General features: G+C 41.7%; 4 protein-coding genes across 4 annotated transcripts; all 4 read right to left on the bottom strand.

The window, feature by feature from the left end:
• Positions 1–17,043: 17,043 nt before the first annotated feature.
• Positions 17,044–19,289, bottom strand: TMSB4X (thymosin beta 4 X-linked). Its single transcript, XM_054974647.1, has 3 exons — positions 19,165–19,289; positions 17,814–17,927; positions 17,044–17,518 (listed from the first exon to the last, which is right to left on the bottom strand). The coding sequence occupies exons 2-3, from the start codon at positions 17,911–17,913 to the stop codon at positions 17,484–17,486; spliced, it is 135 nt and encodes a 44-aa protein (XP_054830622.1). The 5' UTR covers positions 17,914–17,927; positions 19,165–19,289; the 3' UTR covers positions 17,044–17,483.
• Positions 19,290–68,875: 49,586 nt separating this feature from the next.
• Positions 68,876–79,350, bottom strand: LOC129326129 (toll-like receptor 7). Its single transcript, XM_054974274.1, has 2 exons — positions 79,309–79,350; positions 68,876–71,998 (listed from the first exon to the last, which is right to left on the bottom strand). Exons 1-2 carry the CDS (start codon positions 79,348–79,350, stop codon positions 68,876–68,878), a joined length of 3,165 nt encoding a protein of 1,054 aa, XP_054830249.1.
• Positions 79,351–85,353: 6,003 nt separating this feature from the next.
• PRPS2 (phosphoribosyl pyrophosphate synthetase 2) lies at positions 85,354–117,980 on the bottom strand. Its single transcript, XM_054973302.1, has 7 exons — positions 117,695–117,980; positions 101,886–102,069; positions 96,348–96,446; positions 94,724–94,848; positions 91,863–92,036; positions 89,363–89,522; positions 85,354–87,506 (listed from the first exon to the last, which is right to left on the bottom strand). The coding sequence occupies exons 1-7, from the start codon at positions 117,814–117,816 to the stop codon at positions 87,414–87,416; spliced, it is 957 nt and encodes a 318-aa protein (XP_054829277.1). The 5' UTR covers positions 117,817–117,980; the 3' UTR covers positions 85,354–87,413.
• A 10,425-nt stretch (positions 117,981–128,405) lies between these two features.
• FRMPD4 (FERM and PDZ domain containing 4) lies at positions 128,406–272,201 on the bottom strand. The gene is made up of 16 exons (XM_054974171.1): positions 272,096–272,201; positions 233,589–233,749; positions 230,829–230,931; positions 208,894–208,939; positions 183,471–183,575; positions 180,709–180,816; positions 165,874–166,005; positions 156,181–156,300; positions 155,014–155,150; positions 152,332–152,458; positions 148,763–148,852; positions 148,098–148,280; positions 143,067–143,205; positions 141,299–142,357; positions 139,713–140,993; positions 128,406–129,829 (listed from the first exon to the last, which is right to left on the bottom strand). Exons 1-16 carry the CDS (start codon positions 272,131–272,133, stop codon positions 128,484–128,486), a joined length of 5,175 nt encoding a protein of 1,724 aa, XP_054830146.1. The 5' UTR covers positions 272,134–272,201; the 3' UTR covers positions 128,406–128,483.
• Positions 272,202–288,358: the final 16,157 nt, after the last annotated feature.

The following is a 288,358-nucleotide window of genomic DNA, read 5'->3' as shown; positions in this document are numbered from 1 at the left end:
GAGTATTTCCTGCATCTCCTAAAATAATAATGTGTATTTAAAAATCAATACAACTATCGAATTATGAATACACATACTGATTTACAAAATTTATATCCCACCTTTCTCCCCCTTTCAGGGCCTCCAAGGTAGCTGTTATGTTATCACTCTCCTTTAATTCGCCAGTTCTGTGCCCATATTAAATTATCTAGCAGCATATTCCCAAACCATAAAATTGAATGAATAATCTCTTCAGGCAAATTTCTCAAATTCAAAATTGCAGAAGGTGAATGTACATGACCGCTCTAAAAACCCTTAGTTTGTGTTTTCACTAGGATTTGGCAATTTGGGGGATTGGGGGATTGAATTTATATAGGACTCCTGGTTCTGGCATGGGGCTGTGTTTCATGTCTACAAAATTGATCGTTTCTTGTTTTATTAGTTTTGATTTGTTTTACATACCATTTCTGCATTACTATTTCATTTGACTATAACTGCAGGAACGAGAGGAAATGGGTAAGCTGAAAACTGACCCATACCAATGACTATAAGCTGCACTACTATTTCAGGCATGCTTAATTGTATCCAGCAATGAGGTAACTCAATGGCTTCCCTGACTCAGGAAGTGTGGTCATACAGCCATTTTCCCCCAGGACAATAGCACACATGTTTTCTTAGGAAGAGGAATTTTTCAAGGTTCTGTGTGCTGTATTAGTCACTTCTCAACCATGGACCAAACAAATTCTGTACTGCGCAACATGCTACATCCTGTCTTTTGCCAAACCTCAAGTTTGTGTTCTCTTCTCTCACTAGGAATATCTTGTTTTATCTGAAAAATAATCTGTGTAAGGCAGGAAGTTTTGTACAATATCCCATCCCTCCCCTCCACCTCCCAATAACTTCCAGAGAAATTCCACATTTTTACAACACAATGAGGATTTCAAATCTACCTTCATTCAAGAAAACAGCTGGCTTGGTTTTAAGCATTACTAGATTCACATAGAAGTTCTTGTTTCTTGGTTTCTTGATATGAATTTCAAACTGGCAAATTTTGCCTCCCCTGTGATTTATACTTTTGTCTTCTCATGTAGAGCTATTTTAAAGTCCTGGATAAATTACACTTAGAAATCCATTGTGCAAGTATAAGCATGCGCATAATACCACAATATGTGAACATTGCTAACTTCTGAAAAGTTACCAATTGGCTTTTATAATAAATCTCAGAAATATTGCTAATCTGGTAAGGATTGCTGAAGAAATTGCCCTACAGTCCACTATCAAACGGAACATTAACTACTCCAGTAGACATGCTAGTTATTTTAAAAGATGACCTGCTGGAAACCAACTTATTTAGAAACCTTACATATTCTTCCACAAAAAACACATTAAAAGTATTCTACTATATTGCCAAGACATGAGTTATAATAACTGTGCCTGTTTTGAACCCAAGATTGTGGCAGATATTTGAAATAGTTGAGACAAGCATTCCTAAGGTATGCTCTAAAACAAGCTAACTGCAAAAACAAAACAAAGCAAAACAAAATGATGACTACAGCAAAGCTAAAATATCTCCATGCATTATAAGGAACTTACACTCTCTTCTGCAGAATAATACAAGGATACAACATTGGAGAATAGTTCAGTTCTGTTGGTCTTATTGGTTCTATTTGCATTTGGAGGCTTTTGATCAGAGGTTGCTCTTGTGTATATCACTATTGGCTTCTTTGCCCTGGAGAAGGCATTGAATTTTTTTGACCATAGGAAACAATGGAGACCACAGGAAACAATGGTGACCATAGGAGATGATGGAGATTCTGGGCACCTTGTTCCAATACATTTGACTCTTGGGGTGGGGGTTCTTTAATGGACAGGCAGGACTAGGTTCCCGGAAATGTTGGTGTCATTTGTTTGAAAAGCAGCCACTACAGCCCCCTGGAAAGTGTCCCCCATAGGGAATAATGGACCCCCTCCAACTGGGAAACTTAACAGAACATGACAGCATTTTTAAAACTCACTAAATGTAAAAAGACAAACAAGCCATTTCCTTTATTACATTTTACACATTGATTTAATTGCTATTTATGTCTTAATTTTTTGTCCAAGTACACAACTCAGAAGTCTTACAACATAGCTGCCATATACCATCGGTCCATCCTGCCCAATAAAGTCTACCACGACTGACACTGGCTCAGAGGCCTTTTTAACCTAACAGACTGATGTGATTTCCCAGAAGCCAACTGAGCCTCTCACTATTGATCTGAATACTCAAGATCCTCTAATGCGTACCCCTTAATAACCATCATTTAGTACCTTCAATCAAAGTGGTAAAAGTGTGGAATTTTCCTTCTCTTTTAATTCATATTTATTAAGAGGCATTTTAAATTATCTGGTGTTACTTATAGTAAAAAGCACGGAATTGTTTAGAATTCTGGTTTGATTAATCATAAGTAAAGTAGTATGTCATTGCATGTGCATTTTAATGTTCATTTTGTCTGGGGTCATCTAGCTGTATATTTTAGCCTAAATAATTGATTTGATTTCCCAGAAGCCAAGTGAGAATCTCACTATTGATCTGAACACTTAAGATTCTCTAATGCAAATGTGTTACCCTTTAATAACTATCATTTAGTACCTACAATCAAAGTGTGGAATTTTCCTTCTCTTTTAATTCATACGTATGAAAAGAGGTTCTGGTGTTAAGGACTATGAATAAAGAACAAGGAATTGTTTAGAATTCTGGACTGATTAATCATATGTTCTTTCCTGTGCATTTTAAGATTAAACACAAATAATTCCTCACACAATCTGAACGGCTACACTGTGGGCTATTTGTCATCACACAAAGACTGTATACTTGCTCAAAGATCTCTGGGCACCACCAACCTTTGCCAGAATAAATATTGCTTATGCAGAAAGAGCTGATGTCTGTGTTATCCCCTTGTCTGTGGTTGATAAAATATATATTAGGCATGCTAAATGTGAAGAAGTGACCTATTTTCCATGAAACATAGGGGGAAAAAACACAGTTGACTGCTAGAAACTAGTCTATAATTGAGTTACTATAGGACCCAAGCCACGTATAAGATGCAAAATGAATGTACAGACATGTTCCTGTGTAGGGCAGTTTCTAAGTTTTTAATACATTTAATGGTGTGACTGTAAAAGCAGTGCTAAACAAAGTTAGTTTTCTCACGAGCAAAGAAGATGGTTTAATCAGAAAATATTCACTGCCACTATGAGACAAAGACCAATTAAAGCTTAAGTCCTCTGAGAAATCTTTATTCATGCATCTGCCCTCAGTAGTTGCAATGGTTTTATCACATTCAAAAAAAACCTGTTGAAATTAATTGATCCTACACAATATCACAAACGTGACTTCGTGCAAATCCCATTCCTTGTAACATAGTGAAGAAAGTCTTGGTTAATTGACTTCATTTGGTTGGGTCCAAAGGTTTGATTCCACTAATAGAGGAGCTTTGCACTAGCTTTCCAAATGTGAATGATGCTTCCACCAGAGCAAGGCTTCACCATTAATACAATGAAAACTTTGGATCCAATTCCAACCCATTACCTTTGGCTATTCTTCTCCAAATGAAGCTCCACTTAACCATGTTCACAGGTAATGGGACATTTAAGTAAAATCTAGTGTAACATAATAGCTAAAGGAATGAGTTGTGAGCTAGGAATCTGCTAGTTCAAATCTCATATCTGTCATTAACTCATTAGATGGCCTGAGGTAATATTCTCTCTCTCAGCCTTATTTGTAATGTAAGAATAATAATGCTGACCTATTGTTATAAAGATTATATCAGGTAATTTTGAACATTACAAGCATTACATAAATAAATATTATTTTTACAAACTCAAAGAATGAAAATGCCGATATTGAAAAGAGGAAGGTCATGCTCCATAGGGAGGGAGGGAGGGAGGGAGGGAGGCATCTGAGATTGTTATTTTATTTTGTTTTAATTTTAAGTATTTTAAGTAAGCTGCCTTGAACCATGAGGAAAGGAGGAGTAAAATGTTATTGTAAACAAATAAATAAAATACAGTGGAATGTATGCATGCAGTGGGGCTTTTTGAATTTTGGTTTTGCTTGTAAAGTTTCCAGTATGCTACCATTATCAGGGGGAAAACATTAGAACCCAGAGCATGTGTATAATGTGTATAATGAATTAATTCATCAATTAATTCAAAACATTTGTATCTCATCGTTCTGTTCAATAAGGGCCCTCAATGTGGTAAACAGTTAAATTGGCCTGCAGTGAAGCGTGTGCACACGTTCCTCAGCCTTGCACAATGACATCACTTCCCGGATGTGATTTCATCACACTGGCACGGGGCCACACACATGCAAGGCACATACATGAGTAGAGTCCCTGAGCACCAGAGAAGGTGAGCACTGGCTCCCCCCCTTTTCCACCGGGAGGGTAAGGGGACCTGGAAACCCAAGCTCATAATTAGTTTGGTCTGGTTCTGCAGTTACTGCTTCCCTTTCTGCTGAAACTTACATGGTGGTAGCAACAACCAAAAGGCTACAGACTCAAAATACCTGGAAAACTACAAATCCCATAAATCTCACTCCATAGGGAATTGTTCCTGTAGCATTCATTTTTACTACCAATAGATACATTTTGAAGGAAAGTAAAGGGGCAGAATGACTGGTTTGAGTTTTAGGAAGTCTCCAGGCATCATTGTGTCCCCGATGACCTGAAAGGCAGTTTGAAATGGAGAGCCTCCAGGCCTCATACATTCTTGATGTTATAACTGGGAACGTGACAGGACCTGGAGTTTAGAATGGACCTGAGTTGAACACGTTCTGCTTGATATCTGATCCAAAATCAAAACAAATTTGTTTTGGGAATAGGTTTACCTAAAATTATTTATTTAGTATATTTTTATTCCACCCTTACTCCAATTTAATAGCCTTATCAACTATTTCTTATATAATTGATAAGCAATGCCACTTTTTCAGAGCTTCTAGTTAATGATGCAAAACAGACTCCTGAAGAACCTCTTCTGTTCGCTTCTGTATCTTTCATGGGAATATACTGAAGAAAACAAAGAGAGGCTTCAAAGTATGTTGCTGTGATGAAACGGGCAATTTAAATGCAAGGATTATCAAATGCTACATCCAGAGAGTGGAAGGTAAATGATTAAAAAACAACTACCTAAAGGGAGCATGATTGACAGATTGCATCCTCCTCTCTGAGATTGGCCACTGAGAAGGTAACAAATTGGAACTGACAGGATTGTCAAAGAGAGTCAAAGTTTGGAATCTGACCAGGGAGGGTCAGACTGAGATTCTTCTGTTTGAGGGAAAAGAGGAAACATTTTCCCTAACTGGGACAGCTTAAGGTTTACGAAAAGCTTTTAATTGATGAACTAAAGTATGAAAGCCAGCACTAATTTTACCCAGACAAGATAGAACTGGGAGCATATGGTTGGCAGAGGAAGTGGGTAGTACTTGACTCCCCTTCAGCCAAGAGATCAGGGTTATGTCTTTAGTAGAAGAATAATTCCTGCCCAGTGCCTGGTTTTTGGCTCTGTGGAGTACCCTGGGTCTGGAGTAAAAGGAAAAGAGTACTGTGTTGAAGTCAGAACACCTAAACGGTGAAGTGAAATCAATGAAGGAATTTTGTTTAAGTAACTTAAGTCTGAAACTACCAACCACTCACTTCTAAGATCTGTAACTACTGAAACTAAGCTGTAAGAAGATTATTGTGCCTAGTGCTTGTGAAGTATTCTGTTCAACAAACATTTCCCTGCCTACCTACATACCAACCTTGCCTGTTGAATAAACCTGCTGTTATCTTTTTGAACTTTACTTAGCCGCTACTGTAGGGTTGCCAGCCTCCAGGTGGTAGCTGGAGAGCTCCCGGAATTATAACTGATCTCCAGGCCATAGGGCTCAGTTGCCCTGGAGAAAATGGCTGCTTTGGAGGGTGGACTGTGCCATTATACCTTGTAGAAGAGGTCCCTTCCCTCCCTATCCCCTGCCTTCTCCAGGCTCCATGCCCAAAATCTCCAGGAATTTTCCATCCTGGACCTGGCAACCCTACGCTAGTAGGGTTTTAAAGAAGACGACTTCTGCTTTTCCCCTACTTAATTTGGGACAAAAGGAATTCTAAGTTACACTCAGATATACACTACCAGAGGCTTCCAAGCCCCAGCAAACAACCTCGATGGTTTTGAGGGTAAAAATCTGCCTCTTAATGAGTGAACTGGGCCAGTATATTATAGTTGCCTATGAAATCTCAAACCACAATAAATCATATATTCCCATCCTTTGCATATTTATTCAAGGAGTTCAGTGGGGCTTATTTCCAAGCAAGCATATACAAAATTGCTGCTTTTAAAAAGTATCTGAAGTGCCACGTTTTTTTGAAATGTTTTAATTTCCCTTCTGTGTCTAATGGGGGGAAAAGCTAAAATGATTCAACACTTGCAGATCTCAAAATATGTGGGTGGGAGTTATAACTTGAGCGTGTTGCCAGTAGTTACAGCTTGCATTGTAAATAGTTTTGCTGCTGGGCTCTGAGAAATAAGCAGATTCATCCTGAGGAGGCAGAACTGCTATTCTGGCTTGGAGAAGAAACAATAAATCAAGGGCATTTTCAGCCCTAAAACTAAGAGTTTCTCTGCCTCTGCCCGTGCCTACTTGTAAATGCTGAGGGACAGAAGGAAGGGGATGAAGGATTGAGGTGACTGAACTATTTCTGGGTCTTGACTGTCTTCGTGTTTAAAATGGGAATTCCAGCCAGAGTCAGATCAAAAAGAGTCCAGTAGCACCTTTAAGACTAACCAATTTTATTGTAGCATAAGCTTTCGAGAATCAAGTTCTCTTCGTCAGATGCATGATCCAAACTGGTCAAATACAGAAGAGGAGGGGAGAGAGGGGAGAAAGAAGGGGACATATATCACAAGGGGACAGGATGCAATTAGCGGGGAGGCAACCAAAACATTCCTTTGCTAGTAAATGTAAACATCTCCTTTTGGTGTGGAGTCAGTTTGCCGTGTTAGTTTGCAGCAGTAAAAGCGTCCAATTCCTATGTAGTATAAGCCTTCGATAACCACAGCTCTCCCTGCCAGATGCATCTGACAAAGAGAACTGTGGTCCCCGAAAGCCCACACCAGGCGTCACTGGGCTCCCCCAGACCACGCCTCTGTAAAGGAAATCTGTTACCTGTGATAACCATTCATAGTCTGATATATGTCTCCTTCTCTCCCCTATCTCCCCTCCTCTTCTGTATTTGACCAGTTTGGATCATGCATCTGACGAAGAGAACTTGATTCTCGAAAGCTTATGCTACAATAAAATTGGTTAGTCTTAAAGGTGCTACTGGACTCTTTTTGATTTTGCTACTACAGACTAACACGGCTAACTCCTCTGGATCTATGAGTCAGGACAAGAGGAGGCCAGGAATTATCCATTGTAAAAGCCATGAATAATTCCCTTTCACTCATTCTAATCTTGGAAGTGGATCCTTAGTCATTCCTTTCCTACCATACCTTCTTTCTTTCTGCCTCATCCTGATTTGCAGCTGCTTCTGTCCTTGACATACTCTGCTTTTCCAAGCACACATGCAAGCTTTTTCAGCTGGATGAGATTTTGCTTTCTTATCTTGTTTATCTGGAGATGAATCAGTGTGGGAGGAATGGAGTACATAACTCTGGGAACAGCACATGCAATGCCACCTGATAAAGAACATTTCTTTTTAAGGAGCTCCTTGTTAAATTTTTACTGACATGCCAGAACTAAAAATGATATCATTGCAGGCAGCAGTCCTGCACACTATCCTGGCATACACAGCAAAACCTCTATTATCTGAAACTGAATTTTGTGAAACACCTGGTTATCTGAGTTCACAGTGTACCCAATATGGCTCTAGTATATCAGTGTAAAGAATACTCATTTTCACTCAAAACTCTGATTAACCAAAAGTTTCGAACATTTTCCAGAACATCAAGATTAATCAAGCCAGAAAAATCACACAGAAAATATGCTGTGGACATTAGTGTCTGCCTACAATATTACAGCTAGAACATATAGGAAGCTGTTTAATAAAGCACTGTGACAGTATGTGTACATAACTGCACAGTTCTCCTTTGTGTTAAAAATTTCTCTTTTGTTGTTTTATGCAGTTTCTAACCTGCCACTTTATAAGGCTGCAGGGTAGGAAGTAGCAGTTAAAAGTTAAACAGAAACAACAACAATGAATTACCCAGTAAACTAAAATGGTTCCATCCCTTCTCAGCATTGGCTGAGGAATGTTTTACTTGTAAGAAATGCCATTGGGATCTGGAATGGGTGTTGCTCAGTGCAGCTGGATTATGGCCATATGACTATGGCCTCTGCTCCTTTCTTATATGTGTCTGATTGGTCACTGTGTGGAAGCAGATGCTGAAATAGATGGACTACTTGTCCAAAGAAATACATTTGTCATACAGGAATGATTCTGCACAGTCTGGAGTCTATAGGCAGTGTACTTGTTTTACACAGCGGTATCGTATGCAAACCAAATGGGAGTTTGATACCATTTTAAAAAGGGTGTACATGGGTGTTGTTCTTGGGAATAAATGTAAATATATATGAACTCGACGGGATAAAAAATTCCATTTTCTTCTTTTATTCAAATTGATAGCACAGAAGAAAAGAGGATCCATACTTTTATGAACTAAGATACTACATTAATATTTCTTTCAAGTCCATTGCAAATCCTTTATAGAGGAACAAGAAGACAGGTCTGCAGCTTATTATGTGAACCTTGAAACAGGTAGATAAACTTCCTGAAAACTGTTGTGCTGCTGGAGGAACATTTTATTTGCATTCTTACTACGGCTGCCACCCAAGTAGAACATGTCATCTTGCTTCTCAACATGACAGAAATCTGTTGAAGCCAGCAAAAGTTCCAATAGAAGACATTTACAACAAGTAAAAGTGTTTGGAACTTCAATCGTGAAGTCGTCATGGCAACACAAACCATTATGTTTGCATTAAAATACATAAATGCAGAGTTTTCTGTGAAATATTTCTCCACGGTGCTTAGTGTTACCATATAATCATATTAAAGGCAGAGAAGTGTACTTATATTCCTTTGTGAAGTTTATAGGATGTTCAAGAACAGCTGAGCAGCCTGCTTCAAATATAAGACAGGTTACTGTTCTTATTCCCATCGTGAAGATGAGTGCTGTGGTTCAAAGGCAGTGGCTTAAGGCCACCTAATGAGTTTAGAGATGAAGTGAAAATCGAACCAGGGACTTCCTGGCGCTCAAAGCTCACATTCTTACTACCTTTACTGTACCAAATCTCATATTACTCAGTGTCGAGGGATGAAACGAAGCAGTACTCTTCCGCCTGTTTGAATATAAACCTTCGCCTCAATGCCCTTTGAATTGTAAGTATCCAGAAACATATGTGTTAAAACTACTGAGTGCAGCTGACTTCATTACTTAGGCTGAGTCTCAGGATGTGGTCTGAAGTTGTGTTGCTGCACAAAACTTTCATCATCTGATACTGTTGCTCATAAGTTATAAAGTTACTCTGAACAAAAGAAGCAAGAGAACATCAAGAGTTCTGAAAGATGTATGCAAGATTTTTGAAAATACTAGGGGACATGCAAGGATTCATGGGGGTAGCTCATCTTCCTCTCTCCCACAGTTTCTCTCCATTTCCTCTCTCCCACTCTCTCCATTTACCAGGCAACCGATCTTTATCTAACTTCCTATCTTAAACCCGCGCTATCTGCACTATCCACATTGTCACCAATCTAATTTGGCCACAAGATGTCTTAGGTCTGAATTGTTTATTGTTGGTACAAAATTAAAAGGTTGCAGATATCTTTAATTCATTATTCTGGATTTTTAATATATATATATATATATATATATATATATATATATATATATATATATATATATATATATATATATATATATATATATTTGCATTCTTACATTCCTACATTCATTTAAATTTACAGAAACAACTCATTGTGGATGGCATCTGAATTAAAACTAGTTTATAACATGATCCTTTGATAGCAGTGGAGGTATCCTTGTACTGCGAACTATAAGCAAGGACCCAAAATATTATGCAGGCAGCAATTGCCTGTGGACTTTTAATGATTATCACATACTAGTGGGTCATGTGAATAATTTCCAAACTTGGTATGTGAATGGACCTTAAGAATCAACTATCAGAAATAAATATGCATTGATATATTGGGAGAACCTCAGCCTTGTACATTCTTTAAGCATGAAGCATTATATAAGGGTGGTTATGAAGCATGCAAAGATAACAAAAGTACCTTACATGTCCTAGAGCATATTCTAGATTACAGAAATGAATATTTGCGTGAGAAGAACACAATATAATTCACTTTCAGTATTTCATATTTTATCAATTCTTATGAATTTTTGGCACCCATAACTGAAGAACAATGCATAATCTGACCTGTTCCCACAAAGAGCACCAATACCATGCTGCTTTTAGCTAGAGAAATATTTACATTTCATTTTAGTGTTATTTAGCCAACTCCATGAGTATCTGATTTTGGATGGAAACAAAAGTAAACCTTTCTCCAAAGTCAACATAGATCCCATATGTTCAAGGACATTTTGATGCCAAGCAGGAACAAGCTCTGTGAGTGTGGAAGAGTGATTTATTTGGGTTCAGTAGTGAGTAAAATTTTTATTTATGGTTAAATCTTTTGACAAAATGTGACTCTCCTTTGCTGAAAAAGAGAAGGCACTTTTTTACTTGTCAAATTATAAAGGTTAACAAATAGATACATAATTAGCAATAGGTGTCATCTCACAAGGGATAAGTTACAGTTCATGGTTGGACAAAATTACTTCAGCTTAAACCCACTGAAATCAAAGGCTTAGAGTAACTCTGGGTGTACTGTTGGTCTGTAAGACTACAAGCATCAAAATTATCTATGATCAGTTCTCTTGATCTATGATCAGAGATGACGCACACATGGAACAGGAATATCATGCGTACAGCCCCTATACTTTTAATAAGCACACTTGATCAGCGCAATTCTAAGCAGAGTTGCTCCAGTCTAAGCCTAACTTTTATTGTTCTGTCTGCATGCAGAATCTATGTTGAAATTCAAGGCACACAGGTGAAAAAGGTAATAGTTGGTAGTACTCTATATACTGATGTTATTTATTTATTTAAAACATTTCTATACCAACTTTCCATCCAAAAGGAATCTCTGAAGTCTGTGGACATCAAAACAATTCAACATTAAAATAGCATTTAAAATAGTGACTCAATAAAAACATATAAACACACAACAGCAAAACCAGGAAGGAGGGCCAAAAACATTTATTGGGGGTATGCCGAACAAATCAAGAAAATCTTCACTCATTTGCCAGAAAACAGTGATTGAGGGAGACAGATGAATATCCCTAGGAAAAGAGTTCCAAAGTTTTGACACAACGATCAAGAAGGCTCTTTGGCAGTTTGCCACCCATCTAGCCTCCGATGGTGGGGAAATCTGAAGCAGAGTCTCTGAAGAAGACCAGAGTGGACAGATAGGTTCATATAGGAGAAGGTGGTCCTTGACATCAAGCTGTGATTTGAGCCCAGAAGCAAGTTGGAAGCCAGTGTAGACGGAACAAGACTTGAGTAGTATGGTCTCTACAGTCCACTCTAGTCAACTTTCTGGCTGCAGAATTCTGTACCAATTGCAGTTTCCGGACAGTTTTCCAGGGCAGACCCACATATGGTGCATTGCAGTAATCTAATCTAAATGTCACCAGGGCATGCACCAGTGGCAAGATCTCTCCTGCAGCTGGCTCACAACTGAAGCTGGTGAAAGGCACCCTACTGCAATCTATTTAACCAACAAAAGGACTGGATCCAGCAGCAGCCGCAAACTACAAACCTGCTCCTTTAGGAGGAGTACAATCCCATCCAGAACAGGAGATGTCCCAATTCCTGGGTCAAATCTTCATCCCACCAGAAGAACCTCTATTTTGTCAGAATTAAGTTTCAGTTTACCAGCCCTCATTCATTCCAAAACTGCCTCGAGGCACTTGTTCACAATTTCCACAGCCTCCCTGTGACCTGTTGAAAGTTCAAGATAGAGCTGAGCATCATCTGCACATTGTTGGCAACTCAGCCCAAATCTCCAGATGATCTCTCCCAGTACTTTACACAGATATTGAAAAGCATGAGGTGCAAGATGGAACCTTGGAGCACCAAACAGGCCAGAAGCCAAGGGGCAGCCTAAAACTTAACTTCTAGGTAGGGCTAAAACCACTACAGACCAGTACCTCCCAGTCCCAAACTCCAAAAGGTTGTCCAGAAAGATACCAAGATCAATAGTATCAAAAGCTGCAGAGATCCAGGAGAATTAACAGTGTGGAACTCCTCCTGCCCATCTTCCAGCACAGGTCATCCACCAGGATGGCCATTTCAGGCCCATCACCAGGCCTGAAACCAGATTGGAATGGACCCAAACAACATACGCTTACTCATAATTTCCTGTTAGTTCAGCTTATTCCGAAGTATTATTCTCAAGTGTGTACACATAGGATTTCAGCATTGGTTAACCCGGGATAATACTTCGCTGTTACTATCCTTTATTAGGTATCCCAGTTGCCTGTGACATGAAAGCATCATTTCCTTTTGTACTATGCTGTATATAAAATAGGTGCTACAGGGATTCTTGTTGGTATTGTTGATGATGTAAGCCACTTTGGGTCTCCCTTGGGGAAAAAGGCAGGTATGACTGAATATCCCATACAAGTTCTTTGGAAGGTTATGAGCACACACAACTGGGGAAAAGGCATTGCTGTACAGCCAGCCCATACTCCTATGCAGATATAAATGTGTATCAGCATCAAAGTAAGGGCCTTTTTCAGGGATAGTCATATATAAAATGAGACATCAGAGTTCTCATTGGTGGCCACTGTTTTTAAATGAATTCAGTGTTACACTGAAATATATTAATTGCTTGCATTTGGATATCCAGGCAGGGAGGCTACCCAGAAATTATTTTCAAGAATGTCTGAGTGCAGAAGCTTCATAGTGGTTAGGCAAAATCTTCTTACTGTTATTCTCCTACAGTTACTGGGGAAGTAAAGGTTACTAAGGAAGTGGCATTTTAGCACACATTCAGTTTTGCACAGAAGTGTTCTGAAGTAAAAATGCATGCAAGAAGGAAAAAAAATTAGCCTGAAAGCAATTATTTTTAGCAGTTGTAGTGCTCATCTCCTGTGTGTGTGCATGCATGCGTTTGTGTGTGTATATCACCTTTACTTAAACAGCCCAAAACCACAGCTAAAATGTTTGAAGCACAGGAAGCTACTAAAGGCTAAGAGCTGCTTTTTATCTAGTGGATTTGAAGAAGATGCACATTAGACATAAAAATCTTTCTGTGCTGGCATAGGGTTGATAAACTGCACAAGAGAAAACAAAAACTATTTGCTACTCCGTTTAAAACATCTTATAGCCACCACCAGGGGAAAGAGTGCACTTTGCACTGTCCTGAACACGGCATGACCTCTTGAATGCATTCCTTGTGCTGTAGAACAAGCAGATGCTAAGGCTACGCAGAGAGTATTTAGAACCCATGTCCCCAAGTATGCAAATGTAACAGTGCAATCTGAAGCAGACAAGGGAGTAACTCTACTTATGACTGCACTAACAAAACCTCAGAAACATCAACCCAGCACAGCTCAGCATTAGGCAACTGCTATTGATTGATACTTGGCGACCTTCAGCATCTGGATGAGATGAGAACTCTCTAAATTACCAGTCTGTACATTCCGAAGGCTAGCCTGGAAGGAGAGTAAAATGCATTGCATAGATGCATTCAAATGGAAATGAATGCAAGATATACAGTTCAAAGCCTCTAAAACGGGACTCATCCCTTAGGTATGTATCCATGCGCTTTTGAATCCCAAGCTTACAGGCAATAGACTCTGTACCTTGTCACCCATTTTCTGAAACACATTCCCAAGTCTTTTTAAATAAGCAAATCATTTTAATTCCAGAGTTTGCTAAGGACCTGTGCATTGGTACATAAAGGGTTTGGATGTGGAAGATCCCATTTCTTTTCACCTCATTCATAGAATAACTTTGATCAGGTCTATACTGCTCAAAGAAATCTATCTCACAAGCGGTATTACATATGTTTAAAAGTCCTATCAAGGAACATGGTGTTCAGAATACAAGCCACCTGCATGCACACAATGCAAGTTAACAGTTACCACCTGAGGCACGGTTGCAATCCTAAAGACACTTCCCTGGCAGTAAGCACTATTGAATAACATGGATCCTACATGTGCGTAGACCTGTTTAGGATTGCTTCCTAAATACAATAATGCCTACAAGACATGGTTAAAAATATAACACCTTTCACACATGGATTTAAGTCAAAGAGATAAAAAGCTACAATCAAACTTGCAATCTTTTTGTTTTAAGTAAGACTCTTGCTTATAGCTGTGGGGCTGCAGGACGCAGGTTTCTGTGCTCTAACATACCACTGCAACCTCAGACACCCACCTCCACTCCCCTTGGCCTTAGTTTGCGCATATCCCGTATTGGCCACCACAATTTGGATTTTAGTCATCAAGGGCTACATCCTGTGGCTCTCAGATTAAGATCACTGACAGGGAGGTGTCTCATTAAAAAGAATTTTTTAAAGAGTCTCAGCACAATGATTTCCTGTGCAATTTCCACAGTATGAAAGGATGCAAACGTTTTCAAGTAGTACAAAAAAAGTGCTCATCAATTGCCTTATAAATAAGCTGCGTTCTCAAATTCTTGTTAGTGAACTTAAAAGTGATGAATTCTGGACTGAGTTCAGCTCTTTGGCCTGGACCCAAAGAGTTGCCGATGATTGTTCAGAAGAATTTTGTATTTTAAAATATGAACAAAACTATGATCCCATCCACATTCTATCACAAAACTGAATTTTAAGCTTCCTCCAATCTCATCAGTTGAGTATGAAACAAAGGGGCTAATTATTAAAACAAACTCACATTTAAAACCCCAATTCAGAGAATTAGCTTCATGGTTCTTTAAAAGATGTCATGTTTACTGTGCAATCCTAAACAGTTGCTCCACTCTAAACCCATTGAAATCAATGGAGTTATACTGGAGTACCCCTGCATAGGATTTCACTGTTAATCTCTTTTGTCTTCATTAATATCCAAGAGAATTTAATCTTCAGACACTGTGACATCTGTCTGATGCAGTTGGGTATGCTTAAACCAATCCGTGCCAACGGGATTTGATGCACTTAAATGATATGCATAAATTTGGACACTTAAAACAACTAGTCTACGAATTAAGAATGTTGAAGAGCAGCCATGAGTGAAAGAACCTGTAACTCACTTCCGGTGCTCATCAACTGGGCTTGGTGGGATGAATCTGAAGTTCTTAATTCAAGAAATTGGCAGACTCAGATTCATCTCCTGTACGTCCTCAAAACCCAACTTTAAAGATGAAAAGGATTCTTTAGGAGGAATAACCAAAGCAAGCCACAGAACTCAGCAAAAGATTAAAATGGTTTTAAATTTGAAGACTGCAAAATAATTAGATGACAGAATACCATTATCAATTTCTGGTTGTTCAGCTAAATCCTACACACAGATCACAAAGAGTAAATAATGAAAACTTTTTTTGTTGAGCACGTTTCCAGGTAAACTAATTGTACAGCAAGTCATATGGAAACTCATTATAAAGAGCTCTGAAAGATCCAAACTGCAGTCAATGATGCCTAGTTTTATTCATATACAAAGCCCATTGTTAAAGCTTTTGGTACAAAACCAAGGGTGCATGTCAACAAACTGGCAAATGACTCTGATCCCAAAATGCTGGAAGGTGCTCAATTTACTTCTTGGGGCTCACAGCTCCCCTTGGAGAAAGGGTAAAATGTAAATCTGATCAATTATAGCGTTAACAAATCACTTCTGAAAACTGGGGCCCCAAGGCAAACAAAGTAAAATGATTAATGGAGTGTGACTCCAAGGTGGTGATTCTCGAATGGTTTCCCAGGGAACTCAGGGGGGTTGTCTTCAGAAACTGGTGGACTTACTACCCTAAAAGATAGCTTGCATGTCAGTCCCCATCTTTTCAACAGGTCAGAGGTGTTTTTTTTTTTAAACAGAGGATTATACTAAGGCCTGGTTCAGAGGGTACAATGTGCAAAATGAAGTGTTTTGTGCCTTACAACATGTCCAGAAGTCATCTTCAGGGGTCCCTTGGTAGAAGAGTTGAGAAGGGTTCCCCAAGTGTAATTTGGAAACCACGGTCCTAAAGATTAATGAACAGCTCCATAAATTGCCACCTCATAGCAGTCTAGAAGAATAAATAATAATAACTGTGCTTATATACCGCTCTTCTAGACAGATTAGTGCCTCACCCAGAGCAGTGAACCATTTAGTGTTATTATTATCCCCACAATGCAGCTGGGGAGCTGGGGCTAAGAGGAGTGGCTTACCCAAGGCCACCTACTGAGCTCATGGCAGTAGTGGGATTCAAACCAGTAGAGTGCTGATTCGCAGCAGAATCACTTAACCACTGTGAGCATAGTGTTAATGGCAGTGCAAGATTAGAAAACCAGTTTTCTTATGGACAATTCCAGACAAATAGTTTGTAAGATAAAAGCAGCTGCCATGGTGAATGGCTTCTCTATTCACATACAGCTACCAAGAGTTACAAACTGTGATCTGTGCTATACTGGGGGGGAAAAGAAGAATTATGTATTAAAAGGGGTAAACTGGTATGGAGAAATACTTTCCCCAAACATTGTCCATAAAATTACAATGGATATTCCAGTTGCCTAAAGGGACAAAAAAGAATATGGGAGTATTTCCTGCACAGCACCCTCATATAAATTAACATGATCTTAAAATTCAAGGGCATTTTGCAGGAAAGTCCACATGACTAAACCCCAAACGTGGTAAATACCGGCAGAGAAAAAGGTTTGCCTTACGCAGGCTTCTACTGATTCTTACAATTCCATGTTAGGATAGGCACTTACGCTTCTTCTTTGAAAATATTCTTCTGAAAAACATTATCATTGCAATATAAAATCCAGGTTTTAAAACATTTTATTTGCATATTAAAAAAATTGTGCATTCCAATAATTAAAATCATTTGAACAAAAAAAAATGGCACTCGGTTAACTGCATTTTACAGCTCGCAGGACGTTGATACAGCTTTGCGTATATTCGTGTGTTGTTACTAGATTACTGTAGTCCCACCCAGGATCTTCTTTCAGGAAACATGCAAGCTCTTTCGTGCCACCAGGACCAAAGCTGGACAGGCAGATGGAAAGGGCAGCGCCTTCGTGCAGCATCAGTAGTTCTCTCTCTATTCTTTTCTCTTTTTTTGGATGTGAAAGGGGTAGTACAGTCATTTAAACTTTATCCAACCTCTTTGCATCTTACCAAGTTAAAACAGCTAAAAGAAGTAAAATAAGAAGGCAATGCTTGTGGAATGTACAGTGCATCATTTGGAAGGGCTGATTTCATTACGATTCACCCGCTTGCTTCTCCTGTTCAATCGCTAAAATAAATAAACAAATAGGAAAAGAGAAAAAAACCAAAGATTAAACATTTGAAATAAGAGTTTTGATTTTAAAAAAACCATTTTTTAAAAAAATATATATTTTTACAAGAAAAAGTTGCTAAATATATATATATTCGTAGGCAAATATGTGCATTATATTGTCCTGAAATATATATGGAAATTCTTTCATTCCAGTTAGAGGAAGATATCTCAAGGCATATGGCTATCAGATTGGCCTCTCCTTTGTCTCCCCCAGCCCACGCCCTCTTTCCATTTTCTGAAACAGACTTACTTTCTTTTGAAGGCAGTGGGTTTTTCTCTTGCGTTTCTGTCTTCTTCAACTTAGACTTATCAAATTTCTCAATTTCAGCCATATCTGGTTTGTCAGACATATCTGCCGATTAATCTGCACGTAAAAAGGAAGAAAGAAAAGACTGTTGCATTTATACCATCCTTGTTGCTCATCACAAAAGCACAGCTCATTTGAATTCATGCCAACCTCTCCAGCCAGCTACTTCTTGCTGTTGAAACTGCAGCAGATAGCTCTCGCTTTAAAAAAAATTACAGTTTTACACACGTTCTACCCAGTTCCTTATAAAAAGGAAAAAAGATACTGCTGCACAGCCATGAGGCTGAGCTTCTGTGGAAACACTTGGCCGGGGGGGGGGGGGCGCGGGCGGGGTGGAGTCGGTGGTTAAATAACTTAGTCAATTTGGTTAAAAATTGGGGGGAAAAATGTATCCTTGGTAAAATCAAAACACTTGAAAGGAAGCGGTTGGGGAATTTTTTCCTCCAGTTAAAATTCCCAGCCTGTGTTCGCATGTGGGAACGATAACAAAAGAAAATCGTGTTTAGAAAAAAGCAAGGTTTTTCTTCTTTTAAAAAAATGTCTACGACACGAGCGGTGCCAGCACAATATAACACAAACCTTTGCTAATCCCATCCTCCATTTCAGTGCCTGCCTCCCCAGCACGTCTGGAAGGCGCCCTGCATCCTCGCCTCCTCACAAAGAGCTGCAACCACCGCCCTTCCCTTCCTCCCTCTTCCTCGGCCGCCTCCTCACTTTCTCCTTCGCCATCAGTTCACCGCGGCCGCCTGCGCTTAAACAAAGGGCTGTTCTTTTGTGTCGGGCAGGCGATCTGATGACGCCCCCTCCCCCCGACTTAACCGATCACGCCCAGGTACCGTTCTCATGGGTCGGTCCAGCAGTCGCAGGAGATTTTCTGCGCACGTATTTGGGGGGGGGGGGGGCTGATCCCGCACGAAAGACCAAGGAAATTACAGAAGCGGGGGGGGGGGTCCGGATCGCTCGGTATTTCCTCAATACCCCCATCCCCACCCGAAAGCAAGGAAGAGAGGCTTCTTCTTCCGAGAGAAACGAGCCGCATCTTAATTCCAGCCACGCAACATGGACATTGCACCATGCCCTCCAAGCTTAAGCCGTTCGATGCAATTAAGTCCCAGTTGGGCACACCGGACAGCGCGAGCGAGCGATCTTTATTACAAAGGGAACAAAGCAGGGTTCAAACGACAAGTCTCCTCCGCAATCCAAGCGCATCCAAATATGCAAGGGGGAAAAAAGTCATACTAACAACAGAAACGCATTATTATTTAAATCCCGTATATAGAAATGGTCTCCTCACCAGTGACGCTTTGCACAGACACGACTCCGCCCTTTACAGCAGCTGCTCCGGAGGGTAGTATAAAAGGAGCCTCTCACTGCATGACCAGTTATAGCCCCGCTTTTATGCAAATCGCAGTGATGTCATCGGGAATCAGCTTAACTGTTTCACCGCCCTCCGTGTTCTCGGCTTCCTCTTTTTCAATTAAAGAAAATGCTCGTGCAACATACGAGAAGGAAAAGCCCGCAATAAAAATCTCACCAATAATTACTTTTGTATAGACATTTATTCCCCCTCCCCGTCTTGTATAATATAAGTGCAATTCCGGTAAGCAGTATTTTAAATGTGCACATTCCTTCGTACACGCCTTTCGTTGCTGCGTTGGGCAGAGAACGCCTTATAGGAAGTGGGCCATCAAGTGCGCGGGAGGCCTGTCTTTGCAGACTTGATTCAAATGCGAAGAGCATGCGGTAACTGAGGCTCTGCGATTCGGCTCGCAGGCACCACGAAAAGAGCGTGTGTGTTGAGCTTTGCGTAGACAGGTCACGAACTAGCCCTCCTGCACATTCCACTGCCTTTGGAATTTTCCTCCTCTGTGAGTGTACATGTTTGGGTGTGATTAGCTGTCGGCTGTGGAAACACACTTAGACGATCGAATTTTAATAAATCTGTTTGTTTTTAAGGTGCCACAAGATTCTTTTTTTCCTCCTGCAGATTTGCAATTCGCAAACATCACCAATACTTACTTGCCTGAATAAAGGTAGATAACCTTTAAACTGTGAAGTGGAAAAGAGGGGCGGGGACGAACAACAAAAGATCATTTTCAAACTGAAAGGATACAGCCTTACTTCGGAGGTGTGATTCCTTTTCCAAGGGAGGGGGGGGAGGGTGAGATCTGCTGCTTGAATCCTTTAATGGTTTGTGAAAGGTCTCTAAAATAGGGACCCTTTAAAAACCATTAAATTCTCTTAGGTAACAGATTACAATACCAAGCAGAATTCTACTCGGGCCTCTTCAGTGGGGCTTACTCCCAGGAAAAAATTTTTAGGATTGCAGTTACAGTGCACTCCTTTTTCCTGGGAAAAGTCCCACTGAATAGACATGGGTGGGATTCTGCTTCGACTTGCTCTCTCAGCTGTAGGCAAATAATTGCGGTATTCTGAGCCACTCTCGGCAAAGAGATCAATGTTTGAAGTGTCGTTCCCTGCCATTGTTCTGCGAGGAACTGATGTCACACGAAGCATAGAAGCAGCCTTGGGACGTGACGGGAGCATCCTCGTGGCTGGCTCTCCCTCGTTGCTTGGCTTCCTCTTGCTGGGAAAGACCTGCGCCTGTTTCCAGTCACGACCGTGCTGCTCTTTTCTCCAAATGGCTGCCAGAGATTTGACTCGTTCTGCGGCTCTCCTTGGCGTTGCCGTTATTAACACCGTCTTGCTGATAGGATGGTGGCCCTTTGCCCCCTTTCGCACCAAGGCCCGGCTGGGTTGGTGGGGGGGGGGCGATGCTTGCCCCTCCCCTGTTGCCTTGGCAGGTTTTACTGCAGCCCCTCAAAGTCTCCCCCAGCGTGCTTCCTTCCAGGTTCAGCAGACAATAGCTCTAGTGTAAGGAGGCTGTGCTTTGCCCTTCCCCCGCTCCCCACCCCTCTCACTCCAGCAGAGTTCTTATGAACCTCCTTGCCGCTGCCTGGCTCATTGTAGCTGGACGGGAGAGAGGGGCGAATTGCACAACAGGCAGGCCTCAGCTGAGTGTGACCTGGGCCTTCCTTCTTGCACAAGAATTCAAACAGACCGTTCAAAGTGGGGGTGGGGGAATCAGCTGTTTGTTCATGGATAAGATTGAGGCTGGCTTTTTCAGAGAGAGAGAGAGAGGAACTGGAAGGGGGAACTAGAATGACAGGATCATTTGTTATATTTTTATATGGGCTGGACAGATGTGCTAACAAAAGTTAAGGAAGAGGGGTAAGAAGCATTTTAAAGATTAGTTAATCTTCCTTCCGACAGCATTACTACGTACCAAACTGTCTGTGAACCGTTTACATCTGTAAATTTCTGTGTACTTACACAAATGTGCAGTTGCTTATTGACTGGAATGGAGACATGGGTTTATTTTTAAATGTTGGCTGTTTAGGCCCAGCTTTGTGATAACTCTAAGTGCCCAGAGTGAAAGACCATTTCACATATTACATACTAAGCTGGAAAATTATATGTACTCATATCATATAAGCGAGATACATGTTTTTATTACATTTTATGTGGACAGAATGGGGAGCCAGGCCTACTCATGGCTATTCATCCGTATGAACATATATTTTGTCTCGTGTCTTGCTGGGTGTATTCATATACAGTTGTCAACTCTGGACTGAGAAATTCCTGGAGATTGGGGGAGGGTGGGGTTTGGGAATGGGTAGGACCTCAGTAAGATGCAATGCCATACAATCCACCCTCCAAAGCAGCCATTTTTCTCCAGGAGAACTGATCTGTGTAGTCTAGAGATCAGATGTAATTCCAGGAGATCCCCAGGCCCCACCTGGAGGCTGGCAACAATCTGTTCATACCATACACCTGTAGACTGGTAGCGTTTAGCATGGCCCTAACTTCAGAAACAAAACTCTTCCACTCTGTGATGTTTGCTGAAGGAAGGATCAGAACAGAGTCAGAGCCAACACCCTCCTTCGCCTGGCTGTTGCCTGTGAGCTCCAAAAAGGTGATGTGATGCAGAGCATTGGCTGACCCATGTGGACTAAAAGCTGCACAAAATGGATGGCTGCAATGAGGAGGAGGAAGTGGTCAAAATCTCCTCTTCCTGCTTCATGTGTCAGTGAAGCCTTTGCCACATGCAGTCCTGTGCAGACACTCTTTTCTGGGGAATAACACAATACTGAGTTAAGGGTATAGGAAGGATGCCACCGTAAAAAATGAAAGCTCGTCCAATTGTTTCTGCCTTGACCCAGAAGAACAGAAGCAGAACTATCTTAAACACAATGATTAAGTTTCCAGCATTAATGAAAGTGCTGCTGGTAAAGTGTGCAGCCCTCCCAAGGTAGGCATATATCCAGGAGTAAACCTGTGGAATGGGCAAGAACCAGTCTGGGCAGTATGTCAGGCAGAGAGGAGGGTAATGTTTGGAATATGCCCTGTGAAAAAGGTATCCACCAAAAAAAAAAGAGTACATTATTGAGTGAGAGAGGTTAAAAACTTCTATCCTTGATATCCATTGTTCTGTGTGCAGATAGGGTTTTTTAATTTAAAGAAGGTTTGATCATGTGATTTGCCATCTGCAACCTTAAGTGATACATTCCACGAATAGTTTTATTATGTCATCTGGTGCTTCTGTAGACTATCTGTACCAATGAAAATGTACCCAGAAAGATTTATGCAGCTGAAGGAGTATACAGGATTTTGTCATGGGAAAAGAGGGATGTTCAAGATTGGTTTGTGCAGAGCCTTTTCCCCTATGTATGAGCAACCGCAGTCATCCAGGATCAGTCAGATAGGAAAATGTCAGTGAATCAACTGAGTAATGTGTTTGCAGTCAATTGAAAAAGTGCTGCCACAATCACAGACATTGTCAGTGGCCATTACAGTTGTGTACAACCTAGGTCACTCCAATCTTTCTCCACAAAAACATGGCACATATACATGGACAAAGGCAGCTGACACGTAGAACCCAAGCCCTCAGCTTTGGATGCTTGGATGGCCCATAAAAAACATTCATTTTGATTCAAAAGGAAGCAGGAGTCCACAGCACTTTAAAGGACAGGATTTTATTGTTTAACACGCCACTAGGCTCCCACTTACGGTTGCTGCAACTGACTAACAGGACTGCCATTCTCCTGCTATTGATGGGGGGGGGGGTGCCTTGCCACCACTCTGCTGGCTGGGGGTGCGGAAAGATGGCAGGAAACAAGGGGGGGTGACCATTGGGAGCATCCTGATGCACTGAAGTGCACCCAGAAGTGATGCCATCATGTTGCTGGGGGAACACTCGGGCATTTGTACAAAACTCAAAACCATAGAGTATTTCTCAAATGCCAGTGTCCCTAGGTTGCCCTGAAGACACGCCGATACCACTTCGGGGTACATTGTGAGGGATGTCAGCACATCACTGGTGACATAAAGGGGTCGCTGGTGAGCCGCCTGGTAGGTCCTCCCTAATGCTCTGCCAGTTGCTGGGGGGACCTGGCAACCCCACTATGCCTCTGAAATTACATTTTTCACTCATCATTATATGATGTTGAAATTTAAAACAGTACAGATTCATAAAGCATAGAGCATGACAAAACAATTTTACATAAAATATTATTAAAAACTAAAAGTCAAAACTCGTATCTTTGTAAAAAATATAGTTGTGTGTCTTGTATGTGGAACCTCTCCCACCCCCCATCCCACCCCTTAAACCATAAATCACTTCTACGGATTTATGTTGCTCATTCTACATGTTAAAAAAATTATGACATCAGTTACCTAAATATCATGAAACTGGTTTTAACTTCGTCATGATTACCACCTTTGGGATTGTTTGCTTACTGAGTATGAAACTGAAATGTTTGCATATCATCAAGTACTACTTATCTAACTATGTTGGGAAGATGACAGTCTTCTTGTTTTGGTTAATGAGACGTGCAATTTTTACAGAAACCCCATAAGCCACAAGACTGACGCTGTCACAAGAGTTAGCAGTTTTGCTGGACAAGAAGAGCCTCTCTGTACTGCTTCTTTTCTTTTCAGCTTGACATTAAGTGTATCGGGTAGAAAAATATAAAAGGACTATGCCCGTACCCCCTGCTGAATCAGACCAGTGGTTCATCTAGTCCAGCATACAGTTCACATAGACACCAGTCCAGGGGTTCTCAACCCTTTTGAACCTACGGTCACCTTTAGAATTTTGACACAGGATGGGAGGGGGGCAACCACAAATGGCTGCTGTAGGAGGTGGAGCCACATGCTCAGAGAAGCGCAAGTGCAGGAGAGAAGTGGCGCAATTAAAAACTCCACTAGGAAAGGTAGGTGGTAGAGAATAAAACAAATACTATGGTGGCAGCTGCCACTGAAACAATTTTAATCTGCAGAGTCAATCAGATCTCCACTGGCCAGTCAGAAACTTTGCTGGGCAAAAGCCCCATCTACTTTCTAAAAATACATGGTGTCAGCAATACCATGGGACCCATAGGCACCACACTGGGAACCCCTGGACCAATCAGTTGGCCTGGAAGCCAAACAAACAAGGCATAGAGGACAAGTCCCTCTCCTGCTGCTGCCACCCAGCACTGGTATTCAGAGGCTTACTGCCTCTGTATATGGAGGCTCCCTTCAATCACCACAGCTACTTGCCATTTTGGCATCTCCCATGTGACTCTATCTAACCTCCTTTTAAAACTAATAAGAGCCTTACACATGACCAAATAACATCAGTGGTAAAGGAGTAGCCTTGAAAGCATATTTTCCTTGGTTATGTATGCTTTTAGAAGAGTCAGGAGGGCGCAATCAGGCCAGGGATAATAGCCTGGGATGGAATGGCCATTATGGCCACCAGGGAAAAAAACTCCTGCTGGAGCATCTGCCTCACCTGAGCCCAACGGGCCTGGAAGGGCAATGAAGGCCTCTGCCTCACCTGAGTTCCCACCACAAGCCAGCAATGGCACTACCACAGTAAAGCTGGATGCTGCTGTTAACTGCCTGCCTTGGCTGAGATTCATTTTTGCCTGAACAGCCCCACTAGATGATCACTTTGGTCAGTAGACCTTCAACCAAAGATGAGGCTAGAGTTTCCAACTCCACCATTAGGAAATTTCTAGAGATTTGTGGATGCCTAGAGAGGGGAGGGACCTCAGGGGAGAAGTGATGCCATAGAGTCTGCCCTCCAAAGCTGTTATTCCCTTCAAGGGAACTAATCCCTGGCCTGCAATCTGGAGATCAACTTTAATTCTGGGAGAACTGTAGGACCTACCTTGAGAGTGATAACCCTAGGTGGGGTCAGTCAGACAAGGATGAGCCAAAACAGGCAAGCAAGTAGCTGCTGCTGCAATTTATCCTTACCCAACTAACCTCATCAGCCACTGCCGGCAGGTCTCCTACTCAAGTGCTTCCAGAGGAACATGGGGCATGCTGAAACAAGCATGTTGCAGATTGACTGGTGAGCGTGGGTCTCCTTCCTCCAGCTGGCTTTTTAGCCTTGTATCAGATGAGTGGAGAGGGGTATTTTCCAGGGCCATTTTGGCCTTCTATTCTTCCCCTGGGTGCAGTGTAATCTTAGTCAGAAATAACACAATGAAACTTTATGCATAGGACGACAACCTATGAATTCTAACTAATGTTGGGAGACTCTTAGCAATGCCATCTTTGATTGTATTGGTTGTGGAGATCTTACCTTGTAAGACGTTGCAAATAGCTGTGTTGATCCTTCTTTCCCAGACACCCCAATGCAATTTGGTACTAGCTGTGTGCAGTACAACTTTATGTTTTCCAACCTACCTGGCATTCAACACAAGATGCTTACAAGTAGGGTTACCAATCTGAAAGTGAGGCCTGGAGTTCTGGAATTAATAGACTAACTACAGAGTTTGGTTTCCTTGGAGGAAAGGCACCTTTGGGGGATGGACACTATGGCATCACATCCCTGCTTAGCTTCCTCCATTCCCCAAACTCGCCTGCACAGGCACCACTGCCAGATCTCCAGGAATTTCCCCAAGCCTATGGGTAACCCTATTTACATCAAGGTTTCAGATCAGGGCCTGAAATATCTCCCTCCTCTCTGACGAATATTTCTGGAGAATTCTGAAGCTTTCATACAGTTTTGTATTATTTTGATTGATCTAATAAAAGGTAGTGCATGGATTTTGGTTTTGATCTATTTTATGAAGAACCTCTTTTCTGTTACTGGTATGTATTTAATTGCTTCAGTGTAAGCTTTCTTTGGTGTTTTTAACAGGGTGTCATGATCTGGCTGTGCCAGGAAGACCTAGCAAGGCCTCAGAAGCCTGTTAGCAGTGGGAGTAGGCCTGCCCACAATTCCCAGGAGCCCCTGGGCTGTTTGCGCCCCCTTTTTGGTCCAATCAGAACACAGGGGGCTGGTGCTATATAAGTTTGAGAGGAGAAAAGCCTGCATTCTTTCTCCCAGGGAGCAGGCCGGAGGAGGTTTCTGCTAGGGAGAGAGGCCCTCATCCAGGTAGGGTGAGAAGACAGGCCTGGCATACAGAGGGACAGTGAGTTCAGTCGCGCCAGGGCCTTCTGTTTATTTTGTTTTCACCCATCTAATGTTGCCAATGCACCTTGCTTGCTTGCTTGCTTGCTTGATATTAACTGACCTCCTTATAAATAAACCCTTTTGTCTGTTGTTACTCTGCTGGGTCCTCACGCCTGTTTATTGGCCAAGCTATGGAGGTCAGAAGGGTTGGGAGGGTACTCTGGGCCTTCCCAAGGGACCCTAAATCTCAGAGTGGTGGCAGTGTAAGGTGGTTCACCCCACCTGAGACATGACACAGGGTTAGAAATACTTTTAAATATGTGCTGCTATTACATTACCACTAATGGTTTAACATTTTTCCAAATACCTCTTACTTCTAAAATACTGATTATGCTATATAATAACAATAGTAATGATAACAACAACATTCGATTTATATACCTCTCTTCAGGACAACATAATGGCCACTCAGAGCAGTCTACAAAGTATGATTATTACTATCCCCACAACAAACACCCTGTGAGGTAGGTGAGGCTGAGAGAGCTCCAGAGAGCTGTGACTAGCTCAAGGTCAACCCAGCTGGCTTCAAGTGGAGGAGTGGGGAATCAAACCCGGCTCTCCAGATTAGAGTCCCACTCTCTTAATCACTACACCAAACTGGCCCTCTGTAGTTATGGATATAGTGGTTCTGGTTAAGATTACATTGACAAGAAATATTCCAGTAGTAGTATATCACCATTGTTAAAACTACCCTCACATCCTGGTTGTGTACATGGATCACTTTAAAAAAAATTCATCAGAGATTCTCTTGCACCATTTTCGGTATTCTTATATGTTGACAATATGATTTTTTTCCTGAGAGACCAATTACCATTGTAAAAGGAGATGTTAAAATAAAAAAGTTCTTAAACTTGGCCATAAACTTCCATTTCTTCATTATGCAGGGGCAGTTTCTTATCCAGTGTTCTGTAGAAAGGATACAATGTTTAAAGTTAAGAAGCAATCTATGCCTCTGATTCATTTGTTAAAACCAGAGGTGATATTTTGGTGGTTCCGGCTTTATGGATTTATATCTAAGGATGTTTCTGTGCTGCTTTTCTGTGCTGAGTGCTGGAAGCTGGAGACACTTCCATCTTAATATCATTTATCAGCCATGTTTCCTCCTTCATTTGCTTCTACCATGCTCAGAATTCAGTCTTAAGGCAAATTTTCCGGTAAACTGGCTCTGCCTTTGGCAGTATTATCTGGAGAATTCTCATAAGATTTGTATTTTCATCCCCTCAGATGGACTTTTAGGTTTCGAAGAATGCAAACAAGAATCTAGAAGGTCAATAGCAAAAGTTAAACTTAGAGCAATATTTGTGTATTGGTGAATCTGGATCACTTGTCCTTTAGTTTGTCTTCATATACAGATCTTGGGGTAAAGTGGTTATTTCCTGTGTTACATGTTTGTAACATGTTAAACAGCTTCATAGCTATGTCCTTTTGCCATAAAATCCACACAACTTTATATGTTATATGTTAGCATCCACTGATGGGATGATCTATCAGAAACACCTTGGGAGTTGTCTCATTGAATTCAAATTTACATTTGAACGTGTGTTGCAAATTAGGATTGTGACTGTAATGGCAGAAAAGAAATTAACATGAGATATGGAAAGACTGCTCGAATGATCTAAGATTTTCTTTAGAGAACTACAAGATTTACAACACGGCACTAGACCATCAAAAACAATTCTCAAATTCACAGAGACCCAAATAGACTGAATATGTCATTAGCTAGCCTTTCTGTGCCACTTCCTCTGGAGGCTTGTGAAATGTTCTGCTCCTTGTCCTTTCAAAAGGATCGTTTATCATCAGGTTCATTAAGTTTTGAATGGGAACGTCATATTCCTGAATGAGAACTCTCTGGCCTGAAATCTTCAAATAATTTTTCCACATAATCTGAGTGATGTGCTTCATCAAATATCCATGAATCTATGACCCTTGCTAAATTGCAATCCTGTGTGTTCTTTCTTGAAAAGAAGCCATTAAATATAGTGAAACTTGCTTTCAGGTAAACACAAATAGAACTGGGCTGTAATATTTTTTTGTGTATTGTATACCTAAATCCCTGTAAAACTGCAAATATTCATTTATTGTGAACATGAATACTTGCCACATTCGTTCACTGTCCGTGGTGGAAGAAGCATGAAAGGTTCAGCTTCTCCCTTCTCCCTGTACCTCCCGCTAAATTTCTACTCATGAAAGACGCAGGACCATAGTGAGTGGAATGGCTTTCTTACCAGCCCACTCAGCAGGTCTCCAAATCTGGCTCCAGACATTTCAGATTGATTGTGAAGGCTTTTATGAAAAAATAGTCCCATATTCTCTTGTAATGCAAGTCACTAGTGGGAGAACGACAATATTTGGGAAATATAATGTATGCGCTGGGCCAGTATCTTCTCTCATAAGATATGAATGAATCAATAAACAAATGACAAAATAATTGCAGAAAAGTAACTATGTAATGCAATGGCCCGGTAACTAAGTAAATGATTAACATACTACAAATGCCAGGTTTCCAACTACCAAATCGTTTTATCCTATTCTGGCAATCCATTTGCTTCATGTTTGCACTGAATCCCTACATTTGACTTTCTTTGAAGATGACTTTCAATGCTTGCTTTAGAAATAGACCAAATTTTTCTTGAAGTTTTTAACCCTTGTTCTAAAACATAGTTCATAATATAGTTCCTGGCCAGTGAGACTCAGAAATCTCATGGGATGCAGGCAGATGTCTCGTATCAAAAATCCTAACAGTAGCTTAATAACTTTGTTTGGGTTTTGCTAGCAGTGGTCAGATGTTAATGATATTTTTTTATGTTTTCAGAGTGAGATCAAGGCATTCTGGGAGAAAGAAGGAATGGCTGCTAAACCTAAAATCCTTTGTATCAAACAATCCAACCAGCACAACATATCTTTAATTTCAGGACTGCTATAAATTGAAGACTGGCTTTTACTATAGGCACTGTACTTCCTCCTCCTGTCTTCCCCCTTTTGCAATATCCATATAGAGGAAGAGTTTCAATTAATTCACAGTCTTAACATAGTGATTTTTGCATGATCCTAATAAAAGTAGTTTTGGGAAGGAGAAAAAAAAACCCTGCATCCTCTGCATACCGTGTAGTTTTCTGATTTTCTGTTCTGAAAGTAGATTGTTGCACCTTATTGCATTTTTCAACAATATGTTTTATGATCAATTTACAGCAAGTTTTCAGTACTGTTCAGCAAGAGACTTTTCAGAAATCCATTGTTTCATCTCTATGGTACAGGAGGAGCCAGGCCTTAAAAGATCATGCTGGAAACAGAGAAGTGTTTTGTATTCCTTTTTGCAGCCTAAATTTTCCTTTGGAATGTCCACAGTTTTTGTAAATAAATAGCTTCTGCTGAAGACTAAAAGCAGTTCAACAAAAAGTTGATGTTCCTCGTTATCTGCATAAGGAATTACAATCGTTGGTGGATATTTGTATCACTGAAGCCATTTCCTCCCTATTTTCCTATCCCTGCAGGCGTTTCTGTTACATAATAATCATAAACCTGCTTCCTCTCTGTTCACTGACATCAGCAGGGGCATACATCCATTTCCCCCAGTTTTACTGGATTCAGTATTATATTTTGCCACCATATTATTGCTCCCCAACCACCACCTCCCTGTTTTTTATCTTCAGAAACTATATAATGATTCACATCCTGCAAAACTTCAAGAACTTTTAACAACTTTTGTCACTGTTGAACTTTAAACTCAGCCCTTAGACCTTGATACGATAGACACTGCAGAAGTCTTCATATGACCCCAGAAAGACATCATCTCGATGATATATTGAAAGGAGTGGTGACTGCTTTGGACTTGGTGCTGCATTTTCTTCTCTCCATAAATTTCAAAGAAGGTGTAAAACCTCCTTGTGTCAATAGGACACAAATTATCCAGTGCCCCATTCACAAAATTTCACACAGGAATATCACCTAATGGTAGAATAGAAACAGCGTGAATTCTCAATGGTGTAGCAGCACCAATTCCAAAATGCAGCAGGTAGTTCAGAAACTTCACGCTTTCCTGTCATGCAACCAAACACACTGTCCATACACAGAGATTTCATATTTAATCCTCACCCCCACATACATACGCAAGAAGAGGGGAATCAGAACACATCCATTCATAAAAAACTTGGGATGGTATAGTGGTTTGAACTTGGGGAGACCCAGGTTCAGATCCCCACTCTGCTATGGAAGCTTGCTGGGTGACCTTGGGTCAATGAGAGACTATCATTCTAGTGGACCTCACAGGGATGTTGTGAGGATAAAATGGAGGAGAGGAGATTATGTAAACTACTTTGCGTTCCCATTGGGGACAAAGGCAGGAGTTTATATGAAGCAAATAAGGGAGAAAGCAGGGGAACAGTGAATTGATGGCGATATCATCTGAAACCACCATCCAAATGATGTCAATAGAATGATGACATTTGATTAGTGTGGAACCACCTTTATTCTCTTAATACACAATATGCTGTAATGAGATCCCAACATATATGCACAATTAGTTACGGTATGCCTACTGTATGTCAGCAACATTAAATTAGAGCATGTTCACATTGTTTTTAATGTAGTGCTGCTGGGTTTGTTTCTATTGCTGTAGGGTTTGTCCATGACCAATGGTAGTTTAATGTTAAAGTATTGGATGTTAAGTATTGGATGTCCTAGTAATTCATTGCTCTTTTTCTGAGATGATTGAATGAGAAAGTACAACTACTTCCAGAGTAGAGTGTAACTATTTCTGTTCTCCTAGGGATTAAAAATAAGGTCAAAAGTCTTTTCTCAAAGGCAGCATGTCCCTTTCGCCTTCACTCGCTACAAGAGAACAGGAAATACTTACTTTTTCTCAGCGTGAAAATGGAATAGAGAAATTGTATGAAACAGCCTGTAAATAAGAATGTTTACTGTACTACACATTTGACCTGATGCTGATTGGAAAAATGTAACTACTAGTGACAGATACTCAGTCAGAAGAAATATGTCTGTGTAAACTCTGCTTTTGTAGTTCATTAGCAATGTAGAGAATTTACATACTTAGATGACAGTTAGGAAGTTGCCTCTTATGCAATACTCTTACCCATTGCAAAATATACTCCCAAGATTAAGAAGTGCACTCCGGTGCTGAACTTCATTGATTACAACATTTACTAGACTGTTTTGTAAAGTGAATATTGGCTTAAATTCTGGATACGAATGATCTGTTAAATCTTGCATTGTTTGTCAGCACAGGCTTATTTCAAATTTAGATCAATTTGTATGTAAGCAAATTAAATCAATAATATTCAACAGTAATGTAATGGAATACCCATTTTTTTAAATAAAAAAAACACTTCCTCCTAGGATAAAAAGCTAGGAACAGATGGTTTTCAGGATTCAAGGAAGTTTTGTTTCTTCTAAGGGAATATTGAGATATAAGAGCCTTTTATTTATTGTTGAGCCATGTGGGCACCCAACAGAGCAATAGTTTTCAAAATGTGTTCCAGGAAACTCTGGAGTTCTTATCATGAATTCCTTAACGAGAAGTACAGAAAGTGCAGAGAGACAGATCTGAAAGACAGCTTGGCTGCTGCTCCCAATGTTCAGAAGCAGTGTGGGGTGCCTTCTGGGTTCTCACAGGATTTTATTTTTTATTTTACTGCATGTATATCCTACCTTTCTCCCCAGAGAAGGCCCAAAGTGGTTTACATCATTCTCCTTTCCTGCATTTTGTCCTCACAGCAACCCTGCGAGATAGGTTAGGCTGAGAGTCTGTCTGTAACTGGCCAAACGCCACCCAGGAAGCTTCCATGGCAGAGTGGGGATCCAGACCTGGGTCACCCAGATCCTGGTCCATCACTCAAGTCACTACTGAGGATCAATAGGCCTGTTGGATCTGAGGATGCACACTTTCCCCAGATCTGCCTGCAATGTACAAGTATCCCGTGGTAGATGTGCTGATGCAGAAAGAATTCCCTGGAGGTAGAAAAATTTGAAAGCTGCTGCAACAGAGAAAGTTTCATGAATCAAAGACAATTGCTGGTAGATTTTCTCCACAGGTGTGGTTTCCTTCCTTCTGGTTGTTTGCATAACAGAAGGACTGAGCAATATTGAAGGCAATATTTATGTAGAATGTGTAGATCCCTTGGGGGGGAGGTATCAGATCATTGCAGTAAGGCATGCTTAATCAAACACAAGCCACTCATCACCCTAGCAGGTGCTCCCCCTGCTTCCTCAACCCCATTTCTGCATCCTTATGCAGTTTCCCGAAAGGTATTGTACCAAGGAAGGCTGTACATTGCTATGAGACTAGGTTCATTTTGGGGCATCACATTGTAGAGATTTGCTGTACAGCAAACTGAAGCTTTGCACAAAAAGAACTGGATCCAGACTTTCACATGTGCCATGGAATAACTAGTCTTTCCCTGTAATAGTCACAGTGACTATGACTTTTGCTACGATGCTGTATTTTTTATGCTAGAGTTTATGCTGTCTTTGCAAACAGACCTTCCTAGATTCTGTGCTTGCCATCTCCATTTAAAAGGATTGGGCAGTAGGTGATGTGGAAGACTTCTACCTGAGACATTACCAGTCAGAGGAGACTTTACTGACTTGATAGTCCAATGGTCTGACTTGTTACAGGCAACTCCTTATGTTCCACTTTAATAAAAGTAGCAACCCTAGCACAAAGAGGAAGAATGCCAGATATTGAACAGCAGCTGTGCATTCAACGGTCTTAGGTCTGTTGCAATTAGCAATAAGAAGAAATTTTATCACCTGAAAGTAGAGGCAACTTGACCTAAGGACAGGGAGGTTTGTTTAAAGGCTGAGTACTCTAGCACAGAGAGGCATTAAAGCTGCACCCCCCCTCCCACAAGTCATAATGGAGATGTCACATTGATGAAAATTTTAACCTGTTGAACTACTTTTATTTGTGCAGCTGTTAAAGGTACAGGCATTCTGCCAAAGAACAGTGGCCATCCTAGTTCAAGGACTAAAGCCAAGTGTGGGATTAATGTAAATCCAAATGAGTTCAGCAACTCTAAATTTATGAAATGTTGATAAAATGGTCAAGTGGTAAGTCCTTTGCGAAAGCAGTAGTGGGAACTATTGCAGCCTGCAAGAAAAGGAGAAGTGACTCTCAGAGAGGCTGTTCCTGCACCCTGACCCATCTCATCTATGTCTGGTTCAGTTTCAACTTTTTGGCCAGAGCAGGAAGAGGAACAACAAAGAGTTCTTTTTTCTGAGTGCCAGCTAATAAGTAATTCTGATATGCCAGATGCTTACTGTTTAAAGCAGAAGGTGGGAGAAGCTTAACCAGTTTTCTGTTTGGGGAGAAACTTAGATGCAGGCAAGTTAAGACTCCCCCATTTATTTTAATAGAATTATTCTAGATAAATAAATGGTTGATTGCTGGCCAATGGTCTCTGCTTACATTGCCTCCAGTATACTGGAATGGAATATTTTTTTGAAAGGGTAGCACAGTAGTGAATAAACTCTTGCATGGCTTCTTGCTACATACCTTCTTGCTACTATTACAGTAATGTAACAGTTGTTAGCCCCCCTTTTCATTAAAGAGGTTGTGGGAGATCTAAGACCAAACAGGGTTCCCTCCCATCTCTTCCCTATGTAGCTATTTTTGATGTGGACATTTAAAAAATAATTTAATTTTTTATAACTAATTATCAGCTGCCTGGGATTGCAAATGGGCCTGGAGAAAAATGCCCTGTCCCTTTAACAGAGGCTATATGTGAGAGTCAGTTTGGTGATATGGTTAAGTGTGGCAGGACTCTAATCTGAAGAATAGGGTTTGATTCCCTACTCCTCCACTTGAAGCCAGCTGGGTGACCTTGGGCTAGTCACAGCTCTCTCAGAGCTCTCTAAGCCCCACCCACCTCACAGGGTGATTGTTGTGGGGATAATAATAACATACTTTGTAAACCGCTCTGAGTGGACATTACATTGTCCTGAAGGGTGGTATATAAATCAAATGTTGTTGTTATGTAGAACTGGGCAGCTGACACTTTTCATGGCATGAAACTGAATAACATCCCGTTAAACCTCTATTAAAAATACAGGACTTTTTTTCTCCAGGTAGTTGGTAACTCTCTCAGCTTCTGCCACCATCTCAAATGGTATTTATATTTACCCTTTTCCTTTCTGCTGTCTAGTCATCCTTGGGGTAACTTAATTCTTTTTATAACTCCAAATATCTGCTCACAAACAACACACAGAAAAGCAGAGGAAGTAAGCTTAATGTACTTGATCCCAGAGATAAAATTTAATATAAAACTGGATCATTCAGAGGAAATCATAAAAGGAAATTTCTAACTATAACTTAAGAAAAAAATTGCTTCAACCCATGATAGTTTGAAGTAACAAAGCACAAAAAAAAGTTTTACTTTCTCAAAAGTCCTTTTTCAGGCTAATTCAAAATGGCTTCGGCCACATGGTTAACCAAATCATACCCCCACGTTGGAGCTACTCCAGCAAAACCATCACTTCTCAGCAGAGGAAGCAGAATTGAAAAAGAAAGCAGCAGCTTCCAACACTTTTAGAAAGCTGTCCTTATCAGGAATAGGCAAAAGACGGTCCATGAGGTGGACTGATCGGTATCCTCCAAGAAGAAAGGCTGACAAAAAGCCAGTTAGAGAAGCTAATATTGTAACATGTGGGTTCCATTCTCTGTAGTACTGAAAGGCAATTTGAATCTATGTTTAACTATACTGCTGACAGAAAAAGGACAACATTTTTGTTTTGCATACTTCCCAGGTAGACTGACTAGGAATTTAGGAAATCCTCTAAAGCACTCAGAACAGCTAGTAGGTATTGGATGGAGTAGCATGAAAGCAGAAATTTGGAATGTGCAGTTTCCATTTAGCTGCGCTTTCTTTGAGCAGAAACGCACAGAGTGGAATCCTAGATGCAGAATATCTCAATAAACATTGCACTAGGGTAGTTATTCCTATGTTAAAAGGCACGTGAGCACACCTGATAATGTTTCCCTGGTTAGTTAGGAATACTGTATGTAACAAACAAACTTACAAAGGCATCTCATGGCAACAATTTGCATGCAACCTCTTCTTGTGAGCAAATTCACATTAAGCCTCTCATCTGTCTTTAAAGAAACAAACAGGTGGGGAGGGGCAGGATCAACCTATTGTTAGGAATAGGATTTTTAAAAGTTTTTTTTTTAAATCATGGCAGTTTTTTTTCCTTTGCCATGTTTTGCATAGTCATATCTTGCATAATTTTTCATAAATTGAATTTAGGACCAACCAAACAGGATTGTCCTAAAAATTACTGAGGTAATGTGTGTGAAGTGATTTGCACAATTTGAAAAGCACAGTGTAAATGCTAAGGAGTAATAGTGTGTTACTTAAAAATAGCTAACTTCCAAGGTAATCAGTTAGATTTGCTTCTGAATAGCGGCAAGGATCTATAGAACCCTTTAAGTATTTCTACTGGGGCCAGACTTTCTCTGCTTGAACAAGAAACATTATAACCAGGCTGTTCACATACTGTTCCATTATGTTACGATATAATAATCACCCCACATATTTTTCCACTTCTGACTTAGTGAACAAAGTATACATGTTCATCCTGATCCAGAATATCTGTGGCATCTTCTAGTTGTTTACAGCACCAAACTTTCTTCCGTCTCAGAAGTGATCAGCTGGTCCAAACACAACATGACATCTGACATGAGTTGGTTGCCATCAGTGCATGTCGAGCCCCACAGTTCCCCCAACCTGACCCAGTTCCTTTTACAGAAGTCCAGAGGCACCTTAAAGACTAGCAACATTTATTCCAGTATGAGCATTTGTGAGTCAGAACTGTAACAGATACAATAGGAAGAGAAAAAAAATCCCCCTCATTTTACAGAAAATTTCAGAAGGGGAGGTGGAAAGATACTGTAGATATTTCCTACAGTAAATCAAGTTTGATTCTCTATGTATGGAAAAACTGTACAAGAACCATCTTGTCTATCCTTGTAGAAGATATTTTTCCAAATATTTTCCTTGTATAACACAATATATAAAGTTATACAGACTTCATGAGTATATTACAGAATGCAGTCCTTTTAAAAAAAACATTGGCTTTGGTCTCAACCAATGTTTAGATAATTGGGGAATAAACAACATGAGACTTGATTCTAATTGTCCTACCTTCAATGGGATGACTTTTAACCTGAGCACTCTTGTGAATAAAATGGCCACCTGAGAAGTAGAACCCACACAACCCTCTTCCTGTTGATGCTGCAAACAGATGCTGTAAATTTCTTGGGAAGATGTGTTACAAGATCCTGAATCTTGACTGAATACAAATCTCCTCCCCCCCATCTTTCTGTGTAAACTGGGCTAATTAGCTTTTAAAGGCAAATCCAGTGTAAATAGTCACAGTTTACTAAGCAAAAACAATGGAGGAGAAGAATAGACCATTGTATTTATCCTTGTATCCTTGCAATGATAAGGTTGCTGACTTCTCCTTGGTTTCAGCATACAATACACATACAAGAAATTCTCCAAAAGAGATAGGGGGAAATACCTACTAAAAACAGAAACTGATGAATAGAACTATAGCGAACGTAGAACTTCACTGTGCTGCTGGGCTGCAGTTTCACATGAGCCCAAACAACTGCGTAATGCATGCCAAGAAGCAAAGCAGCCCGCTATCTCTCTTATGTCCACCTTCTATGAAACGGCAAGTTTTGCAGGAATAAGTTTGCAATTATTAGGCAAAGAGGAGCTATTGTGCAGCAATGCTGACCAAGCAATGCCACTCATTTTCTGACAAGAGAGCAACGTAAGACCACAACTATGACACTTGCCTCTGCAGAAGTATCCTACATGTGCCATTCTTTTCCACATAATGGTTCCAGAAATAGTGGTGTTTTCTTTCTTTCCCCAGCTGTTAATTGCTCAAAGAGGAATGACAAGGCTTAGTGAAAGGCATTGCTACATATTGTTGCTAGTGATACTGGTATATAAAACTTCATATTTATGAAAGTAAGAGCTGGTATAGAAGCTAAGCTTGTGAGCCTGGAAACCAGGGTTCAGCTGTCACCTCAGACGGTCACCTCAGGTGGCCTTGAAAGTCACTATATTTCTGCTTCACCCCTCCTCCCCTCACACTAAATGGGGATAGAAATAATAATGACCTACCTTACAGGGTTGTTGTAAGGACTGATGTTAAGTGTTTGGAACATTCTAAAGGACTGGAGAAATTCTAAGTATTATTAGAAATGGATATAATGACAAATGGTAAACTCCATTTGTACGAAGTGAAGTATCATTTGCATCTGCTCTCTCTTGCTAATTCTTCATAGCAGCACCTCCTGCAACTATTTATCACTTCTGTCATACAACATGGAATACAGTTATGAGAGGCTTTGGCTTGAAAGCAACTATGTTGATTATAGAGATGTGTTACTCCTTTTGGGCTGTTATTTGAGAAAGAACAAAAGGTCCCTGTAATTCTGGTTTTATCTATGGGGAACTAGGCTGAGTCACTTGATAATTTACAAGGTCACACAATAAGAGCAACTCTGAATGCTCTAAGGAAACACAAGTGAGTGGTTCTTCCTGTATCGATGCAGATCATTAATATCCAAAGTGGAAAGTTGCCGTCTCCTCTGCAAAGAAGTACATGTGCAAGGCCACACCAACATTTGTTTGTTTGTTAAAACATTCCCATGCTGCCTTCTCACCCCAAAAGGGGCCACCAGATGGCGAACATCAACCCATTTAAAACATTTCAACATTGAAACCGCATTTAAAATAAAGTATATATAAAACTGCCCTGACCTGGATAGCACAGGCAAGCCTGATCTCATCAGATCTCGGAAACTGAACAGGGTCAGATTTAATTAGTAATTGGATGGGAGACCTCCAACGAAGACCAGGGTTGCAGAGGCAGGCAATGGCAAACCACTTCTATTAGTCTTGTGCTTTGAAAACCCCTCCAGAGGTTGCCCTAAGTCAGCTATGACTTGCTGGCAGTTTCCACCGCCATATATTCATTCAATACAGCATATAAATAGACTCACACACATAAAGAAGGATGGCCAGTGAAAGTGACTGAGTACTCCCAACAAAACAAAACAACAAAACAAAAATGTTTCCACCCACTAGCAGAAGACAGCGACAGACAAATCTCTCTGGGAGGGAGTTTTGGCACCACAACGCAGAAGTCCCTTTCTTGGCTTGCCACCCATCCAGCCTCAGGTGGCAGGGGCACCCAAAGCAGGGCCTCTGAAGAGGACTGGATGAGTAGGTTTGTATGGGAGAAGACGGTCGCTAAGGTATGCACATGAATGCTGCAGCCTTAGCATATGCAGCTTCCCCAGAAAATGCCATGCTTTTACACATTTCAGAAATGCTTCTGAAGTGCATTTCCTTTCCTTCAGCATCGTTTATGAAGCCCACACATTGTCCTTCATGGTGTGAACAACTGCTGGCTTTTTAAAGGGCTGCCAGCCATCTCTTCTTCAGTATTCCTTGGTACACCCAGTGATCTTTTGCATGGGGTACAACAACAACAACAACAACAACAACAACAACAACAACAACAACAACAACAACAACAACAACAATAATATGCAAAGAGCTTCCTGGGTGAATGTGTAACACTATTTACGAGTCCAACTATTCTCAGAGAGACTCTCATTTGTAATCTGTTGCAGACGGTGTTTACCACCATGGCCCTTTTCACACTGCTTACCTTGACTCGCAACGATGCGGAACATCATGCTAAAACCGCTGAAAATCGCATTTTCTTGCACGAGATTTGCGCGACGTCACGCAAATCGTGCACGAGAAAACGCGATGTTCCACGTTTTTAGCGTGATGTTCCGCATCGTTGCAAGTCAAGGTAAGCAGTGTGAAAAGGGCCCATATCCTCTACCAAAAAATTTTTTTTTTCATTTAATGCTGAGGCTAAGAATAAGCTAGTTGACCACTTTATGAATAAGTTGGTCCTAATAACAGGATTGCATTAACGTTGCATTGACTTTTTCAAAGACACCAATAGGGTTGCTTTTGTTTTTATTCTGGGGAAACATATCAATTACATATAATCAAAGGAACTATCTTTAACATTCTATTACATTTTTTATCCCTTCCTCCAATGACCTCAAAAGAAAAAAACAATCATGAAAGCTTACTAAGTTATCTAGTTAAATATAAGTACACCTTTAATAAAGCATTTCATTCAAAATTATGTCTGTTTCCTAAGTTTGTGTCATATATCAGAAATACACATGTGAAAATGCCTATTGAGTTAACTTCCAATATGAAATTCACTTGCAGTAAATCATTCTGTAACAATAAAGTGCTAGTGCTTAATATCCAATAAATATATTTCATAAATACATAAATTCAACAAATAAATAGTTGAATATTGCAGTAGTCCATAGATTGTCACAGTCCCGAGGTCCAAAATAGCATGCTGAGGAATACACGTATTAAAGATCCATATTTCCCTCATTATATTCAGAGGATCATGCCAAAGTTCAATTTCAGGTCCAAAGCTGCTGTTGTATGTTTTAAAGCTGATTCTTTCTTTGTAAAGCCAAGAAATCAATCAAATGTGACTGGCTAACAGGTTGTCTGGTTCATTCTGTCCATTTCATTGCTTTCGCTCCATGGTAATTTGAACCTAGTGTCTCCAGGATGTTTGTTCAAGGCAAATGCTCCCACTCATCACACATACTGTGTCATATTTATATTATTGAAATGTTGGTAAGATATGCATTTTCCTGTGTTTTCGTCATGGCTTCTGTTCCCACTGAAGTACTGGAAAACATTACTGTTTTTTGTGGAGGGAACCAATGAGTTTATGCTGTTGAACATCTGAGTTTATTTTCAGTGTAAACCATTTATTACTTAAATTTTTTCTTGCTTTAGATCTCAGATAGGTAAATTTCTTTCAGTCCCACATTCTCCAACATTTTTAATATTCCAGTCTGCCAAGATTTAGAAAGGTAGGCCAAGCCCATGTATTGGTTATTAAAATCAAATTTTGAAAGCACATTTCAGGAACAATGAATTACTGCCACCTACAGGAAGCGAACATGAATTGATACACATTTGGCATAGTTTGGATACAAATCTAATTATCTATTGTCTTCTGGTTTTATTTTTTAAAAAGCAGGAAGAATTATTCAGAACATATAGATAGGCATGCTGAAAACAAACCTTTCCATCTATTCCACTTGTTTTCATGGGTTCTATAATGATAAGCATTTTTATCATACATTGTAAGCATTCTCTTTTTCTTACTTTCTGTTTTGTTTATTTATTGAAATTTTTACAGGTCACACTTTCCATAAAAAGTGCTAATGAAATAATTGCAATGAAAAGAGTTGTCAAACAGGATGAAAGAGAAGTTGGCAGATATCAAGTGAAACATAACCATCAAGGTGAATGGGGTTCATCAAAAAACAGGGTTGTCAGACTCCAGTTGGGGCTTGGATAAGTGACCTACAGATTACAGAGGTGAGTGTCCCTGGAAAAAATGACATCATTGGAGGGGAGACTCTGTGACATCACATCCTTGCTGAGCTCCTCCCCTCCCCAAACTCTGCCCCCAAACCTCCAGAAAGATCTTGAACCTCCCAAGACATGCCCCTGTCACTGTTCGAGCCATGGCCCTACCTTATATGTTTCGCTGTATTTATCTTCTGGCAAGGAACTATGATCTTATTGCCTTCTTCTGAAGTACTGATGCTTATGGTGCTATATGCTGGTAATTTCTAACTCCAGTTGCTACATACAATGACATTAATACTGAATTATGCCTACCATTAGAAAAAATGACAGATTTGGGGCACCATGGAAGCTTGCTCCACAGATTTGTTCTAATGCTTGGTGGATGTGCAATATGGGTGTGACTGTCTGATTAAAATTTTATTGTACTGGCTGATATGTTTTAATCTCATTTATGCTATCTATTTTTATTGTATTTATTACCACCTGTGATCTGAGCCCGCTTACAGGGACAGTGGAATATAAATTGAATAAAATAATAAATAAATACATATTTCATTTGTTATTATATTTTTATATAAGGGACTTTCAACCTCAGAAAAGAAATTGGGCTGACACTAATTAAATATGGCTTGTGAAAATGACCACCAACAGATAGGAATGTGTCCCAAACCCTTTGCCAACTCAAGATTGTTCTATCCTTCCCCTACTCTGAAAGCCAAGCTACAAGTGACGCCTGACACAGGTTGGACACTTGTCAGCTTCCCTCAAGTTTTGATGGGAAATGTAAGCATCCTGGTCTTGCAGCTGTAATGGAGAGCCAAGCTGTAAAACCAAGATGCCTACATTCCCCATCAAAACTTCAGGGAAGCTGACAAGTGTCCAACCTGTGGAAGGTGTCACTTGTAGCTTGGCTCTGAGGTAAAAGTTTCCTCCCAAAGAGTATGAAGTGGTTTACTGGACTGGAAAGCCTTCAATAGCGTGGTTGTGTTGGTAGAGCTTTAACTTTCTTTATTGCCCCACCCTTAAGGAACATATACGTTGCGATGTTACCCTGCCAAGTTTAAGTAGAGAGAAGAACAGGGGTTTATGTTTCCCTTAGAAATGAAACTGCCACACGAGTCTTGTTGAAGTTTAAAAGATAATAGATGGTTTATTCACAGGTAGAATGGATAGGTAGAAGTGTAGGCAGGTTAGGGTTGCCAGTCCCCCACTAGAGGCAGGGGATCTCCCACTCCCACCCTCCACCTCCTGTCCCCACTTACATGGCCAGTGGGAAGGCCAGGGACACACTCCTTGGCGGTGTACACCCCAGTGGCTCCCACACTCCGCAGCAGCCTGATCCGGGTCTATTTACGCCCAAATCAGGCCAAATCAGCCAGAATCAGGCTGCTGTAGAGCGCGGGAGCACTCCCGTGCTCTGCAGCGGCCTGTTCCAGGAAAATTCAGGCCCAATCCAGGCCAATTCAGACCCAAATATGCCCGGATTGGGCCAGATCGGGCTGCTGTAGGGCACAGGAGCACTCCTGCACTCTGCAGCAGCCTGATTCAGGCCGAATCTGCCTGAATTTGGCCTTGTTCTGGTTTTCTACATTATGTTGGCTGACTTAGGTGAGCGGGTCCTCCACCTCCCCACCTGGAGGACAAGGGAATCAGGCAACCCTAAGGCAGGTACTTAAAATCTTCAGTAGGTGGCTTTTACACAGATTACTTCACTGGCGTGAGGCACAAAACACTTGTTCTGGTTTTCTATATTATGTTGATGAGAGAGGTTGGTTTATCAGACTTGATCCCTTTGAAGTACAATTTCTCCTTTTTTACCCCTTTACAGATTAGGTGCTCCAATTTATGCACCTAGAGCACTCTCTCCCTTTTACTGCAGGCCTCAGGGTACTCCACTGGGTTGAAAGCCTCTCCAGATACTGGGCAGGAGTTATATCCTATTCCTTTGGCCGAAAGGGAGACACCTTTCTACCCACTTCTTGGGCCCACTGCAAGTTCCCAGATCTCTTTTGCCTGAGTAATATTTAGTGCTGTCTGTCCCACTTTAGTACAAGGACTAAAAGTGCTTCATAAATTGTACGTTTTACTGTAAGGGTACACTTTTCCCTTTCTTCCTCTGTTACCAGAACTGCTCTTTATTATAATGGGGAATTAGCTGTAGCAGTCTGTAACTATTAATATTAAGCGAGGATCATAACCTATGTATACGGAGGTCCCGATCCCAGACACTCTAGTGAAAAAGAGGCAGACAAGGAGTAAGGTCCAAACACGTGTATTGAGTGTAGCGTAAGCCTAGCTTGCACAATCATACAAAGAACATACAAGGTCTAAGAAATATAGAGTGGGAAATACAGAGACGTTCGCATTAGCGGGTTCCCAACGATGATAAGGGAAATACTCACAATCCTGGAGCGAAGCAGAGACACAGCAGCGAGGGTGGCCCAATGCCAGCACTGGGACCACAGACGGACAGCAAGGAGGTCTGGATAGGGAATGGCCGAGGCACCGAGTGGTCTGGTAGACCAGCTTAAATACCCCAAAACGTACCCTGGGGCTGGTGCTGTACTTGGTGGTTCTCACAGATTAAAACAAAGGGTCTAATGGGCTACTGAATGGCTTGGATGGGCCACTTTGGTAATCAGATTGTGATAAGTGACACCTCAGGAAGAGGGGACAAAAGAGGGAGGGGGAAATCCAAGTGGGCTGAAAGGATGTTCCAGCGGACAGGGCTTGTCCTGATGTCATCAGCTTTGGAATGCGGAGGTTTCTTTGAGATGCATTCTTTAAGTGCTTGGGATGGTCGGCACTTAGTTCCTTCTTCGGGGCGGCTCCTAAGATATGCAGAGCGGGGCGAGGGGCTCTCGCTGCGGACGTGGTGTGCCCGCTTCGCCGAAATGGCTTCTCAAAGCAGTCCTCTTCCCAGGGTCTTCTGTCTGCCTGAGAACATGGATGCCGGCTGGGCATAGCTGGGGCTGGATAGCAGGCTGCCCGGTAGCGAGGGCAAGCGCGGTGACCGGCCCGCGGGAGGCTCCAGGCGGGAACTGACCAGGGAGCGCCTAGCCAGGCTCGCTGGAGGTTTCCCCGGCAGGCACCCGGCTGCTAGCAGCGGCTTGGGCCCATATGAGGCAGGCTTCCATGGAGGCAGCGGGAACAACACTTTAAAACACAGTCCAAGGCAGGGAACAGGCACGGTCCGTGGCAGATGGCAATGCAGGCACGGGGCACACTTGTAATAGAGTCCAAACACACGCTGGGAATTCCAGATACAGGTCAGGGCAGGGCTGCCCAGAAAGAGAGTCCTTGGTGCAGTTATCCAAACATGGAGTCAGTAAACTACACAGTCTATTGCAGCAGCAGGGTAATTGACACGCAGGCAGGAAACTGACACGTGTACCAGAACACACACGTGCAAAGCAGTCTTTGGTGTAGCAGTAAAACAGCAACGCAGGAAACTTTAACACAGTTCATAGCAGGCTTCAAAGCAGGGGAGGGGGCCTACTTGGCAACAATTCCCCCCCTCGGAGACCCCGGGACGTCAGGCGCGCGGGTCTCCGAACTTGACTTCAAAGGCGAGGTGGTCGGCAATGTCCGGTGGTCGAGCTTCGAGCGAAGAAGGAGTGGGAAGGGAAGGAGGGGGAGGCGTCACTCAAAAATTTAGTTTGGAGAACCACCTAACCGAATAAGTGCAATTTAGATCAGCCAATGGGCTGCAGGTCTCTGGGTTCACACCAGGGGGTGTGCTAAGTGCAACCGTCAGAATAAATAGCAATAATTCATAAGCAATAACAATTCATGGTGATATGAGCAGCAATGAGCAATTCATGCATATAAATAGCAATAATTCATATTTGTGTACATTGATTAATTCATGGATGAAGGTAATTCATACGGAATTCATGATGGGTTAAAAGCATTAAAAACCAGGAGCAATTCATATACATGGATTAATTCATAAACATAAGATTTAAAAGCAAAGACAATTCATGGTTACAATTCATGAATGTAAGAGTAAAAGCAATTCATAGAGGATAAAAGTGAAGTGTGCAAGCAAGGCATAGACCAATTCATCAAGGGTTGAACAATTCATAGATAATTAAAACCATAAATACATAAATACATAGGATTAAAAGCAATGATTCGGGAGGTTAAAACCAATAAAAGCAGCAAGAGTAAAAGCAAGTGCGTGGAAACAATTCATGAGGGGGGGGGGGAAGCGACGGAAGGGCTCATGGGGGACAGAAAAATAAACTCTGCGATTAAAAACCAAATCGATATGGCTGGATTAAAATCAAATTCATAGACTAGAACTGCCTCGGCGGAGGGAGTTGGGTTAAAAAGGCAATCCATAAGGTTAAAATCAAATTCATCGGGATAGAGTTCATGGGCGCACTTGCAATAGAAAAAGGGAGGGACTAGTTCGGGGCTAAATTCATGGGAGTAAAATTCATAAAAGCAATGGCGGGAAATTCACAAAACAATAGAGTAACAAAGATCACAGACGGCTCAGTCCGCAGTACAGCTGCTGGACTGGGTTGCATATTTACAAGAACAAGCAAGCTTAGTTCATGTGCTCCAAAACACACTTCCACCCCCCCTCGCTGTCTGCGTCAATCCGCAGAGCAGGGTCGGCAGGCGGCGAGAAGGGCTCCAGGCACACAGTTCTAGCCCTCATGGCGGTGGCGTTGCTGGCGGTCGTTTGGAGACGGGCCGTGGGTTGGGAGGCAGGAAAATACGTCCCCCCCCCTAGTCCACAAGAGGGCCTCAGAGCGGTGTCCGGCAGCAGAACGTCCATGGGGCTGGTTCAGGATCCATACACATAATAAAACACAAGCATAGTTCATACCAGCACAAGCAATAAAACAAACAAGGGTTAAAGGAGGGCGCCAAGAATCACCATTAGGGCAAGAGTGGGTCTGGATTGTAATGGTCCAGACGGTAGGATAGTTGGAGTTGCTGGAGCTGTCGGCGGCTCCAACAGCCCAAATAAAGTAGTGAGGCACATAACAAAACTTGGAAGGCCAAAATAACGATGATTGGGTGCAAAGCCAAATTGTAAATTCCAGTGGCAGTGGGGCTCCAGCCAAAGAGGGTTTCCCACCACGAGTGCTCGCCGGTGGTCTTAATCCGCTGGACCAGATCCAAAATCTCCTTTCCGTTGTGGGACACAACCAAAGCAGTGGTGTCCCCGTCCCTCTGGATGCTCTGGAGGGTGCGGTGGAGCTGCGGGTGGGTCAGGAGCTCATGGATTAGCTCCAGACCGATGCCAAGGGAGACTGGCTTCACATGTCGATAGATGGAGGGTGCCACCAGGATCTCTTCTTGGGTCCAGACCGGTACCGTGTAGGTGAAGTCGCAGGCTGCCACCGAAGACAGGTTGCAAAAGCAGCGATTGACTCCTGGGATCACGGGCTTGAGCTGGAACGAGTTCAGGATCACAAAATCGCAGGCTGTTCGCACGCAGGCACATCCTTTCCCAAGGTAGACCACAGCGGAGCTGTTCTTCCGGACGACCTCAAAAGAGCACTCGTTGAGGGCGTCGACTTGCGGGGCTACACAGGGGTGATGCGGTGCAAAGGCTTGGTCTTGGCAAATGAAGCCGGGCTGGTCTCGATGCTGGCACCCTTGGAGGCTGACGAGCTGCCATCCGGTCGGGGTGAAGCGGGCCCAATGGTCGGGGTGGCGGGCGTAGAGGACTTCGGTATCGCTGACTTGGAGTCCCAGAGGCACGACTGGATACACGTGGAATGACTCGTGCGCACTGGCCGTTAATAAAAATAATTTAAGCTCCTGGGTGGTCGGTGAGAATGAGGAATTTACGAGAGACCACCAGGATTCAAGCTCCAGTTCAATGGGTGACAATTTGGGCATAATCAATCTTTTAATTTCCAGGGGCAAGTGCCCGTCCGTGGCTTGCCGAATTAGCCCCATGGCCACAGCCTGGTTTAATTGTTGGGCTTGCATACATGCCATGGCTATTGACACGTTGCGTTCAAAAGACTGTGTCCCTTTTAGCAGCAGAGAAAAATCTCTTTCAATTTGACTCTCCCAGTTAACTAAAATGGAGCTGATCTCGTGTTGCCCATTCGAAATGGAATTTAGGGACTGCACCACCGGTTTACCTAAGTCAGAGATGCTAGTCGTAACATGGGCAAACTTATTAGCGAGAGTCTCAATATTGACCGAATCCATGATTGCTAAGCCTCCGGCTGCAGGAGCAGTCCAGTCGGCAATGCTTCGTCTGGCACGCGAGAGAGAGGGGGAGGGATCGATCCACAGTTGTAGCCATGCATTCCAACCCTTGCTACCGGCCTCCAGATAGGGAGCGCACTGCGGCAGCCTCTGGGTTACATTTAGCTCAGCTAAGTCTATGCGGATCTCTTTTAAAGACATTTGCGGGCGGACTAGAACTCTCTCTCGAATGTCAGTCTTCAAAACATGGGAGCCCACTATATGCGTGCCGCCTTGGCTTAATTGTTCATTGCTAACAATCAAAGGGTCAATTTGGATGGTGTGGGTCTCCTGGGTCCGGATCAGCAGGGAGTAATTGCCTGGTTCGTGAGTCAAATTTACAAAGAGCAGCCCAAGCCGGTGAAATTTCTCTACTAGGGGCTTAGTTTGGCATTCGGGCGTCTGTTGAACCAGTATCCAATCGGGTGGGCCATGTTTGGCTAGGTCTTCCTCTTTTACAATCCAGGTCAGGTTCTCCCAGCGCTCTATAGCAAAGGAGAGAGCTGTGCCTGAAGGGGGCGTGATAGTGACTGCTGCCGATTCAGTGGTAGTGGTGCCTAGTAGGATGGTCATTCTAAAGGGGTCTCCTGCCTTCCATACTGCGGCCGACACTAAAATAACTTCACAGTATGGTCCGAAAGCCTCAGTGACAAATGGCGAGGTTTCGAAGTTGGCAGGGGTGGTATATTTGTCTACCACCGGGACTGCGGTGGGGGCAGGCCTGATGCGGGGGAGGAACATACAAGGAATCGGAGCGAGTGGTGACACTGTGTCAGTAGGTGAATAGCACACTAGCTCTTGGGACATGGTTTTTACTCCCACACATAAAATAACAAGCTCTGGGGGTCGGATCCACTGCTCTTCACAACTGCGGAAGTTAGTGCGGTCCGTGGGGGTGGTCATATTGCTTTGCTGCACAACTTTGCAGACCATCATTTCATTCCCTGCTAGGGTATTGATACATCTCCAGTGGGGGTAGGGCATTAATTTGGACGGGCGTCCTCTATTAGGGTGCCTGTCAGCACGAGCAAACACAGAGTAGCCAGGTGCCTCATCTCCTGGCCTTCTTTTTCCTTTTGTGGCGAAAATATCCTGGGGAGACCTGCGGATATAAGTACAGGTTCCCTGAGTTTATTGCAGCATAATGAATGAAGTAAAGCGGGGGAAGGAAAAAAAAAGGAAGGACGTTTTTCTGCCAGCACTGTCTGTTAAGCGGGGTTCTAACGAGAAGTCCCGGAGCACTAAGCGAGCCTTCCAGCTTGTTGCTCTGGGGAACTCCTGTGCGAAGGTTTCTTTCTAAGGCATGTATATTTCAGGGGGGACGTCTTTACGTCGAGCGAGGGTCGGCTGAACGTTAGGCGGGATTATGCAAACTCGCCCCAGGGGTCCCTGGGTGCCTAGGCTATGTGGCCTTCAGGTGCCCCTTGCTTGGCGGCGGGCTGCTTTTATTTCGCGGGCTGAGAGCTATCGGTCCGGCTTGGCCTGGCCTTGCCGCTTCAAAACGAAAAAAAACTAGAGAGCGGTATCCAGCAACTATAAGGGTTGCTGCAGACGGGGGCCCTCGCTTTAATTTTTCAAAAATAGGCCTTCGTCATATGTTTGCAGGACAAGCAATTTTTGGAGGGACTCCCTTGGGAGGCCCCATTCTCTGGTTTAAAAAAAAAGGTACACCGGGCAAGAGGAAAAATACACTTGAGCAAAAGAAAAATGCACTGAGCGAAAAAAAAGAGAATACACAGAGCAGAAGCTCCCGGGTGTGGGATGCTTTTAGGTTGCCCTTACTTGGAAGGCCTGGCAGAGCTTCATTATAACTTCAATATGTCTCCCCCCCTTCTTTTCCCTTGTACGGCACGGGCAAGGGAAAAGATTACGTGGGGCGGGCGGCTGCTGGCGGAAAGGGCCGAAATGGAGCCGAAGGCGTTCGGCAGCGTTTATCGAAAAGCGGCGGAGGCGGCCGAGATCTGCCGGCGCCACTGGGTCTGGGTTATTCGGGGGTCATCTTGGCGCGGGGGATTCTGGCTATGTAAATGAGGTACGCTGCCCCTTGTGCGTGGCGAACGCACCCCAATAACACATTCCAGAGGTAACATATTTACAAAATACTGGCGGGTCTTTTACTTTTGCACTAAAGCGTACTGGCTGGTGGCGCCGTATAGCAACTCACCATGACGAATATGAACATTAGTAAAAGAGGGATGTTGGGCTATCTGGGGGACCTTTTCCAGGGGAGGCACGGCCCTCAAAGCCAAAGCCGACCATCATGCGAAAGCGTGGGTCTGGCAGGTGAGACCCCGAATCTACGTAGATGCGGGATCTTCACCAGCACGGCGGGTGAAATGTTTTCAAACACAGAGATCACCTTTATTGGTGTGTCTCCAATATTGGAAACGCATTCACTTTTGAGCTAAAGCCTCTCCAAACACTTTCACACAGCAAATCTCTTTTGCCTGTGCAATTTTTTTCCGAACATGCGGCTTAAAATCCAATTAAGAATCACTTTCGGTGGTGGTCCTATTTGGCTTTGATTGCCGTGTCTTTCCCTAAGGGTCCCAACTGTGGGGCCCGCCTAATGAAGTTAAAGAATAGAACTGGAAAAACTTTTGACATTCACACCTATATCTACATATTCTACTGTTTCTTTTATACTAAAGCTACAAAGGTTTGGTCTAAGGGGACACAGGGTATCTCTGGCCCAGGGTGAAGGGATATCTGACGAATCACTGGGCAGAGGGGGGCTGGGCTGGTGGCGGCTCCCCCAGGATCATACACGGGAGGGGCGGTTTGCAGCGGCTTCCCTTTCCATTCCTTTAATTGAGAGGCGTGAAAGTATTTTAGCCAAGTGCCTCCTGTCTTTCTCTTGATAGCTACCTGATAGACGGCTGGGGAGACTCTTTTCGTGATGGGGGCTGGGCCTTGCCATTTGGCTGCTAGTGAGTGCGCCTTTTGCGAAAACTTCCTGTACAGAACGAGCTGTCCTTCCTCCCACTGCCTGGGGTTCCTGACCCATCCTAATTTGCGGTCCATATCTTTCTGAGCTGTGCCCAGCTTCCGGGCTACTTGCATGTGGACGGCGTGTATGGATGAGAGCAGGTCTTGGACCCAGGCGTCATTAATCACTACGGGTTGCATATCAGAAGGGAGCTGCGTATCTAGCCAGAAGGCTTCCGGGAGCTGCATTCTTCGCCCTGTCATCACCATATGGGGTGTGAGCCCATGAACTGCGGTGGTGCCTCTAATGGCCATTAGAATTATGGGGAGTTTTTCATCCCAGTCTCTCCTGGAGGAGCGAACCATCTTGCGGAGAGCCTCCTTAAGGTCCGGTTGGTTCTTTCTATTGCACCTGAAGCTCGAGGGTGGCCGGCTATGTGGAAACGTTGCTGGATGCCCAGTGCCTTACAAAGCTCCTGTGTAACTTCTCCGATAAAGTGTGAGCCTAAATCAGAGTCCATGACCCTCACAATGCCCCATCGCGAAAAAACATTATTAAATAGTAGTTTGGCTGTGGTGGCTGCATTGTTGCGCTTACAAGGGAACGCCTCGACCCATTTGCTAAAGGGGTCAATGATAGTGAGACAGTAGCGATTGCCGCGAGCAGTGGGGGGAAGGGGGCCGATAAAGTCAATCTGTATGCGAGCCCAGGGTCCGTCAATTCTCTGATGCTGGAGGGGAGCTCTAGGTCCGGTGGGGTCTGCATTGACCATAGCGCAGGACAGACAGTTGTCTACCCATTGCGCTACTTCGGTGCGCATGCCAGGCCACCATCCAACCTCTTTTACCCTTTCCAGAGTCAGGTCCTTGCCTCGGTGTCCCTGCTCGTGGACAAACTGAATTAGGTCGGCCCTAACTTCCAATGGCACTACCCAGTGGCGTTCGCCGGCTGCATCTACTGCCCAAACTATGCCTTCCTCTTCTCTGATCATGAGTCTCCCTGTTTGATCCCTTCCTGCGGCTAGGAGGTCGGTTACTTCTGGGTCAGATAGCTGCAGTTGTGCTAGGTCTAGTGTTCCTGCGGTTCCCTGAGCTTGGCTGCGGGCTCGTGCCCGGGTGGTGACAGGGCGGAGGGGACGCTCGGTGGCTGATTCCGGTAGGGGAGCATTTTCAGTGGCGGCTGCCTTGGCTGCGAGGTCTGCCTGGTCATTCCAATAAGCGGTCTCTGAGTTTGTCTTCTGGTGTCCCTTGACATGGGTCACCTGCGTTGGGCCTGAGCGGGACTGAAGGAGTGCTGCTACTTGCTGCCATAGCTGTAGGTGGGCTACGGGCTTCCCATCGCTAGCTCTCCACCCCTGATTCTGCCATACCGGGAGCCAGACTGTGGCGGCTTTGGCCGTCCAATCCGAGTCTGTGTAAATGGCAAGTGGGCTCTCTGGGGGCTCAAACTCGAGCACTGCCAGAAGCGCTTGCACCTCAGCCGCTTGGCTGGAATGGGGGCGGGCTGGACCTTTGAGGGTATGGGCGTCGCTCACTCGTACGGCGCCGTAACCTGTCCGAGGGGAGCCTCCAACGTGAAAGGAGGAGCCGTCACAGAACCAGCATGTGAAGCCGTTCTGTCGGGCTTCCTCTAGCGGGACTCCCCAAGTGACTGGCCAGACAACCTGCGGTGGCGGGTCCAGGGGGCACTCATGCTCGGTCCCGGTCACTAATAGGCCATAGGGGGCTGGTGGCTCAGTGGTCTCCTTTTTAAATTCTACTCCACGGTTGACCAGGGCCAGGGTCCACTGTGCTATGCGGGCGTTTGAGACTTGTCCGTCTTGTATCTTGCCAGACAGAATATATTTGAGGGGCGTGTGAGTGGTTTGAACTATTGTACGTGAACCTCCTATGATAAATTCCCAGTGGGTCAGACTCCAAACTAGAGCAAGGCATGTCTTCTCGCATGGGCTAAACTTAGTTTCTACTGCGGTTAGGTTGCGGGAGGCATAGGCTACTACTCTAGCGGTTCCCGCTTGCTGCTGGGTGAGCGTGGCTCCTATGCTCTTGTCTGATACTGCTAACTGGATAAAGAATGGCTGGGTGACATCTGGATGGGCTAGGGCCGGGGCTGCGGCCAGGCTGCGCTTTAGCTCGGCTAAGGCTGTCTGTTGCTCCGGTCCCCACTCCCAGGGAGTGCTCTTCTTGAGGAGAGCATAAAGGGGGCGAGCTTTGTCTGCAAAGGACTCGATGAAGTCTCGGGAAAAGTTAAAAGTTCCTAGAAGGGCTCTGAGGGAGGGGACATCGGTGGGTGCAGGCAGCTTGGAAATGACCTCCATTCGCTGGGCGTCCGGGGTGCGACCCTCGGGTCCCAGGGTCAGACCCAGGTACTTGACACTGGTCTGAACCAATTGGGCCTTTTCCCTGCTAGCCTTGAACCCAGTCTCGCGAAGGAGTTCCAGGACTTCCCTGGTGATTTGGCGGGCTAATTCTTCCGTGGGGGCGTGGACTAAAATGTCATCCACGTAGCTCAGTACGTGGGGCCTCGAGGAGGGTTGGAGGCATTCCCACATCTGAACCACATGGGCATGACAAATACTGGGGCTGGAGTGGAATCCCTGGGGTGTCCGTTTGAATGCGTATTGCTGGCCGCGGAAAGTGAACGCGAACTTGTACCAGCAAGACTCATGCAACCGGATGGAGTGGAAAGCGTTGGCCAGGTCTATGACCGAGTAGAACCGGGACCCAGCGGCAATGGCCGTCAGGATCTCATTGTACTTGGCCACAACCGGGGCAACTGGAGGGGTGGTGGCATTCAGGGCACGGAAGTCGACCGTCATTCTCCAGGTCACTCCATCTGCTTTCAGAACTGGCCACAATGGGGCGTTGCAGATGGACTGCATCGGGAGTATGACGTCCCACTCAAGGAGTCCTTCTATAGTCTTGGCTATCCCTGCCTCAGCTTCCCGCTGGGTACTTGTACTGTCGTTGGGGAGGGGGGTCCTTTCCTTCAATCAGGACGCAGGCGCCCTTCACTATCCCACACTCGGCCTTGTCTGTCACCCATACTTCAGGAAAGTCCTGAACCCAGGGGTCTCCTGTGATGGGGGCGAGAGGAAGGGGGGCCTTAAGGGCTGCACATCGATGGACTGCATTGACGAAGTCTGGGCCTCCTGGGATGCGCCACAGGAGCCCATTTGCTAGGTCGATGGTCAGTCCCTCGGCACGGAAAAATGGCATGCCCAAAAGTCCATCATCTTCTCCCCGGTTTGCGCACGCCGAAATCCGGGTGGCCAGGTTCCCAACGGAGAGGGGGATATCCTGCCAGACCGGGGATTCCTGCGTGCCGCCTCCAAAACCGGCGAGCTGCATGGTTGTGGGGGTCTGGGTGCCCTTTGCAACTAAGGTGGGCCGGAGTATATTAAGAGAAACTCCGGTGTCTATAAGGAGAGTGGCAGGCTTCTTCTTTTCCCCGGGAGTCCCGATCCCTGCCTTCACTGTCGGTCTCCCCCATGTGTCCGGCTTTAGTTTGGCAACTATGCCCACGGAGGGAGACTGGGACTCGGGGCAACCCTATTCTGACCCTGCACCCTGATTGGTGGAAGCGGTGCTTCCTCTAAAGGGGTTGTTGGGGCTCGGGCGTTCCCGGACCGCAGCTATCGGGGGACTCGAGAAGGGAGGGTCTGGCGGTAACGGGGGCGCCGACGGAGGTACTGGGGGCTGCTGCTGGTCTTCCCACTCCATGATCGCCTTCATTAGAACGGACGTGGGCTTCCCATCGAATAGCTCCATGTTCGCTCCCATGTTTTTGAGGCGCATCCATAGTTCCCAACGGAGGGAGTCCCTGGACTGGGGCGTGCTGCCGCGGTCCCGGTAGCCCTCGTGGTCGCCCTGCGATGCTCCCCAAGCGTTAGACTGATCTGGAGGTGGGTAGACCTGATGGTTGTACGGGTGCGATGCTCGCGAGTGAGAAGGGGCTAGGGGCGCATCCTGTGGTCGAGGCTCGTGGGGTCCCTGCTGGGAGGAGGAACTGTAACTCGGGGTAGGCGCAAAGGAAACTCCCGGACGGTAGTCCCTCGGTCCCCTTCCCCGGTTAAAGCTACCGCTCCTTCCCCTCAGGATTCCTCCCCTTGCCTCCGGATACGGGCTGCGTCCCTGTGGTCGGTACTGAGAGTGGGGGCCATGATTGGCATAGGTGACTGCACTTATCGGCTCGCTCTCCTTCCTACGAGAGGCCGGGGGCTTCACATGGCGGATGGCGCCGGTTTCTCGCAACAGGCCAGCAATGCTTCTGATGCGAGCTTCCAGGTCTCCCCATGAGATGCTCCCGGGCTCCACTCCTGCTAGTGCTAGGCGGGTGGTACTATTGAGTCCATCTAAGACTGCTCTCCTGAATTCTAACTCGTCAAAGTCGGGTACATCGCTGGCATCCAGGTCCACTTCGTCTGCTAGCTCTGCAAGAAGCTGTTTCCTAGCTAAATATGCCTCTGGGTCCTCCCCAGGTTTCTGGGACTCCGCAATATACAGGGCTTTCAAACTCTTGGTGGGCCACAGGAATGCACAAATTTCTTTAATTGCTCCGTACTGACTGCGGGTGGCTAACCTTCGGTTAGAGATATAGGCATTCAGGGCCGAGACTATTTCAGGGGCAGCGCATTGGCGGGCCAATTGGGCTACATCCGAACCACTAGCGGAGGGCTGGGAGGTGGTCACATGGGTGAACCACTGGATGGCGGTGTCTCGGTTTAGGGGTCCCATGCGATCTGCTATGGCTTGGAGCTCATCGGGCCTCCAATTGCGGGTTTCCTTAACGACCCGGTCTGTCTTTCTGCCGTCCTCGTCCATGGATACAATTTCCTTAGTAGCTATTGGGTGGAGGGGCTGTGGGGCTTCCGCAGACTGGGGCGAAGGGGGTGACCAGTTGTCGGTACTACCTTCGGGGAGGGCCAAGAGGGCTGCGGGATGCACGGCGGAAATTACGGCCTGCTGCATTCCCAGGTGCTGTTTTAGGGCCTCTAGCTCCCTCTTACAAGCGGAGTGGTCTGCTGCAGCTATCTTTGCAACTTTCTGCTCTGCCATGAACTGGGCAGCATGGGTTAACTTTGCAATTTTCTCCTGACCTTCAATTACTGCGTGCTCAGCCATATCGGCACGAGCGGTGGCTACTTCAGCCTTGTGCTGGGCGTCTTGGAGGGCAGTGGTTAGTCCCTGCTTCTCCAGCATGAAGTTAACGCGTTCTGAACGCCATTTGGCTGCTTTTTCCTCATACTCCTTCTTTTCCTTCCTTAACTGTTCTATCTCCTGTTCCTGTTCTTCCTGAGCTACCTGTAGCTTATTAATTAGGGACACGCTGTCCTGTAGGGCGGTGAAAAGTGCCCAGGCTCCATACCTATCCTTCTTACTGGACCTAGGTCTCTCTTTTTCGCAAAAATCTTGGAAGGCGCTTCTGACAATCTGGAGCGGGTCGGGTCCCTTGAAGGAACCGGCTTCCCAGGGGCAATCTCCCTTCTTAACTAGCCACTTCTCCAGGCGGGGCACGGTGGGGGCTGCCCGGTACATTTTTTTTTTAGTTTAAGGCTGATCTCGGGGGAGGTTAAAGAGTAGATCAGCGACACCAGGGGTGGGGCGATTAAAGCTGCTCAAGGGTTTTAACAACTTCTTCCTCTCTATGTTCCTTTTGGGAGGTTTATCCTTCCCTCAGGTCCTCAAGGGTTTTTACCAGGGGGTTTTAAGGTCCTACTTTTAGGTTCACAAGGGGATTTTTAAGGGTTCTACACTCGGCTCTTCTCCACCGGGGGAGAAGGAAGAATTCCTATTCCCGTTTCAAGCTTGCCTACAAGCCACGGGACCAGGAAAAGTTTACTGGCTCAGAGGGTGCTCTCAAGCTCTCTAAGCCCAAGAACCAAAAACGCTCAGTGCTTCCAAGCCTCTGCTTAGAAGCCAAAGCTCAGGGGTCTCCCAAGCCTATACTCGGAAAACCAAAGCTCAGGGGTCTCCCAAGCCTCTGCTCGGAAAACCAAAAAGTGTCCCCAAGCCTCTGCTCAGGAACTGCTACTAAGGGGGTCTCCCAAGCCTCTGCTCAGGCAACCAGAAATGCTCCCAAGCCTCTGCTCAGGAACTGAAGTGCTTCCAAGCCTCTGCTCAGAAGCCAACAATGCTCTCAAGCTCTCTGCCCAAGAACTAAACTCAAAGTGTCCCCAGGCCTCGTGCTCAGAGACAAACGGTTAAACTGTCTCCAAGCCTCGACCAAAAGACTAAATGTGCTCAAGGACTGCCTCTGCAAGTCCCCAAGCAAAAGTGCCCAGGAGTAAAACTACGGTACTCCCAAGCGGAAAAAGCGCTCAAGAGTTCAAACAACTCCCAAGCAGGGTGCGCCCACGAGTCTGACTTAAAACTCGCAAGCGGAAAGGCGCCCAAGAGTCTAACTTAAAACTCTTAAGCACGGTGCGGCCGGCTGCCGCGGGGCTTCAGGAACCTGGCTTCAGATTCCCAAAGCTAAACTGACTGAACAACCAAACGGACTAACGATCCCTTCACGTTTCCTCCGGAGCGGGGATTGAAGCCTAAGTGCTGGCAGGAACGGGGTTTGGACGGACTTAGGAGAGACGGGGGAGGGCGGAAAAGAATTTTATATGTGCTGCTTCAGGATGTATATATCTATAGCCTACTTCTGGGATCCCACCCACATAGACGCGTTTAGGCGGCCCGGAAGGTGGCCAGGAACTTCACCAGTTCAGAGGTCCTCACCCACAGTACACCGGTTATAACGGCTGGAGGGCCTCGCGGTGCACCACAAAAGGCAAGTAGTCCAAAGCTGGCTGAAGGAGGAAATGGGGGAAAAGCCAACCCACAAGATAGAAATGCTCACTAGAGCCACACACACTCACACTTTTAATTCCCTGAGCTAAATTGCGCTCTTTACACAGAGGTCTGGAAAATTTTCCTCTAAGTCAGTTCGCCGAAAACACGCGTGTCGACTCACGTGTATTCACACGAACTGGGTTATGCCCGCATTCTCCACCAGTAAACTGTTACCAGAACTGCTCTTTATTATAATGGGGAATTAGCTGTAGCAGTCTGTAACTATTAATATTAAGCGAGGATCATAACCTATGTATACGGAGGTCCCGATCCCAGACACTCTAGTGAAAAAGAGGCAGACAAGGAGTAAGGTCCAAACACGTGTATTGAGTGTAGCGTAAGCCTAGCTTGCACAATCATACAAAGAACATACAAGGTCTAAGAAATATAGAGTGGGAAATACAGAGACGTTCGCATTAGCGGGTTCCCAACGATGATAAGGGAAATACTCACAATCCTGGAGTGAAGCAGAGACACAGCAGCGAGGGTGGCCCAATGCCAGCACCGGGACCACAGACGGACAGCAAGGAGGTCTGGATAGGGAATGGCCGAGGCACCGAGTGGTCTGGGAGACCAGCTTAAATACCCCAAAACGTACCCTGGGGCTGGTGCTGTACTTGGTGGTTCTCACAGATTAAAACAAAGGGTCTAATGGGCTACTGAATGGCTTGGATGGGCCACTTTGGTAATCAGATTGTGATAAGTGACACCTCAGGAAGAGGGGACAAAAGAGGGAGGGGGAAATCCAAGTGGGCTGAAAGGATGTTCCAGCGGACAGGGCTTGTCCTGATGTCATCAGCTTTGGAATGCGGAGGTTTCTTTGAGATGCATTCTTTAAGTGCTTGGGATGGTCGGCACTTAGTTCCTTCTTCGGGGCGGCTCCTAAGATATGCAGAGCGGGGCGAGGGGCTCTCGCTGCGGACGTGGTGTGCCCGCTTCGCCGAAATGGCTTCTCAAAGCAGTCCTCTTCCCAGGGTCTTCTGGCTGCCTGAGAACATGGATGCCGGCTGGGCATAGCTGGGGCTGGATAGCAGGCTGCCCGGTAGCGAGGGCAAGCGCGGGGACCGGCCCGCGGGAGGCTCCAGGCGGGAACTGACCAGGGAGCGCCTAGCCAGGCTCGCTGGAGGTTTCCCCGGCAGGCGCCCGGCTGCTAGCAGCGGCTTGGGCCCATATGAGGCAGGCTTCCATGGAGGCAGCGGGAACAACACTTTAAAACACAGTCCAAGGCAGGGAACAGGCACGGTCCGTGGCAGATGGCAATGCAGGCACGGGGCACACTTGTAATAGAGTCCAAACACACGCTGGGAATTCCAGATACAGGTCAGGGCAGGGCTGCCCAGAAAGAGAGTCCTTGGTGCAGTTATCCAAACATGGAGTCAGTAAACTACACAGTCTATTGCAGCAGCAGGGTAATTGACACGCAGGCAGGAAACTGACACGTGTACCAGAACACACACGTGCAAAGCAGTCTTTGGTGTAGCAGTAAAACAGCAACGCAGGAAACTTTAACACAGTTCATAGCAGGCTTCAAAGCAGGGGAGGGGGCCTACTTGGCAACACCTCACACAGAGGACTCTCTAGCTGACCCTCTCTGGTCAGAGGCCAGGCTCCAACTCCTCATTCTTCAGTTTGCTCCAACTGTCAACCCCTCATTCTGTTAGTATTCTCAGCTCATCATTCTAACACCAACTGCCATTCTCTCTCTGGCTAGCCTCAGAAGGGGGAAGGGACTTGTCAATAATCCTTCCTTCCTGCTGCTGTTTCAAGCCTTTACCTGACACTTGCCGAATGCAGAATTTGGCAATCCTAGCATTTGTATGCAAAATCTGTCTGTAGAATTGTAATATTTCATTCTATCCCATTTTATTCCACCTTTTCTCTCAAAAGCAGCAGAAATGTTTCTTCTACCCCCATTGTATCCTTACTACAATCCTATAGGTTTAGTTTGGATGAGAAAAGGAACTGACTGTCCTAAGATCACCCAATAATTTTGATGTTGATTCAACAGAGGTTTGAATCTGGGTCTTCCCAGTTCAATACCATACTGGGATATATAGTTGGATGAGTACTCCACCCAGCTTTTCTTCTCACCTGTCTTTATCCTACTTACTTTCCCTTAGTGTATGCTTTCCTTTCTTTCCATCTCTTGAGACCTTGATTGCAACTTTATTTTCACCTGTTCTTAAGTTGCTCCCTTCCTGGTTTTCTCTTTAGTCAGCTCTAGTCCATCCTTGTGTCTGTTTTTGTTAGGGGAAGTCAGCCCCTTTCTGACACCCCAAAGTCACAATGCTAATCCTTATATTTATTCCATAACTTTAAAACTCTTTTCTTACATCTTTTGGTTGATGAGCATGCAAAAACATGCCTAAATTGAAGATAGGGATTGGTTTAGACCCATTGAACCAAGCCAAGGACCTTCTTTTCTACATAAAGTGAGGAAATTCTGTTGCTTGTATTTTTGATCCAGCAGAGATGTTTCTGTTCAGGAAAATGACATTGGAAGGGGGGCCCTTAAACCCTCCCTTCCCTTTCCTGTGGTCCCAATGCAGATAAGAGGCTGCTGTGTGTGTGTGATATTTTGGGTGAAGGAATCCTTCTTCTTTAAATGCCTACTATACCTGTTGATCATTAGAGACGAACTGTCAGGATTGACCTACACCCACACTTTTTGGATCATATTAATATGATTAGATTCTGGATTCATCTGTGTTCTGCATCGTAATATGGATGTTAAGAACTTTGACATAATTATAATTGCTAGGAAAACATACCTTGCCTAACTCCCTTGAACAAATCCAGGGAGAACTGCTGATTGTATCACTTCAGTTGTTATTGCTGAAGTTTGTGTTGAGCACTTTTGAACCTGTGTGTAGTTTCAGTTCTTGCAGTTCCAGTGTGATTGTCATTTAAAAATTGCCACTATTCAAATGGATATTTCAACATTTATGTGGCAAGGGAAAAAACCAAGGGTCAAATATAACATTTTACAGGATGTGAACGAGAGAGGCAGACTTGGTTTACTGAACTTGAAAGTGTATTATGCCTCTGCATGTCTAACGTGGATGAAAGAATGGACACTTTTGAGAAATGAGAGACTCTTGACGTTGGAAGATTATGACTTGAGATTTGGATGGCATGCCTATTTGTGGTATGACAAAGTAAAGGTCAACACAGACTTCAAAAATCTTAATATTAGGAAAGCTATTTTGAGAATTTGGAATAAATATAAGTTGAGACTAACACAGAAGACACCACTTTGTCTTTCAACGCAGGAAGCATTCTACAGAAGGGAGATCACTTTCAAACAGGGATGGTTGACTTACGGAGATTTAATAGAATTTTCATGATAAGATTGCAAATTGAAGGCAAGGGAGGAGTTAGTAGCTAAGGGTTATAAATGTCAATGGTTTGCATGTGCTCAGCTTTTAGAAAGATTTAAATTAGATAAAAAAAATATGAGGCTATGAGTAGGAAAATGATGAACATGTTATTTCCAAAATATATAAGTTGATAGCGAAATTTGAAATGAAAAAAGAATCTGTGAAAGACTGTATGGTAAAATGGGCTAAACATTTTGGGTATAATATAATGATGGACCAATGGGAAAATATGTGGGTAAAGGGGCTTATATTTACATTGAGTGTTAGACTTAAAAGAAAATTTTTATAAAATGATGTGTCGGTGGTATATGTCTTCTGATAGATTAATCTAAATGAGCAAAGGTATGTCAAATAAGTGTTGGAAATGAGAGAAACAAGAAGGAACATTTTATCATCTCTAGTGGACTTGCCGTAAAGCTAAAAAATTTTGGACCCAGATTCATATGGTAATACAAAAAATACTAAAGATTACTGTACAGTTTAAACCAGAAGCTTTTTGTTGGGACTAATAGATAAACAGAAAATCAGCATGGGATTTTATTTCTATATATGATTACTGCAGCTAGGCTTTTGTATGCACAGAAATGGAAAAATACAGAATTACCTTCAATAGAGGACTGGACTATGAAAATGACAGTTAGTGGAGATGGCGAAACCTACAGCTTTGATCAGAGACAAAACATTGTCTATCTTTTTGGCTAACTGGAAACCCTTTATTGACTTTCTGCAGGAAATGAGGAATAGTGACTTGATTATTTGTGGGTTTGATCATTAAGAAGATAATGGGGGAATATAAAACAAATAGAAGGGAGGCAGTAGTGGAAAAGAAAAGTTTGGAGAGATTGTAACTTTGTTAAAATAAGATAAGTGTTATAGAGAAGAATGGAAATGAAATATATATTATTGTTCTTTTTCTTTTCTAAGTTTCAAGTTCTGTTTTCCTTTCCTTTCCTTTTTCTTCTTTTTCTCTTTCTCTTCTCTTACCTGTAAACTTTCTTTACTATTTTTCCCTACTTTTTCTTTATTCTTATTTTCTGCCTTTTCTATGGGCTTTTATTTCTATTAATAAAATAAAAGTAATTTTGAGGGGGGGAAATTGCCACTATTACACCATTTCACTATTACTATTATTGGTCAACATTCTTAGTGTTCTGGCATAATGTTAATTGACTCAAACAGAACAAATAATTATTGCAATTTTTAAAATATTTACATTATACCTTTCTCACTGAGACTCGAGGATTACACAATATGAGTTAATACAGTTAATTTCAAGGACATTTTGATAAATAAAGAATTTTCAAAGCTTTAAAACTATTATTAAGGGCAAAAAAATGCTAAAACAGAGAATAAGCAAATCTGACGGACATATTAAACAATTTATAAAGTATCCGGTAGGATCATACATACAGCAACAGACAGTACGATGCGTTTCTTTAAGTCCACTTCCCTACAGTACAGCCCTCCTACCTGAGTAAAAAACCCTCTTAAATAATTCAAACAGTTTGCAGAAAGCCAGGAGAGATATACTAAACAGAGGACAAAGGAAATTCATAAGCATAATGAGCAGTCATAAGACGCACACAGAGACATCTAGATGGTAAGTCTCATGTTTTCTTTAACGATGTGCTTTTAATAATTGGAGACAGTGGCAGATGAGGGAGGAGCTGCTGCTGTGAAAAATAATTGGTGACCTAATAGTACTTCTTCCTATGTATACTGATAGAAGAAACATATCTCCATTTTTTTAGCCAATTAGCAGTATTGCACCATGCCACAACAATGATGGAAATGGTAATGGTGGAATAGTGGCAAAAATGATGGAAATGGTAATGGTGGAATAGTGGCAATTTCATTTTTTAAAAGAAAAAGTTGACTGCAGCAAGTAGTTCAGGCAAAGCTTGACAACTGGCACTATGTTTTCCAACATGTAGCAGAATGCAGTGCAATTATGCAAATAGATATATTCAAATTTGTTCAGAAACACAAAACACTTCACCAATTAGCTTCCTACTTACAACTAAGGTCTGAGATGAGCTATGGCTGCTCCGTCTTTAATTGTATCATGACATATTTATGGTTGTCAGTTGCACTGCATGATGTTTGACTTTTCTTTGTAAACACAGACAAAATTACCCCTCCCCCTTTTCTCTATATACTGTTTATACATACCCACTTCCATGACCCTCTTCATCTGATGACAGAGGTTGTGGCTTATGAAGTTTATGCAACAACAAAAATGTGTAAATTCAGAGAGTACCAAAGTACTGTTTCCTGTTATAGCGGTTTTGTTATTTTTTCGCCTTGTGCAGAAGTTCTCAAACTTTTGGAAGTGGGATCTGCTTCTAAATTTATTTTAGGACCTGTTTGCAAAGGAACCCTATGCTTGTTCCCAATGTAACATTCAGGAACTTCACATCAGTTAACACTGAAAAAGTGTACATTCTATTTTTCATTTTTAGTATTTATAAAAATGTAGCATTAGTTAGCAGTGGGCTGATTTCATAGCCATTTCACAGAGGCCCAAATTTGCCATCAGGTTTCCCTGATCCTGTTCTCCAAGTTGACCCTGTTTCTTCTCTTTCTTCCTAGCATCATGACTAGACATGGGCATGAACCAAAAAAATTTAATGAACCAGCAGTTCGTGGTTCGGTGCCGCCGCCGAACCCAAACTAGTGAACTGCAACAAACTTTTCCTGTTGCCAAACCGGTTCGAGGTTCGTGGGCATCAGAATGGCCCCCATTGGACTTAGAGAGCCCATATTCCCAGGGTATAACTCCAAGATCCCTATTGCAATCTTGACCAAACTTGGGTGCTGGCTGGAGGAGAGCCTGATAAACACTCCCTGGGAATATGGGCTCTCCTTCAGCCCATATCAGGCCCTCCTCCAGCCAGCACCCAAGTTTGGTCAAGATTGCAATAGGGATCTTGGGGTTATACCCTCTCCAATCCGAGGCCCCCAGGAAACTCCCACTCAATACAATTAGAGCCACCAGTTGATGTTGGCCCAGTGTACAAGGAGTTGGCCATCAGAACTGCCTATCAGGGTTTGCAGGGATGAGATTGGAGTGTCCATGGCTACAGAACACCCCTCCCCCTCCCTCCCCCGGGTGTCTTCTCCCATGTAACCAATTGTAACCAATTTGCAGCTCCATGGTTGGAAGGAAGACCTGCCGATCAAGGTAAGCTGGGCTTCGATTCGGGTGTCCAGGGCGACAGAAGGAGTGCAGACAGAGTTCAGGCATTCCCCCAGCTCTGTTTCCAAGGGAATTGATTGATGGTGCCTTCACGAACCGCAGGCGAATGCAACGAACCGGGCTTCCAACGAACGCTGGTTTGTTAGCCATGGACCCTCACGAACCGCCGGTTGGCGAACAGACAATCAGGTAGTTCATAGGTTTTTTTGGTTTGTAATGCGGTTCGTGCCCATGTCTACTTATGACCCACCTGGGAGAGAGTCATAGCCACTGGCCTAATCTTAATGTTTCCTTCTTGTTAGCCACCCGGGGCCCATTCACTGGAAGGGCAAGGTATAAATATGATAAATAAATAAACCTGATAAAGCAAGAAAAAGGATGATGTACATATTTTCATAACATACCTTTAATATGAATGATTGTAGACAGTGTGAATTTAATGGAAATAACCCCTACATAAATATATAGTTCTTTGTTGGGCTTATTTATATCCAGTGCTTTTAGGCAGTATATCATTTCTCCAGAGAGAAACAGACATACGTGCTTCTGGATTTAGTAGAGCAGAATGTGATGACCTTGTGACAGAGCGGAAAAGAGAGATGATATACATCAGACAAAATGTAAGACGGAAAGTTTATAATTTTGTGCAAATTTCATTCTATCGGACAGGATTGTGTCCTGTAAAAAGTTCAGAACTAAGGAGTATATTGGTATCAATTTATCTATATGTTACATCCTGCATGTCATATCTAATTCTGAACTTGACCCTTAACATGCAGATTTTTTAAAAAAACTCCGTACAACAGAGTCATGTATTGATAGAGCAGATGTTTCGTCATCCCTGGAGGAACTCTTCAGTTTTCAGGAATATTCCAAAACCCATATTTTTTTTAAAAAATAGAATATTTTAAATCCCTCCAACATGGAAAATGCTGGCCAAGATCTTACAAAATCTCACCAGGTCACTGCTGGCCACTGGAAAGGCAGAGAAAGCAGTGACTTGGGAGGGAGAAAGGAGTGAAAATAGCTACCAGAAGAAGCAAGGATGGGAAAGAAAATGGGGGCAGGGAAAGGGACAGAAAGTAGAGTGGGAAAGTGGGAAAGTGGCAGTAGGAAACCATTTCCTACAATGCCAAAATTGAGAATGCTGTGTGAATTTGTTTGAATCTTCCCTCAAAAAAGCATTACTGCTTCACCGTCCTGCAATACTGAAACTTGAGCTCTTTACACAACATGGTATATACATTCATGGGCATTTGTTTTCCTAAATTTTCATGTAATGCTAGCCCTAAATTTTCATTTAATTCTAGTTTCATCCTTTTGTATGTAATGAGAATTTTCTGTTTTAGAGAGAACTATGATTCAGATATGATGACAAACCATAGCTCCATGTTACATGAATGAACTGGAGAGCCTTGAACGTGGCCACACCCTCCTCCTCCTTTTGCTTCTTCCCCTCATGCACAACTTGAAAATGATATATTTCTGCTTTCTGGCAACCATAGCTGGTCACTTTTTTTCTGAATCATAAATTATGGTTTGTTTTATTTCCAAACTGCAGTTTAAACATGGCTTGGTGGTAAGAGAATAAGTTAGCTTGTGGCTCAAACCCTAGGATAAACTATGCTCTGTCATAAAAGTGCAAGTGTTTAATTTTCTAGCTGTGCACGAGGAGGGAGGGTGGGACACTCTGCTGGGCGTGTTCCTATAATGACCAGTCATGGTTAGTCATTCTGTTGGTGCTATATCATCGACTGTAAAGACTAGAGATGGGCACGATCCAAAAAAAATTAACGATCAAGCTGATCGTGGATCGGTGCCAGCGACGATCCCGATTTAACAACCCGCACCGAGCATCTCCCGTTCCCGATCCGTGGATCGTGGATCATGGATCATGGAGGCAAGAGCGGAGGGGCGCCCCGCTGTTCCCAGCGATACAAGAATGGTGGGTGATGCCGGCGGCATCTGTGTTTGTGTTTGTCCGTCTGTGTTTGGCCATCAGAGCTGCCTATCAGGGTTTGCAGGGATGAGATTGGAGTGCCCATGGCTACAGAACACCCCCTTCCCCCTCCCTCCCCTGGGTGTCTTCTCCCAACTGGTGACTGCTTTGCTGCTCCGTGGTTGGAAGCAAGCCCTGCTGATCAAGGAAAGCTGGGCTTCCATTCGGGTTTCCAGGGCGACAGAAGGAGGGCAAACAGAGCTGGCCTTCCCCTGGCTCCGTTGCCAGGGGAATAGATCGCTGGCGCGTGAGTGTCTGGATCCCTGATCCGAGCCTGATTGCCCCGATCCAGGCCTCTCCCGATCACTGGATCACTGGCCGTGGACGATAACTATCTGCCAGGTCACAATCGTGTGATCGCCATTATCGTGGGTTTTTTTTTATCATAATGCGGATCATGCCCATCTCTAGTAAAGACCCAAAGGAGGAAACAAAGTGTATTAACTGCTATTTCAGAAAGATTTTTGATTTGACGTTTAAGATATACTATATTAGTAATCATTATTATTCCAATTTTTGATGCATATTTAACATAAGCAAAGATATGTGTCCCTCTCAAGATCATGCAATAAGTTAATAACGGAAGACAGATCTTTCTACAAAGGGGTTGAATTTGGCTTTTGGGTCTTCTCCTGTGGTCTTCTGGCTTTGTTTTGTCATTTACTGAATGAACCGTATTCTGCATGCCTTCCCTAAGGAAAAATTCTGTATACCCTTTATCTCCATCCCATCTTGCCACTAAGCAGCAGAAGAATCTAGTATAATGGCCACAATCCAACTCAGAGGGTTTTTTGTTTGTTTGTTTTAATATTAGTGCAAAGCAAAAAATATATAAAAAACAAACTAAAAAAGGAAAGAAAATAGTACTGGCTCCAAAAATACTATTAGCAAATCTATACATAGGTTTCCATAAAAGATTTCCAAGTATCTAAAAATAAGTCCATACGCAATTGCCTTCTATGCAATACATTCAAATTTTCATACGTTTATAAGGTCTTCAATCCAGTGATTTACAGGAGGCGAGCTTTTGTCTTTCCAATGTTGAAGTATAAGTCTTTTAGCAGCTGTATGGAGGTTCCACTTCCGTTGACCATCAGTTAGAGTCCAAGAGCAAGGCAAGCAGTTAAACAGTACATTCACCCTCAAAAATAAATGAGTTTTCTAACACAAAATTAATAATAACTAATAACTTCCTCCCTAAAGGGCTGAATGACTAAACATGTCCAAAAAGCATATACTTAAGGGATGCATTGTATGAATTACACTACCAACAATTAGACTCTTTAGTAAAAAGACACTTTGGTGTCCAATATACCCTAAACATAATTTTTTTTGCTGAATAAGTTGTAACTTAAAATCAGTAGTAGCAACAGGTGTATGGTTTAAAGCCTTATCCCATTGCTTTAGCAAAATTGGACATTCCAGGTTGCTATTCCATTCATCTCTAAGGCTCTGTGTATCATATTTATTAACTGACCTCAATCCAATTTAGAATTAAGCGTGCTTAAACTAGCAACCTTACACATAACTAGGAGAGGATTGCAAACCTTCAGGTGTGGCTGGGAGTTCTGAAATTGCAGCGAACCTCCAGATGACTACACTCAGTTCTCCTGGAGAAAATGGCAGCTTTGGAGGAAAGACACTATGGCATTACATCCCCACTGCAGTCCCCCAGCCCCAAACTCAGCCTTCCTCAGGCACCACCTCAAAATCACCAGGAATTTTTAAAGCCAGAGTTGGCAACCTTACTAGGAGCTAGCCCCACTAAATTTATTAGGATTTATTTCAATGTAAATATGTATTGGGTTCTACTAAGACCAATCTGCTAAAGTGCACAGGTCAGACCAGGGTTAAAATTGAAAAACAGGATGATTGGATGCCAATAACTTGAAACCATTTTTTCAAGGAAAGCCCTATTAAGAAGGAAAGGAGACAGGCTAATTGTTGATATAACCATTCTATCATTCCATACTTATCTCTATGACAGTTCTGTCCACAGAGTGGGGAAAATCCCCACGTTCTAGAACTGAGGTAAAATTTATTTAAAATCTGAAACAACAGTTATTTCAACAGCTAACAAACGGCCTTTTCATTTTGTAATAAATTCATACTTCCACAAAGAGAAGCTACTGCAGGGATAGACAGAGGAGAAAGAAATAGCAGCTTGAGGCACTAGAGAAAAACAAATATATTCTTTTTCATCCATGATCAATCCCTCTGAAAAACCCCTTCCGCTGAGAATCAGAGCTGGTGTTTTTTTTCAGATTGAGCTCTTCCTATTTCTGCTAGTGAGTCTTCTTCCAGCTTTCAGTGTCACTTACAGCTACTTGGCAAGTATATACAGAGGTATAGAGAGCGAAGTATATACAGAGGTATATAGAGTGAAGTATATACAGAGGTATATAGAGTGAAGTATATACAGAGGTATAGAGAGAGAGGTATTTCATACAAATTCTCTAAATAACCCTCAGAGCAAAATGAAACAGTATAATTACTCCCATTACTTAAGGAAAAGTGGGAACTTAGGCTATGATATAGTAGTAACTTGCTTAAATCCATCTACTGAGATCATAGTGGAGTAAAATATGGGTTCCTAACAGAGAGATCTGATCCACAGATGGCACTGCTCACATGGTTGCAGGGAAGTAGTTCTATTTCTCCTGAGTGGAGCATAGGAAAGAAATGTGTATGCAGGGAAGTTTATAAATAGTGGCTACAAAAGTTTGAACCTATAGTCTCTCTTTTTCTCTTTCCAATTTCAGATTTTTGACACCTCACAAAGATCTGTCTGAACCCCTGGCATATGCTCACACATTTTATATAAAAAAATTAGTTGGTTTCAGCATCATTTGCTTCAAATAAGCTAGACTTTCTATTCTACAAGAGTGCTTAGTTGCTTAAGAGAGGCTATTTTCCAATGCTATCTCCTGTGCTTAAATGGTAATAATACTTGGTATTTGTACAGTGCCTTTGAGCATTCAAAGCAGTTTGCAAGCCTTACAACAACTCTGTAAGGCAGGCCTTACCTTATTATACTCCCGTATACTTGTGTGTGTAAAGTGCCCTCAAGTCATACTCTACTTAAGGCTGCCCAAGCAAGGCAGCTTTCAAAGTAAGTAAGAAGCAGAGACGATTTGTCATTGCCTTCCTCTACAGCCTTCCCATCTATGCATGGACCTTGCTTAGCTTTCAAGATCTGACAAGGTGGGGTTACAGCATGCTGCCTTCCCTCCCACTCATATACTTACTTACCTTAATATACCCATTTTGCTGACAGAGTGGCTTCAGTTATCTAGTGAGTTCATGCTAGAGTAAGGTTTGAACTGAGGGCTTTCTAAACCTCAACATTTTGTGCATGCAGAAAGTGGGGCTCAGCTCAGGTGTAGTCCGTTCCCTCAACATGGCTTAATCTGCAGAGGGCTTCCTATAACATGAACTATACCATTTCTTTAAAAAGAATGTTATAGCTCACATCATTGTTTGTTGCTAATGCATTTTTCAGGCACTGCCAGAAATAATGCTGAGATTGAGGATTGGTTGGCCATTCAAGGACAGACCTACTACACAGTCGCTTCCGGAGACGGAGGTATTTTGACTTTTGCAAAACCTTTTCAAGAAATATCAAGACAATTACATCTACTTTTTCATCCATGAGCCGTTGGTGTGCCAGGTAAAAGGCTGTTCTGAAGTTGCCACAAGCGATGTATTTGTTTGTCAGCACAAATACAGTTTTTCTGCTCATTTCTATGCTCTCAGAAAGATTATCCAAAACTGGCTGTCCTGGTAGCCAGTTTCTTTCTTCCAAGCACAAACTGAACCGTTTCTCTTGCTCATTTTCCAGTTTTTCAACTAGTTCTTTCAGGACCCATTCATTGACTGCTGCATCTTTTATATCATAAGCAACAAAAGCATCGTACAAAACTTCTGAGGAAAACAAACGCTTATATCCTTTTATCTTGGCAGTGCATAAATGATAGATATACCACACATCCCAGAAATATAGGTGGCTGGTAACCATGAGCATCATCAGAGACATAATTATGGAGGCTGACACACAGCACAGGGTCTGGGAGTAGTCCAGTTCACAAGTATCCAAATCTAATAAAACCACACTCTTACCTTTCCATGCACCTGGGCCTGCACAAGTAACATCTGTTGCCAGCCGTGGAATAGTCACATTAGTTCTGTTAATCCACCAGGCCAACCACACAATATCACAATCACATTTGAAAGGATTGCCATTCAAAAATAGTTTGTCTAGGTTGTTGGTCACATTTTCTGGGAAGCTGGAGTCCCTGATTGTTCTGATCTTATTAAAACTGAGGTCCAGATATCTCAGCTGGAAAACACCTCGGAGAAAATTGTTGGCCAGCTTTTTGATCCTGTTGTGTCGCAGTGTGAGTTTTTTAAGAGTTCTAGAGCAGGTGGACAGCTCAGAACAGACTATAGTCAACTGGTTGCTGCTAAGATCCAGGTTTTCTAGGTTCTTCAGAGACTGAAGTTTCGTCCAGTTAAATTTCTTGAGTTTATTATTGCTCAGGTTAAGCTGCTTGAGCTGTGGAGGCAGGCCCTCCAATAGATCGTCAGGTAAAGAACTGAGGGAGTTGTCAGAGATGTCAAGATTCTCCAGACACTTCAGCTCCTTGAATGTAAAGGATTTAGTATCACTCTTCCACAAGATATCTAAGCGATTCTTTCTAAATTCCAATGTTTTGATGGAAGTACTTGCCATCCCTTTATCAGTAGAGGTAGAAATCTCATTCCCATTCATGATCAACTTTTTCAAAGAAATCAAGTGGCTAGTGAAATTCAACATGTGAGTGACACCTTCTGCCTGAAAGTAATTCTTGTTATCACTAAGGTCTAGGATTTCTAGTTCTTTCAGTTCTTGGAAGGCATTTGAATATAGTAAATCAACTCGATTGTTTGAAAAATCCAGGTACTTCAAGCCAGACAAAGAGCGGAATTCAGTTCCATCTAAGGTTTGGCTCATCGCATTGCCTGATAAGTTAAGACACTTAAGAAAAGTCAAGTTCTGGAAATCAGAGGGGTTAATAAAAAATACGTTATTTCTGCTTAAATCCAGTGTTTTGCCATATTTAGCACAAGAAGGGTCAATGCCATGAGGCAAGGAATAGTTAGTCTCTTGGTCTTTAGAGTTGCAGCTACGACTATATTCATCATATATGAAATAATGCATCTCCTTATATTGACCAAATAAAGGCACAGGACTACAGTAAAATGGAACCTCACTGAAACCATCTGAAAAGGGAGATATTTTATTGAAGGAAAGGTTTATGATTTGAAGAGCAGGGAAATCTTTAAACATACTAAGGTTAGCATTCCTAATAAAATTGGTTCCTAAGTCCAGCTCAGTAAGATGAATGAGATTTTTCAAAGGGAGTAGAGTATTCCCATCCAGTGTTTTAAAAACATAACCTCTTAGTCTCAAGTATTTAAGCTTAGTAAGATTAGAAAATGTTTGTGGCAAATTCAAATGTGAAGGGTATTGTTGCAGTTCATAGTTGAATGATAAATCTAGGTCTAAAAGATTTGGAAGGAAATTCAAAAACTGGGCATCTTCAATTTCTTTAGCCAAATAATTTTGTGAAAGGTCAAGCACTTCAAGATTTGCAGTATTTTCAAACCACTTAGGGTCCACTTTACGAAGAGAGGTGCTGTGTAGTCGCAGAAATTTTAATTGTTTTAAAGAGGCAAAAGCTGTGGGACTGATGAGAATACTCTTGTTATTGAAACATGGTTCACAAGGGTATGGTGCATTGTGACAGCGAGGGCAGTTGCCACTTAAGTCAAGAAGTTCCAAATTATGAAGATGGTTTAGATCATGCTCAGTGATATTTTCAATCCTGTTATCATGGAGGTACAGTTTCTTTAAAGTGTGTGGCAGATTCTGTGGGATGATTGTTAAGTTATTTGCTTTCAAGGATAGCACTGTTAATTTTTTCAGGTCCTGGAAAGCAGTGTTGTTAATTTGAAAGGCAACATTGCAACGATTGCGGAAATAGCAATTTTTCCCTAGAAGAAGGATTTCTAGGTTCTCAAGTCCTTCCAGGTTTTCTCTTATGATGGAAACAATATTGTTTGCTTCCAGACTCAGTAGTTGTAAATTTCGAGGTAGTCCCTGAGGGATTTCTGAGAGCCGATTTCCATCCAAGTACAATGATTTCAACTGGGTGAGTTTTTCAAAAGTGCCACTTTGAACATGCAAACTATTTTTGCAGACATGATCCTTTGGCCCCAATGTGACAGGCATACAGTTGCACCTGAAGTCAATCTCCACAAGGTTCTCAAGGTTCTCGAAGTTAGCTTGTTTAATGTTTTTAATGTGATTGATGGAAAGTGTCAAGTTGGTAGTGTTGGCAGGGATCCCATCTGGGAATACGGCAAGGCGACGGTCACTGCAGTCCACAATCAGAAGATCTTCCAAGGCATCAACATCACAGGGCAAAGTTTTAGGAAACTTTATGGCTAGCATCATCTTTGGAAACAGGAAGAAGATGAAGAAAAGCAATCTACTTGTGTCCAAAGGAGGGATTGCCTAGAGAAAGGGGAAACGTACTGTCACTACAGATTACATGTAAAGATTTTTCCTAGACATTTTAGATCCATATGTAATTGTAGATTGAAGTGCTTGCTGAAATGTTCAGACTTGGGTTGTGCTCCAAGAAAAAACGGGCTATAATTTCAGTTCCTGGATTCAGGGGGGAAATGTTTACCATGATTGCAGATTTTCAGGTAGAACATTACCAGTTCAGGATTCAAATCCGTGTGTTCTTTTTTTTCTTTTTCTGACTGCCAGAATTTTGGTACCATTATTTTCAATGGAGAAACAATCCGAAGAACTGTGGAAGATGTTTATAAAGATAATGGCACCAAATTTGCCCAGAATATAGTCCTACCTCTAATCTAAAGGCCCTCTTTAGTTTCAAGCAGAATGAGTAACCAGGTCTGATTTTACAGATTCCCAAAAGTAGGTGCCTATTGGTGCCAGCACACTTCTCTCTACTAAATCCTAATGGGAAGGGGGAATGTAAGTAGAGATAGGCACGAACCGAAATACGAACCAAAATTCATCACGAACCAGGCCAGTTTGTGGTTTGCGAACCAGTAGTTTGTCAGAGCCCATTTCTGACAAACCACCATGAACTTTAGGCTAGTTCGTTTGGTTCATTATTTGGTTCATCACTGCAGACAGCCTGGTGCCGTTCAATCAGTTTCCTAGGCAACAGGGGATGGACTTCCTGCATACCTTTTTCTGACCTGGAAGTGGTCTTCTGCTAGCCTGGAAGTGACCTTCTGCTGACCCAGAAGTGACATTTTGCAGACCTGGATGTGATGTTTTCATGAACCAAACAAACCAGTTCGTGAACCAGGACAGGTTCGTGAAAGTTTGTGGTTTGTGAAATGTGACAAAATACGAACTGCACAGTTCATTTTTTTCTGGTTCATGCCCATCTCTAAGTGTAAGCCTGGCTGAAGAACACTGACTACGAGCATCCTGTCTGCATCTCTTTTTTAAATTGTACTCTGCAGTGACTATTTTTTTTTACTTTTCCCCGCTTTAAATGAAATAAAGCTTTATTGAAAATATTAATGTATCCTAAACTAATCTCATTCATACTTCATGCTCACCCCGGTGTTAAGTTTGCCAGACGTAGTTGCATGCAAGAACTGCTTGAACAGGCTGCTTTGCAGGAAAGCTCAGAAAGTAGAACTTTTCTATGGCAACATAAAATGTTCTAAATAAATAAATGCATAAATATATTAATACCATGGATTATTTTTTATATTAAACCATCCCGATCTGTATTAATAAATCTTTATTTGAGGAGCTAAATAAATCAGTGTCCAAATTTATCTGGCAAGGGAAAAAACCAAGAATTAAACTGAAAACACTCCAAGATTTGAAAGAAAATGCTGGCTTTGCTTTACCGGACTGGAAAATTTACTACAAAATGTGTTGTCTAGTTTGGATGAGGGAATGGATTCTTTTAGAAAATCAAAGACTCTTGGCCCTAGAAGGACATGATTTGCAGTTAGGATGGCATGCATTTGTATGGTATGGAAAAACAAATAGACATAAGTATTTTAAGAACCATTTCATTAGAAAATCCCTTATAATAACATGGGAAAGAATTGTGCCACTAATATATTCTAAAACTCCACATTGGGTGTCACCATTAGAAGCGTTTTCACAGCCAAATGTATTCTCTCTAGATAGGATTATTAGATATAAAGACCTTTTAGATGATAAAGGAACATTAAAAACAGAAGAAGAATTACAGAGACAAGGCATTAACCTAGACTGGTGGTCAAGGGCCCAGATTGAGTCTAGATATAATAAAGATAAAAAAGTGGGAGGTTTTTACTTAGAAGAAAATGCTTTTGTAAAACTGTTATGTGATTCTGATGAAAAACGGATAAAAATGTATGTATTCTTAATGCAAATGACGAAAAATGAGGCGATGGAAGAATATAAGGCTAAATGGACGCAAAATTTAGAATATAGTATTGATTCGATACAATGGAATAAGATATGGAAAGTGAATGTTAAAATAACTAAATCAGTTGCTTTTAAAGAGAACTTATATAAGATGTTTTATAGATAGTATTTAACTCTGGATAGACTTGCCAAAATGTATAAAAATATGTCAAATAACTGCTGGAAATGTGGGAAACATACAGGAACATTTTATCATATGTGGTGGACTTGTAAAGAGATACATAAATTTTGGATAATGGTACATACATTACTACAAACAATTTTACAGATTTCAATTCCCTTTAAACTAGAGATATTTTTGTTAAACTGCATACTATTGGAAACGACCAACAACACCTCAGCAAGAGGAACTAATAGCGAAGATAATGGAAAATGCGGAAATGGACAAACTAACTTCACTAATGCAAGGACAAATGGAAGAAGATTTAGCTATCCCATGGATTCCCTTTTACAACTGGATTAAAAACAAATATAAAGACCTGAATGTAGTAAACATATGAAGGCAGTACTGTAACTGTTACTAGTAATCACAATCGAAGGATTTGTAGTGTGAAATGATATATGTAGATAAGTAGAATGGTGATGCGAGCAGACTTTATGATTTTCCTACTACCTATGCTCTTCCCATTCCCATTCCCCTTCCCCTGTTCCTATTTTTATGAGAAACTAATAAAGTATTAAATAAATAAATGGACTGAATGTGCCTAAGATTCCTGGCGGTTCAACCTGGCCAAGGAAGGGAACAATAACACCAGAAGATGGTGTCATTTAGAAGCGCCCAAAAGAACTGCATATGTTTTGTGGAGAAGGTAGAGCAGGACCTCTGTGTGGAAGCAATCTACGTCCAGCATTCTTTGCAAGAATCCTAGCAAATAGCAGACACCTCCCAGTCTAACAAAAACCAGCCAGTCAGCCGTCATTAGAGATGCTTGTTTGCTTTCCTTACAGCTGTATTATTCCGTGTGGTAGTCCCTTCATTGATTTACATCTGGTGTAAGCATCTTCATTTCCTGACTTTATTGGGAGTATACCCTTTTCAGCTAGAGATTTTATAGAGGGTGAAAAGTGATAATCTCAGAATTAACAGTGCTTCTTAGCTCATTTGATTTGTAATACAAAACACTGCATGCTAACAGTTCAAATGGAACATAATTAGCCACACAAGGTTAGAAAATGTGAATGCTCAGTTAGGCAGCTAATTATGGTAAAAAGCAGATACTTACCCTCCTGCCCAAAGATGTACATAGGAATTTCTTCTCTCTCTCCATGGTGTGGGAACACAAACATCTTTTTGTGCTTAAAAACAACCTGTTCAGCTGGAGGAAAAGAAGTATAAAGGAGCTGCACTATTTCAAACAAAATGCCACACTTAATGTGAAATGCTGAGTCAGGATGGAAGCATTTTTCTCATTTACTGAGTCACACGACCAACAATCTCAAAAACATCTGCTACAACACCCCTAGATTCTGAAATGAATCTCAAGGCTCATGGATGGCTCTGCAGCTTAGACCTGTCAGCTCATAAGCATTTATAAAATGGATTACTTCTATGAGTGAGGAAAATGGCCCATTATATGACCTTGTGTGAACTGGGGCAACATGCACATTTAACATGCATACAGCTTCAATATATGCAAACATCACTGGATTTTTCAGTGTTCAAGTGTTGCAAGGTTGTACATGCATGGTAAAAATTTGCATTGCCCCCGTTCACACAACATGGCAACTGTGGGCATCAGAAGGATCATGGTTAATGATTGTTCTCATTGTATACAGTTAGTGGTAACAACAACGACAGTGTGCTTATATCCCACTGTTCTGGATAGATTAGTGCCACACTGAGAGTGACGAACAAAATCAGTGTTGGTTGTTGGGGGTTTTCCGGGCTGTATTGCCGTGGCAATACAGCCCGGAAAACCCCCAACAACCATCGTTCTCCGGCCGTGAAAGCCTTCGACAATACATCAAAATCAGTGTTGTTATTATTCCCACATTGCAGCTGGGGAGCTGAGGCTGAGAGGAGTGGCTCACTCAAGGCCACCTGCAGAGTTCATGGCAGGAGTGGGCATCGAACTAGCAAAATGCTGTTTCAAAGCCCAGCTACAGCAGTTCTCCTAGTATGTATGACAACTGTAAGTCTGCGAAGGTCTAATGTACCATCTTTTGTGCTATTACTAACTAATACTAATAGCATTATACATTACATTGGGGCTGTTTCCAAATGGATATTTTGCTCCGCCTTGGTTTCCTTACAGCAGCCCAATTATTAGGAGCATCCACATGACCTCATCCTCTAGTCGTCCCATTTCCATGTTTTCTCCTGCTTTCCTGTGATCTTTCCCAAACCTGGTTGGGCATAATCTTTTTGGAAAGATCACAGACACAGCACTTTTAGATGCCTTGTGGATAGGAAAGTATACACTTTCACAAGTTCCACCACATCAATACCATTTTCCTCACCTCAGCCGTCATGGCTGCCATTTTCTCCCCCCGCATTTTTGAGGAGCCCTTTAAAAAGTAGTACTTTGGAAGAACGAGTTATATGAATATACATCAATGGCAAAATTAACATCTTATATACACAATAGGGCAATCCGAGAATTTCAGGAAAAATGGGAAATATTTTTTGATTATGTAGCTGAAAACTAAGAATAATTAAGAACAACTATTATTAAATATGATGGTGGAGAGCAAGATATTTAATAGAAGTAGGAAATTAGGAATGTATATGGGCAAGTTCTATATAGGTATATGATTTAATTGATAGTAGTTTATTCATTATGTTTTTCTCTTACAGGATTTAGATGTTATGTTTAGATTCATATATGAGCCAGATGAATATTGATGATTGAAGTAGTAGATGGCTGTAAAGATATGATGTAGTTATGCTTTTTGTGTATGTTTGAGTTTACTATCTGAGATAAATTTTTAATTTTTTAAAAAAACAGTAATTTACAAAACTCTATAGCACAATCAAAGTATAACTATCTGTTGCTATGATTTACTAGTTACTTGCTTTCATTTTAAAATTAAAAGTATGCCTTTGCCTTTTTGATTGCACAGTAATAAAGGGCAAGGTGACGGCTAGACATTTCCCCTTATAACTTTGCAATGAAAGGGGCTTAAGAGTTTAAAAGATAGCTGCAAACTAGTAATTGCTGCAGTTTTATTTATTTATTTATTTATTCATTTATTTATCTAATAGCCTACTCTCCCCACAAGCAGGCTCAGGGTGGGTTATAGCAATAGATAAAAATGCAATAGATAAAACCAACAAAATCACAGATCTCACGGATATAACATCCCATTAATCAACGCTCTATAGGCATAAGTTCCAGTATCCCCGATGGGGCCCCCTTCACCCTTCCCTGCACACCATATATAAGGGGGAAAAGACTGTGACAACATTATTGCACTTTAACAATAGTGTCAATTGCTGATTTTAAAAGTCAGAAAAAAACGTTCAGTAGTAGAAGGGATGATGACAGCCAGAGGGAGCTGAGATGAGGAAAGAGAGGGCAAGCTGCTGTGTGGGTACTCTGTTGCCATAAAAAATACCTCTGCATTCACAGCAGCAATGAGAGCTACACAGAGTTTTCCTAGAATTACAACTGATCTCTAGACTACAGAGACCATTCCTTCCAGAGGGAATGGCAGCTTCAGAGGTGAACTTTATGGTATCATATCCCTGTTGATTCCCACCCCCCAAATTCCAACCTCCCCATGAATGGCTTGTTTTGTTACAGCATTGTTTCAGCTCTATATTTGGATTTATGCTTGAAAGTACTTATGCTTTCAGCATTGTACTTGTACTGATTTCAAATTTCTACAATCCATACCCTATTGTATTGTTTATTGAGTGTCCCAGCTATTGATTTTATTGACTTACACTTTGTAATCTGCCTTGAGGCTCAGTGATAAAGGCAGACTGTAAATAAATAAACAAATTAATACACACATTAATAAATAAAATGTATTTTTAAAGCTTGCTTTATTGGTCCTTCAGGACCTTAAGTTGGATGGAAAGACAGCATAATTTTTTTAAAAATAAAATAAAGTGAAATATAGTAAGTAATTTGGATTGTTGTCTCAATAAATGAAAGCCACAAATCAATATTTAGTTTTCTGTTTGGGGTACCCTTCCTTCTCACTCAGTCTTAATCCTCTCCCTTTTTGAGGCGCAAGCCGTCATACTCTTTTATGGGCAACCAAGTCTTAAGATTAGACCTAAGTTTAGGCAACGTCTCTATCTCATTGGCTGTGTCCATTTGTCCCATTCCTCAATTACAACCATAATCGAATGACATCAGAGATCATCATCCAAAAACTTAACCATTTAACACTTTGGGGCATCAAAGTAATACTTGGTCTCTCGACCCACTGCCAGTCCTACTTTAACAAGCGGCCACGTGGCTGAAAAATGGAGTGTTGCAATTCCCTTTTTACCCTTCGTCAGCCCACCCTTAAGACGACAGAAAACTCTGTTCAAGGTCTGAGTCTGAAACTTGACATCTGCAACTACGTGATATGCAGAGTAGATGGGAATATTGATGAAACCTGATTGCACGGTTACTGAGCAACCCATGCAGCCAGGGTTCATGAATTAAGTAGAGCTGGCAGGGCTTTAGAACAGGTAGAATATGAAAGGAAGCAGGAAGAGACAGAAGAGGCAAAGAAGCTTCAAAAATATTTCTTACATTCAGCAGTTATTTCCAAATACTTGGGGATAGTTACTATGAACTCCGAACATAAAGAGTTTATAAACAGATCTTTCTCCCCTTCTTCCTTCCCTTTTGTGCCCCTTGAAAAGCTGGTCCTATGGATCCCTTAGGAAGCAACCAGAATGTGGCATGAACCACGTGACTGTAGTTTGAGGGGGAATCAGCAGAGCCCCCCCCACACACACACACTTGTGAAAACATTTGCTGAGTTTGCAGAGTACCGGGTAGGAAAATCAAAAGGAGTCCAGTAGCACCTTTAAGACTAACCAATTTTATTGTAGCATAAGCTTTCGAGAATCAAGTTCTCTTTGTCAGATGCATGATACATCTGACGAAGAGAACTTGATTCTCGAAAGCTTATGCTACAATAAAATTGGTTAGTCTTAAAGGTGCTACTGGACTCCTTTTGATTTTGCTACTACAGACTAACACGGCTAACTCCTCTGGATCTCCTCCAGGTAGGAAAGGGGCTGATTTCTGCCAATTCCCATTCAGCTGAAGGCTGTAAGTGACGGCAAGGGAGAAGAGGGTGGAGGGGGGGAAGAGTCTTTCTGGAAGTTTCCATTCACAGTCCATGGGAACCAGCCTGAAGACAGTCAAGAATACAATTCAAGTTGTACCTACCATTCTATGTATTCCTTCAAAGCAAAAAGGCAACTTGTCCATAGGCAGAACTGTAAGATAGATGATGATAATGAAAGATGCTGCAAAGCTTCAGCTCCGGTACAAGAACAACAAAAAAATTAGGCAGCTCACTCAGATGAATGCTTTGTCAACTACATGGGCACTCCCCGACCCCTTTACAAACCCAGAAGAAATATGAGAAAACAACAGCAGGCAGGGCACCTGCTACCACTACCCACTTCCTCAAAGGCTTTACTGGAACTTCCGATCCTCCCCAAATTAAAAATACCTTGAGCATTGTTTTTAATACTCAAGACCATAAGCTTGCGAGATGCCACAGACCTAGTTCTAACCAAGGTGGCAACCCTTTGCAAGCCATACAAAAGGACTGGATGTAATATCCAGTCACTTCTTTAGAGCCAAACAATATTTAAAAAAAAACGATACACACAGGAACTCACAGTAACCATGTGACTGTAACAGCTCCAGCCTCCAATTGCTTCCAACTGTCAACTCCTCCCTCCAACTCGGACTATTCCATTCCAGCAACCAGAGCAGGGACTGGTAATGGAACACAACATTCTGTAGCTCTCCTTGCACTTATATTTGAAGTCATTGGGGTTGAAATTGATGGACTGGGATGATGGTACAGCATAGCACAGGAGCCTCGTGTGGCAATCAGAGCACATTCTATTTGGCTCCTATATATATAGGACATATATAAGAAAACCCAGGACATGGATTGTACATTCAGATCCTACATACATGGGCCCTTGTGCACAACTACAACAACTGAATGGAAGTCAGGGGTGCTGCAAGTCTCTCCATCACAAGTTCCACCTGAACAAATGGCAAGGTACACATTTGTCTAACGCAGTCCTATGATCTACCAGTTTTTGCTTTTTTAATTTTTTTTGTAAAACCTCTGATTTTTGTTGCCTGCCTGGGTTTTCAGCTTTTGTCAGATCAAAATATATGGATGGTGAATGGCATGTAGCATGTAGGTTGAGTCACAAGTTGTGGTGGCACTTCGGTCTAATGTGAATAGCCAGCTCCAGTCAGAATGAAACAATGAAATTTGCACACACCACACTCCTGCTTAACAAGGGATTGACCAACTTCTGCCACCTCTGGAAACAAATAAAGGCTTGCAGTCATACTAGCATTCCCAGGGGTGTAAGGACTTCCTGGGGGAACAGGAGTCTGAGTGGCATTTTGCGCTATCATCACAGGAAGGGTGAGGCAGGAGTCCATGCACAGGAGTCCTTGCACCCACAAAAGCATTAGTGAGGATCCAGGCCCATATGATATCATGAGGAACACACAGCTACCATGCCTGAGCTGCTCATACCTGCCTTGCCTCTCTAGGTTGGCAACTGGGTGGGTGGGTCAGCAGCAGGCGCTCCTCAGGAGGTCAGCCTTGGCCCTTGGACTTCAAGTTGCTGTTTCTAATATGCAGTCCCATGCTTTGTGAAATTGAAGGGAGAAGGCCCAATGAAGGCACTTTTATTCTTTCTGATGCATCTGGTCATATAATCTTTGAATCTTCCATCTTGCACCCTTTGATTAATTTCTAATTAACTTGATTGTTTGGAAGTTAATGCTTTGTAAGGTATCTCCCACAATGTTTTTTGAGTCTGAGTCTGTCCTTGAATCAAAGCAGCTTTCTGCCATTTGTGAAAACAAGAGAGAGGCAGTGCCCTCAATGTTCTGATTTTTGACCAATCTTTGACGTTGCTGAGAGCCATAAAGCCTCCACTGAAAGGCAAGTAGAACTAAGCTCCAAGCAGCTGGTGTTCTCCCTTCTTTCGGGCATTAAATTGACCCTGATTTTATTTTTGTTCTTTTTTTTGTAAATTTGGAATCAGCTATAAGTGATCAAATGGCACTTTTTGTTTCAGTTCACGATGAAATGAAACTTAATTGTAAATGCACTCAAAACGGAAAGCAACTTCCTTTTTATGCAATGATCCTCCAGGTGTGACATCTCATACACGAGTCTATAAATGATCTTTCCTAAATAAGAACTCTGATTTCAGGAGGACTATAACAGGAGGACTTGTGAGGTCACAGTGCTCATATTGCAAAACTAGATTATTGATGTGAATACAGCTCCATTTTATATACCACCACAGAGAACCTGTGACCACCAGTACAACCCCATAACCCTGCAAAAAGGTATTAAAGTCACAGAGACGATGAGGAAAATACTGTGCTCTGTGGCCACCACCTTTGTTTCCCCATGACAGAGTTCAATACACACCCCCACCATTCCTCTCATCACACTCTTTTTATGGTCCTAGCATTGTGGGGGGGATGCTGATTTATAGCAACCCCTGCAGGGGTTTTCAAGGCAAAAGACTAACAAAGGTGGTTTGCCATTGCCTGACTCTGCATAGTGACTAGGGGTATGCAGTTTGGTTTAGAATTTGGATTAAAATACTGAATTTTGGCTGATTTAGTAAAATAAAAAACCAGGTATCCCGAAATTTTACCGAATTTTCATTTAAAAAAAATCTAACATTTGGCCATTGTTTTCCACAGGAAAATCACTCTGGAAGCTATCTGGTGGGCTGGGGGGGGCAGTAATTTTCCAACCAAATTTCACCAAATTTGGAGGTAACCTACTTCTGACTGTCCTCTGAAGACCTCCCATGTTTCATGAAAATTGGACCCCAGGGGCCAATTTCATGAGCCACCAAATAAGGTTCCCCCCTTCTATTTTTGAAATAAAAGTTTTATTTAGAAAAAGAAATAGAAATGACAATAGAAACTGCATATAAACGTATACAAAATACAAAGCACTACATCTGAGCTACATTTAAGTTACAACAGAATAGTATATTCAAAATATGTGACAACACAATTAGCTTATATAATAGTTCTCTTCCCCTCTCAATTGCTTATATCGAAACTTTAATATCAGTAGTTTTTAATCAGCCATCTCTTCCATATTTTATAATCAACATTTTTTAAAGTCTGTATGATTACCCTCACCCACTCTCCATTATTCCCTATGGGGAAAAATATGACCCAAAGCGAACCAGTGCCATTCTCAGCAGCCAGGCACTGGGTTCAGCCAGTGGGGAAACATCCCAGAATAGAACCAAGCAGTACCCAGGCACAAGCACAAGGCATTCTATTGCTTCAGTTTGCTTCTCTTGGGCTAAGTTGCAACAGTGTTCCTTGCTTCAGTTTGGTTTGGATGGAAAATGTGTGATTCTCTAGTGTGGTGTTGGCCCCCTTGCTTCACTTTGGTTCTCGGGGGATTCCATTTCTGTGCTTCACTTTGGTTCTGTTGGGCTTTCTCTGGGATGAACTCAGCTTGCATTCGGGAGTGTGCCTTAGCCATGGTAGCCTTGCCCCAGTGTGTTTCTGCAAAGGGAGTCAAACTTTGACTTTTCCCCATTTTCCATAGAATGACGACGACCATTTGACTCAAGTCAAAATAGGCTTATATTGGCATACACCCATGTTGCACAAATTGTAGCTCCATTCTTATAAAAGCAACTTCTCTGAACTTGAGGAAACCGCCAAATGTCATACTATTGTCATAACTCCACTTCCTTTTCCTGTCCCCTCTACTTCCCACCCCATAGCGGGCAAAAGATATTATTTATTTAAAACTTCTATTAACTACCTTGTAAGGACTCAAGGTGGCTTACAATATAAATAAAATAATCATGAAAATGAAAACAACAAAGTTTTAAAAGATAGTTGAGAGATCACCATGATGCTTTGCAATCACCACTGCAGCATATCCACCTCCCACAAATCCCTTCTTTCCTAAAATGTTTTCCTTGCATTAGGATCTCATATCATTGGGAAGTTCTAGAGGAACACAAGTCTGGAACAGAAACACACAAACCAGCAGCAGTTCAAAGCTGCAATAGAATTCCATGTCATGGTTACATCAGCTTGGCAGTCCTCAAAATGTGTATTCTTGTGACCAGACCGTGGGAACTGGGCATTTATGGGCAACAAAAATGAGCATTATCCCAGGGCTGGGGAATTCCCTTCAACTAACATTGCTACAGCCTGGTCATGGTTGATACTTCTAGAAGTAAGCACGTGTGGCTTACTTCTAGATAGTCAGGATGACATAGATGAGTAAAAAGTACATGACATCCTTTGGCATTTTAAAAGCATTAATGTCCCTTTTTTAAATAAAACATTTTACAAGTACCAAGAGTTTTGTGATGCAAAATTCGGCAAAACTCTATCCCTATACTTTCCTGAACACTCTTGCAATAGTACTAACTCTTGAGATAGCCCCCTCTTGAAATAGTACTAACTCTATTAAACTGAGGAAAAGGTGAGTCTTGAAAGGTGTCTAAAATTGTCTATGCCATAAAAACCTGTGCCAACTGTTTGCTCTGTGACTGTGTGAGCAGTGACTCCTGTTTGTTGCTTTCTCATCTCTGGCACTGCACAAGTGCAAATGTTTTACTTGCACCGACATAAAGATAAAAGGGCTGGAGAGGAAAGCTGAGGAAAATGGGACACTTCTCTCACCCTTTGGAAACCAATCTCTCCATTGTTCTCCCCAACTGACTGACTGACACTGGCATGTTCACACAACACTGTGCATACAATGCAATCAATCTGATCTTTCTCAATGTCTCAGTGTCTCCATCACTGTTGATGTAAGAGCTTTAGATCAGAGCCACATCACTGGGGTACCATTTCCCCAATAAATATACCACCTTCACTGCTATTAGTCCCCTAAGGGGAAAAACAAACCTTTTAAAATTAATTAAAGTGAGGGTAAAATCGGATAAAATCATGTATAAATAAGCAGGAGGTATATACTTATTTTTTTAAAAAAGAGCTTACAGGTAAGGGCCGAAAACTGCCTCCTCCCGTGCCTTAAGCTACCTGCTGTCCTGTTCTCTAGTGAAGCATTTTCTCCTAGTCCAGCACCAAAGCTGGAATTGAGCAAGGCTAGGAAAAGAACGCTGCAAGAAACAGGGGGCAGCCAGGTGAGATGCAGGAGAGGGCAGGGTTTAGGTCCCCTCGCCTGCATACTCAGTTATTGTTTAGAACAGAGGCCTCCCCCCAAATCTCTCAATTCTTTACACATGAACAGTCTATCCCTCCTCTATTATTATCCTGTTTTATTAGAATTGTTATTTGTGTCCAATAACTGCTTTTTTGGGGTTTGCCAGTGGTTTCCTGTGCCCACTCTCCAAACAAGAATATTAATTGCCAATAAATCCAACATGCTTTCTCGTATCTTTTAATAATTATTATAACTGAGTTCTGAAGAATTTTATTTCAATTGGCTGAGGGGAGGGAGAAAAGACATTTCCAGTTTGAAACTGCTGGAAACAAAGAAAACAAATATGTAAACAGAAGTTTTTTTAAGAAGTGACCTGAAATGGCGGGGGGGGGGGACGGGGGGGGACTGCAACCAACCAGTATGTTCCCCCCTTATGTGCATAATATCTAGTGCAAAACACATGTATTTGCTGATGTTTGGGACACATTCGCCTAATGCATGACGTGCACATTCACGGAAAAGCAGTTTGCTGTACCACATACAAAACATCTCAGTTATATTCACCTGTTCTGTGACAGGAGTATCTTAAAATTTTTAAAAAGAGGGATAAATAAAATATCCAAATTCAACTAACAGAAAACATTCCTCCCCCACAAAGCTCCAGGAAGCTCACGAAAGTTTCTCAGCACACCCATTTTGATTACAGGTAAAATCAGATGCTAAAAATGTCACAGACTGTTTTAATACTTGTCAATGTACATAGAGAATGAAGACTGGTGTGGCTTAAAGTCCACTTGGGAGAGAATTTTATAGTGGCATATAAGATGTACAAAGACAACATCTAGGCGTGGGATGTTAGGAGTACTCACTGCCTTGTTTCCTAAATCTCTGAATTTTAAACATGTAAGAAGGGGCTCCTATAACCCACACAAGCTACACTATAAATATTCATACACATCACGTTTAGGTTAATACACATGCAAACTTGGTATCAAATTGTGTTATGCTCCTGTGTAAGAGTGCTGAACACCACTACCAGCCTGTAAGGATAACATTTTCAGATTTATTGAGGGGAAAAAATGTAATACAACAGTCAACGAACTTTTCCAGATGTCATTTGAAATGGAGACCTGATCTAGAACTTATTGCAAACAAAGTGTTTTGGGTTGGTATAGGTTTGGTAAGATTGTGGCTTTTAAAAAAAGATGGTGCAAAAACAACTGAAGCATTACAGAATATAATCACTTTATGGAGGTTAAGTGAAATACTTAGGGAGCCTTCCTCTGATGGAAGCAGCTCTTGAGCCACTTAGGTTAGGCTCCTTATGTTGGAAGGACACTTCCAATCTTCTTGAGTAGAGTGGTAGAATACAGGTCATTTTTTTTTTTAAAGTAATCTTAGGCCTAGTCAAAAATCTATTCTTTCGTTTATTAACTTGATGCATTTTTCATTACTATTTCTCTCTGTCCTCATATTTGTCAACACAATTGGCTAGCAAGTGAAAGCTATTTTAACATTCTATTCATATTTCCAACAATATTTCTTTTTTGCAGTAGAAGAAAGGAAACAATTATGTTGAGAAGGAAGCATCTATCCAATGACACAATGCACATCCTCTAAGAAGAATTTTTGGCCACTGCCTTCACTTTCATGGATTTTGCTCTGTTAAGAATACCAAGTTTGACAACTGCCTTAATGCAAGTTTAGCAACCTGTTTCAAACAACTGACTACTCCATTTTACACCAGAGTATTTATAGCATTGTTTCAGTTCCCCCACAGCTGCAGTATACGGAGTCTTGTGGGAAGCATTTTTAATACAAAGAAAATATCAGTACAGATGATTATTTTCATTGTTTCTTTTTTCTTTAGGGATAATAAGAATCTCCAGCATATGACTAGAAGAGAAAGAATCTAATTTTAAAAGTACTATGGCTCACACTTCCGTAATAAGCCCCAATAAAAAATCAAGTGCAGATAGTTACAGTGGTCGAAGATTGCTCCCTTTTATAGCATTTCTCAAACACTGATAAAGTAGTAACAGATTAAAAACTTGGGCCTCCTATGTTACCTCCACAGCATGAGAGTTGCTGCAACATGACTCCCTATACAACTTAAGTAAGGCTAGAAGCCCCAGGCCATAGGGGTGGTTCAAACTGCAGCTCCTCTCCATGCCAATTGCCCACCAATTTCCAGTGCTCTTTCAATATAGCCCGGGGCTCTGTGGTGTGGGAAAGAATAGCATAGTGGCTCTTGTGCCATGAAAACAATGTAGGAAGAGGCTCTGAGACTCGCCAATGTAAAGAAGAAAAGTGAGCCAAAGTATCATCTCAGGTTGGCAAGAACAATACTGGGACTTGCAGATATTGTAAGGATAAACTGCCAATGGGTTTGGCTTTTAAATACTAAGTATTACTCATGTCAACAGCTTTTTTTTTTTGCTTTTTAAAATGACTCCATATGCTTTAATCCTAAAAATTTTAAAAATCCATTCACTAAGCAAAATACAGAAAGCCATCTTTGGACACCAAGATTTACAATTAAAAACTCCAACTCATAAATCAAATGGACTGTGGTTTCAAGCCAGCTATTAGAATAGAGATTTCAGAAGATTGTTTTCTTATTGATAAGTAATTCATCATTGTTGTTTGAACATTTTAAAGAGACATGTAAGATTAAACTGCCGAAAAGTAATGCATCGCTGGCTTAAGGCAGGACACTGATGTCTTCAGAAGGAAAAAAAATACAGACCCTTGACCCAAACTTTTAAATCTCTGTTTGAAGATAAAGTTCTGATAACTATCAGGTTTGATAACTATCAGCAACAAATTTCTATTACATACAAACTCCTGAGATCTTTGGCCTTTGTCATGTGATACTTGCCCATCTCAGTAATCAAATGTTACAATTCCATATTTAAAGCCCCGGGAGAATTTATAAAAAGTTCTACCCCAAAAAGGCAGTCTGTTTTAGATACTGATATTGCATACTGTCCATGTAAGAGGGAATGTATGAAGCTTTTATAGACATTCATGATCTTAATGATGAGCTGCATTTTTTTTAATATAACGCTGACAAACACAGCTTCCTGAAGTCCATTTGCAGTTATAGCGGGACGTGGCTGAAGAGGTAGGACACAGATTCACCATTGTGTGTTCTTCGAATAGCCTCTGCCAGAATCATGGAAATATCAATAACCTAGAAGGAAAGAAAAAGTAAACATGACTCAAGCATACTACTCTGTCTCACTCAAAAGCTCTAGAGCGCTTCAACTCGTCTGAGAAGAAAGCAAACATTACGAGTGGAAGCTGTCAGTCTAAACCTTTATCAGAGGCAGAACAAATGTGCCAATGCGTTGATCCACGTCTCACCACTAGAGGGCAACAAGAAACCATTTCAAACCTCATTGAATGCTGTTTACATAAGCCTTGCTATTTCTACTGAACCATTCGTGAGCCAGTGGTTTGATGCAGTGGTTTACATTCCAACTGTTTATGCATCCTATCAAATATAAGCCAATGACTAGACAGCAGGTTACCCTTATTTATATTCTCAACATATTTGCAATGTTCTTTTCTGAAAAAGGAAATAAAAAGTGTAAACAGCAGGTATACTTTGCAACATAATTTGGTGTGTGCCCTGAGCAATACGTTTAAGTGCTTATAAGTCCAGCCTTGCTGTTTCAAAAGCAGGTTGTTGTGGTGGCCGAAAGTGTCTTCTATCAGATGTCTTTGGCTTGCCTGTTCTCAACTTTCTCACTCTCAGCCAATTTGGCCAGATTGATCCATGCTTTTGTAACCTCATGGTTGGGTTACTGTAATGCATTCTACCCTGGACTGGCCTTGAAGATGGCCTGGAAACTGCAACCAGTTCAGAACACGACAGTTCAATTACTGTCAGGGGTTAGCCAACAAGAACTCACCTCATTTGTTTCAGAATTCTATTTAAGGTGCTGGTTACGATTGTTAAAGCTCTTCATGGCCTAGGACCCACATATCTAAAGGACTCTCTCTCCCCACGTGCCAACTACAATCCTCAGGTTGCCACCTAGTGGCTGAATCCCTCTTTATGGTAGCCCAACTAGCATTGGTAGGAGCCCATGCTATCTCCAGCACAGTTCCCACTCGGTGGAAAAAGCTCCCCAAGGAGGAGGGAGGCACAATCTCTGTCCGTTTTTAGAAGCTACTGCAAGGACATTTTATTTGCTAGGGCCTTGGAATATAGGCTGCAGGCACTGATGTGTGTGTGGGTTATCTGGGGTTTTATTGTAGTTTGTATGTTTTAAATTTGAATTTTTAAGCTACCTTGAGCCACAAAGGAAAGGTACAAATATTTAATAAATAAATATAAATAGGCAAATTCTTTTACAAACAAATCTTTAGGTTGAGGCAGCCACAGCAGTCTTAACATGCGGAAAAAGTCCATAAGATTTTTTGTGAAAGAGAGGCCCTTTTATGACCCAGCTTTCCTTTGTTAGTAATGACTCAGGAACAGTTTCCCAGTCTCCTAGCACAAGGCCCTCAATGTGGCTTCAGACAATTAAAATAATCATAAAATAGAAACAGCAAATAAAACCAATAATTAGAAATAAAAGCCAGTAAGGCAGATTAACAAATAACAAGCCCTAAAGACCACTGGATGATGGATGAGGCTGATTGGATAGTTGCCTCTGTTCAGTACTCCAGCCTGAGCAGTAAACTATGGGGAAAGTGCCTTTGGCCCAACCCTATGGGTTGCACCGTAAGTCCTGGAGGCAATGGAGCAGAGAACAGGTGACACCCCGGAAGCAGCATTATGCGGGGGGGGGGCACTTTATGCTACAGCAGGAGGAGGGAGGAGCGGTCATGCCCTATGGCCCCATGGCAACACTTCACTAGATCCAAGCCTAATCTGGTACATCAACTTTCTCAAATGCAAGAGATAAATGGACTTTGACAGTGGAGTCTCTCCAGACTTTACTTCTTCAGTTTCATACACGTGAAACCCAAATTAAACTGATATTCCAAGGTACAGTTTCTCTGGATGAGCTGCACAAAATAAACCGAGTATATTACCTGAATCTTGGGACAATGTTTCATCTTTTCTTCCTGTGGGATTGTGTTTGTTACCACCACCGCTTCAAATGCAGCATTATTGATCCGAGAAATAGCGGGGCCAGAGAAAATTCCATGAGTAAGAATGGCATAAACTTTAGTTGCTCCTGCAGATACCAGTCTATAAAACACAGGGCAGGAAAAACACTCAACAAACATCAACTCATAATTCCAGACAAGTTTCAGGAACCAGAAAATCTAATTACCTCATGTTTCTATCAGTACAAAGAAAACCTTTTTCAAGGTAATAAAAAGTGCTGTTTCAAGAGTCTTCTGGCTGGGTTGGAATACCAGCCAGACAGATGAAACATTCTTGTTATCTGTGTCTTTCTGGGACATGAAATCAACCTTACATAAAGCTTCATAATTGCCTGTTTTATGCCATATGCACTCAAGTAAGCATGAAAGAAGGGAAATGAAGATTGCTCATATACCCAAAGCCCAAAAGGTATCTTTGGCCTCCTCTTTTATATCCTAGTTTATTTCCCCATGTCAGTAGAGACCACATATTGATAAAAATTTCAGAGCATCAAAATCAAATAATGCCTTGAACAGAGGCATTATAAAATGGAATTAGTTTTGGCTAGCCTGATCTCATCAGATCTCTGAAGTTAAGTAGGGTCAGCCCTGGTTAGTACTTGGATGGGAGATCACAAAAGAAGACGAGGGCTATTGCACAGAGGCAGACAATGGGAAACCATGTCTGATGGCCTCTTGCCTTCAAAATGAAATCTGGCCCTGGTGGGGTTTTCATGGAAAGAGACTAACAGAAATGGTTTGCCATTGCCTGCCTCTGCTACCGGTCTTTGTTGGTCTCCCATCCAATTACTAACCAAGGCCGACGCTTGCTTAGCTTGGCTTAGCTTCTAAGATCTGACAAGATCAGGCTCTCTTATAGGAGTCACCAGAAATCAAGTACAACTTGATGGCACTTTACACACACAGACACAGTTTCCATACAGGACACTGCAAATTTCCTGGGTACTGCTGATAATGTACCATGTGTCCGGGGTCTGAGGCACAGCCCCCGGCCTCAACAAGAGGAAGCAGGGGGAGGCAGCCAGGAGACAGCAGTCCTGCCACCTCAGCCAGCAGCCAGGGCCAGAACCTGCCTACACCAAAGGGAGAGGGCAGAGGCAGGAAGAATTGGGACCCAGCAGCAGCCCAAGCAGGGCCCTTACCTGCAAAGGGGGAGAAGCAGCCACAGCAACTCAGAGCCATGCCCCAGCATCCACCCCAGCTTGAAGATGGCAACCTGACTCAGGAGGTACTCAGAAGCCAGCCCCTCCGGGTAGAGCAGCTGAGGGCACTCTGTGGGAAGAGCTGGGCAGCCAGCCAAGGGGCCGCAGCTGGGCCCACCTTCCCTAATCAGCTCACCCAGAGAAGCCCAGTAGCCAGCCAACAGGGTGCAGCTGTGGCTGATCCCGGCAGCCCAGCCAGCTACCTCTGCTGCAGCAGCTTGAGACAGCCCATGGCCATGCCAGGGCTAGAAGACAGCAGCCTGGCTCAGGAGTTGCTAGAAGCCAAGCCTCTACAGGGGGGGCTGCCACAGGCATTCTGCGGGAGGAGATGGGTAGCCCCGCCCAGCATGGCCAAGCAGGCAGCACGGAAGCTGGCTAAAGCAGCTCCTCGTGAGCAAGGCCAGGCAAGCTCAGTAGCTCAGAGGCTGGCTGGGGCAGCCCCTCGTGAGCAAGGCCAAGGAGCCCTCAGCTGGGGATGGCTCACACTCAACCCCACCCTGCCAGCTAGGCAAAGGAGCCCAGAAGGGATTAGTGGTTGGAGGGAAACACCTGGGGGAACGCACAGCTGGGCCCGGTCAGGAGAGGGAACAAGCCTGGAAGGAGGGCGGGGTGGAGATAGGAAGCCCTATAAAGGGTGGCTGGGAAGAGCTCTGAGGTGGTGGGTGTGAGTGAGGAGTGATGATGTGGAATGAGAGCAGTAGGATGCAAGGGTGGAGGCTTGGAGGAGAGTTCTGGAAGGAGGAGATGGAGGACACAGAGGGTAAGCAGGCCAGGTTGAGCAGGCCAGCGAGTGGACTGAGAGGGAGTCTGGGTGAAGTATACCGCCCCTCCTTCCACAGAGCAGGGTCCTGCAGAGTCCCTGGCCCCCCTGTGATGTCAGGAGCAGACTGCCCAGTGCCACGCCCAGCGGCAGCCGCGGCAAGCCCTGACACCATGGTGATTTGATAGTGATTTGTGCAGTGGTGATTTGACAGCAGAGCAAGTATATAATATGGGTAAGTTCTTTTATCAAAGTTTCTACAGTTATTCTGACAAGGCAGAACTAAAATAATGCACTTCTGAGTATATTCTAAAACCTCACCATATAAACTGAAACTCCGCAAATGCAAAAACAGCCACAACAGAAGTTTTGTGAGAAACCTGTTCTGTTAGCCAATTCATCCTATCTTGTGTATTACCCAGCTCAAGATTTCTATCTAAATTCCTTAGGATTTACTCACTTGTCTGCTGCAAAACATACTGTGCCACAAGTGTCTGCCATATCATCCACAAGAATTGCTACGCGATCGGTCACATCACCAACCAAGACCATTCGATCCACCTCATTGGCTTTCTTTCTCTCTTTGTGAATCAGGGCAAATTCAACATTAAGTCTGTCAGCAATTGAAGTGACCCTATATTGTGTGGATATAGACACAGATGGTGAACATCTCTCAGAAAGAAAAAATTACACATAAAGTCAAATTTTAATAGAGCTAATAATAGCAGTTTCATGGCCAGCTACTACTATGTAAGTAATGAGAAACGCCTACCGATAGCAAACATTTTGGGTTGGATCCAGATTAAATTTGCAGTTTCCACTGATTCTCCCTTTCCACTGTAGATACCTCCCAATGCTTTGTTGGGCATTTGATGGAGATTAGTGGGCTGCAGTGGGAAGGGGGGAAAGCAGGGAAATTCTGTTGTGCTATTGGAAAATTTAGGCTGGATCCAGCTCTTCACAGAGCAAATGTAGCCATAGCATCTGCAAGTCAATCCCTCTCCCCATAAAAAATTAAAATACGATCTTGGCTATTAGTTTGTTGCAGTTTAAATGCTAGCTGTACTTGAGAGCATTAATATCATCAATTTGCCATAACCTTATACACAGAATGAGGTGAGAACAAGATCTAAAAAACATTCAAAACGTGGACTTTTCAGCAATCGGGGCTAAGGCCCTAGCTTTAGCTTTCCAGCAGCTATTGATGCTAAACGCTCTCCTTTTCCACACCAAATAGAATCGCTTCTTTTCAATGTGCATGGTACACAGGTGAATGAGTATTTTTGGTCTATTTCCAGTTAAGTTTCCAAAGGTCCTAAACATTTCATTACAAGAAATTGTAGAGATTGAACATTGCTGGACTGAGAGAAGGGCTCATCTAACGCAGAGAGGAAGCCAGGAGGAGCCTTTTCCTTTGGCGTGAATATGTTACATGTCTGCAAAATGAAGACAGATAATGCCCAATGAGGGTTTCTTAGCTAGCTCAATAGGGATACTTATTTTGTGCCTATGCAAGGAAATATTTTAAATGACGTATTCATTTTAAAAGGCATCCCATTAAACAGAGCTTCTGTCAGAAATGCTAAAGAGCTACTATCAGTGTTCTATATAACCTCACTCTCTTGACATTTTGTGGTTTTCTCCACTGCCTACAGCAGCCATTTAGTGGTTGGTTTCTCCACCATGGCATCCATTTTGAAGTTACCCCCACCACCCTCCGCCAGAATTCCAACTGTGCCCACAGGCTCAAAGATGTTGGGGACCTACTATATAGAATAAAGGTAGTCTGAATGGGGGAAGAGGATTTTTTTAGCTTTTGTTTTTAATTGACTTAATTTATAACCCGCCTTGCTCCCCAAGGGGGACTCAAAGGAGTTTATCTTGTTCTCTTCACCTCCATTTTTAATGTTTTATTTTACTATACTGTTTATAGATTTTTTTTACATTGCTGTTATCCACCTTGGGTTCTGGGATCCCTTGGAGAAAGGTAGGTGTATAAATATTTTTAATAAGATGATAATATTTTATTTTGTTACATTTCTTAAAAGTTCACTGCACTTTATCAATTTTGAGTAGAAATTCTGGTTTTGTGAAAGTATTTCTTGAACTTGATAGACCTTGTAGAATTTCCTTATATTCTAGATAAGCAACATGCTTAGTTACCTATTAGTCATTACTGTTTAATGGTTATCTTCAGGTAGATAAAGCACTACCCAATCCATCATCACTGCTTTTTTGCCCAGCACATGACATTTATTTATTATGCACATGAAGAAAATTGCTCACACCAAAATACACCCCAAAAGCAAATGCCATCATATATCTAATTCTGAAGTGCCCCCAGTGTGGATCCTTAAATCTGCATGTTGGGGGAACTTTGGAGGGTTTATGCCCCCCCCTCAACAAAGACGTAAACATTAACATTTCCTGCACATGTGCACAAATCAGAGCCAGCCCAGGCCCACCCAGCAGAGTGTCACAACTCACATAGAGCCTGGCCATTGCTGCAATGCAATGGCCTGCCCTGTGACTGGACAGTGCTACAGCATGCCCAGACGACCCATGACTGGACACTGATGTAACAAAAAACCGACATGCTCGAAACAACTAACAAATGGAGGTGGCGGGGGGGGGGAGAAGGCTGTTTGGCAGACAGGAGGTAATAGTGTTTCAGAGGGAAAGGGGAAGGTGTCTGGGAGGGAGGGGGCATCTCCCTCATGATTTTCATTCCCTACCCCTCACCCCATAATCCTAGAGGCTGGGCCACACCTTTGCTTTAATGAATATATACTTTATCAAACAAAAATAAAATATCAGGAGTGTAAAATGGATATACATCTGAATAGTGGTTTATTCTCTGATGTTTCATGGATGGTTTACATGAGCTGAAGAATTAAATCTCAGCATACACTTCCTGTAAAAAATAAATCGAAATACTGTAAATTCTTACCTAAACTTCAGCAGGGATAATGAGGTGGGTCTCATAATACAGAAAGGAAAGACTGCTCCAGAGAAGGGGGAGAGGGAGGAACAGGAAGAACAGCGACAAATGTGCTACAAGAAGCAAGCAGCAGGAAAAGCTCTTTCCTTCTGTGGAGGCATTTAGCTAAAGAAGCCAAAAGCAGGGAGAAAAGAGAAAAGAGAAAGGAACGGTCTTTAGAGCACTGAGACAATCTTACACTGCTAGTATTTTTCATTAAGGTTGAAGAGAAGCTTGTCCCATGTACCAGTTCACTTAGGCAGACAACAGAAGCGCCAAAGCACATTCATTCTGCCTTGTAGAATGAATGCTGGAAAAGATGACTGAAAGGTGTGTTCTACCTTTTAGCACCACCTGCATCAGGTGAGACAATGACACAGTTTCTCCAGTCCATAATATTTTCTTTGATCCACTGCAATACTGCTGGTTCTGCATACAAGTTGTCCACTGGGATGTCAAAGAATCCCTAGAGACCACAAGAGAGGAATTAGCTACTGTATGTTAAACCAAGGCTTGAAAAATCCCAGGGCACCTAGAAATTACACCAGTCATTTATTGTAAGTGCCTTCTGGAGATTCTCAAGAGAAGTGCAAAGCTTATTTTGGTGAGGGATAGAGGTTAGCTTTTTGTTGTGATCATCAATCATCAATATATTCAGTTCTCAACCTGGCCCATCTGTGGCTACTTAAATCTGCAGATCGTGGCCAGGTGGAGAGAAGAAAGATTTTCCTGCAAACTTGGGAATCCCCCTACCAGTTTAGCTCAGAAATCTAAAAATGGATGAAGGAGGGTTTAACTCCCTCCAAAACGAACCTCTCTGTGCCTGCACAGAACCATCACCACCAGCCCTGCCTCTCCTCAGCAGCCGAGGGTGGGGGAGGAGGAAACGCTATCACCACAAGCCCCACCACTGCTGCCTCTCAAGTGGTGAGGAGATGGTGCTGCTGGTGGGGGAGCTGATGGCAGTGGTGGTGCCAGCCACATCTGGTTCCTAAATTTTGGGGGAGGCTCCTAAGGCCACTGAAAATTTGTCAAGGCCTGTGTTAAACTTGCACCTGCCAAATTTTGACCCCATGAAATCACTGTAAAAAGTTCTAGCAGAGGCAATAAGTGGGGAAAACACCATTGCTGGAACGCACACAGAGTAACTATGGGTTTAGAAGCAAGGCAGAACCCCTTGTTAAAAATAATGGAACAGGTTTGTGAAACTTGGGCTCCAGTACTTTGTGAAGTGCTATGTATAATATGCTTTGCTTATGCATATCCCCTTGGAAAATGATTTAAAAGCTTAGTCATTAGTTTTTCATTGATGGAGGGTTTTTGATGAAAATAACTAAAGCTAGAAAAAAGAGACCCTCAGAAAGTGCTAGGAGAAAAAAGTGGAAATGAAGAGCTGTAGTTCAATGCATTTCAGGATAATGAGATTGCATAAAATACACTAATATATGTCAGGATTTGAATAAGTTCACAGGCTCTAGAAGCTGCTCTTGAGTTGTTCATTTCAATACCTTTTCAGGTCCTCTCCTAATTTCTTCTATTTACTGGTGTCGCCCTTCACTTTCCCCTTCTTATCGAAATAGTTATTAAGGCTTTGAAACAACATGGCTATCTTGGATTTTCTCACACATTGCAGCCCTCGCCATATATGCTGTGAGTTCCAAGACTGAAGAAAAAATGTCTTTTTTGGCCTTGAGAAACCACTGAAGATTTCATATCTTAGGCTCACAGCCCCAAACAGGTGGTTTGATGAAAGCTTGGAAAGCAACCAATTTTCATCTAGCATTCAACTGGACCTCAAATGTGGAATTAAGAGAGAACTAAAACTGTACAGCTGCAGGCTCAAAGCAGCCCGGATGATCATGACTAGCAAGCAAAATCATGATGGTTTCAGCTGCCACCTTCTTCACAGCAGCAAGTAAAAAAGAGAACTACATGCCCTTAAGATGGAGTCCAGAACAAACGTACCTGTATCTGGGATGCATGCAAGTCCATTGTGATGATGTGGTCTGCTCCAGCAACTGATAACATATTGGCAACAAGTTTTGCAGAAATGGGAGCCCGACTCTGAAGGTAGAAAAAAAAAGATGTTATGCATTTGGAAAGCAAGTTGTCAGACCTCCTATTACAAGTTATGTCAATAAACACTGAGATTACCATAGAGAGTATGGAAGGATTATTCTGCACACAACTTTAAAACGGCAGTAAAAATAATAATAATAATACATAATAGGACAGCTAGGGTGATGTAGCGCTTGGCTAGGACCAGGGCAATCTGCAATAAAATATTTGCCATGATGTTTATTAGATGGCTGTGGGCCAGTCACCTTGCAAAGTTGCTGTGTGGATAAAACGGAGAAGGAGACAATATTTACAGCACTTTGAGTTCTTTTGAGGAAAGGCAGGATAAAAATTGCACTAAATAAATCCATAAAATTAATTTTCTAACATTTGGTATGAATTGTTCATATTGAAATAAATAAGTAGAAGTAGTCTGCTTAAATCCTTGAAAATGCAAGTGCCGTAGTAAAGCACACATTTTTAAAGTCCTGTTATATATATTTTAATGGACACTTTAATATTTTATTTTAAGAACTCATGCACGCAAGTTTAGATGTAACCAGGGCTTTTTTCCACCTGGAATGCAGTGGAACGGAATTCCGAAACCTCTTGAAAATGGTCACATGGCTGGTGGCCCCGCCCCCTGATATCCAGACAGAGGGGAGCGGCGCGGAGGGCAATCTAAACTCCCCTCTGTCTGGAGATCAGGGGGCAGGGCCACCAGCTATGTGACCATTTTCTCCGAAGGCAACCCACTGAGTTCCACCACCTCTTTTCCCAGAAAAAAAGCCCTGGACGTAACTATCCTGCAACCTAAAACAATCCAGCAAGCCCTTCTGCTATGCAGCTTTGATTCATTGCAGAAGCCCTGCTCACCACACAATGAAGGAATGGTGGCTTCCCCAGAAGCAGAGCTTGGATTGTATATACAGCACTATGTTTTCTTTCAAGTATTCATCACATATGAAAAAAATCATAAACATTGAAGAAAGTACAGCATAACTAGTAGTATTCAGACACATTTAATTTCCAGAGATGTGACAGAAAAAAATTGAGCATCCAGAATTTTATTCAGGCAAAAAACAAAAACAAAAAAAACCCCAACAGCACAGACTCCAGTGCTTGCCTGCTGTGCTGTTGCGTCAGCAGCAATGGGCAGAATTCAACATACTGCACTGATAACATAATTCATCTAAAAAATGAGGACTAAAAAAAATCCTATACATTTCAAACAGTAGGTCTGACAGTCATCACTTTAAAAGCCATGTTTTGTTTAACAGTCACTGTGATGACTCCAGAAAGGACATGTCTGAAAACTACATGGGGTTGTCTTGGTTCAAAGTAGCTGGTTTGGTCCCTCGTTGCCTGAAAGAAGTAAGAGAAAGGGAGAGGCCAATTTCAACAGATTGTATTCCAGATTTCTGACTGGCCTGACTTTTGTTAGCCAGTCTGGTACATTGGTTAAGAACGGTAGGACTCTAATCTGGAGAACCGGGTTTGATTCCCCACTCTTCCACTTGAAGCCAGCTGGGTGACCTTGGGTCAGTCACAGCTCTTTCAGAGCTCTCTCAGCCCCACTCACCTCACAGGGTGATTGTTGTGGGGATAATAACAACATTAAGTCATCCTGAAAGGTGGTATATAAATCAAATGTTATTATCATTATTATTATTATTAGTAGTAGTAGTAGTAGTAGCAAGGAAAGAAACATGTTCATTTCTACAAATTTGTTTATTTATATGTTATTAAGAGTGATTCATGTGAAGCCATAATGCAGAATCATCATTTAGGACTGCATATCAAGAAAGCTACTTCATACAAGATTTGTTTGTTTGTTTGTTTGTTTGTTTATTAGGTTTGTATGCCGCCTCTCCAGACTTGCTCACAGCTAAAACTGTAAACAGAACTAAGCAAACAGCATTAAAAAAATAAATAAAAACAAATCATATCAAAATAAATGAATGCAACAAAATCAATAAAAACAGCAAATAAAAGCATACAAAAGGAAGCTACTGCTGCTCAGCCTTCCACTATGATAGAAGGTCTCTCACTGGAAGCCCTCTGTTTCTGGAGCAGCAGTGGGAGAAAAAACAGTGAGTCCTAGAGCTACCCTATGTCACTTCCAAGGTTTCCCCAGAAGTGACGCAGCAACATCAGGGATGTCAGAATGTGTTTTGTCTCCAGTATCTGTAAAGAACCTATCCTAAGTTTAGTTTTCTGTACTAGGGTTTCCAGAATGTCTGCAAGTGGGGAAGACCCACTGTATATATTAGTTTTGAATTTTGGTCTGTTCCTCCATGATGACCCCAAATGGCAACTCTGTGTCAGTCAGAATGGCAACGCCTCATGAGAACACTGCTGCATAAGCAACTTGGATGAGGCAATTTTACTTTTTAAACAACCAACAACAAAAAATTAAAGCCTCACCTGACTGTTCCGTTCCAAAATGAACCCTCTTGCAACTGTTTTGGGCTTTAACGCAAACCCGAATACTCCCCCTCCCCAATGTGCACGTCAGAGTGTTCTATTTGTCCTATTTGACCTCAGTATGCCTTGACACTGGAATGGTCTTATTTCTCCCCCCCCCCCCCTCAGTGATTTTGAGTCCCAAGGCTGCAGCCAAATCCTATAAGCACACAGGTAATGTTGCCAAGTAGGCCCCCTCCCCTGCTTTGAAGCCTGCTATGAACTGTGCTAAAGTTTCCTGCATTACTGTTTCACTGCTGCACCAAAGACTGCTTTGCACGTGTGTGTTCTGATACACGTGTCAGTTTCCTGCCTGCGTGTCAATTATCTTGCTGCTGCAACAGACTGTGTAGTTTACTGACTCCATGTTTGGATAACTGCACAAAGGACTCTCTTTCTGGGCAGCCCTGCCCTGACCTGTATCTGGAATTCCCAGTGTGTGTTTGGACTCTGTTACAAGTATGCCCCGTGCCTGCATTGCCATCTGCCACGGACCGTGCCTGTTCCCTGCTCTGGACTGTGTTTTGTGTGCTGTTCCCCCTGCCTCCATGGAAGCCTGCCTCATATGGGCCCAAGCCGCTGCTAGCAGCCGGGCGCCTGCCGGGGAAACCTCCAGCGAGCCTGGCTAGGCGCTCCCTGGTCAGTTCCCGTCTGGAGCCTCCCGCGGGCCGGTCGCCGAGCTTGCCCTCGCTACCGGGCAGCCTGCTATCCAGCCCCAGCTATGCCCAGCCGGCATCCATGTTCTTAGGCAGCCAGAAGACCCTGGGAAGAAGACTGCTTTGAGAAGCCATTTCGGCGAAGCGGGCACACCACGTCCGCAGCGAGAGCCCCTCGCCCCGCTCTGCATATCTTAGGAGCCGCCCCGGAGAAGGAACTAAGTGCCGACCATCCCAAGCACTTAGAGAATGCATCTCAAAGAAATCTCCGCATTCCAAAGCTGATGACATCAGGACAAGCCCTGTCCGCTGGAACATCCTTTCAGCCCACTTGGATTTCCCCCTCCCTCTTTTGTCCCCTCTTCCTGAGGTGTCACTTATCACAATCTGATTACCAAAGTGGCCCATCCAAGCCATTCAGTAGCCCATTAGACCCTTTGTTTTAAACTGTGAGAACCACCAAGTACAGCACCAGCCCCAGGGTACGTTTTGGGGTATTTAAGCTGGTCTCTCAGACCACTCGGTGCTCAGGCCATTCCTATCCAGACTTCCTTGCTGTCCGTCTGTGGTCCCAGTGCTGGCATTGGGCCACCCTCGCTGCTGTGTCTCTGCTTCGCTCCAGGATAAGTGAGTATTCCCCCTATCATCGTTGGGAACCAGCTAATGCGAACGTCTCTGTATTTCCTACTCTGTATTTCTTAGACCTTGTATGTTCTTTGTATGATTGTGCAAGCTAGGCTTATGCTACACTCAATACACGTGTTTGGACCTTACTCCTTGTCTGCCTCTTTTTCACTAGAGTGTCTGGGATCAGGACCTCCGTAAACATAGGTTATGATCCTCGCTTAATATTAATAGTTACAGACTGCTACAGCTAATTCCCCATTATAATAAAGAGCAGTTCTGGTAACAGTAACTTCTCTTTCTGCCACTTGACTGGAAGGGTTCTGTGACACAAGCAGTAAAATCAGCGGTTTGAGTTGTCCTTCCATCTGAAGGGCAGCAGTACTTCAAAGCTCAAGCACAATGCATTAATCACAAAATGACTCTCTGCAGCTTTGTTCAGCAGGCTAGAGGCTCAGCAATTTCAGAAAACAATTTTCTCACCAGCTTTAAGAAACTAGCTTTCATGGTTTCCGGCACTGCTTTAAAATGGAAACCAATAAATAAAAGAGAACAGCGCAGTTTTTCCAACGTGAAGATTTCTAATTCTCAACACCTTTTGACCTAACCAGGCCTAACCAGGCCAAACGCTTATATAACTTTTGCTGTACTCCCAGTTGCAGACATTAGAGTTGTTTGTAAACTGTTAAAAGTTTCAATCTTCACACTAGGGATAGTTAAGTGGGCAGCTTTGTTGGTCTGCAGTAGAACAGCAGGATTTTAGTCCAGTGGCACCTTAGAGACCAACAAGATTTTCAGTGTCTCTCTTAAAATCCTGTTGGTCGCTAAGGTACCACTGGACTAAAATCTTGCCAGTCTTCACACTGACATTTGTGGTCTTTTATTTCTACTAGCAATCCAGGAGAAGACGAGTTCTGCAGTTGGTGCTTTATACATCTGGCCACTGTTACTCCATATTTATACTGAAAATAACCCATTAACATAAAAGCATCCTCATACATTTGCAGTTGTAACATGACACAAAGCAGATCGATCATACTGAGCTCTTCCAACTTGGCAACCGTGGCTTGCTAACCAAGGACACTGTTTCTAGAGTTTGTGACACAATACTATGGAGTGCAGCCCATTTTGTTTTCCATAGGTTGTGCGGCAGGATGAATGGTAAGATTAGTGATGTAGACATACTTGCAGGTGATAGCACTGAACCAGTAATAACTTGGAAGTAACAACTTCCACTTATTTTAGTGAAACCTGCTACCAACTAAGAATCTTTAAGGGGGCAACTTTAATTAGTCTAGCTCAAGGGTCCCCAACATGGTATCCATAAGCACCTTTCCTGGCACCCACCAAGTGTTTTAAGAAAGTGGGAGGGGTCAAAAGAGGAGGGATTAATCAGGGCTTCTGATTGACCACTGGAGGTGGCAGCAGCTGCCACCACATCTCAACAATCATCACTGTGTGACTGAAGGAAATATATTACTACTTCTGCTGCTGCTATTATTATTATTAACTGGACTTTTTGTCCATTCTTCCCGCAATCAGGCTCAGAGCAGAGCATAACACAATAGTAAACATAAAGATAAAAACCATATTATGTTATATTATTTAATTATATTAAAACATCGTAAAATGTTTCTTTAAAAAGGTAACTTGTGTGTATGCAAAAACATTTCAAACAATATGTTCGCTCCTCACATACCTTGTCTTTCTTATCTTGCCTGGCATAAGGGAAGCACGGGATGACTGCAGTAACACGGGAGGAGGACGCAATCTTGCAAGCATTGATCATGATGAGAAGCTCCATCAGATTGTCATTTATTTCACCGCAACCACTCTGGACAATATACACATCTTCTCCTCTGACACTTTCGCCAATCTCTACACTAGAAGAGCCAAAACAATGCTAGGATTAGGCCTTTTCAGGATACAACAGAGAACACACTTACTTGCTATTTATTCAGGCACAACAGTGTGCCTACGTAACCATTTTCTGTTCCCAAGTTTTCACCAAGCACCAGGTAATTCTCCAGAACTTCATATCAAGTGGAGACTTGCTGCAAAAGCCTTGTCATTCAAGCTGAAATGCCACCCTACATGACATTAACTTGTGAGAAAATGAGCAAAAACTTCAAATGTATTACAGACTGACCAAAAAGAGTTTAAGAAGTAGTGCTAGACTGGGACTGGGCAGATCATGGTTCAAATCTCCACTTAGTCTTGAAGTTGGGAGGGCATGTGGGGAGGGGTGTGGGGAGGGTGGAATAAAAATCGAATATAAATAAAATAAAAATAAAGTTCACTGGATGCCCTCAGAGTAATCACTGACACATATCCTTCCACTATAATGAGCAAAGTTCAAAGCCTTCTCCAAACCAGACATCTCGGCATCAAGCAATCAATTCCCTAGGCAACGTAGAGGAGTTGCCTGCAGGCCTTCTGCTGACTTTGGAACACACCAATCTTAGCCCTGAAAACCTTGATAGGTACCTCTGGCTGCCAACCAAAGAGCTCCCATTCTCGGAGAGCAATCAGTATATATAATACCCAGCGCTGAGCCGCGTTTTTACTTTCCAGCTGGTTACCGAGGGAGAAACTGCTTGTTGTGAAGTTTTTTTGGATTGTGCAAGGGAGGCTTGGGGCTTGTGCTGCAGCAAGGCTCTGGGAGCAAGCTTATTGGGTTTCCTCAGCTAAGAGCTCAATCTTCTGTTTAATATTTTTTCTTTCAATTCTTATTTGCTTGTGGTGTGGTGGGCTAGCCTAGGGCTCTGCCCCAACCCAGTCTCAGAGCTGCAGTAAGGCTCTGGGTGCAAGGTTATTGGGCTCCTTGAGGGCTCACTCTTTTGTTTCATTTTTTTCTTTCAATTATTTGATTGTGAGGTGGTGGGTTAGCCTAGGGCTCTACCACTTGCTGCAAGTCAATGCAAACCAATTGGCGTTTGCGGCTCCTCTTCTATCTACTGGAAGTTTTCTGGGGCGACCACTTTGAGGGTCTGTAACTCAAACCTCCAAAATGCAATCTTGACCTAACTTGGAAGGTGGCTGGAGGAGAGCCTGTTGAAGACTTGCTGTGAGTTTGGCATCTCTGAGTGTGAAGGGGGCAGTCCTAGGGCCCCTGGAAGCAACGGACCATGGACCGATGAACAGGTCTGCGAACAGGGGCAGGTCCATGAAATGTTTGTGGTACATGAAACGCAACAGACCATGGACCAACAGTCCAGGGTTTTTTCTCAGTCCGTGCCCATGTCTACTCCTAAGAATGGTGGAACTTCCTCCAGCCTAAGGCAAGTTATAAAAAATGGACACAGAGAGAACCATGTAAGCTACTCTAAAGTCCTCAGAGAAAGGACTGCGTTAAAATGTGACAGGTTTTTGTTTATTGTGTTGCTGCCCATTTCAGGGACTCCAGCAATCTTTAACTGCCTAATCTTAAACGGTGTAATCCTGATTTCAATGGGCTTAGACTGGAATATTTCTGCTTAAGATTTCATTGTAAGTCTGCTACCATGTGGCATTCCATGTATCTAAACTGACCTCACTTATTATAAAAATAAAGGGACTGGCTGCTTCTTGCTTGGAGAGGAGCTCTATCTTCCAGTGTAACCAAAACTTTTGGCCCCTTCAAGCCTTTTAAGAAATAATCCTCCACCTCAAGTGAAATTATTGTACAGGAGGAAAGGGCGTTCTTCTGAGGGCCAGCAGTTCTGCTTCATCTTTGGTCAGAAGTGACTGAATTATTCAGCCAAATCTGATGCAGAGATGTAGTAGGATCAGACACACACAGTGGAGGCCACTGAAAGGGGGACAGGTCAGAATGGTAAATCCTGTGGGTGGCTACAGGTGCTTTTTATTTCTCAAGTATGCTAGATTCTCTCAAGATGCATTATTTTGGAAATTACTGTAATTTTCATTTTTGGATCCAACTACCTAAAATTTATGTTGATTCCCATGTACAAAGAGATCTGAATAAAGGCCTCTCTTCTTGCATCTCCAAAACAAATTTCAAGGTCACCTCCACTTGTCAGCTCCTTAATATACCGATCATGAACTTTCAATGAATCAATGTGAAGTTTATTCTTTATTTCCTTCAGGTGTAAGTTTTGTGAACCTCCAAGCTCTTAACAGCAGACACTCATCCAAAAAGAAGTTGCAAACAGATTTCCAAATACCAACAGACCAATTTGGTGTCATACACAGCATGGAGCTCACGCCCTTAGTAGAACAGGCAGCTCTATGAATCCACACTCAGATAGCTCTGCCTGGTGTCCACAGGGCCCTATAGTCCACTCAAGATAGCAGAAGAATAGACACAGCAAATAATTCCAGTATTGCCAGCCTATGCCAGTAACAAACTGGGGCAGGGGAGGGGCCAAGGCTCAGTAGCAGATCATCCCCAGTACCCGAGACCATGAAGGGCCACTGCCAAAGTAGGTAATGCTGATCTTGCTAGATCAATGCTCTCTCTCTCGCTCTCTCTCCCCCTTTGTGGTGTGTGTGTGTGTGTGTGTATGCGCGTGTGAAGTTCAAACATGGAAAAACTGGTAATGTTTGCCTTGCTGTACACAATTATGGGCAGACAAATCTTTTAAGAAGAATAAAACTTAAATTGATTTTATCACAGAAGCTGTTACTTCATTAAAAGATGTCACAGGAGAGAAACAAAGCATGAAAAATCAGGCACATTCAACAAAGGACTATTGAATTACATTTGCCGTTGTCACTGATGCAAAAATAAAAGGCAAGGTACCAGAATTCTTTAATACCACATAGTGACATTAATTCACATTTATATAGCAAGCCAGTGTGGTGTAGTGTTTAGAAAGCCAGACTTTGATTGAAAAAATCCAATTGATATTTGGCCAGCCCAGAAAGATTATTAAGTGAGGTTGAGTCAGTTACAATTAAACCTACCTTAATAAAACTGAGCAGCAAAGAGTCACATATCTTTCTTATGTATAACTAAAAAAAATGTGAATTAAACTGGCAAAAGTAAAAGCTATGATTTAGCCAGAGTTAAGCACAGAAGTACAATTGATTTCAGTATGAAGCTATTAAGCACATGTCTAAATCTTCCTCTGAAATGCACTGGACTTCAAAATGCTTAAATTTGGCTCGACTGCACTAAAAAATTTGCATCAGCTAGCTTGTTGCAGAACTTCACTTTATTCCAGATATATCAAGGACAAAATTACTAATTAACCATTTGAGTCTCTTCTTCCTCTCCCTTCCCCCCCAAGTTTAAACAATCTTTTGCAGTGACGGTGCAGATAAGGGACAATCAAACAAGGTCTTCCTCCAGCAGAACATTTCTATTTGTTTTATGCAATTTATCAAATTCAGCCATTTGGAACTTTCAGTTCACTTAAAGTTCAGTACATAAATGCCAGCAAAGCCCTTAGATAGTAGTCAGGTGGCACTGAACACACAATGGGCGTTCAAGCTGCAATTTCAAACTTTCCTCCCTTGAAATTTGCATGCTTTTATGAAAACTGATATTGTGCTGCTTAACTGCAGATTCTATAATACGACTGCTAAAGCAAAGAGCCAAAAAAGATTATCATGTTCCGAATTCAGGGTCAGCACCATCTGAGACAGAACTTTCTGCAGTAAGACTACAAATGCATTTTAGACTGCAATACATCGCCTGCTTGTGCATTTTCCTGCCAAAAAGCAGGGGTGAGGGAGCCCCTTTGTATTGAACATTCGTGTTAGCCAATGTAACCATTTCACTTTGATTTATAGACAGGAACTCCAAAAGACACTGATGAAAATGGCCTTGGCTTTGAATCTAGGTTATCCAGAAGTTGATTTTAAACTCTGCTAACTTTTTACACTTACCTTTATTTTCCCCATAAAGTAGATTCTGCTATGATTTTAAACTTCTCTTTCTCACTTGAAATATACACATTTTTATACAAACTATTAAAGTGCAGCTAATGGCAGCAGCAAAGATATAATCAGTCAAAAAAAGAGCCCCAAAAGTAATGCATTTGGCTCTAGGGTCAGCCTTCTCCAAGTCTCTCAAGTCTACTTGCAGTGACACGTTTGCAAAGCACTTCACAGAGAAAAAAAACCCAGCCACATCTGCTTCTCCTTGGCTCCAGGCTGAACTGAGAGCAAATGCAGCTTGTTCCATTAGGGCACGCTTCTCCTTTTTTTTTTTGGAGCACTTTCAATTGCTGCAGCCTGAAGATGTTGTCAGGGTAATCAGCGAGGAGCAAGCTATCACAGGTATGCTCAACCCTTGCCCACCCAGTAACGGGGAGGTTGTAAATTCCTCATTTTGAGATACAGAAGGTGTCCCAACCAAGATGATTTTTAGACCACTAAAGAAACCTTCTCGGGACCACACGAAGCGGTCTTCTACTGAGAAAGACCATTGATCTGTCCCTGGCAGGACTTTATAGGCCGACTGACAACAGCGCTTCAGGGATTCAGGCAGCAGCAAAACCTGCTACCTGATTCTTTCGAGAGGAGATGCCAGTGATTGAACCAGGGTCCTTTTGTATTCAAAAGAGATGTTCCACCACTGAGCCATGAAACTCCTTCCTAAGGACCATTCACCTGGTGCTATCTTTGAGGGACCAGGCAAAGTCTATCCCATACGCCTGAACCCTTGATGGTTAAAGTTTTTTATTTTAATTGTTCTTGATACTGAAGCATTTAAGTTTTGTAGTTTGCATTGCAGATTTTCTTATTATTAATATGGTTTTATATTGTTTTACACCATTTTTGTTTTTATGTACTGTGAGTCACCATTAACAGAGTAAAAGGCAGCATATACATCTTAAAAATCGATTTGAGTAGCTGGCACAAATAAGATTGTAGACTAAATGGGTCCGTGATCTGATCCAGCTTTTACATTCTGAATCCCCCAGGGGGTCACTTTGAGTTATCATACAGAAATGGCAGCTTCGGGTCCTAAAAGCCATGCCATTCTTAACATGGCAAAGAGACACGATGGGCTGAAGGCACAGCTGCCTCAGAGAATGGCCTGAAGGCACCTAATGCAGATCTACTACTGAAGCTAAAGAACTCTGGTCCTATAACAGGACAACAGACCTCTTGGACATCTTACGTGAGTCACTGTGAGAGCCAGTTTGGTGTAGTGGATAAGAGCGCGGGACTCCAATCTGGAGAACTGGGTTTGATTCCCCACTCCTCCACTTGAAGCCAGCTGGGTGACCTTGGGTCAGTCACAGCTTCTAGGAGCTCTCTCAGCCCCACCCACCTCACAGGGTGATTATTGTTATGGGGATAATAATGACACATTTTGTAAACTGCTCTGAGTGGACATTAAATTGTTCTGAAGGGCGGTATATAAACTGAATGTTATTATTATGTTACTATGTTATTACTGAGGGGAAGAGGCAAGTCAATGAGACTGGGGGGAGAGGAACCATTTGTTAAAGATACATGTAGGACTTTAAAGTGACACCATCAGAACCCACAGCTGAACTTTCAAATAAAATTCCATGAACATCACCTGCGACAGTATTACAGCTTTCACTTTTAAAGCCAAGGTCTGCGTAATCATAAAATCTGTTGCCCTATACATTCAATGCCCTGACCTGGATAGTGAGTCTGGTCTTGTCAGATCTCAGAAGCTAAGCAGGATCGGCCTTGGTTAGTATTTGTATTTCTAACAAAGACCAGGGTTGTAGAGGCAGGCAATGGCAAACCACCTCTGTTAGTCTCTTGCCATGAAAACCCCACCGGGGGGGGGGGAGTGTCACTATAAGCCACTGTCCACCACCATAAATCCAATAACAATTTAATCTTTGCACTCTAGCTCCAGAACCTCGCAATAACAGTTCCAACTTTTTTGGTGGCATAGTAGGCTACTGATAAGCAAGAGCTCTGAGGCAACAAGATGTGCATGCCTCCCCTGCTGAAAAATACACTGGAGAAGCTGAGAGTGCATATCCTAAACACAGCATCTGCAACAGCAAGAATGACGCTTAAGGGGTCAGAGGAGAATGTGGGGAGTTTTCAACTGTTGAACTAGGGCAGCTATCATTCGTATTTAAATACCGTGCAATAATTTAAGACTGAAGCATCGAGTTGCCTTATGTCCTCGGTCCTGACATACCATTCTTTGCATGTAGCCTTGAACAGGTTACCTTGCTTTGTTAGATTAATCAGGTTACTATGAGAGCAACTGGCTGGCTTTTCCCCCCCCTCTCTCTCTATCACATGATTTAGCTTAGAAACAGAACACAGCGGTAGCTTACCAGCTTATATGGCTTGTTAAGGGCAAAGCCCATTTTGCCTCCCTAATTATAAATGACATTGTTTTTCTAGCTCTTGAAGACAGTCAGTTTAAATGGAAGCCATTTAAACACATACATGTGTCACTTAATCTACTACTTTTACCAGAAAACTGGTCAGAGGGAAAAACAAAGCAAAATCTATGTAAAACTAAAAATGGAATAACAGGTGGAAATATTAAGCAATCTGTCCAAGTTATTCCTATAGTAACCTGAGTGGTAACATGAAAAAATGTGATGCACACCATTAAAAATCCTCAAGCCATCCATCCAATTGCTGGATACATCCAACAAGGATGCAGATTACATTTCATGCATAAGATATAACAATTTTAAAGGGAAAAAATAACACAAGTATATTTCATTAAAAAGAGCACACAATGCAACCAAACAGCTCAGAGCCGAATAGGCTGTATGAGCAGTATCATTAAAGTAAAGCAACCAAACAATAGAATCTTTAAACACAGCTTCGTCCTCTGAAGTCTAAAAGATGGAAGGCCATGTCACTAATTGATGGACATGTAAGCCACAGCTGCTGCTATTCTTAGCAGACAGGGGGTGATCTTCAGGTTGGCCCAGGCAACTAGTGATTTGCATTACCCACTACAGAAGTGGGTCAGCTACTTTACAGAACTACACATGGGGTAAGGTGGGGGCCATGACTCAGTGGCAGGGCATCTGCTTGGCATGCAGAAAGTCTCCGGTTCGATCCAAAGAATCTCTAGGTAAAAAGATCAGATAGGATGTGATGTGCCTGAGACCCTGAGAGCTGCTGCCAATCCAAGTAGACAAGACTGAACCTGACAAACCAAAGGTCTGATTCCACAGAAGGCAGCTTCATGTCTCTCTAAGCTGAATAACTGCTTAGAACAGTGATTGTCACTCTGCAGCGCATAGGCACAGGGCTCTTCCCTAGGCTAACTTAGCATTGCTTGTTGCTGCTGCTTGGGGCTTGAAGCCTCAGGCTGGAGGAGCGCATTAGCAATCTGCTGCAGACTCAGCTTCCTGGGCTCCAACATGCACCAGCACCTTCTGGCTGCCTGGACACAAAATAAGTTGAGCGCAAACTCCAGAGTACAGCTCTTACTTTCTTCTTTTCCTCTGCCCTCCTCCCTTCAGATTTGTTGCCAAGACTGGTCCCTTTTACTTGGCTGTGTTAGCCACTGTGTTACACTGCATACACACACACTCATCCTGCTTCTTCCTGAGTGAAGCCACCAAGCTGAACTTTCTTTAGCCCTAATATTCATGAGAGAGGAGGGAGGAAAGAGGACAGATATGTACAATGCATAGGAAAGCCAGGGCTTCATTTGTGTGAGACCTGTCAGGGCAAATAGCAAGATAAAAATGTTGCTGAACATGTTCAGGGAACTTTCTCCTCATTATGAAGAGTTTGCAGCTAATCCTCACAATTCAACACAAGGATATTCTTAAGAATCATCTTAACCACAGTATACAAGGAGGATTCTTCAGCAGCAATCCTAAGCAAGTTTGTTTGCAAATAAGACCAACTTTATTTAATGTAGTTTACTGAGAGAAGGGAAGGCCAAGGGGGAAAATATGTATTTTTCTCCATTTTTCCAACGAACCTTTTTTTCCCATTTTTTTCCAATATAAAAATTGGAAAATTGTAGGGAGCACGGGGGGGGGGGGAGCTCCCATGACTTCTTAAAAGAATGAGTGAAATGCCTCTTAAAGCAAGATTTTTCTCACTCAAAATGTATAGCATGAATAGGTCATGACATTTCCCCCCAATTTTTTCAATAGAAAAATTTGGAAATTTCAAGGAACACTGCGGAAAACAAACTTTACTGAGATGAACTACCAGTTTTTACTTTAAATATGGAGTATGTCATTTTTTGTGTAAGACAATCTATAGCATTAGATAATATTTCCTACTGTAGACATACACAATAATAGTTTTTAATGCAAATTATTCTGGCAAAAATTAATAAATTGTAATGTTTTTACTGATAATGATAGTAACTGTGCTTATATACCACTCTTATAGACAGATTAGTACCCCAACCAGAGCGGTGAACAAGTTAAGTGTTATTATTATCCCCACAATACAGTGGGGGGGGGGCTGGAGGAGTGGCTTACCCAAGGCCACCTACTAAGCTCATGGCAGTAGTGGGATTTGAACCAGTAGAGTGCTGATTCACAGCCAAACTACTTAACTACTGTGCTACACTATTAAAGAAGTGTTTCAGTGTTACAAAGTTTAACAATAGCTATATATGCTGGTACTACTGTGTATCATTTGTCATACTGTCTGTTGCTCTAAGTAGGCTTCTCCTGTGTAATTTTTGCACCATTTAATGCATCATATTAATATTTATGCTTTGCTTCAGTTCTATTTTCAGATTTCTGTTTTGTTTCAGGCTTCCACAAAGCAAATCCTATTGCATTGTTTATTGTATGCCCTATCTGTATTGATGTACTCTGTGTAATCCGCCTTGAGTTCCAGTGAGAAAGGTGAAGTATAAATAATGTAAATAAATAATAAACAGCCCTACTCATTGTGACAGAATAAGCAGACCATGCTTTCGTTTTCTACTTTCTACTTTTATTTTTTCCTACCTCTCAAATGGCAAAAGTTTAGATACATGCCCTGTGGTTACATAGGGTGCAGAGGTTTGTAACTAACCAGTATTGAGTACATCACAATTTTTATATAGAAAATGAAGATATTTGTACTTTTAAATCCCATAAATATGCCTAAAGTATGATTTTATATGCATCATTAATGTTTTTGTGTTGTTAAATCAGTAATGTAACTTCGTAAGTATTGCATATATTTAATTCCCCCCCAAAATTTGTGTTTCCAAAAAAACATTTTTTGAATGTTTTAATTTTACATTTACAGAAATTTCACATTTCTAGGCTTACTCCCTGGAGAGTGTTCTTAGGACTGCAGCCTGCATTACTAAGAATGCCAACTTTTTTATCTATCAGTGCCTTCAGGAGTGATGTGACAAGCACAAATTGTACAGGCAAATCTGGCTATTTGCAATGCTAATGTTTACAAGGGTGCCAAGGAAGCATTCTATGATCTGAGACATGTGCTCCAAGAGCCTTTGCATACGACAGGGAAACTGAGATGGGTAAGCTGAGTTGGTCTGCCCTTGCTTCGAGGAGGGATTTGCAAAATCTAGGCACTGCCTTCTTTTTGAATGTTTTCAGTGCTATTGCTTAATACTCTTGAACTGTGGAAGGGCTTCTTGTGCTAAGCCAGTAAACATGAGGAGGAAAAACGAAAGTTTCTGAGCGGACGATGATTTTGAAGTACATGCTGAAGTAAGATTAAGGCATGCCACTTTCTGTAGCTCTTGTGTCGATTAACCAGCCTTCCTGAATAACTCTGAGCATAATGCACAGGGCATAGTAATCATGTGGTTCTTTGGGTTGATGGTGAATGTGCCTCTCTGTAAGCCACAGAATGATCACCACTGGCTTAGACACTGCAATAGACATAGTGGTGGCAGAAACCTGAGTTGGTAGAATGGACAGCATCACTTCCGACTGCAGAAAGAGGAAAACACCTTGCAAACAGAAAAACACAGCAAGCAGAAAGAGGAGGCAGACCCTGCTTCCTTACAGTTTTAGTTTTCTCTATGTGTAGAGATTTTTTAAAATGGAAAACCAAGTTCAAAGATGGACACCACTACTTGCAGTCTCAAGCGGCATGACTCTTTCTACTTTATCTGCCACTTCTGCCTCCTGCATGTATGGCCCAGGCAGACAAAACAAATTAGTTACCATGACTTCAGAAACAGTCAAATATAATGAGAAAACAAAAAGATAAGACATGCAACTACTAATTTCTTCTTAGATCCAGCTAACCCTCCCCTCATCACTAATACCTTCCCAGTTCAGAGGAACACTCCTGAACCACAATCAAACATGAGGTTGTTGAATGGAAACATTAATTCTTAGATGAGTATCTTCCAAATAATGAAATACTGGTTTCATATAATTTCAGCTTACTTTCTACTAAATACTGCAAGCACTTGACTATACACAGTTTTTCATATTGTGACACAGGAAATCAAGGAAGATGTGTTCAAGGAAATCAGGGAAGACTCGTTTCTTTTTCCTGTGTATGTATCATGCTACCCAATTTGTTCCTATATTAGCTTGCTCACAAATAACTGAATGGGTTTAATGATGTGCAGTTTTGGAAGAGACCAAATAACTAAGAAAGCTGGACAGGCTGCTGACTCTGGGACTCACCCCCTAAGCCGGGCCAACAGAACAGGAGTTTGTTGACCTGCAGGGCAAAATTTAGCAAAGTACATAGGAATTGGGCTCAAGGCTTGCAAGGGAGGAGTCTGATCTTCTTACTGGGAAAGGATTGCCACAGTCTTAATACTGAGACAATTGGTTAATTGTTCACTTCTATTGATGTGTAATAGGGAACATGTCCTTGTAAACCCAGTAATAGTCTAGCCACAAAAGCTGAACAAATGCAATAAGGCCTCTAGGGGTTCTAATCCAGAAGGTCAAAATCATATTTTGCTCTTCATAAAGAAAAATGTCCCTCAAACAGCGCAGACAAGATCCTTCATAGAAAACAGAACTGCTCTACATACTCGTTTTAATGCATGTACAACAGACGGATTCAACACATTATTGAAAAACGTAATACATGTACACTATTGTAGGCATTGTTCATGTACACATCTACTTGGCAGGCTGCAGGTTCCTGCCACATGCACATGATAAAACATGTGTCTGCTGCCATGTAAAATATGAAGTGATCGCTGCAGTGCCAGTGAACAGCAGAATAAACATTTCCCAGTCATTCTGCAATAAACACACAGCAGCGTAAGAAGAAAATGCTGGAAAATTTAAAGAATTTTTAACGTAGAAGGGCTACCACTAGAGAAATCCATCAGCCTAGGTAAACTAACTGGGCTTCTAAAAAGTTGAAAGATGTGATGGGAGAATAGTGGTTACAGAATCCTATCATATTTGGACAAGTCCAAATTTGTGTTCAGCTGGGAAACTCACTGGGTAGCTTTGGATGTTAGGCTCTCTCAGGCTTACTTACATCAAAGGATTATTGCAAGTCTATATATGTTTCTTCAATAGTTACATTATCTAAGATTAATACAGTTATTGTTAAATGGACCCCTCAAGAACTAAAACAGTATATAGAAATTTGTAGAAAAAAGCAAAGTGCACTTTACTAGCATGAACTGAGAACAAATAGCAATATTCAAGATAAAATATGGATGTGGAAGCAGACCAAAAAAAACTGTGTGACAGATGTTTAATAATGGGAGTGGGATGCAGTAGAAACCTTGGTAAATTAAAGTGATAAATGGTGTTGGTGGAAGCAAAAAGCAAAAGCTAGCAAGCTTAGCAATGCAGAAACCAATAACAAAAAGCACACAAACTGTTAAGGTATAGATAATTAATTGAAGATACAGATGATTAAGGACAAGTTGCTTTAGCTGACAAGTGGTCAGAAAGAAAGATGCAAATAGTGAATAAATACTAGGCTTTGCTCACATATACTTTGGACCCAGGGTAACTGACCAAGATAGATAATCTATATGTAACCCATTCATTTCGCATGGTATGTGCCATAATATGCATGCATTTGTTAATCAAGCAACTTTTAGCTATTCCTGCCAAAACAAAACAAAACAAAACAAAACAAAAAGAACAGCAATAAACACTACAGAAATCCTGAGATCTTGGGAAACAAGCAGCAGTCATGAGAGGAACCCATTAAAGTGATAGTGAGTGCTCATCGTCTCAAAAATTCAAAATTAGAAAACAATTAAGGGACATACTCCTTAGCTCAGTTATTTTGACTTTCACTACTACCTTTGTATCACCTGGAGCAATCACTCTCGCTGGTGATTTTTATGTTTAAAGAAACACAAGCAGCAATGTTTGCTCATGCAAACGAAGAGGAGATTAGTACGTACTGTGCATATTCCCTCAGGTCATGTGCTGGAAAATTTAAGGAGGGAGGAACAAGTTAGGATGTTAATTTTTGATGGCTGAAGGCATGATGGCTGAAGCGCATATTCTTGATATTAATGGGACTTACTTCCCCAAGTATCTATGCAAGAATCCTAGTTTCCCTATTGTAAACTAGCAAATATAATGCTATCTTTTTACACTGTATGTTAAATGTCTATTAGTACTCATACAGAGGCTCTGAGCTTTACAAAGCCAGTGAGACATTTCCAAGAGAAACTGATCTGGAAAACATGAATTCTCCACAATTCCATCAACTCTGTAGACTGAACACCTTCAGTGACATCATTTCTTATTTTCTATCACCAAGATATGTACTTTATGTCAAAGAGGAGGAGAAAGGTAATTATCCCTAAAACAAGTTTCAGAACTATTCAGAATACATTAAATCTAAAGTCAAGAGCAATATGCTTACATAACAGGGACCTCTGCAGGATGTAGTTTAGCCAGATCTCTGATTAGCATCAGACTTCTAATTGAGATGCTACTTAAAGTAACTACCTGAAACTACTTAAGGTGAATCACTCCGAAAACAGGGAAATTTTTTAAAAAGTGTGGGGTGGTAACATTCTAAATGGCAAAAGCAACAGCAGCCCAGACATGGGCTTTCTCTGTGGTGGCCTCTTCCCTGTGGAACGGCCTGCCTGCGGAGGTCAGGAGAGCCCCCCCCTCTTCCGGCTTTCTGCAAATGATACAAAACCAAATTATTCAAAAAGGCTTTTTACTCAGATAGGACTATTCTAGGGAGGGGGCCTCAGATGCTTCGCTAATGAATTAGGGACCACAGACTTCACTACTATGTTGCCTTACATTCTATCTGTTGCTTTAAATATGTGCTCCTATGTGCTACCTGTTGTCTAATATCAGTTCTAGAATTGCTTATGTTCTTTTTCAGCATTTCTTCAACTCTGTATTGGATTCTTGCTAACGTTATGTCTTTGTTAACTTGTATTTATTTACCCTATGGCATTGTTTATGGAAATGTCCTTAATATTGATTGTACTAACCCCACACTGTGGAATCCGCCTTGAGTCTCAGTAAGACACATACCTTATAAATTCTTAGATTTTACACAAATGACACTGCAAGCTACCAGCTATCCTTACTTATCTATGATTCTCCTTCCTCATATTCCCTCAATACTTATAGGCCTTACTGCAGAATATGCCTTCTGCTGTTGTTATGTAAATGTATTAATACAAACTGCCTTCACCTTAGTATCCCCCCTACCTTTTAAAGCAGATTACTGGGTAAATGTCTTGGTACTGAAGTTTTAAGCCCAGTATATCTGTCTGGCAAAGATTTTTTAAAAAGATTTTTGTTTAAAGTTCTCAGAATCTTCATAAAATGGTACAGGTAAGATATGGGAAAAGAACTCTGTTTCACATCTTCCGTTATTTGAAAGGTACCATCCACTCACAGACTCAACTACATGGCAATTACATTTGAAAGAGTTATCTGAAAGAAGAAACTTATTTTCCCAGGAATTAACCTGACCACCATTTGGGTACAGGGAAATGGAAATATCTCTTTCAGCAGAAGGATAATGATGCTTGGATACCTTATCATTGAAGACTTACTTAACCTATTACCATCTCAGACAGACTCCCTTAATTTAGGGGAAACAACAAAGATATTTTTTTATACTTCTAAGCAGGCCGGGAAATGGAGAGAAAAAGACAAGATAAAAATCATTTATCCCATAGGCTTTGAAGCTTGATCACTCTTTGCTAGTCAGTCAAAGCTGTATCACGACTCTGTTGTTAATATTCATACTCAAGAACAAAAGCAAACACAAATTTACACACAGCTGTAAAATCATTGGATGGGCTCTACACATAGGCTGCCTCCCAGATAGATATTTATGGGGCATTTCCACTGCCATACATAAGGAAACCCTATCACTGAAAAGTACCCACAGGGTTCTTGTTGGTGGAATCTTGAGTTCAGCAGCATCTCTGGAGTGCTCCTCTGTCCTACTCATAATCAGGATTATTAAAATGGAAGAAAAGGGCAGATATTTGCCAACTCTTCATAAGTGAAGCAAAGATTGGGAGTTAAGCCACAAGGCTTTTGCCACAACAGATTATCACAGCCCTACATATATTTCTTAGGTGTTTTCAGGTAAGAACTTCATCTACAAAACATATTAACATGACCCCAATACTACAGCAATGACACTGGCTCCTGAGGCCAATTCAAGGCATTGGTTTTGTCCTTTAAAGCCCTACAAGTCTTGGGACAGAGGCATCTGAGGGGCTTCATCTCCCATATGTTCCTGCCTGGGAATGAAGATGGTGTCCCTCCTGACCGTTCCATCAATCTGAGAGCTGGTCTGGTGGGTATATGAGAGGCATATTTGGAGGCTGTTCCACCATTATGAAACAAGCTCCCCAGGGAGGTGTGCCTGGCCCCCTTAGAGTCAATTTTTAAGGAGGCAACTGAAGACTTTATCTAGGACTGCATTTGATTTACTGCGTCTTAAACTGTGATTTTAAATTTTGGTTATTTAATGTCTTTTTATTATTGTTGTTTATGCACTGTAAGCTGACCTGAAGTACCATAAAGTAGAAACAAGGCTAATAAATATTATAAATAAATATCATTCCAATAGACCTCACAGGAGAGCGGCCACTTCTGCTTGTCAAGTTTACACACTGGCTGACAAATCCAGGTGTGCTGCTGTGTCAGGTGTAGAACAGTCTTCCGACTAAAATCCAGAGAGGCGAGGGGAGAATGCAACGTTTGGAAAAAGAAAAAAGGCAAGCCATAACACTGGAGGAACCTTAATATCTGTTGCTTCTTTTGCTGTAAGGTTGTTTTATAAAATGGGGTTCTGCGTTGGAGCATTTACCACAGAAGCCTCCTGGGGAAATGAAATCCGTTAGTATTTACGCTCATTTTAATTCGAATTAATCACTCCTCGGCATGGTTTAGCCAGGCTCACAACCTCGACTGCCTTGGGGCGCTGAGGGTCAGCCTCCTCCTCCGTTTCCCGTGCATGGTGCCGAGGCCAGAAGAGGCTAGCTTCTGTCGGGGAGTCGCACGGGAAGAAACGGTTCCCGTCGCCCCCAGGCAAAGGCAGCCGCCGCCTTCCCCTCTAGGCTTTCCCGGCTCCCCCACCCCGGCGCACGAAGGGGCCCGCCCGAGGGCCGCGCCGCTCCTGGGAATAGGAGGAGCGCCTCGCAGCGGAGGCCGGGCCGCGGCGCCCCGCGATCTACCTGCTTCTGCCCCGCAATACCTGGTCTCCTGGTTGCTGAACTTCTTCGTCACCACTTTCCCCAGATCCAGCCCCAGCCGGTCGGCCACGCGCTGGGACAGGTCCTGGTGCGAGCTGCCGCTGAACAGGACGATGTTGGGCATGGCTGGGCAGACAGCGAGGGCGGCGGAGGAGCGAGCCGAGCGGGAACCCGGGGACGGGGGCCGAAGGCGAGGGGGAAAGGAGCGAGGAGAAGCCCCGCCAGCAGGTCAAAGCAGCAGCCGCCCCGCCCGCTCGCCGCCCCCGCGCGCTCTCCGCCCCTGGGCGTCAGGGCAGAGGCGCCGGGAGAGGTTGCTGCCCGGCTGGCTCCTCAGCCTCCTGTTTGAGGAGCCGCTTTGCGCAAGCGAAGGCGTGGAAGCCCAGGGGCTTTGCGTGAAAGAGGCAGTCCCCAGCTGGGCTGCGTCGCTTGAGATGGAGAGCTGCGGAGATGGGAGTCCAGACCCGGGGAGACGGGGGGGGGGTGGATTTTCCAGACAAACAAACAGAATAATTCAGACAGCGTTTCTCGTCACGACTGTGCCTTCGCACGGGAAGAAAACTAGCACAGAACTTGGGAGAAAACTTTTGCTGTGTGTACCCAGTTGTCTGCATTTTGATAACGTGCTGTGTACATGTATTCAATTAGTTTACTTTATTCGAGGCTGCGCTCTGAGCCCAAAGGTTCGTAAAGCAGCTTACAAGAGCACTAAAAACAGTAGCTCCCATCATTACGGCGGAGGCCGGCTTTGGGGCATCTCAATCCGGGGCCAGTTTCTCCAGCCTGTGAAAATTGCAGGAGTCGACCGCTCGCCTTCTCTAACAACCAGAAGCAGGAAGGTCTGCCGGGGCAGTAGTGGGAACCCTTGACAGCCGCGCTAAAGCCCCGAGGTTCTCCCTCCCGCGCTCCGGGCAGCCGGTGACTTTCACCCGCGGCCGAGAGGAAAACATGGCGTCAAAAGCAGGCAGGATGTCCGGTGCGAAGACGGAGGCGCTCGGTCGGCTTCCTTGTGCACGGCTCTGCAGCAGAAGAGGAGGAGCCCCGGAGGAGAAAGTGACGGCGGGGCGGGGCTTGTGTTGGGACTCTTAGAAGAGGGTTAAGCACCGCCGCTTAAGGCAGGTTAAGAAATACGCCTTTATTGCAGCTTGGTCATCGGTTGTTATTATATTATCACAAAAAACGGGGGCGGTGGTGATGTTGAAGCGGTGCTGCGGTGTAAAAGGAAAGGGAGAAAGGCGAAGGTGGGAAGCGGGGCAAGGAGTAGCTAAGGAGAGAAGGAAGGGGAGGAGGAAACAAGAAAGCGGATGGTGCTGATCCTAAGGGGACGGGGGAGGGCCAGGTGGCAAGGAACAAGGAGCATAGCGGCTTCACAGAAAGAGAAAAATGCAGCTCGGAAATGGATATTTAGGATAAGAATATGCTACAAAGGCCATAGGACAAGAGTTTGCCAGGCACCTTTTTTAAAAGCATCATTATCATCATACATTTTATTGCGTTCGCTCATAGTCTTAGCACACAATACAAACAATATCAGTACCAATTAAAACCCATAAAATGTCTATTTAAAATTAAAATACATAATAAATAAAATCATAGCATTAAAATAGAAAATTAGTGGCAACTTACTGTTCTTATGTTAACACATTGAACCCAGTATAGTACTTAGAATTTATTAATCAACCAAATTAGCAATAGATGATTTTGATGGAGTCTTTATTGCCCAAGTGATAAACCCATTTATTTTTATCAGCAAGCACGTTATGTCTGTTCTCGTCTGATCTCCCTAAAGAACGTGATAAAATATTCCTAAGTGGTCATTCACTTTCTACTACAGATCTTGGTCACCCAGAAGACCATATGGGCAAGGTCCTCAATGGATCTTTGGTCACAAGGGCAGACATGTTTGTTATATGGGATCCCATTATAATGACCTCTTAAGGTTGCCAGTTGTAAAATATATAAACATGCTTTGGTAAATGCTTTCCTATGTTCAAAATTGAATAGATCAGTAAAATAAGACGGAAGGATTAAAGGGAAGGATGCAAGCTGCCTATAGAGAGAAGCTGTACCCAGTAATGCATCATCCGCTTGGATATTCTATCTAACAGTCTTTGTTTTATTAATTGTTTTGTTGCAAAAAAGTCAACCCCCCTTAAATATTCTTTTGAAAATCCAAGTTTGGCAACTGGATTTAGTATATGACTTCGTCACGAGTTAGCTTTCATTTCCTCATGAACTGAAGTTAAGAAACCTGAACTTGAGCCAAAGAAAATTTCCAACTAAAAGTTAATAGCAGCTTTATGTACTGAGGACAATATTGGAAGCAAAGCCAGTTCAGATCTAACTATAATTGCTGGTGTTGAGTTAGGAACTGCTAACAACATGCGAGCAAATTTATTTTAAATAACTTCTAATGGTCATAAATTTCCAAATCCCCAAATTGGGGCTCCGTATAACATCTGAGGTAATTCCTTTGTTCTATAGATTTCTAGTATTGGGGGCACCAAATCTGTTTTAAAACAATATGTTGAGACAGTCAAGATCATACTGCAGTAGAAATAACCTTCATTTTGCCCCATGGCATGTTAGATTCATCAAATCTACCTCTTTACTGAGGATGTTTGGTAACATGGCAAGAACAGCATTAGGAGTGTCAGTAACTGACATTCAGCCCACTGAAATTCAACCCACTCTTACTGAGAGCAAACGCTAAAACAACCCTTGTGCTGATCCTAGCTACTAGTCAAGCAGCAGAATCAGCACACAGAACCCACTGCTAGTTGGTGCCTACTTGGGAAAAGATTCTTCCAGGTGTGATCATGACTATTGAAATACTGAATTGTCTATTTTGATGCATGTTTTTACAACTTTACTGAGGTTCACTGTGCTAAATAACGACACACTGACTATTGTAGTTTTTAGGTTGCCATCATATGCATGTATTTTTTTGGGGAAGTAAGTCCGGTTGAAATCTCAGTAAATCTATATAGGCTTGGATTCTTATTCTAGTTAAGTCAGGAAACCTGTGCGGAGCCTCTGAGTTGTCTGTGTGGTGATGTAAGAAATTCTAGTTAAAGCAGGCAAACTGCACACCTGAGTGAGAGTCTATATCTGAGTGAGAGATTAATCTATCTAGTTCAGGCAAGCTGTGCAGGAAGGCCTGAGCGAATCTGTCTCGCTGTATTAGATGAAAGTTTATTCTGTTAGTGAAGATCCATGTAGAAAATTAGTCTCTGTGACTGGGTTTGTGAATATATAACTCTCTTTGAAACCGCCAAGCTTAAGAACTACACTTATCAAAACATTGCAACCATCACACTTATGTATTTACAAATAAATGCTACTTTTGTTTAAGAAAAAAGATCCTTTTTACCCCACTCACAACCACCCTCATGCGCTGACTGTTCTGCCAAACAACCATCTATAACAAGCCTTCCAGTAAGTAGTACCAGTTAAACTGGAGGTCTAACTGGTGGCAGCGAAAACCTTTTGAGGGAGGTGAGGAAGGCAGCAATATACAGATTACACAAACAAAAAAGGGAAGGTTTTCTCTAAGTAAGAGTCTGGGTAAGTAGAGAACACTTAGGCTCTGTGTAAGTGGAATTAAAAAGTATATTGGCTGTGACCAGAGCCCTCCTGAGGTATACGTTTAAAGTAATGTAAGAAGTAGCTGAATTTAAGGACCAAAGTCAAAGGTTTTAAAAACAGGGCGAATCATAACAAAAGGTGGTTACAAAACTAAACAAATCATTACAGTCACATTGCTGTTATGAATAAATAAATCAGCCTTTAGCCCTACAAGTTCTCAAACAGCCTTTTCTAGCATGATGAGGTGTGTACGGGAGCACGTCCATACCTGACATGATGATGTCACTTCTGGGAAATGATGTCATCACACAAGTGTCAGGACTGGAGCATGCACACAACAAGAGTACGAGGAGGCACACAGTAAGTGCTCGGTCCTCCACTCCTGCCAAGAGGATATAGGGACCTGGCAACCTAGGATAGTATCTTTACTTTTTAACTTCTTACTCATTAGTTACATCCAGACATTACAACAAGCTGCCATTAAACTAAGATTTGCTGCCGTGGACTTGAACTCAGTTAATTGAACCCACTTTGACCCCCTTGCTTCTTCCCACGCCCCTCATACTCACACTGTCATCAAGGCTTCTAGGTTTGAGCAGCATTGAAACAAATTCCCATTTGCCATGGTATTTGAGTGTAGGTGCTTAGGTGAACTGGAGTTTGTGTGCCTCCCTCAAGCTGGGATTCTTAACAATCATGCCCGTCCTAGCAAATCTCAATTTAATTACAACTTCTTGTAATTCCAAATGCAGAAAACATTTTTCTCTTAACACACATGCACAAACCTTGGCTTGTATTCCTCTATATTTTACGCAAGCCTGAACACTATAATGAATAAAAGCATTAATCACAAACTGCATGTTTAATTTTGCGGACTGCACCGAGGAATTACAATAATTCTTATTGGCCTGGAAAAATTAAGAACGTTAAGGACATTTATGCAGTATTACTATATATTTTCCTATATTTTTGCATAACAGATAGCTAGAAACTCATTGATGCTGAAAGCCTCAGTATTGAAAAAATATGATTTGATTAAGTATGTCAGGAACTCTGTGGTCCATTACGTGATCTCTTTTCCCCCCTCTGTTGCTTGCCTCTCCTGTTTTCAATGAGATCGAATGCCAGCTCAAAGTCTTATGCTTCTCATGTGAACTCTGCTTTGAAAGGTTTCAAAACCCAGTATTGTAAGAAAAACCCTTGTGCTTGGAACTAATTCATGGGTGAATTAAGCTCCCATTTCAGCTACTTGGCCTCTGGACATCTTGATTCTTCAAATAAACTCTGGTTTTAATAAAAAGGAAATGTGCGATGGTCTCTATTTTCCCCAATTTATTTGTTGAGACTTTTATTCCATTCTTCTGCAAAGGAGCTCAATGCTTGGTTTCCTCTTTCTTGATTTTTTTAATTCTAATAACAGCCCTGTAAGTAGACCATCTATTTTTTAACATATTTGCAAGAAAATAAAGAATTTACTTCTCTTGACAAATTTTTGGGAATGTCTTCAAGGAAATGTTGGTTTGAGACTTTGTGCTGACTAAAGACTGGTTTAGTGCTACTTTAGATCCATAAAAAGTCCTTTTTAGCCTTTCATATGATGTCCATAGAATAATATTGCAATATTATTCTGTGGACTCTTAAACTGAGGATGAAAAAGAGTTATACTAATCTTGTGTTGAAAATGAAGAACATGATGGTCCATTAGGAGGGGCCATGGCTCAGGGTCAAAACACACGAGACCCACAGGTGAGTGTCAGATCCTGCAGGAATCCCTAGGAATTGTAGTTTAAAAAACCATCAGCTTGTGTGAATCTCGGGGAGAATCACAAGTGGAGGGACTCTCTCTCTCTCTCTCTCTCTCTCTCTCTCTCTCTCTCTCTCTCTCTCTCTCTCTCTCTCAAAAAGCCTCCAGAGAGCTCAAGGTGGGGGTAGGGGGTTGGGAACAACGTAACAAGAGGCAGGAAAAAAGCCAAGGTGTCTTGCGAGGGAGAGAGAAACCTAGTCCCTCCCAGTCTTCTTCTCCCTGCAGTGTCCTGTTACATTCCCCCCCTGCCCCCCGGCTCTGAGCTCCTGAAGGAAAACCAGCCAATTGGATTTTTGAAAGAGAGAATCTCTCCAGTCGAGCGGCTATTCTTTGCAAGAAAATCCACTTCGCTCGTTTACCTCCAGTTGCTTGGGGTGGAGGGGTAAGACTACCATTCCCAGGAAAGCTTGCAGGACCAATCAACTGCTTTTCACATGAAATTTGTCTTGTGTGTTTCCACTCTCAGTCATAGAGCATCTACCTTGCATGCACAAGGTCTCTGGCATCTCCAGTTAGCAAGATCAGATTGTACATGATGTAAGAGACCTCTGCATGAGACCCTTGAGAGTGCTGTCAGTCATAGGAGACCAATGATATGATTTTATATAGGATAGCTTCATATGATCACTTATTTAATTTTAAATCTGCAGGTTAATAGAGACCATTGAAATTAGAGAAATGTATTTTAATTCTGTATTATTGGTTGACTTGTATTATTGTATATTTATGACGTGAGGAAAAAGAGAAACTATTTGTAGAATATTTGATTTTATAACATTATTTTTATGACTTTGTTAGATGTACAGCTTGGCTTTGAAATATTTCTATAGATGAAACTTGGAAGGACGCTCCAGCATTCCAGTAGAATAAGTGCTAAGGTTTCCAAAGCAAACAAAACTTCATTTCCAAATCACTTTCTATTGTAGCAAATGTCCATAATTGTTTGGAGAGGTGATTGTCTGTAGCCTCTAGCCATCATTTAGGACTATACTGCTTTGTGTGTGTGTGTGTGTGTGTGTGTGTGTGTGTGTGTGTGTGTGCGTGCGTGCGTGCGTGAGCTATTAATTGCTACTTCCTGTTAGATTAAAAGTGCTGTGCCATAAAGTGTTAAGTTTCTGGTGGTCTGAATCTACTAAAAAAAATCTGTGACGAGCAAACAAAATTTCTGTTTACTGTGTGAAAGCTTTGTATCGCCCCATCCATATTTGTAATAAACATGCATGTCGTGTAAGACGAATCACGGAGCCTGCTTTCAGTTCATCTTTGCGCATTATGAACTAAAAGTTGAGAGTGTCTTTGAACATATGCAGAATGCCACTCCCCCAGAATTCAGTAATAACCCCTCCCATCTTGGCTGAAGAGGCACAGTTGTCTGCTCAGAATGTGAGGATTCCAAGTGAGTGTGATAAACTTCAGGACTTTTCATTTTAGGAATTGTTGTTTTAAAATATATCAGGTTTTCATATCGTAAATATTCACAAAATTGCAGATCTAAGTATACTTGCATTTAATTTTTGAAACACTATCTGTATACACACACCCATCTCTGTGTTTTCCTGACAGATTTTAGCAGTCAGAGCAAAACTCCTAGTAATTGAGTTCTTAATTTGTTTTCCATTTTATGCTTCACGTTACACATTATTTTCATAACCCTTTTCTATAACCCCATTTAATTCTTCTGTTTTGAGGTATAGTAATAGAAAAACAGCATTAGGGGCAAGCTCGATTAATATTCAAACTCTGTGCAAGGACAAATTCATCTAAGAGTTCTGTTTTAATCGCAAGAGAATTCAAATCCACATTTAAAATGTTTTCATTAAAAATAATTTATCTAGGTTTTCTGTTTACCTGAATTTTATACATGATTAGAAAAATGAGTCTTTGTTTGAATTACTAGAATGTAACATCTGTCACATTTGTTCCAAATATTAATTTTTAATAAAATCATTATCCTGTAAAGAACTGATGCTTGATTCTATATTCATATTGCAGACTAAGGCTAGGAATAAGGTTTAATGACTGCTACTGGTAGGAATTAGTTTTCCCCTTTATTTTCATTCTCAACTTGATGTAATTATTCATGGTTATCAGAGCAAGGTCACATATATCTAACAGAATTATTAAAATTTATGGAGCTCAGATTTTAAGAAAGCATCTAAGTAACTGCAGACTTATTTCCACAGAGCTGAAGGGCTGAAAAGAACGCACTGTGCTCAGCCCAAGCAGAAGGTTACTTTACCAAGCCATGGTTGAAGCGTGCTGTGTCTGGGCAACCTTAGCACACAGGGTGACAAATAGAAGTGAATAGTTCCTATTTTTGTGTAGCTCTGTGTGCACCACATCAGAACATATATATGTTGGATAAGGCTGAACAAAATATGTATGCAATCTACCATGGCCACAATCCATTAAAAGGTATAGGAGCAAAGCAAAAATATCTCTACCATGAATAGTGTTGCCAATCACCTGCTGGGGGTGGGGGATCCCTCACTCCCACCTTCCATTCCTGTTTACCTGGCTGGCAGGTGAAAAGGTGGGGGAATGTGCCTCCCGGGGTGCACTCCTGGGTCATGCAGCATGTACTCACATTCTACAGTGGGTCAGTTTGGGCCCCAAATGGGCTGAATTGGGCCTGTTTGGGGCCTAAATTGGCCCGCTGTGAGGGGCAGGAGCTCTCCAGGGCCCTACCAGCAGTGCTCCTGCACTCTGTAGCATACTGAATTGTGCCCATATGGGGCCAAAATTGGCCCACTGCGAAACACAGGAGCATTCCAGGGCTCATTGCGCTGCCCTGGAGAACTCCTGTGCTTTACCGGGCTGATTTGGTCCCAAATGGGCCAAAATCAGTCCACTGCAGAGCGTGAGAGCGCTCCCAGGAGCAGCTCATCCCACGATGATGCAGGGCCTCATGCTGTTCCTGGGAGCACATGAAAGAGCACATATGCGATATACATGCATGCATACATGCACGCAAAGACATCTACAAAGGTGAGTGCTAGGTGTCTTGCCTCTTGCCTGGAGGGTGAGGGGACTGGGCAACCCTAACCACAAAATGTGTTTTTTTAGAGCCATTCAGACATCACACTATCTATTATGGTGGCCCAGGAGTTGTTTCACCTGTAGACAGATGTCTCAGTATGGCCATTCATGTGCAGTTGAATCCAAAGCAAATTGAATTCAGTGGGGCTTACTGCTTAATGAATATGCTTATGACTGTAGCCTGTTCTGGTCAGACCATAGTTGAAACAGCACTGAGAGAAATCCAGTTGAGCATTGGCTGTACACTAAGGGTCAGATCCTGTTTAAATCCCCTACATGATTTCTTTGCCTCTCCATCCCCTTGCCACAGCCTGGAATGTCCTCCAAAATCCTGCTCCTGGAACATGGGAAACTTCCACAAGTAGCATGGGGGTTTAAGGTGGTCATAGAAGGAAGAGAATTAGTGGAAATCACCTGCCCCCTTGTGTGTATAGATCTTTTCCATGGGAGAATAAGGGTTAGCTTGGAGATGTTTTCTGAGGACAAATATAATTCGGGGTTTGATCTGGCCTTGTGAACCAGCCATCATGAATTAACCTATGGATATGGCCTAGCTATCGTTAATCAACATCCTTCTAATAAATATAATAGCGCCTCCACAAACACAAAGCACCCATCTTAAATGCTGGGAGCAATTCTTTCTGGCTGTGCCAGCTTTGTAGAACAGCTGGAATGTTAAAAAGCCCTTCTGACCTCCTGCTGCTCTTTAGGAAGCTCTGGAAATAAGTGTTGTTTATGATACCCATTTTGAAGCCGTTTAAGGAGTCATGGTCTGGTCCTACTTAAATTTTGTTTTAATTATTTTGATTTTTTTTTTTAAAAAAGCATATCCAGGAGGCTAGGTACTCTGAATATTCAGTAAGTTCCTCAAATACCTCTATCAGCATAACTACTGGCTATGTTCATATTATCTGGATCAGTTGAAATGGCACCAGCTGATTCTCTGCAGCAGTGTGCCCTTCTTTCCAAACTCACTGCGTCTCCATGTGCTCGTATGCTTCCACATATGGTCATACAGAAAAAGGCCACTTGCAGACATTTTCACAATATGATAATGCTGGAAATTATTCTAAATGCAGGAAAAAATAAAATGCAGGTATCTGGCCCACTTTAAAGCTTCCTTGAGTACTTTTAAAAGAGAAAACTGGCTTAGAAATAGTGTACTTACTATAAACACATACATTAATACCTTAGTAAGGATCTTGTTGATCAGGAACTGGAGATGAAAAATCTGGGTTTGATCCTATCAGGTTTTCTGCTGGTGCAAAATGGAGGATGACTAATGTTGCCCAGTCCCTCTCCCTATTGCAGCCTTGCTCTGCGTCCCATGATTCCTGCTGTAGACTGAATGGGGGTCAAAAGGGGTCTGTTCTCCCTCTTGTATCATCATAAAAATTAGTAGCCACCACCTTTCCCCCCCATATGTCTCAGCTGAAGGTTCATGTTGACCCATTTTGGAGAAGAACAGGGAAATGTGGAGCTCAAATCAAACTGCATAAATAGCAAAAGATAATGTAGGGACAAGTACAACAGCCTGGAGGAAGACTAAAATGTGAGTATCAAGAGGCATTCTCTTCCAACTGTCCATGAGAAATAAGAAGACATTTGCACACCATGGACAGCAGAACCTTTCATTTTCAACTCAGTTTCATACTCTTTTGAACCAAATGAAAGTGTTCCTTCTCCAGCTATTGGATCTTGCCATTCTAATCAAAATAATTTGGGGGAAATTCTTCAGGCTACATCATTGACTAAAGCCCCGGTGACAAGTACGGCCCAACAATGTCTAGAACTGAGTTCAAAGCTTAAACATAGAAGGAAAAGATACATCAAGCAAACAATATGAACAAAAGATTCATTTTATTTATATATATATATATAATTTCTAATAAGTTGTAATAGTCTCTGGGGTTTAAAATGTATTTTTGCTATTTTCAATGCTTTAAAAATTATAATTCAAACATTAAATACTGTTATATACATTATGATTCCATTTCTTATTTCTAAACATGAATGGTATAGTTTTCCAAGTATAAACCCGGATGGGGAAAAGCAAGTAATTCCTCTAAACATCAGTCTTTAGAAGGGTAGATTGTACACCTGTAGACTTGACTATGAAAAAGCCAAACTTCCAATGTTCTTGTACAGGTTATCTTGTTTTATTTTTGAATGGAACAAAAGGTAGACTGGCCAGTATTTTGTCAATTTTATAGGTTTTTTTTGAAATCTCATACTAGTTTATATAAAATAACAAAATATACCAGGAGAGAGCTCAGTTTGTTAACTTTAGTTCATACACATAACAGGTAAATAAAAGATTTTATGTATGGCTTTGCAAAGATAGATTATGAAGTGACTTCAGTTTATTTATTTAAAAGAGTTTTAAGAGAACGTGTTAGTGTGCTTACGATAGTGGCCATGGTAGTCGAATGACGAGCCAAGAGTTTAATGCTAGAGTCACTGGAGGTCTTACCAGACACTGCTTCTGCAGCCTTTAGAAGACAAATATAGTTTATTACAACTTCATCTATTTTAGCTACAATTTCCTCCTGCTGTGTTTCAGAGTTCATGATTTTAACTAAACGCATGCAGGCTTCTGTTAAGCAACAGAGTACTTGAAAGCTAGAAGTCATAGCTACAAGCATTTCCTCAGGGCTTTTTTCAGCCATGGCCATTTTCCTGCAGGCACTTCCCAACTGTCTTGATTCTACAGATAACAGTTGTTTGTACTGAGAAAGTTTAAGGTCATATGTTTCTTGACATACATCATCCCTCTTTCCCACACTGGATCGGACCAAACAGAGTAGCTCATTAGCATCCCTTTGTGCTGCAAGAAATCCATCAGGCACTGCATAATTCTTCTCCTTCATTAAACTGAGCCTTGCAATTTGTGCATCAAAGGACATATTGCTGAGATTCACATGGGTTTTACCATCCAGGTCTTCAGGCTTGTTCATGTTGTTTTGACTGTTTACAGTATCCTGGGGGGATCCTATACTTTCTTTCTCATTTTCTTCATTTAGAGCAGAAAAAAATGGACTAGATTTTTCTGCTACTTCATGCTGTTCTGTAGGTTGATAGAAGCATGAAAGCTGCGTGCTGTTTTTATGTTCGTCATCATCATCGTCATCTTCAGCAGTTCCTCTTCTTAGGAAGCAAGAACTAAAGGGTCCATGACATTTCCAGTTGCTGGCATCTAGCCTCCGTAAGGGTAATGTTCTGTACTGTTTGGAATCCTTCTGTGTGGTGTTCGAGATGGGAGACCTTTTACTGCTCATGCTGATATTCCCAGAGCTCTGGGAATAACTTTTGGATAACATTTTGCCCAGAGGAAGCTGTCCTCTTTTTTCTAACTTTGAGTCATCTGCTTCACTGGTATCCATACTTATCAAGCTCACGGTGGTTTTCTCCTTTTCTTCAAGAAACATCTCAATGCCTGTAGGTTCTGCAACAACACTGTTGCTACGGCGCAAAACTTTCTTCTTGTGCGGCATTCTGAGGCTTCCTCCCATCATATCGTATGGCCATAAACAAACCGTTATCCCACCTGACTGGTTGACTTTGGGAGCATCAAAAGAGTCTTGATTTTGACTTGGCACCTTTGATTCTGAGTGAATGTGGGATGATAGCATGATGGAATCAGCTCTGGGCTGTTTAGGGAAAGCTGAAGGCATGCCTCCTCGTCTTCCAGTCACAGGCTCTGTGAAAGCTACACTAGGGGTAGTAGAAAAACAGAGAGAATCATTAAGCATGAACCTCAGAGCATGTTGGCGATTAAGTAGTTCAATCATTTATCATTAAACATTTCTAGAAAGCTTTACCATTATAAACTTTTTAAGGTCTTCAGATATGGTTGATAATACAACCACATACAGTTCTTTCAGGAGACATAAGGTAGATTACAATGACTGTTGTAAATCAGTCATGTTGTTAGTTAGGGTGAAAACAAATGAAATCTGAAACTAACACTCACAGCAAGTTTTTTTGTTACGGTGTGAGCCTTGCTTCCCAATATGAACTACAGACTTGTATATTGAAATATGGAAAGCTAATTATGAGTCAAGTTCCCTGCCCCCAAGCCTTCAAATCAGCCTTTAAAAAAAAATTAAGTAAGTGTACATTTAATCTGTTCATTAACTGCTCTTTTAATTAGAAAAGTTAAAGCTTTTAACATGGTGTTGGATAAAGAGCAGATTTATTGGTGACATGAGGAGTTCCAGCCAGTGAGTGTTATATATACAGGTTGCTTCTTCAGAACCTGCAGCACACCTTCCAGAGTTCAGCTTTGGAGAGAAAAGATACACTTAGACTCATAGAATTATAGAGTTGGAAGGTACCTCCAGGGTCATCTAGTCCAACCCCCTGCTCCAAGGCCGAGAAGATGGCAAAAACATGAGTATCCCTAGCCAAACTGGCCTCTGGAAAATTTCTTCCTGACCCCAAAGTGGTGATTGGCCTAGGGATGTAAGAAGGGGCCACGTGAACTAAGCACTTCCTGCTCACCCTCTCATGATCTGCCTAGGTTCACAGAATCAGCATTGCTGTCAGATGGCCATCTAGGCCCTGCTTAAAAACCTCCAAAGAAGGAGAGCCCACCACCTCCTGAGGAAGCCTGTTCAACTGAGGGACCGCTCTAACTGTCAGGCACTTCTTCGTAATGTTTAGCTGAAAACTCGTTTGATTTAATTTCAACCCACTGGTTCTGGTCCAAACGTCTTAGGCAATGGAATAATAACATAGTAACATTTGATTTATATACTGCCCTTCAGGACAACTTAATGCTCACTCAGAGCAGTTTATAAAGTATGGTATTATTATCCCCACAACAAAACACCCTGTGAGCTAGGTGAGGCAGAGAGAGCTCCAGAGAGCTGACTAGCCCAAGGTCACCCAGCTGGCTTCAAGTGGAGGAGTGGGGAATCAAACCCGGCTCTCCAGATTAGAGTCCTGTGCTTTTAACCACTACACCAAATTAGAAAACAACTCCACACCATCCTCTATATGACAACCCTTCAAGTACTTGAAGATAGTTATCATATCACCTCTCAGTTGTCTCCTCTCCAGGCTAAACATATCGAGCTCCTTCAATCTTTCTTCATAAGACTTGGTCTCCAGACCCCTCACCATCTTCGTTGCCCTCCTCTTGACATGTTCCAGCTTGTCTATATCTTTCTCAAATTATGGTGCCCAAGACTGAACACAGTACTCTAGGTGAAGTCTAATCAGAGCAAAGTGATACCACCTCTTTGCATGAGCTGGACCCTATACTTCTGTTGATACAGCCCAAAATTGCATTTGCCTTTTTAGCTACCACATCATACTGCTGACTCATGTTCAGTGCATGGACTACTAATACCCTTAGATCCTTTTCGCACATGCTACTGCCAAAACAAATCTCCCCCATCCCACAATTATGCATTTGATTTTTCCTGCCTAATGCAGAACTTTACGTTTATCTTTGTTGAAATTCATTTTATTTGTTTCAGTCCAGTTTTTCAGGCTGTCAAGATCATCCTGTATCCAGACGCTGTCTTCTAATGTATTTGCTACTCCTCAACCAGTTACAGATCCACCTAACGGTAATAGGTTCCAAACCACATTTAACCAACTTGTCAACAAGGATATTATGTGGAACCTTATCAAAAGCCTTACTGAAATCGAGATAAACTACACCTACAGCATTCCCTTGATCCAGCAAGGTAGTAACTTTCTCAACAACAAAAAAAGTTTGGTTGGACATGACCTGTTCTTGAGAAACCCATGCTGTCTCTTAGTAATTACAGTTATCCTTTCTAAATACTTAAGGACTGACTGATGATTTGTTCTAAAACCTTTTCTAAAGGTTTGTTCTAAAACCTAGTTACCTGGATTCTCCTTTTTCCCCTTCTTGAAGATGGGGACAACATTTGCCCACCTCCAGTCTTCTGGCACCTCGCCTGTTCTTCAAGAATTCTCAAAAATGATGGACAGAGGCTCAGAAATTACATCCATGAGTTCTTTTTAATACCCTTGGATGCAATTCATCTAGGCCTGAGGACTTCGTTTCATTTAAAGAAACTAGGTGTTTAAGTACTACCACTATACCAATCCTAGACTGTAACTCCCTTCCTTCATCATATGTTCTGTTATTGCCAAGTTGAGCACCATTTCCCTCGCAGAAGACGACTGAGGAAAAGTAAGAATTGAGCAGTTCTGCCCAATCTTCATTGCCTGTTACAATGTCACTTTCCTGCCCCTGCAATGGGCCTACCTTATCCTTACTATTTTTCGTACTTTGAACATAAGCAAAGAACCCTTTTTTGTTGTTTTTAGCATCGCTTGCTAGCCTAAGCTCATACTGAGCTTTAGCTTTTCTAACATTCTCCCTACGAGTACTGGTTATTTGTTTATATTCATCCTTGGTTATAGGGCCCTCCTTCTATTCCCTAAATAAGTCTTTTTGATTTCTCAAATCTTTAGAAAGCTGTTTATGGAGCTACCTTGGCTTCTTTAGGCTCCTCCCATTTTTTCTTCTTATAGGAATCATTTGTGATTCTGCCTTCAATATTTCATCTTTAAGAAACTCCCATCCCTCTTGAACTCCCTTTTCCTTAAGTATTTCTAACCGTGAGATTCTACCCAGCATAACTTTCAGTTTGTTAAAATTTGCTTTTCTGAAGTCCAACCTATATGTCTGACTACATACAGCTTTTCCCTTCCCCAAGACTGTAAATTCCAAAATTACACAGTCATTGCTACGCAGGGTGCTGCTCACCACTTTCACCTCATCAACAAATTCTTCCCTGTTGGTGAGAATCAAGTCCAAGATGGCAGGTCCCTTTGTTTCCCTCTCCACTTTCTGAAAAATGAAGTTGCCCGCAAGACTAGTCAGGAATTTATTTGACCGTACATTCTTAGCAGAGTTAGACTTCCAACAGACATCTGGGTAATTGAACTCTCCCATGACCACTGTGTCCCATCTCTTTGAGAACTTTGTAATTTGTTCTAGGAGTGTCTTATCCAAGTCCTCTGCCTGGCCTAGTGGTCTATAGCAGACTCCCACCATAATATCACTATTATTTCTTACTCCTTTTATTTTTACCCAGAGACTCTCAACTGAACTTTCATGCTCTGGTACATGTATTTCCTCACAAGTATATACCTCCTTTACATATAATGCTACTCCTCCCCCATTCCTTATCTGTTTATCCCTTTTAAACAAGTTGTATCCATCAATCCTAGTATTCCAATTGTGAGTGTTATCAAGTTTCAATTATGTCCTCTTTCTGTATTAGGACTTCAAGTTCCTCCTGCTTGTTTCCGATGCTCTGCACATTAGTGTAGAGACATCAGACTCCATGGCTTATGTGCCCTGAGGTTTTCGTTCGTGTACTTTCTTGTAAGTTAATGTTTCCTAGCATATGTGCCACTCCCTGCAAATCTTTAGTGTTCTCATCTCCAGTTATAGGCTTTGAATTTTTGTCTTTCTCCCTCACAGGATTTAATTTAAAGCCCTCCTTATCAGGTTGGCAAGACGCTTACCACTGGGCTTGACATAGGGAACAATTCTAAGCAGGTCAGCACAGAACTCTACCAGGGTCCATTCAATGAGGCTTACTCCCAGTAAATGTTCTTCGGATTGAACTTACAATGAAATACCTCCAAATTAGTCCCACTGTTTTCTCTGTAGCTTTATCATAATATATTTTTCTATTCTTTTCATAACAAAATTTGAGTCCAGTAACCCCTTAAAAACCAGCTCAACAAAATACAATTGACTGTTGTTTTTATTTTTTGTATTCATTTAAAACTCTGGTTTTACATTATATATTTGTGAGTTGATTTTAATGGTTTTTAAGATGAGATTTCAATTTGTATGTTTTAGTTTGTGGCAGAAATAGAATCAAAATTCTAAATGCATTTTTTCAGCAGAGACAAAATGAATTATCATTATAACCAATGTGAAGAAAGAGAAGAGAACATTAAAAAAGGAAGAACATGAAATCCATACCAAAAGATTCAGGAAATCAAAGGAAAATTCAAAGCATGGCTAGGGATGCTGAAATTCAACATGGAAATACAGAATCCGATCAGAACAAAAAAGAAAAATGAAAACAGTACATGGAAGAATTGTACAGACAAGATAAAAGGATGACAGATTTCTTTATAAAAGACTCTATTGATGAAGAACATGCAATTTTAGAAAGTGAAGTGAAAGCTGCACTCAAAACTATGGGGAGAAACAAGTCCCTTGGAATAGATGGGATATCAATCAAATTAGTTCAAGCTACAGAAACTGAACCCATCAAAATTTTAACAAGAATACATTAACAAATATGGAACACAAAACAATGGCCCACAGACTGGAAATGTTAAATTTACTTTCCAACAAAGGAAGATGCCAAAGATTGCCACATCTATTGGACCATCACATTAATTTCCTATGAAAGCAAAGTGATGCTGAAAAATTTAAAACAAAAGTTCTTACTATATTCCAGACATTAACGCTGGATTCTGAAAAGGAAGAGGCATTATAGATCATATTGCAAATTTACAAAGATTAATGGAACATGCCAGTGAATTTCAGAAGAAATCAGCCTGTGTTTTATAGATTACAGCAAAGATTTTGACTGTGGGGATCATGAAAAGCTATGGACATTTTAAAAGAAATGGGTGTGCCACAACATCTGATTGTATTGATGTGCAACCTGCTCTCTGGACAAGAGTCTGCTGTTAGGGCAGAATATGGGGAACAATGGTTTCCAATTGGCAAAAGTGTCAGACAAGGATGTATTTTATCTCTCTATCTGTTCAACCTACACACAGAAAATATCATAATGAAAGCTGAATTAAATTTAGATAAAGGTGGAGTGAAAATTGAGGGAAGGAACTTTAATAACTTGAGATATGCAAATGACACCACACTACTGGCAGAAAAGTGTCAAAGCAGGATTGCAGCTGAACATCAAGAAGACAAAGCAATGACTACTGATGAATTACACAATTTTAAGGTTGATAATGAAGACATTGAAATTGTTAACAAGTTTCTACTTCTTGGCTCAATCACCAACCAAAAGGGAGACTGAAACCAAAAAATCAGAAGTTTGAGATTTGGATGGGCAGCCATGAATGAACTAGGAAAGATTCTTAAGGATAAAGATGTGTCACTTAGTCGGGACCAAGATCAAGGTGACACATCAAGATCAATTCATACTATGGCATTCCTTATTGCTATGTATGGATGTGAAAATTGGACAGTGAAGAAAGTAAACAGGAAGAAAAATGATTCATTTGAAATGTGGTGCTGAAGGAAAGTTTTACAGATGCCATGGATTGCCAAAAAGACAAATCAAGCCTGAATTCTCCTTAGAAGCTAAAATGACTAAACTGAAGCTGTTGTACTTTGGTCACATCATGAGAAGACAAGACTCACTGGAAAAGACAATAATGCTAGGAAAACCTGAATGCAGCAGGAAAAAAGGAATACTCAAAATGAAATGGCTTGACTCGATAAAAGAAGCCATGGCCTTAGGTTTGCAAGATCTGAATAAGGCTGTTAACGATAGGTCATTTTGAAGTTCATCAATTTATAAAGGTAAAGGTAGTCCCCTGTGCAAGCACTGAGTCATTACTGACCCATGGGGGGACGTCGCATCATGACGTTTTCTTGGCAGACTTTTTATGGGGTGGTTTGCCATTGCCTTCCCCAGTCATCTACACTTTACCCCCAGGAAACTTGGTACTCATTTTACCAACCTCGGAAGGATGGAAGGCTGAGTCATGCTAAGTCAGAAGTAACTTGATGGCACATAACATACACAACTTTTTAGCCACTGTGGTAATAAAGAATGGGAATTCTCATTCCCATTCTTTTAAATAACAATTTTTATACAATGAGTAATTCCTGGGTGATGGAAGGTGACAGTAGGCATATTCATCGAGTACTTTTATGATGTCTGATCTTGAGGCCAATATTGTTACTGCTCTGTGCCTGTTCGAAGTTTCTAGAATGGTATAGCTATTGATTTGTGCCTGGAATGATGTAGCACTATTGCTGAATAAACTGGCCCTCCTCAATCACTGTTTGGCACCAGTGATTTTGTAGTAAAGAACAGGCTGCACCACAGCACCAGTCACTTCTTCTTAATGTTTCACTAATCGCTAATGTTTCTTTTTAAAAAAAATCATTTTATTTAAATACAGAGCATAAAACAAACAACAATACATAAAAATATATCAATACTTCTTAAAACACCAATAGATTCATACAGATCTTATTAAAATTAGAAACGCAGGAACGATGGATATAAATTGAGAATGTATCAATTAACTATACAGTGTGTAACAACATACAGTAAACATAACTATGACATAATTCCTTTGGAATCTCCTTCTCTTCAGAAAGATAAGTTAAAATTGGTGACCAGATTTTCTTAAACTTAGAGAAGGCTTTATTTGATGTCATTCAAATTAAAAGTAAGTCTAGCTAAGACATATTGATCTCATAATCGTGTATGCCACATCTGTAAGGTCGGGGCAGTAGAGGCTTTCCAGCAAAAGGCTACGGAAATTTTGGCTGCCGCTAAGAGAGTCGCTATAATAGTCATTGTCCATTGGGGTTGAGCTACATCCCAATTCACTCCTAATAAGAGACACTCCAGATTAAATTTTATTGTTACACCAGTTATTGTTTTAACTGTCACCAAAATTGCTTGCCAAAAGGGTGCCAACCCTGGACAAGTCAACCAACAATGGATATAAGATCCCTCCGATCCACAAAATTGCTAACGTTTCTTTGTTTTGATAAATTACATCATATTAAGTATATATGTGTGAGCGAAGGCGGGATAATATAGCCCAATCTCATCAGATCAGAAGCAAAGCAGGGTTGGTACTTGGAGGGTGACCAGACCACCACGGAAGACTTTGCAGAGGAAGGCACTGCCAAACCACTTCTGCTTCTCACTTGATTTGAAAGCCTCTTGCTGTGGTCACCATAAGTTGATTGCGATTTGACAGCACATACACTCACTCACTCACTCACTCACTCACTCACTCACTCACCATCTAAATCAATGGGACTCAAATACTTAACATAGATCATAGTCTGTAACTATTTCAGAAAAATTATAGATCCATTCTCAATTATATTTCTAGTTTGACACAACCAGAGCCATTTTTAACTGTTTACTAGTTCCTTTGGAAACTTAGTGAAAAACCATTAAGATTTCTCTTCAGAGAATAATACTGCTATCTGATGGTATCATTTACAGAATGATGTTATCATATAAACATCAGAATGGTTATCATTATCAGGAGAAGAATTTTTTATTGTCAAGCACAGAAAGGGATGCTAGGTCACTTCATGTATCTTTGTTAGCATGGGCCTCAATTCCAGCATAACACCATCAAACATACAGACCTTCAAAATTCAGAACCTTTCAGCTTCTCTTTCACTATTTCCTGTGTTGCTAGCAGGGAATGTGCATTCAACATGTCTTGAATTGGTAACCTGTGGTCTATCTATATGACACTTGGCATTTTTAAAACTGAAAAAGCAGCCTCTGAGGCTGTGACTGGAAGCAGCAGGGGGAGGGGACAATATTTACCTTGTCATTTGTCCCTTCAAAATCACCTTTGCTAAGTTGATTTACTCCAGAGGGGGAAAATATTTGAGCAGACAAGTGGCAAGAAGGAAAAAAGTTAAGGTGATTCTCCTTTTGCTGCTCCAAAGCTGCAGCAAACTGTTAGAAGAAAGAAACATGCACTTCTATATGTGGATTGCTCAATCAAGTAATCCACCATCATCCAGTTCTGGCTAACAGAGAAAACTGCGAGAAAGTGCCTTGTTAGCCCCCTCCACAAAAGCCTCCATGCACTAGTAGGCTAGACTAGATCAGGTGATACCCTCAGGCCCATATATATGAGCTTCTTGGTCTGGTTTGCTTACTAGTTTGAGCAACAAAGACCTGGTCTTACTGCCTGCAAATCTGTATTTGCCTTTCCTCCTTTCCTCTTTGCTTAATATGAAATGAGTTGGACTAGATTGTCCCAAATAGTCTTCCTCTCAATTGGTCTCTGGCTTCAGGGATATTCTCCTCTTCAAAAAAAAATTACTTCTCCCCTAATTGCTGCCAGAGCAAGGGACATACTTTCTAGTTTCCTGGTATAGAATTTTCATACTGAAACATTCTTCTAAAAAGTATGACTTAAGTGTACACACGCATCATTTGATCTCCCATTTTTGAAGTGAAAGTCTGATAAAAATCAGACATCCAAATGTATAGCTTGATGGAGATTATGTAGTACTAGGGTTGCCAGGTCCCCTTATCCTCCTGGCAGGAGGTGGGGGACCTGACACTTACCTCCTTCTTGCTCCTGGCATTGCCTGCGAGATGACATCACTTCTAGGAAGTGATGTCATTGCGCAAGGTGGGGGAGCACATGCATGCTTCACAGTGGGCCAATTTGGGCCCCAAATTCCTGGGAGGCCCATTCTCTGCCTTTCTTCCACCCACCTGCCGGCCAGATAAAGTGATGGGTGGGGTGAAAGGTGGGGATCCCCTGCCCCTACCAGGGGAATGGGATTCCTATGTAGTCCACACAAGGACTTGTGGGGGGCACCACATTTCCCCCTGTATACTCACACTATTCCTGTTTCCTGCCTCCTTGCAGCTCTCATATCCTCTTCCCTTTTTCTGTTTTCTTCTCTCCTTCCCACCCACCCACCTTCTTTCCTGCCACTCTTGTCTTCAGCTTTATTGACTATTTATTTGATTCATTTATACCCTACCTTTCTCCTCAATTGGGGCCTAAAGAATTTGTTCTCATCTCCTTTATTTGATCCTCATAACTTGTGGAATAGGTTACCCTGAGCATGACTAGCCCAAACTCACCCATTCATGTCAGAATGAGGATTGAACCTGGGGCTACTAGATTGTAGTCTTAGACTCTTACTACTATACCACACCGCCTTTTGTGTGGTGACTGTTGTTGAATAGTAGTGTCACCAAGGGGTCACTGCTGGACATGGATGAATCATGCAGGTCCAGGAGCAGTTGCTGCCAGGCCTGGTCCCTGTAAATCCTCCAGTCAGGGCTGCTAGGCCAAACCTCCCTGCAAAGGGTCCTGCCCCCCTGTCTTTTATTGACTGAAACCAAGGGTTGAAAGTTGGTAGTGATGTTGTGATTGCTTAGTAACCCCCATAATAGTCACTGAGATCTCAGAAGGTATCCATTTATTAAAGCTACAGGTACTGCTTCTATCACTGGTGGGGTAACCCCCCCCCAAATGTATTTTTATTTTTTAAAAAGATTTTAGATTTTTCTGCAAACCTGGGGCCTTTTCAGGTTTGTAGAAAGATCTTACTTGTCTGTTCATGGTCCCAGTCTCTGGATTTCAGTATTCACACATGGGGCCACATTGATGTTTTGTGGTATGCATGTGAGTTTATGCTTTTCCACAGAAATGGGATTTCTGAATTAGTGTGTGTGAAAAATGGTCCTAAAATTAATATCATAAAATTTGGGGTTCCATCAGATGGGTTTTCATGGTTTTAAATTGCAACCTTGGCTTTTATACATAATCATATTAATGCTTTGTGGCTGCCGTACCTGTGGTTTCTTTAATCTTGGGGATTCTGTGACATCCATCTCTTAAAGTGCCAAACAGAGGGTCAGCGGAATTAACTGGGGAATGCATAACAGGCACTGCCATTCTGTGACACACAGTTTCAGACTGCGGATGCAGGTCCTTGTATGTTGTTCCGTGGCTGGGAAGCATGGCAGCTCTTTCATCCACTGGAATATAGCTCATGCCTTTTCCCATTGTATCAGGCATAATGTGCTTAGCCTCTGAGTTACAAAGGGGAGATTCAACTGGGGTTCCACATGTGCTGCTGCCTGTGCTACATCCTGCATCCACCGAAGAGCACTGTGAGCTTTGTAGTGAAAAATGGCCTTCACTCTGCAAGGATGACATACGCTTAGCTAAGTGATACTCGCATAATCTAGTCACACTCTGCTCTGCTTCTGGAAGTTTTGACGAATGGTCATCAGATAAGTCAATGTCTTCAGGGTTGTTTAGGTCTTTGTGTGAAGACAGAGTGGTCACATCTGATACAAAATTTTCCTCTGGCTCGTGCTCTAAAATACCACCATGATCAATCTCAGGATGCATCTCATCTTTGCAATCCATTTCCATTTTCCCCAAACTAGAAACTCTTGGAACAGTCTTCCCATTCACTGGTTCCAAATTTGGTTTCTCTACTGCTCCCTCGTCTGAAGCAGCATACCATCTTTGGCCATCCTTGCGAAAGGCAGTTCTTTCCACATTAAAAGTGCTTATGCGTTGACTCTCTCTTGAGGAAAGAGTGCCGAATTTGCCCTTTTGCTCATCAGTGTCTGTTTTTTTAGTTCCCTGTTGTTTTTTCATAACAGCATTGCCATCAGGGGTTGCTTTTGCTTCCCCATCAGTAACCTTATTTTTCCGTTTAGTAGTGCAAGAATACACAACAGACCCCATATGCAGCTTACTAAAATATTCAGTAACAGACTTTGTTTCCATGGTTTCTGGTTCCATCTCCATGTTATCTGAATGAAGAATCTGCTTTGAAGGCACAACTTTAGACTGCAGTTCTGTAACTTGCTGATTAGCTGGAGACTGTGAGGATTTCATAAGAAGTCCTCCAGCTTGATTCTTGGTGATGGAATATTCAGCCTGGGGTTCCACAAGAGGTTGATAACCTTCATTAGCAGATAAAAACATGCGAGTGGCATTTTCACTCAGTTTCTGTGCTGTGGCCAATTCAGAATTTTCAGTCATTTCAGAAGAGTTTGTTTCATTGCCAGAATCGGATGATGATTCAGGGCTATATGCTCTCAAGATGGCTACACCTGTATGCCACAAAAAATAAGAGCCAATTAATGAAACCATGTCAGGCACTTGAATAAAATAAGAAATGGGATTTGTTAGCTAAAAATGGTTTTAAAATACTGATTCACAAATAGCACAGTTTCCAAAAAAGGCAACTTAACATAATGGTAGTTCTATTATGTGATATGTGCAGGTGATGGCAAAAAAAAATTGTAAAGCATGGAATATTGCCCAAAGAGCTAATGGTGAAAAAGGGAAATGGTGAAAAATGGATGGAATGGTATGATTTTTTTTCAATGAATAAATGTAACAGTAGTGAAAGAACCTGAATTGTCATTTGTCTGCTGTTCCTCTGAAGCTGCCAAGGCCTCCAGCGCTTGAAGAGTAGAAACCACAGCATCATCTAGCCTCTTTTCACATTTTTCTTCGGCATTAGTAGGGACAGCATCAATAAGTGACACAGGAATATCATCATTACCTATGTTATTAGTTTGATCTTTATCTTCTCTGTACTGTGTTGTATGATTCTGAGAATCTTCTTCGTCAGAGCTATCCCTGAATCCAGGTGGAGGAGCAGCAATGGCCATGTTTAGCGAATGCAATAGGAAGTCATCTTCATTATCATCCCCTTCCGGAGGTGGGAGTGATGTCAGATCAATGATGTCATCACTGGACCCTGAAAGGCTGAGCAGAGCAGGCCTACTGATTTCTCCCACCATTATGTCTTCCTCGCAGCTTACTTCATCTTCATCCTCAGCATCATCTGTGTTCTCTGCATAGCAAATATCATGTAGCAAAGGCTCTTCTATTCCTTCAGCAGCTCCAAAGATTTTGTTATCATTTAAGCCTGAATACACAGAATTAGCAGCAAACTGAATGCTTTCTGCATCCGGGGACAACTCCAACCCCTTAATTTCACTGGTATGGCTCATATAAAGAGCTCTTTGCTTATCCAATGCTTCTGGGCTTTCATCCAACAGTCTCTCATAGCCAAGAGTTTGGGGATTAATGCCATCTAAACTGTGATCTCCAAATATAAAGGATACTTTTGCTGCCCTTGGAGATCCCTGTGCTTTCTTGCTGGATTCCAGTCCTGAGTATGACAGTGCAGACTGCTGGCTTAAACTTCCGTTTTCTTCCGCCTCTGCAGAGTCATTCTGTTTAGCCAGCTGCTGATCAAATTCACTTGAATGATAGACACTTTCTATGTACAGATGCCTGTGATCTTTTGGGCATAAGGTGCTGTCAGAAGCATCTGCAGTTTTCTGTTTTGAGTCTACAAACATGTGCGTCTCATGTTCTCCCTCTGCTGGGAAAGTAGTGGTCTTCGCTACACAATTCCACTCAGTCCCATGGAGGTTATGCTTCACCTTAGTTTCAATCCCTAAATAAGGGTAAATGGAGGAAAAAAGAAAATTATCAACTTAATTTATGGTATTTAGGATACCTTAATGTTAAATGATTTAATATTCTTAAATATACATTTTAACAGTGAAACAACTGCTTAAAACAGTTCTACCCTGTTGTTAATCTACTGGAAAGTTCATAACCTTCGACAACATTTCCTAACACCTATTTCTGATTTTATCTTCTGTTGTTCACTTACAAACTTTTTATTGCATTTTAAGTTTCACTATATCATTATTGTAAAACATATACATTTATTAAATAACAGCCACCTCTTCTCAGTATCCTAGGTTATTTATTTAAGTTTTGAGTCACAGCTTGAGTAAATAACTTTTTAAAAACCCCTTGGAGATCTCATTACCAAACTCTACAGGAACCCTTTTATCTGTAAACTTAGTTTGAGATTACAGATATGTATATCCAAACCAAAAAGGAATGTATATTCAAGCAAAGTAGACCCAATTATGCATTTTTGATTGGCCCAGAAGATACAGAAATTAGTATTTCCACACTGATGTCAACTTTCACAGTCTCGAGTTCAGCATGCTTTTTAAAAGATGTTGATTCCACAGATCAGATTTGTAGTGGCTTTTATCTTCATGGCAGAGAAAACAAGCTTGTCCAGAAAGCAAACTGATACATTATTTCCATATATAAGTTTTTGTTGCATTATGGCTATTTATTACCTGCTTCACGGCTTCCACCATTTTTCTTACTGGCCATGTTAAATATTGAGCGCCTGGAATCAACAAGAAGTCTGTAATATCCCGCTGTTAAACAGGCAAGATTCATGGCATCGGAGGATTCCATTAGCAAAGTGATTGGCTATGCAGAAGAAACAACAAAGTCATGATCAACACCTGTACCGCTTAGAGGGACCAAAACATACCAATATGAAGAGTATAAAATATGTAGGAAAAAATAACTTGCAGTAAACTAATCCACTTGTGGAATTAAACTGACAACATGACCTCAAACATGATTAAGGAGAAACAAGTCGCATTTTTTGTAAAGAGCTTTAAAAAGTAAGCTTCAGACTGTGACCTGAATCTTGAGTTTTAAAACATTTCCACAAATTTTAGATACGTAAGATAAATGATAGCTTTTCACATTCTTTGATTATGCTTTATTGCTTAAAAAAAAGTAAACCTAAAGCAAAATACTGAAACTACAACTAATTCTGCATGTTACCGTATCTTTGTAAAAAATATTAAGATATGATGCAAAAAAGTGTTGTTTCAGAAGCACGCTAAGAACTGCAGGCAACCAACCATGTATAGATCATTCCTGCTTCACAGGTGAGAGGAACTCAAGTGCAATATCCAGATTACTGATTTCAGTCACAAGAGCAATTTCCAGCTTTGTTTCATTACAGCGATGAGATTATAGTTGGTGTCCATCCAACATGATAATATTCACTTTGCTTCTGAATTGTGTGTTTGATTTTTGTAATGATCATCAGTGAAAGGCAAGATGTAATTACTGAAGCTATACTCTTTACCCATCCTGTCAAAAGTTATCTGAAAACCCCTGTCAAGAAGGGTTTTGCATAGTAACTCAAGAATATAGGCTTGGCTTCTATGAACAAGCTCTGTACACTGTGTAGATAGTCTCTGCTGCACAGTGCACTTCCTCTTCTGCTAAAAATGTGAAAATTCTATAAGCTAGTACACAATTATATAGGAATTTTGGAGTTAGTTTCATATCCTAGAATTCAGCAGCTTGCAGTTTCCAGTCACTATGCATATTGCCAGGGCTCATTTTGAGGGGGAACATGCAGGAATGCAGTTCCGGCGGTTCTCCAAAGAGGTCACGTCAGGTGGCCCTGCTCACCTGACTTTCAGCCATTTTGGGCCTGTTTCGGCCTGGATTGGGGCCGAAACAGCCTGGATTGGATCAGTGCCGGATGGGGGAACCCTCTCCTGCCCAGCACTGACCCGATCTGGGCCATTTCAGCCCCAAACCAGGCCCAAAAGGGCCATTTTTGGACATTTAAGGCCCCCTTTTGCCATTTTGAGCCCAATTTTGGCCCCAAATGGCCAGGATTGGGTCCAAAACACCCAGGATAGGTGATGTCAGGGGGTGTGGTATATGCAAATCAGTTATGCTAATGACACACTGCTGGTGATGTCAAGGGGAGTGGCATATGCTAATGAGTTATGCTGATGAGTTATGCTAATGAGTTCCTCCAGCTCTTTTTTTATGAAATGACCCCTGCATATTGCGCATATTTTCAAATTCTAACACAAACAGAAGAGATGGCTTGTCTATTTAATTACAAGCATCCTTCCATGTGATGGTTCATATTTTTACATATTTAGTACACAAAGAATGGGAACAACATGCTCTGTGTCAAGCCCTGGCAGACTGAACTGCTGGATCCATCGAAATCTGTGTAGAGTCTGGAGAGGTGTTTATCTGTACTAGGCCCTTTTATGCTGCATTTTCCTGTTTTTCTTAGTGATGCATATCCTGGAACCCTTGATTTAATTTTCAGTCATATTGAAATAATATAGCAGCAGAAGATGCAGATATAGCCTTAAAAACAGCTGGAAGTACTCCAGTTAATGTATTCTAGGTTGGAAGTTGAAATTAGCAGTATGGCCTTGTCTGAGGATACTTTTAAAGCAATGTCTGTAGCTTTAAGAAACAAATTCCCTCTTCAGTAGCTATTGTGGGGGTTGCTAGGCAACCACAACAACATTGCAAGCTTTTGAGCCTTAGACTGTGTCAGTGAAAGGGTGGATGAAGAGGCAGGGCTGTTTCTATGACTGTTTTGACCTTTGATGGAAGACTTACCTGGCTAGGCCTGGCAGAAACCACAAGGCAATTTGCTACCACACAACTTGCATGGCTCATCCAAGCCTGCCGGTTTGCTAACTGTTTGACAGCAGTCATCCCATGACAGACACTGTGATGTAATGGTTAGAGTTTCAGATTAAGCTCTGGGAGATCCAGGTTCAAATCTCTACTCTGCCATGGAAGCTCATGGGGTGACTTTGGGCCAGTCATACTTTCTTAGCCTAACCTTCTTCACAGGGTTGTTGTGAGGATAAAATGGAAGAGAGGAGAATGATATAAGATGCTTTGAGTCCCCATTGTGGAGAAAGGCTGTATATAAATGAAGTAAATTAAGAAATATAGATAAAGATGGGGGGATGCCATCTTTATTTAGTGGATGGGAATGACAGAAGGCAGCAGAGAAAGTTAAGGATATGTGGGATGCCAAGAGGAAGGAAAGAGGAAAAAGGGGAAAGTGATGTGCTTGTCACAGCCCCCCCCCCCCCCCCGTCCCACAAGAGGGCCAGAGTAGTGGTCAAGAGTAAAACATTCAAAGCTAGGGAGTGGATCCTCACTGTCCAGGGCAACGTGCCATATTATTCTTCCCAAACCAGCCCTCAGCTGTGAGATCAAGGGACAAGTCTCCAGCCCTACCAGGTGCCAAACAAGAAGTCAGCCCTGCAAGGTAGCAGGCCTGTAGGCTGAGCTCCACAAAACAATCACTTGGGTAGCTGTAGCCAAAATACACCGAGGCACTTGTTTAGACTGAAGCCCCCAAACCCAAATAACATCACAGCAGTATAAAAAAGTTTATTAAGAAGAGTGCAAAAGATGACAAACATAGAAATGTGCAAATAACTACCCTGAAATAGTATACCGACTTTGGTCCTCTGACATAGATGTTACCTTGCCAGGATAAGAGCATCGAGTCCAAGTAGATCTTCAGTCTAAAATATAACTGCAAGAGACCTAGGCTGACACCTATTCTGGTAAGCAGATCCAGAGCACAAAAAGCATGGATCAGCAGGTATCCACCAACAACCATGCAGAACGGTGGGACAAACTGGAATGAAAACCCTTGCTTTATTGCCAGGCTGGCTGCAATGGCCTGATCCTGACTGACCAATCAAGGATGTTGCCAGGCCCCTTGACAACATGCCTCTGCAGCTGGCACTTATTCACAACCAGAACACATCTCTCTCTCCCAGAATGCCTTGCTAATGAGATGGAACATAAGTGCTAAACTCCTTCTTGGCTTGGCCTTGAAGCTAAGATCTCATCTAGCACCTCTGAAAACTGCAGAGTCACAGTGGCTATATTTTTCCAGAGAAAGGCCCCTATAGCTCAACCAGGCCTGGAAACCTGAACCAACAGTTGGAAAAGCCAAGAAACAGACTAGAATAGGATAGTTTTTTAACAGTTCTTATAGTTCCCTGCCATGCAACTGGACCCAGACAAACCAGCACCGTGCAACTTAGTGCAGCAACTGGCACTGTGCAATGCGGCCAGTGTTTTCTTAGGGAGAGGCTGTCTGGGGGACAAACAGAAAGAAAGCTGAAGATGGGGGGGGGGCAGTTAAAGGTAGGTGGGTGGGTGGGAAGGAGAGAACCAAACAGGAAAAGGAAGAAGCTATGTGGGTCTTTCAGGGAAAGGGGAGAGGAAACAGTGGGAGAGGGGAAAATTAGATGCTCCCCCTCACAAGTCCTTGTGGATCCTGTGCTAGTTGTAATTATTTATTTTTTTCAGATCAGTTGAAATTATAATTTTTCCCCAGGAAAATACACATTGAGAAAAATGGATTGATGCTTTCCTAAGGACTAAAACGGATCTCCCATATATAGATCCAACACTTAAGTGATCCAACTGGCCACTTTGCTTTCCAAATTGGTAGGGGTGGCATGGTCTCCACAACTGTGCCACTGCAAGGAAGGTGGGATGGCTGACTCACTACTTCTGCAGCCCTCCTTGCACTCAGCAGAGGCAGCGAGGGAGAAGAAGTACAGGCCTCCTACAACCCATGTGGCAGGCCCTGCCTCTGGAGGACATCTGATCAGAAGGGACCACAAAATGCCTTGAGTTCTCCCTACCTATATTTGATGCTGGTAGGTGCTCTTAGTTCTGAAGGAAGAAGGGAAAGAGATAACCCACTTTCTTCAGAATGGTTGAAGGGCAAAGTCTTTGTGCTTTCAGCAGATTTAGGGATTACTGGTCATCACCACCACATATAAAGTTCTCAATAAATGGAAATCTCCCAGAGTCAGATATTAAATCTGTGTAAAGCACAAATAACATTTAATTACTACTTACTACTTTCACAATATTACACCATGCACAAGTTTCAGATCTGATGAAAAACACCTTTTCTTGGTCAAAATCTTTTGCTTTGCTTTTTGCAGAACTGTATGAGCTTTACCAATGCCACCCTCATCTTGCTCAAAGCAGTCATGGAAAAAATATCGAGTCTCACAAAATCTTCATTATTTTGATCACAAAGGAAAGGTGTGCATTTTATATTTTGTAATGTCTGGGAAACTTGGCTGAAACTCAGTTTTCTGAGAAGGTGAGCATCTAAATCAAAAAGGAAGGAACAGCAACCGCTAGCTCTTTACATAGCCCTTGCCTGCCTGTGAAACAGCCAATATGTATGTACTCAGGCAACTGAATTCTTAATGAGAAAATAAAATTCAAACAAAGCTTCTTTACAAATGTGTAATGAGCTTTTTGGGAACCAAAATATTGCTCAAATATAAAGTAAACAAGAACTTATTGAACTATATTTGCTGTTGAACTCGATGAGCCACCAAATCTGAAGCTGCCAGGAAAATCCTTTCTGACTCTTATGAGTTATTTGCAAATAAAATCATGTGCTTTGCACAGAATGGGATGAAGCAGAGAATCTTATGGAAGCAATGAAGCTCAACTGACATACAACTTACTTTTACATCTAGCACATGAAGCTCAACTCTAACAGTGGTTTCGTCTTCTGTAAACATCTCGATTCTATTCACGTGGCTGAAATCAGCCAGCAGGGCCACCAGGTTTGTTTTGGTGTTAATGACGTGGCTGATGCCATATCGTGGTCCCACCAGCAATGTCACTTCAGAACGCTTCTCTCCCTGCTGCAACACAGGAAGCACAAAAAAAGAGTGAGTTTATATAATAACGACTGGCTCCCTTCCACTGATTATGTTGAACTAAAGCCAAATTCTCAAACAATTATCAAAGTATGGATCACTTTCTGTACTTCTTAACAGTGCTTTTTGGTTTTTAAAAAGGTGGTAGTACTCATCTATATGGTTGCAATGATTTCCTCCAATTGCCCCTCAGAACTTGAGAGATTCCCCCGAAAGATGCCGGTACTCATTAACACTAAGTACCACCCCAAATTTGCTTCTTAGAGAAAACCATACTTGACACTGTGGGAGGACAACTTTATAAGAGAAGTTCTGATGATTACAAAAGTATTTTTAAGCCATATTAGAGACATTTGCATGAGTAGTCTCAAAATTAGTTGTGCAACTGAGGCTTAATCATCCCGTTAAATAACAATATGCAGAGTATTTAGCAAAAGCAGCCAGTAACTAAAAAGAAAAAAACCTACCAGTAGTGTTGCCTTGAATACTCGGCCCCCATACAGCCGTAGATCACTGAGAAACTTGAGATAGTGTACTTTAGCTTGCAGAGCAGATAGCTGAAGTTAAGGAAAACACAAAACAACAAAAGGGATAAGATTCAGTGTTAATATTATCAAACAAATATATTAATTATTATATTACTACCCAGCCTAAGGAGATTGGAATTGGATAAACTCTTATTACCAAAAGTAAGTATTCCTTAGAAAAATGCCTAAAAGAAGAAATTATTTCTAGGTCATAATTTAGTCTGGACTGAATCAGAGCCAAGCTACAAGTGATGCCTTACACATGTTGGACACTTGCCAGCTTACCTCAAGTTTTGATGGGAAATGCAGGCATCCTGGTTTTACAGCTTGGTTCTCCATTACATCTGAAAGACCAGAATGCCTACATTTCCCATCAAAACTTGAGTGAAGCTGACAAGTGTCCAACCTGTGTCAGGCATCACTTGTAGCTTGGCTCTCAGAAGCACTACTTGAAGGAGTTTAAGCAAAGGAAAGATCTGAACTGTTAGATTAATGACTTTTCCATATCCCTCTACTTAAAAGTGTGGAACTACCTACTATGAGAGCGCAGGTGACATGGATATTACCAGATACAAATGATACCATTACTCTTTCTGTGGCAAAATATATAGGGGCAATAATTAAATCAGAGTAATGACATTAAGTAATGTTCTTCCCATTTTAATTTCTGCTTAAGGCAATAGCCATATGAGCAGTACTAGACAGACAGATAGATACTTCTCCACTGAAGGTTTTCAGATAGATCACAATTTCCCCCCCAATTAGTCCAAAGCAGCAGCCTTTTATTTAATTTTTTAGACTCAGTGTGCTAGATTTTAAAAATAATTTATCTTCAAAATGTACCGAAATGTCTATGGGTTTATTGCTCTACTAACACTATGACCATTGCTTCTGTGTGTCTGATAACTCCAGGCTATTATAGTGCTTGGTTACAGACCAGTTAAATGTTCCTTCCAACCAGCTGATCATCCTTATCTTGTTGCTTCCAAGATATGACTGGTAATGACATTTGTTCCTCCACTTAAAATACAATTGCAGCATCAGCAATCCACATGTGGACACTCAGAAATCCTTTTACTATATCTGGACAGAAGGGTAGTCCATGAAGTAGTTGGTCACGTGGTTATGGATGCCTGCCATTTCCTAGTTGCACTACCATTATATACTCCAGAGATATATAGGTGGTGAGGGAAAGGGGGAGAGGGTGCAAGGAGTGAGGGTTATGTAAATGTAAATCAGTTACAAAAAGTCATGAAAGAGGTAGAATGCACAATCCAGGCTGAGTGTGACCCTTCCCCTCCATAACAGAATCTGAATGGAATGCCTGAAGGCAGTACTTCTGGTAATGAGATAACCATCCAGAGTCTCTATTCAATCCAAGTCTGACTGAGTCAAGTTTACATATGAATTCCAATTCAACAGCTTCCCCTTCGATTATGGATGCAGAGGAGTTAGCCGTGTTAGTCTGTAGTAGCAAAATCAAAAAGAGTCCAGTAGCACCTTTAAGACTAACCAACTTTATTGTAGCATAAGCTTTCGAGAACCACAGTTCTCTTTGTCAGATGCATGGAGGGCAAGAAGAAACTGGTCAGATTTGTTTTTGAAATGTTTCTGTTGAACTATAGTGACCTTTAAGTCCTTGATGGAATGTCCTGGCAGACTGAAGTGTTCTGGTGTAGAAACCAGTAGGAGAACACTATCTCTCTGGAGTTTCTTCATACCCTCCATGCATCTGACAAAGAGAGCTGTAGTTCTCGAAAGCGTATGCTACAATAAAGTTGGTTAGTCTTAAAGGTGCTTCTGGACTCTTTATTATTTTGGAATGGGGAAGACAGGGAAGGAGTTGGGAGAGGCTGGGAATATGGAATAAGCTTTGAGACTGGCTGAGGAGGAGGGTAACTTGTTTGCCCACTAGCAGCAATATAAGGAGCGACATGCTGCTGTGTGGTGGCCTCTGGGCAGAGCAATCTGAGCTCAGTGTTTATTAAAGAAGGGAGGAGTACAGGCTCTGCCAAGACAGCAACTGGTGAACAGGTGCTCTGAAGCTCTGGTCAAAGTGTCAGATCATGATTCATGAGTCTGGAGAATAGGGCATAGGGTTCCTTCCAGAATGCACTCAAGAGCAGCATTTCCAGCAGTTACTGTGCTGGAGAAAGAAGTTCAGCTCATTTAAGTCTGACTGTATGTATTTGTGAAAATGCAAAACAATTAATTAAAATGAAACAGATTCTCTGATTTCCACTACAGCAGATGCCTGAGGAAGTAGTCCCTCACACCATGTGCTTTGGGGGAGGGGGAGAGGAAAGAAGGGAAGATGCTCATGAAGTCAGTTGAGCAAAAGTGGTTACTTTCCCCAGCTGGCTCTTCCAGGTTTCTTCCCCTCCCCCCACATCACCAGCATTTTGGCTTGGCTTGTTCATCTCCTAGCCTCAATTAGAATTGCAGGGACTTCAGGTGATTCCACACCCTCGTCTGCATTCAGTAACAGCCTCTGAAGTTTGTGCCCATCCTGCTAGTCAACTGGCTGTCCTAGATCTGGATCCTTGGCAGGAAGCTTGTAAGAACTTCAGGTGCCCCCATTCTCCATCCCTCACTCAGACTCACCCCCACTCCCTTCTTTTCTGCCCATAACTTTCCTTCTGGTATCCCAGTGCCCTTCCCAGGTTAATGATGCGCTGTCCACATTTGCGTTTACCCTTAAATTACATATAAATACACATGAAGCTGCCTTACTCTGAATCAGACCGTTTGTCCATCACAGTCAGTATTTTGTATTTTATAAGTTTGTTACATACAAACAGGAGTGCTGGTGGGGGGAGGGTCACAAGTGAAGTATTTATACAAGTGGTTTTTATGCAAATCTTCTATGCAATATTTTATGCATGTATTTTAAAAAATCTTATTTTTTTCACATTCTACGCCATTTTTGACAAACTGGGTCTTCACAGTTGCTAAAAAATTACAAAAAGATTCAGCCAAATTTCTGTAGAACTAACCATGTATTTATCTTTGTCAGACCTGTGCTCTTAATGTACAAATCAATTCTTAAATAGAGCCAAAGCTGCATGTCTATTACAGTCTTTGTGGAATCACTGGATCAGGATACTTCACTAACCGATATTACAGCATGCAGTGGATGGCATGATGAGAAAGACATGTGGCTGTCGCAGAGTCTCTGGTTAATGCAGTTTAGAACATCAAGCCGAGAGCAAGCAATTTGCTAGCAATTTTGTTATGAAATGTGAAAGCAAAATGAATGTGGAAGAGAAACAGATATGCCCCTGTGGTTAACTAGCAATTTCCCTTCATTCTCATGATAAAAGGATGATTTGGATAAATTAATGTTTTTAATTATTCTTGAAATATGGCAATAATCACTGTACATTGTACAATCTGGCAATATCTGAAAAAAAAATGCTCTGGCCATTTGTTTCTCTAAAGGGCTTTACTTTAGATACAGCTCTTCACAATTATGAAAATATATTTCTATTAAGATGTAAATGTATTACCTTTTTACCTGGAGGAACCAGGTTTTGATTTGCTTTGACAAGGTGTGAAAGTGCTTTCTTTATGTTCTTTTCTTTCATGCTCTGCAGTACAGCAGATGGAAGAAAAGTCTCCAGCCCCCATTCTTTCCTGCAACACAAGACATACTTTTTACTTACACTTTGCTCTGGAAAAGCTATGCTATGTGAACACAGAACAGAGGAAATACTATTCTGATACAACTGGTAACACTTTCAGGTGAAGGTATAGGCTGCTTACTGAAAGGACACTTCCATAAAAATATGGGACAGAAAAACTGAATAGTTAAAGCTTGGAAGAAAAGTCTTCATTTTCTTCCATGAAGCAAGATCAAGATGGGTAGCTGTGTTAGTCTGTCTGTAGCAGTAGAAAAGAGCAAGAGTCCAGTAGCACCTATAAGACTAATAAAATTGGTGGTAGGGTATAAGCTTTCGTGAGCTGCAGTTCTTTTCTACTTCCGTAAAGCAAGTCTTTCTGGGAAATTCAGCAATGCTGATTTTGTTTCTCTAAAACTTCCCATATTGCTCACATCAGGAATACAATATGAAAACCAACAGCTGATTCGTAGATTCAGCCATCCACATGGGTGAACAATCGAAATGAAACTGAGCGAGGGAGAGCGTCTGTAGAGGATGGCTTACCAGCACAGTTCAGAATAGTTCAATTATGCAGGTATAACCTACAGCACAAGGAATTGTGATGGTTGCTGGAAATCAATTAAGCTATCTGGAAAGCTTCTTTTGCAAATGGCTTTCCCTTACACAGTTCCATATCAAAGTTGCTATCTATTTGGGCATGGGTTACTTAAGCCTAAAGTCTTAAATTATTTGTGAAGAATATTTTAGCCATGGACACCGGCTTTTTGTCTTTGTCTAAAAACATCCTGTTACACTGCTTCTTCAGGCCACAACAAGCATCTAGGATCAAATATTGCAACTAGTGTAACTTAGAAGAAGAGCAGTTGTACCACTAGATTGCTACCAGCATCCACCACAGAGCGCCACTGAACAGGCAGGAAGGACCTGGGAGTTTTACTGTCCTTATCATGTTGCCAGAATGATGTTTTTTCAATTCACATTTGCAATGGAGATTCCAGACCGATATGAGCTGTTTTTTTTCTTTTTCATTGCTTCTGACTTCTGTCATGAATCCCCACCCACTCTCTTTTCCATTTTTAAAGTTTTTGTGTGCATATGTACTGCTGAAGAATTACACAATAATACAAGCCTTTTAAAAAATCCTGCATATCTACATAGCCCTGCTCAGGAATAACACAGAACTTGAAGCTTTACCCTAGTATATGTCAGCCTATTACCGTGTAACTCATCACCACCACCACCACCACCCTGCCTAATGAATTATTCCTCTCTCCCAAATTTGCTACATTTCAGCACTGGGTGGGACACTGTGGGTCTAATTAACCTTTCAGGGTTAATTATAGCACTGGAATATTCTCAGATGAACCCCTCCCCTTTAATGAATAAGCTCCCCTATGCCAAGTTCAGAGCCACATTTTAGCACTGGGCAGGAGACTGTGGGTTCCTCCCCCTGACTCAATCACAGCACTGGGAAACACAAGCAAAATGGTAATTTTGAATTGCTGCAGCTGAGTTAACAGCGCAATGACATTACAGAGATCAAAAATAAAATTTAATGGATAGGCAGAGGAGGGGTATGTGTTCCTTTTCACTGAAACTTAAGGCATACCTTTCATTTTGGGAATATTTCTTTCACAGTCCCTTGATGCTTTTTAGTTGTAATGCTAGAGCTACACAATGTAACAGACATAGTGCAATTGTGCTGTTCCACTTTACATTTTAAAAGAAAAAAATATTTAGATAAACTTAAATACAGCTGCCACCTATCCCCTGCAGTTGTGACTCAAAGCTGACAGAGATTAAAAAAAATAAAATAAATCTAATGGAAGGAAGGGGGAGGAGGCATGCCTTTTAATTGAAACTTCCATTAATTGAAACATACCTTCCGTTCTGGACACATTGAAAAGAATGACCCAGAAATACCATGAAGGGGAAAAAAATCCTCCCCCCCCGCCCCCCGCCGCCCCAAGCCCTATGATCTAAAAAGTGTTTCTTTTAGAGAGAGAGAAAAAAACAGGCTGCCCACAGCTGGGACATGAATGCAGAACAAAGTCATATGGAAACAGAAACAAACGCACATGTGTTGGGTGGCTGAAATGGGGGAAATCCTCCATGTGAAGGCAGTAGCTCTGGCATCCTTTTGAGAGGGCTGAGGAGACAGTCGTACTCAGATTGTTACCTCAGCACCAAGCTGGTACACAGCTGCTAAGAGGTGTCCTTTTAACATTGCAGGTAGATCAAACAATAACCAAGAAGTTATGTCAGAGGATTCATTCCAGTGACATGTTAAGAAGACATAAGAGTGCTGGATTAAATTGAAAGAACAGACTATGCTATCAAATTGCATGGAAATATGTCTAAACTTTCATTGCTAGAACTCTACCATTAATGTTAAGGTTCTTGACAGCAGCACCGCTTTGCTATTATAGGCATCAACATTTGCTGGGTTTTTTTTAAAAAAGCCAAAACATTTGGGGCAATTTCTGACACAAACTAGGTTTCCAGGCCAATGGAGCTGTACCGCTCAAGCCACTCCTTATACTTCTGAAATGTAAATTTTATACTTACTCAATGTATTTGAGGGAGATTTTCTGAGTATGTTTTGTAGTCACAGTTGCAATATACATCTGTAATGCTGCCAGTCTCAGTGCAATATCATATTTGAGTTCAGGTCCAAACCTCTCCTGAACCACATCGTTGCAGCTCTGTCAAAGAATCAGTAGAGGGCATATCAAACTCAAAAATCTCATATTTTAAATATAACCACTGCATTATGACTAATTCTACTCAAAGAGACAGCCTTATAATTAACAAGAACTGACTGCCAGATGAGCCATCCATGAATGCTTGAAGGCCTCTGAATGAGAAATACTAACACAGCCCCACAAAAAAGTTGATATATAATATTAATTTGGAGATTTTAATCTCAAATTAACAATCCTCAAAGATCAGAATATGGTGGATATTGTTACTTTTTGGCATGACTGAGAATCTCAAAGGAGTTAGTCATTAGGGGGCAAAACTCCAGAAATTGTGAACAGAAGCCTGACTCTCTGTCATTCTTTCTTTACCAATAATGGTGTCAATAATTTGTTCCAACAATCTCTCCCTTGGCTTCATCCAACTAGTTTGCTCGGGTCCTATATCCTGTAGTGCTTTATACTAGAAGACTTGAAAACTCTTGTAGAGTTTCTTAGTTTCAAAGCTAGGAAAGAACTTGTAGCAGAACAGATGAGACAAGAGGAAGGTAAAAGAAAGAAAAACAATTAAGGATGTGAAGGGCGGTAAGCAGTCCGAATATAACCTGCCCACTACTGTAATAGCAGCTCTTTACCTTCTTCCTATTATAGGACTGCAGGGAACTGGAATCTCTGCCATAGTGGTGAGTGTAATGCCAGAATGACTTGGATTAGGGAGACTGGGTTCAAATGGCTGCTCATTCCTGAAGCTCACTGGATGTTTCTGAGCTAGTTGCTCTGTCTAAGCCTAGTCTACCCTCACAGGGCTAATGGAGAATATTGGGTCAGGTGGGATATGTGTGGCATTTAATTTCTTGAAGGAAAGGTAAATTAAAAATGCAATAAAGAAGAAAACACAGGTATTATTTGTTGTGTTCACATTTCAGGGTCACTGACAAGAATCATGTAAACGCGTGTGTTATTTTTATTGCTTTTTTATATCATTTGCAAATATTCATATTTGGCATCAAACTTATACTAAATCTCTGTAACCTACCTGTACATAGAGATATTCAAAGGCAACTGCATCTCTTCGCAAAAGATCTATAGGATCCTTGGGAACAAAGCTTATTCTGAAGAGACATCTCATCTTGTGGGAGCTTGGCCTCTGGGTCACCTAGAACAGCACAACACTTAGGTTAGTACGCAGAATCCTGGGTAGTGTATTAGTATCCAGAGCTGTGCACAAACCTGGAAATGATCAAAGGGACTAACTACTGAATTCAAAATAAATTCTAAAGAAGGAATTGACCACTGAATATAAGGAGATAAACTGATGATTCATACTTTATCCTTCCCACCACCATTTTCAAAATCCCTGTGGGTGTTACTCTTTTTTTAAGCACTGTTTTATTTATTTTGTTTCTACCCTGCCTTTCAATTCATAGGCAGGCTTACACAGAATGATATAATAATTTGCTGATGCTTCCATTTCCTCTGGCATAGCAATGGTTTTTATTTATTTATTTGTCATTTATAATCTGCCTTTCCCAGTGCCTTTCCCTTTCAAGGCACATTACCTAGTGTGAGATTAGTACAGTCAGTATCAGGGACATTTCATCAAACAAATGCCAAATTATCAACCAAAGTCCAGTACAGAGTTGAAGAAATGCTGAAACAGAGTATAACCAGTTCTAAGACTGACAATATAGAACTACCCAGTAGGAACATACTTAAAGCAACAGAAAGGACATAAGGCAACAGATAGTACAGGATAGCACGTTCTGAAGAAGTCTATGGTCCCTATTTCTTTAGTGAAGCATCTCTCTGAGACCACCTCCCTACAGTACAGCCCTCCTATCTGAGTAAAAAAAAGCCCTCTTGAATAATGCAGTTTTGCAGTATTTGTGGAAAACCATGAGAGTGGGGAGTTTCCTGACTTTCAAGTAGGCTTTTCCATACGGCGGAGGCCACCCCAGAGAATACAGGTGTGCAGGCAGCAGTTGATTGTGCCCATGTGCAGAGATCCTGTTCAGATGATTGAAGCTGCTGTGGAGGAAACAGATGGTCTCATAGGTATGTGTTACCCAATACCTTGAATCTAATCCGGTAACTGAGAGGTAGCCATTGGAGTGACTACAGAATGGGAGTAATATTCATGCTCCTGCTCACTCTCAATAACAGCTGAGCTACAGCATTCTGCACAAAGTCCTAGTTGACTTAGACAGACCTATTTATAGTGTATTACAATAGTCATGTCTTGATGTTACCATAGAATGGATCCAGGTGGCCAGGTCGGGTGTGTTGAGGCAGGAAGCCATCTTTCAGGCTAGAGTGAGGTTGAAGAAAGAATTTTTTGCAGCTGCCTTAACTTGCTTTTCTAGCAGTAGTGCTGGATCCAGTATAACAACTGAATATGTAAAAAGTCTACCAAGAAAACGTTGTGATGCAATGTCCCCCCATGGGTCAGTAATGGTGCTTGCACCTTTACCTTTATGTAAGGGTCAGACGAACTCCATCAAAAGTGGGAAGCACAATGTCCTTCAAGACTTCTGCCTTCCCAACAAGCATCACTTCCATCTTATCAATTTCAATTTTCATTTTCAGTCATTTGACCACAGCTGTTGGGCAATGAGCTAAGATTTCTACTGCATCCTGTGGTGATTTGGATAGCGAGATAGAGAGTTGGGTGTCATCCACTTATTGATGGCATCCTGCTCCATGGCTGTGAATGAGTTCTCCTAAACATTTTACATAGAGGTTCAATAACATGGGATATAAGATTGCACCCTGTGGAACCTCACAAGATAATTCCCATTCGGGGGATAGCTGATCTCCAACAGCAACCCTTCGGGTCCATTCCATGAGAAACCATTTAAACCAGTCCAAGGCACCTCCTTTTATACCCACTTCTGTCTCCAAACACCTTAATAGCTGACATGGTCTACTATGTAAAAGGCTACAGATAGATCTAGGAGGAGAACTAACAAGGCATGGTCTTTTCTATATTCAGCTGATCATCCACTAAAGTTACTAGAGCCCTCTCTGTCCCATGACTTGGTCTGAATCCAGACTGAAAGGGTCCAGACGAAGACCTGGAGTTGGTCAGCTATTGCTCTCTCAATCGCTTTGTCCAGAAAGGGCAGATTAGAGACTGGGCAATAATTGGACATGTCATTTTTGACTACAGATGTTTTTAAATTAGTGGCTGATTAGTAATTGATTTACAGTAGACCTCAATGGTTCACTTATGTGGTCCTTGCTTGATTTTAACAGCCAAGATGGGCAAGGATCCAGTGCACAAGTAGTGGCTTTCACAGATGTCAGGACCTTCATAAGATCTCTCATTGTAACTGGTTCAAAGTAGTCCATATGTGAGCCAGATGGTGTATTAAGCATTTCTTCCATCTCTTCTGTATTACATCCAGATCAGAGCACATTCATGCTATTTTATCCACAAAAAACTACAAAGGCCTCACAGCTAATTGTCTATTCTCGAGACTCTAAAGGTCCAGATTTAGGAGTCAGATGATGTCAAGATACCTCGAACAATTGGGATGGCCTGAAATAATGTTTATTTGCTTTAATTTCTGCTTCATAAGTCTTCAAATAGATTCTGCAGCACACTGTTATCAGTTTCAGCATGAGATTTCTGCCAGTATATTTCTAGGCATCTTCCAAATCTCTTTAGGTCACCAAGCTCCTTGGTAAACCATGGGGCTGGCTTCCGTCCCAAGGGTGGTGGCAAGGAGCAATGGTGTCAATAGCTTCAAGGACCTACGCATTTCAAGCTCCTACAGCAGCCTCCATGGAATATGGGACTGGAATTCTAAAATTCCCCAAAGCATTTTGGAATCCAGAAGGATCCATGACCCTTTGTGGGTGAATTGTTTTAACTGGTCTCCCCTTTTTTGTGGGGTGCTGGAGCTATATTCACTTTTGCCTTCAGCAGATGATGGTCTGACCATGGTTCAGGCTGAATCTCGAATGCTGAAACAAGAGTTTCTCAAAGGCTCAATGCAAAATATTAAGTCCAAAGCGTGGCCTCCTTCTGAGAGAGACCCAGGATTACCAGGGAAGCTATAAATTCCTGGGCCGGCCCTGACCTGCATCAATCAGCATGGATATTGAAGTCCACCAGAACAATCAGTCTAGGTGTCTCCAGCACCACATCTGTGAGCAGCTCTGCCAACTCAGATAGGGTGCTTACTGGGGGGCTGGGCAGTCTGTAAACAAGGAAAATACCTAATCTATCTTTAGTTCCCAAAGACAGGAGCATATAGTCAATACCAGCTATAGCTTGTACTGGAAGTCTGTGGAAGTTGAAAGACTCACAAAGAATAATAGCAACTACTCCTCCCTGGCTACCATTGCATGGTTGGTTTAGGACCACATAGCCCAACAGACTCATGAAGAATATTAGCAATCCCTCCTTACCGGCTACCATTGTGGGGTTGGTATAGAACTGCATAGCCAGGTGAACTCAGGAAGAATAATAGCAATCCCTCCTCACCGGCTACCATTGTGGGGTTGGTGTAGGACTGCATAGCCAGGTGGAACAGACACATCATATCATTTTCCTGCAGCCACAGCTCTGTTAGGCAAGCCACATCTATTTCTTCTTGCAACATCCCTGCAATATATGCAACTTTGTTCCTAACAGATTAGGTATTGAATAGTATTAGTGTAGCATTGGTTATGAAAGTGGCCTCTGCATTGTCAGCATTTTGGATGCTAGAGAGGTTAGATAAACAGCAAGTATTTTTGCCTTATACTGGCTGCCTTTGAAAAGCCCCATCCCCGTATCTATCAGTTCCCATCTGCACTGGAATAGTAAATTCGCCATACATTTTGTACCAGGTAAAAAAAGCTCAAAAATGCACTCCCAAACCATATATCAAATATCAAACCTACTGGTGGCCTCAACTCAGACAACAGCCGGTAGGGGGGAAAGCGAGGATGAGGAGTGACTTGAGGAGGATGAAGAGCTGCTGGAGCCACCATATGAACCAGGCAGACAGTTGTACTAGTGATGCAGGCAAGCGGGCTGGCTGATGGGCAAGCAGGTGGGTGAGCTGGTCTGAAAAAAGAGCAGGCTGGAGAGGAAGCAAAGGGGCAGGTGGGCAAGGTGATGTAGCCAAAGGAGCCCAAAAGCAAGAGAAGGTGGGGGCAGGGGGGCAGAAGAAGTGAGAGAAGGCAGTGGGGAGGTAGAAAAGGATGGGAATACCCCCTCTCCTCATGATTCTTGCAGATCCCCAGCTTGTCATATATCTAATGCTGGGGCCAGGTACATACTGGGGAGGGGGGTGGGGTGTTTGCACAAACCTGGGTCAGCTCCCAGATTTGCAAAAGGACAAAAAATGTTGATGGGAATATTTGTAACTTAAAAAGAAATTACCATACTGAGGGGAGAAAGCAAGGTCTGTCATTTTGAAGACTGCTTAGCAAACTTATAAACAGTCAAAGCTGTCAGAAGCAGGTGGAAGGCATGGCTGCTGGGAGTGTCCGGAGGACAGCAGAGGTGACTGGAAAAAGGAAGGCTGGAGAGCTACTAATGGGTGGCAGTGGTGATGCAAGCAAGTGAGCAGGCAGGCGTGCGTGGCAGCAACCAGACAAGCAACAGGGAACAAAGAACAAGGCAGTGCGGGGAAGGCAAGACAGGTGCCACTGCTGGGTGAGCCCAAGACAAAGAAGAGGTGGTGGCAGCAACGGCAAGCAAGGGAAGCAACAGAAGCAGTAGGGGTGGGAAAGGGTGGGAAAGTTCTAGGGGGCAGGGGAACTGAGAGGAAGCAATTGGGGGGCACTTTCTTCATCTAGGAATTTTTAATAAGCTCATACTCTTTTTTAATCAAGATATTCTTGTGGACAGGGCCGGTGCATCCATAAAGGGAAGTCTGGCAGCCACTTCGAGCGCTGAGGTACCGGAGGGGGAACAGGGGCACATGCTGCGGAGCTGGCAGCGGCAGCACTGGAGGGCTGGGAAGCCAGCTGTGTGCCACCCCGGCAACCTGCCGTGCCTGGCCCACAGCTGTTGCAGCCTCCCAGCCCTCCTGTCCAGCTTTCCCGTGATGCTGCCACCGCCAGCACGCACTCCTAGCTGGGCGCAGCAGCTGCGGGCCAAGTGCAGCAGGCTGCCAGGACGGTGTGCAGAGTAACTGAGCAGGACGGCTGAGAAGACGCACGCACACCGTTCCAGCTGTCTGCTGCGTGACATCATCACGCAGTCCAGGTGCACACGTGTGTGTGGGGGGGCAGCAACAGCACTGAAGCTGCCCCCTGGCCTCAGGCGCCAGAAAACCTGGCACTGGGCCTGCTTGTGATCTTGTAATGAAACAGCGGTGGGGGGATTTGCATGTGAGCATCAACATTGAGTAGCAGTTTGAAGATAAAGCTGGTTATTCAATCATTTCAATGAGTTCTTGGCTAAGCCCTGCCATCTCCAATCAAGAGATTACATTGCATAAGAGTTAGTTACAAAAGATAAAGTCACTGACCTGTCAGTTTACTAAACAGCAGTTTATATTTGTCAGCAGGAAAACCATATAAAAGGATGGTGAATTCAAACTCTCAAATGGAATAAGGTAAAAAAACCCCCAGAATAACAAAAAAGTAAAGGGAAATCTTTCACTATTGAAAGCATAATTAAACATTTTTTGTAAATAAACGTGGTAGAAAGTGCTGTCAAGTCATAGCTGACTTATGGTGACCCCTACTGGCAAGAAACTAACAGCGGTGGTTTGTCATTTCCTGCCTCTGCAACCCTGGTCTTCTTTGGAGATCTCTCATCCAATTACTAACTAGGGCCACCCCTGCTTGGCTTCCAAGATCTGTCGAGATCAGGCTTGCCTGGGCTATTGTTGAAGTCTTAAGTATAACACCACTTTAACACAAAATATCAGACGTTCTTATAGATTCGTGCATAATATAAGGAATTCAACTTTATCAGTAAGGACACAATAGTTTGTAAACATGAGCTCCATTCAACCAAAGACTGTTGCCATCTTGCGATTCACACCTTACTAGGATTTTTCTGCTTTGCTGCCTCCACCCAGCCTTTTTTGTACCTTTAGCATACCACTGCAGTGGATAGGGTTCCTGCTTTTGTATTTCCTCCTAATCATTCTTTAGTGGGCTGCTTTCACACCGAGGATTTTGCACATTTCAGACATATGATTCACACACTTTCCTCCTCCTGTTTCTACATGACATCATCCTGTATGTGTGCTCAAATCATAAATAGCCCATTCCTTCCTCAAAAAAAGCCCCACTTTATTTTAAAACTGGAGAAAACCCAGTTGTCCTCTGGAGGATACTGTTGACACAAACAGTTTCTTGTATCAGAAAAAGAAACTATGCTTTGTGTTTGAAGGGCACGTGTCTCCTTTGCTCTGAATTTTGTCAGTGAACTGCCCTCTCTTCTCCCTGCTTGGCTTTGTTAACTCCAATAAAACATTATTTTGAGTGGGGCGGGGGTCAGATCAGATTGATGTCAAAATGCTGTTTGAACTGCGCATAGCCACTGTTCTGATCCTCTGTGGAGATGCCTCCCCCTCATACGTCACAATCTGTTTTGGGGAAGGGGGAAGGTGGTCCAGTGCAATTACACAATAATATGGCAGGCTGTTAATGTATTTCATCACTTCCAGAGGGGGGATGACTGCCTTTTGCTACTGCCCAAACCTTCAAAACTTTAAAAAAATAAAAGTACTTAGAAACAGACCAATTGCACTGCAGGACTTCTATGAAGCACTATCTAGTTGATAACTCTCTTCATTGTTAATCACTCCAGTTGCAAGAATTAGCATAACAGAAGACAACTGTCCATCTTGGCCTACCTTTTAAACAGTGGACGGGGGGGGGGGGGTTATATTTGCCTATACAAACATGTGGATTGAAAAAAAAATGTTAGCATTACACTATTCCTATGCAGCACCACCCATGCTCTTCAAAATAGAAAAAAATGAAAACAGGATGGGCAGAGAATTCTAACAGCTGCATGAGAACATGGGGTGGCCTTGAATGTGCATCAGTTGTGAAAGGGAAACCATAGCTAACAATGGAGAGAAAACAGATTACCCTCTGTCGTCTGGAATTTCCATTGCAAAGGAGATTTCACACACATTCGCTTCAGCAACCTGACCACCATGGAAAACCACCAGGTGTGGAAGCAGCCCTGGATCCACCAATCAGCATCCTCTCCCATCTGTTATGGGTAACATTAAGATACCATTTACTTCAGCATATAAGGAAGGAGAGTGAGTGACCTGGAAAGGAATGGGATAGGGAGTGCAGAAATGACAATTTCTCCCCCTGCACTAGTATTGTTAAGTGTAACTATACATTGTTTGGCTTGCAAACAGGCAATCTTACAGACAAAAGTTTGCTAAAACGTCTCCCACTGAAATTAGTGGGACTTAAAGGCACTTCATTTTGGCAGACTATTGCCATTTTTTTGACTGATTTTCAGAAAAATGACAGATTCAGAATTAGATTCCCAAAGTATGAACGTCCGAGAATCAAAGCTCTCTTAGTCAGATACTCATATCCTGGCAATCTAGTTGGTCTTTAAGGGGCTAATGGACCCAAATCTTACTCTTCTACTACAGACCAACACGGCTACCCACCTGGAACCGACAGGCTGTAATTCAGCCCTATTGTCAAAGTTCACAGTACAGCTCCATCCCTCCTAAAATGTCCCTCTACAGCAAAGCACTTTCTAACACCTCTGCTTCTCTGTGCCTGTGTTTGTCTGACAAGCTGTCGGTGAGTTTTTTTTTTTTTAAAGCTAGCCTTTCCAACACAAATAATGGAAAATGGAATAATTGGGTCCAGTGACAGCAGAATCAGGCCAGTACCAAATGCTAATAATCCCACAGTGCCTCTACTAGTATAAACTTAATCTTTCTTAATGATCTAATAAATGAAGTCACCTAGCACCCAGTGTTTTCAGCATCACTGTTTATCAATGCAGAAGTGGATATACTGAAGCATTATTAAAACAATCAGGCAACAATCAGGTTTTGTTTGGTTCAATATGAGCCTGTTCCATACTCATGAACATGGACACAAAGCTGTTCTCAGATCACTTATAATGGTGTGATCCAAAAGATAAAATATTAGCTGTTACAAAAAAGAGCCTTGGGATAGAACTATGGAAAATATATAAAAGCCCCTGTATGTCTCTTCCTCTTCCTCTTGCTTGTGAAGTCTACAGGCAAAAAATATCCAAAACCAACCATTATTTATTAGGACTCATCAAGACATTTTTAAAAAGCAAGCAAGCATTTGAATGCTTCAGAACTCTTTAGTATAAAAAAACAAAAACAATGGAGAAGGGAGAACAAAAAGATATTTTATGTTTGGCAAGACTGAAGCTTAATTTTCATTCAGCACTTCTAATACATCCTTTGTATTACCCCACTGCTTTTTTTTTTTTTGGAATAGGAATAGGCAGTAAAAGAATGTGTAATTCTTGTGATCTCTCCTGAACTATATTAATCGGTTGAAGCAGCAGCAGGGAATCTTGGAGACTGTATCACCTATTCTCTGTTCTTTTTTACTATCTATTAAAAGGAAGAAAAGAAGAAGCTGCTGTTTCAGTAGCAGCAATAGGTCTTCTAACCCAGGAAGGGCAAATATGAATGATTATATGAATCTCAACTAAACATTTTATTTGAGACCAGTTCTGATATAACTTTGAGGCGGAAGCCAGACTAAATTTTCTGCTCATGGAAGGGATGAGGTACTTTTCATGAATTCCCTCTTCCTGTTTGCTTCCCATGCTGTTCCTGAGGGCCTCCTGTCCTCCAGGAGCAGCATTTGGGGGAGTTCAGTGGGTTACTTTTGCGGGGGGAGGGGAAGGCAGAAACAGTCTGTTCCACTGACAGAAGTGTCTTTTGTAAGCAGAAAAGTTACTCTGTATGAAAATTTCAGATAGGATCTTCTCTGTCGCTGTAGTGCAGAGCCAACTTCCTGCTTACAAAGAGTCTTTCTTGTCCCCTCACTGGTTGTTTTCTGATAAGGGTCAATGTGAAGATAGATAAAGAGAGCAAAAAGCCCATCCTGCAGCCATGTTTGCTGGTAAAAACAGCACAAGAAGGGAACCTGAAGCTCCTTCTCCCCCGCCCCCCTTATAGCATTCCCTCATAGAGTCAAGCGAATGAGCGCTCTTTAAGGCGAGTTCTCTGATGTATCTCTGACTGCCAGTTGGGTCACAGAACACAACCTCACTGGTATTGGGTGTATTGTGTATCTTGACACTATAATTAAAGCTGTTTAATTTTGAAGGTCTTTTAATGTGTGATACTACTGATAGTTTATTGGGAGTCTCTTTTTTAAAAATGGAAACTGGTACATTGCCTTAGATTGCTTTACTTTATATGACATCCTAAATTGCTGTATGTTACTCTGCAGGACCCGATGTAGGTGAAAGGGTAAGGCACAAATTTCTAAACATATAAGTAAGTAACCCATAGCATAGCTCATCTCATCTCATCTGAGTAAGTTATTTAAAAAGGTGCTCAAGCGCAGGTAATCTTAATCTCGTGGTTAGAAAACTTCTTCTTGTTATAAACTTCTTTGGGTAGTAATCTTATTTGAGAAGTGGAGCATGCATATAATGATAATAATGCATTTTTAACAATGTTCTAAAATACATTTGATCAATCTTGGTACTGGCTCCAGCAACCCATACGCTGAAATAGCTAGATGGAGGTACACATCTCATTATTAGGTTAATTATTTCACAAACCTGAGTTAGAGTCTCTTGTTCATGTAGCAAGAGAAGTTTGGTTCCAGACCCTTCAGTCTTCTGCTCCAGCATCAGAGAAAAGTGTTCAATACACTTAATGGAGAGCTTTTCTTGAAGTGTTAAGATGACATCCTTTAAAATACAACAGAAGATAAAAACACAAAGCTGGAAACTAGTTTTGTTGTTTTATAAAAATAGGGCAAAATGAGTTATGTGAGCTGTCATCCTTTCACCAGGTATGTTTAAAGGTTTTTTTTAATCATGGAAAAACAGGCTTTGGGTTTTGCTTTTAGAACTGAAAATGCAAAAGCACCACCAACTCATTTGGCATTCAGCTTCGTGAGTGGGCATCAATATGATTGGGTTGTTATTGAAATCATGTTCAGAGAGACTAAAAAACATGGAGCAAATGTTTTAAAATGGGGGGAGTTTATGTAGCAGGACAGAAATACAGATAGTTACTAACAGTGCCATCTTAAGCAGCATTACACCCTTCAAAGTTTATGAAGTCCGTGGGCTTAGAAAAGTTTAACTCTGCTTAGGGTGGCACAGTCAAAGGTATTGCTGTACTTGCTCTATATTTCTCATTAAGTCTTGGATATTCAATTTAGTAAATGGGAATTGTGAGTGGGCAAATAAATACAGGATCACAGCCTAAATGAACACCTAACAATCAGTATCAGTGATTTCTTTTTTTTTTAAAATAGATTTTATTGGATGAGGTGATATAAAATATTTGGTTAATACATACAACTTATCCAAATTAAACCTTTCTAAATATATGACCCCACCCCTCCCCTCCCCCTTTTCTCTATTGACTTCCAACAACACTCGAACCCTCCGTTTAGTCATAGAGATTATTATTTCACTATAATACAATTATATTATGTTACCCATGGTAGAGATCTTATATATATTCCCTTCGTTAAAGTCTTACTTAATAAAATTTAAAATCCCTCCAAAGACCACAATTGTCCTTTAACATCGCATTTCTTTTCCAAATATTTCTTAAACTTCTTCCAGTCTTCCAAAAAAATTTCTGGATCTTGCTCTTTCAGATTTCTAGTTAATTTGTCCATTTTGGCCATGTACAACAGCTTCCTTGTCCATTCTTCAAGATTCGGTACTTCTTTTTTCCAATATTGAGCATATAAAATTCTTGCTGCTACTATCATATAATACAACAATATCTTATCATTTCTATTAACATCTTCTAAATGTAAAGATAGTAATAACATTTCTGGATTTTTAGCAACATTATATTGTAATATCAAAGACATCTCAGCACATATTCTAGACCGGAAGTCTCTAGCCTTTTGGCAAGTCCACCACATATGAAACAGAGAGCCTTCATGCTCCTTACATTTCCAACATTTATTCGATAACTGTTTGTTAGTTATAGCTAATTTTTTCGGTGTTAAGTACCATCTATACAGCATTTTATAACCGTTCTCTTTAATACTGGTACAAGTTGATATTTTTAAGGTATTTTTCCACAGTTGTTCCCATGCTTCCATCGCTATTTCCTTATTACAATTTATGGCCCAGTTTACCATTTGCACCTTGACTGTTTCCTCTTCTGTAAACCACTTCAATAACAACTTATACATTTTAGATATTGCTTTACTATTATCCCCCAATAATAGTTCCTCTAGTTCTGAATTTTTAATTCTAAAACCATTCTTTCTATGTTCTGAATCAAATAAATCTTAAATTTGTCTATATTGTAACCAACCATATTTAAATGGCAACTCCTCATTTCGCTTAAGTCTCAACCCATCATTTTCTAATACTGTTAATTCTTTGAGGGTAAGCCTTTCCTTTCCCTGATATTCCATATTTGGGTTGATTACTTCAGCTGGAACAATCCAAAGTGGTTTCTTTAGCTCTATAAATTTCTTGTACTTGAGCCAGGTTGACAATAGATTTCTTCTCAGGTAGTGGTGCTGAAACATTGCATCCATATTATGCTTCCCGTACCACATATATGCATGCCATCCAAATAGTTTATTATGTCCTTCCAATGTTAATAACTTATGATTGGTCAAAGACACCCATTCTTTTAGCCACATCAAACATATCGCTTCATGATAAAGTCTTAGATCAGGTAACTAGATTCCTCCTCTTTCCTTAGTGTCACAAAGAACTTTCATCTTGACTCTTGGTTTCTTTCCTGCCCTCCAAAGCAAAGGCACACGAAGGACACGCCAAAAGACCGCTGCTGCAATCCAAAGCTTTATTCATAAATGCCGAGGGTCAAATCAAAAGGATGGGGGAGCGCCCACTTTCTCTGGCTGCTCCTGGCAGGAGATTGGCAACGGGTTTGCCTGGCTAAATTGTCCCGTTTCGCAAGGCCATGTGGCCATGATCCTGAAGAGCAGTATACATTTAGTTGCTCTGGGGAACTGGATGAACACGGTAGACCCTAATATTAAATTCGTGTGGCACTCCCATCAACATCAGATCAATTTCCTAGATGTAATTATATACAAGAGGACACCAAATACACTTGGCGTGAAACCCTTTAGGAAACCGACAGACAGATGGGCTTACCTTCACTACACATCCCATCACAATATAAACTTAATCCGGAGCATCCCATTCAGTCAGTTTTTATGGGTCAAGCGTAACTCTACTGATGTTAAAGATTATCACACAGAGGCGAAGAAAATTCAGGAAGCCTTTATTACAAGGGGCTATCCAATTAACATAGTGACAAAGGCTAGACAGCGTGCTAACAGAATGCCTAGAAGTGCCCTATTAGCATATTCCGCTGAGAAAACTTCAAACAGAATTGCTTGGTCTATTGACTTCTCGCCTTTAGCACCGATGATTGCTAGGATTGTTAGAAAAAACTGGCATGTAATACAGAACGTTTCAGGGTGTTCCTTACCTCCTTTGGTTGGTTTCCGCAGAACAAAAACCATTAAAGATATGATAGTACATTCTGACTTTGGAAAAACAAATACCCCTGTGGTAGCAAACAAGCCTATGGGCCACTTTTCTTGTGGCCATTGTAATATCTGTCCCATGGCTGTTAATGTAGATAAATTCTTACAACCCGTGACCAAAGAGAAGTTGCAAACACGAGACTTCTCCACTTGCAGCACACCAGGGGTAATTTATGGCATCAGGTGTACTTGTAACCTCCTATATATTGGCAGTACAACTAGGACAGTGAGGCTCTGTATACAGGAGCATATGTCTAAAATTAGAAGTGCTGTTACAGATGCACCTTTGACACAGCACTTTATTCAGCATCACAGAAATGAGCGGGAATTTGTCTACAAAGTCCTTCAGGTACTAAAACAAAATGGTGGGAAAATAGATCAAAAAGCACTTCTTCGGTTGGAAGCTAAATGGATTTTTGATCTCAGGACAATGGCCCATAATGGTCTTAACCAGGAGATAGATTTCACCCCATTCTTGGGGTAGCTTTCTAATGCAAAATTGGTCTGGTTTCCCTTTAAATCTGATTCCTTCAGTTACAAGTTGGATGTTTGGCAGGCTACTTAATTGCTGCCAACCCACACAACTGCCGACAAGGGAGGAAATATTGTTGAACTAAAACTAAGAAGAAACTTGACTCTTGTCCAGCTGGTTACTTTGTAGTAAAGGAATACGCTTCACACCAAGGTAATGGTTTGTTGCAATCTTTATTGAAATCTTGCTACACTGTTTAAAATAAAATGTACATTGTTTGTTTTCAGTTTGTGATGTAACTAACATACCTATTGCATATTTCATTGTAGAATTTATTTGTGGCTTTTGATGAAGCTGTGAGCCTTGCGAAACGGGACAATTTAGCCAGGCAAACCCGTTGCCAATCTCCTGCCGGGAGCAGCCGGAGAGAGTGGGCGCTCCCCCATCCTTTTGATTTGACCCTCGGCATTTATGAATAAAGCTTTGGATTGCAGCAGCGGTCTTTTGGCGTGTCCTTAGTGTGCCTTTGCTTTGGAGTTTGGGACCGTTCCCCCTGTCCTTTGCCTTCTTTCCTGCCCTGACAAATTCTGATATCTTCCTCTGCCATTTTTCAAATTGTTTCTTATCTTTCACAATTGAAATTGTTTGCATTAAAAACATCACTCTGGGCAGTACATTCATTTTAATTGTGGCAATTCGACCTAACCACGACAAATTTAATTTATTCAATTTTATCATGTCTCTTTCAATTTGAGTCCAGAGCTTTTCATAGTTATTCTTAAACAAGTCTATATTCTTAGCTGTCAGCTCTATCCCCAAATATTTAGTTCTGTGTACCACTTCGCAGTTTGTTAATTCACTTAATTCTTGTTGTCTCTTCTTAGTCATATTTTTAGTTATTATTTTTGACTTCTTTTTGTTTATGTAGAAACCTGCCAAATCTCCAAACTCCTTTATTTTGTCCAGCAGTCTTGGCAAGGTTTGTAGAGAGTCTTCCACTATAAACATCACATCGTCTGCAAATGCTCTCAATTTGTAGGAGGATCCTGTTGAAATGAGTAATATATAGAGAACAAATCAAATTGTTTGATTTAAATGTGGGAAATTTTTATGGTTTATGATATATAGGTTTATATAGAATTATTCAAAACTGGAAAATGGGATAAATTGTTTATCTAAAGACGTATAGTTTGGGTGTATAATAAGTAAAGGAGTTAAAGATGTACTGCTTAATATAATGGAGAATGTATATCTGTTTTAGACAGAGGAACTTAATAGAAGTAAGGGAAAAGGGACAGAGGGTGGGAAAGCTGTTGGAAGTCAACAAAAGGGGGGGAAAGGGAGGGGGTTAGAAACGAAAAATTAGGGGAAAATTGACTGTAATGTAAAAATAAAAATGTTCTAACCCAATAAAAATTTTTCAAAAAAAAAAAAAAATTTGTAGGAGGATCCTTTTATTTTTATTCCTTTTATACTATCATCTTCTCTAATCCTCCTCAATAAAACTTCTAAGACCATCACAAACAAAAGCGGCGATAGTGGACATCCTTGTCTGGTTCCTTTCCTTATTTCCAACTTCTCTGTCAGGTCGTCATTAACACATATTGTTGCCCTTTGTAAGTTATAAATTGTTTTCACTGCTTGTATAAATTCATTACCTAGATCCATCTTCTCCATAGTTGTGAACATAAAATCCCAGTTCAAATTGTCAAAGGCCTTCTCTGCATCCGCAAAGAAAAGGCCAACTTCCTTATCAGGTCGCTTATCATAGTATTCAATAGCATTTATCACTACTCTCAAATTATCTTTTAACTGCCTGTTTGGTAAAAGTCCATTAACCATATTTTGAGCCTATCCGCCAGTATTCTTGCCATTATTTTGTAGTCATTATTTATAAGCGATATGGGTCTATAATTTTTCAACTCTGTCAAATCTTGTCTTTCTTTTGGGATCAGTGCAATACTAGCTTCATTCCGTGTATCTGGGAGACCCTTTCCTTGAAGCATATCGTTCATTGCATTTTTTAAAAATCGGTACTAGGTCCTCCTTCATTATAAAATTTAGCTGTGATCCCATCAGGTCCTGGTGCTTTCCCAATCTTAGCCGCTTCAATTGCCTGTATGACTTCTTCTGTTATAGGAGCATTCAGTCTCTGTTTCATCTCTTCTGGTAGCTTTGGTAAGTGGGCATTCCTTAAATACCCATCTATCTCTTGTACATTCACAGATTTCTTTTGAAATAATTTAGCATAGTATTTAAAGAACGCACGCTTAATTAGTTGATGATCTTTCAATTCTTTACCTTCCTCCATTATTGTATTAATAATTTTCATTTCCTTCCTTTTTTCAGTTGCCAGGCTAAATACTTTCCTGGTTTATTTGCTCCTTCAAATGACTTCTGCTTTAATGCCTTTAACTTCCATTCTAGCTCTTTATTACTAATGGCTGTTATTTGATCCTGCAATATTTTAATTTCATGTATAATCGACTTTTTTCCTGGTCTTTTCTTCAATTGTTGTTCTTTTTTATATATTTTTTCTTGAATTTCTTGCCATTCCTCCTGCTTTCTTTTCTTATCTTTACTATTAAGTAAGGTTAAATTTCCTCTCATTACAGCCTTAACATCTGTGTTGAGATTTCATTATTGATATTTGTTACAAAAAATTGCTTAGTTTCTTCTTTCAAATACTTCAAATTTTCCTGATTTTGTAATAAATCCTCATTTATTCTCCATCTAAATTTTCTTCGACCCATTGTCCATTTCCATAACATTGGATTGTGGTCTGCGCTCACCTTCAGTAAGATTTCCACTTTTTTGTCAATAGAGTCAAATCTTTTGTTGCCCAAATCATATCAATACATGAAAATGATAAGTGCCTTGTGGAGTAGTAAGTTCAGTACTTTTTGGATTTTCTTTTCTCCATACGTCTTCCAAATGTTCTTGTTGAACTAGTTCAAAAAAAGTTTTTGGTAGCTTCCCTGATTTTTTAACAGTTATTTTTGATTTCTTGTCTAATTGCAAGTCCACCACACCATTGAAATCTCCAACCAATATCATCTGATCAAATACATCCTGGTCTAATTTATTTAATAAATCTTTAAAAAATTGGTCTTTTGCTCCATTTGGCGCATAGAGAGCTATTACCAATTTTTTTCGCATTTATATTTATTTCCATGGCCACATATCTTCCATCTTGATCCTGAAAAATTAATTTTGATTCTACAGCCTCCTTTACATAAATCACTACTCCTTTCTTCTTTTGTTTAGACGCTGATATATATTCTTTCCCCAATTGTTTGTTTTTTAAATATTTTATATCTTTATCTTTAATATGTGTCTCTTGTAGACATACAATATTACAATTTTGCTTCTTTAGCCAATGAAAAATTGTCTTTCTCTTTTGAGGTGAGGTTAGTCCATTCACATTCCATGATATTAATTTGTACTCCATATTTTACATTTTTAATAGTCCAGGAAAGTCCTCTGCATTTTCCTGTAAAATTTTTTCCATTTGCTCCTTTGTTTTGATGATAATTCTCAAGGCTTTGTAATAAAAGCTTAGACCTTCTGGAATTTCCCATCTATATCTGATGTCTTTGTCTCTTAGTTTCTGGGTCAATTCCCTATATTTTTTCCGCTCTTGGAGAATCCGTTTTGGGACTTCTTTCATGATCTTAATTCTGCTCCCCTCCTTTATTAAAGGTTTTTCAAAATGCCTCTTAAGTATCTCTTCCTGCATTCTCTTTGTCACTAATTGCACAATAATATCTCTTGGTAGCTTTCTCTGTTGTGCAAAAGCCGAATTGATTCTGTACGCCAAATCCATATTTGCTATTATTTCATCCTTCTCTTTCCCTAAAAATTCTGCCAATATCTCTGTCATCTGTTCTTGTGTGGTTTGAGTCTCAGATTCCTGAATGCCACGAAATCTTAACTGCTTGTCCGTCGCCTTACACTCCATCATTGCCACTCTTGTCTGAATCACTTGATTTTCATGTTTCATTTCTGCTTTTATGTCATTTGTCTTTTGTTCCACCTGCTCCACTTTTTTAGTTGTCACTTGCAAATCTTCCTTTACCACTCTATCTTTTTTGCCAGTGCAGCTACATCGGCTTGAATAACATCTCTCATCTCTTTAAAATCCTTTACCAACATTTCTTTCATCTTCTGTAACAACTCTTTGTGATTCTCTGCCACTTTTTTTTCCAGTCCTTCGATCGCAGCATCCACCGAAATTTGCCATTCCTTATCTGGTCCTTTTTTCCCGGCCATCGTGGGGCTCGGATTCGAGCCTCCCCACGTGTCTGCTCTTTTCCTCAAATCCGTGTTGAATTGTTTAAACCTTGCCTTTTCTTAAAATTTCTTAAAGAAAAGGGGGGGAAAGCCTTTTTAAAATCCAAAATGTCAGGTGTTTTTTCTCTATGGTACCATTGCAATGTCTCTATGATTTCTGGTTTAACTTTGTACCTTACTTAAGATGGCACACTTCCTGTTCCTGTTGCCTTCGTTGCCTCCCAGTGGTATACTTATTTTGCTTCCTTTTTCTGTCAATTCTCTTCCCTTTCGCTTTGCTGTCCTTGCTAGGAATCCAGTTGTCTGCTCTGCTGTTAACTTCCTGTCTTGCGATGTTTCTCCAGGGACTTCCGGTTGGGATTCATGGCGGTCTGAAGCAGCCTAAGACTTGGGCTGTCCGAGACACTGTTTTTCTTGGAAAGCGAGGCGCTCCAACGCCCATTTCCACCCCAACTTCAGGGAGAAGTTGGGCTCGAACGCTACGCACCCCCGAGAGCATGTGATCTCGGTGAGGGAGGGAGTTCTGAATCAAGGACTCCCACCACCACCTTGAGGTCCCCTCGGAGAAGGGTGAGCTTCTATCTCTGCAGTGCCTCAGGAGTCATTAAATTGGCATAAGATAGTCAGAACCAAGCTTCAGCGACAGTTTTTACCAAAGAATAAGCAAAGGAAACAACACAGATAACCCGCAGAATCAGTAAAGGTAAAGATCGTTATCAGGCTTTTAAAAACGAAACGGCAGTAAAAAGACCAAGGGAAAATAAAGTAATGGACAGAATATAAAAGAAGAGACGTTTAGTAATAGAAGCAGGGTAAAATTGAAGACGCTGGGGAAGTAAATAAGGACTAAGAATTTGAAAAGAAATATTGTTTATACTTACTGCTGTTAGAACTGAGATAACCAGCATGAGAAAGCGGAGGGGGTATCAGTGATTTCTTGAGCAGGAACTTCCATGTCCTATCTCTTATTTATTTCTCTTCCTCCATTATGGTCTCCTTGTAATTTTCAGTCCCTGTGTTACATAAGGTGCTCTACAGTCTCCCAGTCTTCTGAACCACTTCTGCCCTTTCCCCCTTGCTTTCCATGGCTCTTGAAAATCACTCTCAGGTAATAGCCTCCAGCTACAGTTAGTACAGTTAGGAGCCCCATGGCACAGAGTGGTAAGCTGCAGTACTGCAGCCCAAGCTCTGCTCATGACTAGACCTGGGCATGAACAGCATTACGAACAGAAAAACCCATGAACGGCCCAATTTGCTGTTTGCGAACAAGCTGTTCGTGAGGCCCCATCCTAAATGAACAGGTGGTCGTTGTGGATGGCAACGAATGACGAACAGGGTGTTTGGGGTTTTTTCCCATTCATGCCCATGTCTACTTATGACCTGAGTTCGATCCTGGTGGAAGCTGGGTTCAGGTAGCCAACTCCAGGTTAACTCAGCCTTCCATCCTTCTGAGGTTGGTAAAATGAGTACCCAGTTTCCTAGGGGTAAAGGGTAGATGACCGGGGAAGGCAATAGCAAACCATCCCATAACAAAAGTCTGCCAGGAACATCGTGATGCGACGTCCCCCCCCCATGGGTCAGTAATGACTTGGTGCTTACACAGAGGACTACCTTTACCTTTTTACAGTTAGTAGAGTCTAAGCTTTATTGAAAGTAATGGGATTTTAGCTACAACTATGATTGATTATGCTGAAGTAAGCCCCACTAATTTCAAGAATTATAAACTTAGGGCCAAACTACATTTTTTAATTTTATTTTTAATGAGTTTTAATGAGCTGCTGTGGGAATGACATTTTAAAAGTCTGTGAGGATTCAATTCAGGTTGCGAATGTACAGTGTAAGAGGAGGGGCTCCTGTATCCCCCTGTAACATTTTCCCAAGCTGAAGTCACTCTGGGAGAAGATATTTGCCCCATTTTGGATTGGGCATGTGCATATACCATGTAATTCATCTCTTAGTCACAATTAACTTTAGTTAAGTTAGGTCTATTGACTCTTACATTTACCCTTACTCTTTTGCTCCCAGCAGGGAATGAAATTGGTTCATTCATTAAGATGGAAGTGGATGTCCTAAAAGACATGAAGATATCGCCACTCATCATCCCTTTGTTCTCTATTCCTTTTTAACCTCTAGTTCAACATAACACATAATATAATTGCTCTGTATGTTGCTTACTCACCACTAGTGAGGACTAATGATGTGATGGGGATTGGGCCAACACGAAGAGTAATGACGTGTTGCATATTGTGTTAAACTACTCTTGTAAGGGAGAGAGGAAAAAGAGAGCAGAAACTTATCTTTATAACCTTCTTTCCATATGCCAATACCATTTGGACGGCTTATCATTCACTAGTCACCAATGCTACTGTCAGCATCATAATCATCTCAAAACACTTTCTTTTTCAAGGTACATTTTTCAGCAGCAACATTTCTGTTATCAAAGATTTGGGTCAATATTTTTGAATAGTTTTTCATACCATATCTCTCAGTTTAGGTAAGTGTGATTGTTTTCAAAATATTAATTGAATATAAGGCCATGAAAAGATTTGTTATTAATTAGACAGAAAAACGTATCAAAGAGACAATTATTGAAATCAAAAGATGATTGATACTTACCTGAAAGGGACATCGTGACAATTGACTAATAATGCGATTTCTCCAAATGCTCTGGTTGTGATATGAACAAACCATTGCTCAATTGTAGTAGAAGGATATTACATTATTATATATGTTATGACCAAAATATTGCTATACTTGGTTTGACCTATAAATTGTATTTATTTATACTGAGACAATCTTCATTATTGTATCAGCGGTCTCTTAGGAATTTCCTCCTTTGTTTAGTATTAATTAGACAATAACTGATTGGCTAATTCCTGTGATTCTGTTGTGATAATGGTCTTGCCATTTTCCCTTACGAGGCCACTTCCATTGGTGGAAGGAACCTTGCTCTGGAGGAAGAAGTGCATCTCACTGGGGGAATGCCCCTTGTGTTGGAAGAATCAGTTGCCATTAGTGGGATGGGATATTTGAAAACTGTGAATGTGAGATTTGAGAGGTGGAGGAAGTAATTGACAGTGGGGAGTAAGAAAGAAATTTTTATATTCAGAAAAATATACCACTCCATTAGCTGTACCGCATAATCCATACTTGCTGATATGCCTAAACTGTGCAGTTTAGACATTGATAAATTAAAGATATTTGTTATACTGGAGTCAGAACCTAATAGCAACTAAACATGTATAAAACTCCTGGCATTCGCACAATTGCAACATTGACCCATCCACTTTGGGTAGTGCAATCCTAAGAACACTTTCTTGCAAGTAAGCCCCCTTGAATAGACTTGAGTAGGATTCACATGAGGATATTTGGGGAGCATATCAAGAGGAGACCCTTGCTGTCCCTTCTAAGGGGTATGGTGACCTTGACTCCTCGTGGTGCTGCAGCCTCCTGTTATCCAGGAACTATACCAATGGGACTGCAGTAGTAGAGAGATGCAGACCTCTTCTGCACATCAGACTTACTTCTCATTTTTCAAGACGTCAAACTGAAACCAATGTAATTAGTTTGGCCACATTCCCTCCTCACCTCTTCCATGTAATGAGGGTGTGATGTTTGTTTATTTATTCTGCTCCATATGCACATACATTGGAACTGAAGAGTGCTAGTGCTGTTGTCACCATGGTGTCATTGGTGGCGTCACAGTGTCGACCCTTTATTTTTTTCTTTGTGCACATGTTAAATTGATGCATCACTGGACCATTGGAGGCCTCTCTATTCTCAGAATTTCTCCCTCACCACTCCTCTCGTTGTTTATCTGATTGGCTCATTCAGTCTCTGCTGTTCCCCAATACAATATTCCAACCCCTATGAACACCAAAAAATGAAAGTAATTAAAGCAATGGGGAATTGCGCACCTGCAACACGCTTGCAAACCATCAGTGCTTTGATCCTATGCTGGATTTAGAAAAAAAGATTTTGAAAAATAAAGAAAAAAGAGGAGGGGGAAGAGGGAAGGGGGAGAAGGATAGAAAGGAGGGGACAGGGAGCAGCTGAATAAATAAGAGTGACCATTTACAAAGCAGTGTGCTGGCAGGGGGTGGGAGAGGGGACATAAGAGGGTGGAACACTAACAATGCAATCCTAAGAAGAGTTACTCCAGTCTAAGCCCATTGATTTCAACCCGATGAGGAGGGGAAGCTACGTCCTTGTGCCTATCTATCCAAAAAGTTTTCAGACACTGAATGTAACTGGAGTGTCTGGGGAAAGGAAGTGTTTGCGGTAAAACTCGCCCTCACAACCTGGAGGCAATGGTTGGAAGGGGCTGGAAACCCATTTGAGGTCTGGACAGACCATAAGAACCTAGAAGCCCTATGCGCCCCCGAAAGCTAAATGCAAAGCAATTGCGGTGGGCGGAATTCTTTTCCAAATTCGAGTTTACACTAAAATACCTCCCTGGGTGGGCTAACTTCCTAGCAGATGCCCTCTCACGCGTGCCCCAGCATGACAGTCAAAGGGAGGAGGTCATCGACACAGTGTTCTCACCCATCCAACTAGGGGGAGTGGTGATGACACGCAGCAAAACAGCAAGAATGCAAATCAACCAGAAACCTGATCTCTCAGAGTGGAGGGAGAAAGTAAAAGCTGAGGTGGAAAAAGAGGGGGAGAGCACACCCGCGGGTGAGCTAATACAAACGGAGGCTGGTGAATGGTACTGGGGCAGTAAACTCTATGTACCGCACAGCTTGCGGAGAGAGGTCCTACAGCAATGCCATGACTCCAAACTAGCTGGCCATTTCGGCTACCTAAAGACACTCCACTTAGTACAACAACAATTCTGGTGGCCCAACATGAGACAAGACGTCTCTCAATATGTTTCTCCCTGTCCAGCATGCATCATGGGGAAACCCAGGAGGGGAAAGCCCCCAGGGCTGCTGCAACCCCTGGAGACCCCACCCAGACCATGGGCAGTGATTTCAATGGACTTTATCATGGACCTACCACCCTCCAAAGGGAACAAGTGTATCCTAGTGGTAGTGGACCTATTCTCCAAACAAGCCCATTTCATACCTTGTACTACTATCCCCACTGCCAAAAAACTGGCTAATCTATTTATGAAACATGTAGTAAAGCTACATTCTTTTCCCCTCAAGGTAATCTCGGACCGAGGCATGCAATTCATTGCCAACTTTTGGTGGGAGCTCCTACAAGCTGCTGGCATTGAACAGGGATTAAGCTCTGCTCTTCATCCTCAAACCGACGGACAAACCGAATGCACTAACCAAGTGCTGGAACAATTCTTATGTTGCTACATCAATTATCAACAAGATAATTGGACAGACTTTATCCATTTCGCTGAATACGCATATAACAATGTGGTTCATAGCTCAACTGGAGCCCCCCCCCTTCAAAATAGTACAAGGATATGAGGGAACAGCCCTACCCTTTCCAACCAACCCCGAATCCCAAAAAGCGGGGATTTGGGAGAATGGTGGTCTACGTTGACGTCCCTATGGGAAATGACACAGGACACCCTGAAAAAAGCCAAGGAGGATTACAAAAATTTCGCCGATGGGCACCGCACTGGGGACCGGATGAACGTCTCTACCAAGAACTTTAAAAGTGACCAGCCATGAAAAAACTGGGACTCAAATACCTTGGCCCCTTCCCCATCAAGAGGGTAATCAACAATGTTACCGTGGAACTAGAACTCCCAAAAAACCTACGCCAAATCCACCCAACGTTCCACTTCAGCCTCCTGAAGAAAGCCCTGCCCTGGACGAATGGCATCCAGAAAAAGGAGTTCCACATCCTACCCTAGTAGACGGGCAAGTCCACTACGAAGTAGAGGAAATACTGGACTCCAAATTAAAAAACAAAAAACTTTATTACTTAATCAGGTGGCGAAACTTCGACGAAGCATTCCGGGAGTGGGTCGAACACTACCACATCAATGCCCTTCGACTCACCGTCAACTTCCACAAAAGATACCCGGACAAGCTGGGACCTGGAGGGTGAGGGGAGGCATTTGGGGGGGCAGAAATGTCAGGTCTGTTGCCCACTGTCCCTCCATATAGTTATTCAGCTTATGATATGTTGCAATAGCCTCTTGCACCTGCTCCCTGTTGCTTTCCAGATTTCAGGACGGACGAGCCCTTATCTCGGATGGCTCGCCACAGCGGCCTTGGGACAGCTCCTTCTGTCCCGCTACTGATTGTGTTCGGCTGGAAGAGCCGGAGGGGTGGGGGAACATGTGAACGGGTTGATATAATGTATCCTGTGCTCAATGCGTCATTCTTAACAAGAGACCTGTATACAGTCGGATGCCTTTAATTGCTTCTGTGTAACCTATGGACATATGTATCAAGAAGCCTGTGATATCTCAATAAACACCCATTTACTCAAGAGAGCTTGGATTTCTTGCTGCAAGGGTTGGGAGTCACCTTCAACATATCCTGTCTCCCATAGACTGACAACTTATCTCTTTGTATGATCTTTTTGAGCAGATTATCTTGAAAATTGCTACCTGAATTTACCTAAACAATCATTCCTATCTGCTTCTTCTTACATCATGTTTATGTATGGATATTCAGAATGCTACCTTGTTACCTGGCCTGTGATATTATCTTATGGGATTAAAGGAAGTAATACACTGTTAAGGAAAAACATCATCACTGGCATAACCCTAACACATCACTCATATTACTGAACATTTTGCAAATTTTTCAATTAATAATCAATCCCTTAATGTTAGTTTTGCATTTTGCTGGCAAACCATTGACTATTGGCAGCATATCTGCACTTCTTAGTGAAGTCCATGTAATTTTAATTAAGCTGCAGCCATTAAAATCACCACCCCTTTTTTGTCTCACTAACACATTAGATTTTATGAGCATAAAAACAAGTTAAACCTGATTAGGTATTTAATTCACTCTTTGCAAAACTGACCATAAGGGAACCTTACAGGACAAGTTTTTTAATCCGCATACAAGATTTCTATTGTGAATTTTTAAAATAGCCTTGCCAATAAAGTATTATGGAAGCTTCACATGGTCTTGATTTTTATTAAGGCCTTAAGGAGAGAAACATATGTTAAAGGGTTCTGAACCGTGAACCTACCTTTATTGAAGTACTGCAGTCAAAGCGAAAAGATTTGGTTTGCCCGTTTTCAAGATATACTTTCAGAACATTTGGCATGAAAAGAAGTGAATTATCCTTAACTGTTTCCTGTTAAAGAGTAATAAATGTGATTATTGGCCCTTATTTTAGGCATAAAATAAGCCTAAATCTCTGAACTACAGAAACGAGCATTTTAGAGAGCAGCAGAACCAACGGACACTGGATATCAAGTATATTAGATCCTATGAAGCAAAACAATTCTTTTATTTTTTCTCTTATTAATGTGCTGTATCTGTTGCTGCTTATTATTTACACCGTGCAATCTTACAAATGGTCTTAAAATTTGATATACATCAATGCAATATTACACTATCACACCAATATAAAATCTAGATCATGACAGTGATATCAGTGCCAGTTGCTTTACAAGACACAGCTCTGGCATTCAAAAAGCATAAACTGAAGGTTACTCACTAACACCATGAGCCTATGTAGTTACAGTCTTACACAGACTGTGTTTAGGATTGCGCAGTTACAGTCTTACACAGACTATGTTTAGGATTGTGCTGCAATTCTCTTTAGTGATGGACTGGGTGCACATTTCCAATAAGATAAAACGTTCCCAGAAAACAAAAAACTGTTATTTTTTGGTTATGCTAGTTTTGGGAGCAGTTCAAAGACTCAAAACCTTTCAATGCGGAGGCTGTCAAAAATACTTCTTGACAGAATGACTTATGATGCAACTGAAACCTATTATGTTGAATATGTCCGTGTCAGCAGCACCACACAATCTTGGCACTGACTGCTGCTGTCCTGGAGATGTTTTAAATGAATGCCCTGATGCATAAATGTAATTAAATTCACCATAATAAACATAAATATGTGAACATGAGTAAAGGGGGGAGCAGGATCATATCTATATGCACCCACTGGGTCCACCCTATGCACATTCAGCATAACCTCTTAATGAGAGTGCACCTTTACAGTTGGTACAAATGTAGGTTTTATCCATGGGGTCAGGAACACTGAAAGAGCAAGGTTCAGCTTACATGTACAGAACAAACCTGCACTCAGGGGCTTGCCTTTTCAAGGTTCCCAATCACATAGACAGAACCTAAGGATGTACAGTTTAAGTGACTGTTGTCTCTCTGAAACATTATATCAAATATAGACAGGACTGAAGATAGAGTCGCTGGGTACAGTGTCATTGTCTTCTGTGTGCGTACTCTATACATAATAAAATGTGTTCATTCATATACTGACATTATACACCATATAATGATATTTTACACTATGCTATGTGTGGCACCACTATTCACAATGGGGTATTTTGCAGTACCATCCTCAACAGAGTTCACATCAAAGTACTTAGACGGGTGTAACACTCTTGGTGATGGCTTCTAGAAGGAGGGAGGGAGGGAGAATGTTTGATCAATGGTAGTTATTCATTCAGTAACAGAGAGCCAGCCAATGATACAGTTTCACTCCTTGGATTGCATCCCCTTCCATCACAGGAAGACTTCTCACACAGTGGAAGGAAGTTTTCTGGTTCCAAATCATTATATTCAAATGCAGAGCTTCCTTCTCCAACAGTATCTTCTACATAATGCAACACTGTTGCAGTTTTTGTTTTATATTGTTAGAAAACGTTTTGTTCATGGACTTAAAAGGAGTGAGAAAGCAAAAAATCTGTGCCTCATTTGCACATTGTTCTTGCTTTTCTTCCCCCATCCCCTGAGCTTCCCTGGCTTGCCACAGTCAATAGCCAAGGCTGAGATGAGTGAATTGCTGGTGCCACCCAGCATGGCATTTCTTATGTTGCACTTTTTAAAAAACATTATAAGTACAAATCCGTATCTGCAAGAAAATGTTGCAGATGTTAGTTTATGGGCAACAAAAAAAATATAGACTCATCTAATGAGTGCTTATGTGGTCTTAGGAAAGAACAAATGCAGAATTCAGAAGTTCAAACCCAAAGAAACCAGATTCAAAATTACAGCAAAGAGGAATCTTTCAAAGGAAAGCATTAATAGCTCTTTTATTAGGAGATAATTCCTATGAAATATTTATGCTGAGACATTGTTTATTTTACCAAGACTCAAAGATTTCACTGTGACCTTGGTTTTAATAAAGGATTTCTTAAATTATTAAAATATATCACGGTTGTATTTTATGTATCACCGTCTTCCTCAAGAGAGGGATCTGCGTGTTGTGCTTATCGTTCTCTCTCCCTTAAAGCTCAACAGATCTTTGTGACAGATGATACAGCACTAAATGAATAACATAGTACAGCCCTCTCCTGTAAAGTATAATCTCAGATTTTATATTCTGGGTCACTTGTTTGTTCACTCTTTGGGCAAAATCAAGGTCCATGTGAAAAGCTTGTATATCACACTTTCAAAATCACACTTACAAATTTTTATGTCAGAGTGAAGGTTCTCCTTTGATATGTAAGATATCACGCTTTCAAGCGAGAAAAATCTCCATATAATCTAAGAAGGTGGTAATGAACAAGAGAACTACCATACGTTAGTGCTGTATGTTTGAAAAAGTCCTTTGAATACTGGAAGTTTCAACTTTCATTGAAATAATGAAAGCTTTTTTAGATGTAAAGTGATTGCACACTTTGGCAAACATATTTATAATTTAAAAAGTGGCCCACAGATATCAAAGTAATTGTACTGTGTTATTTTATCCATTTACAGAGCGACTTTGAATAATTCTTTCCCCCCTTAAATTAAAAACAAAATCTTGGCACTCACTGAGACCTGGCCATTAATAATGACCTCTTCTGAGAATCGCACTTTGACAGGGTTGGACTTCAATCTGGCCTTTTTTGCAGCACTGATAAATGCCGATTTAGGAGACTAGGAGAAAAAAGTGAAAAAAGGTCACAGGACTGACACTTAAAACCCTCAACCCCTTCAATAGCTCTTCTCATCATTGGTTCTCATTTGTAAATGACTTTCTGAAGTGTTAACAGAGAAAACAATGGAAATGAAAGCAAACCCCAGATGTTCCTAGATGTATTGAACATAAAAACAACTGGCTGAGTGCAGCAGGCGTTATCCATTCATCCAGTAATCAGACTGCTGCACCATCACCTGCTCTTATTGTCATTGGTCATCCCTTTCAGTGCTTTTTGAATCAACGCAGTGAAATGTGTGTTTGAATGAATGACTCCTGATCAGGGATCACTCAGTCCATAAATGCTCAATCAAATACAATGGGAAAAGCATGTCTGTACAGTGACAGACAGGACACACATATATATGTCCTAAAATGTCTTTAAGTAATAGCATTCATTTATTCACATTCAACACTTTGATGACCTGCATTATTAAAATGTGAGATCTGACACTTTCTTCTTTTTTTTAACTACACATAGTCTTTGCAAGTCTCCAGGTTTCCCAGGGTTTAGTTCCTATTTTTGGTAATAGGAACAATATTCCTGCAAATTTATTCCTTGCACTGGTTCGAGCCTTGCCCCGTAATAGAAACATAAATTTGCAGTTAGTTTAAAGAAAACCTTACTGAATATGGAATATTTGTCATATTCCATATTGATCCCTCTTCCCTGGGACTAATTACTATTTTGTAGTAATGACAAATTTGTATTTTGTTTAGAATCTAATCATTAGTGTATTTTAGCTGTGTGGAAAAGGTGATAGAGAATGTTGGCTGGAGAGAGAGAGACACAGGGTCAGTTATCTGCCAGCTGTGGGGCTCCTTGGCAGTGCAATCCTAGGGAGAGTCACTCCAGATTTCAATGGACTTAGACTGGAGTAATTCTAGGATTGTCCTGCATGTAATCTCAGCCAGTTACTTAGGAAATAAGCGGAGAGACCAGAAAGTATGGAATTTATACAACATGTGAAAAGAATGGCAATACCAACATGTCATGTAATATTTTTTCTTGATCTTTGATATGCCATTCTCCAATATGCAAGATTTCAGATAGCAAAATATTTGGCCTATAACTCTTCTTTCCATAGTTCCATGCAGACAAATGTTAGTAGAACAATGCAATATCAAAAATGCTGGGAGGAATTACTTTTGTGTATACTACATAATCCAAATAGTACAACATTGTTTACATTGAAAGAAAAGTTCTTTATAGTAGGTGGTCTAAAATAAATATAATTTGTATCTGACTCTTTATATACTGAACAAAATTTATGGCACAGTTCCACACAAATGCTAGAAATGTAATACACCTTTCTGCAGATTTTGTGCAAAGGTGATAAAAGTGAGAGTATATTGCAATAAAAACTTTAAAGAAAACGATTGACCTCAGAACCTTTGGTTATATTACGAGAACTGTTAAAGGTAAAAGATGACATTGTGTAAGTCCTGCATTTATTAAATGCTGAAAAATTAGTAGTTGCAAACTATTGGCAATCTCCCCCCAAAATTATTCTTTTTAAAAAAAGAATAACACATAGCCCAACTGTTTAAACTTACTGAAAAGCTTAAAGAAGATCAATAAAAAATAGAAACATTTGGAAATGCAAGGGCAACCTTTTGTGGAATTTTGATTTATGGTATTATGGTTCTATGAAATGTTGTATATTTCTTCTGTTACCCTTCATGAACAGCAATGAATGAATGTCAACACTGTACACTTTGAATAATGGTAGATATATCAATAAAAATATTAAAATATTAGTATCAAAATGTCACTTTACTCAATACTAATGGAAGAAAAACATGCATAGATACTGCAAAGCTACAGATTATATTCAAAATTGTTCAATATGGAATCAGAATAAGGAAGCTGCTGCTCTTGCAAAGCTGGTGTGTTTGGTAGATGTATTTAATTGGCACACACAGTAGCTATTACACATAGTGATAAAGTAGGTACTATATATCAAAACAGGAACACTAAGTATGTATAAGAGAAGCAAGTTTTCTCAGTATAGCTCTGAAGACAGATATATTCTACTCTGTTTGGCAACTTATGTTAGCAAAACCATTTTTGTTCAACAAAAAGCAACTCAGATAACACATGAAACTGATGAGAATTAAAAGAAGAAATTCAAGGCAAATAGCCAAGTGACACAATGTATTCTATGGATGGCTGAATAATGTAAATACCAAAGAATCAAATTATTATCATTACCAACAAAGGCTTTGGCAACAATAATCAGTATACAACAACAGAAGCAAGCTGGATTTTTTTCTTGGAAAAGTGGTCACATTCCATATATATATGACAATTGCTAACTGGTACACCTGCAAAAAAGCACATTTCACTAGTTTTGAAGGAGCTGTACTGGCTGGTGATTCATTTCCAAGTCCAACACTAAGTGCTGGTACTTACTTTTTAAATCCAACTTCGACTAGTACCTGGGTGCCATAAGGTTGGCCTTCTCCTACACACTTGCCTGTATATTACAGTTATAAGTTCTTATAGCAGTGAGGTGACTGGCAATGAGAAGGGATTTTCTTTGAGGTATCACTTTGCTCATGAAACTCCCTCCCTCCAGCTATATGCTTAGCACCGTCTTTGTTGAATTGCAGCTGCCAGATTTTTTTTAAAAGGTATGTGTGTGGTGGGGGAGGTAGTCTAGGTTGGATCCTGGCTAAGATAACTGAAGCCACCCAAAAAATCCCCTTAGATGGGATAGCCCCAGGAACAGCTTGGGTGGATCTGATCTCCTGTGGGAGAAGGGATCAGGAAAAATCGTTCCACCCTGTGCCCATGGAAATATAGGCAGTATCCAAGCCTCTGAGTTTACTGCAGTCAATAAATTTGGTCTGGAGTAACTCGGCCTAACGTACTGTCATTCTCGAGCTTTTGTCATAGTTTTTATGAGCTGTGGATGGGGTTGTCCCCTCATTTATCTGTTTGGCTTTAACTGCTGCTAAATAAAATTTACACTATTTATAATCTACTATTTTTTATTGCTGCTAAATTGAAATATTTTTAAATTGCAATTGCTGTTGTTGTATTGTTTGAATGACCTATTGCTGCTATTTTTATTGGTTGTTACTTAATGTAGCAATTGGCTGAGGAACACGAACATGAATATGGGAAAGTAAGAATGGCTTACCGAACTGAAACTATCACTTTTCTTTGGTATCACCTGAGAGAGGATAGGACAGACAGTTCAGTCAATTCTTTCAACTTCTGCAATTTTTATGTTTAATGTAGATCCAAAGGAGTTAGTCTGCAGTAGCAAAATGGCAAAGAGTCCAGTAGCACCTTTAAGACTACCCAACTTTATTGTAGCATAAGCTTTTGAGAGCAACAGCTCTCTTCGTCAGATGCATGGAGGGTATGAAGAAACTGGCCAGAGATATATAGGTGGTGAGGGAAGGGGGGGGAGGGTGCAGGGAGTAAAGGTCATGTAAATAAGTTCATCTTATTTACATTTTTTATTTTATCCATTAATTAATTTATTTATATATTTATGAACTCATTTACAATAAGTTCATGTACAATTTATGCTACAATAAAGTTGGGTAGTCTTAAAGGTGCTACTGGACTCTTTGCTATGTTTAATGTAATTTTCCATTGCTTTTCTGAGCATGACTTTAGCTAGCCCCAAGTTTTCCCATGTGAAATGAGCCCATCTGTGGGGAGGGCGGGGTATAAATCGAATTAAATAAATAAATAAATAAATAAATACTTTCCTTCATGTTTCCACTGGAAATAGTTTTCACTCTGCTATGTGTTCTCCATTCACCTTTTTAAAAAAGGCAATGTAGGATATATGACCTTAATGAAAAGTAAACACGGAAGCTATAGGGAATAAATTCTAAAAATATAGATTCTATATCTGTCACCCATGCAGGAGCTCGTAAGTGTGGCGCAGGGCATGATGTAAGAGCCAAGCCCTGCGCCTAAAATGCAATATTTTAATATTTATATCTGCCAATTTTATTGTATATGGAATTTTACTGTCTATGGAATAGTGTTTTAATGTTTATTTATAATGTTTTTATTGTTTTTAGACTGTGTGTTGCAAGTTGTATGCTGTTACACTGCCTGAGCCCGTCTGATGGGGAGGGCGGTCTAGAAATGCAACAAACAAACAAACAAACAAATAAATGATATGTTCTAACTTTTAAATAGAGATCCCATTTCCCTGGTGGAGATGGGGGATCCTCTGCTCCCAGCCTCCACCCCGCCCCCCCCCACCTCACACCTGGCTGGTAGTGAGAAAGGCACAGGAATGGAGCAAGAATCCCCCAGAGCATGCTCCCACGTGCTCTGGAATGCTTCTGCATTGCATTGCACTGGGAATGGCATCATTCCTGGCACAACACAGAAGCGTAGGGTCATGCCAGGGGTGAACTGGGTAAAAACTGGCCACAAAACACTAGATTATGCTACAATTTTTACCCAGTTGGACCCTGATCCGTCACTTCTGTGTCCCACCAGGAATTGTCATTTCGCAGCACAACGTAGAAGTGCATGTGCCCACAAGGTGAGTTGTGCATACACACAAGGTAAGTCTCTGGATCTGGTTCCCACTCCCCAGTACACTGTCCCTTGCTTTCATGCCCCAGGGACATGGTAACCCTGCTTCTATGAGAAAAATATAGGAAATCAATTCCCTTTAAAAAAATTCTAGAACTGGGCAAGGCTGGCATTGTGCAAATGCTGATGTTGAGTTTGCTGAAGATTTGCATTAGGAAAAAAAATAAATACATAATCCCCTTTGACAATATAATAATAATAATAATAATAAATACATAATACTCTTTAATTTGACAAGCAGCATTGATAACAATGTATTACACTTTAAGCAGGGAGAGGAAACTATAATCTTGTATATAAAAGAATGATCCAAACCTGTAAGAAAACAAGTTTTGTTGAGTGATGGTTAGTACTTGGGAGACGCACCAGAGACTAACAAGACACAGCCACATGAAACAGATGAGATCATCATTTGACTGTTTGAACAAAAGGTTGTGGCTTTCTAGCACACCTGTTCTGCTAATTAAAAAAGTTCAAATGGGGGACCCGCAAGGACTTGTGGGGGACATCTCATTTCTCAGCATGTCTTCTTCCCCTTCCCTGCCCCGACAGGCTCTCCCTTTTTTCCTGCTTCCCACCTGCCTTCATTTGTCCCCTGTTGCAAACCCTCATCTAACTCAGGCTTGGGCTGACCTTCCTCTACCCTGAGGTAAAACTTCTCCTCATCAAGCGTATGAAGCTGAATACAGGGCTGGGAAGCCTTTAGTAGCGTGGTTGAGGTTTAGCTTAAATTTTCTTTCTTGTCCCACCCTTAAGAATCATATAAGTGGTATGGTTACTAGACATGGGCACAAACAGAAAAAAATGAACATGGTGTTTGTTGTTCGTTGCCATCCATGAACAACGAATAATGAACACTGATGAACATGATCCTGTCATGAACATGTTCATTGTTTGTTGTTCGTGGGGGCCAGCAGGCTCTCCTCCAGCCAGCAAGATCCCTACTGCACCACTCCCAGAAACCTGACCCGAGCAGGCAGCAGGAAAGGTACCAATAATAAGTAATAGCTTGGCCCCAGAGCCTGGCAGCAGCCCTGGAACCTGAAGGGGTAGATCCCTATCCCACCACACATAAAGAAAATTCAAGCTCCAATGCACTCACCCTGTCTCTCTAACAGCAACTGCCTCTCCCTGAAAGCCAGAGCTGGGAGCTCCCTCCCCCCGGTCTTTCCCTCTTGTAACAAATTTGGAGCTCCAGTACACACTTGGAAAGAAGACCTGCCTATCAAGCTAAATTGGGCTTAGAGTGGGGTTTCCAGGGCAACAGGAGTTCAGACAGAGTTCAGACAATCTTTACCTGAGTTGCCATGGGAATTGATTGCAGGTGCCAGACTGTCTGGCTTGATGAACAGCAACGGAGGAGGCTTGCAACAACCGCCTGTTCATTTAGAATGGGGCCCCACGAACAGCTTGTTCGTGAACAGCAGATTAGGTTGTTCGTGGTTTTTTTTAGTTTGTATTGTTATTCATGCCCATCTCTAACGGTTACCCAGCCAAGTCTAAGTAGGGGAAAGATCAGGGGGTTGCATTTCCCTTACAAAGGAACTGGCACATGAGGCTTAGGGAGATTCAAAATGAAACAGAAGGTTTATTTACAAGTAGGTAAAATAAGAAGGCATGTAGGCAGATGTTTAAAACTGAAATAACAGAGGTTTTTGAACTGAATACTTCACTGGTGTGAGGCACAAACACTTGTTATAGTTCTTAAGTTGCTGGCTTGTATGAGAGATGTTGGTGTTATCTAGGGTTGCCAGATGCCTTTAGTCCCCCAGCAGGAGAGCCTGTCACCCTGGCCCGGTGTTGATGCCTTAACTTGTGAGCGCGCTCCTGCGTGTGCACGATTATGTCACTTCTGGGAAGTGACATCATCATGCAGGGTCAGAGGGCGGCCCGGGAGCACTCCCGCACTAGCCAAAGATCTGAATCGCCTCTCTGCAGGCCCGATTCAGCTCAAAATGGGCCCATTGTGGGGTGCGGGAGCGTGCCGTTGCCACGCCACCAGGGGGAGCCCCGGAAGACATGCGCCCCACTGGCCAGGTAAATGGGGCAGGGAGGAGGTGGGAGCAGGGGATCCCCCACTGGGGGCAAGCCTAGTGTTATCAGACTTAAAGATGTTAAAGTGAGTTCTTTCTGAGGTTGGCACTCCTTCACTAGTTAAGTGCTCCAAGTTTAACACCTACACAGCATGGCTTCCACTTTTCTGCAGATCTCAGGGTACTCTACTGAGTCAAAACCCTTTTAAGATACTGGGCAAGTTATGTTCCTGGTGCCGAAGGGGAGACTCCTTTCTACCCACTTCCTTGGCCCACTATAATTCCCAGATCTCTGGGACCCAATGTATTTATGTTTAAATTTGTTTTTTCTGCAAACCAGGGGTGCTTTTCAGGAGTGTAGGAAGATCTGCCTTGTCTGTTCATGGCTCCAGTCTCTGGATTTAAGTATCCTTCACGGCCACTTGGCTATTAGTATATAAGACAGTAATGCAAATTACATGCTGCAACCATGTTAAAGTATCATTCCTAAGCAGGAGCTTCTGCAAATATTTGTCTTTATTAAATATATTTGAACACTAAAACTTTTTTAAGTTTAACCAATTTCATACCAGGTTCATCTGAATTATTTTATCTTCATTGTCAATACTAATATTTAATAGTGTGAATTCTAAAGCTCCAGTACACAAGCTACATAGAGTGGCAAAAAGTTCTAATAAAATTAGTGAAAATATCCATTTTTATCATGTTCCTACATTGTACAAATAAAATATCATATACTTGCAATTGCAAATGTATATGTTAAAACATGTTTGATTAAGGCTAACAGTTCAGGGACTGAACTTTCCACTGTTCCTTGTGATGTGTCCCTGCATTAGAAAGCTTCAATATTAATCTGTATTATGTGAAGTTGCCAAACAGAAGCCAAACCTATATACGTGAGGGCCAATCTTATGTAATTAGTTGTCATGAATATAAAATGTGGAAGACTATATATGCTGCTCTGAGCTCCATTGAGGAAGGGCAGATTTAAACTTAAGTAATCAATAGGGATGTGCGTTTCGGCATTCAGAATGCCGAAAGAATGCCGAAACAAAAGTGTTTCGGCTTCTTTCAGGGAATGCCGAAACGTTTCGGGGAATCCCGAAACGTTTCGGGTAGCCGAAAGAAAAAAGCCGAAACGTTTCGGGATTCTTTCGTCTTTCATTCGGCTTTTCAATGGGAAAATGCCTCCGTCTTCCCGGACGTCTGGGGGAGGCATCTTCCCACCGAATAAGCCCAAAATTGGTGGGGACCTTCCTCTAACCCTTCTCTAACAACCACCCAAGTTTCAGACAGATTGGACTTTGGGGGGCCATGTTATGGCCCCCCAAAGCAGGTCCCCCCATCCTCCCATAAAGGAGCATCTTCTTCATTATTTCCTATGGGGAAAAAATGAAGAAGCAGGCTTCCTTTGCCAGGGGTGGCATTTTGCATGCAAAATGCCCCCTTACCCTCAGGGGCCCTTCTCCCACCCCTCCTCCCACCCCCCACCAAGGCTCAGCCTGCTCCCACTTGGGGGGGCCATTTCATGGCCTCCCCAAGTAGGTGCTCTAATCTCTACCACTGACAGCTGGGGGAGGCTTGTGTTGCCAGGGGTGGCATTTTGCATGCAAAATGCCCCCCAACCCTCTGGGGCCCTTCTCCCACCCCTCCTCCCACCCCCCACCAAGGCTCAGCCTGCTCCCACTTGGGGGGGCCATTTCATGGCCTCCCCAAGTAGGTGCTCTAATCTCTACCACTGACAGCTGGGGGAGGCTTGTGTTGCCAGGGGTGGCATTTTGCATGCAAAATGCCCCCCAACCCTCTGGGGCCCTTCTCCCACCCCTCCTCCCACCCCCCACCAAGGCTCAGCCTGCTCCCACTTGGGGAGGCCATTTCATGGCCTCCCCAAGTAGGTCCTCTCAGCCCCTAAATTCCACCCCTTACAGCTCCACACAAACCCAATTCCCCCCAGCTGCCACACACAGACCCAAATCCCCACATTAGCCCCTCACAGACCCAAATCCACCCCCACCTGCCCCACACCCATAACCCCAGGAACAGGCTGGCAAAGGCCAGCCCTCTCCCTTTGTTCCCTATGCTGGGAACTTCTAAACTCTCTTTCCCTGGGCAATTCTGCACAGCCCAGGGGTGCCACAATGGTGGGCACACTTCTGAGTGCCAGCTGGTCCCTGTGAAAGAGCACCTGAACCACAGACACCCTCCCTCAAATTCCCCCACCACCTACAGAGATGGCTGGCCAGCCAGCCCCATTGTTCCCTATGATGGGAACCAACTGCACAACAAAGAATAAAACAAGAACAACACAAAATAAAGTTTTTTAAAAATTATTTTCTCCCTTCCAAAGTACAAGTAGGCAAAGCATTATGACACATAACACCAGCAGTCCCCCACACAGAAAAATAACACAACTCACTTAACATCAGAGAATCACAAAGCACGATTCCTGTCAAAAACACTTTATTTCTTGAACAGCTTTAGGCTACACAGCAGGGGGGGAACACCAAAGGGCATGGAAGCAGTATCTTACACAAAAATAACACAACTCACTTAACATCAGAGAATCACAAAAACACAATTCCTGGCAAAAACACTTTATTTCTTGAACAGCTTTAGGCTACACAGCAGGGGGGGAACACCAAAGGGCATGGAAGCAGTATCTTACACAAAAATAACACAACTCACTTAACATCAGAGAATCACAAAAACACAATTCCTGGCAAAAACACTTTATTTCTTGAACAGCTTTAGGTTACACAGTAGGAGGGCACAAAAGGGCATGATAGCAATGTACTACAAAAAATAATACAACCCACTTCACCGTTTTTGACAGCAATTGTGTTTGTGTGATTCTCTGATGTGAAGTGAGTTGTGTTATTTTTGTGTAGTACACTGCTTTCCTGCTCTGTGGTGCCTTCCTACTGTGTAACCTAAAGCAGTTACAGAAATAAAGTGCTTTTGACAGCAATTTTTTGGGGTGATTCTTTAATGTGAAGTGAGTTGTGTTATTTTTGTGTAAGATACTGCTTCCATGCCCTTTGGTGTCCCCCCCCTGCTGTGTAGCCTAAAGCTGTTCAAGAAATAAAGTGTTTTTGACAGGAATTGTGCTTTTGTGATTCTCTGATGTTAAGTGAGTTGTGTTATTTTTGTGTAAGATACTGCTGCCAAGCCCTTTGGTGTTCCCCCCTGCTGTGTAACCTAAAGCTGTTCAAGAAATAAAGTGTTTTTGACAGGAATCGTGCTTTGTGATTCTCTGATGTTAAGTGAGTTGTGTTATTTTTCTGTGTGGGGGACTGCTGGTGTAATGTGTCATAATGCTTTGCCTACTTGTACTTTGGAAGGGAGAAAATAATTTTTTAAAAACTTTATTTTGTGTTGTTCTTGTTTTATTCTTTGTTGTGCAGTTGGTTCCCATCATAGGGAACAATGGGGCTGGCTGGCCAGCCATCTCTGTAGGTGGTGGGGGAATTTGAGGGAGGGTGTCTGTGGTTCAGGTGTTCTTTCACAGGGACCAGCTGGCACTCAGAAGTGTGCCCACCATTGTGGCACCCCTGGGCTGTGCAGAATTGCCCAGGGAAAGAGAGTTTAGAAGTTCCCAGCATAGGGAACAAAGGGAGAGGGCTGGCCTTTGCCAGCCTGTTCCTGGGGTTATGGGTGTGGGGCAGGTGGGGGTGGATTTGGGTCTGTGAGGGGCTAATGTGGGGATTTGGGTCTGTGTGCGGCAGCTGGGGGGGAATTGGGTTTGTGTGGGGCTGTAAGGGGTGGACTTTAGGGGCTGAGAGGACCTACTTGGGGAGGCCATGAAATGGCCCCCCCAAGTGGGAGCAGTCTGAGCCTTGGTGTGGGGTGGGAGGAAGGGTGGGAGAAGGGCCCCAGAGGGCTGGGGGGCATTTTGCATGCAAAATGCCACCCCTGGCAACACAAGCCTCCCCCAGCTGTCAGTGGTAGAGATTAGAGCACCTACTTGGGGAGGCCATGAAATGGCCCCCCCAAGTGGGAGCAGGCTGAGCCTTGGTGGGGGGTGGGAGGAGGGGTGGGAGAAGGGCCCCAGAGGGTTGGGGGGCATTTTGCATGCAAAATGCCACCCCTGGCAACACAAGCCTCCCCCAGCTGTCAGTGGTAGAGATTAGAGCACCTACTTGGGGAGGCCATGAAATGGCCCCCCCAAGTGGGAGCAGGCTGAGCCTTGGTGGGGGGTGGGAGGAGGGGTGGGAGAAGGGCCCCTGAGGGTAAGGGGGCATTTTGCATGCAAAATGCCACCCCTGGCAAAGGAAGCCTGCTTCTTCATTTTTTCCCCATAGGAAATAATGAAGAAGATGCTCCTTTATGGGAGGATGGGGGGACCTGCTTTGGGGGGCCATAACATGGCCCCCCAAAGTCCAATCTGTCTGAAACTTGGGTGGTTGTTAGAGAAGGGTTAGAGGAAGGTCCCCACCAATTTTGGGCTTATTCGGTGGGAAAATGCCTCCTCCAGGCGTCCTGGAAGACGGAGGCATTTTCCCATAGAAAAAAGCCGAAAGAATGCCGAAATAATGCCGAAAGAATCCCGAATCCCGAATCCCGAAAGAGATTCTTGTTTCGGCTTTCAGCTTTAACGATAGAGAATTTTCTTTCGGCTTTCTACTTTCGGCTATAGCCGAAAATTTTTGGCTTGCACACCCCTAGTAATCAATCAATCATTTGACAATAATAATTTCATATACACAGTGCGTAAAACAAACATATAATTAAAGATTTCAGAGGGATATGAGAGAAGAAGTCTTCCAACTGTATGTTTTTGTTACATTCCACATATCTCAGAATTTAAATAAGAACATGCCCAAGTTGTGTGTTCTCAGTCTTTGATATGTTTATTTAATATAAGGAATTCATTCTTTTGTAATCATATTTGATGCTTAAATAATCTGTATCATAGATTGGGGACAGAACACATGGCACAATTCCTAGGGAAAGAAGTAAAACCTTGCACAAAATATTTGGGGGAGTGAGAAAGTACATTTAGTACATTTTTCATTTTCCTTTTAAAAAGCCTCCTGTGCAGACACTTCTATGACACTAGTATATCTGACACTAGTCAGTTAAATATTTTCACTTAGGTATTATTTATTTTAATATAACTAATCCACTGAAGACGCACAGCACTGCCCCCCCCCATGTCCCTAGGGACCTTTTAGGAGCTAAAATGTCCCTGGGAGGGGGAGGTACTCCTAGAACCCGACAGAATGACAGTAAGATTAAGTGGGCAGTAGCTTTTTCTAGCCTAGCCTCAGGCATAGGGAACATTATGCGAAGGCACTGGCACTTAGTAGCCAATATAGAAGGTTGTTCTTTAGCGCCATCTATTGGCTATAGAAGAAACAGGAATTTAAAAGACATACTAGTTCATTCATCTTTAGAGGTAAATTCTATCAAGAGACAACTTCCTAATGGCCACTTTCCGTGTTGAGAGTGCAATATCTGCCCGATGACTATGAGAATTTCTGAGGTCATTAACCCAGTTACTAATAAACCTTTGTATTCCAATGCCTTTTCTACTTGCAAAACAGCCAATGTAGTGTATCTAATTCAGGGTAACTTCCAATTAATATATGTAGGAAGTACAACTCGCTCATTAAAGGTGCATATCCAAGAACATCTATCACGCATTAAACATAAAGTAACAGAAGCACCACTAGTGGAACATTTTATCCAACATCATGATTCTCCTAGAGATCTTAAAGTGTCAGTTTTGTGTGTGTTGGAGACTAACAGCGCAATCCTATGGCCGGCCCCAACGCCGACGCGGCTGCACTGGTGGTGTGGCGGCGCCGCCGGGCCGGATCCTGTGCCAGCAAAGTGTGGCCGCGGCGGCGCCCGCAGCGGCGCAGAGATGCAATTTTGGAGAACCAGAAAGTGTTGTGGGCGGGTTTGATTCACGGCCGCCGCCAGGCGCAGCCAAAGGGCGCTGTTCCTGACAAGCGTCAGGGGGAGGGGCCAGGAAAGGCGCAGCCTATGGGCAGCACGCGATCCCGGCCAGGCCCCAGAGCAGCAGGCAAACCGCGCCCATGCTGGCAGACTGCCTCGGCTCGTGTGTCGGGCGGGGCTCGCAGTCGGGAAGGAGAGGGGTGGGCGTAGTCTGAGAAGCCTTTCCCCCGTTTGCCCAATGTAGCACCAAGTCCGTGGCGGCCGCGTCCAGAGAGGTTGGCATGGGACTGGCAGGCGCCCTGCCATGAGGAATCCAGGGCAGCAGCCAGTCTCTGGCAGCAGGGGACAGCCCCCAAGTGGCGCCGAAGGGGAGGGCTGGCCTGAGGCCGCCACCAAGAGGCAGACACAGCGGGCCTGCCCCCTCGTCCCCATCCCAAGGCAAAGAACACAGACACCCATTGCACAGAAATCAGCCTTTATTATTATATCATCCCACCTCCCCCAGCAGACGTGAGGAAGGGGAGGCGTGTAGGAGAGCCGCCTGTGCAGCAAAACACCCCACCCCACCCCCAAGGCGGCAGCGGCGGTCACCGGCGAGGCCGGCGGCCGGACCCCCTTGGCCGTCCACGGGCCCGGCCTCTCGCACGCAACTGGGCCCGAGGGAGGGGTGCCTCTGGGGCGGGTGGAGCTGCTGCAGCGGGTGGGGCCGGAGGGTCGAGGATGGCAACGAGCTGCCCGAGCAGGGCTTCGGCACGGACTTGAGAGGCACACCCCACCCCTCCCAACAACCATGGCCTGTTGGCGTGGGAGGCTGGCAACTGCTCCACGGGATTGGATGCGAGGCAGGACGCCCTGGGGTGGAAGGTGTTGGAATGACCAATGGGGCTGCTGCAGACGCCCGAGGGGCTGGACCCACTCTGGGAGGCGGCCGCTCATGGGACTGTGTTGCTGGGGCTGCGGCTGCGATGGGGGCGACCCTCCCCAGGCGCGCGAGACCTCCTGCCCGGGATATGGCATCCGCCTGCCACCACCCTGGATTCTCCATTGGTGGGGGCTAGGGTTCCCGCGAGTGGACCGTTTCCCCTGCCATCTCCCGCCCCCTTGCAGCGGCAGCTCGCACCACCCTCTCCCTTGCTTATCGGGTGCCAGCTACTCTCCCCACCGGGGATTGATCCCCCTCCCCGCTCACATGCCCCGCCCCAACCCTCTACCTGGCCATAGATGCAGGGGGGTTAGCCGTGTTAGCCTGTGGTAGCGAATTCAAAAAGGGTCCCATAGCACCTTTAAAACTATCCAATTTTATTGTGGCATAGGCTTCTGAGAATCAAGTTCTCTTCGGCAGATGGGTGGTACAGACACTGGTCAAATACAGAGGAGGAGGGGGGGAGGAGGGAGGGAGGGGGCGGGGAGGCAAGACAGGGTGTGTCGGATACATTTGTGGCAATGTGCAGGTGGGGAGATGTGACGGGAGTGTTGGGGGAGGGGCGGAGGACGAAGTCAGACTCGCAGACACAGAAAACAGTTGTTGTACATCTCGTTTTATTGCACTGGAAAGAGCGGGCTTGCGTTTAGGCTGGCGAGGGAGCCGGAGCATTCCACACAGCCCTCCTTCCTGCTCGGAGGGGCGGGGCTGGGATGCAGGCCGCGGCGCGACGGTGCTTCCTGGGCTGCAGCCAACCGTCCGTCAGAGATGTTTGGGGAGGGCGTGGCGCGGGGGAGCAGCCATGCCCTGGACGTGCCTGTGGGGGAAAAAGACACGTGTGGGCTTTGCCTCATTCCACTGGCAAGGCAAGCCCCACACTCCGCCATCCGGGGGGGGGTTGCACATGGTCGAGGGCAGCAGCTGATGCATGATGGTCTGGTGAGGATGCACTCAGCCTTGGCAAGCCTTTACCTTTAAGGGAGAGAATGAGCTGGTCACAACAAACACCTGGCCACATGTGGTTTTCGAGGCGCCTGCCTCTGAGGCAGCCAGGGGCGGCCATGGTTGCCCCCCACCCCTGCTGGGCCTCACCCAAAGCGGCAAGTGAGCGGGTGGGTTCAGGTGAATGGGCGGTTTGCACTAATCTGCGGAATGCCCCCCCACCTCCTCCTTACCTGTCAGCGCTCCGTCGGTCATCACCAGGTGGGAGCGCCAGAGTCAGGGCACCTGCAAGGAAACGGGAGAGCATGCGGTTAATTTGCAAAGTGTCATTCCCTTCTGCCACGGAAGGGTTAGTTTGTTTGTGCTTAGTTAGAAGCAACTAGCATGCATCAGTTAGCTGTGGAGTCGTTCTTTCTATCACGGTAGAAAGAGAGTTAGGCAGACATTTGCACCTCTTCCCCTTTATGCGAAGTTCCCCCAGTTTTTCGCAAAGTCCCCGGAGTGCATTCTGCGCCTGCCAATGTGAATGCCCTCAGCCCGTTTCGGTTTTCAAAGGGGCAATGCCACTCAGCAGACGGGCAGAGCCTCCGGCCGAGTGCTCACTTACCTGGGGGTTTGGGCGGCGCTGGCCGGATGTTTTGTAGGGCGCGGTCGCAGGTGATTGGGTGCAGAGAGGGGGGCTCGTCCACGCCGGGCGCGCACGCTGATTGGTCCCCGGGATAGTTCTCATCCTATGCTCCTTCGGGCCATAGGGGCGGGGCGAGGCGCTCAGAGAGGGGGCTGATTTTTCGCCGTTCCATGGACGCCTATGGGCTACGCCTTCTTTTTCCGTGGCGTAGCTTTTTTGCGCCGCTGTGGGCGTTCCCGCTTCTGGAGGAGCTTAGGGAGCGGACTAACTCTGACCCCGCCTTGCTCCCCGCCCCCCCTGCGTCGGCGTAGGGCTCTACGCCACTTCTGCGCCGCCGCCCGGGCGCCTGTGGCTTGCACCGGTGCTGGCCCGCCGGCGGGCCAGCGCCGCGTCCCAGCACGGGCGGAAGGCCACTTACGCGGGCGTACGGGCTAGATGCGCCCTCGCAAGCCTTAGTTCGGTTCCTGTTCACTTTCCGTGCCCTTCTTAGGATTGGGCTGCCCGAGTTGTACTGAACAGAAATTAATGCAGTTAGAGTCACGTTGGATTTATCGTCTAAACAGCTTGTCACCCTATGGGCTTAATAATATATTAGATTTTTCATGCTTTTTATAAGGGACTGTTTTACTATACTGTTAAACGTATGGAAAGTTTAGTGTTGTGTATTTATGCTGCGTTGCTCTTTAAGTGTAAGTGACCTTTAAATAGCTCTGAATTTGTCTCCAAAATATGGTGCTAAACTGTCTGCTTTGACCAACATGGTGGTGATTCATTGCTTTCATTGAATAGTTTGCTGCTTGTGAGTATGGGATTTCTCTTTGTTAATTTGGAATGTAATATAATACAGTTTTATAAATATGCCAATTGCTGTACTTTGCTGTGAATTAGATAAAATAGAGAAGCCTATGAAGAAGTGAAACACAAAACAGGATAGAGTATTTATGCTGGCAAAGCCCGTAGCCGGTATCTTTGTGAATGGTAACTTCTTCTACAAGTACACAGTACTGTCTACAGGATGATTTTATTTCCTTGAAAAATGGTCTTGGATTTATATTGATATATTGTATCCAGACCTTTGGAAATCATCTTTGGATCTATACACTGACTTTTAGGTCTAGGAGTTCATGCTTAGACTCCACCTGTTATATTGTTATATGATATTTATACGTGATATGTATATTTATTGACTAATTATTGATTGTACTGATATTGGATTTTCATGAATTATAATTATAGTTGAGCACTGTTTGCACTTTAACACCAGATTAATTGTATTAGTAGTGATTGTTCTACTCTGGGAAGGCTTTCCTCTTGTTACGTTTATTTCACACCAGCAATCTTCATTACCAAAGCACATTTTTATCTGAATAAAAGACAAATAAAAGGTCAATTGAAAGCCCTGTGGTGCTAGGAGCAGCATGCCTCAGTGTGGAAAGCTGCAGTACTGCAGCCCAAGCTCTACTCACGACTAGACATGGGCACGAACAGCATTACAAACATAAAAAAGCCACAAACAGCCTAATCAGCGGTTCGTGAGCAAGCTGTTCGTGAGGCTCCATCCTAAATGAACAGGTGGTCGTTAAAAGCCTTGTTCGTTGCCTTCAGCAGCCTTTCGGCAAGCCAGACAGTCTGGAGCCTGCTGCAATCAATCCCCTTGGCAACCAGAGGGAGGGAGGGACTGAACTCTGTCTGAACTCCTTCTGGCTTTCCTTCTGGCTTAACCCTTCAAAGTACTTCCAGCAGAGAGTCCTGTTTTTGCCACTGTGAAGAGAAAATGACAACAAAGGGAAGGACCCATGCATCATGCCTTTCTCGGGGTGCAATCTTTCTGCAATCTCCCTACCTCTCTCGCACTGGGAAGGCAGGCTGGCTGTGCGACTGCTCTCCTGGCCCTTTAAACTATCAGCAGGCAGTCGGCAGGGGGAATCCCCCCTGCCGCCTGCCAGCTGATAGTTTAAAGGGATCTTTAAAGGGCCAGGTAAGTGGGTTTGAGGGGAGGGGGGGCTAAGTGGGGTGATTGGGGTGGGGGTGGTTTGGGCCCCCATGAACAACGAACAACAAACATGTCCGGGAACAGTTCATGATCATCCATGTTCGTTGTTTGTGGATGGCACTGAACATCGAACAGGGTGTTCAGGGTTTTTTTTCCATTTGTGCCCATGTTACTCACGACCTGAGTTTGATCCTAGCGGAAGCTGGGTTCAAATAACTGACTCAAGGTTGACTCAGTCTTCCATCCTTCCGAGGTTGATTAAATGAGCACCCAGTTTCCTGGGGGTAAAGTGTAGATGACTGGGGAAGGCAATAGCAAACCACTCCATAACAAAAAGTCTGCCAAGAAAATTTGTGATGTGACGTCCCCCCATGGGTCAGGAATGACTTGGTGCTTGCACAGGGGACTACCTAAAAAGTCAATTAATGACTTTAAGCAGGAACTGTTTATACTTCTACAAGACATACAATGTGGAATGCTTACATGATTTCTAATAAAGAGTCTGTGATAAAAATCAGCCTAATTAGGACTTTATAATTGTAAGCAGAAGTAATTAGGAATGGATGTATTAGCAGTCATAAAACAAACAGCTAAGCCTAAAGCAATGCCAGTAACAATACTTTTGTGATGACTGACCAGTGATGGATGCTATTTGCTGATGATTATATGACTCTGTTCAGTTTTCCTTTCCCTTTTTCTAATATGAAGCAAGGGGGCAATACGTAAGCCCTCTGACCCTAAGCTTTGTAAGAGCTATTTTTGTTTAACTTTCTCATTAGTTGTAGTAAAAACATGAATACAAAATATCAAGTGAAGGAAGGAAATGTCAAATGTCCAAGCCATTTCTTAGTAGAATGCACGTTTTATTTTTCTATCTCATATTCAGCTACTGTGCTGATACACAGAACACAATTCAACTATAGTAGCAGACCAGGCAAGGGTACTAAGTGTTGTAGAACACTATAGCTGATATTACGTAAGAGACACTACATAGGGAGATATTTATTCAATAAAAATATTTATATACCTGCTTTCTCCCAGGCATCCCTGGATCTAAGGCAGATACAATAATGTAAAAACCATATAAACAGTTTAATAAAACAAATATTAAAAACAACTCGCCACACACCAAAACTAAAACTACACGCTCCAACCCGCAGGGTATTTCCCCTTTGTCCAGGCTTAGGCTGCCCCCAAAGTACTCTGAAACAGGTCTGTTTTGCTGCCTTGCTGGAAACTCAGAGGAGGGCAGGAGTCCCCATGACCTCTTCAGGGAAGCTGTTCTAGAAGCATGGACCAGCCACTGAAAACCCAAGCCCAGACTATGCCTTAGACAATGGTTGGATTGATAATACTGGGGGGACTGATAATAGACCTCACTGGGAAGATGGGATCTGACATACAGAAACTGCTGTAGCATAGTGGTTAAGTGGTTGGGTTGAGAATCAGCACTCTGCTAGTTTGAGTCCCACTGCTACCATGAGCTCTGCAGGTGGCCATGGGTAAGCCACGTCTCTCAGCCCCACTTCCCCAGCTGTATTGTGGAGATAATAACAACACTGACTTTGTTCACTGTGCTGAAGGGGGTACAAATCTGTCCAGAAGAGTGGTATATAAGTACATTGTTGTTGTTGTTGTATTTGGGCCCCAGGCCATGGAGGGCTTTAAAGGTGAACACCAAAACCTTGAATCTCAGAATAGGAGTGATATGGTCCTACCACCTAGCGACAGATAACAGAGAAGCTGCTGCATTTTGCACCAGCTGCAACCTCTGGATTATCTTCAAGGGCAGTCTCATGTAGAAAGTGTTATAGTAATCTACCCTTAAGTTACTGAAGCATGGATCAGCTTGGCCAGATCGGATGTTTGCAAACAGGGAGCTAGCTTTTTAACTAGAAAAAGCATTTTCGCAGTCATGGATACCTGTTTGTCCAGCACCAGGATCCAGTAAGTCCCTGCATTTTTTACCAGTATATAATTACTATTTAATTTCATAATGAAACAAAATGCATTTCAAGTGTTAGATAGCAGAGAAACAATTTTCATGAAAGTGTTTTAGAATCTCACACTGTCAAAATTCACTGAGAATGAGATAGGGAAGTCAAGGAAAAGATTAACATAAAAATAAACTGCCTACTTAGATATGCACATTTAATGTATTATTAAATGAACTTCATCATTACATAACAGTATGCCTATTAACTATGGTAATTAATAGTTGTAAGCTACAGTTTATCTAGTATGCAAGAATAAGAATCAGCATTCTGGTAAATAACAGCACTGAAAAAACAACTGAAAATACATGTTTGTAACCTCTATTGTGATCCATTCTGCTCTCCTATTTATTTGGGACTGTCTTACCCTAGAAGTTTCCCACTGTATATTAAGCAATTGACTGTCCCCCAATGTAAGAGAACATTTATGCTAGCTAGGCTGAACTCTATACCATCTCAAGTAATGAATGGTCGATATAGGAAGATGTCTTACTTGGAGAAGCTATGCTTATGTGTCTCTGGGAAACTTGATACTCTGGAATGCTGCTTATTGGAATGTCCCTTTTTTCAAATATGAGAGATATGTGGATTACTCCATTCTAGTGTGGGATGTCAGGTGCATCATGGGGAAAAAAATTAGGGAGATTTTGGCAAGGGTGGATCCAGATGTTACTTTGCAAAAAAAAATTTCATACATCATAGCGAGTAGAAAATGATGACCCCCCCCTGCCATTCCCCTGGTTTATCTGGATTCTAGTATAGTGCTACTCAAAACCTATAGGTTTAATAAGTAGTATCATTTAGATATTGTGATAGATCAAGTTTTGTGATTATTTTTAAAGGCTTTTAAATTTCCAGTTCAGCCTTGGTCTTTATTTTTACACCTGCCTCTTCTCTTTACAATGCCGTCTATTAGAGCCAACTTCTTCTAGACTGATCATTATGTTGTAATTGCTGATCAAATGCATTACAATGATCAATGTTCATTTTGAGGAAACCATCTTGGAAAGGCATTTAACCACTCGTACACTGTTGGCAACTTTTTCTGGGGTAGGCCTTAGAACTCCATGGACACAAAGCTGTATCATATCTTGCATCCAAGCAAAGAATGTTTTAATATTCAAATTTCCAAACACAGATATTGTAATGTGAACTTTTAAATGGGGAATTATAATAATTTTTAATATACAGAGAGTGCTTCTCCGGAATGCTCAAAGCATTTCACTTATATTAGCATCTAATGTTAGCATACGATATTAGTATCCTTACAACAAACCAGTAATGGAAACCAGTATTACAATGTTCAAATAACAGAAAGTGATGGAGGGAAAATGACAAGGTCTAATCACCCTCAATGAGGCCATTGCTCATATGAGATTTTAACTGACTTTCTAGTGTTCAGTAAAGTATGATTCCAACAGAATGCTGAACTTCTACATCTGATCAAGAAGGCTGCTGCATATAAAAACCTCTCACCAGCATCTAAAATCTACGTTATAGGACTGCAAAGCACTCTCTGTCTTTTGCGTTCCGTAGTTAGTAAGATGGTTCATTGGTGCACTCTATCCAGCAATCCTTATGCAACAAGATGCAGAATATAAGGATCATGGTCAGGAAAGAACTGAGGTGCAGGTTGAACCAATGGGGCAGTAAATGCAGCTGCAGCAACTGAGAGGAGACTGACCAACTCATCAGATTGTTTAAGTCTTTTGACCTGTTACCCAGGTAGAACTCTGGCACAATATTTATTCAGATCTTATGAAAACACAAAAAGTATTTTTAAAAATCACCTAACAAGTCATATGTTAATGTTAGTTTATATCTATAAAATTTATTGTATGCAATTTATGTGCATTAGTGAAGATTTTTACAATTCCTATGTGAGATTTCTGCATTAAGATATGTCATCCCTTAAACAGGATTTTTGTTTTTTGTCCTGTTTTCAAACTGTGTAATTCAATCCTACTACATTGTCTGTTGGGTGTCTTATGCTATCTGATTTAAAAAAAATCGTGATATGCCTTTGAGTCTCCATGAGAAAAGCAGGCTATGAATGAGATAAATAAAATAATGACTAAAGAGATCTACCGGAAGCCACTCAAAGGAAGCAAATGCTTACTTCTGCCACTCTGTCACAGCATGGAACTTTGTGAAAATTGGACTTTCTGGGAAATAAAGTCAAGATATTGAAGGATGTTCCATTTTTAGTGCGGAAGAAAAGATTTAAGTACAAGATGTTGGCAGCTCTTTTGAGGGAACGGGATATAAAGTACAAATGGCTACTCCCGGAAGGAATCAGGTTTAGTTATAAAGATAAAGCTTACAAGATTAATTCGGAAGATCAGCTAAGGGATTTTGTGGATAAAAATTCAGAATTTGGACCAGACATCAAGCAAAGAGAAGAGGATCTGAAGCCTGAAGGGAGGGGGGAGGCAATGAGCGCTCCGGCGGTAGCTGCGCAGAGGGAATTGCGCCCGAGGCCCAGGGGAGGGAAAAGGATTTAATTTGAGCTGTAATTTGTAATTTGTATGATCAACCACTCCGTCACTATCTTATTAAGCTATTTTTTTTACTGTGGCAGTATGAAGGGAAAGCATTGAAACGTAGTGTTTAGTGTTTGTAGATTACCTTCCCCTTTTTCTCCACCCCACCCTTCCCTTTCTCTTTTTTTTCCTTTCCTTCCCATCCCTTGTGCTATTGTAGTCTTTTGTAGTTACTGTTTTGTAGGGTATGTATGTATGTAGTAGTTTTGTATGTTAGATATTGAAAAATAAAAAATATTATAAAAAAAAAAGAACTTTGTGAAAATTTGATAATTATCCAAAATGCCAGTTTATGAGGTCAGCAATTGAAATTCATTTCCTAAGCCTGACTACATAGCACAGTGGATAAATTATCTCATTAGAAGTACGCTCCAATCTAATAAAATATCTATTGCATTTCAAAACAAAATGTTTGCAAAAGATAATCAAATAATCTTCCCGAAGAGCAAAACTTCAAACTCTTTCAAGTGATTAAGCTCTTAAATCCTTTCTCTATTGGTACAGATGACATTCAAATTAACCTGCCAAAGATTTATTAAATTGGCAAGAAGTACAAAAGAAGAGTGTTTAGATTTGGTTGTAATTAATCTGCAAGTGAATGATCTTAAGCAAAACTAACCCAGAAGACACTGAATGAATTATCTTCAGCTAAAGACCATTTAGCATAGCCATTCAATATTAATGTTAGTTACACCAGCTGTTTTATTTATGAGTAAATAGCAAAGAAATATATATTACTAAATGTATTAAATGCAAAGTACACATTTGTTCTTTTTAGGGTTCCTTTAACACCCAAACAGCAGATTACTTAGAGTAATTCAAAGTAGGACGTTTTGTTTTGTTTAAATCATTCTTATGTTGAACTAGGGAAAAAAGTGATCTCTGATGGTAACTAACACATATGAAGTCAGAGCTACAAGAGTCAGTAACTTGTTCAAGCCACTTTGATATTTACAACATTTCATCTTAAAAAGGACTCAAGGCATGTTACAATGTTACTTAAAAATAATTTCAAATGATAACAATTAAACCTATATACCAATATAACATGTGAGCCCTTGTCTTAAACTTCCACACAAAACTGTAAACTTGCAGTCCTCTAAGACAATCTCACAAGCCCATCTATCCAGCTGCACACCACTCAAGAAAATTCTATATCCTGATTGGAAATTCCTCCCCGATTAGAGGAATGAAGGCTAAATTCTTCCCTATCTGCATTCATGTGCTGTGCCAACAAGCTACGCTACTCAGTGCTTCTGGCTATTTGAAATGGGGCAGCATGTCAAGGAGAAGACTCATTCTTTCTTTGGCTCACCTAGTTCGGGTTTCGTTTTTGTTTTGCTATGTTTGGACAGGACACTGAATGAACAAGTGCTTATACATTTGTGCTTATATATATTTGTGCTTATTTTAGCCAGTGGAAAGATTACATACATATAAAAGGCTTCATACTTTTAAAAAAACAACAGTAATAAAGTAAAAATAGGTAAATTTATCAGTTTTTCAATACAGTTGAAGGCTATAAGCTAGGAGGCTATAGCTGAGATCCCAAGTAGCTTGGGATCCAGTTGACCTGACATACTTCTGTCTTTTAAACCTATTCACTGTGAGTCCACAATCAGTCAGTTTTCCAGTGTTCTACCTCCCAGGAATAGAGGTGGGCAAGAACAGAAAAACGGACATGGACCGACTCGGTTCGGCATTCGTGAACTGGCGGGTCGTGGGAAGGGTGTTTTTCACAGACACAACTACTTTTGGGCCGGTCTGTCGGTCCACGAAACCAGACATACTGGTGCCAAGCAATCAATTCCCTAGGCAATGGCGGGGATGTCCGCAGACCTTCTCTGGCTGTCAGAGAGCTCCTGTTCTTCCCTGTGAGAGCTGAACGAGTAAATTCCCCCCCACCTCTCAGGCAAGTGGTTTCTGTTTCCAGCAGGCAGTAAGACTTGGAGAAACTGCAGGGTGGATTTTTCAGTCACAGATGGGGGTATTTGAAACTTTTGCTTGAGATTCTGGTTGCATCTGTTCCACAGCCAGGCTCAGGGGCTAAGCCTGTGAGGACTCGCAGAATACTTTTATATATTATACTTATTAACAGCATCATTACTATTTAGAGCACTTGTCCCAGCTGAGAAGGTGCCTGGGTGGGTCAGGGCTCTGGACCATCTCTTGTCTTTGCCAAGTGCACTCCCCCCCCACACACAAGGGGAACTTTAACCTCCTTCCTCATGGGTCCTCCCGTCCCCTAGTCCACCAGTGCCTGCCGCCCTCTGGCTGCATCCCAGCAGAGGGACTTGTTGTCCATAGCTGGGTTTGTTCCAGGAGGATCTGAAGCCCCCCCCCCGTGGAATTTCTTGCCACTAGACCATGATGATCCATAGTTTTGAAGTATGTTTTTGCACCATGGTGGTGCAACGAAGTGGTGAGCGAATGGGTTTTTTGGGTGCAATTTGTGGAAATAAACATGATATGGATCCGTTTAAGATCATCTGGATCCGACTTTTACCAACTCCCTTTGATCGGTTCCCAGAGACCGTTATTGCACTCTGGTGGCTGTCATTCCAGCCCCAGAGAAGTTTAGCTGCTCCCAGGGACTGTAATTCCACTCTTGGGGGGGCGGGGCTTCATTCCAGGCCCAGATAGGGTTGCCAGCTCCAGGTTTGAAAATTCCTGGAGAATTTGGGGCTGGAGCCTGAAGAAGGCAGGGTTTGAGGAGGGGAGGAACCTCAGCAGGGTATAATGCCATAGAGATCTCCCTCCAAAGCAGCTGTTTTCTCCAGATGAACTCATCTCTATGGCCTGAAGATCAGTTCAGGGAGATCTCCAGCCACCACCTGGAGGCTGGCAACGCTAGGCCCAGAGCAGAGCAGAGCAGAGCAGTGCATCTAAGCTTGTGCAGAAATAACAGAGAACAACGCCTCTGCAGAGCACTTTCCATTCTCAGAGGAAGATTCTCTAACTCCATTCCACATTTTCATTGCAACTTTTTGGTGCTGCAATGTATCTCAATGGAGCAAGTGGAAGTCAATTGGCATCTGCGGCTCCTCTTATGTCGAATGGAACTTTCCTGGTGGAAACCACTTTGGGTGTCTATAACTCGGACATTCGAAATCCAGTCTTTCAGGGTGGCTGGAGGAGAACCTGCTGAAGATTCCTTGTAAGTTTGGCATCTCTGAGTGTGAAGGGTCCCCTGGCAGTGACAGACCATGGACCGACAAACTAGTCTGCGAACCAGGGCGGATCCGTGAAAAGTTCGTAGTCCATGGTCTGTGAAAGGCGACGGACCATGAACCAACAGAATAGCTGCCTGTCACCAGAATATAACCATTTTGACTTTGAAGCATTATAATAAAGATATTAACAACTACTACTACACAAGATTTCACATTGGAGAAAAGGAAGCAAAAAATCCAACCATACTAAGATGTATTGTCGAAGGCAACCACACTAAGGCTTCTCACAGTAAATTTATGAAATATCTTGAAACAGAACTCAGTATCCTGTCTCTCAAATGTATTTCTCATACAATTGGAAAATATTTGTATTTACTATGATTACATAGTTAGATTTCCATGGGTATTGGTATGTAATCCTCACATTTATCCTCAAAGTCACAGCTTGTACTTCACTTGTACTTTTGGTTATGCAGATCAGAAACACTGACAGGAAGAGAACAGGCAGATCTAAGCCATAAATGTTGCTTGGAAACTAATTCCAAAAGTGTGATAACTACTCACAGGGTAAGGCTGAACAACAGTAAGGAGGATAGATTCTTTGCAGCTCCTGTAAAGAAAGAAGATGAGAGTGAAGATTCACATTTTCGTGCTTCAGTGATAACAAGCGAAAATTGGGATCTTATAACAGCATGTTCATTATCGTTACCATAATGCAACAGCACAGAGTAAAGGGCTGAACTGAAAGGAGTGGGTGCTATGTGTGAATGTTTGTTGGCCCCACCAAAAAATACACCTTAACTGGACATGGGGACTTGTCTGAAATGGGGACAATTTGTTCTTTATTCAGAGTGAAGGCAATGGTGATTAAGAAAGAATTGCCCTCACTTTAAGCTGCTTTTTAAAAATCTTCATTTATGTTGTTACTCAGCGAAATCTTATCAGTAATGTAGCAGCATGATGTTATCTTTTTCAAGTTGTGACTTCCCATTAGCTAGAGATGACCCATGTAATTAGGAAGAACGAACAAAAACCCCAGTGGCATAGCAGAAGTAACAGACAAAACAATAGCAATGAACAAGACTGAAAAAGTGAATTGTTTGTGCTGTTTAGGGTTTATTCAAGATACATTTCAGCCTCCAGACAGCAGTACTTTTAATCCAAAGATTGGGGCAGATAAAAATTAACAACAAAACAGGGGTCAGCCCTCCTAAGGGATATCAAACACAGATACTGCCACTAAATATGTAGTCCATACGTTCAATACAAAATGTGAAAAGTGCAACTGTGTCTAAAGTGCATGATAATAAATACAGTACATCTATAGACCTGAACTACCAAAAGAAACAGTTACCCATAGATACGTTCATTACAATACAACATATACACAATAATCCAGCATGCAAGTCAAATAAGATTCTGCCTTTTGTTAATAATTGAAATAAAAATTATTTTTTAAAAAAAAGATTCCACCTGAGGAGATAATTAACAGCAAAACTGCTGATGGTGTTATATCTACTATGCGTCCATTTGGAAGTGATGACGGCAAGGTCCCATCTGGTGTCAGGTAAGTCAGAACAGGTAATGTCCAAACAGGTGTCAGGTAAGTTAAAACAAGTAATGTTAATTTTCTTTTTGCAGATATTGCTAATTCGGGGAACATTGCCGAAGCAGGCTCCACCCAGGGAAAGTTTCTTCCTGGCGAATGCTCTGGTCCTGGGGATGCTGCCATGGCAGGCTCTGCCCAACGGACCGCTAGCCCCTGTCTGTTTCACTATACATTGCTTTGTTAAGGGAAGATAACATCACAACGCCTAATAAAAGCAGAAACACACACAATGCAATCTTCTCTACCAGAAATTAATAAAATGATGCACTCAATAATTCACTGTCTCACCTAATACTTACAAGAAAGCTCTAAACATTCTCTTGCCAATTTCGCACACCTCATTCAGAGGCTGCCCATCCTGTTGTGAATCAGATCCTATCTCCACCCTCCTATATCCAGACCTCTTGAATGAACCGTTTGGCAATTAAAGGGGATGCAGTTCTCAATCCAATTAACAAAAAACATGTCAGTCCGAATCATGGTTAAGTCCTTTAGCTGCCAATGTTTCTAACTGAAAGATCCAAAACGCTTCCCATTGTTATAAAAACTTCTGTATCATTTGTGGAACTTTATCTACAGCTACCTCTAAAATCGAAAGCATTGATGCCTTCTGCTCCTTATGATTTTGTTGATAATGGGTGACCAGAGGCGCTTCCTCACATTGGTTCTTAATCTTTGACAAATGCTCCTGGATCCTAATCCTGACAGGGCATGCGGTGCTCCCAATATAATACATGGGGCACAGACAGACTATAATGTAGATTACCCCAGGAGTACTGCACGTGGAGAAATGTCTTCAACTAATGACTCTACCTATATTCAAGAGGCTAAAGGTACTGCCTTCCTCAACCAGTGGGTCCCAAACCATACAGGGTTTTAAATCTCAGCACCAGCACCTTGAATTGTGCCTAGTATAGATGAATTGGGATATAGTATAGATGAGTCAAGACTAGAGTAATATTGGCCCTACAACCGACTCCAGTCAACATCCTGGCTAAGACATTTTGCACCAATTGAAGTTTCCAAACACTTTTTAAAGGCAGCCCCATGCAGAGTTCATTGCAATAATCTAACCTAGATGGAACCAGGGCATGTTCTACAGTGGCCAGATCTTTTGTGCTCAGGAAAGGTTGCAGCTGGCTAATCAATCAAAGATGGTAAAAGGCACTCTGGGCCCCAGCTGCCACCTGCTTATCCAGCAGTAGACCTGGCTACAAGAACACCAACAGACTATAGACCTGTTCCTTCAAGCAGCAGTGTAGCGTGGTCCAGGGGCACCAGGGCAGGAGGTGGTTTTCCTCCCCCTCACATGCATGTGAAGCACGTGCGCGCTCCGGCTCTGTGCGATGACGAGCAGCTGCAGCAAAGAGGTAGGGGGAGGCGAGGCAACTTGCCTCCCCGCTTGCTTCCCCACCGCCTGCTGCGCTGCCGGGGTGCCCAGCAGCTCCGGTGAAGGGACAGGGAGGCGGCCCGCCTTCCTGCTCACCTCCCCACCTGCCATGCCATCACGGTGCCCGTCAGGGGTGGGGAGAAGAGCGGGGAGGTGGCGAAGGGGCACTCCCAGTGAGGCGTGGATGAGGCGCCCCCTCAAAATTTTGCGCCTGGGGCGGTCGCCCCCTAGCCCCCCAACGCTATGCCACTGCCTTCAAGGGAAGTGCAACCCCACCCAGAATGGGTGACACCTTAAATCCTGGGTGAGACCTTCCACTCGCCTGTGGCACTTCTGTCTTCTAGGGATTAAGCTTCAGTTTATTAGCCTGCATCCACTCCCAAACCACTGGATTTAAGTCATTGGTGCTTCCTGTAGCAGATACATATATTTATTTTGTATCTCACACTTCTTCCAAGGAGCTCAAGGAGTCCTACTAATTCTCTCTCCTTCCTTTCATCCTCACAGGAACCCCATGCAGTATAATAGATTGATAAGAGTGTGACTGGCTCAAGGACACCCAATGAGCTTCATGGATGAATAGGGATTTGAGCTCTTATCTTCCAGATCCCAGTCTGATATTCTAACCTCTACACCACAGTGGAAGGCTGGAAGACACACACATGTGCTGCACGCACACAAAAACGTATGATTTTCAGATGTATCTAAATATATTCATAATTAAGTAACCAAATGAATAATCAGTTTTAGGCAGTGAAATGAAGGAAACAGGCGAGAAAGCATAAATGGGTTCATTTTGATGTGTTGTACCAGTTGATGTGCTGTGCTAGTGAGTGGACTGATACAAGATTAGAAGAGAAGTATTGTGGGAGAGAATTTAGTGAGCACTCCTGCTTCAAATCTTTTAGAGGTAAATAACAGGAGAATTTTCGGAAAGGCACAGTAATGATAAAGTCTTGATAATGAATTTAAAACTATTAAACTGGTGGCCTTTTTACATCTTGAACCAGCACATGGATAATACATAACCAGCACAATGGGGCACATCATTTATAAGATCCTGTGCTGAAGCAATCAACTCTGTTGCTGAAGGACTTTTCAAAACTGTTTTATGTTAATAAAGGTCCCCAGAAGCACACAGATAAATGCACATTTATTTGCTATGCAAAGCCTCTCAACATCAATATTTGTTTTATTAAATCGATGGGCTGTTTTTCTTTTTATCAGTTGGGGAAAGGTTAGTTGCCACTTGATTGTGATGAACTTGATTTTCTGTTGGCTCCCCTAATTTCAAATGCAATTAACTGTCTGCTTTTGAGATTCATTGCTGGGCAGAGTAAAGTGCAACTAATTTGCATGCCAGTGCTGATTAGCAGGAAAAACAAAATAAATCACCACTGGAGCATTAGCCTGTATGAACGCAAAGCAGTTCTTCATGAACAGTCTAACTCAAGCCACCAGGGGCTTTGTGTAAGTGGATCCACATTTACCACTCGTGTCACTGGTCTGAAAGTGCTATTGTTCTCTGCAGCCCATTCAGTCTCTAATAACTCCGTGACAATCAATAATACTACAGGAAATTGTTTCAGTGGCTTGCCTTATCTACTGCTTGACGACTGGGTGGGGACAGAACTCTACAGAGATCTTATTTGTATTTCCCACTCCTTTACAACCACTCATCTGGGGTGGGGGATACACATTTAGTCTACAGAAGTGGAGATGGCAATTGGCAGTGTTAGGATGGGGATTGTACACATATATGAAAGAAAATACCCAATCAGGGTCATCAGTTGTGGTGCCATTGTGATAGGTTATCACAGGTTGTTCAGCTACCACGGATATACAATAATTCTCAAAAATAGAGACTGCCATAGGATTGAGTGATACAAATTCTGGTATCTGCTAATGGAACATATGGCGTATTAGATAAAGTAAACCACAACCAGTGCTGTACCCAGCATTTTTCAAATTCCTAAAAAACTATGATGGCATCAACTGCACCAGATGATAATCCCTCTTTTACACAACTATCACAGATTCAGACATCCATACTGAAGAGATAGCCATCCTTTTAACTGGTGAGGCCAGGGACTGAATTTAGGATTTTCTGCATGCTGTGGTCTAGCAATAATTTACCACTACTGTGAAACCATGAAATATTAGGATAGCTCAAGAAGTCTAATCTCCCTTTGCTGATGCTTTCATGGTCTTTCTAATTATTATTAGTTCAAGAATATAGACTGCATTCTACATATTTTGTATATTTCATCACAAGTTTGATGGTCAACAAAACAAATACATATCTCGTACAGATAATAGTTTTTATTCATATGTTATTGGTCTGATAAAAAATTAAGGTGTTTATAGCCAAATTTTTATTTTCTAAGAATTAACACAAGTGCATTTTTGTGACTGAGAATTTTGTGAAGATTATGGGAATTCTGCCGTCATCTTCTTGACCTTTGCAATGGATTCTACTGTATATCTAGCTTTCCTGCCTTTCATACAGATAATTAACATGCAAGAAATGGAGAATATAAAAGCTAAGAGAAGGATCAAATTGCAGAACATTAAAAAGGTCACAGCAGTATTACTAAGAATTATCTGCCTTGGACTACATGAAGCATGAACCTTTTGATGCTGAATTTGTCATTGACTTTGCCTGTGAACTTGCAGTTGGAAGACTCCCAGATTTCTGTTCATTAGATGTAGAAGGAAGAAGGATTTGAAGATAATGTTCCTACAGAGAGAAATAGCTGGCCCTGAATCATATTCTGATGACAGAACGTTTATGAAACATTAGTAGGTAGAGAGGACCCAACCAAAAAGAGGGCCTGATGGCTGCTATGGAACAAATATTTAAACTTTAAGGGGCAAAGCCGGCGGCGGGGGGGGGCACTCCAGGGACAAGAATGAGATCCTTAATGGAAATAATGGACAGAGAGATACAAACTAGTACAATTTCACAACGCAGATATAGTATGGCATAATGCAGAAAAAGGGTCCTCCCCCCACAAAGACTTTAAAATCTATGAGTACATAAAATATGAAGAGAAACCTTCACATAAGCCTCCATCAATAGCACCACACAAAACAATCCACCCCTTTCAAGCATTATATGAAAAGGTAAGGCCGAGGCAATAAATTATGTATGTAGAGATTATAGCAAACAACTGAAATGGGGAATGAACTTGAATCTGCTATTCATTGGCTGACCTCATTTTCTTGAACTCCATGTCCCTCAGCAATCTCCACTGAAAAAGAAAATTGGCTACAAGGTGTAAATTTTTTGAGGTTAAGAAGTAGTCAGGTATTCCATGTACAAAGAAATTCATTTTGAAGATGTAAAATTTTATCCCCTTTAATGCCAGATAAACCATTTTCTACTGAACCAAAAATAACAAAGTCTACGGCTTCCAAGTATTTATCCCCTTGATGGTATAAAGGTGCTTCAAAAACGGCATCTTACTGTTGGCAAAGGGACCGGACTGTTGGACTTACGACAACATAAATGTTCTATTATCTTAAAGCACAAGTTCCCTTTTGCACTTGCAGCTTGGGTTCTGATTATTCAAATGATCTTGAAGAGCCACTTGCTTGGGAGAAGGGCCCTAAAACCCATCTTGGTTGCTAGAAATTAATTTCATAACTGTCCTGCACTTGCAGGCAGGCACAGTCAAGTCTCCCCTAGAGTAACATCTTTCTGTCATTTAACTTAGAGGACAGGTTACTCAATTGCTCAGGTAGAGAGCTCCACAAGCATCTCAATTTCCCACTTGCAGGAGCGAATAAACAGTAATAATTATCAACTAAATATCATTCGGATGCAAAACTAGGAGAGATGAGGAAAAAGAATCTAACTGTTCTAATCCATCAACCTTAAGTTTATCTGAAATTAGACATGTAAGCCTGCCCTTGGGGCGACACCTCTTGGAACCATTCTGAGCCTTGACGGTAAACGCTGTGAACCCAGTAAAATGGATTTCACCAGTCACCCAAGTTTCCTGTAGGAGAATAATATCCACTTTGTTCAACAGCTGTTGCACCTCTTGAAGAATACTCTTGGAAGCCCATCCCACCACATTCCAGGAGAGAATATGCACATTACAGAATATGAGTCAGTCTTGACTAGACATAGGCATGAACCAAAAAAACACCCGAACCATTGGGTTCGTGGTTTGTGGGTTTTTACGAACCACAAACTCCCATGAACTGGTGCAAGTTCATGAACCAGTTCATGGTTCGTGGGGTTTAAATGCCCCTTTCATGGGGTTTAAATGCCTGAGAGCCAGTTTGGTGTAGTGGTTAAGAGCGCGGGACTCTAATCTGGAGAGCTAGGTTTGATTCCCCACTCCTCCACTTGAAGCCAGCTGGATGACCTTGGGCTAGTCACAGTTCTTTGGAGCCCTCTCAGCCCCACCCACCTCACAGGGTGTTTTGTTATGGGGATAATAATGGCATACTTTGTAAACCGCTCTGAGTGAGCATTAAGTTGTCCTGAAGGGCGGTATATAAATCAAATGTTATTATTATTATAATGTTATTATTTCTGGATGCTTAGCCGGAATTGCTTAAAGGGCCCTTTCCTGCTGCTTACAAGGGGCAGGTCCCTTTAAACTATCAGCTGGCGGGGGGAATCCCCCCTGCTGCCTGCCAGTTGATAGTTTAAAGGGACCTGCCACTTGCAAGTGGCAAAGTCCTTTAAATGGCCCAAACCCCACTCCACAGCCCACAGCACCAGCGCCACGTATCTTGCTGCTGGGGTGGTGGAGGCCGCGGCCCGGCTGCCCTGCGGGCTCATGGCCTCCTCCTGCAAAGGGCAGGAAGGCCATTTTTGGCCTCTTCTGCTGCTGTGCAGGCCCGCAAAGTGGCAGAGGAGGCATAAAAAGGCCTTCCTGCCCCTCAAACGGTCGCCGTGGGCCCGCAGGGCAGCAAAGGAGGCCAAAAGGGTGGCAAAGGAGGCCAAAAATGGCCTTCACGCCTCTCAAATGGCCACCGTGGAGTTTGGGCCATTTAAAGGGCCCGGCTGCTTGCAAGCAGCATGTCCCTTTAAACTATCAGCTGGCAGGTGGTGAGGGGGGAATCCCCCCTGCCGCCTGCCAGCTGATAGTTTAAAGGGAACTGCCACTTGCAAGGGCCAGGAAACGTTTAAATGGCCGTTTCCCCGGGGAAATGGCCATTTAAACTGCTCCTTTAATACGAATCAAATGAACCAGTAGACCAGTTCGTGGAAGTTCATGGAAACGAGCTTCCACGAACCACTGGTTCGTGAACCGCAAACCAGCCTGGTTCATGCATTTTTTTGGTTCGCATTTAGGTTCGTGCCCATCTCTAGTCTTGACTGCTTTTATCAGGAGCACTTACGAATAGTGAAACAATCTCTTTTAAATGTGGTCTACATTTATTTACTATAACTACTTCTGGTTCAAGGAGAACAGAGGAAAATGGAGTGATGGAACTGGCTCTTAAAGAGGAATTTGGACTTAGATGTCTTGGTGTATAGAATACTTCCTCCGTTATACCATTTTGCATTCTGGCATTTTGTTGAATGGCAACCAATTGTTGTTGAAGGAACTGGAACCTTAAGTTTTTTTAAACAGTTCCTTCATTCATATTAGCTAATGGACTCTTTGACAGCATCAAAGGTTTAACTTTCCCATTTTTAAAATATCAGGAGGGGAAAATCCCAAAGTGCTGCAAAAATGGACATTTTGCCAAATTTAAAAAAGGAATCCATGAGGTATTGAAATTCACTAAGATATGGTCATGATGGATCAGGCCGTATATCCTTTTGGCAGACCTAAGGTTAACATATAAAAGTCCTAACAAGTGAGATATGTGCGCTCTTGCCTTCCATTTAGAGGACAAATCTATCCATTGTCCATGAAATTTATAAATGTCAAGGACTATAGCTTTTGGTATTAAAATCAATGAGATGGAGGATTCAGGGGCACATGCTATTCCGGATTTGTTCTCCTTTGGTAAATAAAGGAGTTGGCTCCATAAGTTGTTTGTAGTTTGCACATCTCCTTGTTCCTGTTTTAGAATTACAAAATCTGAGGTGCCAGACTGCTTAAGAAAAAGTTGGAATAATGTATCAAGTTTCTCAGAGATTTTACTCACAGTCTGCGCTAATAACAATGTTTGAGAAGTCAAAAATTCAAAGTCCTTAGAATAAATATTTAAATATTGCTCTTTGGGAAAATCAATTTGCGGTAACTTTGGTGTTGAATAAAAAGATATTTTAGTCTCATTGAAAATACTAGAATCAACTATTATTGGAGCTTTATTATCAGATAGCGGTGGTAAACAGTGATTTGGGTAAATAGAAGGAAAACTGACATATAAGAAATCGTCCATGTTTTCTTTGGGGCACTGAAAGTTCCTCAGAAGGGCGGCTTCTTTTCCTCCCTATTGTAATAACCAATTTCATGCTCTATTCTTAACCCCTATCAGAACAACTGAAGGCTCATGCGGATCTATTTAGTTTGAAAAGGGAATGAAGACTGAAGAAAGGGGTTAGTTAATTCTGTCATTCAGATCTCTCTTCAAACTTTTAATGACTTTAAAATGTCTGTTCTATATTCAGGCTTCAAAGTGTGAGGTTGCATTTTATAGAATCTTGATATCCATATCATTTACAGGAAGCCTCAAAGTTAGGAACTTTTATTTCATAAATGTTTTTCAGCTGCTTTGGAAATCCTTCAACCTCCAAAGCAGCCATTTTGTCCAGGGAAATCCAGTCATCTGGAGATCAGTTTGTTTTTTTCTGGGACTGTCCAGGGGAAGCACAGTAAAAATACTGGACATATAAATGTCTGGTACTTTAGTGCATAGAGGAGGAGGGGCAGGTGACCACTGGCGTCCACAAGCTGTCAGCAGCACTAGTAGGCCTCTCTGCGCAACCTCCCCCTGCCTCCCTACTTCCAGAGCCCATCCTCCTCCTCTATGCCTAGGAAGCAGTAGCCTCGCTCACCTGCCCGAGCACCAGAGGAGCAACCAGCCAGGTCAGCCTCCTCCTGTGCGCCTGCTTGCCCACCCAGCCTCCTGAGCACCAGGAGACTGTCCAGCGATGACATCACTCTGGAGTTGATGCCATTATGCTGGGCACAGGAGCACGCATGCTCTTCACATGCACATGAAGAACTCCAGGGTTCAGTTTATTTTTTAATGTAATCTGGCAACCATAGTTGTAATTCTGATACAACCCCAGGCTCCACATGGAGTTTGGCAAACCTAGGGGCTGCTCTAGCCTATGTTATGATTCTTTTTTTAATCTGTTAACGTTTTAAGCTGTACTGACAGTATGTGTTATCAGTATGTTAATTTTTAATTAATTTAACTAATTTATTGGTGTTTTTATCATTTTTCTCATGTGTTATTTGTAAGCTATCTTGAGCAGGTTTCATAGAGAGGTGGCATAGAAATGGTCTAAAATTAATTAAAAAAAATATAAACAGTTAAAGAGATACAGTCCAATCCATAAACCAGCTGATACAAAATTCCTTGGCCACAGAGGAAGAATATAACTGACTCTGCAATTCCTCAGTAACATAAAGAAAAAGAAACTCATGCCCTGATATAATTATTTTCAGCATTTCCCTCTCTCATTCGAATTCATTGCTTGCTGTTTGTAAGGAAGATGAGTAAAAATTGAGATGGAGGAGGGGGACAGAACATCAACCATATACCGCCATATACCGTCATATACCATATACCGTATTCTCATAATAAGTAATATTAGATAAAAGAATTAATAAACACAGTGAAACTGAACCAACCAGAATCCAAGATGTCAAGCTTCTCTGGGTTGTGGAATATGAGTTTATCAGTTTAGAGGTATGGCAGGTGAGATTGTTCATGAAAGACCAGAACTGGAGATATTATTCTTTGTTACTTTTCTTAGTCCCTCATCTGATTTTAATTGCAAATGCTTTTGAAATCTTTGTGAAGCACCTTCTAAAAGATCTGAAGATAAAGGAGGAAATGGTGCTGTAGGAAGTGGTTCTTCTTTAACCTATGATTAACAACACAACACTACTGCAGAAGGCATCTAGCCAAGCTCCGTGAGATGTGGGATGGCCAGCCCCACATCTCACGGAGCTTGGCTGGATGCCTTCTGCAACTTTGCCAGGCACAGCTACCCACATGTTGCAGTGAGCCCTCCTGGGCTGGGTGCAACTGCATGTGGCTTGCCTAAGCCAGGAACTGGCTCAACCAGGTGGGGAGATGCCTAACCCTTCCCTGGGCTAGACACAGCTTACCACCTGTGCTAGAAGCCACCTTTCCTGGGCTGGGTGCAGCTTGCTGGGTCAGGAGCCATCCTCCCTGAGCCAGGACCATCTCTTCTACCCTGGGCTGGACTGGTCTAAGCAGGAGGCAGGCCATTGGTCCAACAGGAGATTCCCTAGTGGCTATAATGGCCCTCCAGCCTTGCCTTTCACTCACACAAGGGCTAGATCGGTCCTAACCACTGGAAAAAAGTAGTTTTATTATATTCCATATAATAATTCAATCCATATTATAAATGCTTTAGAAGACCCCACAACACTGCCTAGACGCTCAAGCATCAGCCTTGACTTACATCCCATTAAAATGCTGAAAGGATTCCATTTAGCATTTAAAAACCATTATATTTTACCAGGCCTTTGGAAAGCTTTATCTGTCATGTGAACTTTGTAGTGTCATCCTATCCTATATTATGAGATACCAACTTGGTGGGTTTCGGGCAGGTTTTATAGGTTTCTGAAGGACTACAAAAGCGCTACAAAAACCTTGAATAACTATTGGATCTGAGACAATAGCAAAAAGAGAAGACATATTAAGCAAAACAAGGCCTCCTTCCTACGATCTTTAAGTATGAAATAATTACTCCCTCTCTTCAATCTATATTCAGTAATTTATCCCTTCCATAGTTAAATTCAGCTATCCCTGTGAGCATCTGACAGATGCTGGGACACATGCTGCTTACTGCCTTAAGCCAAATGGTGCATAGCTCTTCACTTTCCTACATCTTTTGTACTAATTACCCTGTTTCCTTTCTTTTTTTCCTGTATTAATTAGAAACTGGTAATTTTGGCAATTTAAGTATTAACCTTAGGTTACTGAAATTTTTCTCTTTTTCAAAAATGATAATCATGCATACATTCTGTTGTGTAAGAAAATGTCTTGTTTAATGATAATTTTGTAAACTAAGGCTTGTTAAAAGGTAGTAGGGTTCACCTTAGGCATTTGTAAGTGGGCAGGGGATGTTCAGGTTTACATAATTCTTTCTCCCCATCCATCTTGGCTCCTCTCTGCAAATCACATAAGGCCATGGAAATAAGTTCCTGGCTATTTTCAATACAAGAGCTAAGCAGGAGAGAGGGCAGAATTGTACACAATCCTGCAGAATCTCATAACACTTTCCCAGGATAACAGGAAGCCTCATCACACTCCCAGCCTTGGAATATTAATCAGGGCGTTTCAGTTATTAATCAAAAGCATGTTTAATACAAAGTATCAGGTTGCTCTTGTACTAAACCTACATTAATTTCTGCCACAGGACCCTGGTCCTTCTTCCTCCTTACTTTTGGCCAATCCTTTAGAATACCTATTATTTGTTTGTTTAAAACATTTTAATGCCACTGTTCCACTCATCTAGGTTCTGCAAGGCAGAAAACATTAAAAATTTCAACATTAAAACATCAAGACATTAAAACAGCATTTAAGCTTCTTTCTCCAGTTGCTACCCATCCAGACTCTGATGAAGGGCGTGCCCAAAGCCTCCAAAGATTACTAGAACTGATGGGTAGGTTCATATGGGAGCTGAAGATCCTTCAGATACACTGGCCCAAAGTTGCCTAGGGATATATAAGCACCTTAAAATGGACCCTGAAACTAATTAGGAGACAGTGCAGACAGAAAACCATTGGAGTGATATAGACTCTATGACCCACTCTAGTCAACACTCTTGCCACAGTATTCTGTACCTACTGTAGCTTGCAGACAGTCCTCAACAACAGCCTTACACAGAGCACATTACAGTACTCTCATCTAGATGTTACTAGGGCGAACACCACATTGACAAGATCTTTCCTGCCGAGGAACAGCCAAAGCTAGTGATAAGCACCCTTGTCTACCTCTGCCCCCTGTTTATCCATCAGGAGGCCTGGGTCCAGCAGCACCTGCACGCTATAAACATGCTCCTTTAGGGGGAGGCAAACATGTCCAGAACAAGAGAGATCCCAATTCTGGGGTCCCCCACCAGTTTTGTTTGGATTAAGTTTCAGTTAGTTAGCCTTCATCCATCCCAAAACTGCCTCCAGACACCTAGCCACATTTCCCACATCTCCCTGGGATCTCTTGGAAGTATGAGACAGAGCTGTGTCATCCACATAATGGTGGCAATTTTGCCGAAATGTCTGGATGACCTCACCCAGCAGCTTTATGTAGATGCTGAAAAGCATGGGGGCCAAGATGGATCCTTCCAATACATCGCAGACCAGAAGCCAAGGGGTATAACAGCAGTTCTCCAGCATCACACTCTGAAACCTACCTTCAAGGTAGGACCAAAGTTACCACAGAACAGTGGGTTGTAAGAACCATATCACTCCAGTATTACCTTATCTACACTGGCTCTCAATCTATTTCCAGACACCATTCAAGGTGCTAGTGCTGATATTTAAAGCCTTATATGGTTTGAGACTAACATACTTGAAGGACTCCGCACTCCCTCATGAACTTACCCAACCACTGTGGTCATTATCAGAAGCCCTGTTTCATGTCCCCACCTTCCAAGATTAGGCAGGCGGCAATCCAGTAGATGGCCTTCTCAGGAGTAGCACCAAAATTCTAGAACTCTCTCCAGGGAGATTCACATATCCCCTTCTGATTCCGTGTTCCACTAGTGGATGAAGACTTTTTCTCTCTTGCTTGGCATGCCTTTAGTAATCCTTCCCTAATGTTTTGATTCTTGTTTTTATTTTTTCTATGTGTCTTAAGTTCTGGTTTTCAATTTTTTTAATGAAGTGTTTATGTGTTGGTTTTAATGGCTTGTAAGATGAGATTTTAATTTTTAATATTTAAATTGCTAGCCACTCTGTGAGACCTGTGAGGGAAGAACAGCAGGGTAAACATCCTGTAAATACATAAATAAATAAAGTCCAAGAAAATTAACAGGGTCGCATCCCTTGGTCATTTCCCAGTACAGGTCATCCCTAACCAGGCCTGAAACTGGAATGATACAATCAGGAATCATGAGAACTATGCATTAATTATTAATCTATCAGTAGGGTTGCAGGTCCCTTTACCTCTCCAGGTGGGAAGTGGGAGGCCCAGCACTTACCTTGTCTTCACTAGCCAGCCAGATCAGCCAAATCAACCCTGGCAATCAATGGGGTGACAGATGTCGCAGCCAGATCGCCCTCACATCTGTCTTCACTAGTCATGCATGAGCTTCGCGCACACACAGTCCCAGCCGGTGTGATGACATCACTTCCGGGAAATGATGTCATCAAGCAAGCCACGGGCCATCCTGAGAGTACTCCCATGCTCCACAGGGGCCTGATCCAGGCTGATCTGGGCCCGGATCAGGCCAATTCGGTCTGAACTGGGCTGCTGTGGAGTACGGGAGTGCTGCTGCAGTCCACAGTGGCCCAACCTGGGCCCACTTGGCCCCAATCCAGGCCACTGTGGAGCGCAGCGGGGGACTGGGAACCCTATGTATCAGCCAAATCTTGAGCGTGTAAATACATTTTGGTCTTCTAAATTTTCAGCAGCTGTTGACAAATGGCTTTCTAATATAATAAAGAGATCAGACGTTGAAACTATGTATGTTCAAGTAAGTACAGTTAGGGATTTTCTGTTGTTTCTGCCACCATGCTGCTTTTTTGCCTTTAGTCTTTGCTTTGGGGTTTTGGGTTTTCCTATTCCTTCCCCCCTGCCCAATTCTTTTGGGGCCATTTTTATCCCAATTTTTTCCCAGAAGCTGATTTTGAGTTGATTTTTTCCTCTTTTTGTTTTGTTTGCCCTGCCTACTCCCACCCACACCCAACCCACTTTTCGATGATTGGATTGTCATCATTGTCAAACCTCTCCTCCCTGGCACCTTTCTTCCCCCCTCCTAGTTTTGTTTTCTATATTTTTTAATTGTAATTTTCATATCACTATATTGAGCTATCATTGCGGTGACAGATGCAACAGTTTCTCTGGATTCTCATTTTTAATTTTTTAAAAAGGAAGTCTCTAGCCCATTCCATTGTGGAGATATGTCTTTTCCCTTATACCTCTGCAAGGGAAGGGGCTAGAGACTTACTTAAAAAAACAAGTAAAAGCTGAAAATTCAAAGAATCTGCTGCATCCATTACTGCAACAGGAGGTCAATATAACAATACAAAAAAGATGATTTTTAAAAAAATGCAAAAGCCTTGGTGGCCCAGGGAAGGGGGGAGGTAGCTACTTTTGGTACCAGAAAATGCAGCACGGTTTAAAAAGGACATCGCTGCTGCTGCTCCAGGCTTTGTCTCTACAGAAGTTGGTTTGCCCTGCTAGTGCCAACTCCTGCCTCCTGGTTCTCGGTCAACCTAAGTGGGACTTTCCAGTTTGGACTATGAGGAGAGAGATTTAGGGATAGGGCCAGAGCTGCTCCCCATGCAAAGACTTGAATGTATTCACATTCAATCTTTTTTTTAAAAAAAATCAGCCATTATATCGACATAAGCATGCACAAAAAATAAAAGGTAGGTGCTGTGACATCACAGATGATGTTACCAATGACAATGACCAATGACAACAGCACCCTCACTTGATAAATCTATTTAAAGCACACGTAGAACAAAATAAACCATCTCCATAATTGTAAAAATGCAAGGGAGGGCAGATGTGTGGAAAAACCATACCAAACTGATTTCAGTTCCTGGAGTTCGACTGCTAAAAAAATCAGGAATAAGACTGGTGTGCAGAAATGCTTTAGTGTCAATTAAATTGATGGCAATACTTGGAATACAGTCTCTAGATCTCTTAACTGTTTAAGGCCAAAAGAAAAGAACAACATCAAAATATGCTAAATAATATGTTTTAGAGTACTTTTACTCGCTTATTTTGTGCACGGAATAAAACCGACAGTACAGAGCTTCAAACAAGGAATAAAACATTCTCAGTTGTGCCATATTTACAATTACAATATTTTTTGTAGAATATTGTAAAACTGAGAAAGTGTCTTAAAGCAGCAAGTTAGTCTCAGAGAGATCCTTTCATCATTTAAAAATAAAACTACCCTTCCAGTATCAAATAATAACAACAATAATCCCCATTAAAATATAATGGTAATAGGCAAGTTTTCCAAGTGAAGATGCAACAACTGAAACTATTCACGGCCTCCCGTGCTTCAGCATTGATGGTCAAGGCATTAGATCCTAGAGGGAATTCCCATCTTGGTATTCATCTTTGGCTAAAGCATGCACCTGCACTTCTCTGCAAGTAGAATGTAATAAATAAGTGGGAATGGATTGTCCTAACTAGAATATGGCATCTACATAATGACTTAATCTTCCCCCAACTGCCTCTAACTTCGTTGAGTAATGAAAACACTTTGCTTTCTTTGTAATTTAAACATATATTTTCTCTAAATGGGTTTGAAAAGGAGGAAGGTGAGCAAGCCAGAAAAGAAACTTAATTTTGACGATTCACTATATTTACTATACGTAAATGTATAGGAACTTTAAGAGGAATCGTAAGTTTCAGTAATTAATCAATAATGATAAGAGTTGGGTAGAACAGCTAGGCCAGGAGGCCTGCCAAAGAAAAAATTTCACAATTACACAGAGATGTTTTAAACTCAAGCCACAGAGTGTGAGGGGGCTGAAATCCCCTTTACATTAAATGCTACCTTTAAAGTAATATAATTAATAGAGATAACTCTTTCTCATATTGGAGATTTCAGAAAGAAATACTCAAAAGCTATGTGGGATAGTAACTGTTTTTGAAAGAAATTTGAGATAGTATCAGCGAACATTCCCCCTTCTGTGCCTACAAGATTTTCATACTTTATAGCCATACTTCTTATGAATATGGTTTCTGTCAATGTCTGTTTCAATATTCAGTGAAATTAGTTAAGAAACTATATTAAGGATATTAGGATATCCTAATATTAGTATATTAGGTATAACCTTCATATTGTGGATTCCCAAAATGGCTTCTGCTGGAAGCCATTTTGGGCTTGTGCTAGATCAAGGTTCAGAAATAGTGTTGAAACAGCTATTTCTATGACCTGGTATGAGATCCGGACTTTTTGACTTGACCTGGCACATGGAATGGGACTTTGGGGGCACGAGAGATTTGAATTTTCCCAAGAAAAAGGGAATATCCCTGTAAAGAATTTATGCCAAGTGCCAATATGTCTTTCAGAGAACTATCAAACAGCAAGTTGGTGAAAATCCAAAGATGATGTTATTGTCATGTGTTTCAGACATGACTGGTCCATTAATCCTATAGAGGTAGACCCTCAATTTAGAGTATTGAAATGTCCTTGAAATTGACTGTACTAATCTCACACTGTGTAATCTACCTTGAGTCTCCATGAGAAAGGCAGACTATAAATGTCATTAATAATGATAATGATAATGATAATGATAATGATAATATAAGAATAGAGGAGTCTGTCCATAAGAAGTAAGGAGGGAGAATGTAATTTAAGCATTTAATGTAAAGTTACTTCACAAGTACCTTCTTCAACCCATCTTGAGGAAGCCAGGAACTTGCTGACTTGAGGATTTCCTGCAAAGCTATTCTCTTTCTCTCCCTCTCTTTGTGATTGGTATGGTCATGGCATCATAACTGTGTAGTGCATAGGATTATAGCTATATGTATTGCATAGGACGAGTAGCAGTATTCTTGAAATTTCTTTCTGGAATGGGGAAACTTATGGAAGCTTTTCCATGTGGCTAGTGGGAAGAAACTCTTGTTAAGCTTATGCATCAATAAACTATCATAAAATGCACATAATGTTTCATGACTAATTCTTTTCTCCCTGGAAGTATTATTTCCCACGTCAAGACCATCGAACGATCCCCTTTAGGAAGCTGTTTCGCTTGGCCAGCACACATACCAACAGTATGTTTTGGTGCTTGTTTTGTTCTCAAACATTCACCTGCTGTTTGGTAATAACAAATCGTAAAACAAACGTTTACAACCATGACCTTTTAAATAATGATATAAACACTTCCAATTAAAAGATTTTTTTTCTTGACAAGATGAATATATGTGTGCAAAATGCTATGTGGTTTCAGGTTTCTGGGGGCATGCACATTTTAAAATTAATGTTTCATAGCAGTGCTTTGATAGGAAGGTGCAAAACACACACACCCAACCCTACAGGTAAGTGCACATCATATATGGGCTTGGGAAGGACTATCCCCCATATGTATCCTTTCCATGTCAGCAAAATGGACCTTGACCAGTGTGATGGGTGGTTTCAAGTTCTGAACTTAGCCAGTCACTTTCAAATGGCTAATCATTTTCTCCTCAAGATAAAATTTTCAGATGGCAAGAACAAAGTCCATAAGAATATATGAGCTGGTTCGGATAGTCCAGTATCCTGTTTTACACATTGGCCCATCAGGTGCCCCCAGAACAGAACTGAGGCCAAAGCCACCCTCTACTGTTGCCTCACCTAGCGGTGGTATTCAGAGGATCACTATCTCTGTCCATGGACATTTCATTTAATTATCATGACTAACAGCTATAATGAATGTGGCCATTCCCTTTAAACATGAGCTAAAGTGGTGAGCATCACTATATCCTGTGGCAATGGATGCTACGAGCCAATTATTCTGTGAGTAAAGACATTCTTCCTCCAGAGCTCCATCTCTACAGTGCCTAGGCAAAGTAAGAAGGAAAATAATAGAGGAAAGAAGACCTAATGATGGCTGCATGGAGAGAAGGATGCTTGAAGGAGTCTTGTCAAGGGATGGTAAAAAAGCCCGCTTGAAGGAACAGGGAATTTTAAAAATGCAGCATGGAAAGCATCATTTAGGCTCACTAGCTTAATCTGTGTGGTAGTTTTTTTTTTAAAGAACACAGTTAATCATACCTCACTGCATAGGACTGAACTAGCTGACCTAAAAATCTCTATGATTCTGTCTCTTTTTTGTACTGTGTGATTTCCAACCCATTCAGCATGGACTTGATACTCTTATTTTAAATAACACAGAAGTCTGCTATGCTGTATGGCAATATAAAAGGTCTTCCTGCATGGGCATTAATTCCAAAGTATGCTGTGATTAACTTTAAGGCACCACAACATGTATCACAAGTACAAGAGCAAAAAAAAAAAAATTAGCAGCTGCTGCTACATAGCAACACAGCCAGTTCTTTAACTAGACCTCAGCTGTTTAGTATGCTTTCCTTGTGTATTTTAATGATATAGTAAAATTGAACTCATTTTTGAGCTCCTTCCTAGTTTTAATAACTTTGCATTTAAAGAAGGGTTCTTTTTCTTTCTAAGCACCAGCTGATGTTACAAATAGTGATATAACTGAGCTCTTTATTTTTTGAAAAATGGCTTTGAAAGTTTCTGCCTGGGAAAAGAAAGCTAAGCAGAAAAGAACAGATGAGGAAAGCCACTGCAGAAAGCTGGAAATAATGAGACCTTATATATTGCTGCTGCAAACTATACTGTAGTTCTACCTGAGCCAGTAGGCTTAAATGGCTACTGGAATGTTAATTAAGTGCTGTCCATGTTGCACGAATTCTGAAAAATGAGCTTGCTTGTCAGTTAAGATTCTTCAGCATATGAATCTCACATGAGCCTGCCTGCCTTTAAGATCGCCAGTTAAAGCTCTGGATCATGTGCCACTCCTACTGTAGAGGCATGAGATGACTGGAAACCACACATGAAACCTTTTGGGTAGTAGCCCTTCAACTCTGTGGGTTAGATGTCAAATTATCTCCTGCCCTTGGAAGGGCAGTTCTGGAGACAGATTGAGGTGGACAAGAAACTTCCACAATTTTTTGCAGCAGATTGCATCTCACACCCCACACTATTCTTAAGAGTCCTCTGACCCCCTCCCCCAGGGAAGCATTTTGGGGAACTGCAGTGGGAAGGGGGCAGCAGAAAATATCCATTCCATGTGTGGAGGTTTGTTTGTAGTCCTCCTTAGCTCCAAGCTTTTCCAGTCTTAAGTGCTTTAAGGTTCTTCCTTTTTCCTGTTTTCCTTCTCTTTTAATTGCTGTGATGGTTTTATTGGTAGGGATTTTAAAATAATAATGCAGTCTAACAAGAATTACAGTTAGCTGTTATGGTGCTAAGATGTCTTTTTACTTATTTGTATTCTGTAAATCACCTTAGCAGCATGGACTGAAAACCAGCATGCATGGACTGAAATATATAAATAAATAAAATGAGACAGCTGAATCAATCAGATTCAGTTAATTATTTTATGATTAATATATTTGTCTCCAGACCTTTAACTTACCATTTTAGCAACACCTTCATTCCTATAGTCAAGAAGGTCAACAAGAATCACAATCAGTTATTTGTTTTGTACCTTGTATTTTAATTCATTTTTATTCTTGCTATGCATTTTAAGTTCCTTTCCAACAGAAAGATGGCTATAAATGGCTAGGAAGGGGGAAAGAGAATTATGTTGGTGTCTTCACTCTCACTTCTTTTCTGTTTGGAAACATACAACACTCTGATCTGACACAATATGGTATAAGGTAACACAACAGAAACTATCAAGGAAAGCAAGGTCTAATGGGGCTCCCTTTCCACATAAACTGGCATGGTCAAGAATTAGAACTCCCCCCCCCCCAAAAGGGACTTCTAGAATGAAATCTAAAACTGTAGAGGGCACACCTTAATAAACCACAAATATAGATATCACTGATGATGGATTATTGCTACTAGATAAAAGACCAAGTCTCAAAGAGCATGTTTGAACATGTATCAAATTATGACACAGCACAATTCTGTATATGAAAAAACACCAGAACTATGTATGATCCTAGTTTAAGTTGCTGCCTAAAAGGAACACTTTACCTCGCTGGCACAATTAATTACTTTTTGCCATACTGTGCTGAATGTACACTGCTTTCTCTAATCATTCCAGATGTCCCCACTGAAATCATAGTAAGCTCTTTATGTGGAATGAAGTATTATGTAACTCTAATACAGCTCAGCAAAATTCATTAAAGTCAACTGCTGTCAAACCCCAGAGGGAGACATGTATGGAAATGAAATGGCAGGATTGTACAGCAAGCTTATTACCAGCAGAGTATTACCCTCATGAATTCAACACAGGATTCTATTTACAGGTTTGGTTTACCACTGCTTGACTAAACTGGTTCAGGTGGGTAGCCTTTTTGGTCTGCAGTAGAAGAGCAAGATTTGGGTCCAGAAATCTAGTTGGCCTTTAAGGTGCTTTTTAAATAAACTGGTATCCGAGGAGTACGTACAGAATTAACCCATGAAACATATGGCTAATTCACAAGTTTAGAAAGATGGAGTTTTGCTTAGAAAATTTTCCATCTCTGAATTAGCCTGTCAGAAGTTGTAATGGTAGAAGCTACAGGGGGGCATATAGTCCCTGAAATTTTGCAGCTTAAGTTAAGAGTCTGGTTCCTGTCATGGCATCCAAACACCTCAGAATCTCTGCTTTCATTTTCGTGTTTGTAGACAATGTGAATGGAGAAAAAGAGGACAAAGCACAGATTTCAGTGAACTGGAAACTCCTTGTCATTCCTCCTTTTCATAGTTTTTGGGCCCTTTAAATCTCTAGTTGCTATGCTCTCTTCTTTATAATCCTTCAGTCTTTACTGAGAAGATTCTAACAAAGGAGGCACTTATAGCTAGTTATTAATTTTATACTTGTCACCTATCAAGAGTTTTCACCAGTAATTTGTTCAGGTTGACAGCTTTTTTTGTCTGTCATAGTCAGCCTGTTACCTACATAAAATTCCTGCTTGTCAAAATGACTATAGAGAAAGGAAAGAAAGACATGCCAAATTCATTGTCTTGTTGGTCTCTTCTAATCCTACAAGCTCCCTTGATCCTATGCCCTCCTGACTTTTGATTGTCATCTTCCGTGCCATTACCTCTTTTCTCCAGTATATAATCTACCTTTCTCTCTCCTCTGGCTTCTTCCATACAGCATTCACATGGCATATGAAACTATATGGCATATAGTTTCCCTCATTCTCAAAAAGCTGTCTCTTGACTCTTCCTCCCTCTCTAACACCTGATTTTCCTTCTACCCTTTGTCTTCACAAGGGTGCTTCTTTATCTTGCTGTCTTAATTTTCTCTCTTTTAACATCCTATAATCTGGCCTGCACTGTCTACCCTCCAATGAAAATGCCAAAATTAATCACTGTCAGACCCAAAGATTTCCATTCAGTGGATGACATGATGTGTTTATTAGGATGCCGAATAGTTTTGTTTAGTTTTTGTTTTTAATACCAAGGGATAGGGCACAGCAGGTCTCTAAATAAAATTTAAAACCAAACAAGCAAACATTACCTACCTGACGAGGTCGATGACTCTCTCCCTTGGAGCAGTGTTCACTGGTTCATCATTAATCATGATGATCTGGTCTCCTGGGATAAGTTTTCCTTCAGAGGGTCCCCCTGTAGAGATATGACATTCAAGCACAGATTATGCATATATAAACAATCTTCTCTGTTATGCAGAGCAGAGATTTGTTGCATCTTAGTGATACTTCTCCACTCCCACTCCACTGTAAAATCATTTTTAAGTAAGTTGGGAAATAGCAACAGAGGTGGTGTTTCCCCTTTTTGTTTTAGCTTTTAATTTCAGACTCCACACTGTGGTGGACTGTGAGGAATCTTCTCTTCATTTCCCCAGGCACACAACTTGAAATTCAGCTATATAAAAGTTCTATCTAACCATAAATATCCTTCTCCACAATGTCCTTCTAGTTAGTTTTGCTTGAGTCTGAATGCTGAGGTACTTCAACCTTCACAAACCTTCCCTGTTTATGTGACCAGCATATCCCTATGGCTTTCATTAACAATTACTGGCCAGTGGGAGGGGGGCATGGCTGCTAGAGTCCTTTCTCACAGTACCATAATTCAAGAAGGAACTCTCAATCAGGAAAACTGCAGATAAGTGTGGGAGGACACCTGCAACAACTAAAACTGTTGTAGGGCTATTTTTATAAAGATCTGATGTTTTATGGGTATTTTATTTTGTGATATTATCTATAACTTAAAATATTTTTTCACCACTTTCAGTACTGGAAAAGCAGCCTATAATGCTTTTTAGTGAAAGAAAGTGTGGAAAGTAGTTTGGTAAAATTCTTTCTCAGAGAGCCACCTATGACATTCCCTCATCCTTAAACAGCAGAAAGGCACATGAGGAGTTTTTAAAATTCAAAAAGCACTAACTACTTTATTTTAGAAGGGAAAGGTCAGGTGAAATCAGGGGTTGAATTTATGAGGTAATTAACATTATATAAATATAACTGTGATATGATCAGAACTTACACAGTCTTCAGTTTTTACTTAAAATACTTTTGTTTTGAGGCTTTCCTTCCCCTGGTTTCCCCCAAACACTCTAATATATTTTCTTTCAGTATCTTCTTCCTCTTTTGGAGTTAGGAATGTTGATATCCAATTTCTAATACCCCAATCTCCTCTCCAAACACCAGAGCTATCCTTCAGCCATTAACTGAATCTGAAGGTCCCACAGGCAATTTCCAAACACATCCAACCAGAGATCTGTTGTCTCTCCAGAGTTACCTCCTCGTTTGACTGGTAGGGAAAATCTCCTCTCCTGAGAAGATCTACCTCCTGTTCCTGGGCCTGTTTGGAAGTCCACACTCACTTCCCAAACCTCCTCGTCAACTTTCCCCAGTTCTCCTGTAGGCATTAAAACTGCTCTCTCTGTTAGGATGTGTCCCTCAACTCTTCATGCTGGATTCCATTCTTTGCTCTACTAGAACTGAAAAAAAACACTCCTCTTTACAGCCCATGCTACCCAATCAAATGGCTTGGAGTAACCTACCACTCTAAGCTCTCTGAATCTGTGAGGGATTAACCTGTAACAGTCCTTGCAGGCTTCTTTAAGACATGCAGACTATCCCACCAGCACAATATTTTCAGCCATGGGTGTTCCAGACTTCTGAGCTTTGGAGTAGAGATGGGCACGAACAGGAAAAAACCCTGAACACAATGTTCGTTGTTCGTTGCCATCCACGAACAGGGATTCACGAACATCAACAGACATGACATGTTCATGAACATATTCGTAGTTGGAGGTTCGTGGGAGCCAGAATGGTCCCCTTGGGACTTAGCTGAACTTGAGCTGGGGAAAGGAGAATCCATTTTCTCTTCACAGTGGCAAAAACTGGACTGTCTGCTGGAAGCTAATTGAGGAGTTTCAAACTGACCTTCCCAATGTCCAATACCCACCAAATTTGAAGGGGACATAGTCCTCACTGTCCTCTGAAGACCCCCCAAATTTCAGAGAAATTGCACCACGGGAAAGGCATGATCCATGGGTCTCCTCCTTTCATGTCATGTTCTCTTAGTGGCAAAATGTGGACTGTCTGCTGGAAGCTACTTTGAGGGGTTACAAGCCAGAAGGAAAGCCAGAAGGAGTTCAGACAGAGTTCAGACAGTCCATGCCTATGTTGCCAGGGGAATTGATTGAAAGGCGGCAGACTGTCTGGCTTTACGAACGGCTGACGAATGCCACGAAGAGGGCTTGGAACGAACACATGTTCACCGAGAATGGGGTCTCACGAACAGCTTGCTCGCGAACAGCAAATTGGGCTGTTCGTGGCTTTTTTTTTGTTCGTATTGCTGTTCGTGCCCATTTCTACTTTGGAGCGAACTGAGTGGGAGGCAAGGCCTCTCAACTTTAGGAGAAGTTGTTTGCAATTAATGTTATTCCTGGGACAGGGGCAGTGCTTAAAGGAACTTGTCATCTTCATTTATGCAATTGTGAATAGATCCTGGAGACAGACAAGGCAGCAATACACACTGTAACCTTTATTATGACTCTATTTTATCTCTATTTATGAAAGAAAGTAGAGAATGTTTATTGGGAAGCAAAAGTCCTGTAATGACGGAAGCTTTATTTTGTATGTCCTTTTTTGTTTGTATGTCTGTGACACAGGTTTCCCATGGAAACAGCTTTTCTTTTTTGTTAAAAACTTTAGAAGCTAATGCATTATGGGGTTCTGTGGACAACAATTATATTCATTCTGCTGTTAGAAACATAAAACTATAACTTAAAAATGGGGGGGGGAGAACCATACCTGGCGTTACAGAGCGTACGACCACTGGTTTTTCACTGCCAGCTACAAAACCAAATCCCAGCACAGGATCTCTCCTCATCTCCACTTTCCGGGGGGCTGGAGGTATTATTTGGCAGCTCTCTAATCGAGGATCATCAAAAGGGCCTGACTGGGTCATGTGACTAAAGAAAAAAGACACATTATTTTAAACTAGTCATTTTATGTTGAGGAAAGGAGAAAAATAAACGTATATTTACATAAGGCACTACAAATACGTTTCACTAAACTAATAGAATGCCTATACTTGGTAAACTATGAATCAGTTCAGCCTTCAATGTGTATATCCAATATGTCAGCTATTTAAAATATTTGAGAGATGTCTCATTGATGATATATAATGTAATTTCCAACCTGATATACCAGAACATATGTGAGCAAGCAGAAAGTTTGAAAGCTGAAGCTTCATAATTCTGCATTTAAAACTCCATCCAACCTTTCTAATTTGTATCCAATTTTTCCTCCAAGCAGTAGCTAAAAAAAAAGGTAGTCCCCTGTGCAAGCATTGAGTCATAACTGACCCATGGGGGGACGTTGCATCACGACGTTTTCTTGGCAGACTTTTTGTTACGGGATGGTTTGCCTTCCCCAGTCATCTACACTTTACCCCCAGGAAACTAGGTACTCATTTTACTGACCTCAGAAGGATGGAAGGCTGAGTTAACTTTGAGCCAGCTGCCTGAACCCGGCTTCTACCAGGACTGAACTCAGGTCGTGAGCAGAGCTTGGGCTGCAGTACTGCAGTTTACCACTCTGTGCCACGGGGCCTCCAAGCAGTACAGAACAGAAATGTAGGACTCATTTTATTACCCAAGAAGCTTATCATATAACCAACCATCTGAGAAGGGTCAGAGGAAGAGAGTGAGATTTACTAAGCAAGACATCCACAGGATTTTCTTGCATGCGACCCACAAGTCTGTGTGGATTAATAAAATGAAAGTTATAATGGACTTATTATATTTAAAAGGGACATGGGGATAATGGAAGAGGGGAGGCAGAGGAAGATAACAAGTTCTGTAGTTAACTGTTTTATGCTTAGGAACATAAAATCTCTGATCAGCAATTAACAAAATATTAACACAATTTCCCAACTTTTATCTCTGCTGTGGCAACATTTTGTTTCAGTATACCTGACAGGATTTAGATTTTTAGCCTTTATTGTGGAAACCATTTAGTTATATTACTTTATAGCAGGCTTATATTTTTGATAATTCAATCCATAATTTTTATGAAGATGCAAACATTCAGATCCTATTGATTTTGCAGGGCTTGTTGTACAAAACTTCCACAGGTTATTAGTCTCAAATAGTATATTGTGGAGTACTGGCTGTTAATTAAAAAGAGAGATTAAAATTAAATCAAAGCTTTAATAGCAGCTGAAACCAAAAGATTATTCTTATATTCGCTGGAGCTAGGGTTGGCTGGGGGTCTGGGGCAGAATATGCCCTTGGATCGTTTACTCTTTTGACTAGATCTTATCATCATCTGTGTTCTGCAATATCACATCTATGGCCTTGTAAGCTGGGCCTTCTGAACTTCTTTATAATAACTCCTCTCTACCCCTGGGTTATTTTTTAGTGTAGGGTTAGGCTTGCTAGGTCCCCTTACCCTCCTGGCAGGGGAGGATCCAACACTCAACTTCCTATCATCCTCACATGCATGTGAATCGCACATGTGCTCCCAGTATGGTGCGATGATGTCACTTCTGGGAGTAACATCATCACACAGGCTGCAAAAGTGCTCTTGTTCATGGCGCCAGGCAGATTGTTAAAAAGCACTCCTGCATAATGACATCTCTCCCGCGAGTTACATCATTGTGCTGCGCCAAGAGCACACCCTGGGAGGCCCTTTCCGCCATCTTTACCCATAACAGCTAGGCGAGTGGTGGTGGGGGAACCCTCACTGGGGACCAGCAACCCTATGTGGGGTATATAGAGAACTTTACAAATCTTATGGAGTGGGCTCTTGTTCATAAAATCTTAAATATGTTAGTCTTTCAGGTGCACAAGAATCTGTTGTTTCAGCAGCTGCAGACTTACATGGCTCTCTCTCTCTTTCTCTCTCTCTCTGGAATGTGTCACTTCTATTTACAACTTTGTTTTTAGCTTTCTAAACTATATTATTTCAAGGCCAACTCAGACCTTACTATTAAATGACAAAAATCAGGTAAAACAGAAAGGCTTGGAACACGCCTTTCAGGATTCTATCCACAGAGCAAATTCCACTTCAAATCATTAGCAATGGGCAGTCAAACTGCACTAATAGCATGGGGTCATTGAAAGAAAAAACCGTCTGGGATAAATAAAGTAACAGAAGTCAAGCATAATTCCCATTTACTAGGGATTCTTTCTTAACATGTTGAACTGTATCAGTTCAATCAGCTCACAACAGGATTCATTTCCAAAAGTCAGTTACTTTTTCATCCAGTTCTGCATATTCACATATTTATTATATCACTCTTTGGCCTTTCTTTCCAGATGGTAAAGACAGACCTTACAGAAAGTCCCTGAACAGATGCAGATGTGCTTCATCTCAATTTGATGGCACCATGTCCCTCTAGACCATTTACGGGGCCCTAAATTTTTACTTTTACATTGATATTGTTATGTATTTGAGCAGTATGTAAGAGTGATCTATAAATAATGTAAGTAAACAAAAATATATGGATATTTCTATACCGCAAACACATTAAAAAATTTCTGTACAGGCAAGAAAAAATGCTGATTTTTTTTCTGGCTAAAGTGTCAATTCTATTTTTTCATAAGCTTCTTCAGTGTTTAAATCCTCTAAAGTAAGGTCATTTTATAGCACTCTATAAGTTCTGAGTAGAAGCCATCTGGATGAGCATATGGCAGAAATGTAATTAGAAAGAAAAAAGGTTTGGCTGAGTTTTTCTTCCTGTAAAGTCATGTACAGCTTTTGGGCCTAGGACAAATGAAAGGCCACCTCTTCATATAAACCAAAACAGGAAGGAGGTTTTGGACCATAGTGGTTAGACTAAGACCTGGGATGACTGGATTTGAATCCCCGTTCTACCGTGGAAGATTGCCTGGTGGTCATGGGCCCATCACAATCACTCAACCTACTCTATGCTCACAAGATGGTTGTTGTGAAAATTAAATGCAGGGGTGATAACAATGTGAAAAGCCATTCTGGGTCCTCTGATCAGGGAGGAAAGCAGGATATAAATTTTAAAAATTAAAAATGAATTAAAAAATTATATTACAGAAAGCCTCTAATACAGAAAACCTAAAAGCGAAAATTACAAGGCATCAAAGACCATCGTTTGTTCCAAAGACAGATCTATCACACATGATGTTAATGATAATTTATTCCCTTATCTCCAGCTTAGATTTTTCTACTACCATACCACAGATATAAATGCACATTTAGAATACAATGAGACCTGAAGGAGAAGTGTGCTGTATTAGCTTTTTCCCTGCCTGAATATAAATAAAACTGCAACTCTGAAATCTGAAAGTTTCAAAAAAACAGAATGCATTTCTGATAGTGGAAAGAATGTTACACACACACACACCAGCCCACAGAGTTCGCCTCAATGCTGCTCCTGAAATCAAAGGGATAATATTGGGATAATATTGGAGGTCTGCAGTGGGAATGGTAAAATCAGCAAAAATCTGCTGGTGGAAAATGTAATTTAGATTCAACTCCATAGTCTTTAAACAGTAGACCATAACAAAACACAGTACAACAGTTTACGCAACAATTGATACATCAAGTATTAATAACATTACAGAGAAAAACATTGATCCCCTAAAAAATAATTGAGATGAAGCAGATGAAGCAATATAGAGAAAACAGGATGAGATATCATCAACCCTATAAAAATTATAAAAATGTCTGTAACAAACATGAATGGTTTTGTATTATGTGAGTTGAGTTCCATAATCTACAAATTCAGTATCTGCATACCTTTAAAAAATGTCTCTGCATCAGCAATGTTGAACATAAATTAGAACTGTGTAAGAGAATTTCCTCAATTTATTTCCACTTCTAACTGAAAATGTAGTCTGCTCTTGATCCCATTCTTGTCCTGACATTTCTTGTCCCATTTCTTGTGCTCTAAAATAAATTTGTTTTTTACTGTGAAAATATTACTGTAAAATCTCATTAAGCTGATTTCTGAAAGAAACTGCATTTAGACAGACATCCGCTAACAGCGCCTTGTCATTCCTGTTCTTCCACTGGAACTTTTATTTTGTTGTTCAAGTTTTCAATAATGACACACATCACATTTGTTTTTGGTGCTTTTTTCTCCTTGCCGCATCCCAGATGCTTCTGAAGAAGAGACAAGACGTCCCGTCTTGTAATACAACGTATTATTTGTGTAAGTTGAACTACTACCTTGTACACATTTTTAGCATTAAAGTTTTTTTAAAAAAATAAATATTCTAGAGCCTCAAAAATAGGAAAAATACATGGACATAAAAAGTGGGAATACTGAAACCTGAATAATTACCATGTGCAGAAAAAGCGGTGCTTGGTGATCACAAAAGGTTGTGACTAAATAACTTTACTAGAATGCTGATATATAGGCCAGTTTCATTGCTTAATGGCAAAGAACAGCAATAGCAGAATCTATCAACACAATTGCCATCAGAAAATAAAAACCTAGATGCTCAAGTATAAATTAAGTGAAAAAGTAAATGGTGGCATATACTTCTTTACATAGACTATTAAGGGCTCATATTTGGTGGAATAGGCTTTTTCATAGATGATGGTGGTTTTCTTTCATGAGTCTGCTGTTTTGAGGAAATCATCCTGAAGAACACATCATTGCTTAAACTTTGCTTTGATTGGTTCAATTGTTGAATAACCATTTTCAGATTTCTCCTCTCCTCTTTTGGACATCTTGCTTCAGCCCATGGTGTCAATATTATTTTTTAAATATTATTTGGGGACCTTTATTTCATGGTACCAGCAAACTAAGCAGTTGAAAGCAGCAACTATCCACCATGAAAACAAATCACAGGGTGAGAATGAAAAGGGGGCTACCATTTATAAACTTGTATTTTGGTACATTCACGTCACACACTGTGTGGCATGCATGGTTGGATGTCCACTGCCATTCTTCGTGTATAGAACTTCCAGACTTTAGATTGAATGAACTTCTTCAAGGACTAAAACTATCAGTTTGAGGGTGTTTATTTCACTTGAATGATATTTTAGTTTGTCTGCATCAGCCACACAATTATTTAATATACATACTCTGAAAAAAAGAATCTTAACTAAGTGACAGACAGCTGTTTCTTCAACTCATAAAAATGCATGAGTGAACCTTGTTGCTGAGTCCAGGGGAATGCGGTTTGCAAGGCGGCAAGGTAAAGTGGGCTAGAGAACCAAAACTGCACACTTGCAGTGCAATCCTATGCAGAGTTACACCAGTCTAAGCCCACTGAAGTCAATGGCCTTAGACTGGAGTAACTCTCCATAGGATTGCACTGTAAGTTAATTGAAGTTGAAGGGGTCTGTGCAAAAGCAGAATGAACAATTCATATTCGTTGTGTTTTTTACAGGTAATCCATCTGCTTACGTCCCTATACATGGAAGCACAGAATGCCTTCGAGTGAGGCTCTTGAATACATCTCCATCAGGAGGAATGAGACATTATATCTAATCCATCATGAAAAGCAGAGTTAACAAGCAGAACAAAACAAGGAAGCAAAAAGTTTAAGTGTACCATTAACAAAAAAAATCTGCCTAATTCAAATCTTCTGAAATTATACTTTAAATGGAATTTTCTAACACAATCACTGGGCCAGAGGGTTCCAACAGTTCTGTAGAAAAAACAATGCCTTCTATCCTATCACTTTGCTCAGCGAAATCTGAACCCTACACGTTAAAAAGACATAGTGTTAGCAAGAATCCAATACAAAGTAGAAGAAAATACTGAAACAGAACATAATCACTTCTAGGATTGACATTAGACAACATAAAGCAAATATAAAGCACAGGTAGTACATAGGAGTACATATTTAAAGCAACAGATAATATGTAAGGCAACACAGTGGTGAAGTCTACAATCCCTAACTCATTAGCGAAGCATCTGAGACCCCATCCCTACAATACAGCCCTCCTCTCTGATTAAAAAGCCTTTTTGAATAATTCAGTTATGCATCATTTGTGGGAAGCCAGGAGAGTGGGGGCTCTCCTGACCTCCTCAACAGACCGTTCCCTGGGGTAGGGGCCACCACAGAGAAAGGCTGTGTACGGGCTGCTGTTGGTTTCGCCCATGTGCAGCCTGGCATCTGCAGGAGACCCTGTTCTGATGAGCAAAGCTGTCATGGAGGAACATAGGGAGGGAGGCAGTCCAATAGGTATGCTGGACCAAGGCCATGAAGAGCTTTGTATGTAATAACCAATAACTTGAACTGAGCATGGTAACTGATAGATAGCCAATGGAGTGACTGTAGGATGGGAGTGATGTTTATGCTCCTGCTCACTCCTGATAACAGTTGAGCTGCAGCATTTCGCACTAATTGGAGCCTCCTAATTAGCTTAGATGGAATAGTCAAGCCTTGATGTTACCATAGAATGGATCCAGGTGGCCAGGTCAGCCATGTCGAGATAAGAAGCCATCTTCCAGGCTAGAGTGAAGTTGTAGAAAGCATTTTTTGCTGCTGCCTTAACTTGTCATCTGCATATTGGTGACATCCAGCTCCATAGCTGCAAATGAGTTCTCCTAAAGGCTTCATGTAGAAGTTGGATAACATGGGAGATAAGATTGCACTGCAGTTCCCATTCAGGAGATAGCTGATCTCCAACAGCCACCTTTTGAGTCTGCTCCATGAGAAATGATTAAACTAGTCCAGGGCACATCCTTTGATGCCCACTTCTGTTTCTAAACACCTCAACAGGATGGCATGGTCTACTGTGTCAAAGGCTGCAGATAGATCCAGGAGGAGTAATAAGGAGGCATGGCTTTTGTCTATATTCAGATGGAGATCATCCACTAATGCTACTAGTGCTGTATATGACCCATGCCCTGGTATGAATCCTGACTGGAAAGGGTCCAGAGCTCTAGAGTTATCCAAGAAGGTCTGGAGTTCATCAGCTACTGCTCTCTCAATCATTTTGCCCAGAAAGGGCAGATTAGAGACTGGGCGATAATTGGCCACATCATTTTTTGTCTAGGGATGTTTTTTTAAGTAGCAGACAGATAACAGCCGGGGAAAGTTGCCCTCAGTGAACAATTGATTTACAATAGACCTCAGTGGTTCACTTATGTGGTTCTTACTTGAAGTTAACAGCCAGGATGGGCAAAGATTGAGTGCTCAGCCAGCTCTCATTCAAATGGACCAGTCAAGTCACTTTATCCCTCCCCTCGTTCTCAGGAGGAGTAGCAAGCTGCCGCCCCATCATGCATTCCCTACTGTGCCAATCAAAAGTATTACTTCCAACTTTCTTAGACTTCCCTGGCTAATATGCTACACTATAGCTACTTTCCAGTTTCTGATACGATACAGCTAGCTCTGCCATTCAGCCAGCATTAGAAAGCTCAACAGCAAGCCAATGTACATAGCCATACATTCAAAGAGGTTTGCTGAGCTGAAATTGTTCTGTAAAATTGCAAACTTAGGGCTTCAGCTGTTACTCCTGTATAACTTATTAGGGTTGCCATTCTCCAAGTAGGTCTTGCAGGTCTTACAGAATTACAACTCATCTCCAAACTACAGTTATCAGTTCCTCTGGTGAAAATGGCTACTTTGGAAAATGGACTTTATGGAATTTATCCCCTGCTCAGGTACCCTCCCCTCCGCAAACCCCACCTTTCCCAGGGTCCACCCTGAATTCTCCAGGAATTTCTCAACCTGGAGTCAGCAGCAACTATATTTATTAACTCTCCAATGACAAAATCTACTTCTGCCATCCAACTTTACCCATAGCAGTTGGTGATAAAATAGTACAAAATGGAAATAATGAGTGCAAATTATGGATCTTGATAGTTGTACTAACAAATCATAATTCTGTAAGGAAAAGTATGTTATAATTCTCACAGGGAAAAGTGCAGGACTTATTAAATATTTGCTTTGAATTTTTATTTTTATTGATTTAGTTATTTTATTCAACTTATATCTTGCCCTCCCTGTATTTTAAAGGGAAAAAAATATTGCTACAGCAATCTGGAAGATATGGGTAGAGTATATTATATATGATCCATTAATACAGCATGATTTTCACTTACAACTTCTTTAAAAATAAAAAGTAAATGGTCTTATTAGTTAAAATAGTTTAAAAGCTGGGTTAAATACCTTGTATGTTTCTTAAAGGGTTCAAGAGTTCTATTTTGAAAATCATGGTTACATTTTGAACAGTAATCATGGGGTAGATTAAAGGTTTGCATGCCCTCAATAATAATGTAATAATTTAATTTTGATGAGATATGCACATAATTTGAGTTTAATGACATGTAGATTTCTCATTTGTACGGTGAAGTTCAAATAAAAATGAATAGCATAATTGACTGAACAATGCTTATAAATGTAATTAATATTTGGCAAAATATGTAAGTTGGTTAAATTATAATACATGCTTAGTTTCAGAAACTTAATAATTTACTATGACCTAATTATATTGTTTCCTTCCTTATTAACTCAAATTTAGCATTAAATGTCTTATACAATTAACCATTGATCTGACCAGTGCCAAATACATAATTTTCTTGTGAAAATTTACAGGAAGTGACACCAAAATTGTAACTGATCAGATTTGGCATTTCAGCTCATTATATGTGATCAGAATCTTAGTTTGACCAAGTTGTACCTCTCCATCCCTATTGTGGTACTCATCCAAGCAGAACTGAACTAGCTGGATGCATCTTTCTTGTTGCATCCATAGCAACCAGCAGTAGTTAAGCATGACTAATTGCTTGCAACTATTGCTGACTTTTGGAGCAATACAGAGAAGGTTTGATTGTTGGTTTATCACCTGTCCACTAGCTAGCTTGATGCCAAGCAATGTGGGCATTCCGACATGCATTTGAACTTTCTTAATGAGTAAGGCATTTGGTTATATGTCTATATGACCACAGAGAAATGATGCTTGTTAACCTGCTCTTATCTAAATTGTACTTAAAATTAAATTAGGATGTCTGATCAGAATCTTGAATTGCAACCATAGCATGAAAGTGAAGGAATCCATAGTTCCCGTTATTATCACAATATGAGACATTGGGTTGGATCCAACCAGTTTTACTGCTACTGAAAAAGAGAGGACCTTTGACCTCCAAAAAGACTACACTGGGTATTATGGGACCTTTCATGGACAAAGGCTGCTGAAAGGAGGGAAATTAGTAGAGGTTTAAAAGGTGTTAATAACAACCCGCTGTTTAGATAACATAACTTCATGACTTGATTAATTATAATGTATACTAAGTGAACTCTATGTGATTTGAAACTTAAATTGATCTCTGGCAAAGATATTACTTGTTCATGACTATTACATCCAAAGCCCTTCATGACCTAAGCTCCTCATATCTGAGAAACTGCCTCTCTCCCTATGTTCAGCCATGGCAGCTTTGCTCATCGGAAGAGGGCCTTCTGCAGATACCCCCTTGCAGTTGGGCTAAATCAACAACTGCCCATACAAACACTTTCTCTGTGGTAGCCTCCACCTTATGGAATGGCCTACCTGAGAAGGCCAGGAAAGTTCCCACTCTCCTGGCTTTCCACAAATGATGCAATACTGAATTATTCAGGTGCGCTGTCTACTCAGATTATGAGGCTGTGTCATAAGAGATAGCTCAAAAAGATACCTTGGTGAGGGACAGGTACTGTATATTTGTAGGGTTGCTAGATGGTATCTGAAATAATACTGGACTCACCTGAGTAGATTTCTTCACATGCTCTCCTGGGCCTGGTGCAATGACATCACTTCCAGAAGTGACATCCTCTGTGCCCCCCCCCCTGCTACCTGCAGAGTTGCCAACTCCACGTTGGGAAATTCCTAGAGATTTTGAAAAGTGGCACAGTGAAGCTCACCTGTCTCCCGGGACGCACTCTTGGACACACTCTTGGATGCAGGAGGTGGCATACAAGGCAGAGGCAGCCACACAGTCGATGGATGAAATGGGCAATTTCCTGCAGGTAGCCCTTCAGGTCCCTGAGCAGCACTGCCGAGTGGCTGCGCTGGTCAGCCAGCTGCTGGAGCAGCGCCAGTGTCACCAAGCTGCACACCTCGTGGAGCTGCACCAGGGGCAGGGCTCACAGGCTGGGGGTGCCAAGGGGAACAGGTGGTGCGGCTCCACTGTGTGCTTCCAGAAAGGCACCTCACAGAAGCAGCTATTTGGAGGCCACTAGCAGCACCAAGCTGTTCCTGCTGACAGATGACAACAGCAGAGAGGAGAAAGGGGTTGGCCAGCCAGACGTGTGACCACCCACTCCTCCGCTTGGCAGGCTCCTCACCTACACCATGTTCTTACTTGCTTCACTTTGATGGGAGCGCCAAGAAGGTGCAGGTAGGATACAGACTAGCCAATTCCAGGTTGGGAAATACGCAGGTAGATCCTGGGGAAGGCAGGGTTTGGGGAGAAGATTGGCTGCTGAGCAGAGGGGGAGGCAAGGAGACAGAACGTGAAACCAAGGGCCAGTGATTTCTCCAGAAGCAACAGCTGATTGGCTGGCCAAGAAAATACCAGACTGTCTGGGTGAAAACCCAACACCAGGCAACCCTAAATACTAGGCCTGGGTATTATATGCTTATGTAGATACACTCCTTCTGGGTAGTTTGATGTTGTTAGAGATGACATGTTAATGACATGTTAATGACATAATTCAGAGAATTTTCATCTATGTGTTTTGTAGGTTGCTAGGTCCCCCAGGGTCCAACGGGGGGACCAGGGGTGTCTTGGGGGGGTATTTACTTGGGAGGGTATTTACTTGGGGGGTATTTACTTGGGAGGGTATTTACCATGAGCACGCAAAGCATGAGCACACTACAGAGCCTTTTGGTGCAGCCTTTGGTGTGACAAAGAAGGCTCCAAAGCACGAAGGAGCATGCTCCAGAACTCCTTGGCCCAATCCCTGCACCTTCCCCCACGCTTCACCAGCCAAGTAAGAGGCAGCAAGGAGCAGAAGCTGGGAGCAGGGCATCCCCTGCTCTAGAGTTTGGGCTGTATGCTAGTTTTCAAATTTGCAGCTACCATACCCTATTGTATTCTATTTCACTGAATGTCCCAACCGCTGATCATATTGTATTTTTGCTGTGATGTCCTAGTTATGTTGTATTCACTTGTAGAGAGAAAGGTGGACTATAAACAATAATAAATAATAATATCAGAAATAATTTCCACCACATGCAAAAATATTGACAAAATCTGCTCTGCAGTCCATCCAGAGATAAAGCATTGCTGCAGTCCTTTCAGGTTTGGATATCTGTTTATTTATTAATCATGTTTATCTATGTCTTATTTTTGAAGCTTCAGCTCAAGCTCTCAATAAAAAGAAAGATCACCACATGAGATCTAACCTCGACACTAAGTACAAGGATTGTTGCATCTGCACACATCCATTCAAAGATGAGTCTGGGTTGCCCAGACAACAAACTCTACATGTTTTCAGTGCCAGAACATAAATAAAATGAGCCTTCTAGAGAATGGAATTGAACTATATTTAATAAAAAACAAACTTCCATCAAGCCACAAATGAGTCAGAACAGTACACTGCACTGATTTCAGCTACCTATTTTAGTCCAGTTTATAAGCCATATAAACAAAATTAAAATAAAGAGAAAACAAGTATATTAAAATATATGTTTATTCAAAGTTATTTTTTTTACCACAGAACTGAGACTTTTACATCTGGTGGCTGATATTTAATTAAGCAGCAATTCACTTCACTTTCATTTGTTTAAAACCTGATACTATTTTTGACATGGGTAACCCATATTTGACTTTCTCATTTTCATATTGCCTATGATCCTTGGATATCAATGTGTCTTTCCTGTTTCAGAGAAACAGACCATTAAACACTTCTACTATGTGAGGAAATGAGCAGACTGGGAAGTTGGGTGAATATTCTCACCCTTTCTATGTGGCCAACACTGAAGTTGCTTTTAAAAAAAAAGTTACATAGGCATGTTGCTAGGAGGATCGCCAACTGACTATAAACAACTTAGCCTGCTTTACTCATGTGTCTAACAACAGGATGACCTTCAGAACTCAAGTTCTGAAGTTTTTCAGTGGAATTAAGCTTAATTATTTGTCAACATCACCAAACCAATTTACAAAGGGCAGTTGAAAATTTGCCAACCTGAAGTGTCATGTTGTGAAAAAAAAACTTTATATAATGTAGTCTGTTGCAATGTTTATTGTATGTATCACCTTGCTTTTACTGCACTGTCTTATACTTTTTGTAACCTATTTTCTGCGTTGTTTATGTCATGCCTTAGTTTTCTGTCTGCACTGTTTTCTAATACCATAATCCTAGTCCTAATTGTTTATTGGATATCTTATATGGAATTATTCATTTATTTATTTTTTTACATTTTGGAATCTATCCTGAGTCTTAGTGAAAAAGGAAGACTATAAATAAAATGTTTTTTTAATGTGCCATTGAGCTGCAATTGACTGACGGTGACCCCTACCATGAGGTGATCCACAGAAGAGAGCAGCAGAGGTGGTTTCCCACTGCCTTCTTCTGCATAGCAACCCCAGTTTTCCTTGGTGCCTTTCCATTCAAGTACTGACCATAACCAGCCCCACTTAGGTTCAAACCCTGATGACCTTAGGCCAAACTGGGCTACTCAGAGTGCTAAAATGAATTAGCATTCACTAAATGTCACCACAGCAACTGTAAATTCACCCCAAAGCAATATCAGCCAGAAAGACAACAGAAGTTATTAGATGAGCAGAAACTGAGTCAGTAAAATGTATGGGAAAGTACTGCTTTCTATGATTTCCTAAATATTCATAACAACAGTGCCCTTTGCACCTTTTCTGGCCAGCCATTTTACAGAGTTGGAGCCACAATACAGAAGATTAGAGAGCAAGCTGCAGATGAGAATCGAAAAAGGGTATGGCAAAGACACCAACCTACTTTTCTAGTGGCAAGGCTTCATCCAAAAGCAGTCCCCAATTTTTCATCTGAGTCATCAACAGGGCTTTTTTTGAGCTGGAAAGCCAGCCTGTTTTGTTTTATTTTATTTGTTTGTTTGTTTGTTTGTTTATTTGATTTATACCCCGACCTCCCCACAAATGGGCTCAAGGCGGCTAACAACATTGGTAAAACAGTGAATTAATCACAAAACTGTAAAATCAATAATAATCTTTTAAAAGTCATTTAAAAAGTCCAGGCACAGGCTATTTAAATAAATATTTGGGAGTCCATATATGGGCATAGTAGATGGCTGAGAGCAGCCCCAGAAAAAGTGGTGGTCTTAGATGGAAGAAGGGGGACACCCGCTGGCACTCAGCCAAAGGTCCAGCGGAAGATCTATGTTTTACATGCCATTTGGGGCCTGGATCAGGGCCAAAACAACCAGGATCAGGCCGCTGCCTGGCGGGGGAGGGTTCCTCCGCCAGCAGTGCCCCATTCCAGGCCAACTCGGGCCCGATCCAGGCCATTTTGGGGCTGTTTTGGCCATTTGGGGCCCATTTAGGGCCTGAAACGGCCCAGATTGGGTCGCTGCTGGGTGGAGGAGGGTTCCCCTGCCTGGCAGCAGCCTGTTCCAGGCAGACTCAAGCCTGATACGGGCCATTTCGACACCGTTTTGGCAATTTTGGGCCCATTTAGGGCCTGAAATGGCCAGAATCAAGGCTGAAACGGCCAGGATTGGGCTCAAAACAGTGAAGATCAGGCCTCTGCTGGGTGAGGGAATACTCCTGAGCCCAGCAGTGGCCCAATCCTGGCCATTTTGGGCCCCTTTCAGCCATTTTGGGCCCAATTTGGTCCCAAAATGGCCAGGATCAGGCCCAAAATGGCCAGGGTTGGGCCTCTGCCAGGTGGGGAAACTACCAGGATTGGGTCCGAAATGGACAGGATTGGGCTGCTGTTAGGCAGGAGAGTGCTCTTCTGTGCAGCAGCAGCCCGTTCCAGGCCAATTCAGGCTGTATTGGGCCCATTTTGGCCCAATTTGAGCCCAATAGGGCCTGGATTGAGCCCTAAGCCAGGTTTGAGCTGCTGCCGGGTGGGAGAGTGCTCTCCTGTGCAGCAGCAGCCTGCTCCAGGCTGATCCTGGCCATTTTGGCCCAATTTGGGCCCAAAATGGCCTGGATCTGGCCACTGTCGGGCAGGGGAGTGCTCCCCCATGGTGGAGCAGCCCGTTCAGGGCCAATTCAGGCCTGATCTGGGCTGAATTTAGCCTTATCCAGGCCAAATCAGGCCCCCTCATAGAGCATGGGAGTGTGTCTTGGGGCGGCCATGGCCTGCATGATGATGTCACTTCCCAGAAGTAACATCATTGTGCAGTCCCAGGAGAGTGCACGCACTGTGCGCACACGCATGTACTGAGAGGCACACCACCTCCTCCCGGGAGTTGCCCCAGTTGAGTGTTCCCCCACCTCTTTCCCCAGCAAAAAAATCCCAATACACCCAATCTGAAACAAACAGATCAGTCGCTTCCAGAGCATTGGTTCCTTCAAACAGCAAACTTCTACCTTGTCTGGATTGTTTCAGCTTGTTATTGCTCATCCACTTGATTAAATGTACATAGGACCAAAGCTTCCATTTATGTAGGCTGCACGAGTGTAATCAACATACTGATAACTTCACCTCCAAGCACCAGATGATCTCATTCAGTAATCTGAAATAAATGCTGAAGAGCATGGGTGAGAGAAAGGGGCCTTGAAGGATTCCACAATTTGAATTCCATACACAGAAGTCAACCTCTCCAATACAAAATTCAAAGTTTGATTATACACGCAGACTGAAATAACAGGAGAACTGTCTTTGTAATATACAACCTCTTTTCCAAATGCTCAAATAAGGCATAATGATAAATCACGACAAAATGTTCCGAAAGATCAAGGAGGACCAACAGGATACCATATCCTTTGTCTATTTTTAAGTGGAAATCATCCACCAGAATGACCAGCGATGGCTCGCTCAAGGTCTGAATCTAAATTGAAATGGGTTAAGGGAAGATATGTTATTCATGTATTCCTGGATGTGCCCTGGCATTACTCACACAATCATCTTGCCCCCAAACAGAGCTACATTTAACCAGTTCTTTTTTACAAGGGAAGGGTTATCTTTAAAAGTAATCAACTTGCGAAGCTCCAGGTGGGGTCTGGAGATGCCCCTGAATTACAACTGATCTCTAGACTGCAGAGATCAGGTTCCCTGGAAAAAATGGCGGCTATGGAGGGTGGAGTCTATGGTGTTTTACCTCAATGAGGTTCCTTTCTTCCCCAAACCCCAACTTCCTCAGAATCCAGTCCTCAAATCTCCAGGAGTTGGCAGCTCTAGGTTTCACCACTGTCTTTTTCAAACTCATGGGAAACATCTTTATTCATGAAGGTTTTCATTATCTATTACTAGCAAGATTTACAGCACAGTCCTCCTAAACTGAATCACAAGCTTCTAAGTCCACTGAAGTCAATGGGTTAAAACAGTGTAACTCGGTTTATGATTTCACTGTTAATCAACTAGTAAGGGCAAGAATCTAATTTGCAAGAGTACATTTTTCAGCCACAAAGACCTCTCCACATCAGTCAGAGAGAGCAATTCTGAACCCATCTATACAGTACTACCAAAAAGGTGCTGCTGACACTGGCAAAGGATCTGAATAGAAATCCAGATCAAATCGGGATAAATCAAAGAAATATTGTCAGCAGAGATCTTGTCATAGGACCGTGGACCTGCAATGAAAATTCCAAGATGGCAGGACCAAACTAGACTTAAGGACAGCAGCCATGACTGTTTAATTCATGTGCATGTCATGTTCATGTACAATGTGTGTGCATATGTGAATTTAACATGCAATAAGGTGCTCAGATATGGAGCGTTCAACCCATTTCCACCTCATCTCCCTACAGTCCCCATCACACCGAGCATTTATTTTACAGCCAGCTCTGGTTATTTGAGTTGAGCTGGTAAATTATGTAACCAAGTGAGGCAGGGGTAAGGGAAGGATTATCTTCTCCTAGCTAAATATTCCTTTGAGTTTTATTCCCTAGGACTTAAAATGGTGCACATATGTTGGAGCAGAGAAGCACTATGACATTCAACCGTGGCTGCTGCCTCTAGTTTGGAACTGGAAAGGTTTTTGTTTCTAAATTTGTCCCAGACAAACAATATTCATAAAAACTTCCTTAACACCCATATGTCCACTGCAATTTCAGTGATGTTAATCAGCTGAGGGTGGGGAGAACCATTTGAGTTACAGCTATTAAGACATAAGAACACCTATATACTGATGAATATATTGATGAAAGCCTTCTGGGACTTGGACACAGCTATCCATTCCAAGCATAAAACTGGAATAACCATAACTGATATTTTAACTAATACAAATAACCATAACTGATATATTTAACTAACACAGAACTAATCTGCATTCAAAAGCTATGGGAACCATAACAATGTCAACTTCAAAAAGAGTCCAGTAGCACCTTCAAGACTAACCAACTTTATTGTAGCATAAGCTTTCGAGAATCACAGTTCTCTTCGTCAGAGAACTGTCAACTTCAATGTCAATAACAATGTCAACTTCAGTCAACAAAAGAATGAAAGCAACACACACACACACGCACAGTCCCACCCACCCCCATGAAAAGAAAGCAAAATGAACTCAAAGCAGCACACATACACACACAGCCCCAACTCACTCACTCCCCCAGTGAAAATAAAACAGAATGAACTCAAAGCAGCACACACATACACAGAAACCCCTGAATGAAATGAAAGCAGAATGAGCTCAAAGCAGCTTAACCTCCTCCGGAGAGCCAGCCCCAGCTCTGCTTGCTCTCTCTCTCTCACTCATGAATGAAAAAAAAGCAGAATGAACTCAAAGCAGCACACACACACACACACAGCCCCCCACAGCCCCCACACCCCCATGAAAAGAAAGCAGAATGAACTCAAAGCAGCTAAACCTCCTCTGCAGAGCCCCTGCAGAGCCCTAGCTCTCTCTCTTTCTCACTCACAGAGGAATGGAAAAAAGGCAGAATGAACTAAAAACAGCTAAGCCTTCTCTGCAGAGCCCATGCCAGGCCCCATCTCTCTCTCTCTCTCTCTCTCTCTCTCTCTCTCTCTCTCTCTCTCTCTCTCTCTCTCTCTCTCTCTCTCTCAAAAAGCCTCCAGAGAGCTCAGGGTGGGGGTAGGGGGTTGGGAACAACGTAACAAGAGGCAGGAAAAAAGCCAAGGTGTCTTGCGAGGGAGAGAGAAACCTAGTCCCTCCCAGTCTTCTTCTCCCTGCAGTGTCCTGTTACATTCCCCCCCTGCCCCCCGGCTCTGAGCTCCTGAAGGAAAACCAGCCAATTGGATTTTTGAAAGAGAGAATCTCTCCAGTCGAGTGGCTATTCTTTGCAAGAAAATCCACTTCGCTCGTTTACCTCCAGTTGCTTGGGGTGGAGGGGTAAGACTACCATTCCCAGGAAAGCTTGCAGGACCAATCAACTGCTTTTCACGTGTAATTTGTCTTGTGTGTTTCCACTCTCAGTCATAGAGCATCTACCTTGCATGCAAGGTAGATGCTCTCTCTCTCTCTCTCTCTCTCTCTCACTCACTCACTCACAGAGGAATGGGAAAAAAGCAGAATTAACTCAAAGCAGCTAAACCTCCTCTGCAGAGCCAGCACTAGGCCTAAGCAGCATCTGCTCTCTCTCTCTCTGTCTCTCTCTCACTCAAGAAAGCAGAACGAACTCAAAGCAGCTTAACCTCCTCTGCAGAGCTCGCAGGGCCAAAGGAGGAAGGAATCACATGAGCAGATCTGTCGGAACAGCATTCCAGAGCATTCCCCCTCAAAAAACCCCTGCAGATACATATATATTTTTACTTTTGGATGTTGAGGTTAGCTTTAGTCATCACGCTAGTAGCTACCAATGGATCCATCCCCAATGAATCCACCTAATCTCATTAAAGTTGTCTGTGCTAGGGGCCATTTATTTGTTTAATAAAGAAGTATTTCCCTTAGTCCATCCTTAATATACTGTGCAACCTACTTCATTGTGTGGTTCCCTGTTAGTCATCTTTTCCCTAAACTGACAAGTCACAGACATTTCAGCCTTCTCTTTGTTTCATGCACTTTTCCCATCTCTCTTTATCTTTTCCGATATGGCAACCAAAACTGTACCCATATTCCAAATGAGCCTATGCAAGGGCATTACAGTATTCACCATTTTATTTGTAGCCCCTTTCCTAATAATTCTTACCATGGAATTAGCTATTGTTTTGAACAACTGATTACTAAGTTCTGCATCTTAGTTCTTTTCTACTTTCAACTAGAGATGGGCATGAACAGAAAAAAAAGAACATGATGTTCATTGTTCATTGCCATCCATGAACAGGGACTCATGAACTACCACAAACATGGCTCTGTTCACGAACATATTTGTGGTTGGCTGTTTGTGGGGGGCAGCAGAGCAGGCTCTCCTTCAGCCATCATCCAAGTCAAGATCCCTACTGCACCACTCCCAGAAACCTGACCTGAGCAGGCACCAGGAAAGGTACCAATAATAAATAATAGCTTGGCCTATAGCCTGGCAGCAGCCCTGGAACTTGAAGGGGTAGATCCCTATCCCACCACACACAAAGAAAATTCAAGCTCTAATGCACTCTCTCTATCAAAATGCCAACAGCAACTCTCTCCCTCTCCACTGTCTGCAAACTAAGCCAGAGCTGGAAGCCCCCCTTCCCCCTGCTCTTTGCTCCCTTGTAACACATTTGGAGCTCCACACTTGAAAGGAAGACCTGCCTATCAAGCTAAATTGGGTTTAGATTAGGGTTTCCAGGGCAACAGCACTTCAGACAGAATTCAGACAATCCCTGCCTAAGTTGCCAAGGTAACTGATTGCAGGTGCCAGACTGTCTGGCTTGATGAACAGCAACAAACAAGGCTAGCAACGACCACCTGTTCGTTTAGAATGCAGACTCATGAACAGCTTCTCGTGAACAGCAGATTGGGCTGTTCGTGGCTTTTTTTTGTTCGTATTACTACTTTCACCCAGTAGGAACAAGTACTGAATAAGGCAGGTACAGTCTATGGCACAACATCTGCCACATATCTGTTGTTTTAAAAAATCTAAACAACTTTCTTCCATCATTTGGAGTATTTAACCAAGAGATGTAGCGCGTGTTAATTGGAGAACACATTCAATGAAGAACTTCAACTCTGAAATATTTTTTTAAAATCTTACATTACTTGGTAATAAACAACAATGATCAATATCACACTATGCATATTCATCATTATCCTCCTCCTCCTCCTCTTGTACTATATCATTGTTAGCCCATCTGGAGATCACCAAGGTGAGTAGTAGGAAATCCCCCTTTCAAATCAAGTTGCATACAATGTAGGAGTTTCATTCCTATGCTCTACAAAATGCGGTCAAACTGTAAGGTTCAGTGGGGCCCAATAAAGACTGCAGCATCCCTCGCCACTTCAGGCCAAGGAAACAATTCAATAGGGCTAGGGAGTGGACCCTCCAGTTCATTTGCAGTTATTGCCTCTGTACTTTTTGTTGAATTTGGGACTTTGTTTAAACCAAAGACTGAAACCATGGAAGAAACATAATATATATGATGTATAATTTTGGATTTAGCCTAAACCCATCCATTCAACTCTTAAATTTCAGCAGCACCTATAAGAATAACAAAATTTGTGGTTGGGTATGACCACAAATTTTGTTAGTCTTACAGGAGCTACTGGGCTCTTGCTCTTTTCTACTGCTAGACAGTCTACCAAGGCTTGATCTACATCTTCATCTACATTCTAAATTGCTACCCAAAAACTTACAGCAATTTTAATTATAAAATAGTTTCCATTATCATTTGCATTCATCTACAGCCATAAAGAAGAGGCAACTATACAGCTTTTTCCTCAATAGGCAAGACAAATTACTTTTTGTCCATGGGAACTTTATTTCATGCTTGTGGCATTGAATTATTCTCCAGTTAATTAATCAGTGGCCAGTATTCTTTCATCAACACATCTAACTGTGAAGACAGGGGAAAAATATTATTCTTTCTACCTGCACCTATGAGATCTCAACAACTATGGCACTACAATAGATCTTTTGTTGTGATATATGGCAGGAAGCTCAACATAATTTTAAAACTGAAAAAATCCACTTTGTAAAGATGCTCATAAAGAACAGCAATAGCTAATATTTCAGGGTACCCATAAGAGTACATAAATATGTTTTGTCTTTATTCTACAAACATTTTAACAAACAAAGGTTTTAAGATGTTCCATAGTATCCTCATTTCTTGTCAGAATGAGCCAACAAACTGCTCTCATTGAGAAAAATCCCTGTGCATATTCTGCTGACTCTTCAGGGAGGAAGTTTCTTAGCTCATATGAATAAGCAATAAAAACTATACCGCCTTGCACATTTCTTCTTTATACCTGTCTCACTTATGTAACAAGCAGAAAATATGGAGACTACGATTAGCAAATAAAGTGTTATTTAATCAACAAAAGGGGCCAGACCTCAGCATTTTACAAGGTTGATTCAGTCCGAGATTCCCGAGAGGATTCTTCCTTGGAAGAGAGAATTTCATAGGAAAACTTTAAGAGACAAAAAACATTTCTGGCCAAAAGTACATTCTTCATTGGCCAGCAAATCTTTAGAAGCTTAAAGTGGCCGATTTTATACAGGGTTTTTGTTTTTACTCAACCTAGTTTTGTCTCCTAAGCCTAAATTTCCAGTCAATGTGCTTTTTTTGGCAAAATGAATAAAACAGTGGCTTCCCCCCCACCCCTCTGGGAACTCTGTCATCTGCACGTTAGAAAACACTGTTCACCAAGTATTGCTTTTTGTTTCTCCCCCATAATATTAGGATTCAGAGTCACCCAATGAAGTTGATGCATAACAAGCAATTAAATTGTGGGATTCACTGCCAGTGGATGTAAGGATCGCCATGGGCACATATAGCTTTAAAAGGGATTTTGATCTGTGATACTCACTCAACAGCTTGTGGCTAGCTACAGTTACAATTAGTATAACCCAAAATAACCACATTTATTTCCATCCCTGGCATGAGGCCTGCACCACAGGAAGGCTTGCACCTTACTCGTTCTTCCAGCAGCAATTTTTTAAAGATCAAAAGTTATATATTTATTTCACTTATACCCCACTTTTCTCTCCAAAGGGGACCTAAAGTGCCTTACATCATTCTCCTTTTCTCCATTTTTTCCTCACAACAGGCTTGTGAGGAAGGTTAGGCTGAAATAGTAAGACTGGCCATTCAGCAAGCTTCCATAGCAGAGTGGGGATTTGAACCCTGGTCTCCCAGATAAGTTCAACATTCTGACCACTACATAGCATTGCCAGGTTCCTTCACTCTCCTGGCAGAAGATTGGGACACTGGCACTTACCTCCCCTTCTTTTGCTTGCCCTTACCTTGTGCACGCACATTCTGCTGGTGTGATGACATCACTTCCAGAAAGTGACATCATCACACGGGTCAAAGGGCAGCCTGGGAGTGCTCCCGCCCCACCAAAGGGCTGAATTGTCCCACCAAGGGGCCCGATTCAGCCTGAAACGGGCCCACTGCAGGGCATGGGAGCATGCTGCTGCAGGGCATGGGAGCACACTGTGCCACCCCGGGGGTGCGCTGCACTGCTGGGAAGGCACCCTTGGGGGCACGCCCCCCTGCTGGCCTGGTAAGTGGGGGTGGGGGGTGGGAGCAGGGGATCCTCCACCCCAGGTGGGGGAATGGCAAGCCTACCACTACACCACACTGGCTCTCAACCACCTGCCAACCACCAGCTTCACTATGAAAGGGCTTTGCCCCATTTCCTAAAATGTGGGACATGTGCCTCATTGCTTAGTCCTCAGAAGAGCCACAAGTAGTATGTCAAAGAGCTACATGTGGTTCCTGAACCACTATCACTGTTTTAGACAGTTTCATGGAAAATACGTTTGTTGTACCAGGGGAATATGGGGCACCCTGAATAACACGCAAGAGTGGCCTTTCGCCTTAGAAGAATCACACATTCACATGAGAACCATACAATAAAATCTTTATGAAAGGAGCTGTCTCTTCCCTCCCTGACCTGTTTATGGTGATAGATGAAAGGAAGAGCACGGGACCATTCGCCACAATATCCTGGAGCCCAAAAAAATCAGTGGTATATGGCATGGCCTGATTGGTCAAAGGCAGCTGTGGCAGGAAAGGGGTATTTCAGCCCCCCAATACTGGATTGATTACACAGAATCCCTCCTAGTCATGGAAGAGAGTTAAATGCTCGAGTCATTCAGTGTAAGACAGCCAAGTCCAGAAGAATGGGAAGGAATCGATGGAAGTTTGGATAAATACTGAGACCATTTTATTTGTTTGTTTGTTTGTTTGTTTGTTTACTGTTCCTGTTGGCTTGCATCCATTTCTTGGAGAGGAATGTCAACGTAATAGTAATTCAGTGTAACTTAGGATGCTTTTTTTTTACCTTTTATTTTTTTAATTCTGTGTACTACCCATACTGTGTCCTGCTACATCTCTAAAGATTCCCTGTGCTCTTATTCTAAAGAGAGTGGTTATGAACAATAAAGATCTTTTCTGTTGTGAAAAACCCACAGAAGTACTTAGCTGCTGTCCTGAACAGAGACACCAAACACCCTGCCAGGCGAGAGGGATTATCTGGTGCTGGGAGGAGATAGCTTAGTTATTCCATATGCAAGCCCACTTCCAGTGAATAAGAGCACTGGAGGAATCACACATGAAGGTCTGGTTGGTGGAAATCTATAGCTAGGGCAGAGAAGAGGGCTGCCAGAGCTTCCCACCAGTGAGTTCAAGCTGCCTGGTGTCTACTGATGTCCCAGCCTTCCAGCCACTCACATCCTGCAAGCCAATGAGGGAGAGGGCCAAGATGGTGACCAAAGAGAACTTCCATATTCAGAGGTAGCAAACCTCTGAATGCCAGTGCAAAGAACAGTGCAAACATTAGGAGAATTCCTAGGCTTTTTGGCCTGTTTCTTGGCCTTCCAGGGCAACTGGCTGACCACTGTGTAAAAGCAGGGCTAGGTGGGCCACTGATCTGATGCAGTGGGCTCTTCTTATGTTCTCAAGTTCTTATGAGAGTGACTGTGATTTCTAGAATAAGCAGGATGCATATCAAATCAGAAGTTACTCGTCTACTTCAGACACAGCTAAATATGCATTTAAAAAAAAATTCTCATCAGATTCATTCTCTAGAGCGCAATATATCAGCATGCACGCTTGGACTATACTTCCAGGTGCCTTAGGCTGCTTTTTGTTTATAGGGCTCTTTCCTCCTTGGTCCTTGAGGCTATTTCCACCAGCTAAGTGTTTCAGGTGGAACAGGAACTGTGGTAGCCGTGCTGGAAGCACATACTTTACTTTCTAAGTCATGATGCAAAGTTGCAAATGCTTCTTTCTTTCCTGCCCTCAGGATGAAGGACCAGGGCGAGGAATAAAGCAGAAGGAAGAACAATTAATCCTTTCTGACAGCATAAGGTGCACAAGAATGTTTTGATCAGGCTCTCCCAGTCACAAAGTGAAGGCATATTTGTGATTCATAGCAGGCAAAAGCTCTGCAGCAAAATTAGCAATTCGTCTCCACTCTTCTGTATACAAATGAACAAACAGGTTTTCACTGAGCGGTGTGCCTCTAGTTTATCTAATCCTCCTGAACATGACTCCACTGAGCAAACAGCTAGCCCAAACTAAAATGGCAGCACCCACCTCGGCTGTCATTGATCACGATAAAAGGAAAGCTTCATCATGCTTGGATACAAGAACTATCTTAGGGCCAAGCTAGACATACAGGTTTTTAAAAAGTTCCTTGCAGCTACACAGCAGCTTTGAGGAATAGCTGTTAAAAATTAAGGAAACCCTAAATGGCCTCAGAATGCCTCCACGAGGGGAGGGGAGGGGGGAGGGGCTCCTCCCACCCTCCTCAAGGCATTTCCCCATGTCAAAATAGCAGGGAAGGGAGTTTTTCCTATTTTTTCTGCTCCACATGGAGTATTCTGGGCACACGCAGTAGTAAAAACAGGGGGGGGGGGGACTCCTCCCATGCTGACCCAGGAAAATGGCTTGAGGGGGGAAGGAGGAACTCATCCTTCCCCCATGGAGGCATTCTGAGGCTGTTTAGAATCTCCTTTATTTTTTTAACAGTCATTTATTTTTTAACTGCTGTATGGCTGCAAAAACCTGAGTTGGGTCTGGGGAACCTGGATCCTAGTGTTTAAAAATGTCTAGCTTGGCCCTCAGTGCATCTAATGCAACAATCTGTGACTTTTTATGACTGATCTTCAAGAGTTATTTATTTTCATGTCATGAAACTCAGAAGAATCTTCAAAGCCAACAAGATGGCATCTGTAATATTTAACAAGAATCCTTGGTGCAGTCTTAACAACTTAAAAACAGTGCAGTCGTTAAACAATACATTGTAAAAAAAGTGTAATTAGTGTATAGACAATATTGTTTCTTTATTTTTGCAATAGTTTTGTATTTGATTACTCTGAAGTAGTATATCATGAGCAGAAGACCCATCATTTCTATTATTGCTTGAACATCAGTAGTATGCAGATTTGCCCTTGCGGCAAAACAGACTTCAGAACAAGCCAAGAATGCACGTCTGTACCATTTCAGATGGAAGACAGAAGGTTGTATTTTGAATACTTCCCCATATTTAAAAAAAACACTCTGGCTGGGATGTGAGTGGCTTCAGAATGAGTTCTGTATGTCCAAGAGAACTTTAATGTTTCTCAGCCATCACCTTGCCATTTGGAAAGACCTTTTAAACAGAGGGCAGATTCTAGAGCCATTTTGAAATGGCAAAGTGAGTTCTGCTGTTCCAAAAATAAAGCCAAGGCTCCAAAACTATTTTGTGCCATATTAACTTTGCAGATATGTGAGAGAAGTTCAAATTCTTACTCAGCCACAAAGCTCACTGTGTGATCCTGGCCACTTACCCTCTGTAAGCCTAACCCACCTCACCAGGTTCCTAGGAGGATAAAATATGGAAGAAGGGAGAATCCTGTATTTCACGCTCTGTTCCCTGGAGAAAGTGTAGAGTAAAGTAAGAAAGTAAGACTCTTGATCTTTGTCCCTGGAGGTAACACTGGGGGACAGGATTCTAGACAAGACTTTTCCCTTACATGCTAGTTTAGCATGTAAATGATTTGTTTTAAATATGGAAGAGACATAAAAACCCCTCCAGCAGTCTGAAATGGTCAGCTGAGCAAAAGTTGTACCCCGGGGCTGCTCTTATCATTCTGTTGAGCTCTCAGAATCTATCATATTAAAGCAATATATTAATTTCACAAAGTCCTTCGTTTAACTGATCACACACACAGCTTTTTTTAACATTGCAAAGTAGAAGGCAGATTACCTAAGTTAAATCAAAGCAAACATGATTTTTTTTCAGATAGAATAGTGAAACTGGATTGTGTATACCATGGTTTTAAAAGCCCAGATGGACTCCAGTTGGGGTATTTTTGGGTTCTTCAAGGGAATACATCTAATACTTGCAAAAGTTAAGACCGAGACTAGAAATTGTTTTCAGTTACACAATACAATGATGAATATAGTCCCTATAGCTGCTCCACTAAACATTGCTTTTCCTTTGCCTTCTGATGTTCTATTGCATATAAAAGCTACTAGAGTTTTTGTGCCAGTACCATAGCTAGGATAGTGTGACTGGAACACTTGCCACAGTAGGTTTAGGCTGGGAGGGGATATTTAAAGACCACAAAAGAGCGTATCATCTAGTCACAAAGGTTATATAATAAACTGTGTGGGACTCAATTACATAGAGTCCAATTTTATTTCATTAATATCTTTAATATGCTGCCTTTCCCACAAACCACGGCAGTTCAAGGTGGCTTAGAAAAGCCTAGCCTACAGTGTAACAAATCATTAAGCTCATGTTAAGATTAACAATATAGAACACTATAACCTCCTCTCAAGACAGCTCTTCTAACTGTCAAATTATTGTCTAACAAATAATGGCTTTACATTATTTATAGAAGATGGTGTCTTATGTATCGTAATAGTGCTGAGGCCATTAATGAGAATGGACCCGATTACAGAACTCCAAGAGAAGGTCCAACCAAGAGAGAAGCTGTGAGGTGCAGGCTCACAATATACAGGCAGAAGATGAAAGTATACAAAACCTGGATGAGGTCTGTTGACTTGCTATCACAATACTTATTTCTGCAATTGTGTAAACCTCAAGAATGCCAATAAAATACCGCTGATGCATTGAACCTTTTGGCCATATATTTATAGCTCATTTTAGTAGTTTCACTTTAATAAGAATGTGTTTTTTTTTTAATGACAGAAAACTGTTGGATTTTTTTCTTGACCATTTCTTCCCATAAATAAATGAGAAACTACATTTCAGCAGCTGCTTTCCAATGGTTGCAAAATGGCTTTTTGGCAGAGCTGTCATCCATCATACTGTAACAGACTGCGTTTAGCAACTACTATTTATAGTGAGTCTGGTGCCAAAGCAATTTTTCAGAATGTGCAAGGACCTGACCAGTGTTATTGTACAAATCCATCCGTTCAAATGTAAATTGCCAATTACCTTTAACTTGCGTTTACCTTAGGTAAAATATTGACCTATCTTCATAGGGCTGTTTAATATTACTCACATTTCTGAAGAGATTACAAAGTAAAACTTTAGGAAAACAAAGGAGAATTCAAACTGTGATATCACTACTACATGTTAATATATACAGTATACTGTAGCCATTTTAAATGTCTTCTGTTTTTAAAGTATTGCTGCATAATAGCTTTAGTAAGAGAAGCAACAATTGCTTTCGTTGGGGTTTATTTTCTTTTAACAAGCAGGTCTCTCATCACTGCTAGATTCTTCGCATTGAAAAGGGGAATCCATCAGTACAGATTATTCTGCCTGCACGTTACATTTGCTGCAACCCTGTTTTCTGCATTAGTAGGAGACCCTCTCATAGAAACGCAGAACATGGAAATATAGAGCTGGAAGGGTTATCTAGTCCAGCCCCCTGCAGAATGCAGGAAATTTACAGCTCTCCCTCCCCCCCACCTCCCCCAGTGACCCCCTGCTCTATGCCCAGTGGAACCTCCAGAATCCTTGATCAATCTGGCCTGGAGGAAAATGCCTTCCTGACTGCAAAGTGGTGATTGGCATTACTCAGGGCATGTAAGAAAGGGCCAGCCCATGACAGCCAAGCACCAGCTCATCCCTTCATGCATTCCCTCTCCTGGTCTCTGTACATTCATACTGAGTCAGAGAATCATCATAGCTCTCAAAAGCATCCTGTTTAACCATGCTTTTCCTAAGCATGCCACCTCCATGTACAGTGTGCTACTTATATGCTGCAGTTGTTGTGTTATGCCAGGCTGGTTACTTTGGTCTTCTATGTTTGTGAGAGAGTGCCAACAGTGAGCTTTTATCCTGCTCTTGTCTCACTGCCCTGCTACTTTCTGTATATTGGGATGATTCAGGCCTTGGATTCAAACGTGATCTCAAGGCAAGGGAGTCAGAATTACTCTCCCCCGGGCCATCTGAGGGGAAGCCAGTGGGGAAGGAGCCATTCTAAAGACATTCTAACTTTAAAGGGAGATCCAGTGCGATGTACTACTGAGTGACAGACAAGGATCTGGGTGACCCAGGATCAATTCCCTGCTCTGCCATGGAAATTCACTGGGTACACTTCAACCAGTCACATACTCTCAGGTAACCTACCTCACAGGGTTGTTGTGAAGGAATAATGAAAGAGAGAAAAATGACATAAATAACTCTGGGTCCACATTGGGAAGAAAGGGTATAAATTAAGTAAAAATTTTAAAAAGCTGTTAGCTTGCAGACAAGTAGTACTTCTTAGCCACAGACAAATGGCCCAAGAGTAATCTGAGCTGGCACACAGATGGGAAGGAGTTAAATGTTATACTAAATGCATGGAAAATTTATGCAGGTAAGCACTTCGTGGTGGACTCCATGAGGACTGTTGTTTAAATCAGCCTTCCATTACCTGAATGTTAATATGCCTGCCAACTCTGACAGATGCAGTGCTACACTTTCTTACACATGTGCTTAACCACAGTGAAGCTAATAGATTTCTGTATACAGCACAGGCGTGTAAACAGTGGCCTGTACACAGGCCAGTGTAACACACACACACACACACACCCAATGGCACAGCAGCCCAGCACCGTTCTGCTCAGGTCCCCTGCCAGCACTCAGCCACGGTGGCTGGAAGCAGGCGTAACCAGGGTGTAAGTCCCTGTGTGGGTGGGCTGGTGGGGTGAGCAGGGGGGTGCAAATTAGTCATCTCCCTAAGATGTTCCAGGCACTGGAATGCCACGAGCAGTGGCAGAAAGTTACACCACAAAAAATGATTGTGTAGCCCACAGGGGCCCATTGCATGGGAAAAGTTGATTTCCCCTCCTGCACTCAACCCTGCCCAAGTGGCCCAGCAGAGCATAGGATGCCATCTACCGCAGGGACCAATCCCCTCTTGCCCCTGTGGCGGATGAGCCCCCTGAGCCCCATATTCACATGTGGAAGAACAGCCACGTTCAGAATATCTGACTGACAACTACTCCTCAAGTTCCCTTGCAGATTACCCATCTCCTGAGTTCTGCTCAAGGAAGGGTGAGGGCACACCGACAGGTAAGGAGCTGGGAGTGGTTGCCTTGGTTTGCTCATTCACACTGGCCTCTCCTTTCCCCCTTAACGAGAAAGCTAGTCAAGTTGGTGATAAGAGTTTGAAGAATGCAAGTCCTCAATTATGGAATGATGAGCTTTTGAAAAAGTTATAAACATGAAACAGGAAAGTTGGTATGTGAGCAAGCCCCGTCAGGCTCTGCCCTGCAACAGGATTTTTACATTCTGGAGTAGGAATATCATTCCAGTGGGAACATCTGGTTGTTAAATGGTGATTGTACCAGTAAAGAGAAGGAATATATATAACTATAAGAAGACACTGAAGAATACGTAGCTGCAAGATTAATTTTGAGGACATCTTTTTCACCAATTGGACTTGTGGACTATATATTTCGATTAATAACATGCTTTTATTAGTTTTAATTCCAAATCAACCTACAAACATATCAAACCAAATCTTACAGGATTAATACATATTTATACATATTACACTCCATCTCTACAGTTCAATTGTATTTGTGTAGTCTTTTCATTAATGTTATCCTATTATTTCTATAAGTCTACTTTGTTTAATTTTGATAATCATTTTCTTTTCTTGCTATTTTGGGTTCTATCTTCCTAAACTATATTATTTTGTATTTTAATTCAATCCACCTGTAAAAGGGGATCCATCTTTGTTTCCAATTGTGTCTGTTTTTGTCTTTTATTAATTCTGTTAGTGTATCCAATTCTGCAGTCTCCAAAATTTTCTATCAGTTCTTATTTTGCTGGTATATCTGTGTTCTTCTAATGCCTGGCGTATACTATTCTTACTGCCATAATTATATGAAGTATCAAATATCCAGTTTCCCTATGCATCCCTTCCGGTATAATATTTAGTAGAAGCATTTCAGGTTTAAAGGGTATAGTCTTGCCTAGCGCCTCTTGCAATAGTTCATGTATCATTTTCCAATATTTCATCACCTTTTTACACAACCACCAAGTATGAAAGAACGTACCTGTTTTATCTTTGCATTTCCAACACTTGTTGGACATTTCTGGATAAATTTTTGCTAATTTTTCCGGTGACACATACCACCTGTAGAACATTTTGTATAGGTTAAATGTGGCTGATTTTGTTATTTTAATATTTGTGTTTCATATCTGTACCCATTGTTCTAGATCTATACTATACCCCAGGTTTTGCTCCCACTTTACCCTGTAGTCTTTTACTATTTCATCTTCTATTTTCAATTGTTTTATATAAGAGTAAAGTTTTTAAATTAATTTTTCATTTGTTTCCAATAACAGTTTGTCAAAGGGACACTCCTTGTGATCTGTCTTTGGCAAATCTGGATTCAATTTGTGCTCTTAACCACCAGCCGATATTCATATCCTGTTCTTTTAATTCTTCTATGGGTTTTAGCTTTCCATCATCTCCTAAAAATTGTTCATAGGTATATGCTTTCTCCCATTTTAATAGGTTTGGCTGAGTAAATGCTTCCACCGGCAATACCCATTTTGGAGGTTTTGTATATATTTGAGATTTTATTTTTTTCGCAGACTGCCATCAAGGATTTTCTTATTACATGGTCCTTAAACTATTTGTGTATATCCATTTTTTGGTACCAAAGGAAAGCATGCCATCCCAACTTAAGATCATGCCCTTCTAACTTGAAAAGTCTTCTGTTTTGTATTAGAATCCATTCTTTTATCCATACCAGCACACAAGCATTATAATACATTTCCCAGTCTGGCAAGGCACAACCTGCTTTCTCCTTAAGATTCTGTAGTGCTTTAAATCTTATTCTAGGTCTTTTGCCTTGCCATATGAATTTTGAAATTATTTTATTTAGTTCTTGAGAATATGTTTGGTTTCATATAATTGGAATGGTCTGGAATAAGAACATATAACTTGGCAGTATGTTCATTTTAATACTTCATGACTTCTTTCAATAATTTTTGATAATTATCTTCCATCAGTGAGGTGACTCTGTTAGTTACATAAATTCCTAAACATTTCACTCTTTTTCCCACTGAAAACCGGATTTCTCCGTTAATTCTTTAATTTGTATTTTTGTCATATTCTTGTTAATAATCCTTGTTTTTTGGTAACTAACCTTCATTCCTGCCATTTCACCAAACCTTTGTAGTTTCGCCATCAAAGGATCAACAGATTCTATTGGTTCTTCCAGAATACATACCAAGTCATCGGCAAAGGCTTGTAATTTGTATTCTTCTCCTTTTATTTTTGTTCCTTTTATTTCTTTATCATTTCTAATTTCATTATTTAACACTTCAAGTGACAAAATAAATAAAAGTGGAGATAGGGGACATCCCTGCCTTGTTCCTGTTCCAAGTTTAATAGAGTCCGTTAGATCTCCATTCACACTTATTTTTACCCTTTGTTCAGTATATATTGTTTGGATCATGTTTGTAAATTTTACTCCACATTTCATCTCCTTTCGTTGTTCTACCACAAACCACCAATTAACATTGTTGCATCCAAAAATATTAAAAGCCATCTGTTTTTCTGGATGTGCTTCGTAGTACTCTAAAATGTTTAATACTATTCTGACATTGTTTCTCAACTGTCTTCTTGGTAGAAAACCTGTCTGAGCTTGATGAATTACTTGATTCAATATCTTTTTTAACCTAGCTGCTAATATCATAGCAAATATTTTATAGTCCATGTTTAACAATGAAATAGGTCTGTAGTTCTTGGCTTCTGTATATTCTTTGTATATTAGAGATATGGTTGCTTCTTTCCATGTGTCTGGTATCTTAGCTTCCTCATAAACCTTTTCCAATAACTGTTTAAAAGGTATTGACAGACATTCTTCAAAGATTTTATAATATTCAGCCAGGAGTCCATCCGGACCTGGTGATTTACCTCTGTTTTGATTTGTAATTGCTTCAGTTATTTCCCTTATAGTAAGTGGATCATTTAATATTTTATTCTGTTCTTCTGTTAGCTTTGTAATTAGAGTTGATTTCAAACAGGGTGGATTTGATTTAAATCAAACTGATTTAAATCACGATTTAAATCACGATTTAAATCACTAGTCAGTAAGGCTTGATTTAAATCATAGTTTTCTACATAAAGACTAATTCTTGCTGGCATAACTTTAATATGCAAGTAGATGAAGATTGTTCACAAACTGTCATCAGAATAGGCCAGTTCTTGATATACTGCTCATAACAGTCCACCACAGAGTTCCATCTAACATCTTGTGGGAGCGTTAGCTTGGTTCCACCCATCCTTTTCAGAGCTGCTGCAGCAAAATGATTGTTACGGAAGTATTTAGCAATTTCAACAACATTAGTCTTTATTTCTGGAACACTTAAGTCTTTGGCTAAGAGGTGCAGCAAATGAGCACTGCAACCATATGTTATTAGCTCTGTATTCCCTTCCTGCTCTTCTAAATTTCTTCTCATCTTGGATACATTTGCAGCATTGTCTTTAAGGTCTTTTCCTCAACTCTGTTCATGTTATAACATTTTTGCTGTGAAGAAGAGGCATGTGATCTCTGCTGAGCTGACACACATTCAGTTTTGAGAACTGCAAAACCAAGCATCTGTGATAATATCTTGTAGGCAGAGAAACTGCCCAATAATCTTACAAAAACCTCTGGAAGAGCATGACATTGTGAATGGATTAATGGAATTTATTTACCAAAAAAATTAAACATATACAGCCTTATTCTACACAATTAAAAACTAATCTTTATTTCATGATGGAATAACCTTTGGATGGTAATATATTTTCCTCAAAAAGCATTTTATTTTAAAAAATCCAATTTAAATTAAAAAAATCCAATTTAAATTAAAAAAATCTGATTTTTTTTATTTTTTAAAAAAAATCATTGATTTTTATCCACCCTGACTTCAAATATTTCTTCTGCTTTTCTGGACAGATTCCCACTTTCTGATATAGTTTTTTATAAAAAATTTCTACAATATTTTTTAGATCTTCTTTTCCATATTTCTTCACTCCCTCTTCTTCTTTTAATGCACTTATAATTATTTTCATTGATTCTTTTCTAATTTTATATGCTAACCATCTCCCTGGTTTATTTGCATTTTTGAAGAAATTTTGTTTTGCAAATTTTTTTTGCGATTTCTTCCATCAGACATTCATTAATTTGATGTTGCAATATTTTTATTTTTATTTTTAAATCGTGCATTGTAGGATTTCTCTTTAGCTCTTTTTCGTTTCTCTTTAAGATCTTTGTCAATTCTTGAAATCGTGTTTTTTCTTTTCTTTGTTGGGCAGCAAACCTAATCTCTAGTCCTCTAAAGAAAACCTTGCTTGTATCCCAGACTGTTGATACAACGGTTTCTGGTTGTACATTCTGCTTGAAGAATAGTTCCATTTCTTTTTTTGTTTCTTCTATGAAGTTTTTATTTTTCAGCTGGAGTATGTTTAGTATCCAACTGGATTATTTTGGAAGGTGGACTATATATTTCATTGTAGTGTTAACTTATTGTAATATTGCAACATTGATTGTATGTGATGACAGGAAGGATTGTTACATAGTCTTCTCATATAAGGTTACATTATTATATTTATAGGTATTCCTGTTAATTGATTATTACATTGCACATTTCAGCACTTTGCACTTTACATATTTTAAAAATGCACAAAAATATTTATTAATGTACTATTGAAGAACCTCATTTTTCCCCCCTTCGGAGGAGGGTCTTTCCCCTTAATTGTTACTGGTTTTGCACCGAAGGAGCCCTCACATTGTTAGTTTTGAATGCAAACTTCGGGCTTGATATTGTAGAAAGAAAGAAGCAAATAGGCACAGAATATATGAGACAACAGGCAAGTAAATGGGAATCAAAGATCTTGACCTTCCCATTTGTTACTTATTGGGTCTGAAGAATAAACTGATGAATATGTTTGTGAGCTTCAGCAGTGATCATTGCAGACATTATTAGCTGTGAGAGAGCAAAGTCTGCTAACAACACATCATTAATAAGCCTAACTAATTTTTGACTCTCTCTGAGCTATGAAAACTACATTTGCCATTTTTTTAAAAAAGTGTTTGCAATGAAGAAGAGCAAAACAAACGTGATTCAGATGAAGCCTGGGTGCATGCATTACTCCTTTTAGATACTTAATGGAGCACAAGGCTGAAGCAACTAGCAGTGCAATCCTATGAACAGTTACTCCAGTCTACGCCCGAGCACCATAACTGTCTTAAGCAAGAATGATAAATGTATGCAATGAAATTAAAACTCATCAGCATGTGATTACGATGCAAATAGCAGCATTAGGCTGAAATGTAGGCTACTGCGCTTGTTAGGATCCAGTATCTAACACAGCAGGATTTGAGTCCACTGGTACCTTAAAGACCAATAAGATTTTTCGAGAGTATATACTTTGAAGAGTCAAAGCTCGTTTCTTCAAAACACAACAACAACAACATTCAATTTATATACCGCCCTTCAGGACAACTTAACACCCACTCAGAGCAGTTTACAAAGAATGTTATTATTATCCCCACAACAATAATCACCCTGTGAGGTGGGTGGGGCTGAGAGAGCTCCTAGAAGCTGTGACTGGTCCAAGGTCACCCAGCTGGCTTCAAGTGGAGGAGTGGGGAATCAAACCCAGTTATCTAGATTAGAGCCCCTCTGCTCTTAACCACTACACCAAACTGGCTTTCTATGTTAACACTCATTGTATTAGTGTCACTCACACCACATAACATTCTCATATGTGTATTGCAAAATTCATAACCAGCAAAATGTATTAACCTTTACATAGAAATTATAACTATTTTATATAACGAAAACAATATAGCTATATCTGAACAATGGTGCCAGACTGTAGATGAAATTGTTTATACAATGGAGCTGCGTGCAGATAGGAGGGATTTTGTAGAGAAGACCAAAAATTAAAGGTCAGGAGACTGAAAAATTTCCCCCCAAAATTTCCAAACAAAAATTATGGGGAGAGGGTTGAGATCTTGCAATGGTATGTTGCATCTATTTATGTCTTCCACCACTTTGCTAGTTGCTTTAGAAAGGTAAAGGTAGTCCCCTGTGTAAGCACCGAGACATTACAGACCCATGGGAGATGTCACATCCTGACGTTTTCTTGGCAGACTTTTTACAGGGTGGTTTGCCATTGCCTTCCCCAGTCATCTGCACTTAAGCAACATCTAGTTGCTTAGCAACTACATAATCAGGTGATGGAAGCCACAGGTGGTAGTAGGCAGGGCAGGTGAAGCAGTGATGGTGCTGATGGGCAAGGCAGGAAGGGTGGGCACTTTTGTGTAAGAGAGATATAAAGATGCCCTTTAACGGAACCCCCCTAGAACATCAAACCTTGGGAAGCCTATCTTTCACAGGAAGACAGGACAATAAAGATCTCACATTGCCACAGAGTGGAAGTGAGCTCTCACCATTTGGATGAACTGTCAAACTGCGCTAGTGTATGACCTTTGTGTTACCTCTGATGGCCAATAAAGCCAGAGCCTACTTGAAAAAACGTGCGTAGGTCACAGGCTGGTCTAGAGGACTGACAAGGGATAATCCCAAACCTAGGATTGGTGGTGGTGGTGGTAGGAATCCACCCTTCAAAAGAAGAAGGTTAAAGATGACCTATAGCTCCTTCATGTGTTCCTTCTGGACCAGAACCAAGGTGTACGACTGTGTTTGCCTCTGTCCCCTGTCTTTTGGGGAATGGGACATCTATCACATCAGCTTGGATTTTGGGATGCCAACATAATATCAGGGTAAATATCAAGTAAGTCTACTTAAAGACCAAGTTTAGTGTAATGGACAGAGGATTTGGGAGAACCAAGTGCAAATCCCTGCTCTGCCAAGGAAGCTCACTGGCCAATAACACACACTCAGCCTAACCTACCTCACAGGGTTGCTGTGAGGATTAAATGGAGGAGTAGAGAATTATGTAAGCCACCATGGGTCCCCATTGGGGAGAACGTTGGGATATAAATGAAGTAAAACAAACAAACACAAATAAAATGTTTTACTTTATTTTCTTTAATATGTTTAGCCTTAATGCCACTATATGACCTCCCTAGCATGTCTCTTCTCTGCAGCATATTTAGTTTATTACAATAAAGGTCTTTTTCTGTTTAAGAAGAAGGCTGTGTCAAGAGCTCAGAGGCTCACCAGTGCCAAAGTACTGGTGAAAGGGAATCCCAAAAAAATCAGTTTGGTAGAGTAGGCCTAGAGTCTACTATAGCCAAGAGAAGATGGAAGAGTGAGGTCTTGCCCTCTCATATGCAAGTGTATACACACATCTTCCCTGGGGCAGCACTGTGGTTGGTGAGGCAGAAGGGAAGGGAAGAAGTGGCAATGCAGGTGGGTAAGCTAGTAAGGCAGTGGTGATGAAGGAGATAGTAGGTACAGGCTGTAGAAGGATGAGAGGAAGAAAGGCAGCATGGAGTTGAGTGGGGAGAAAGAAGTAGCAGGAGAAAGGAGGGGAAAGTGCCCAGGACAGGCTTCCTGCTCCAACCCTCCCACCTCTGAAGTGATTGGGGATTTGGGCTACAGGAAGGCTGGGGAATAAAAGGTGACTGGGCTAATGAGAGAGTAAGGGCTGGGGGAAAGGAAGAGATAACAGAAAGTGTTGAAGGGAGGGAAGGGACATAGAAGAGAAAGTGGTGACCAGGCTGGGAAGAGAGAATGAGGTGTTGAGAGAAAAGTGGCAGCAAACATGGGGTGGAGGGTGTCTGTCCTCCCACAGATCTTACAGGTCATCAGTGTGTACTTTCTGGAGTTGATACACTTTCAGTGCAATCCTAAGGAGAGTTACTCCAGTCTAAGCTCATTGAAGTCAATAGGCTTAGACTGGAGTAACTCTCCTTAGGATTGCACTATTTGTGTTCCGGAAATACTGATGGATAAGGTAAAAGAGAAGTCACGAAGTCCGCTGTTACCATGCCTCTTCTAAAAGTTCCAAACCAACTGTCATCTGCACTAGAAACCTGCCTCTTGGCCCTCTCACAAACCACCTCCAAACACTTCATTTTGGATTGAAGTTTTTAGCTGTAGCCAGCAATGACAAAGACACACCACTGCGCCTCATGAGGAGCACATTCTGGCTTTGTGCCTGACAACTGCTGGCAGGTATAGTCACAATTTGCCACATAATAGCAGGTGATATTTGGTTAACTCAGTGGGGAGATACACTACTTTGTGTTCAAATGTTATTTTTGTCTTTTCTATTTTAAATGTTTTCATGGTTACAGAAAAGTGGGGACTGAAGTCTCACATTTACACAAGGAACACAACAAAGATAAAAACATCACATTGACTACTAAGTCTACTAAGTAGAGTTACTGATTTTCTATAATCCTGAGCACATGAAATTTCATATTAAGTCCCATTATTAATGTATGAAAAACAAGCCTTTATCTTATTACTATGCCAGACATTTCATTTCCATAAGCCAGTTCAATCATTCAATTCGATATGATCAGACTTTATTGGCATATAACAAAGAAAACAGGATGATACACTGAAAAAAGAACAAAATATAATATAAAAGAGTTGAGTGATATCAACAGTTATTTCTGAAACTTCTCCTGGCACAGCTTTATAGTAATTTGTAAAAACTTTGCTACCTTCCAAGTTATATCCGAGGAGAAATAATTTAATATATAACACCATCTTTAGAAATATACTTTAGGTTCAATGTCATCATCTTAACATCATCTTAACATCTTAAATCCCACTTATCTTATATGCGTAAATCCCCCAGGGAAATCATTTGAGATTTAAAAATGATTACATTTTAACTGGATCACACCCGTTATGGGTAAACAAGCCCCAGCATTTTCAACAACACAAAAATATTAGTAGACAAGTAAGGACCCACAACGACTTGCAGGGTCCTCATTTCCCCATCATCAACCTCGTTTTTACCCTTCCCTCCCTGCCATAGCCCTTCCCCCTTTTCCTGCTTCCTTCTTTCCTTCCCATCCACCTTTGTCTGCCCCCCTCTCTTCACCTTTCCCCTCCCCTCTCCTGCCTTTATTGGCAAAACCCAAACCTGAAATTCTTGCTAAACTGAGGGCATCTAGTTAAAGCTACAGGCACTCCTTTATCATTTGGGGTTTTTTTAATCCGCCAATGTATGTTTGTTTTTAGATTTCAGAGTTTTCTGCAAACCTGGGGCATTTTTCAGATGTATAGGAAGATTTGTCTTATCTATTCATGGCTCCAGTCTTCTGATTTAAGTATCCTTACATCAGGGCCTCTTGACTATTAGTACATAAGATAATCCTAGATGGTTCTTTTTTTAAAATGGAGTTTCTTGTTGGTGGATGAGCAAATACTTAAAAACTACTTCCAGTGTGAAAGTATTTTCAGCATATTAATTTTGCGTTAAGAGAAATGGTAGCGGTATATAAATACCTTTGTTAGATAAGACATGTTACCAAAAAAAGGGAAACATTTTGGTTCTAAAATTACTATGATCTACAGAGCAATCCTAAGCAGGTCTATTCAGAATCCTACTTATGTCTATTCAGTGGAGCTTACTCCCAGGAAAGTGTCCTTAGGATCACACTGTTATTCTGCAAATATTTCTTAAATGATTATTGTGGTTATCATTAAATTTGCATTCTGACATTTGGACGAAAGGTTCAACAAATACAAATGTATATCAACAAAATATTGTTGATTGAAATATTTGAAACTAGCACATATTCATGACATGTGTTTGGATCTGAATGTCATCTACATGGACAGTATCCACTCACTTGATGAAGTAGTCTCTCCCATCTCTGTTTGCCGTCATCTCCCATCCATAGGAAGATCCCTGGTTCAAGCTCCAGGTTCCGGAAGGGGGAGGCCAGCCTGAAGACTTGGTCCTGTGGCTAAAACAAAGAAAATCCATGAGCATGTGGTAAGAATAAATTTTTCCATTCAGTTCAATAATGGATTTTCTGTATCAACTAACATGTTTTGAAAAAAAAAATACAAAGAATCTGTTTTCCTACATAGCATCTTTCTAGTTTCAAGTCTCAAGACGTCATGATTAATCAGAATGTGTTCCACAAGCCACAGTTTATCTACGTGGTATAAGAAACAAACCTAGTTAACCTCCATTTTTCCTGTCTCCCACTACCCAGCACAGGAAACATTCTCCCCATACTGTCATCTTGGTAGCTAGGGCAGCCATGAAGGGTGGCACTATGACATTACTTAGCAACCTACGATTTGTGAATTCAGATGTTATAACAAACCTCAGTTAATACAAACTGTAGTTGGCAAACCAGAAACAAACCTCCAGCTTGTTGGATCATCTGAGCCACAATTAACTGGAGAGTTGATCGAATTCCAGTTTATAAATCACAGTTTCACATGACATATGAGTGCGCTTGAAGTCACTTTATTCCATATACCACACTTCAAAAAAATAAAAGGATACTTTCAAGGCTTTTTTTCTGGGAAAAGAGGTGGTGGAACTCAGAGGTGGAATGCAAGACCGCATAATGACATCACTTTGGGTCAGCTGGAACAAGGGGAGGAGTTTTTTTATAGTTTAAATTGCCCTTGGCGAAAATGGTCACATGGCCAGTGGCCCCGCTCCCTGATCTCCAGACAGAGGGGAGTTTAGATTGTCTGGAGATCAGGGGTGGGGCCACCGGCCATGTGACCACTTTTAAGAGGTGCCGGAACTCCGTTCCACCGCGTTCCCGCTGAAAAAAAGCCCTGGATACTTTAATTCAACACATTAGTTTAATGCTCACATACCATATATGCAGAATTCCGCAAAAGACTCCCCCACCCCCCAAAAAAACATAAAAAGGTATTTAACCATTTCCAAGAAACAATTAAAATATGTTAGACAAAATCAAAATTTCATTCAGATGTTCTTACTTCAAGTAAAAACAAAGAAAAAGTAATAATTTAGTGAGATAAATTAAATATTTTTAATCATATGCCTAATTTAAAAAAGTGAAACAAATTATTTGAACACGAACATTATCTATCTTCATTCTCCACATCCTTAATTATTAGTTACTTTATAGGCATTTACTTTGGATTTTCCCATGCTGAATCTAAACAGCAGCAGGATTATGTTATAATCAGCTTTAAAAGCAATCTTTGAAAACCACAGTGGTCTGTTAGGAAGCTGTAAAATTTGCAGAACCAAGTTTTGCATTACATGTCAACATTTACAATACTCTTAAAATAAACAAAAAGTGATGTAATATTACTGATGTAATACTTTAGATTGATCAAGACACATTAACAAGCTATATTAAATTGAGAGGGCATGATCCAGTCCAGCCAGGGCCTGCTATCCGTTCTACAAACAGACAGCAGGCCCTGGCTGGACTGGATAGTGCTAGGCTCAATAGAGGCCAATTTCCCCCCTGCCTAGATATGTGCAGGCAATGTACCAGGCTGAAGATCTGTGCAGCGCTTCCATATCCTCCTGAATCCAGCTTTCCCATTTTTCTCAATACAAATTATTCATGCTCTAGAGAGTTATCAACTTGACAGTACTGCCACAAGTCCAGGACAAACATACTTGGTATAAAACTATTGCTTCGTATCCTAACTTTCAAACTCTACCACAGCTCAATTCCATTGCCCTCCAATTAACTACTCAGAACTTATATTGCATTTTAATATATATAATAGATGACATTTTATTAACATTTTATCAGAGTACAAAGTACCTTCCACCATTGATCATCGCTGAAATGGGAAGGGAACTTAGTGTCTTTGCCAGAAGGTATCAGAAAGGGGCAAGAGAGAGGCAGGGTTCTTGCTCACAGCACTATGTTGCCCATGACCGAGGAGCAGATTGCAATAACTAGCGTGGGTTCAGATGATTAGCAACTTCTGCTATCCACTCAGTAGCTATGTGCCTGCCTCCATCAACACCTCCTGATATCCTCTACTGAGGGTACCAAATCCCCTTTACCTTTCAGTGGTGCTTGATGGTGGTAGCTATAGACTTCCCAGCAAATCACCACATGAGCTATCTCTGATGAGACTCACTTAATTTGGTTGTATTTGATAATTTATTCCCATGTTTTCAGTCTTTCCTTCCAATGTTTTAATCTTTCCCCTCACCCCTATTGTTGCTAATGCACCTTGTTCGCTTGTTTGTTTGTTGTTTGATTAACTGACCTCCTTGTAAATAAACTATTTTGTTTGTTGTTACTCTGCTAGGTCCTCACGCCTGTTTATTGGGCAAGCTACAGAGGTCAGAAGGGTTGGGAGGGTACTCTGGGCCTTCCCAAGGGACCCTAAATCCCAGAGTGGTGGCAGGATAAGATGGCTCACCCCGAGCCATGACAACTGCTATTTTTAGTTCTGAAATTTGTGGAATGTACATAAAGTTGCCAACTGAGAAAAATGTTTCACAATTAAGATGTCTTTTATCTTTATTATTCTGTACATAAACAAATCCTACTATATAAAAGGCAAGCTATATTGGTGACGACTCACTTTTTATCCCCACAGAGACGCACTCGCAGGCCCCTCCCCAGGGCTAAAAAGTGAGTCATTAGCAACATGGCTTCCCTTGGAGGGCCTGAGGAGGCTGCCCACAATGGCATGGCCCTCTGGAGGCTCTGCAACAGCGGGAAGGCCTGGTGCAGCACTGCGGCCCTCCAGAGGCCCCAAGCAGGCTGCTGCAGCAATAGGAAGGCCTAGCGCAGTTCTCCCAAGGTCTCGCAGAGGGGGCCCGCTGTATCAGTTTTCTAGAGTCCATTGTATTTTTCCACACAACGAGTTCTGTGGCTAGTGACACTATAAAAATTTTCAGAACAGGAGCCAGCCACCAGCAGTCTTCAGGAAAACTCAATCCCAACAGGAAATGTCAGCCTCCATCAGCGGATAATCAAACCACCTCATCAGTCTCAACTGTCTTCCTCGCACACCACATACTTTCACTTCTCCCTCAAGCTATGTTTCTAGTTCCATGTTGCAAGCAAGAAATAATGTACACTACAGATATTTATTGTGTTTCAAAAAGTCAGTTTCCTCCAATGATGGTACTGCTTTTGTTAAGTGGCAGTCACTCTGAAGCAATATGCCTCAGACATGCAACCCATATGACACGGGGCTCCACCTACTTCTGAATGGGCTCCACCTATTGCTGAAGCTAAACAGGTATGGGTCTGATAGCAGATCTCTGGGGATAAACCATCTTTAGTTCCATGATGGTAAAAAGATAAGATAGAAATGAAATTAAAAAATAAATAAAACACTATGTTTCCATTACAAGAGACATCTCTTTAAAGAACTTCTCCTTCATAGTATTTTTCTATTATTGTCATTAGGGAAGCTGAGGCCCACAAATCAAGCAGGATGAAATCTAGTTGGTAGACATTGTCCCTAGAAATTTACTATTATTCTTTCACTTCTCAAAAACCAACAGTCCTAACTTCTTAGGCATTTGGAAGATGGAGAGGAAACTGTCATAAGTGGGAAGCAGTTGAACAGTGAAGATGTTTTAATTTAAAAAAAAACCTACTCTAAGAATTGCTAAGGCTTGTAATGCAGAACAAAGGAATCCTGTTCAAGTTTCAATGCATCATTTACTGCAACTAAATTACCTGATTTTTTTTCCAGATTTAAATGATGACGTCTCTTTTAAACCACTATTTTTAGGTACCAGAGTCTATGGTTATTTTATGCTTACATTAGAATCTTGCAAAAGCCTGGAATTAAGACATAAACAAGGCCTGAATTGTATAAAGAAGCTAACATGACAGTATTTCAATTACAGGTTTATATTTAGCTGCAGTTGTGCACTACTATGTAGTGAAAAGCAACAAAAACAAGTATATTTTAAAGAATGGCAACTGAGAGAATTAGGGTCAATAGGAACAATATTTCCCCTAGAAAGCCCCACAAAGAACCATGGAATTATTTATTTAGCCTCTGTTTCATTTACAGGAGAGCCTCTGTTTTTGAAAAGCAATCCAGGATGCTGCCTTCAGCTAGAGCTCCCAGCAGAGGGCAGTCATGCCAGAAGTGACATTGTGGCATCACAGTGATGCCAATTTCCCTCTGATTTCCCCTGCTGCCCAATTGACCAGCCGGGAAGGACCAGGGCTGCTGAGTAGGAGGTCTCCCACCAGAGCAGTAGACCAGATTCTTCATCTCAACCTAGAAGGGCACATGGAAATCAAGAGTCCAAGCAATTCTTTGAAACCCATATAAAACAGCACGTACAATACATCAGTCGGTAAACCCAGGGATTTAGCTAACTTATGTACTGGCTGGCAATGAAGAACAATACATTACAGGGAAATCTGATTCAGCCAGCACAGAGGACTGGGAATTTCAATGAAGACCATGCAGCAAACTCACTGCATTGCAACCAAACTACAAGAAGGAGCCAAGATATGCAAATGATATTGCAGAGCTCCCTTGCACAGTTTGCTACGGAATAGAACCAGGGCCAAGCAAAGAAGGGCCATTTAGCTTGAACCCCAGGCTGAACCCCAGGTGGCCTCAAATTTAGATTAAATATATTCAAACTATGTCTCACTATAGCAGTAGAAAAGAGCAAGAATCATAGCACCTATAAGACTAACAAAATTTGGGGTAGGGTATGAGCTTTCGGAAACCACAGCTCACTTCTTCTGAAGAAGTGAGCTGTGGTTCACGAAAGCTCATACCCTACTCCAAATTTTGTTAGTCTTATAGGTGCTACTGGACTCTTGCTCTTTTCTACAGATACAGACAGCCTAACACAGCTACCCATTGTGATATGTCTCACTATCTTTGGTGCCTTATTTTGTTTTCATGTGTCATCATTTTTTATTTCATGTGTCATAATTTTATTTCAGGTGTCATCATTTATTATTAAGGCTAGGAACCTCAAAAATTGGAGGAGATCTGGGTCCCTCTAGACCTCTGAGAGGACCTGAATGGAACATGGGGTAATTTATATTATCTTAAAGCTATGATACATACTTGCTATAATAAAGAACATAAATGAAAAAAGAGGGAAACCATTCAGGTTCGTTCACCTTATAACAATACGATTTTATTTTAGGATTATTCACAAGAACAATAAGACACAACTAATGTTGAACACTGTGTTTTTGATGGGGGAGAAAGTGGTATTGAATAAAATTCTAGCCTTCATATGCTGTAGTAGTCAATAAAAAATCTTCAAATTATAAACAAATGCGTAATGGCATTAACTAAGGACAGAATATAAGATCCATAATTCTATCTTCAATCTTGCTAGAGATGGCATTTGTCATCATTAGACCTTAATTTTCTTTATGCATTAACAATGCATTGCTGTGCTGAATTATTCAAGTTTAACTCCACTGAAATGGATGCATAAGCTTGCACTGTAAAATTCGCCCATTTCACCTAATCTTATTTACATAATAGATTCCTCTGAATTTAGATGCCATATAGTTTTCAATGTATTGTCGAAGGCTTTCAGGGCTGGAGAACGATGGTTGTTGTGGATTTTCCGGGCTGTATAGCCATGGTCTTGGGATTGTAGTTCCTGATGTTTCGCCAGCAGCTGTGACCAAGGCCGGCCCGCTCATAGAGGCCAGGTAGGCAGTGGCCTCAGGTGTGAGGGCCCTGGAGAGGCACTGGAGGGGGTGTCGGGGGCGGAGGCACGTGCCACAGAGCTAGCATGGCTCGCCCACAGCTGCTGCAGCCAGCCATCCCCATGCTGCTGCCGCCGCCACCTCCGCCACCCCCCCCCCCAGCCAAGCGCAGCAGCCACGAGCCGCTGCCGGGGCAGCGTGCGGAGATCACTGCAGCCTCCACCTGCCACCCCAGCCCTCCGCCGGCGAATGCCCCGGCTTGCGCTGCACGATGACGTCATCTCACAGTCCGTGGCGCATGGGGGGGGTTTGCCGCAGGCGCCAGAGACCCTGGCGCCGGCAGTGGCTGTGACTGGCATCTTCAGAGGTGTAGCACCAAAAGACAGAGATCTCTCAGTGTCACAGTGTGGAAAAGAAGTTGGCAGGTAATTTATATCTACTCAGGAAGATAAGGTTGGGCTGAGTCATCCTGTAAGAGTTTCCCAGGGTGTGGAATGCTAATGGAGGGAGGCTTCACTGTATCCTGAGGAGGTTCTTTTGCATATGGATTGGTGCTTGATATGCTAATCTTCTCTGCAGGGCTATTGTCAGGTATAGAGTATTTTGTTAGCCTGGTGTTTTTCAGAACTGGAAACCATGCTCCATTCTTAAGGTCTCTTCTTTCCTGTTGAAATTGTGCTTATGCTTATGAATTTCAATGGCTTCCCTATGCAATTTGACGAAGTAGTTGGAAGTGTTGTCCAGTATTTTGGTGTCCTGGAATAGGATACTGTGTCCTGTTTGAGTTTGGCTATATTCAGCCGCTGCTGATTTTTCTGGATGGCCAAGTCTGCAGTGTCTTTCATGTTCTTTTATTCTTGTCTGGATGCTACGCTGTGTGGTCCCGATGTAAACTTGCAAAGCTTCCCACCAGCAATATAACACGCAAGGAGAGGAACCCTCAATGCGGATCCAGACATCATTATTCTACCAGCTGACAAAGGCAATGCCACAGTGATCATGAAAACAGAAGAACACAAAAGGAAGATTAAGGAACTCCTGGACCCTTCCACCTACAAAAAACTAAAACAAAATCCAACCCACAAAATCACCAGGCTAACAAATGTGCTGATCAAAAATTCCTCACTTCATTCTGACATGCACAGAAAACTATGCAAGACAGAAGCACAGCCACCATGACTATATGGACTCCCTAAAATTCATAAGGATTCAGTCCCACTCCGACCCATCATGAGTGCTATTGGTTCGCTGACATATGAATTAGCTAAACATCTGGCCAATCTTCTACAGGACCACATCGGAAATACCATGTCTTACATCAAAGATTCAGCACATTTCATCAACAAAAACAGTTCTCTGAAATTCAATCCACAGGACATACTCATCAGTTTTGATGTTGTATCCCTGTTTACTAAGGTTCCAGTAAAAGACACAATCACACTTATTAATCAGATTTTTCTAGAGGATGTAACAGCCTTATTCCACCATTGTCTGACAACCAGTTACTTCCAATGGGATAACGACTTCTATGAACAGATGGATGTGGTGGCCATGGGAAGCCCTCTCAGCCCAGTTATAGCAAACTTCTACATGGAACATTTTGAAAAAACAGCTCTAGAATCAGCACCCCACAAACCTACAGTCTGGTTCCGGTTCGTAGATGATACCTTTATCATTTGGAGCCACGGTGAGGAAGAAGTGATGGAGTTTTAAACCACCTCAACAATATCCACCTGAACATACAATTCACCATGGAGAAAGAAATCGGGGGGAAACTCCCATTTCTAGATACCTTGGTCATCCGCAAAGCAAACTTTCAGTTAGGTCACAAGGTCTACAGGAAACCAACTTACACAGATTGGTACTTACACAAAAACTCCAATCACCACCCTCGACAGAAAAGAGGCATAATAAAAACATTAGTAGACCGTGCAAGACGGATATGTGAACCGCACATTCTCAGCGAGGAAACTAATCATCTAAACCACGCACTTCAAGCAAATGGCTACTCCAGAAATGAAATCAGAAGAGCAATTAAACCAAGGATAAATCAAACAACCAAGGAAAAACAGTCTCCCACAGGAAAAGTGTTTTTGCCATATATCAAAGGAATCGCTGATCAGATGGGAAAGCTTATGAAAAAGCACAACCTTCAAGCAGTATTCAGACCCACCCGAAAAATACAACAGATGCTACAATCAGCAAAAGACAGTAGAGACCCCCTCACCTCTGCAGGAGTATACCGCATACTCTGCAGCTGTGGACAAGTTTATATCGGGACCACACAACGTAGCATCCAGACAAGAATAAAAGAACATGAAAGACACTGCAGACTTGGCCATCTGGAAAAATCAGCAGTGGCTGAACATAGCCTAACTAAAACAGGACACAGTATCCTATTCCAGGACACCAAAATACTGGACAACACTTCCAACTACTTTGTCAGATTGCACAGGGAAGCCATTGAAATTCATAAGCATAAGCACAATTTCAACAGGAACGAAGAGACCTTAAGAATGAGTAGAGCATGGTTTCCAGTTCTGAAAAACACCAGGCTAACAAAATACTCTATACCCAACAATAGCCCTGCAGAGAAGATTAACACATCAACCACCAATCCATATGCAAAAGAACCTCCTCAGGATACAGTGAAGCCTCCCTCCATTAGTGTTCCACACCCTGGGAAACTCTTACAGGATGACTCAGCCCAACCTTATCTTCCTGAGTAGATATAAATTACCTGCCAACTTCTTTTCCACACTGTGACACTGAGAGATCTCTGTCTTTTGGTGCTACACCTCTGAAGATGCCAGTCACAGCTGCTGGCGAAATGTCAGGAACTACAATGCCAAGACCACGGCTATACAGCCCGGAAAATCCACAACAACCATATAGTTTTCCTTTGAAATTTATGAGGGCACACATCCTATTTCCAATTCCCACTACATTTTTATTTATCTTAGTTATTTTTATCTATTTGTTTATTTCATTTATACTCCACCTTTCTTCCCAATGGGGACTCAAAGCATCTTACATAATTTCCCTCTTCTCCATTTTATCTTCCTAATAATCCTATGAGGTAGGTTAGGCTGAGAGTATGTGACTGGCCCAAGGTCACCCAGCCAGCAGAGTGGGGATTATAGATTCCCCAATTTAACAACAATAACAACAACAAAACAACATTCAATTTATATACTGCCCTTCAGGACAACACCAACTCGGAGTGGTTTACAAAGTGTGTTATTATTATCCTCGCAAGTCACAAGAATCACCCTGTGAGGTGGGTGGGGCTGAGAGAGCTCTGGGAGAGCTGTGACTGACCCAAGGTCACCCAGCTGGCTTCAAGCAGAGGAGTGGGGAATCAAACCTGGTTCTCCAGATTAGAGTCCTGCCACTCCTAACCACTATACCAAACTGGCTTTGAATTTGTTAGTTAATTTGTTATCCTTTTGAACAAAAACATGGAACAAAAATAAATAAATAAGTGCATCTTTTTAAGGGGTCTCTGCTTCTCCTTTTTCTTTTCTTCCTTAGCATCAAGGAGCTGGAATATCATTTCTTAAAAGTCTACAAATGCAGATGACATTCACATGGACACATAGTTCACTTTGCAAACAAAGAACAACAAACAGCATGACAACATTTGCAAAGTTCAAGCCAACATCATACACAGCAGGGTGCAAAGTAGTGAATTTCAGAGCTTCTCACATTTTAACTGACTTTACTTCTTCCCACCCAGAGTTTAGAGATCTCCCCTGTGCGAGGAGAAGAAAAAAAGATTGATTCCTGCTGGACTAGAAAGTTGCTCATTATAGCTCTGCAACAACCTACCAATTCTGTCTACTTGAAGTAAAATTCACAGCTAGACAATTTTTGTTCAAGGCCTACAATTTTGTAACAATGGGGCAAAAAATCTTTCCAGCTTTAAATAAAATACCTTTTACGAGAATGCTAAGGGTGCAGTCCACTAGAAGGTGTGCCATATGAGGCACACTGAAAGAATGGGGGTGCGCAACTACACACCTGTTTATATCAAATGGAGGTTATGCCTCAAGACTTATTAGAAACCACATATACATACACAACTGCTTAAACTGATGTTCTGCAATTTCCATATTTTTTTGTTGGGAAGCCAATTATAGTAAGGCAGGTTAAGCATCTGACAGGCATTTCCCTCAACTGCTTCCAAGACTGTCAGAAGCCAATCCCTAGAACTACCTGTATGCTTAAAGTCTACATCCAAAGTACTAGGATGCCATGGAATTTTCTCACTGCCCCTTGGGTAACAGAACCGAGCAATACTGACTACTGTCTGTAAACAGCTTAAGATAGCAGATAAACCACCTCAGCAACATAATACAAAGACAAGGTGGCACAGGACAATGCTGGAGCTAAATCAATATCATAAGCTCCTTCGGCCTGAGTTCTGCCCCTTGGTGGCCTGTGTAACACTGTCAGCAAAAACACCAGTGGAAGAACAAACTGCCATTGAATTCATTGGGAGTGAATTGGCCGAAAGGTGAGCTTATTCCCAGCCCCCTGCCCCTTGGCAGAATTTGAACTATCTAGTCCTATCTTCCACTTGGTTACTTTTTCCAAGTACGCCATGTCATTTATGACTCTACAACAGAGCCCTAGGCATTATTGTCCTCCTGTGTCTGGGAAAGTAGTTTATTCTTTATGTCAAAAGAGCTGTGGAAGATCCTAGGTGATATTACAGCTATGACATGATGACACCACTTCTGGGCGTACAGGAAGTGAAATTGTTGCTTCCTAGACAACATCACAACATTGTCAAGAAAAGTCTGTGGCAACAGGGTAAGTTCCCCATTTCTTCCCCCACCAGCAGCTGAGTGGCAGCAGGAGACGGAGGCCATGGGCAGGGTATCCCTCACCCCTAGCCGGAGGACTGCAACCGTAAATACAAACAGGTTGGAGTTCTGATGGAACATATGGGGAAATGCATTAACTTCAAAAATGAGTTTTACTTCCACTTTTTTTCTCAAGAGACATCAAAAAATTTATAGATATTTTCTTGGCAGTTTATATAATGGCTAATAATACAAGCTACAGCTTGGTGGATAATACTTTGGATAGCCATTCATTTTATGGAGTGAGCTTCGTACTTGCCATAATGAACCAATGCCATGATGAAACAACAAGCATCTGTTAGTTTAGATCAGTTTAACTGTCATAACTTTCCATACAGAATCCTGGGAACTGTAGTTTTTACATAGGTACTGAGAATTCTGTTATTTATCAGTTCTCCTTAAAATACTGTTATTTCCTGCAGAGAGAGAATGGGCTGTTAACCTAGATTTTGATATAGACAGTCTTAGGTGCCAAAACACTGGTGGGAAGTGTCATTTTGCAAAGTCTTCTGTGTTTATACGAAAATTGTAGATCATCATTCAAAGAGTTAGAAAACCCAAATGCTATCTTTAACATTTCATTTTAAAATGCCATGAAATAAAATTTCACCTTTGAGCCCACCTACTGAAACTTTATTTGCTGTTTTGTATGTAGAGAAATATAGACGACGTAGAGAAACTGGCAGGAGGGAAGGAGTGTGGGAGAAAATCTGTTTGATATATGAGCAGCAAGTGCCCTATTTTCAAGCTGAAGCAGTAAGCTTTGAATGATAGACCATAAGGGCTATTAATCGAGCATTTCATTCTCTATTCCTTTCAAGGAACACTAAAGTTAGTAGTTATGGGGGGGGGGGGGTTGGACTTTTGAAAAAGAATGACAAGCTAAAATATTCCTTCTGGCACCACACTGCTCATTCCACTTTTTACCTAACAGGATGATTTACTTCACAAAGCCAGAAATAAGTTTGTTATGCTCAGATCTTCAACACCGAAAGATGTGGGAATGCTAGAAAAGAAATGGAAGCTCTCAAATAATTGGATTTATGAGGTGCCAGGAGCACCTGTCAACCAGCCTGAGGTGGAGAATGCATAATAGTAAAAAGAGTCAACACCAATTGAAAAGAACTGAAGAAAACTAAGCAAAGTGTGGAGGGATTCTGTACTGGCTGCCATCACAGATAGCCACTCCTGTGGTGATTTTGATTTAAACCAAAATAATTGTGCTTATTAAGTGAATCACCACTGTGAAACAAAGTGCTTCTGCTGATTGCCTCTCATCCTCTGCTGAGAGGATTCAGATTTTGATCTTCTGCAGCATTGTTTTATTTACTAGGGAAAAGGCAGGTGAACACTCTAAAAGGACTACATAAAAATAACAACTCATCAAGTATTTGATGATCTCTACCATTTATAAGGTATTTTGTAGCAGCCAAAGAGCTTTGTGTATACTATTTCAATTCTTGAGGCAGGAAGTTACTCTATACTGAATCAGACCATTGGTCCATCAGGGTCAGGTTTGTGTACTCACACTGGCAGTAACTCTGCAAGGCCTCAAGTAGAGGTATTTCACAACCTAAGACTACCTTAACTGGAGATGACAGCGATCTGGGACTTTCTGTGTGTCAAGCAGATGCTCTAGCATTGAGCCACAGCTTCTCTTCCAATCTCCCTATTAGTTGTCTTTATTGTTATTGTTATGTTGTGTGGTTCGGGGCCACCCAAGCCCACCCTGCAAATAGGATGTTTAAAATAATACATTTCTATTTAAGGTATCTATTTTATCTTTGTCTCGGTGAATAAAATTCCTTTCCTAACTTCTCTGGCAGGGAAAAAGCTTGTCTTAGTCCTTGGAAAGAACACGCAGAAATAGGCAACGCCCAACATGGCTCTCAGTGTTTAGGGTGAGGCGTCTACGGGCATTTAACCCGTGGGAGAACTCCATGCCTTCCTCTTTCCCTGCCAGACTCAGCTACGACCCTCTTAGCAGAATTACACAGTTCGTCTTTTCCAGGAAGCCAGTTTGATCTTAGCATTCTATATGTTTCAACCACAAATGCAAAATCAACCTAGTATGAAGCATTATATTAAACAAAAGCCCATCTAGCTGGAAATACATTTTGCAAAATATATTAAAAGAGCTTTCAAAATTTAAAAAAAAATCATGAAACAACTTAGTGTTCAATCATTCTGTATAAGGGAATTATTGGATCCTATGGATCTCTGATGCTAATGGAATTTTCTTCCAAAGGGCAAGCAGCGTTTCAGCAATGCAAGGCCTTCCCCTGGCATAAGGCTCTTTGCACCACAGGGAATCTCGTCAGTGGACAGAGCTGTTGGATCCAACCATCTACTGGTATATTGAGTATGAACAAGCTCAGTTGCGAGATACAATGGGATCTAGAGCTTAGAATATTGGACCAGGTTAAAATCCTCCTTCATCATAACTCCTTTGGTGATTTTGGACTAGCTACACTCTGACAGTGTAACTTATTTGACAGAGTTGTCTTCTATAATCTTTTTATCGTCCAGAATCTCTATTTAGCTTGCAACTGAATTTTGACTACAAACAAGTTCCTTCCCAGGAGATGTAACGTTTTGCTTAGACATTTGTTCATTTTTTAAAAGACTGTAGAAATCTGCACAACACTTCTGTCTGGTACAGGTAGCAGTAAGATACAAAGACAGAAGTGCAACAAAATATGTAAGTTAAAGTGGCCTGTAATTAACTACAGAGATAAGAGCACCTGCCTTTAAATTCTTTCAGTGAAAATTCATGGTAGAATCCTTTTAAAAATCATGCAAAATTGTACCACACCTTAGGACCCAATATGGTAGTGGCAGACTAGAGTCTTTAAAGTGGATTTTTGGTGTGTGTGGAACAAAAAGAGAAATGTTAAAATCACAAAAGAGGAGCCTGGGAAGAAGGTGCTGAACCCTCTCTGTACCTTGCATATAGGCCTTCCAGCAGCATCTGGTTGGCCATGAAGTAATACCGTCCTTGCTGTCATTTTCCTTTCAGGAATTTCCTAGGTTACCCAGCCTTCAGTAGTGGGTGGAAGTGACAGGAGTGGAGAGAATTTAAATTACATGTATTGTTGATTCTTGGCTAGCTTGTGCCTTCAGAAGAGACATCCACTGTAACCAAGACTTGACTCCTACTATGTTTGTATTTTTTATATTTATTGATTTATATTGTGTGTTTTTTTATTGCTGTAAGCCACTTTGGGTCCATTTGGGGAGAGAAGTAGGCTATAAATAATCTAAATAAATACATGCACAAATGAAGACATTGGTCTCCCATGATAATGTGCAGTTTCACTCTCAGATGCCAGCCTGCCCCCATGTTGGAATGCATTTGTGTTCACAGAAATTCTGTTCATATTAGCAAAGAAGGCCATCCACCAAAACAAAAAATGCCTTCATCTGTGTGCATATGATAACTTGGCAAAAATTAAAAAGAATGTCCCTCAAATTCCACTCACTAATGCAAGACCTCCCTCTTCTAATCTTGGGTCATCCAGTTAAAATCAATTTGAAGAGTCACACAGGGCATAAAGGGGGCAGATAACATTTCAATGCTTGTGAACTGCCAGGCAGGTTCACAAACTATAGGAGACTGCTGATAAACACAAAGCACTAGCGGAAATTATTCAAGAAATGTGCAAAACTCTTAGCAACAAAGCTGGGGGTGAGGAGGTTATTGGCAATGTACATAAAACAATTTCTTAGAAAAAAAATTAAATAAGCCCCCAAGGCTCTAAGGACCATTTGAAAGTATTACAAATAAATAAATACTTACCAAAATCTTACGATGAGAAGAGAGTGTCTTATTCTTATGGGCTGATAACAGCTGATGGGAAATACTAGACACTTTGTTCCCACAAGCAGTACTTCTATATGTGTAACAGTTCTTCAGGTTACCCCTTCTTACCATTGGTCACCCCTACTGCTGCTGCCATACAATTTTGAGAACCCACTGACCCCTAGGAGCAGGACTAACACTTTTTCATATGAGGAGTAATTGATCACACAATGGCTGGTTTTGATTTTTTTTGCAGAACTAAGCATTCCTGGTCCCCTCTTGTCAAATAGGAAGGATTATTATAGTTGTTGAAATTACCTCTTCCCTTTTGGCCTGACATCCTTTTCCAAACTTCTGTGTAGAAACCATTTTCACAATCCAGATGGTGTGGTGCTGCATCTTTCCTACCTCGCTCACCTTCAAAATCTCCAACACTAGTGGCAGAAGCTGGCATTAATTATTCATGACTATAAATAAATGAAAAATTAATAGCCAGTCTAGAATTCCAGGCCATCCACTTAAAGATCTGGAACTACAGTATAATATCACCGCAATCTCCAAAGTACATAAAGCTGTTTCATTGTAAAACAGGTTTTCTAACTAGGAAATATTTCAACATATACAATATTTGGGGCCTGATCCAGGGAGTCCCACAGGTGCACCATTAGGGATCTGCAGTCCTGCAAACCGAGAGCTCTCTGCTCACAGGAGGGTAGCTGATGGAAAGTACAAGGTCAGTGGCAGGAACTCTTTGTGCATGGAGCAAGACATAAAGGAAGGGAAAAGGAGGGTACACTAGATGGTTAGTTTGGCTCCTGAACAATATATCTCCTTCTTGGCGACACAAAATGTACAAGATGCTATTTTCTGCTGTTAATCTGCAAATGTATACACTGAAAATTATAAAATGTATTTTGATAAATTTAATTTGATAAAATCAAACCATGTTGTATAGTGGTTAGAGTGTTGAACTAGGATCTGGGAGGTCCAGGTTCAAATCCCCACTCTGCCATGGAAGCTTGCTGGGTGACCTTATGCCAGTTACACATTCTCAACCTAACCTATCTCACAGGGTTGTTGTGAGGATAAAATGGAGAAGAACAATGTAAACCATTTGGGTCCCCACTTGGGGAGAAATTTGGGATATAAATGAAGTAAGTAAGTAACAACTAGAATTAGTTGGTTGACCACAAAAATGTTTGAAGCCAGGATTCATAGGGGGAAAGTACATATATATTCTGCACTATACCAACTTGTTTTTAGAGTTAGCTTTGCAGAGTATGTCTCTGTCTTGAACATCTCAAACTGCTCTTTGAAATACTCAGAGTTCAAAAGTAATTAACTCCTTCCTGTATAGATGTGTAATTTAAAAAGAAAAAGATTTTGGTTTTAAATGAGGAGACAAAAACAAACTACAATGTTCTAAAAAAAAGTTGGGCGAAGAAAAAAAACCCAAGAGATAATAAAGGATTAAATGCACAGAACTGAACCATGGAAGAAGAAAAAATATGAAAAAGATCATTAAAAATATATTTGATTTGGGATAATGGCTTTGCAAACTTTAATGAGTTTCACTAACTGGCAGAAGATCAGCTTGCGGACTTCAAACTTTTCTGCAAATATTTCTACATTTCCTCCATTTGTACTTTCACAATAATCAAAACAGAGCAATGGTTCCTGAACTCAAGTATATAAAATCCATTAACTTCTGCTTTAAAAAGTTGAAGAACTTTCTTTTTTGGAAAAATATATTGCAGTGTACCAAGCGGCTGAAAGGTTGCTTAATATTCTTCTTTG

The sequence above is a fragment of the Eublepharis macularius genome, chromosome 3 (assembly GCF_028583425.1).
Source record: "Eublepharis macularius isolate TG4126 chromosome 3, MPM_Emac_v1.0, whole genome shotgun sequence".
Lineage (NCBI taxonomy): Eukaryota > Metazoa > Chordata > Lepidosauria > Squamata > Eublepharidae > Eublepharis > Eublepharis macularius.
The sequence above is the reverse complement of the archived record's forward strand: the minus strand, read 5'-3'. Positions and strand labels throughout refer to the sequence as shown.

Coding starts and splice junctions, on each gene's coding strand:
- TMSB4X (XM_054974647.1), bottom strand. CDS start 17,913: ATGTCTGACAAACCAGATATGGCTGAAATTGAGAAATTTGATAAGTCT. Junction 17,519..17,813: donor CCCACTGCCTTCAAAAGAAA/GTAAGTCTGTTT, acceptor TATTTATTTTAG/CGATTGAACAGGAGAAGCAA.
- FRMPD4 (XM_054974171.1), bottom strand. CDS start 272,133: ATGACGGCAAACAGAGATGGGAGAGACTACTTCATCAA. Junction 230,932..233,588: donor CGTACGCTCTGTAACGCCAG/GTATGGTTCTCC, acceptor ATATCTCTACAG/GGGGACCCTCTGAAGGAAAA. Junction 166,006..180,708: donor ACTGCAGTACTTCAATAAAG/GTAGGTTCACGG, acceptor TGTATTTTAAAG/GATGTCATCTTAACACTTCA.
- PRPS2 (XM_054973302.1), bottom strand. CDS start 117,816: ATGCCCAACATCGTCCTGTTCAGCGGCAGCTCGCACCAGGACCTGTCC. Junction 92,037..94,723: donor GATGCAGGTGGTGCTAAAAG/GTAGAACACACC, acceptor CACACAATATAG/GGTCACTTCAATTGCTGACA. Junction 87,507..89,362: donor AACATTGTCCCAAGATTCAG/GTAATATACTCG, acceptor CTTTCCTTCTAG/GTTATTGATATTTCCATGAT.
- LOC129326129 (XM_054974274.1), bottom strand. CDS start 79,350: ATGGACAAGTTGCCTTTTTGCTTTGAAGGAATACATAGAATG. Junction 71,999..79,308: donor TTGAAGGAATACATAGAATG/GTAGGTACAACT, acceptor CCCTTTCTCTAG/GCAATCCCTCCTTTGGACAC.